Source organism: Mirounga angustirostris, unplaced genomic scaffold (genome assembly GCF_029215605.1).
Source record: "Mirounga angustirostris isolate CCGP_5_RB_7025 unplaced genomic scaffold, mMirAng1.0.hap1 SCAF_2, whole genome shotgun sequence".
NCBI lineage: Eukaryota > Metazoa > Chordata > Mammalia > Carnivora > Phocidae > Mirounga > Mirounga angustirostris.
The window spans coordinates 99,449,345-99,737,702 of NW_026991710.1; the positions used below are offsets into that span (position 1 = coordinate 99,449,345).

Below are 288,358 nucleotides of genomic sequence, written 5' to 3' on the forward strand. Positions count from 1 at the left end.
AATGATTTTTTGGATACCTAAAACACAAGAAACAAAATAAAAATAAACAAGTGGGACTACAGCAAACTAAAAACTTCTGCATAGCAAAACAAAAATAAAAACAAACAAAAAACATCAGCAAAGTGAAAAGACAACCCGTGGAATGGGAAAAAATATTTGCAAACATTATATCTAATAAGATATCCAAAATATATAAAGAATTCATACAACTCAATAGCAAAAAAAAAAAAAAAAGGAAAGAAAGAAAAGAAAAAGGAAAGGAAAGGAAAAAAACCCAATGAACCCAATTAAAAAGTAGACATTTCCAAAATATATAAAATATCCAAAATATATAAAGAATTCATACAACTCAATAGCAAAAAAAAAAAAAAAAAAAGGAAAGAAAAACACCGAATTAACCCAATTAAAAAGTAGATATTTACAGGAAAGGCCAACAGGTTCATAAAAAAGATGCTCAGCATCACTAGTCATTTGGGAAATGCAAATTAAAGCCACAATAGATATCACCTTACACCTGTTAGTATGACCATCATGAAAAAGACAAGAGATAACAAATGCTGGCATGGATATGGAGAAAAAGAAACCCTTGGACACCTGTGGGACTATACATTGGTACAGCCATTATGGAAAACAGTAAGGATAATCTTCAAAAAGTTAAAAACAGAACTACTATATGATCCAGCAATTCCACTGCTAAGAATATATCCAAAGGAAATGAAGACACTAACTCAAAAAGATATCTGCCCCCCCCATGTTCATAACAGCATTAATCATAATAGTTAAAACATGGAAAAAACCTAAGTGCACATCAGTGGATGAATGAACAAAGAAGATGTGGTATGTATACATAAAACAGAATATTATTCAGCCATAGAAAAATGAGGAAATCTTATCATTTGTGACATGGATGGATCTTGAAGGCATTATGCTAAATGAAATAAATCACACAGAAAAAGACAAATATTGTATGTTTTCACATATATGTGGAATCTGAAAGAAAACAAATTTAATTTAATAGAAAAAGATATCAGACTTACGGTTACCTGGGGTGGAGCATGTGGGGAGGGGAAATTAGAGGAAGGTGACCAAAGGTACAAACTTCCAGTTATAAGATTAATAAGTACTAGGGATCTAATGTACAACATGATGACTATAATTAACACTGCTGTATCATATACAGGAAAGTGAAGAGAATAAATTCTATGAATCACCATTACAAGCAGAAAAATATTTTCCTTTTTTTCTTTATTTTCTTATCTAATGAGAAAATGGATGTTAGCTGGCCCTGTTTTAGTAATCATTTCACAATATATGTAAATCAAACCATCTTTGCTGTATGCCTTAAACTTCCATGGTGATATATGTCAATTATTTCTAAATAAAACTGGGGAAAAAAAGAAAAAAAGATTATGTTTTACAACCTTGTCTCAATGTTTACTGTTGCCAAAGTATACATCCAGAGCTCCCCTGCACTTCTCCACACCTGGGGTGTGGATTACTTCATGTTGTTGGGAGCTTCCAGGTTTCACTAGGGGCTTGTGATATTTTCAGAATTGCTGATGCCCTCCTAAGATGCAACAAATGCACTGCTCAATGATAAAATTTATTTTTCTGGATTTTTGTGCATTTTGTTTTTTACCAAATTTGGTAGTTGTGCAAAAATGGCAAAGAATAGTGAAATTAGTCCTCAAACATTTTTCAGGATGGGGACTAGATCATCAAAATAACTATAGTTAATATGAAAGTTGATATGTTGATATTCAAGGGGAAATTTTATATGAAACACTCTGAGGTTTTGTTAATGAATCTGATTAACTTCCTGCAGGAGTTCAGCTGAACAAATTGCAACTGACCATGGGCTTGTAGCAGGAAAAGGCTGAGGACACTTTGGACAACATGTAAGTTGATTACAATGAAAACGAATATATCAAATTTAATAAAGTTCTACATCTTACTCTTAAGCAGGTTTCGTATTATTTTGAAATATACTTTCTTTAAGTGGAAGGGAGGAATGGTGTCTCCCTGCAGGTTAACAGGGCAGATTTTTCTGCAGGGAGATTAACTCAGAGCTATGGCTCAGGATTGGCAGTCCCTGCGCCTACAGCTTATATATTGTAGGAAAGGTAAGTCTGGAGAGTTGGATTTCCCAGAGTAAAATATATTCCTAAATAAATGATTAAGATCTGGAACATCTCGCCATTATTTTTCACAGCTTTGGAGAAATTTAAAATTAAAGTGGAAGGGGTCTCGCAAGAAGTTGAAGTCAGAAAGCAGCCTTTCTTTAAATTGTTCAATAACCTTTATGGAATGTACATTATGCACCAGCCACTATTCTAATTATCTGAGCCTGATTTCATCTTATATATAAACATAAATCATTTTGCATAGTTTTAACATATACTAACTTTTCTAGGAACATAACTACCATTTGAGAGACAACTGCCTTGTTTTGTTTTGCTCTTCACATGTTTGGAAGTTTTCCAAGAGTCGCTCACCATTTCTTAAAATCATACTGAAAATGGCAATGCTGCCCATGGCCTTTCCGTCCCCAGTCAAGCCACATGGATCAGTCTGCATTTGAGTTGTTTCACTCACATGATTCTATACGGATATGCAATTGTTCCAGCACCACATGGTGAAAAGACAACACTATCTCCACTGAATTTCCTTTGCACCTTTATTGAAAATCAATTGTTAATATACGTGTGGGTCTATTTCTGGCCTTTCTCTTTTGTTCTGTTGATTTATTTGTCTAATACTTATGTCAATACTGTATTTTCTTGACTACTTTGACTTGAAATTAAGTAAAGTCCTCCATTTTAATCTTCTTTTTCAAAACTGTTTTGGCTATTCTTGATCATCTGCATTTCTATTTATTTATTTATTTTTAAAGTTTTGTTTTGTTTTTTAGAGAGAGAGAGAGTTTGAGCAGGGAAGGGGGAGGGGCAGAGGAAGAGGGAGAAAGAGAGAGCATCTCAAGCAGGCTCCATGCTCAGTGCAGAGTCTGACACGGGGCTCAATTTCAGGACCCTGAGATCATGACCTAAGCCAAAATCAAGAGTTGGGCACTTAACCAACTGAGCTGCCCAAGTGCCCCTGATCACCTGCACTTCTATATGAATTTTAGAATCACTTTATTAATTTTAAAAAATGGCCTACTGAAGTTTTTGTCTGGATTATCTTGAATCTATAGATCAATTTGGGAGGAATTGTCATTTTGGCAATACTGAGTCTTCCAATCCATGAACAAAGCATATCTCTCCACTTACTTAGGTCTTTTAAAATTTCTTTCAGTAATATTTTGTAGTTTTCTGATCTTGCACACCTTTTATTAGATTTATCCCAAAGTATATTGTATTTTAATGCTGTTTTCAATTTCATTTTTTAATTTCAATTTCTGATTATTCCTAGTATATGGAGATAGAATTTATTTTTGTATAATGATCTTGTATTCTACAAACTTGCTAAACACACTTATTAGCGTATTGCTTTTTGTAGATTCCATTAGGTTTCCCATATAGATGATCCTACTGTCTATGAGTGACACTGAGTAGGACTTTCAACACAGTAGTGAAAAAGAAGTGGTTAAAAAAAAAAAAGTGGTTAAGTTCAGACATCCTATCTTACTGCTGATCTCAGGAGAAAAGCATTCAGTCTCTCACCATGAAGTATGATGCTAGCTATTGATTTTGGCTTGTGGTCGATACCAGGTTGAGAAAAGCCCATTCTATTCCTAGTTTGCCAAGAATTTTGTCAGATATTGATGTTGAATTTTGTCAAATGCTTTTTCTGGGTCTGTTGAGATGATAGTTTCATTTTTTATTTTTTACTTTGCTAACATGGTGAATTACATTGATTTTCAAATGTTAAACCAACCTTGCTTTCCTTGGCACCAATCCTATCTACTGACTCTAAGGTTTGTGAGACGTGAGAGAAAAAGCATCCACCAACTCAAGTGGACACATATCAGCCAAGTTGGAAGATGAAGCACAAAATCAGAAAAAACTGAAAGGAGAGCTTGCTGACAAAAGACAGACAGTTTCAGAAGATATAGAAGGGTGAGGATACACTGCAGGTCCTCAGGGTGGTTGATGGTGAAAGGTGTGGTTTGCATTAGGAACAAGATGATTCAGAACATTATGAGGATGAAAATATGATAGAGCATTTAGACTGTTGGAAAACTTACACCTTGAACATTGACTGAAAGTGCATGACTTAGATGGATGCTCTGAGAATCCAGGAACAGAATCATCCTTTATATGAAATCAGTCGCAGCAACTGCAAATATTTGCAATATCTGACTCCTGCATGTTCCGAACAACAGTTCAGACACCATGGTCTCCTACATTCAGGTTCTTAGGATGACACAGGTCTCAGAGACTTTGACATCTGGCATGACGTAGGCGAGAGATGGCCACAGAGACTCAAGCCTTATATGGTATCTGTTGAATCTGAAGTACTAAATGGTTTCTGTCTCATTTTAGCAGGACACTGTCTACATAAGCTCTGGCCAATCTTTGATGCCTTAGCTGCTGACATCCCATCACAGAACCTTAACTCAGCGTCTGGGAGTCTGCTCCTTGCAGATCAGCACAATTCCATGAAACCAGTTGTCTTCCAATCCGTTCCCAGACTCTTGTCACTGGGTCTGCCCATCTGCATAGTATTAATGTCACTTATGCTGCTTCCAACCTGTACCACAACATGAATGGCCTGAGCATTTATTGCCAGACACCCAGAATGGTATAGTATACCTGTTGGAAACTTCTCTGTATCATCATCCTCTCTGCCACTCTCATTACTGACCTCCCTACTTTAGTGGGTTGTTCTAACCTTTTCCATTTCCACTGAGGTCAATTTTGCTATATCCAATTGTATCCAAAGATTAAAGTCACATTACAAATGTAAAGGTCTTTTGAATTATTGTATTCTGGAAACTTCTGCCACTGCTCTCACTGGGTAGCTATATGATCAATAATATTATACTTATGCTCATTTGCACTTATATCTGAAAGATATTCAAGTCATACTCGAGGAGTTAATATGCTAGACTGGAAAAAATGGCCTAGTTTAACTTCTGTTTTGGTTACAGCCATGATTTTGGCATATAGTGGTCAGCAGAACAAGAGAAGTATGATAAGAACTAATGAGTATAATCCATTTCACAATTAAATGCCACCTGCAGATGGGAAGCAATTGGAGCAGTACACATCATAGCTCCACCACAATAGACAAGAACTCCAGGGCTAACAGACTATTTTGGATTCCTTGACTTCTTCAAAGTGCAGGTTATCCTGCAGGCTATCCCCAAATTGTCAGCCATATTTGCAAATATCTTTTAGATTAGTTGACACTAATTAAATAGCTGTTGTTTAAAAACTATAAAAATTATCAAATGAAGTATCACAGAAGTTCGCAGTATGTATATATTCAAGTTGATGGTTCAGTAGGAAATCTTGGACCAGTATGTGCTAAAGGTTGCCTTCTGGAAATGGGGCTACCAACAGCTGCAGTTGTTCAACACACTGGCAAGATTACTTCTAGTAAGGGGGGGATGGGTTAGCCTGGTGATGGGTATTAAAGAGGGCACGTTCTGCATGGAGCACTGGTGTTATACGCAAACAATGAATCATGGAACACTACATCAAAAACTAATGATGTAATGTATGGGGATTAACATAACATAATAAAATAAAAAAATGTAAAATTTAAAAAAAAGATTACTTCTAGTAATGCTAGTTGCTCTAGAACTTAGTATGTTTTGTTTTCTATAGAACCTCAGTATTAGAAGCCAATGACTCCTTGATCAGCTTTCTTTCAACTAATTAAATGCTACATTAAGTAAAAAAATGACTTTATAAGTTGTAGTTTTCAGGGTGCCTGGGTCATTCAGTCGGTTAAGTGTCTGCCTTTGGCTCAGGTCATGATTTCAGGGTCTCTCTGCTTGGTGGGGAGCCTGCTTCTCTCTCTCCCTCTGCCCCTCTCCCTGCTCATACTCTCTCTCTCAAATAAATAAAATCTTTAAAAAATAATAATAATTTGAGCCGACGTCTATAGGCTGGATCTTGTCAGCTCTTTTAAAAGATACTTTTAAATCCTTGGTTCTCTGAAATATAGTAAATAAAATTCATTTTGAGATCATTATAATTTTTCCAGGGATTAAAATCTAAGAAAATGATTAGAACTGCCTAAAACTCTCTTAGGACATTTCTGTATAAAGCTTACCATGTGTATGCATGTGCACACACACATACACACACACTCAATGCACAATTAGAAGACATACCTCCAGAATGTAGTCCAGTGGTACCTTTGCAAATTTTACATCCTTAAAATACATACTCTTTTGGTCTGTTTTTCTGAAGAACCCTGACTACTATGGGGGATGACACACAGGAGGAGATACTGAGAGGCATGATACATCAGGTAAAAATCATGCTATATCAAGTAACAATCTACTGCAATTTGTCCTTGGATTCTGTGTTATTTCCTGTCTTCCAATAAGCATTTTCCAAGATGGGATTAGATAGGCATTAGCTTTATTAGAGAAAATGCAAAAGATAGAGGAGGAGAGAGCCAGAGAAGGCATGGAGCACCTTCAGATTGTGATCCAGGTCACTCCTTCCTCTGTGAAAGAAGTAAGAAAGAGGATGGGGTATTAGGAGCCTCAGACTCTTAGGTGAGTCTAAGAAAGATTCATCCAGGCCAACGGGGAGACTTTGAGCCACAATTGTACATCAGAGGTGTCCTGAGGCTCACTGGAATGGGCCTCCATTATTACTCCTGAAGTCAGCATCAGAAGCATGGCCTCAGCATGAAAGCAGTGGAGGATCCAAAGGGGCAATCCCTAGTCATCATTTAGCTATGCTCCCCACAGCAGAAGCTCTGAGTAGTACATATTCATGGCTACCACAGCCCCCAGAGATCCATGTACCTTCCATATTCAAAATACATTTAATTTCTATCAAGACTCCAAAGTCTCATCCAATCACGGCATTGGTCTTTGAGTCTATAATTTCATGATCTGGTGCAGGTGTGATTGAGGATCCCCACATGCAACTCTTATTTATCCAGAGATCTGAACAAAAAGACAAGTTATCTATTAACCCAATATGTAGTAGTGAGGTAGGGATGGATGACTACAAGAGACAGTCCCCTTCAAAGAGAGGAATGGGGTTCTTTTTCTGGGATAAAATTGAATGCGAGTTCCTCTTTCACTGACTATAACTATCAAACCTGGACAGACTGCATAGAACAGTTATTTGAGAAATCTGAAATGTAAATGATAGCATGTGGATTAGGATAGAAGATCAGAATTACAGTCTGAATAAATATATGGTGGGTATAGTACCTTTTCCCTCATGGTATCCCTGAAAAAATGAAGTGGGCATTAGAGGGCAAATAGAAGCCCTCTAGTTCTGGTGCACAAAGCAGGAAAAGAAACATATAAGACTCAGAGAGAGTATGGAAATCCCCTTATTTCCTTTTGTTTTTCTTCTGTTCTCTCACACTCCATCCCCTAAGTCATCCCATGGTGATGAGACACAGCCCGAAAAAGGGAACTACAGGAGCCAAAACCCTGAGGGAATAAAAATGTGCTCCCTCTTCAGTGGTTGCTTCCATAACAAGAGTAGTGTCCAATTCTCCTCTCACTGTTTTTTCTTTTGTCCTGGGAATTGACTGTGGATGCAGATGAAGTTGCTGAAGTATACAGAAGAGCAGGGTAATACGGAGTTGGAGGACCAAAATGAGGAGCTCTAGGGAACTGGAAAGACCAGAAAGATTGTGGAAAGAGAAGAACTCAGAAAAGCAACCTCATAAAGTTGATTATGACCTCTTGGGTCCACTTCTAAGCTGTGAATCTGATCTGATCCTATTTCACATGCCAAAAATTTTAGGAGCTGAAATAATGATATGCTACTACACAGGTCCAAGACTGACTACAGGGTGGCACACATATGAGGTAGATCCAAATAGCACTGCAAAAAGCACTGCGAAGAATTTGAAAACTGATTTGGAACTGACATTGGAACTATAGCCTACGGAAGGAAGATTGGGACTTGTGACCTGAACTCAACCAATTCAACTGCCTGCTTAAACAAAAATATCAACATTCTCCATAGGATTTAAACAAGACCCAAAGTCTCATAATATTCAAAATGTCCAGGATACAATGCAAAATTACAAAACAAATAACCAGGAAAATCTCAACTCTTATGGGAAAAGAAAATGAACTGATGCAATGCCAACATGACACAGATATTGGAATAATCTTACAGCAAGCAGTTGTGAGCACTCCTGAAAACAAAGGGAAAATAGAAATGCTCAGCAAAGAAAGAGAATATTGTACTAATTGGGGTTCTCCAGAGAAACAGAATCAAGAGGAAACTTCATTCTCCTATTCTCTCTCTCTCTCTTCCATCTCTCACTATTTAGTAAGAGATGTATTATAAGATATTGGCTCATCAGTTATAGAGGCTGAAAAGTCTGACAATCTGTTGCCTGTAAATCGGAGACTAAAAAAATCTGATGGTGTAGTTCTAAGGGATAAAGAGGAATATTACATAAGAATAAAAAGGTCAATTCAACACACAAAAAAACCCCATAACATTCCTAAATGAGTATGCACCCAACAAAATAGAATGGCAAAATACATAAAGCAAGAACTGACAGAACTGAAAGAATAGACAAATCCACAATAATAATTGGAGACATCAACACTCCTCTCTCATAATAGAAAGTAATAAATAGAACTAGCACAGAAAAGGGGCACCTGGGTGGCTCAGTCGTTAAGCGTCTGCCTTCGGCTCGGGTCATGATCCCAGGGTCCTGGGATCGAGTCCCACATGGGCTCCCTGCTCGGCAGGAGGCCTGCTTCTCCCTCTCCCACTCCCCCTGCTTGTGTTCCTGCTCTCGCTATCTCTCTCTGTCAAATAAATAAATAAAATCTAAAAAAAAAAAAAAAAAACTAGCACAGAAAAAAAAATCAGCAAGGCTACAAAAGATTTAACACCTTTAACCAAATAATCTAACTATAGACTCTACAGAACTCACTCCACCAACAATAGAATACATCTTTTAAAGTGTACATGGGACATACTTTAAGACATATCGTAACTTAGATCATAAAACAAACATTACAAATTTTTAAAAGTTAAAATCATACAAAGTATTTTTCTGGCCATAATGGAATTAAACAAGAAATCAACAATAGAAAGGTAATAGGAAGTCTTCAAGTACTTGGAAATTAATTGATATACTTCTAAATAACCCATGGGCCAAAAGTCTCAAGGAAAATTAGCAAATATTTTGAACTGAATAAAAATGTAACATATCAAAATTTGTGGAATGTAGAGGGAAATTTACAGCATTAAATGCTTTTTTAGGGAAAAAAAAAGTCTCTAATCAGTAATTTAAGCTTCTACCAGAAGCAACTAGAAAAAGAAGAGCAGTTCTTCCAGAGCAAGCCAAAGGAAGAAAACAATAAGGGTAAGAGCAGAAGTCAATAAAATAGAATACAGACATCAAAAAAAAAAAAAAAAAAAAAAAAGCTGGTTCTTTGAAAAAAAATCAGTATAATTGATAACCCCTTAAGCAAGACTGATCAAGAAAAAGAAGAAAAAATAAACTAATTATCAATATTAGGAATGAAGGAGAAGATATCATTACCACCTCAAGATAGAAAAACAATTATAAAAGAATGCTCTCAACAGTCTATGCACATAAATTTGACAACTTAGACAAAATTGTCCAATTGACCAATTATTCAAAACCCACAAACAACTAAAACTCACCCAAGATGAAATAGATAACTTGAATAGTCTTATAAGAAAATAAACCTGTCTATTTACAGATGACAAATTTGGAATGAGAGGCACACAGCAAGTCCTTGAAAATTCTGAAATCCCACTGGACATATGCTGTCAGAGCTTCCATTCAGGGCCCATGGACTTTTCTTGAGTAGAGCCTGGGTCTCTTCTATAGGTGTGGTTCTCATCAATCGTTCTCCTCCTTGGTTCTATCCTCAGGGAAGTCTTTCCTTTTCCATAGGAAATGGCCTGTGTTTGAAATTTTTTGAATAACTGAATAGTTTTTCCAGTCTGCTTCCTTCCCATAGAATGTTGGTGTCCAGATGCTTTTTCATTTTGAACTGACTCAGTCCCTTTTAATCCACACTGATGCTCTTTGGGTATTCTATGAATCTAACTGAAACTTACTCTGCGTCCCCAATGACACATCAATAATTCTTTTTCAGAAATATGTTTCTCTACTTTGCATGGAATGACAAAGTGCCATGGAACAACACCCTTAACATTCCTAGAAATATATTTTGTCTAGTTGAACTGGGGGCCTACTAGGTACCACCTTCAATCTTTCTGAGCTCTTAATGAAGGCTTTTATAGACAACACCTCTGATTTGATTTTCTCGCTAAGGCTGTTTCTTACTTTGAGAATTTGTTGGCTAAAGAAAAAAGCCCTGGCTGGAGAGATCAGAAAGGTAAAACCTTTCTATGTTCCTCAACTCAGCAAGACTTGGATACATATTTCTTCTAAATTTTGTTTGCCAACCTAACTATCCTTTCTTAATTTTTCTCTTTTCATATCTTATCACACACAAAGAAGTCAACTCCATCATTCTGTTGGAAATCTCCTTAAGCTAGATCCACAAGTTCATTCGGTACAAATTTTCTAACTTCCATTTTACTACAGGGACAGTCATGAAATTGTTTTATGATGAAAAGACACAGATCACTATTTTTCAAACTTCCAATAGCAGTTTCCCCAACATTTTTTCAGGATCCATTAAAATTTGTCTGCCATTCCTCCAGCTTTGGCAAGCAGCTTACTTGCCACTTTTTACCAGCCTATATATCCACTGCCTAGTCTCAAAGCCTAAGTCATATATTTTAGGTTTTTCTTAAAGTAAAAACCCTCTTCATACTAATATATACTAATTTCTGAATGTGTTATCTGTAACTTTAAAACGACCCACCTTAAAACGCTAGAATTTCAAACAATAATTATTTCTCATGATTCAGTAGGTTGGGTGAGGGGTTCTTCTACTGGTCTTGCCTATGCTCCCTCATGTGACTGTATTCAGCTGGGCTGACTAAGATCTGGCTTAGATAGAATGGCTAGGTCTCTTTCTTCATGTGTTCTCTCATCCTTAAAGATGCTGACCTTTCTTTACATGATAGAGGTTGGCAACATTGCCAATAAGTGAGACATAGCTTTTTGATTATGTTTGTATATTTCCCATCAGCCAAAGTATGTGATAGGCCAAGCCGGAGTCAATGTGGGAAGAGACCTCACAAGGTCATGAATGCCAAGAATCATGATTCACCAGGACTCACTCATGTAACAACCTACCACAGGGATTTGTGTGGAGAAAGAACAGTTAGCACTTGATGTTTCAGTCCAGAAAATTCCTTCTGAAAACACATTGCAACAATTAGCAACAAAAAACTTTAGGTCCTGTGAGCCTCAACATTTAGCACATCCTTTTATATCAGAAGTTCCAAAGCATTCAATATTTCCCTTTATAGAAGACAAGGTATTTTAATTGATAAAACATTTTCTGTAATAACACCCTTGTCAACAACAGAGAGGGATATACTCTGACCAGTTCCATATACATATCCAATTTACAAAGTATGAGACCCAAATGAATGATGAGGAAAGCAAATCCATTGCTCCTGGAACCTCTAATGACAGCAATGCCAAAGAGAACATGAAAAACCAGTTGTTGTTGTTTTTTCCAGAGACCCTAATATACTGTAGGATTCAGAGCTTGAAAAGGTTATCAAAATGCAAATCTGAAAGTTATGGAAATCATGTCTTTAAGATTTTCATGTTTCTTATCATTTCTAGTTGTCTGGGCTCCCTTTATCAGCCACGGTGAGGCATTTTTCCTTGATGTTTCACTGTTGTGGTTTGTCTAATTTGCAACAATACTCATGTCTAACACACTGTGCAATTAAATAATTGAAATATTAATTATATTGGTGGTATAAATTTCAGAAAACAAGTGGAGAAAATTATTTTGTCTTTTACCAATATATTTCAGAATCTTTATTTGCAATAATTTCTCTATAAACTCTATTGATTCTGTATAATAAGATATCCTTAATTCTAGGATATTTCACTACTGTTCATTTGCTTAAGAAAATCAGTATTCAAAAATTATCTCAGGATCATTGTATGAATAACAAGATTTGAATTATACCATTTTTTAAAAATCTGACCTTATTTTTCACCTCATGTTATATACTTTTACCTTATTTTTTCCAAAGTAATAGCTGAACTTAGCCATAAATGAATTACTCGTTACTGTTTTTTTAATCTTCTCATAAAATTCCTTCCTTCTCTTTCAATGTGTTTAAAGGGGAAAGATGTATTAATGTTCATTTGCACATACTTGATTTAATTCATGGTTTTTGATGCAATTAAATTACTTTTAACACCCAGTTTTTGTTTTTGTTAGCAGAGCTTCATTTGAGTTATGCCATTTAAAATATGAATAATAGAATAAGGTTGTTCCCTATTTGAACATTTGGGTATTACTACTTTGTTAGTGAAGAGGTAGCTCAAATATAAAATCAGAATTATTGATTAGATTATGTTTTAAGATAAGAGCAAGATGTAATTTTAGCACGATAAAAAAACACCTGATAATCTAGGCATTAACAAAAATATTTATATGCTTGAGTTAAAAGAATAGGTAATTTAGTTAAAGCATAATGTGCTAAGTTGATACAGTATGTAAGAATTTTCAAAAACATTCTCAAATGAAATGCTTCTATCACTGTAATTATACCAATGATATACATTTAAGTTTTATCTAATTTGGCTTGTGACAAGTTTGCTTCCAGGCATGAGCTGGAATGTTGCAGAGTAGTGGAAGTTTCTTTTTTTTTTTAAGATTTTATTTATTTATTTGACAGAGAGAGACACAGCGAGAGAGGGAACACAAGCAGGGGGAGCGGGAAAGGGAGAAGCAGGCTTCCCGGTGAGCAGGGAGCCCAATGCAGGGCTCAATGCGGGGCTCAATGCGGGACTCAATGTGGGGCTCGATGCGGGGCTCGATCCCAGGACCCTGGGATCATGACCTGAGCCAAAGGCAGACACTTAACTGAGCTACCCAGGTGCCCCGTAGTGGAAGTGTCTGATAGCATATACAAGATGACAAGGGAATTACTTGGAGGAACACTAGGGCATTACTATTTCTTGAACCCCAGTTATGTGCCAGGTATCCTTTGCAGAATGCATTTTCTGATTTATTTCTTACAACAAAGCCACTGGTAGATGCTATTAAATCCATTTCACTGTTAAGGAAATTAACATATATCAAATTCAGACTCAGATTTGGTGTTGTATAAGTGTGATGTGATTGATCTCCAGTAAGAGAAGAGAGAAAAAGAAGTCAGGAGATGGGGGTTTAATCTCAATGCTGTATAACATACATGCTTTAGGAAAGACATCCGAATTCCTATACTGTAATACTCTTACCTGAAATTTTAATTCCAACATATCCGGTTTTAGAAGAGTATTGTATTCCTGTCTATAGGACATACATTTTGAATTCTTCTTTTAATCCTCATGACTTTGTGCCACCCTCTCGCTCAGGATCTGTAGTAAGCCATAAGCTCCATGCCCTTTACTGAATCCCCATGATTAGGGGTATGAAATAGTTTTTATCAGTATAAAGCCAATTGGCTCAACTCACAAATTAGTCTAATAATACCCTAATCAACTAAATTCATCTGCCCCAATTTCATACTTTATAGTGAGAGCAGAAAGGATACAACTTAATATCCTAAATATCATAATTTGAGTCCGGGAACAATACCAACTTGTCACCCTCAAAGCCCAGCTGAAGGTGAAACTGGAGAGTACACTGAAGTTATGCAGCAGCTGAATAGCACAAGAAATGAAAAGAGCAGGAAAAGCTGAAGGCGACACTTCGTGCGTTATACTTGACACTGCTCTATTTTATTTCAAGCTTTGGAGAATGCTGTGTGCTCTATTTGCCAGGCAGAAGATGAGCTGAGAATGGTTAGTTCTTTCACTAGTGTGATAAACCTGATTACCAAAAATGTGAGGTCAGGAGAGGATTTCTTAGATTTCAATAATAAAACCAGACTTAAGGCTGTCAAAAGTAGTGACTGGTTAATTTCCATAAAATTTAACTTTTCAGAAGTCTTATTTACTATATGTAGTATTCCACAGAAGACTCATCAGTTTGCCAATTTCAATAAAAGTTTTAGAATCAAATAAATGTGGTATCTCCCCGTCTCCATACTTTTATATTCCTACTTAGCATAGGAACTATATATTTTGCTTTGATTTCATAGAAGTTAATTTCAGGCCCTCTTTTCATCAAAGGCAATTTCAGCTTTCCAGATGCTGGCTAATACTTACTTTAGAAAGGAAAAAAATATATATAGAGAGAGAGAGACTTGGAAGCCAATGCACTTCCCTTTTTTATGGGTTGCTTTATCAAATACTAAAGAACAAACAGAGGATACATTGTTTCAACAACTAAATCCCAATAATGGTAGGGTATCAGTTCAGATTTCGGCAGTTATACTTGCATCTATGCTATCAAAGCCCCTGGAATACTTTTTAAGGAATCTCTTTTGCTTTAAGCTGTGCATCAGTAGCTACCTTGGGTCAACGAGAACCATACAAAGGAGGGTCTAGGATTACGTCTACAGTGTCAGGCTTTTATCAGATTTACACGTTGGTGATGATGAATTTCGTATATTGGGTGTAAGGAGCACATTTCTCTCTGAGTACAGACTCCAATACAAGCCCAGTTAGACATCTGAATGGAGGCTGCATGAGACTGTGGGAAAGGCAGGGAAAATTCATCATCACAGCCTGAAAAGCCCACAGCATTATCAGACAGGATAAAAATGTGAAATCTTACCATAGGCTGTTTATTAGAAACACATCTAAAATTTACATATACTCACAGAACAGTTTTCAGTAGAAGAAAAGGGGGGGGAAGGTATACCCGTCAAACATTATGCAAAGATGTCAGACAAAATTAACTTTAAAGAAAAGAGCATTACTTGATATTCTCCAAGAAGACAAAATTTTAAAAATGAAGTAATGGAATGTTTCAAGTGTCCCCTGTGAGCTGGGATTCTTTTCATTTTTATCCTATTTTGTAAAGGCAAATGGACTTTTTTGTGTGTGCTTTCTAAGTGGAATTAATTCCTAGTAGTAAGTTTATAGTGCATCTTGTCAGAAACATTGATACTTCATATGAATTCCTTTACATTAATTTAGATCATCAAGTCTCAGTGGTCCCACATTCTTTCTCAATTTTCAGCACATAAATTATCAACATCACTCAAAATCTTAGTTTCCTTCTGCTATGTAATATGCCAGAGTGGCATGGGCCCAAGGAATAAAATCTTATTCTAATTGCCTAAATGTTTACAGGATTAGTCAGTTCAATATGCCATCAAATATTTAGGGAGACTGTTTTGTAACAAATACAAACATTTGTTTTATAGTATTGTGTTAAGCATTTTTTTAAAGAAAGAAAATAAACTTGGACATTGAATCAGCAACACCATTAGTATAAGATAGCTAGTTGTTGCACTCTGTACTATTTCATGAGCCTAGGGAATTTAGAATATTCTGATATGGCTCATGCTGAGGACTCCAGAGTTAGTTTTCTATTTTGTCATATAACAAATAAACAACCTGCGGTGATAACACGGTTTTGAGCCCAAGGTAGTCAAAGCTATGAGAGTCAGCTCCAAAGAACTACTGTCTCGCAGATTCTGGGAAATTCAAATTTAAATGAATGCATCATCTCCAAATCCACTCCTTGGAGACATATGATGATGATGATGATGATGATGATGATGATGATGATGATGATGATTTTTTTTTTGTTATCAGGTAAGACTCACAAGATTGGGGCAACATCAAGATAATGAAACACTGCTTTTGAAAAAAGGAATACCTAAAACATTAGCCGTAACTCTTATCACCCTTACATTATATTTGTGAAATTCAAACTATTTTTGCTCAGAGATGGTTCTATAAATCAAGTTTCTTTTGTTTTTAGTGATGTTCCTTTTTATATGTTGTTTATGTATGACCAACAATGAGATGAGATGTAAGGAAGTTGTTTTCTCTTATTGCCCTGAGACCAACTCGGCTTAAATGTAGAGATATTTTCCAGATTTAGAAATGCTTAGAAGTGAACTATAAAAGCAGGAGGCCTGGGAGTAAGAGCAATTATATTTTCTTCTTTCATCAAAACCAAATTTAAAATGTTCATTTGGATTTTACTATAGAACTGTGCTAGTCAGATTTATAGTAAAATACAATGCTAAGACCAACTGTGGCAGTGATTTATACAGATTTATTATAGATTATAAAAAAATAAAAATGCTATTGAAGTTTTGCTATATTTACAATGCTACGTTTATATACACGCAAATACACCTCAATATTAATGATAAAATCTTATGGTTTTAAAGAGGCACAATTTCCTCCTACCCACCCATTTCCGTATATTCACAACCGTAAGTTTTCATAAGCAATGTTTAGATTTGTGAAGGAAAAAAATGAATATTCCCAACACCTAACCTCTTTCCTTTCTTCCTTTCCAGCTTTGGGAGACACAAAAGCACATAAACTTTCATGCACAAATTAAGGTTTGTAAGACCTATGATTCATATTCACACATATCCAATGGGTTGGCTGCAATAGGTCAGAAGAATTTTGAGCAAAGCAATGTACTTGCATTTTAAAACACTGAATAAGTGATCCTCTGCAGACGCACATACACCCATGATATGAGAAACATGTTTCTTAAAAGTAGCATTTTAACTATCCTGTAAAACCCTAAGAATGAATCACTGATGAATACTTTTACACTGCAACTGTTGGTCATGATTAATCAATAAAGTCTCCCGTCTAGCCAAAAACCAAAAAAAAAAAAAAAGAACAAGATGGAAATAATATAAGCTAGTGATTGTGAAACAAGAAGGAATTCAAGATATGTAAATATCTTGAATGTTAACACATGAAGATAATGATTATAAGAAGATACCTGAACCCACCCATATTATTGAATAGCTCTTAAAATTATGTAGCCCTGACTTCATGGGTACCTGAGAATTTGGCCTGTTCCCAAGAAAGTACTTGAGCCATAATCTTTTATAGCAGAAAAGCAGAGAAAAACACTTCCAAGTGGGTATCTGTACTCCAATTTGCCAATAAGACTTTTCCTCTGTGACTATTTATCTTCTTAATTTCTCGATCAAACCTAAAAATAAAATCAATTCTCATCTTTTTGATATTGCTAAATGATTTAAAATTTGCAGGACGCGAATACTAATAGATCTGAAATGCTTATAAATAATCATCTTTTGGATAGAGGTAACAGCACACAGTCTTCTAAGGACTTGTTTTGGTTTCAGGGCTTTGAAAAGAAAAGACTGTGGACCAGTAGGTGTTTCCACACCATTTTCTCAAGTTTCCTTGACTATGAACCTTCAGCCTGATAAGGCCCGGCACCTCTTCCTCATCAGTTTTATTCTGCAACGTGGCGACAACATGGTTTCAAGGGTAATTTCCAATTACACCAGATCTGTAAATTGTGAGTCATTGAGATTATACAAAATGGGATTTGGCTTCTCTTCAAGTTTCACATTCATCCCATAATCGGGATATGAAGCATCCCATACAGAGGAAGTAGCATCCAAAGGAAGGAACGTGCTTAAATAATACGCACTACCCAATTTTACAGCTGTCCTTTTATATTCAAATGATATTAAGCACACTGTCATGTTAGGTTGGAAACATTTTAGATCTAAAAATATACTGTTGAAACAAATGACATAGTGAGAAACAAGACCAAAATCTATTTTTATAAAATACAGTCTATAATTTCAGATACAAAAATGCTACATACAACCATACTTAGATATCTTCTAAATTATAATCTGAGATTTATATTTTTTAAAGTTATCTCTGGTGAATTTCAAATTTAGTATTTTTACAGAGTTTAAATCTCTATATTGAATCTTTATGTTTCTTTTTAAAACTGGAACTGAGCAAAAATATAATTCTAAAACAAGATTCCTGACTTCAGAGAACTGTGTTTTCAGATAACTTTTCTCCTTAAATCATTAGAACCAATTTCCTTAATATTATACTTCCTCTTTTTGACTGAGCACTGAGTAGAAAAATTCATGATTTGGACTTCATTTTGATTTTCTTCTGGTTTTTGGACTCCTTTATGCTATTTTGACATCACTATTATATTTTATCATACCTTCTCTCAAAACAAGTTGCTCATTGTATGTTGCTTTCAAGTATGTTATTGAAATATAACTTAAAGGAAGAAATTAAGCTTCTTGCTTCAATTTTCCTTAAGCATCAGTGATCATTTCAATCATAACAATTGCCAGATTTGTATTTTCTTTTTTCTTTTTTTTTAAGATTTTATTTATTTATTTGACAGAGAGAGACACAGTGAGAGCAGGATCACAAGCAGGGGGAGTAGGAGAGGGAGAAGCAGGCTTCCCCGCGGAGCAGGGAGCCCGATGCGGGGCTCGATCCCAGGACCCTGGGATCATGACCTGAGCCGAAGGCAGAGGCTTAACGACTGAGCCACCCAGGTGCCCCTTTCTTTTTTTTTTTTTTAAGATTTTATTTATTTATTTGACAGAGAGATAGACAGAAGAGCACAAGCAGAGGGAGTGGCAGAGGGAGAGGGAGAAGCAGGCTCTGCACTGAGCAGGGAACCCGATGCGGGACTCGATCCCAGGACCCTGAGATCATGACCTGAGCCGAAGGCAGACACTTAATCATCTGAGCCACCCAGGCGCCCGCCAGATTTGTATTTTCTATTCTGGATTCCTAATTATATAGGACGATTGAGGGTAATTCAAAGTGTTTCAGAATCACCTACTGCCAAGATTCTGGAAAATGTCTTTTGCAAAACAGAATGTTAATGCTCCGAGGACTCTATTATATCTGCACCAACATGTTCTGTGCACTTTTATGGAATGAGAAGGTAAAGGGCTAGGTTCATCATAACTACTATTGTAATGTCACTATGTGCTGACACTCTGTCAGTCAGCAAATACTGAGAACCTATTTTGTTTCAATTTTTAGTTATATGTATTTGAATATTGTTAATTTCTAAAGATAACTAGAATAAACTCAGGAGGATCAGTTAGATATATATTTAAGTGTATGGTCTTATACAGATCTTACAAAAGTATTGCAGACCATGAATGTCTTCATCTAAATGATTAAAGGAAATAATGTTTCTTAAGAATTGTCTAAAATGAGAATAATTCAATAGATGCTTTAGTTCTTAAATACCTCTTTATTTTAAACTGAACTGTTGTAGGGAGCTGTAAGTAAAATCAACTTTTGGTCTGTTTCACAAAATAGCAAGTTTTATCCTGTTATCATGCTTGATACTTTAAAAACTCTTAACCTTATCCTCATCTGCAATGAAATATTTTGGTATATTAATTTCTTTCTGGTAGTAGTAGTCAGTTGTAATAACCAGCATGTGCATGCATGCACACACACATAGACACACACACAAAGATGACAATAAAATAAAAAGGCCTAATAAAGAGTATGTTAATAAACTTCATTACAGAGAGGTGGCCAAGAAGGAAAGCCATGACTCCTTTTTCCATTTTATGAAACAGGGCACAAGCAGTATTTTGCAAGGCTACAAAGTTTTCTTTTCCATTTGTACCATTTTTTGGTAGAAGTAGGACTTTCTTTCTTTCTTTTTGTCTTTCTTTCTTTCTCCTTTCTTTTCTTTTCTTTCTTTTTTTTTTGCATAAGCATCTACAAACTCTAAAGGTAGGCAAATAAGTACTATGAGACCAGTGAATTACTTTTAGCTACTTCTGCTATGCTAATCAGGTGAGAGAAATCTGGGTTTCATATTAGGAGCCCTTCTAAATGGTTTAATTCCTTTACAGCTACCATTAGCTGTCAGCTTCAGCGTGGATATTGTCCATGTGCACTTTGAGGTAGTCATTCCTTGTAAACTTCTTATGGCAAAACTGGCATTCTGCCAGTGGACGATTGGGATTGTGAGTCATCTTGTGTCGGATCAGCATTTTCTTTAGGCTAAAAGCCAAGTCACAAACCTAGAAAAGACGCAAAGATACCAATCATATTATACTGAAAAACCTGAAGATATGCCAATTTATCATTTATACAATATACATTATGCATAGTCCTATTATCAAGTATGTACGGATGGGCATAAGAACAAAAATTGCTTGAAATAAATGGAATTTAACATCCCAACTAAAGGGTAAAGAAAATTAATTATAGTTCCCAAAAGCTGCATTTAATGTGTGTGTCCTTTACATCCTAGCCACCCTCCTTCCCCCTCCACTACTGTATTTAAACATGTCTAGAGAAACAACTCCTGGGGAACAGTATCTTTCTTCCCATGATGGAGTGTATTGACAATTTTATATTAAACCTCTTAAACAAAATGCCTAATGGCCCAGAGGGCATCTCTCCATATGACATAAATAGCACAAGACATGTCTCACCAGTGATCCCTTCAATTTAGTCCCATTTATGAAGTAAAAGGTTAATACTGCTTTAAGCATCCTAAGTGGAAGTTTTTTACCCACAATTCCAATTCTTTATTTCTTATTATATACACTCATTTAACTAAGGCATCCAGTGTTTACTTCATATAAGCTCTGCCACATCGCCATCTGGCCCAACAGACGTTAACAGTCCAATAATTAAAAATATTATATTACCACAGAAGATTTAAGGTTTTCCTGCCTCGGTACTTTCCCACTTCTCTTGATGTATCTTCCTCTTACTAACTCCTTGGGGAAGTTATGATCTGTCTGTATATGATCTGTCTGCCAGAAGTCCTCTGTTAATTGCTTTCATAGTAGCTTTTACTTTTCCTTTATAACACTTACCCCGAATGTAATTAATTATTAGGTGATTTTTTTATGTCTGTCTCCTTACTGGTCTAAGAAACATTAGGGCAAGAGTAGTCATTCCATAAATATTTGTTGACTTAAAGAAAGGTAGATAAGATATTTGATAGCTAGGTAAGTCTTTTGAGCAATTAAGTACACCAAAGGCTATGGAATAATTCCAGAGAAATCAAAGAAGGTAACTATAGAGATTATTTTCAAATAAAAGAAACTCTAAGTTTCCAAATTGTCTTTATAAGTGTAATCAAAATTTGTTATCATAACATAGAATTATAATGTATCCCCTATTTTCTATTTTCCTGGCTCCTTCTCTAAACCCCACGTAATGAATAGATACCAAATTCCTCATTGGCTTCCCACTGAAAGTAGATTCGAAATAAATTCCTTACCATGGTTAAAAGGCCCATCAATTTGCTCTCCAACTTCACTTGCATCCCTTCTTTCTCATGATGCTCCAGCTCCACCTGCCTTCTTACCTCCCCTAATACCCAGACTCATTCCCACCTACAGGCCTTGATTTATACTGTTCCCTGAGCCTGGAATGTTCTCTTCCCCATGGCTGACTCTTTCTCATCTTTTAGGTTACTTAGAGTTACCTTCTCAGAGACTTCTTCCTTAAGTATTCTTTTATGCCTCCCCCTCCTTTTTTAAAATTGCTCTCAGTCTTTATCATAGAATGCAATTCAAGTTTATTTGTTCAATGTCTATACCCCACAGGAATGTGAGTTCTGTGAGCACAGGGGACATAATGTCTTGTTCACTGTCTCATTTCAGTGCTTGGCACAGGAACTAGGTTGAAGGGCTAACAGCTTTCATTATGTGCCAGGAACCACTCTTTGCAATTCATAAACATTAACTTGTGCAATCCTCACCTCACCCTTTTAGGTAGATACTAGTACTATGAGCTCCATTTTACAGAAGGAAACTGACACATTCACTTCAGTGTCTCAAGCAGGTTGTCCAAGGTCACAGAACTAGGAAGTGGTTTCCAGGATTTAAACCTATGCAGTCTGGGTTTAGGGTCTTTACAACCGCAAGGACAGACTATTATTAAAGGCTCAAACTTCAAACAAAGATATGTGAGCTGACTGTACTTCTTCCATTTGTCTGGCTGACACCATTTTTAAGGAATAAAAACCTCTTTGAAAAAAATAAAGGAGGTTCTCAGACAGTTCAGCTCACCAGTGTGTTGTGAGGGATACAAGTCAAGTTCATTTACATGGTCACCATGGGAAAATTACAGCAGCAGCAAGCTGGAGAAATGAAAAGGAAGTTGAGAAAGATGCTGAAGTCATTGATAATGGCTCTGAGTTAAGGAATCCTAGAAGCTCCACATAGGAGCTGGGAGGAGAACATCCCAATGGATTTTTGAATGAGGGCCGGGTAGAGAATTAAATGTCAGTAGAGGATAGCTGATGTCACAGTTGTAAAAGTGACTACCTACATGTTAAAAGCTATATTTTCATGAACTTAAGTGTAGTCATTAAGAGACTTCAAACTGATGTTCTGTATAAATCAGTAAAATGCAAGGACATTCATGGTCATTTTAAAATTAAGGGAGAGCAAGAAAGAATTCAAATAGTGCAACAGGGATGCTTCCTTTTCTTTATTTCCACCTAAATTTCTTAGCCAACCCTTCCACCTACTCCAAATTAGTATTAGTTCACCTGCCAAAGAATAGGAAAATATTTATTCTTTCTCTAGGCTAGCAGTAAACTGATTTTGTTTTAAAATGAAGTGAAAAAACACATTTACTGAAGTACCTTGAGGGATAATATTAAAATTCTATACAAACATCTTCAGTTAATATTTATCAATCACATACAATGTGCCTTGTGCCACTTCAGTTAGAAACAGAATGACAAAGAGCACTCTGTCCTGCCCTGTGGAGCCCCCAGTCCTAAAGAGAAATATTTTCAATGCCATGAACATAACGCTAGGAGAAGCAACAGAGGAGAGCACAATCAAGTCTTCCTGGATGTATGGGGGCTATCATGTCGTAAGGTGGGGAATGATATCCCAGGGAGAGGGAAGAGAACGTGCAAATGTACAGGGATGTGATGAGCAAGGTTCATGTGGGGAGGTGAAAACAGTTCACCAAGGCTGAAGAAATAGATTATTAGAGCAATAAATTGATATAAATAAATAAGAGAAATAACTTCACAAAGAAGTTAGAGTTGAAGGCTGGAGCCAGACCCTGGAGATCCTGGTAATTATAATAAGACACTGGAAGTATCTTCTGCAAGTGGTGGGGATTCATTAAAGGATTCTAAATAGAGACTAAAACTAAAATATCATTTAGTCACCAAGGTCAAGAGTATGAAACTGGAGTCAGCATGGTCAATACTATTATTCCACTCTAAGCCAGAAATGATTTGGATATGAACTAAGACAGCACTTACTAATTCATCGATTCATGCTTTTAAAAATATTCACTAAATATTTCTTATTTTGGATGTTCTAGGCCTGGGGACACAGCAATGAACAATAAAGAAAAAAAACTCTGTTGTCATGGAACTTAGAATCGATGATAAATAAACAAACAAACATGTAATATTTCAGGTGGATGCATAAAGGAGAAGAATACGGGCTGAGGGTTAAGAAAGTAATGGAAATAAGAAAGAGAAGAATTCAAGCAGAGAATTGAAATAAGTACAGGAGAAGACCATAAAGATACTTGAGAATGGTGTCCCAGGCCAGGGAAGCAGGCACCGTACCCCACCCCCCAACAAAAAAACCTATTTATTGGAATATACTTAGTGTGTCTGAAAAACAGCAAAGAAATGATGTGGCCAGAGTGAGGTGGATGGTGGTGGTGAAGTTAGAGAGAGCAGTTGGGGTAGGAGGATGGGGGTGCAGATCCCTATGGACTTTCAGACCATGGTAAAACCTTGGTTTTCACTCTAAATGGGATGGACAGTCATTGGAGGGTTTCAGCAAATGAGTGAAATATAATACATATACAATCTATATCTAAAATATATAAAATCTGACTCAGGTTCTAGAAAGATCACTCTGGGTGGCAAGCTTAGGACTGGGAGGAGCAAAGATCAAAGACAGATAAATTAAGAAACGACTGCATTACTGCAGGGGACTAAGATGGTAGCTGGGGAGATGTTAAAAGTGTTCATATTCTCAACTTATTTTAAATGTAGAGCCAATTGGATTTGCTACTGGGATGGAGGTCAGGGGTGAGAAAAAGAGAGGAGTAAAGGTGGCAATGGAAATTTAGAGAAGAAAATAAGTTTGAGAAATATATAGAAGGAAAGACTGTCAGGAATTACTGGGACTGAATGAGAGCTACTTGGGTTGGAACCCTAGGATCCTGACTTGGCCAGTTTTAAGTGGTAGAGAAGAGGCAAGTCACTCAATTTCCGTGAGCCTCAGTTGCTTCACAGAGGTGGAAATAATACCTGGGTATTTCTGGGGTGTAGTGAAGATCAGAGAGAATATATATAAACTGAGTCACTGTGTCTTTCCCACAATAGAAGCTCAACTAGATGATGGTCATGGAAAAATGTCTGGCACGAGGCTCAGAGCTTTGGTTTGGGTTATTTGGAGATGGTGGAACCCTCAGAGAGATGTACAGGTAAAGGGAACATGCTGAGTGACTGAGAAGGCTGGAGAGATACTGATTTCAGTCTGGAATATAGGAGAGAAGTCTTACAGGCAGCTTCAAAATATCTGCCTAGAGTTCAAAAGAGAAATCTAGGCAGGAGAAAGAGAGATTTGGAAGTCATCACCATAGGGATAGTAGCAAAGATACTAGAAGCTCAATAGCTATGGCATGCCAGGGGAACTGCAAGGCATGGAATGACTGCGCCGAAGGGGTAAGTGTTGATGAGTGAAGTGGCATTTGAGAAAAATTATAAAGAACTGAGATCAACATATATCAGTTTTTTCTTGACAATTTTGCTCAAACGCGACTCAAATGTCATCTGTGTGTGTGTGTGTGTGTGTGTGTGTGTGTGTGTGTGAGAATGCCAGGCAGTGTGAACAAGAGATAGAGAGGACTTTCCAGGCAGAGGATTAGTGCATGAAGCCACACGGAACAAGAGACAGAGATGCAGAACAGCATCACTGCTTTAGGAGACTCAGTGTTGGTACAAATAAAATGCAGACTACTGACAGATAAGAGATTATTAAGATTTTAATAATAAGAACTGACAAAAACCAGAATAACTTTTCAGTCAAGTAAGAAGGTGGATTTTACCCTATGGGTTGTGAGACATTATCACAGAGAAGCACGTGATTAGGTTTACTTTGAGACAATCACACTGGGATGTAAATACTGACCCCCAAGAATTTAAAAGGATTTTAAGAGAATACTATGCACTGTATGCCAACGAATTAGATTACATAGATGAAACGAACAAGTTCCTAGAAGCACACAAATAACCAAAACTGATTCAAGAAGAAATAGAAAAACTCCAGAGACCAGGAACAAGAGATTGTATCAAAAAAAAAAAAAAAAAACCCAAAAAAACCCCAAAAAACCAAAAAACAAACACTCACACACACACACACACACACAACTTCCCAACAAAGAAAAGTCTGAAACCAGACAGTTTCACTGATAAATTCCACCAAACATTTAAAGATGAATTAACATTAATCCCCTCAAATTCTCCCAAAAAACAAAGACGAGGGAATACTTCCTAACTTATTCTGTGAGGCCAGCATTACCTTAATACCAGAGCCAGACAAAAATATTACAAGAAAACTCTAGGCCAATATCCCCTTTGAATATAGATGCAAAAATCTTCAAACAAAAAACAGAAACTCTAATAAGCCAAATTCAAAGGCATATTAAAAGGATTACAAGTTATGACCAAATGAGATTTATCCAGACTGCAATGGTAGTTCAACATATGAAAATCAAACAATGTAATACACCACATTAACAGAACAAAAGATAAAAAAAATTATCATCTCAGTTGATGAAGGAAAGCTTTTGACAAAATCCAACACTCTGTCTTGATAAAAATACCGAAAACTAGGATAGAAGGGGGCTTCCTCAACATAATAAAGGGCATTTATAAAAAACTCACAGCTAACATCACATTGAATGGTGAAAAACTGAAAAATAATGCAAAAAAATGGACCCCTAGTTCACACTATATTCAAAAAATTAAAACAGATCAAAGACCTAAATGTAAGAGCTAAAACTATCAAACTCTTAGAAAAAAACAGGAGAGTAAATCTTCATGACCTTGAAATTGACAATTCTTAGATCTGACACCAAAAGCATGTTAAGAAAAGGGAAAGAAAAAAAACCCCAGATAAATTAGATTTCAACATTGAAATGGTTTTTTTTTAAGATTTTATTTTTTTAAGTAATCTCTGCATCCAAAGTAGGGCTCAAACTTATAACAGCCAGATCAAGACATGCATGCTCTACCGACTGAGCCAGCCAGGCACCCCCAACATTGAAAAGTTTTGTGCATCAAAGGATATTATTAAAAAAGTGAAAAGATAACTTATGGAATGTAAGAAGATGTCTAGTATCTGGAATATCCAAAGAACTCTTACATTCAACAACAAAAAGACAAATAATAAAATTTTAAAATGGGAAGAAGACTTGAATAGATATTTCTCCAGAGAAGATACAAATGCCAACAAACGAGTATACAGAAAGATGCTCAATATTATTATTAATTATTATTAATTATTATTAATCCTTTGGGAACTTTAAATCAAAGCCACAATGAGATATCACTTCACATGCCCTAAGGTGACTATAATTTTAAGAACAATAATTACAAATGTTGACAAAGATGTGGAAAAATTGGTATTCTCTGGCATTGCCAGTGGGAATATAAAATGGTGCGGGTACTATGAAAAACAGTACAGCAGTTCCTTGAAAAATCAAACAGAATCACCATATGACACAGCAATTCTACTCATAAGTATATGCCCCAAAGAATTTAAAACAGGTAATTAAATACCTATATGCACATTCATTCGTCTGAGAGCAATTCACAAGAGCCAAAAGGGAGAAACAACCCAAATGTGCATCAATTATGAATAGATAAACAAACTGTGGTATATACATACAATGGAATATCATTCAGCATAAAAGAGAATGATGTACTGATACATGCTACAATGTAGATAAACCCTGAAAACATTATGCTAAGTAAAAGAAGCCAGTCACAAAGGTCACATCCTATATGATTCATTTACGTAAAATATCCAGAATAGGTAAATCTATTGAAATGAAAGAAGATTGGTAGTTGTCAGGGTCTGTGGAGAGTAGGGAATAACTCCTTAATGGGTATGGAATTTTATTTTGGGACATTAATGTCTGCACACGAGATAGAGGTGAGAGTTGCACAACATTGTTAATGTACTCAATGCCAATGAATTGTTCACTTTAAAATGACTGATTTTATGTTATGTGAATTTCATCTCAATTAAAAAAAAATACTATTACCTTGGTGGGGTGGAGAACACATACACTGGAGATTGAATGTAATAAAACACAGGGAGGGTGCAGGCTATGCACTGCTAGGGGAACTAGAAACTGAGAGGAAGTAATAGATTTGAGTGTTATTTAGGAAGGAGAAAGACTGGGAATGCGTGAGAAAGGATGAATTCTATCCAGAATGAGTAGGTTAAGAGGATAAGATTTTGGAACCAAGACAACCAGTTCTCTCTACTGAGCAGGCTGCATTTCAGAGAGGTTTGGGAGGCATTGGATCTCTACTCAATGGACCAGTTTGAGCCACAGATAAGGATCAGAGAGTTTTGAAAATAGGATAGAAATAGATGAGATAGAAGTAAATAGAAAAAAACCATGCTTGTAACATTACAGTTTATTTTTTATTTTTTATTTTTTTTTAAGATTTTATTTATTTGCGAGAGAGAGAATGAGAGACAGAGAGCATGAGAGGGGGGAGGGTCAGAGGGAGAAGCAGACTCCCCGCTGAGCAGGGAGCCCGATGTGGGACTCGATCCCAGGACTCCAGGACCATGACCCGAGCCGAAGGCAGTCGCTTAACCAACTGAGCCACCCAGGCGCCCCATTACAGTTTTTTTTTAAATAACATCATGGTCCAGTTTAGCTTAGGAAGTAGTCAACAAAGTATTTAGCATAAATGAAAGTTGAGTTGAATGTGACAGTAGGAAGGTGTCTGTACACAGTTAATATTTAATTTCTATGTCCCATCAATTGTTTGTGTAGCTGTACAATTAAGTAATCTAAACAGGTTTTGCCTATATGAAAATGTTTCCAATAAAAGCACCAATGAATTAAACCAATTGAAATTATGAAGCTAGGGCTGTACCTCTGGTTCAGGTTAGAGCTCTACATGTGTACATTTCTTTCTCTACAAGTACTTCTTGCCTTAAAGAAGTTCACTGTTCATATAGGTATTTTTATGAGTAGGCCCACTGGGAGTACATTGTTGCCTTAACCTTACCACCAACGTTTCATGGAAGGACAAGGAAAACATCTTGTGTTTGTGAGTTTCCTTTCATGTGGACTGCTTACCCCATACTTTATCCATTGGGATATGCCAATGGGACGAAGTCCTCGAGTTTCCCTCCACATTTAAAGAGAATTCTCTACTGGGCAATTTCACACACTACAACTTTAATGCTTCTTCTTCTACTGAGCTACATTAATACTCTTCTTGCTATTTTTATGTTAGAAATAAGCATCCAAGTGTTTTCCCTAAAGCCTGTGTCAACCTTCCGTCGACTGTCAATCTTGCACAGAATCATGACACTGTGCATCAAGAAACCAATCTTTTTCCTTAATTAATTAATGCTAGGATTAATTTTACTGACAGTGGTAGTATTTTTCCTTTCATAAATAGTGTAAACAACTATGTTGATAATTTCATTTCAATTCAAATGTCATAAGCAGAGAATCTAAACAATTAGCAATATTATTTAAACAAAGGAGTTTGTTCATGTTTTAGAAATTCATGGTTAGGCTGTAACAAAATAAATAATATCTACGACCAGTTAAATCTCTGGTTTAAGTGTCATTAACCTGTCAAAGATCTGGGTAGACACATGAAAGCTGCCTTGAATCATCACGCACCTATACCTTGAAAGAACAACTCAACTGCATTAAAAAAGGGTGCAAGAGTGCCTTGAAGAAAATCAGAGTTTATTTGCTGCCAGCAAACTAGGGTGAACCAAATTACTACAAAGTGGTTACATGGATTATGCAATCACAAGATACAAGCAGCACAAGACATTACTAGAAAGACCAGCACTGCAAAGCAAACACACACTCATACATATACACATAGATGCACAGATGAAGACACACACACACACACTTCCAGCATGTCTGTTACTGGAGGACACTGGGGAAAGAAAAGAGAAACCAAACTCACATCACACTGAAAAGGCTTTTCTCCAGTGTGCGTCCTCTTGTGCTCATCCAGGCCTCGCTTCTGGCTGAAGGCTTTGCTGCACTCTGAGCACTTGTATGGCTTCTCCTGCAGTCAGTGGAAAGAGAGCGCCATGAATATGAGTGAACTTAGAGCCCTCCTTACTAAGGTGTATGGGGGTGGTGGTATTTTATCTAGTTCTGTAGGGTGCCGCAGCAAATCCAAAGGGGTGCCATGAGTTATTTTAAATATTCAGGAGAAACAGCACTACTCAACATCTGCTGGACAAACTGAACTACTTGGCTCATGGCAGTTCAGTTCCAACATTAGGTTGTACAACAGTTCTTTTAATTATGTCTTACCTTTGCAAGGCTGGGTTCTGAATGATAGACATGATCTAACTACTAAAAGAACTGAACTCGTAGGTTTTCTTTTGGTCTTGGCGGGCTGCAAAAATTTACTGAGATACTGAGGGCATCATGGACCAAGAGAGTTTGGGACCCCTGATCTAGATGGTGCAAATTGTTTACTATCTCAGAGGAATTCCTGGGAGTGAAAACTTCAGAACAAAATTGTCATCAGATTTTGGGGGTGAGTTTAAAAAACTACAGCTCACCTGTGATTTAAGTATTTTCATTTCTATTGCCCAATCTTTCTTTCCTAGGTAGAATATTCTTTTATAAAATCTAAGTTACTTTTTTAAGTGAGGCATTTTTAAATTCTTCGTCACAGACTTGTAAGGAAAAATAATATCTCCACAGGAAAAGAAAAAATGTCCACATTCCTTAGCCACCTTTGATACCAGGTACTTATATCACCATCCTTTTCACTTGGAAAGAACTGCAAAATAAATTAACATTGTTCCATTAAAACAGCTCGTGAAAAAAAACAACCCCAAAACAGCTGGTCATTACTAAACAGTGCATAAATAAAAATATTTGAGGAAAAAAAAAAAGATCTGTTTAAAGTAAACCTGCAAGGAGATTTCTTTCCCAAATACATCTTCAAAAATGTTATAGTTTTTTAAATTGAGGTAGTGTGTGTGTGTATGTGTGTATGTATTTAATTTCCTGTTATGTGGACAAGTCCCATGCATATTTTCTCCTCCGTATTTAAAAGAGTATTATAACATTTTCAGACCTACAAAACCAAACCAACATGTGTGTGTCTCCAGCTAGCTCTTAAGGAATCAAACAAACATTACCAGTACGTGCCTCTCAACGCACCCGCACCCCCACTCCTTGACTGCAGCACCAGTCCATGTCCTCAGAGGTGACCACTGTGCTGGACATGGAACTTATCATTCCCTTGCTTTTCTCTACATTTTTTACTGCACATGTATAGAAGGATCTCTAAGTAAGACATAGTATTATTTTGCCTTTTAAACTTATTTAAATAGTACCATACTGTATGTAAACTCTGTGAGTTCTTTTGAAATTGACTTATTTTTGCTCAACATTATCTTTATGAGCTTCTAGTCCCCAATTTCATTTTGTGAACACATGTTGTTCCTACTCATTCATTTTTAATACCATATTACATTCAGTGGCTATACCCCATTTTGCTTACATACATTGTCCAGTGATGAGTAGTTCATGTTTTTCCAATTTTTCACTCTTACAAATAACATTGCTCTGGATTTTTTTGTACATGTATACTTGAATGCAGAAATGTAATCCCCTATGGTATTTTAGCTAGAAGTGGGATTGCACCTTCAACTTTTCTAGGAATGGCCAAACTCTACAGAGTGGATAAACCATTTTACACTCCAACATTCAGTATATTCTTATAATTCTATCACTGTATTTTGCAAATTTTGAGACTCATGAGATACATGATGAGTATATATAAGTTTAAAACTCTTATGTTCCTAGAAAATAGGACCTTTTATCATTTTGAAGTAATCTTCTTTATCTGTAATAATTCTTTTTACTTTAAAATTAATTTGGTCTTAATATACTTATAAAAGCTTTTTAAAATTAGTATTTGATGGGCGGTAGGGAAATTGGGGAGATGTTGGTCAAAGGGTACAAATTTGCAGTTAGAAGATAAGTTCTGGAGACCTAATGCACAGAATTGTGATTTATAATGAACAATACCATAGGATGTATTTTAAAGTTGCCAAGAGACTAGATCTTAAATGTTCTCACCATCTCTGTACACACACACACACACACACACACACAAAGGTAATTACATGACATGATGGAGGTTTAGCTAACACTATGGTGGTAATCGTATTGCAATATATAAATGTATCAAATCAATACCTTGCATCCTCTGAATGTGTATAATGTTATACATCAATTATACCTTAGTTTAAAAGAAAGAGGCAAAAAAATAAATAAAGTAAAATTAGTGTTTGCCTGGTATACTCATCTTTTAACTTTCAAACAATCTATATCTTTAGGTATGAGGAGTGTCTCCATAAACAGTATCCAACTGGATTTTTTTAACCTACCCTTATTTCACTTTTTTTTAAGATAGCAAGTCTTGCCTCTTAATATTCATTATTATTATCATTTATAATTACTGTTATAAAATATATTAGTATATTTATCTATTAATATTTGTTGTTATTAAAAATATACTTGAATATATTTCTAACATTTTATTTTGTGCATTGCTTTTATCTTGCTTATCTTCTCAGGTTTTCTTCCCTTATATTTTCTTGTATGTTTTGGATTGATGATTTTGGCCCCATATTATCATGGAAGTTATGAACAGTATTTCTCTTAGTGGTTATCCTTAACAATTCTACCATGTACATTTAACACAATCTAAAGTGTATCTGTATGTTTTCCCTCCTACTGAATAACAAGTCCTGAAGAATGCTCCTGTCTTACGTGTTATAACAGTATTTTACTGATTTTTAATGCCCAATATGGAATCATTATTACTTTATACAACAGTGTGGTTCAGTTTTATACATGCTTAACAATCTCTTTATTTTTCATGCGTTCTTATCTGACCTTCAGAGGATCTGATGATGGTAAATTCTGTTTTCATTTGATTGAAAATGACTTTCTCATTTGTTATTAAGTGAAAGTCTACAAATCCAATTAGATGTATAACAAAGTCTATTTTTCATGTCTCTTAACCATTTCCATCTCTTTGTATTACACCATATGTAATTTCTTTAGATTCAGTGGATCAAATTATCTTCCGGTATGAATAACTTGTTAATAGGATCATTTGAGTTTTTAATTTCCATTATATTTTAAATTTTTGTAAGTTATTTGGTTCTTTTCAATTATGCTTAATTTTTGATAAAATCTTTTTTACTCATGTTGCTTATGTCTATTTAAAAAATATTCTAGACATTTGTGTAATTTACCTCATCTGATAAATCATTATCTTAAGTTTTTTGGAAATCTAATTCTGCTATTTGTGGTTTCTCCTGTCTCCTGCTCATGGCTCTTGTTTCCTTGGGTGTTTCTGGAATTTGGAATCATAGGCTCATGTTTGGTGGTCTTTATCTGTTAAAATTCTGTGACCCCCTAGGTTGAGGGTAAGTCCCTCCAAACAGCATTTGTGTTTGCTTCTGTCAGGCATTCTGGGATGCTATCAATCAAAGACCATTTTAAGTTTATTTCTTGCCTTAGGGTTTTCTGCTCAGGGAAGCATTTTAAGTCTGAACTCTAAACACACTTGAGGGAAAGACTGTGGTTACAAACTCTAAGGAGAACTCTTTTTCTCTAGCCAGCAATTACTCTGAGACAGTTAAATGTCCCAAGCACCTCCATTTGCCAAAGTTAAATTATTTCCAGTTCCTGATTTCATTTTGAGTATCGCTTTTCTAGGGTCCCAGCATTGTGGTGGGATGTGGTTCCATCTCGCCCTATAACCTAAGCCCAGAGTTTGCCTCCCTTTCCATCACCATTAAAAACCAAACCTTGAATTTACAGATACTGGCAAACACCCTGAAGGTTGTTCTCATTCTCAACTCTGGCATTTGGCTGCAGTTTGCTTTGCTGGATCCCGGGGATTACTGTTGCTTTTTTTTTCACAAGTTCAGATATTTGCTATTTGCTTTATTATATCCAGCGTGGATAGGTGTTTTGTATAGGGCCTCTTTATTTTAAATGACGGTTCAAAGTTAACAGAAAAACACTGCATTTTCTTGGCAGTCCAAAAAATATGTTTACTGTTTTCATTTAGTCTAAATCAACACAATCTCTTTTCACATATTGCATGGTCTTTGGTGCCTATTATTTCTTCAAATATTGCCCAGTTCTTTAAAAAAAACAAACAAACAAACAAACAAAACTTGAAAATGTAGTTGTAAGTATTTAAATCAGAAATTTCTTGGAGTTGCTGGAATTTTTATGATATCCAAACATTTTACCTAAACTTATATTTTAAAAACATATAAAGATATATCAATATGATGTATATGAAAAGAAAAAAAAAAAAAAAACGAAAGCTCTTCTCCCTACAATTTATCTACGAAACAAGATCTTGTGAACAAGTAAGACGCACATCACTGTGGCAGCTGCAATGATAGGTAAGTGTCTGGCAGGGAACAGCCTAAGACAGGACCAGTTATCTGGATGACATCCTAAGAGAGTGACGGGAAGTTTCCAGGAGGAATAGGCAGTGAAAAACAAGGTCTGAGAATCACTGAATAAGAATACCCTTCTCGGGCGCCTGGGTGGCTCAGTTGGTTAAGCGACTGCCTTCGGCTCAGGTCATGATCCTGGAGTCCCGGGATCGAGTCCCACATCGGGCTCCCTGCTCGGCAGGGAGTCTGCTTCTCCCTCTGACCCTCTCCCGTCTCATGTACTCGCTCTCTCTCATTCTCTCTCTAATAAATAAATAAAATCTTTAAAAAAAAAGAAAAGAAAAGAACACCCTTCTCATTCATTCTTAAATTTCCTCTTAGCAGGTCCTGTCTAGGGAAGCATCCTACAGTGCCCCATGGATACTGAGAAAGGTTCTGAGCCAGTGTATGAAGATTCCGGCAAAGCACAGGGGTTTTGCAGTTATCACAAGAGTTTTCAAAAACCCAAATATGTATTATGCACTGGCTTGGATTGAATAAATAATGTTTTACACACACACACACACACATATTCACCCACTCATATATTGGTATTTTTCAAATGTTTATAAATACTATTGGTGATTATTTCAATACACTTTATTTACTAATGTCACTGAAATTATACTACCTTCACTTATTTATTTTCTCCCATAAAAGACATTAAAGAGGGCACATACTGCATGGAGCATTGGGTGTTATACGCAAACAATGAATCATGGAACACTACATCAAAAACTAATGATGTAATGTATGGTGATTAACATAACATAATAAAAAAGATAAATTAAAAAAAGGCAATAAAAAAAGAATTAAGAATAGCTGAAAAAAATAGGGGAGACTGGATGTGAGGTACACAGAAACTCTCTGAACTTTTATAATAATTCTGCATTTCCAAAACAGCTATAAAATAAAAATGTTTATTTTTATTTAAAAAAAAAAGACAGTAAATGTACAACAACCATCGTGTGTTTCTATGTGTGTGTTGGCAGGGAAGTTGGGGTTGAAATTTATGTTAGAAAGGTTCCTCCAATTTAAAAAATTTGAGAAAAACAGTTGGAAAAGGGACCCATTTGATGCAGTAGTTCTGTATCTGCCTGGACTCCCTCTTTTCTACCAAGAACCATTTAAAGCTGAGGGTTCCCTGGGGTTTTGTCCTAAGATTATTAGCTCACAAAGGACTCTACAATCACACTTTTATGTCAGTCTAGAAAGAAAGGTTCTCTAAATCCTTAGGCCATAGCAAAGTATAGTAAGAACAAGCCATGTTTGCCTTTCATAAGTCTGTCCATCTCTTTTATCCCTAAGTCTTAAACAATCTACAATTTTCCTGAAGATATTGGAAGGAAGGATATAATTCCTGACAGATTTGGTTAGAATGCCATATAGTGCTCCTTGGAAAGAACTTTAATGCCCACCCTTGAAAAGAGCCCATCTTTTTTTTTTTTTAAAGATTTTATTTACTTAGAGAGAGAGAGAATGCATGCATGCAAGTGCATGCGAACAAGTGGGGGGAGGGGAAGAAGGAGAGGGAGAAAAAGAATCCCAAGCAGACTCTGTTCTGAGTGTGGATCCTGATGCAGGGCTCAGTCCCACGACCCTGACATCAGGACCCGAGCCAAAATCAGGAGTCAGACACTTAACCGACTGAGCCACCCAGGAGCCCCTGAAAATATTCCAATATATAGTGAATGGTGCCAAAGCAAGTGTGAGAGAATTCCTGCTCCAATAAACAGCTTTTATACCAGAGACAGAGCCAGAAGATCACAGGTCACTCATCTCAAATTTTAGAAAACCAAACGAACTGAAATAGGAAGAAAAAAAGTGATTTTATTTTTCAGAAAAAAGAAACAAAACAAAACCGTCATCCCACTTACTTACTAATTTCTTCTCAATTATTCCTAGTCCGCCATATAAAAGAAATACCACCTCTCATGTGGTAAACGTAGTTGGGCACAAAGAGTAAGCTGAGTGGTCCAAAGACACCTATACGTGCTTCCTCTCCTTTTCCTCTGGAAATTGTGAAAAAAATTTGTCACCTCTAGAGCATTCCTAAGTATTCCTAGCCCTAACTTCCGAGTCCAGAAGAATCCACGCTTGTGTGCAAGGAAGGAAGAGAACTTCAAATTCTAATCTTCGCTGCCTGCTCTCACCATAAGGTTCACTGAAGATGACAGTGGTTAGGCCAACTACGCAGTGGTTGATACAGCAAGAGATCATGTGACACAGAATGCTTAGGAAATCTTTGAGTTCTTATTGTCAGGTTAGGCAGCAGAGGTGAGGCTGAGCTATCTGCTACCTTCCCAAGTACACACTGGAGAACACCTGCAGGCTGGTGTGGCTGAAGTGTTTAAGCAAGTTCGGATACTGCTGGACTTCCAAAGGCCTCATCGCTCCTCCCCCACGAAGAACTCATACACTAGCATCACTTTAACATTAATCATCTCATAACTCTACTACTTCTCTTCCACCAACTCTTCCTCCATTACAAAAATCTTTAACATGGGCACAAAATCCGATTCAATAAAATACCATGGAAATTGTAACACTGTTTCCGAGGGGAATATGTGGTATAGATTACACATTTTAACTCATTAGCTGAATTTAACCAGAGACAAAATGATTAGGTCCTTGATTAGTTCTGTTTCTGAATGATTACACAGTTTAACTGACAAATAGCTTGTCCTTTGTCATCATAACTGGGGAATCATTACTAAATGGAGGCAATCTATTTGTCAGTTAAACTGTGTAATCTGTCAAAAGCAGAATTAATCAGTAGTCTAATCAGTTCTCTTTAATCAAACAGCATTTGGCAGAATTCATTCAGAAGGTAGGAGTTAGAGAGCTCTACACCCTGTACGTTGTTATGTAGCTAATAATAAGTCTTATTTTTGTATTGCTAATGACCATCTATATAAAAAAATAACTCCAACAAATGTTATATTTTTTCCCAACAAGAACTGAATCAATAAATCTCAAAATCATTTTAGAAACAAAGTCACATTTTTAATAAATCTTGGAGGGATCTGAATGTTGAAGTTCTTTAAAATAGAAATTTATTGGAGGTTTCCTCTTAGTTTAGCTAAGGATTACTTGCCAGGAGGTAAAGAAGCATGCCCTCCACTACACAGACTACCAAAGACAAGGATGGATCATGGGTAGATTATCTGCATGCCATAGGCAGGTATGCTGAATATTACCTTGGTTTTTGTTATGTTAGGACCAATCAAATAGAAACAGAAAATATAACAAGTGAGCTTTTTCCCTTGTAGTCAGAGGTCAAGGTAAATGGTGTAATGTAAATGGTGTAAGGAAGTCATAGAATGATGGTTAATAAATGTTCTTTTGTGACAGTGGTAGCTTGACTCTAATAAAATTGAGAAATAAAAATTAGTAAGCAATTAAAACAGGCATACTAGTGAGGATGGTGAGGACTGGCAGAGCCTGTGGTAGTCTGAACACATATAAACACAGTTGGCTTATGACAGGGTTCAACCTATGAGCAAAACGCTGGCTTCTTGGTTGTTATGTAGTATGTGATATACTTGATGGATAAACCTTTCCCCTATTTGTCTTGCTCAAAGCTATACCAAGGCCAAAGTGTCCATGCTGTTAATGAAATAACTTCCATGTCAGCAACTTGGACATCAAATAGAATTTGAGAGAAGAAACTCACTGAAGAGGAATCAGATGTGGAAATAAGTCTCTGTCTCTCTCTCGCTCTCTCTCTCTCTCTCTCTCTCTCTCTCACACACACACACACACACACACACAAGTATGCTAGGATATAAGTTATCTTTTGTTCCAAATTAATTTCATTTGATCTTTTCTAGACTAAATATTTCTAGCTATTAATATTTCCCCTATTAGAGTTCAGAAAAATGATGACTTTTGTCAGATGATTTCCTATTTCTAAATTTAAAAGAAAATATTAAAAACCTCATTAAGCAGGGAGTTGGTGTAACTTTCTTAAATATGAAATTTCTAAATAAACACAAATTTTATAAATTTCTCGTTCCCTATTTTCTCAGCTGTTGCAGCAATGGCTGACGTTCTCTTGTTGGGCACATTATAAACTCTGGCAGAGACGAAACAGGCAACCTGTGACTAAATATAAAAGCATCATATTTTTATATCATTTGGGGCAAAGCCATTTAACCATCAAACTCTTCCATCTGCAAGAGGTCTCGCTAATTTCCAAAGTAGAATGTGGAGACTCTCGTGTAAGGGCAGGTCACATACAAACAGCCTTAGACTCTTGTCAGCCTGCACCCTGGTAAGACCCATTTGCCAAACCTTCCCTAGGCAAGGCACAGACAGCCTAAGCCCTCCACTGTGGTCTAGAGCAAGGTTTCTTAACCTCAGTACCACTGATACGTAGGGCCAGATAATGCTTTGTTTTAGGGAGCCGTCCTGTGTACCCACTAGATGTCAGTAGCACATACCTCTCCCTTCCAAGTTTATTCCCCAATTGTGCCGACTCAAAATAGCTCCAGACATTGCCAAAGGTCCTCTAGGGGGCAAAATCACAGAAGTGCCACACAGAAGAGTACTTCCTGAATTATCTGCAGTGAAAGATTGTGTTTTTCTCAGTGTGTTGCTGACTGATACTTTGCAAAGTAGGATGAAAATGAATTACTAAAACAATGATCATGCACTTAGATGTGCAGCAATGCCAAAATGTTACAAAAGTCCCAAATAGTTCCTCACAATTTCTGTACCTATCTCATCACGGACCAGAAACAAAGAGTTTGTGGGCTGGTACTGGTCTTCAAGCCACACTTTGGCTAGCACGGGTCTAGAACAAAAATGCCTGATCACAGATGCCCATGATTCAGTTGTATCATCATCTAAGTGAACAAATTATACCATACACCTTACATAAAAGGTAACTACCAACAGAATTACATCTAAACCTTGAATTAAATATCATTTTAATATTACATATAAAAATTCTGAATTTTATGGTTGGGGGTAATGGGGAGGTTATAAATGGAAAAAAAATTAATATTTGTTGAATCTGAGTGAAGTTCCATGGAGATTCATTCTCCTATTCCCTCTGTTTCTGTGGGTTTAAAATTTTCCTTATAAAAAGTTAAAGGAAATTTTATAAAAAATGGATTTCATTTTATTCTAAAACTTAAAACATCACCATTCTCCCTCTGCTTCAAAGATCTTGTCTTTTTTTTTTTTTTTTTTTTTTTTTAGGGAAACTGTTTCTGGTATCACGAAGATGGATCCTGTAAACATTTAATCATCTCAGAAGTCAGAAACGCTGCCTCAGAAATGCCTGCTCAGAGAAGACCCAGTGCTCCAGTGACTGGTCCCATTGCCAGCCACAAAAAGGCATTCTGGTGAGTAGATTCCCAACACCCAGCCCCTCTCCCCCTGAGCCCAGCACGCCCAGGCCGTCACCCAGATATGTGTCCAGAGCAGGGGGTCTCTTGTGCTCTTGTATAATGCGATCATCTGTTTAATTGGGTCAACATCATACTTCACGTGGTATTTCACATGAGAGATCCTCCAAGAATAATAAATGAGAGCTCCAGGCAGAATCCTCTAGTGGCCCTGACACGGACCAGAGGTCAGCCTTGACACATGCTCTTCAGGGTGGCAGAAACTGTGAAGCCCATGCTGATATTCTCAGATTTTTCCACTTTACTAGGAGCCAGCTAATTCTCTTGGTAAGACCAGTTTAGTGACCAAAAGAGGACGACCCAATTCCATAAAATATCCAACTCACGGCAGAGTCGCCGGTGGAATTTAGAGGGGGTCTGCGAGTGCGGCCCCACGGGCTGCTATTACACACAGCTGAGCAGACAGATCTACGGCCCACAGTGCGGCTGCCATATATCTAACAGCTCCTCTTAATGGCCCCGTTTCTGAAAGGTCATGTGCCACCAGCTGCACACAATCAAAATGCACCGAGTTTCCCTCTAACGAGCAGCCTTGGCTAGAAAACTTCTTTTACAGATGTTTATAGCTCTTGTGGCTTTTTATTCACCATCTTATTTTTATAGCTGGTGTGATCTTTCAACATATGACAAAACATGCCCATGGCCTAGTAAACAATGCACCTAAAAATTATAACTCTTCGGGAAGCCTACAGAAAGCTAGGAGAATATTTAAAGCAGGTTTCTACATAACACATCCATAATTGGTTTTGCATTGTAGCTAATGGAAAACACACTTTCTATAAACTAGGAAAATGATTGCACAACTCACATATAGAAAACTAAAAATAAGCACAATAGAATATAATTAGAATATAAATAGAATATAATTCTTATATTAAACTGTTGTATACAAACTTTAAATAGAAACAAGAAGGCACTCAGTCCCTTTTTAATCCACTCCCGAGGCCTACGGAATAATGTCTGTAAGTTAAATGGCCAGAAAAAGTCCTATCACTTGAATAGAGGTGGCAGAAGAGTTTGTCTGGCATTAAGCAAGCAAAGAATCATCCAGACTAGCCCGAGAACCTTGTTTCCCTGGGGCTACACACACTGGTGTCTCGGACTGGTCATCTGGAATAATGAGGCCAACTGACCTAACTACCTTTCTCCCTCAGACTCTCCCAGTCTCTAGCCTGTGGATTGCGGCTGCCTGCACACCTGAATCACCCAGGGAATCTTTTTGAGAACACTGACGCCTGGGCTCCATTCCCAGAGAGCCTGACTTCGCTGGCCTGGGTGTGGCCAGGCGAGGGCCTTTATTAAAGCTCCCCAGGTGCTTCTAACGGGCGACCAGAAGTGAGAACTTCTAATCTGATCCACCATCCTCTCAAATAAGAACGGTACTACTACGAATAAATACAACCACCTAGCAACAATAACTTCTATTTCTCCTCCTCTTCCTATGATTCCCTCCTACCAAGGCACTATTGTGTATGTTAACAGATCGTCTATTTCATGTGGGCTGGTAAAGTGCTAGGAACCTCTAAGGATTTTTTTTTTTTTTTTCCCATTTAATTGTTAAGCAGTGCTGCAGATTCGGCACGGGTATTCTCACTCGCAGATGAAGCACTGTCAGCTTTAAAATACGACCAAGGTTACATCATCGGGTAGAGAGGACAAAACTCAAAATGCGGCATGCCTGCTTCAGGGCCAGTGTCTGTAGTGACCTCCTTGTGTTGGGGCCTCCTCCCCGTCAAACCCCTTCCCCGGGTCAAGCACAGCGGGAGAGGAGGCTACCGAGCCCCGCCACGAGAGAGAATCTAGATGAGGCTACGCTGCCTGCCCGCGGAATCGCCTGGGAGCTTCCAACAGTCTTGATGCCTGGGACCCACCGCGCAGAGAGTGTGATTTCATTGCTCGGCGGTGTGCCCCGAGCTCTGGCGTTTTTAAAGGCTCGAGGCGACTCGAACATGGACACACATTTGGGAAGCGCTGGGCTAACCAAAGATGGCAATTCCGCTTCCCTGCCAGGGACGGGTTCAGGTTGGAGCCTGTCGCACGACAGTGCTCCCCGAGCAGGACGTCGATGGGGGGATTCTGGGAAAGGCTCCTCCGGCCCGCGGCAGCCGACCACGCATGCCCGTGACGCGCGGGCTGCTGCGGCCGCGCGACGGCGCGTGAGGAGCTGGCTGAGGCCGGAGGACGCGGGAGGAACCGGGGCCGCGCAAGGCCTCGTGGAGCCCCGGCTTTCCCAACCTCGAGCCGGCCCTGCCTCCCAGGTCTTGTCATGGGACTTACTGAAACCATTATCGCCTACGACCCTGTCAGTGGGGCTCTGGTTACTTAGTACCGTCTCCATCTTCCTCACCACCACGCCATATTCCAACGGCTCTATGCTAGTGACGGAGAAACGTCCGGCTCAGACGGAAGTACAGCGCTGCACCAACCAATCAAAAACTCACAGTCAGCGGCTGGCTCTTAAAAAGGAGGCACAGCTGACGCCTGGGCTCCGTTCCCGGAGAGCCCGACTTCGCGGGCCTGGGTCCGCGAGCCTCAGCTCTAAAAAGGGCGCCGAGCGTCCTTTTGGACAGCAGCGCTTTTCTGATACCCGTGGCGAAAGTTAGAAAGCAGCTGAAAATGTATTTGCTGGTAGGAATTCTGAGCACAGTGTGAGATTTGTGCATTGCAAAGGGTGTTCTTTGTACTCCTTGAGAGAAAGGAACGCTGGTTAAGTGAAAGTGTTATTATTTAAGTCATCTAAAGGGAAAGGGTCCCTGTCCCTGCAAAATGACTAATTGTTTAGATTTTTTTCCCTCAAAAATCTAACAAAAGAAGACTGATCTTGTGAACACGAAAACTTTATAATAAGGAAAAAGTTATTCTCACCATCTTACAAAATTATAAATCAAACTCTGAAATATAAAGGCAAAATATGACAAAAATATGAGGATATATAAGGTAAAGAAGTAGAGGGGAGTAGAAGGGAAATAAATATAAAAATATAAAGGATATATGGAAAAGATAAACATGTATGTGTATCTATGTTTATATGTTTCGATAAACATATAGACATAGTGTCCAAAAATGTTGAGTTTCATATAACAATCAGAAATGAAGCCATGCAGGGGCGCCTGGGTGGCTCAGGCGGTTAGGCATCTGTCTTTGGCTCAGGTCATGATCCAGGAGTCCCCGGATCGGGATCGAGCCCCGCATCAGGCTCCCTCCTCAGTGGGGGGTCTGCTTCTCCCTCTGCCCCTCACCCTGCTCATGCTCCCTCTCTCTCATTCTCTCTCAAATAAATAAAAAAAATCTGAAAAGAAAAAGAAAAAGAAATGAAGTCCATCATGAAGACAAGCTGTTAGAGCTGTGAGCGCATAGGACGCTAATGCACCTGCCTTATTCTTTTGTTACATATTGTCTTCAACATTTTTGTTTGTTGTATTCTAAAAATTTGCTAATGAAAATCAAAGTAAGCCTTAGAAGTTTAAAACAGCCTCAATTTTTTTTTTAATGTTCTAGGTTGCTTCATTTACCTATGGGATATTTCTGAAAAATTTGGTCTCAAGACACAATAATGCACCACCAAAGGCAAACTTAAGAAGAAAAACATTAACTACCTCCTTTAAAAACGTCCTTTTCTATATTTAGACTAGTACTTTAAGCTTACCTACCAGTTAATTTAAATGTTTCTAGCTCTATTTATAAGTGATCTGACAGCAATCAAGATAACCCCCATGATTTGATTATAATTGAGGGTAAATTCATCAGCAAAAGTCTCCATTGCGTACTGAGTCAGACACTGTGTTAGGAATTGTGGGGGACACAAGCTTTGAGACATGATCCTTATCCTCAAGAAGAGTTTAACAGGTTTGCAAAAAGGGCAGATGGAATAGATGGAGTTGGTTTACTTGTCCATCAACCTTCAATTTTTGTGGCTACACAATTTGAAATATAGTATGTGGCAAATACCAAATATCCCGGTCAATTTAGGGGCCATAATATAGGGGTACAAAGAACAATGTGAAATGTGAAATGAGAACACAATATAGTCACAGACTCTCACATTTAAGAAGCAGGTCCAATTAGTCCACAGAGAATTGATTTAATTCAACTTGCCTACTTCCAAAAGTAACAAGCATGCCTTCTGACATATGTGATGGTGGCAAGTGTAATCCATCTTTGAATAAAACTATAAAGTTTATTCAGAGGTCTGTAGGAGAAAGGAATTATGTAAATGCAAAGCCCTAGAAAAGGGATATCTAATTCTAAAGGAATAACATACTTATCCCATTACACAAATTTGAAATTAATAAGAACACAGCAGAAAGGTGCTATCACACATGCAACTAATTCACCCATGGCCAACTTTCATGAACTTTCAGCCAAGTTCATGTCAACAGGTGAAACACAACCATCAAGGCACAGGCAGAAGTCAGAGGAAATCATATCATCAATATAAATTACATCTCTGAATCAACACACTCCACAGATGGCAGCAAGCTAGGAGCATAAACCTGCCCCCTTCAAACCTCAAAAATGCTGAAAAAAACAGTCTATTTGCACAGGTGAGGATTCCATGGCTGTCCTGGCAAAGATCTTGCTAGATTTGAATGTGCTCAAGTCATACAACGTTTTGACAAAAAGTCAGTCAGCTTATAAGGTTAGGGAGGGAGAGAGAGAGAAAGAGAGAAGGAGAGGAAGGAGAAGAAGGAGGGAAGGAGGGAGAGAAGGAAGGAAGGAAGAAAAAGGAAGAACAGGATTATTGTAATAAATGGGGACATTTTTGTTTTCCAAATTTAAATATCATAAACATTTTTAGCCCAAAGGCAACCACAGAACATTATTTTTATTCATAAAATTACTTCACTTTTTTCCCCTTTTCATCTGAATGGTTTTGTTCTGCAGGCAAATTTGAGCTCAATCTTCTTTCACAAATGGGTGAGTATCTTGTGAAAACTTTTTGTAATCTCTGGTGGTACTACACAGACTCCGAAGGCTGATATATACTTCCTCCCTTCTGCAAAATACCATTCTTACCCCCAAAACAAAATGACTTACTGTCAACAGTAACCAGTAACAAATCAGATTTTGCCTTTTTTTTTTTTTAACATAATGGTAACTTCACTCACTAGCTTCTGATTTTTTTGGGTTCAGTATGTTCCTTGAGAAGATATTTCTCAATTTATTTTAAGAACTCTGACTAGTGTGACCAACTGTCCCCATTTACCCAGGACGAGCCCGGTTTCAGCCCTAAAAGCCCCACATCTCAGGAATCTCCTCAGTGTGGACAAAAGCAAGATGATGCCAAGTCAGTTTCTATATGAAATAGCACCACCTGAATTTAGGAATAACGGCCAGTTATAACTCCTCATTTATATATCATCGAGGGACTATAGGCATCATCCCTATAAATGTGCTCAGCTGGCACTTGATAGGACAATATACTAAACAGGAGAGATTCTGTAACACAAGGCCTGCCTACACTCCTCCTCGATCTCCTGTTCTCTCACCCCAAGTACAAATAGTCAGAGTCTGCCACCTCATTGGCAGCATGAACTCAGCTACTCAGGACAAGTACTGACTGTCCCCACTAAGAAGAGTGGCTTCTCATCCCAGCCGGCATAAGTCAAGATGCTGGAGGATGAAGGATGAAGGATGGCTGAGAGGAAAGAAGACCAGTATTTCAGGGTGAAGTGCCAAATTTTTGCTTGGGCCAACCAAAATGCTTTTTCCCCCTCAAGAAGGTGGTTTTTGCTTTGTTGTTTTGTTTAAAGGAAGAACATTTTGACAGAGAGAGCTGCTTATGAGCTGTCAGAATTACTCAGAAATCATCCAACTCATTCTCTCAGAACATATTAGGTAAAAGAAAAGACTTTGAAATGAGACAATTTCCTTGTTTTTACTAAATTCCAAGACACAGAAAGCCTGATAGAATTGCAGATCTCAATTCTGGCCCATTCCTTTGCATACTGAGATGATCTTGTTTAATGTTTACATTCTTTACATTTGTTCCTTGGTTTACATATACTGGTCCACTCAGAGGATGCTAACATGTAAGAAAAGAACTGCCAGTACGATCTCTTAGAAATTTGTTCTCTCTTTTTATACTTGCAGTGGCATTAGTTTTTCTACTAGTAGCCAGATATCCTCAAAATCAAATCAATGTAAATAATACATTTGGTGGAAGATTCAATTAACACAATTTTTATTATGCACACAAGGGAACTAAGCCACAAAGAGGTCCAGAGAAAGGTCAGTGAGTGCATGTCTTACCTCTCAAATTAAGTACAGAACCAATCTCCAAAGACCTCTCTCCAAACAGGGGTGAAAGAACATACACTGGTCATCTCAAGACACAAAAATGAGGGTGGGGATGGGCAGTAGGGCAGGCCTCTTGGGCTTTAGGCTCAGGATTTAATGAAAAGGAACAGACACTGAGCACGCGGCAGCCACGGCTCTGGCAACAGCTCTTAACGGGACAGATGTTGGAGAACTAACTCATGTCCTGCCAAGGGGAAATATAAACAGAATTTAATATTTTGAAAATTCAAAATTTAGCCATTGAGTCATATATTACTTGGTGATAAACTGTCCCGCATGTTAAAGACTATATTGTCGACGGAATGTCATTTCTTTGGCAATGACTCGGTATGCTACTTATATGTCTAAAAACACATGTTAATTTTTGTTCCTTCACTTCTGTTGCTTCTCCAAAGCCAAATATATATAATAGATCTAAAGCACTCATGCACATCACATTCCAGCAAAATGTTGCTTTTAATTTGTACTGGAAGAGTAAACCAAATATGTTCATTCACTGAATAGGAGGAGCTGAAATAGCCAGCCACATACATAAGAAAGTGTATGTATATATGTATATATATAATATGTATAGTTATGTAGAGATAGATATAGATACGATATATGTGATAATGACAAAGGTTTCAGTTAAATAGAATTAATTCAAATGAATTCAATGTAATGTATCTTGAGACTAGTCCTAGGAAAACCACTAGAATTGTCCCCACTGATGTGCTGAGTTTGGCGCTGGGATCCAGCCTGCATCTGGCATGAAGGCTCTGGGATGTCTGAGACCTGGAATAAGTCCAGGCTTTATGCTGTAGGGCTGGGCAGCTGGGCAGTCAGGGAGTCATCAAGCTCAAGGAGGTTTTCGAGTGTCTGTCACTGTTTGGGAAGGTGGAAGGCACTTTCCACTCTGAAGTACCACTGAAGAACCTCAGACCATCCGTTTTCTGCCATGATAAGAATCAGTCCTTGGACGAGTGGCTTCTATCACTCATACCTTTACCCTAGCGCAACCACTAACCCTGGAGTGAAGGGCTGCAGGTCTGATGACCAGCCTCCAGAGTCTCCTGCCCATTTCCTTCTGCCTCACGATTTCCAGAACACCAAATCTCAAATTAGTAATCTGCCCCATGCATCTTGTATAATCTGGCATCAAGACCACAAACACTCAGCACCATCACAATCACTATAAAGCAGAGTTTTATGAAGCAAAAGAAAAACTTTAGAAAAAACAATACCTCTGTTTGATAGGTCTTTAAAGTACAGATAAATTTGAAAAATAATAATAAAAGAGTACAAATAAATAACAGTTCATGACAAAAATTCATTGAAAAATTGTTCTCAATTTTGGTTCCTATTATTTCTATCTATAATCTCGAACATATAATCATATAGGGAACTAAGTTGAAAAAATATCATATATATTTATATTTTATTTATATATTTGTAAAATTATAAAAGCATATTTATTTTCATATATTTATAAAATTATAAACATTATATATATATTTATTTTACATATATTTGTTATATGTAAAAGAATCAGAATATATATTCTGACTCCATGCAATGATGATTTCAGAGAACATTTAGTTACACTAGTAGTATCCAAATATTCACAAAAAGAAAAAGACCAATTGGTTTATTCTTTAAGTGAATTGTTTTTGTTTTGTAAGCACGTGACATCATAGAATTTGCTATACTCATTGCTTTTGTAGAAACTCTTATCTTTCACTTTCCCAGCAAACAACACCCAGCCCTCCTGCATATTCTGCCTTGTGTGGCATTAGAATCCTGGATTTAACTTTATTTTTGTTTGTTTGTTAACTAGTTGGCTGATTTATTTTTTTAATTTTATTTTTTATTTAAATCCAATTAACATAGAATGCATTACTAGTTTCAGAGGCAGAGGTCAATGATTCATCAGTCTTATATAATACCCAGTGCTCATTACATCATGTGCCCTCTTTAATGTCCATCACCCAGTTACCTCATCCCTTCACCCCCCCCTACCCTCCAGCAACCCTCGGTCTGTTTCCTATGATTAAGAGTTTCTTATGGTTTGTCTCCCTCTCTGATTTTGTTTTATTTTTTCCTCTCTTCCCCTACGATCATCTGTTTTGTTTCTTAAATCCCACATATGACTGAAATCATATGATAGTTGTCTTTCTCTGATTGACTTATTTTGCTTAGCATAATACCCTCTAGTTCCATCCGTGTTGTTGCAAACAGCAAGGTTTCATCTTTTTCATGGCTGAGTAGTATCCCATTGTATATATACACCACATCTTCTTTATCGATTCATCTGTTGATGGACATCTGGGCTCTTTCCATAGTTGGCTATTGTGGACATTGCTGCTATAAACCCGTTAACTTTTTTTTTTTTTTTTTTTTAGAGAGAGTGGATGCACGCAGGGGCAGAGGGGCAGAGGGAGAGGGAGAGAGAGAATCTTAAGGAGGCCCCAAGCACAGTGTGGAGCCCAGCGTGGAGTCTGACAGTGGGGCTCCATCTCATGACCTTGAGGTAAGATCATGACCTGAGCCCAAACCAAGAGTTTAACCGACTGAATCACCCAGGCTCCCCCATAGTATTAACTTTTTAATATTCATACTTAAATACTCTCTGGAAAGAAAAGATGTCACAAGAAAGGATAATATCTGCATTACGGATTTCCTAAAATGAATAGACTAACTACACAGAAAATATACACAACAAATATCATCTCACTGGAAAATACCCAAGTCTGTGACCCCCAAAAAGATAATTTAAAACTGAGAACTGAAGTTGAGATGAGAACTGAAGGAAAATGGGATTTTCCAAGCAGCACACTTAAATATTCCTCAGGGGTAGTGTGGCTAAAGCCTGCCTAGCAGCTATGACTCTCACACCCAGAAGGAGGCGATTTTCTCTCTACTGAATCACAACTGATACAGAGAATAAGGATTTAGTCTGAAGCATAAATAGAAAGAGAGAGCCAGAGCTAGAATGTTTATCAGAGAAAGCAGATTTTCACTTCAATATAAGTATGGTTTGGGCCAGACTGTAATGATACACATGTTCTTGGAACCATAACCGCCTCAGAGATTATAGTGAAAAATAAAGAAATCAAAGAGTAATGCCTCTTTTATGGAGAAAAGGGGTATATCCATCACTATAATTTAAACTGAAACCAAAATAAATGACCTCTATCTTAAAGGCCCCTTGCTTCCTTCATGAACTTAAAAATAAATTTCACCCTAATATCTAGAATTACTGAAATCGAAGTGTTTAAAAAATATTCACAACCTCCTCAGGATGAAGGCAGTATGGATGAGAGGCCCAATAGGTCCCTCAAAACCGTAATTCACTCAACCTGACCACTGGTCTTGATATCAACTTACCATGTGTCCTACTGGGAGTCATTCCTGGCCTAGATGTATCTTCCTGGAGGAATATATCTAAAATAGCCTAAAATATTATGCTGAAAATCGATCTTCAAAGATCTGAAAGGTTCTTACATTGAAAATGCTGTTTTAATTTCCAACGATGCAGAGAAACTGCAAATGAGGAATTTAGGTAAAACGCGAGGAGTAAATCTCCCTACACTGAAATTGTACTTATTAAAATGGATTACAAGGGGCATGAAACATCCCTCCTGATGGCTTTCAAAATATTAACAATATTTTACTGAAAATAGCTTAAAAAGTGCAAGTGAAGGGAAAATGCCTGCAGAGGTCATACTGGTACCGTGGAATAATTTTTGATGAGGAGTGTCCTTGTGACAGTCCTCTTGGCGCATTCTCACGGCACAAACCGTGGGGACCCTGCAACGGGGAAGGAGAGGAGAGCAGTGGACTTAAAAGGTGCTTAGCAGCAACAAGTTGTTTTTGAACTGAATAAGAATTCAGCACCAGTTTTCTTGGAGTATTTGTAAAAGATGGGTTCATACAATACGGAAGGTAATCCTTTAAAACATTTTGATAACTCTTTATATGTAGTAAAAAGGAATAAAGATTTTAGTGATAAAGGCATCTAATTTCCAATCTTTGTGCTGCCCACTAGTCGTATGACTGGACAAGTTACTTAGCCTCTCTAAACCTTACTTCCTTCATTTGTAACATGAGATTTTATATCTGTGTCATTGGATTTTGCTTATCGCAATGCTTGGCTCATAATGAGAATTCAAGAAGGGTATTTTTATATTATATTAACCTGCTTTCTTCTATGTATTATCAAAATATACACATAAATAATGTAATTCAAAGTTGAGAAAGGCACACAAATTATGAAGATACAGCTGGGGTGATTTTTATGAAGAAAGGAAATTATGTATGAATCTCAATATAGCATTGTTCTTGAAATCTGTTAATGGAAACTCATATAAATAGATAGTCCTTCATTTCAAGATTCTTATGATACTTTAGTAATTATAGTCCCTGAATAGAGTGCAAGATGAATATAAAATTCTGTTTCAGAGAGAAAAGAGTATAGAAAATGTATTACTTTTCTAAGAATAATGGTCCCATTTCTTTTAAAAATTAATTATATATTGCCTATCTCAAAAACAAAGAAAAATTCTCTTTATACACTTCACACAGCATGTACTTTCCTTTAAATCTTGAAGTATATTATTAAAGTCTAAGGATAATATAATAATAGCAAGGCAGCCATCATCATTTAGCTGAAATCTTAAATATTTATAGAGTTTTATTTTAGCTAAATCTGCAAACTGCTGTGCATATACTCTTTGTTGATACAGCACATTCACAAAGGAATTGAGTAGACATCTCCGAAATAATGACATTATTACTGTAAAAGGGGAGATGAAGTTTTTCTCTGACACCACTCTGCCCCAGCCGTTAATAGGAACAAGTTCAACTGGAGAGAGCAACCCCAAGACAATATGTGGGCTTTCCACTGAGGATGCCATGGGGAATGAAGAGACAGTTGTGTCCTATATTTTGTTCTCGAGTAGGAACAGTAATAACTACAGCCTTAGCAATTGAGTTAGAATTTTATTAGTCTTAATATGAAAGACAGTTTTTGTATAAAAAATTTGATATAAAAGATGAAAAAATGTTAGTTTAGGGGCTAGAGTTGCTTGGAGGGAACACTTTTTATCTCACAGTTTTGTATTTGTAAGCAGAACACACCTAGGATTCTTGCTTCTCTTCTTCCTTCATGCCCTCACTGGGAAACAAAAGCCTGTGTTGACTCATTACTGCCTATGGAATCAATCAAATTTTCCTGTCCCAGCACAGAAATCTCCTCGTGGTCTTGTGGAACTAGCTAGTCCCCCACCTTATGCTCAGTTCTCTCCAACATACACCATGGGCTCCACCACTGATCTTCTCACCAACTCACAAAGCACAACTTCATGACTTTGCACACAGCACTCCATTGATTAGGCATGCCCTACCCCCAATTCTGCTCCTTTCCCTAGAAAGCTCATTCTCCTGTTTTCTGACCCAATTCTGACTTCTTCAGTGAACTCTATCTGGTCTCCCTTGGGCAAAGTGGGCTGCTATATTTTTCATGTCCCAACACTCCTGATACACATGGATCCTGTCTCTGAAAGAAGATCCATTTTAATAATGTGAGAGTCTGTCTCCCCTCCGGGTATGCAGAAAACTCCTGGTGGCTGAAAACAAGTCTTAGAAAGTGTGTCTCTTCACCACCAATGAAGACCTATTTAGAAAGTCCATTTTCATAGAAAAGATATATAAATACTAATAAGGTTAACTATAAAATTACAAGATGTAAAATTATATTGTTGAATGATTAAATAAATTAAATAAGTTCTAAGGAAAAAAGAAAGAAAAGGAAAACTAGGCTCTAAAACTGAAAAGAAAAAGAATGAATGTAGTATAATTAATGTATCTGTAAAGTATGTCCATGGCAGAGGTGGCAGAGAAAGCTGGATAGAAAGTGGTGCCTGACCAGGAGCTTTAGGAAGCTTAGATCTCCACAGGGAGAAGTGGGATGGGGGAGAGGGTGAAAAAGAAATAGACCAGAAAACAAGGATTATTTCCTTTGTACCGTCAAGAAACACTGAAGCAGAAAAACATGGTGAACTTTGGGATAAAGACACCTCGTCCAGACTGGCCAAAGGCCAGAGTGTGTGTGTGCTCAGGGGGAGAAGGACTGCATTGGGGAGCGGCAGGTGTTATGACCAGTTGGGCACAGAGCACCCTGGGCTCCCCTGTCTGGGGGCCAGTCTACAGGCAATGAGAGATCCTCTGGGGTTGCTTCTGTTATGTTTTCTTTGGTAACTGAGACACACCATCGAATCAGACCTTTGTAAGTATTACTGTGGCAGCCATACATGGGAGGGATTAGACCAGCATTTCTCAAATTTATTTTGTCGAACACTAGCCCCAGTGAGATGCAGTAGAACACACATACGTCCTCCCCCCCACACACATTCACTCACTCACTCTGCTCAAACCATCTTGGCAAATGCTAGGTTAAACAAACCACAAGAGATGTCTTTACTGCTGGGCTTCCCAGAACCTGTAATATGCTTGTGGAGATGACAGAATTACAAGAGGAAGACCATACGTATGGCTACAACTTCCTCTCCCTTGGCTTTAATGCCATCTCTTTTCTCCTGGTTCTCCTTCAGCTTCTTTGGCTGCCCTTCCTCGGTTTCCTTTTGAAAGATGTTCTGCTGCTCAGCCATGTTCCTTTCATTCCATGGAGACTTCATGAATGATCTTTCTATTCCCACAGACTAAACTCCCATGTGTTTCCTGACACCTTTCTTGGCCTGCACTCTTCTCCAAGAGTGAGGCAGGTGCCTCTCCTCTGTACCCTGGGGATACTTCTATCACTGGCCCTGCCTTGCTCTAGCTGATCATCTCCTTCAGATGCTCTGTCCAGAGTCCTTCAGGGCTAGGACTTTTTCTTAACCCTTCCTTGAATACACAGCACATAACACAGAAGTTGGGTCATTAAAATTTAGTTGGCCAACTGAGACTAAACATATGCTCTCCTAAAGCTTAAAGAGTTGCAATTAGAAACGTTCCACACTGGTCAAAGGAAGTTTCTCTAATCAGGAGTCCTCTATATATGCAACAAATATTTGAAATCACTGTTAAGCAAAGTTAAAATGAAACCATCACAGAAACCTCTATGATAAATTCTTTTTGTTTTCAATTTTTAAGACTTTATGTGAGATAATCAAGAAAGGCCATATGTCATCACAAGTATTTGCAACTTTACAACACAGGGATCTGATTTTATTCCCATCATTCAGGATAACGGTAATATCAATCAGTTAACCAAATATTTCATAAATAACCCCTTCAAATGAAAATCTGTCCAAATTTTACATTACCTGTAAACTCAAAGCTTCATCAATACCTCAGTTAAAATATCATACCAGCTGTGGGAATAGTCCCTAACTGAAATTTATGTGACAGATGAAAAAAAAAAAAAAAAGCACTTACATCTGTCTTTGTGTACTCTACTGGGGCAGGAAAGAGTTGCTCACTTAAAATGCTGAGAACAGCTCTCCTGTCAGGTCTGGAAGGAGGATGGGAAATAAGGCTTTTTGATTTTAGGCACAGTTATTTTATTCCTTGCTCTAAAGCAGTGGGAAAAAGAAGAGAGACCAAATGGATCCTAATAAAAAGCCACTAGAAAAGGATTTGCTGTTTCTCCAGTGATGGTTAGCCTGGGAGTATTTTCCTGAAACACTTCTTCATCCCTACCCCAAACTCCCTGGGCAGAATAATCAAAACTTATGGGCAAGCCGAGGTGAGTCCAAGGGATCACTGAATCAGAGAACAAAGAGATCTCTAAGATTTAAGGACAAAGTAATTTGATAATCAGAATGGGGCTGGTACTGGCCAGTAATCAGCTAGAAACAAAGTATTTAGCAGAATCTAACAAAGCCAAAATTCTGAGGCCACAGACCTTCTAGGGCTTCTCAGTGGCTCTCTTTATCTGTCCCCTTTACTCATCCTGGAAGCCTCTATTATTATTATTATTATTATTATTATTATTATTATTATTATTATTATATATGCCATGATCCATCACATAAAATTACCTGAAACTCCCAGGCACCTTGTACTATAGATTCAACCATGTATGCCTAGTACATAGCACAACTCTGGTACACAGCATACATAATAAACACTGGCAGAAGAAATAAGTTCTCCTACATCCTGGGATCTAAAAGAGACTTTTTTTTTAATTAATTTTATTTTATTATGTTAGTACCATACATTAAATCATTAGTTTTTGATGTAGTGTTCCATGATTCACTGTTGGCGTATAACACCCAGTGCTCCATTCAATACGTGCCCTCATCAATACCCGTCACTGGGCCAGCCCATCCTCCCATCCCCCTCCCCTTCAAAACCCCCAGTTTGCCTCTCAGAGTCCACAGTCTCTCATGGTTTTTTTTCCCTTGCTTCCCTTGCCTTTGGTGATGTGTCTAGGAAGAAGCTGCTGTGGCTGAGGTCGAAGAGGTTGCTGCCTGTGTTCTCCTGTAGGATTTTGATGGATTCCTGTCTCACATTTAGGTCTTTCATCCATTTTGAGTCTATTTTTGTGTGTGGTATAAGGAAATGGTCCAGTTTCATTCTTCTGCATGTGGCTGTCCAATTTTCCCAGCACTATTTATTGAAGAGACTCTCTTTTTTCCATTGCATATTTTTTCCTGCTTTGTCAAAGATTAGTTGACCAGAGTTAAGGGTCCATTTCTGGGCTCTCTATTCTGTTCCACTGATCTATGTGTCTGTTTTTGTGCCAGTACCATGCTGTCTTGATGATGACAGCTTTGTAATAGAGCTGGAAGTCCGGAAATGTGATGCCACCAGCTTTGCTTTTCTTTGTCAACATTCCTCTGGCTATTCGGGGTCTTTTCTGGTTCCATACAAATTTTAGGATTATTTGTTCCATTTCTTTGAAAAAAGTGGATGGTATTTTGATAGGGATTGCATTAAATGTGTAGATTGTGCTAGGTAGCATTGACACTTTCACAATATTTATTCTTCCAATCCCATGAGCATGGAACGTTTTTCCATTTCTTTGTGTCTTCCTCAATTTCTTTCATGAGTATTCTATAGTTTTCTGAGTACAGATTCTTTGCCTCTTTGGTTAGATTTATTCCTAGGTATCTTATGGTTTTGGGTGCAATTGTAAATGGGATCGACTCCTTAATTTCTCTTTCTTCTCTCTTGTTGTCAGTGTATAGAAACTGACTTTTGTGCATTGATTTTATATCCTGCCACTTTACTGAATTCCTGTATGAGTTCTAGCAGTTTTGGGGTGGAGTCTTTTGGGTTTTCCACATAAAGTATCATATCATCTGCAAAGAGTGAGAGTTTGACTTCTTCTTTGCCGAATCGGATGCCTTTGATTTCTTTTTGTTGTCTGATTGCTGTGGCTAGGACTTCCAATACTATGTTGAATAGCAGTGGTGACAGTGGACACCCCTGCTGTATTCCTGACCTTAGGGGAAAAGCTCTCATTTTTCCCCCATTGAGAATGATATTCGCTGTGGGTTTTTCATAGATGGCCTTTAGGATATTGAGGTATGTACCCTCTATCCCTACACTCTGAAGAGTTTTAATCAAGAAAGGATGCTGTACTTCGTCAAATGCTTTTTCTGCATCTATTGAGAGGATCATATGATTCTTGTTCTTTCTTTTATTAATGAATTGTATCACATTGATTGATTTGTGGATGTTGAACCAACCTTGCAGCCCAGGGATAAATCCCACTTGGTCATGGTGAATAATCCTTTTAATGTACTGTTGGATCCTATTGGCTAGTATTTTGGTGAGAATTTTTGCATCCATGTTCATCAGGAATATTGGTCTGTAGTTCTCCTTTTTGATGGGGTCTTTGTCTGGTTTTGGGATCAAGGTAATGCTGGCTTCATAAAATGAGTTTGGAAGTTTCCCTTCCATTTCTATTTTTTGGAACATTTTCGGAAGAATAGGTATTAATTCTTCTTTAAATGTTTGGTAGAATTCCCCTGGGAAGCCATCTGGCCCTGGGCTCTTGTTTGTTGGAAGATTTTTGATGACTGCTTCAATTTCCTTAGTGGTTATAGGTCTGTTCAGGTTTTCTATTTCTTCCTGGTTCAGTTTGGTAGTTTATACATCTCTAGGAATGCATCCATTTCTTCCAGATTATCTAATTTGCTGGCATAGAGTTGCTCATAATATGTTCTTATAATTGTTTGTATTTCTTTGGTGTTGGTTATGATCTCTCCTCTTTCATTCATGATTTTATTTATTTGGGTCCTTTCTCTTTTCTTTCTTATAAGTCTGGCCAGGGGTTTATCAATCTTATTAATTCTTTTGAAGAACCAGCTCCTAGTTTTGTTGATCTGTTCTACTGTTCCTTTGGTTTCTATTTCATTGATTTCTGCTCTGATCTTTATTATTTCTCTTCTCCTGCTGGGTTTAGGCTTTATTTGCTGTTCTTTCTCCAGCTCCTTTAGTTGTAGGGTTAGGTTGTGTATTTGAGACCTTTCTTGTTTCTTGAGAAAGGCTTGTATTGCTATATACTTTCCTCTTAGAACTGCCTTTGCTGCATCCCAACAATTTTGGACAGTTGTGTTTTCATTTTCATTTGTTTCCATGAATTTTTTTAATTCTTTTTTAATTTCCTGGTTGACCATTCATTCTTTAGTAGGATGCTCTTTAGCCTCCATGTATTTGAGTTCTTCCCGACTTTCCTTAAAAGAGACAACTTTTAGATCAATGGTTACAACCTCAATTCCTTGGCACAGTGATATATTTTATTTGTAAAATGATTTCTCATTACTAACAAAGTACTAAACTTTGCAAATTTAGTTTCTTTTGTGCAAATGAGTTGGGTTTTAATGTTATTCCCTAATAAGACTGTTGTCATTCATCTCCATCCAAATGCTGTCTTAAATGAACAATGAGCAGTGGGAGATGAGGCTGAAGCTTGAAGGACTGTACCTGGTCTATGCTGTAGCTCGAGGTGCACGGCCCACCTGAACTTCATTGGCCAGGTATGTCAGGGTAGGTAAACAGAGGAGTATGGCTCCATCAGAGGACCACAGACTTCTAGCTTCCCTCTTCAGCAAACAGACCTCTAAGAATGAAGTCTTTAGAGCCAGATAACAAGAATGGCCCCAGAGGGCAACCAGGGAAATGCTGGCCCAGTGTACATCAACACGGTACATGAAGCACAGAGCAACAGGTCTATAGTCATCCATTGCTACCTAGACAGAAAGAATTGCCTCCCACTCACTGTAACCTAGGGAAAGGCAGAGATGCTGATGTAATGGCAGACACCAACACAACAAAGAAGGTCCAGCGAGACACAGGAGAGAGCCATGACAAAGGCACCAGGACCTCAGGACTAGGCTTGGTGCCGGTTATACACTTGGGACCTGCTATTTTTCCACTCCATCACTTTGCACACCTGTTATTGTTTATGACTTAAAATAATGCCCTTATTGTTCATCTTTCTTTTTTTTAATCTTATTTTATTATGTTATGCTAATCATCACACATTACATCATTAGGTTTTTTTTTTTTTAAGATTTTATTTATTTATTTGAGACAGAGAGAATGAGAGAGAGAGAGAGAGCACATGAGAGGGGGGAGGGTCAGAGGGAGAAGCAGGCTCCCTGCCGAGCAGGGAGCCCGATGCGGGACTCAATCCAGGGACTCCAGGATCATGACCTGAGCTGACGGCAGTCGCTTAACCAACTGAGCCACCCAGGCGCCCTACATCATTAGTTTTTGATGTAGTGTTCTATGATTTATTGTTTGTGTATAACACCCAGTGCTCCATGCAGAACGTGCCCTCTTTAATACCCATCACCTGGCTAACCCATCCCCCCACTCCCCTCCCCTCTAGAACCCTCAGTTTGTTTCTCAGAGTCCATAGTCTCTCATGGTTCGTCTCCCCCTCTGATTCCCCCCCTTCATTTTTCCCTTCCTACTATCTCCTTCTTCTTTTTTTTAACATATAATGTATTATTTGTTTCAGAGGTACAGATCTGTGATTCAACAGTCTTGCACAATTCACAGCACTCACCATAGCACATACCCTCCCCAATGTCTATCACCCAGCCACCCCATCCCTCCCACCCCCCACCACTCCAACAACCCTCAGTTTGTTTCCTGAGATTAAGAATTCCTCATGTCAGTGAGATCATATGTTCATCTTTTTTGATGGACATATCAGTGAGATCATATGTTCATCTTTCTTGTGACATGACAGTTTCTGGCACATAGTGGGCACTATCACAAATATCTGCTAAATGCAAATGCTCTTGTCTTCTCATACCTTTTGAGTATGAGAAGGAATGGCTGATTAAGCAAGAATTACACTTCTTATCATAAACAGGCTCCAAACTCACTGAGGGTAGGGATAATGGTCGAATTGTTTATTGCTGTATACTCAGTTTGTAGCACCCTGTAGTCCTTCAACAAATGTTTGCTGAATAAATGAATGAATGAATTCATATATCTTATTTAGCTATAGGTTTGTTGGTAAATTAATATAGTTCACTTCTGATATCATTTTACTTCATTCATTCAAAAGTCTGATAACTACTAGAAGACAGGCCCACAGGTACTAAGGAAAAAGAGCTGGAAGATTTCTGTCCACATGGAAGTCAAGGTCTAAACAAGAGAAACATATGAACAAATTATAACAGTAAGTTTGTTAAATTCAAAAACTGAGGTTTGTGCACTTTAAACAGCTTCAGTCAGAAAGTGTCCTAATCAGGAAGAAAGTCCTAAACAGGGGATGTCCCAGCTGTCTATTCATGATCATTACATGTGAGCGGAGACTACCCATAATTGTGTTTGCCAGAGGACCAGCTCTAAAGGCAAGAATTACACACCAGAGGCCCCCAAACAGATAGCATTCCTGATCATAACTCTGCCAGGTAACCTGTTTCAGACTCTTTGGTTGTCATTTAACTTTCTCAAACATATCCCAGAGAAAATGTTAGGATGGTGATGAGCCTATTCACTTTAGCCGTCCCAATATCCCACCAATTACAAGGCCAACTATTTAAAGGAAAGCTCTTAATTTAGCTCATTTATATAAATTTCAGTATTACATAAGCAGATTTGCCATCAGACTTTGAATCCAAAGTACTTAAGTAGTATATAAGTATCATGAGAGTCTTAAAGTTCACACATTTCTTGGTTTCTAAAATCCTTTTCAGAGCAGCATATCCCTTTATAAACAATTGTTAGTACTATTTTTTAAACCATATTTTAAAAATTATATTTTCCAATTACAAAACATAGTTCCCATTGCTAAATGATGCTATCATGATCCAACAGCTAACTTATGCTTAAGAACATAATTGTATGTGCTTACTTTAGCACTTTGTCCAGAAATGTCAACCACTTGAAAATGCAGAAGCATATAATACAATTAAAATTGTACTTATTCAGCATTGTGCAATATTTAGCACTTGTTCCAGTTACTGACCCATGCGTAATAAACCATCCCCAAACCTAGTGACATAAAGTAAATAGTTATTTCTCATGGTTTTGTGGACTGGGTTTGTGGACTGAATGTGGACTGACATGGTTTTGAGAGCTGACTGTTACAGAGACATCAGTTCTCAGTCTCTCTTATAATTGCAGTCGGTTGGCTATAGCTAAAGTCATTTGAAGGTTCAAATAGGCCAGGTGTCCAAAATGGCTTACTCACATGGCTGGCAGTTCATGTTGGCTGCTGTGTGGAGTGCCTATCTGTGACGTCTCCACAGGACTTGTGGTCTTCACAGCATGGTTCCAAGAGACACAGGCAAAAGTTACAAGCTTTCTTAGGATGGAGCCTCTGAGCTCCTAGAATATTAACTCTGCTGCATTCTATTATTGGTCAAGCAAGTCACTGTGGCCAGCCCACATTCAAAGGAAGGGAAGTTAGATTCTACCTGTGGATGTAAAAAGCAGCATGTGCATGCAAGAAGGGAAAAAAGGGATGGCAACCATCTTGAAGACACCATTACCACACCAACACACATTATGTTTCAGGCGAATGGTTCTAGGTTTGTTCGTTTGTTTCCAAAATATCAAGTTAAGTAAAGAAATACTGAATGATAATGTAAGTACCATTAAAAAAACTCTGCATAAAAATCACATATGATGGGGACGCCTGGGTGGCTCAGATGGTTAAGCGTCTGTCTTCGGCTTGGGTCATGATCCCAGGGTTGTGGGATCGAGCCCCATATCGGGCTCCTGGCTCAGCGGGGAACCTGCTTCTCCCTCTCCCTCTGCCTCTCCCCCCGCTCATGCTCTCTCTTTATCTCTGTGTCTCAAATGAATAAATAAAATCTTAAAAAAAAATCACATATGATGCCTGGGACCAGTTCAATCCCTCACATCAATATAACTCTACCCTTGTAACCCTAAATACAGTAAAGAGAACTTAACTCCACAAAAGACTTTTGTCCATTTTCCTATAGGATAATTTATCTACCCAATACATTTGTCAAAAGTATGAAATCCAATTTATTTTAAGTTTTCATCTCTTACTATCAAAGCCTACAGAAATTCAGGGAAGCAATTATCACATTCTAGAATGCCTGGACCAGAAGTCCTATTTTAAACTGGGAACATCATTTGATGTGCCAGAAAAGTATCCCTAAACCAGGGAACCAAAGGTTTCTTTGCTGGTGATTTTAAGAGAGCTGACTAGCTCATGAGCATAGTTGCACAGAGAATTAAAAAAGGAGGCACTCTGCCAAGTGGGTCGATGACCATCAAAAAGAATTTTCACAGAAAAGAAAAACGGAAAAAGAAAGAGAGAAAATGATGCTGTCAGTCCCTGAAAGGGGAGTTATTTTTCAAATGGTCTGATTTTCCCTTTTACAAAGGAAAGGCAGCTTACTGTGTTAGAATAAGAATGTTCAATTTCATGCAGGTGTATTTTCTGAGCCAAATAAAATACAACAGTATCTCAAAGCCATTTATCTTAAATGATTCATGTGTAAGGCATCTAAAATCCCCCAAGAACTATGTGTGGAAACAAAGATGTATTAATTCCAAAACCAAATTAAAGACGTTTTCAAATAGTGGCAATGAGCCATACCCTTTTGTCCCCACAAGCACAAAAGCTGGTGAAATTTAGAAAAATCCAAAATAAAAACACATTTCAATGTTTTCTCTCAAGTCATAATAAACTTTTAAAAGTTTATTAAATTTGTTTTTAATCTCTTCCTCTTTTCTAGATATAAAAACACTCTAAATCTAAATTTCTAAACCTACTAGCTATTCTTCCTGTCTCTACGTGGAACATCACCATACGCTGAAGTGCCCCTTCCAAGCATCTCAGGTTCACCAGGGACTCCTCCCTAGTCTTCACCACCTACACGCAGTACATGTCTACACCTTTTCAATACTGTATCAAAGGTGTCTCTCATATACGTTCCTACTTTCAAGTCCACTGGCCACCTGGTGTGGGCTCCCTGTCTAGTGCAGCTGGCTGCCTCAGGCCTCCTGACTGGGTCTCCCTGCCTCCAGGACGGCCTCCTTTCATTCACACTTGAGGATATCTTCAGAGAAGCCTTTCTAAAAGAGAGCTAATCATGTCATCCCTCTACTCAAAATAAAACACATCACACAAAACAACACACTTCCAGGATTTATACCAACTCCTCTGTCCTGGTCTGTCACAACTGCAGCCGGACTCCAACATGCATCCTCAGACTTAGTCACAGCGGAGAGGCCACCCTACGGGATCTGGAGCTACTACCTCTCTTTGCCCCAGCGGTTACATCTGCCCAGCATGCCCTCCTCCCTATTCATCAAAGCTCAACTCAAATACCACCCTCTCTCTAGCGTTTCCTGGAATGAATTCACCCATCCCCTTCCTGATTCAACAGGCTTGCTTCTGCATCTGTCTGTAGGTTTTTTAGGAATGCCTCATAATGTGTTCATGAAGACTGCAAGCCAATTCTTACCCTTAAAAGGCCGCTTTCTGTTCTCAACCAAGGCTACAAAAATCCTCTACAATGTTCCTGTAGCTGCGAAAATTCTTCTTGCCTCTTCTTCCTCTTAGCATCCACTTCTCACTTCTCCTCCAGCATCTTCACCCACAACGAATTAACTATTCTCTTTCCTTCAACATCATGCTTACATTGCATCCACATGGTGCACCATATGGGTGCTCTGGTCAGATATTTTTGTATAGTTTTCAAATTGCTACAATGGCATACCACCCCCATAGCCTCCAGATAAATTCAGCAGGGCCTGATGCCCCAGGACTCTGAGACATACTACTCTGGGCTAGCCTCAGAGACCCAGGGTCTCACTGCATGGTGTCAGAGAAAAAGTGCAAAGTGCACATGTTTGTTTAACCCACCAAAAACCTGAACTACCTGGGGATCAGGGACAGGAAGTTTCATGAAAGAAAATTAACACAATATAAAACAACATAAAAGACTTGCTGTTACTTTGAACCACGGGCAATTACTTGCATCTTCATATTTGTAAGAACTAATCTGGCTCTTCCCACAAACAAGGCTGGAGAGACAGCTGTGATCTTGAAACTTATGTAAGCTAATTGGGTTTCTAAGTGGTGTTCAAAAGGCAGACTCTCTGAAATAACTTTCTAATTGGTCCAGGTGCTTTCCATGTTGAAATTCAAAAGTGATTAAGTAAGATGTGAAGCCTTCTGTAGTAAATAATTACAAAAACAATTCCTTTTGAACCTAATGTTTACAAAATGGATATTTATGAGCATGTGCCCCATTTCAGTGAGAGTGTTTTGGCTCAATGTGTCTAAGACAATAAAAACCTAAGGTTCATAATTTCCAGATGATTTTTGTTCCTAAGTGTAAGGTACTAACTTGGGACTTGAGACATTACACATAAAAATATCTATCTCAGATATAATTTAGGGTGCTCAAGAAGACCTTTTGGACAAAAGGACTACAGAGATAAGAAGGGGAGGGTCTGCCAGGGTGCCTGGCGCATCTCCAGGCTTAAAACCCCCGGGAAAATAAATACTGCCTTTTGAGGTTGTTTCATTTAAAAGGCGTGGTTTGAAGCCAAGTGTCCAAACTAAGGAATCCCTCCTACCCACGTGCAAAAGAAGTCTTCATCCCCACGAAAAGCTGTCTCCTCCAACACCCAAGCAAAGAAACGAGCCCATGAATGGGAAGGAGAGAAGGTAAACAGGAGAGAACCTAGGCAGAGATGAGAAATGGTTCATAATGCATTGCCCTGTGGGAGGCCTGCCGAGCCCTGCCCTGAGGCAGACTGACCTCTCCACATCCTGGGAAACAGAACCCCTTTGTCCAAACCTAACACAGTGGCCTAAACCACATGGGCCTGTAAATAGGGATGCTTCCCTAACTAAATGGAGGTGTTGATTGGTCATGAAGTGTAAGACTTTCTGCTTCTATCTGCTTTCCAAGCAGAAAATTAATCTAGAGACATTAATTAAGTACAAGAAGTTATCCCAACAAACCTAAATAGCTAAGATAAATTACTGCTTTTAAAATGTGAATAAAAACCAAAGAACATCCCTTCACACTAAACAGAAAAACAAACAAACAAACAAAAAAACCCACTGGATAAGCTACATCATTGTTTTGAACCTAAGGTCATGGGATGTTTTGTGAGTCCCCAGACAAGCAGGTGAACTGAATGCCACAGAGATGGAACACAAGAACTGTTTCCTCTTGGTCACAGCACAGAGGATGAGGCAGCTGTCAGCTCAGTGGGTGGGAAGAAAACAAGTAAAACTTTAAAGGATTCTTCAAGGTCCATTGTGGGCTATCAGGATGGTTCAGAGTAGAATCGGGGGGACCCAAGCACACTGGAAGTCCACACCATTCACAGCTTCTTTTCCCTTGGCTCCCCAGGTGCTGGTGAGAAAGATGAGGGGCAGGCGGGGAGGACTGGAGAGCCCCATCATGACGCAGGCTATGGGGGCCTGACAAGGTTTCAGGGTGGAACAGGCACACCAGAAGGCACTCGTCTGTGTTCTCGTCCCTGCGTGACCATGAGGTGGTGACTGACCACCACCAGTGAACAAGCACAAGGCCACAGACCCTCCTGACACAGGAAACAAATGCCTTCAGTCTCAGCCGTGTCTTGTATCTCATCTCTGTCAGGAGGCAAAAGCCATCACCTGCTGGGGGTGAAGCAGGAACCCCATGCACACCCTGGTCCCAGGTGAAGGGCTCTGCCTCTGGGGAAGAAGAGAAGCTTGCCCACACCCCGCACCCTGCAGAGACTCAAAGGGGAGGCGCTCTCGGACCTGCTTTTGCCCAAGACTCACACTGACGTGTAGAAGAGGTCTGCTGCTGCCAGAAGAGGAGTGACAACCTCACTTATACCCCAAACTCTCCACTGACACAAGGCCAAGTTCAGCCAACTGCCCTTCTAGACCTGTGCTGTGGAATTTTCTGGGATGACAGAGATGTTTTATAACTGTGCTGTCCAATACAAGAGCCACAAGCTGCATGTTCTATGAATCAGCCTTAATTGTAATTAAACTCCAATTACTTGTAATTATAATTAATAATAGCCACATGTATCTTGTGCCTAGGACACTGCCGCTCTAGACCTGAACTAAGGCAGAGGCAGAAGTTGCCCACCACAGGCTCAGAGTAGGAATGCTGAGAAAGTTCCACTTTAGAGACTCAGGTACATAGCACTTGCCTCCCCCTATTGCTCGAACAGGAGAACCAAGAGAACCCTCTGCCCCACTCGCATCTCATGCTGAGTAACCGGGTCTGTTTGGTAGAGGATAATTACTGCAGAAAACCCCTGACCACCCAGACTTCCCAGTAAGAACATGGAAATAGCAGCCCACCACGGGAGAAGCTTAAAGCCTATGGTACCTATAGCAACAACAAAACCCAAAGCTAGTTCAACTATTGACTAGATTGGCTCAACCCCTCACATTAATGGCCTGGCAGAAAAAGGTGTACCTATTTCCGGGTATAAGTAACATTTACCTTGGTATCTACTATTCTTTCACACACGTAATAGGCATTGAATAAAAATTCTGTGTGACACACAAAAAGCAACTCCCCCAAACCCATTATCAACAGACAGAATAGACAACACAAAAAGATCAAAGGATGGCCCAGATGGTGAAACTATCAGACAATTTAAAGTAACTATAATTAATATCTTAATATCTTAAATCCAGTGAAAAGGTGGACAACATGCACGAACAAATGGGTAATCTTAACAGAGACATGGAAGTGATTTTTTAAAAGCCAAATGGAAATATGAGAAGGGAAAAACATGGTATCAAAGATGAACTCCTTCAATAGGCAGACTGGGAACAAAAGAGGAACGATTCAGTGAAACTGAAAATATATGAATGGAAATTAGAAACACAAACAACAAGAAGAAAAACACTGTGGTTAAAAATCAAAAAGCAACCAAAGCAAAACGAAACCAGAAAAGAACTACCAAGAGCTATGGAACAACATCAAACAATCTAACACATGTACTCGACATCCCTTAAGAAAAAGAAGGAAAGGAAGGAAACAAAGAAATAATTTCTAAAACACAGCTGAGAATTTTCCAAAATATAGCTATTAATAACAAACTGTCAATACAAGCAGGATGGATACAAAGAAAAACACGTCTAGCACAACAGTGTTGAAAACCAAAAATAAGGAGAATATATAAATCATTGAAGGAAATGGATAAAAGGAAATTAAGCCTTGGACTTAAGCCGTGGCCTCTCCATAAAAGACCAATGACTGTTTAGCCTTTTAGCAAAATGTAGGCTCTAGCAAAATTGTCTCCCACATTTACAGCCCTTACTGGACCACATAAACGATAACCGGAATGAAAGGATTTTGTGTTCCCTCACCAAGGCATCCATGCAGTAACCATAGAATGCGAATCTGAGGGTACAGGCATGGCGTGGCATTTTGTGTAGACTAACCAAAACTTCTCAAAGATGTAACTTGCTGAATAGTATAGTTTTTGTTGTTGTTGTAACAGAATTAAAATGATCTTTGGAGATAGGGCAAAATCGCCCGGAATTAGAATGATCTAAATACTAAACGTAATGTGAATACAAAACTGAAACTGAAATGTGTTATGGTCCAAATGTAATGATATCGTTTTTGTATTTGGTCCTATAAAATCCAAGTAATATTGGGGAAAATATGAGTTTGCAGAGATAATTCCTCTAGAACTTTTTTTAAAAGTCTCTTTTGGTTCTTGACATTAATTAGATTGCATTAGCTGATAATTAGCTTTTGGAAAGTTGCACTAATATGCAAAGAATATCTGTATCCATTCAATGCTTAGGAAATATAATTTCAAAACTAAAGCTGTCTATGATAAAATACAAATAATGCATGAAAAAGGATTAAAGTTTGAGGCAAAACCTGAGAGGCTTAGATTTACTTACCCTGTTCCTCTTGAGTACTCCACTAATTGTATGGGATTCTGTCTAAAATCCTGGGTGCTTCTAGTCGAGACCCTGTCGGATGCTCCCTTAATCAAAGGCTGGGATTTGTTTTCTTTTCCTGCAGTTAGTGCTCGAGAGCTGCTAAAAGGTACCACCTGCACCTGGATACCTCAAGCCAGTTCCAGGATCCTCAAGTCAAGGCTCAAGTATTCAAATGAACATGAGACTTTTAAATTTGGGGTCGTTACTGCAGTTTGTTTAGTTTAAAAATATACAAGAAAGTACATCAGCTGGTAGAGTCAAAATATTCAAGTAAATAAAAGGCAGATGTATGTACTAGGTAAGGGGGTCGGCTCTGCAGCCGATCTGCTTTGGTTCCCATCTCATTTCTGCTCCTTACTGGCTTGGGCCTCAGTTTCTCATTTTTTAAAAAAGGGATCATAATAATATCTACCTTATAGGGGCCTAAAAGAATTTTTAAATTCATTAACAAGTTGTTATGAGATCTAAATTCTGTAAGGCTTCTTAAATGAATAAATGTGAAGGCCCAGACCTGGCATGGGATTAGTGGTCTTTATAACTATTTGTATCGGTCTCATTAATAAACTTTATATTAAAACAAAGTAAAAAACTAATCGAATTGGAAATATCACTTTCTTAAGGGGACCCAAAAGGTATTTTTTTTCCTGCAGTGATTTTCTTCTGTGGTATAATCATGTCTATCATCCGTAATCAAGTGCAATAATATAGTTATGTACCCATCATGCCCAGATTTTGGTTAACATCAGTAGTTTCACTGAGAGGAACCAGGGTTCCTTGTATGCTGGCAGCTTTAAAACACATTATTAACATCACTATGAAGACTGCACACATACGATAACTTCTTAGGCTGAACTAAAACTAACTTAAATCTCTTTAATAATGCTCATGGTGAAATAAATATTTAAGTCATATCATTATAGGCAGTCATATTTGTCTAATCCTTTATTGTTTATGAAGTAATTTTATACTCAGTAAGTACACCAATTATTAATATTCATATAATATAAATATGATGTTATAAACCAGAAGGGGAAACCTGCTATGGATTTGCTTTAATGAGTAGAGAACCTGCCTCTGTCCTCCACCAGAAAGACAAGAAGAGTGATTTTCTTAACAGGACCTCTGAGGGTATCTTTTATGGCCTACAGAACTGAAGTGGAAAGCTAGAATATTATTATACTGGAAAGGATATTATTATTATGTGTTTTCTCTAAAGTTTGTATTTTATAGCTAAGGTAAAAAAGTGAAATCCAGGAAAGGCCGAAATTAGAATTGCTCTTAGGGGATTAAGCAGGTCTCTTCAAAGCTGGAAAAACACGTCATTTATGTACAGACCATAAGCACCTTTAAAAGGCCAGACTGAAAAGGATCTGTGTGAGAGATAATACAGTGGAAAGACAGGTAAAGCAAATTCAAGAACTATTTAAAACATCAAATTTCCAAGTGGAAAGTTCATATAAAGTATCTAATTGTGCCCTAAACAGAATAGTGGGTTAAGAAACGTAGCTGGATGGAGGGTGAGCTGCTCACAGTTTTTTATGTAGCAGGTGAGGCAGATGTTTGAGTTTGGGAAAGCCGTATGTAACAGAATGACAAGAGTGCAGTGACAGGTGTTGACAAGCTAAAAAACACAGGGCACCCTTGGAAAAGAATGGAAGGCAGTACCAGGCAGCACCCTGTGGAGCAGTGAGTTGTCCTTTCCTGTTTTCTGTCCCTTCCAATAACTTACATTATTTTCAACATCTTTCTTGCAAATGTATTTGCTCATGTGTATTAATTAGTGTTCACATGCTTACAGACACGCCTCTCTTCAAGAATGTTCCTATTACTGGCAAATGCTCTGCAAGGCACCATCTTTTATACTTTTTTTTTTAAAGATTTACTTATTTTATTTGAGAGAGTGAGAATGAGAGAGAGAGAGTACATGAGAGGGGGGAGGGTCAGAGGGAGAAGCAGGCGCCTCACCAAGCAGGGAACCCGATGCGGTACTCAATCCAGGGACTCCATCCAGGGACTCCAGGATCATGACCTGAGCCGAAGGCAGTCGCTTAACCAACTGAGCCACCCAGGCGCCCCCATCTTTTATACTTTTTAGTCCTAAAATGTTGTGATCTATTTATTTGGCAGTTTGCCATTGATAATTCTTATTACTCCTGAGCACTTATTCCTAATTCAAAGAATGGGGATCCTCTTGGAATTTGGACTTTTATTTCTTTCATTGTTTTGTCTTTCTTTTAATTAGTCCCCAAATGTCCATCCTAAATATGAACATATAATTTTAGATACATCACTTTTACTTTCTCATGCCAAGTTAAATATCTTTTCAAAAAAAACTAAGTATAGTTTTATAATAAATATTAATGAGACAAAATATAATCTTACCCTGGTGTGAGTACGAATATGCATCTTCAGTCCATCATTTTTACTGAATCCTTTTTCACAGTAAGGGCATTGATAGGGACGCTCACCTGCAAAGGAAGTCTCCAGGTCAGAAAAAAGTAAACTAGCAAAGCAAGCACTGCCATCACTCCCCCAACTCATATCCTAATCACCAGGTATGCTCTTTGCACGGCCAAAAAGAGGCTCCCTGCACAGCTGGGATGACACACCATGGGCGCTGCAGGGCAATGGGCTGTGCCTTCCCCTCCTGCGGAGAGGGACTGAGCCGCGGAGAGGGACTGAGCCCAGAGCACTTCCAGCATTTCAACATTGGCCAGCAGCAGGCTTCTTGCATATTCCTTTTATTTATTTTTATTTTTTTAAAAGATTTTATTTATTTGAGAGTGAGCGAGTAAGAGAGGGCACACGAGCAGGTGCAGAGGGAGAAGCAGACTCCCCTGCTGAGCAGGGAGCCTGACATGAGGCTTGATCCCAGGACCCTGGGATCATGACCTGCCGAAGGCAGACCCTTAACCGACTGAGCTACCCAGGTGCCCCAGTATATTCCTTTTACTACTTGAGCCCAAATTAAATCTTCTGATTTTAAGAATCCCTTAAAAGGACTTTATATTAATCCATTCATTCTGTCACTGTACTACTCATTATAGGGGTCTTTAATTGATTTATTGATTGTTTTAACAAAGAAAGATTTCATATTCTGTCTCAGTTGGGGTGATGAGTTTCAAAAGAATTTCACACATTGGTACAGATTAAACAGAACCACTGGTAGTTTAATAATTGATCCATACTTGCTGCTATAACTGCGTATCTTGCATCTAGAGGTTATTATTTAGAAAAGAGCAAGCCATTTAAAAAAAAAAAAAACTTACAAGTAAACGTACACATCACATTAAAAAAAAAATTCTACTGTGAAATGACAAAAATGTGACAAAATTTAGTCTCCAGGAGGAATCTGAAGCCGCCCTCTAGTCAAAGCCTAATTATGTAGAAAGAACAGTAACTCAAAATCACTATTTCTTCTTTATTGTCTCATTTAACAATGCACTTACATGGGAGGATGCTAGACCCTACAATCAAAGATGGAAACAGTATAATGTTTGCCTTCTACAAATGTAAAACGTCCTATCTGTCTTTCCTTTCCCTCAGGGACAGGGCTTTTCACAAGCAGCACAAGTTAGTCCTTTACTCCCTCGTGTCCCATTTGATTCTCATTCTCCTTCAATCCGGGTATCACTCGCATTATTCCAGCAAACTCCCCTATCAGGTCAACAATGAAGTCCTTGTTGCTCCAATGGTCACTTGGCATCACGGTCTTCCTTGACCTCTCCCTAGTCATGAGATGACAGCGACATTCTTGAGGGGCCTTGCTCTATGAACTGTTTTCAGCAGTAACATCACAGGGGAGCGAATATAGCAGAGCCCCCAGCACAGCCGCATTTTCCCAGCCTCTCCCTGAGAAGGAGCACCCAGGACTCTCCCCTTGAAGTGGGCACTGTAAAATGATGACAATCCAGAATGGAAATAAATAAATAATAAAGTAACAATGGCAGTACAAACAGAAACAGGACTCTTTAAAGAACTATCTAGACTTGCCAACTTCTTCTGTGAGATAAAAATCAACCTTTGTACTAGATAAGTGGACCTGGAATTTTGGGCCTTATTATAATTATGACCCTATGGGTGTCTTTATTGTCAGAAGACTAAAGGTGTAGAGTCCAATTTATCTAAAAAACTATGAAAGTATAATCTTATTTTAACACTAAGTTGATAATATATATTTATCTTAATTCCAGATCTCTCTGTTGAGACCTGGTCTTGAGATAGCCATATGTCAACCAGGTATCTTCATTTGGATAGCCCATGAACAAGTCAAATACAGCATTCTGAATTCATGTCTTCAACTTCTGATCCTGGGTATCCTGTTTATTCTGTCCTGATTAGTTATACCACACTCACCCAGTTACCAAATAGAAACTTAGCCCTCCAACGTACTTCCTTTTACTCACTCCCCCCTGCATCTAGGCTCTAAGTCATACTGATTATTTCTAGAATTCTCTTGATGATGATGACAAAAATGAAAATAATATTAATAGCAATAGCAGTAGCAACAGCATCGGCAGTAGAAGAAGTAGTAGCAACAACTATCATTTACTGAGTTCTTGACCATCTAACCTTTCCCATGCATACCCCCCTTGCAAAAAAAGAACTGAAGAATACAGCAAAACGCTAATCTGATGGTGGTAACACCTGCATCATAGAATTCCAGATAATTTTTTCATTTCCTTCTTCATAAAGTATGAAAAGCAAAGTAAACTTTTAGATTTTCAATATTTATCTTACTTTAGTGATAGATAATGAAGAATGCTAAAATGTTTATTAACAAGCCAATCAAAAATCAAATCTGGATTACAAATAAAGCATGATAAAAATAGTAAAGTGGTTTACACTTACAAAAAGTCATTTCAACAATTTTCTAGCAAGCCTAAAATAATTTAATATTCATGGCTATTCTCTTTGTATAGCTTTAAGTGTTTTCTTGCTCTCCAAATACCAATAGACTAGCCAGGAAACAAAAATCAAAGACTCGCAGTCATCAGGTAAATTATATGTTAATTAAGCCTAATATAATATACCAGGTTATTATTTTCTTTCATAATAGCTAAATTGATTAAGCAAGGAAAGAGATATAGTTAAGGAATTTTAGAGAATGCAGCATAACAAATTCATTCCCTACCTTACCTAGTCTCATATTATAGAAATTTTCTCTATAGACATGAAAATGTTAACTTTTCTCTTGTCAGAAGCATAGATTTTTCTCCTTTTTTTAGAATCTGATTGTCCTGAATTTGAATAATACTTGTCCTCTTTCTAGTTATAACTCTGGGGAAGTTATTCAACCTCACTGAACCTCTGAAAAATGGGATAAATTGTATCTATCTCATAGGGACAGTGACCATATATTCAGGTTTGCCTAAGGCAGTCTCAGTTTATGCTGGTTATCCCAGAACAATGATTAACAGTACTCCCTTCACTTTCACCAGTTTCCTAACTAGGACAATAAAAATACCCAGTTAACTATTAGGTTTGAACTGTGCCCCCCACCTCTAATTCATATGATGAAGTCCTAACCTCCCCATTCCAGTACCTCAAAATATGTCCTTGGAAATGTTCTTTGAGTGTGTGGATCCCTAATCTAATCTGACTGGTATCCTTATAGGAAGATGGTCATACGAAGACAGAGACACACAGGGAGAACCCCATGCAAAGAGCACAGAGATGCTGCCACAAGGCAAAGAACTACCAGAAGCCAGGACCTAAAACAGATTCTTCCCTAGTGCCTTCAGAGGGGATGTGACCCTGCTGACACCTTGATCTCAGACTTCTAGCCTTCAGAACTGTGAGACAACAAATCACTGTTTAAGCTACTCAGTTTGTGGTACTTTGTTACAGCAGTCCTAGGAAACTAATACAGTCACCTGACTCACAGTGTTGGCAATTATTATTTTCAATGATGTCTATCTCTCTGCTGCCCATGAGGCTGATGTAAACTGCCCAGAAGAGAAACTGGTATCTCTAGAGGACTGAATTGCTGCCCCATCCCTACTCCAACACTGAAATCCAGTGATACTGAGCTGGTATGTTTGGGAAACTTGAGTAAGTCTAACTCTACTTATTCATTCTACTCTCCCAGACTATAACTCCAGTTTTAAAGAATGTCACTGGGTAAATGGCTTTGATAAACAAAATTCATTTGAAATCTAGAGTATGTGGTTTGCAAATCAGCCCAGACTGTACATTAAATTGCTACCTTCTCTACCTGTTTGGTTGGAGCATCTTTGCAGGAATCCTGCCCTTAAGACTCTGAGGACAAAGCCATTTGCAGCCCCACATAATCTGAAGCTGAAGGTTCCCTGTGTAAGTCAACATGCTAATAACTATTAAAGTCATTTGTCTAATTTTCATACTAAAGGAAGCTATTATTCTTAGTTTTTTCATATTATGCATATGGCATTTTCCTTCATTATTTCAAATTATTGTGATAAATATGTCTCTGGGAAATACATTTGTCTACACAAAATTATTCTGGAGCAAACAGGAACCAATCTTCAATTTGAGTTAACCCTGAGAATATAAATCTTTCTTTCTTACTTGAACAATGCCAGTACATAGGTTCTGATGTACAATATGAAGCAAATCCAAGGACCTACCATTTTTTTAGATTTCATTTATGTATTTATTTGAGAGAGTGTGTGAGCTGGGGGAAGGGCAGAGGGAGAGGGAAAAGCAGGCTCTCTGCTGAGCAAGGAGCCCTACATGGGGGCTCAATCTCAGGACCCTAAGATATGACCTGAGCTGAAACCAAGAGTCAGACGTTTAACTGACTGAGCCACCCAGGTGCCCCAAGAACTACTATTTTTTTTAATCTCTGATAGATTTAAACATTGTCTTCATTTTGCTCAGGCTAATTAAAATGTTCAAATTTTAACTAACCTGAATATTAATTAATCTAGTAATTAGCTAAAAAATAGCTAAAAACCAATCTAAATGGAAATAATAATAGCTGAAACATATAGAACCTCTGTTCTGTTCAGAATGCCTAACGTATATTAACAATTTCAATTCTTGCAACCTTATGATCTAGGTATTCTATCCCTAGTTACAAATGAGGAAAGTAAGCCACTGAAAGGATAAGTACTTTGCTCAGGATGACACCACTATTAAGTGGTGGAATCAGAATTTTAACCCTTAACTCTTATGCCATCACATAAATTAATAATACGGCTAGTATTTTGTGTAAATTAGGTTAACCTTTCTAAAGTTTTTGACAAAAACTCGGCTTCTTGCAATAGCAGTTAACATTAACCAGATCTTTCTGGCTGGTAAATTCAAGCATTATTTTACTTATCAAAGCTCTTCAGGAAAAAGTAGGGGGCAGGTTAGGAATGTGTGTTATGCCTCAAAGCAGGTCCCAAGTGAATGCAAATACTAACATAATATAAAGCTGTGCATTGAGAACTATATATAGGTAACCACCTTCAAAATTTAGAAGGTAAATACAGTACTGGGAAATATCTATGAGATTTAATTACCAATAGTCAAATTTAACGACCACAGTAACTCAAATAATATTGACATGTACATAATGGCAAAATATTTTTCACTTAACTAAGGAAAATAGATGAGTTCTTTGAAATGCTTCTTTCTTTAAATTATGTTCTGACACTAAGCATTAAAATCCACTTCTGTTTTCTTCAAACATGTCAAGGAACAAACAGAAACATTGATGGCAATTGTAGAGGTTGATTTTAAGTTGATTTCCAAAGGTACCACAAAGTGGATACTCCATGAAGCTACTTTAGTCATGCATTAAATATTTTTTGAGCACATACCCTCTTCTCATTACTGTCCTGGGCTTTGGAATGCAGTTGCAAAAAGATTCACAAAGTCACTGCCTTTCAATTTTGCTAGTGTAATGAGAAAGACAAGAAAAAGTAGAGAAAGACCCCAAGATAGTTTCAGATACTGATAAACTACATGAAGAAAATAAAACAAGGAGATAGGTTTAAGGAAGATCTCTGTGGGAGTGAGCCAAAGGACTGAGCTTAAGTTGTTATGAAAGGCAGAAGAAGCGAATGAATGCCAATGCCAATCCTTGATGCCAATTTCACATGATTGAGGCACACTTTTTAATTCTTCCTATTTGAATTAGAATTATTTAAGCTTACTGGGCTTGAAATAAGTGCCTCTAAATTCTCACTGCTGGCATACCTGAGATGGAAGTAGCTTAAAAGTATTTGAAATGTGTGGGGAGGAGTGTGGAGGATGCTCAGAAAAGAGCTCCAGAAAATTGGAGATGGCCTTCTAGATGCAGCTAGTGGTAACAAGAGGGGACATCTGGATGCCACAGGGAACACCTTACAGAGCCTAGCCTGGCCCTCAAAAAAGTTGCCTTGAGTCTTTGCAGAAGAAAATGCACTACAACAATAACCATCCACTGGCAAATATGGCTAAAAACAATCGGAAGAAATCAGATTCTAGTTTAATATATGCCATTAGAATGACAACTTATTGATGTCACCATTGTTTTAAGCAATATAATTTTAATTCAAGACATCAGAAAGAACTCTAATCCTCATCAAAGGATTAACATATTAATATTAAAACAGAATCTTAAAATGGGTGAAGGGAGTGCATGTTGGCATGCATCTCCATGATAAAAGGATCCTAAAGCCACAGTTATCACTGACTATCCATCTATTGCTCCAAACTAACTCAACATCTAACAACTTGACACAAATCTTTTCTTAAGATCTATGTTTATGTAATAAGAAATTAACAAAACAAAATCTTGTAAACCTTGATATTCTTAAACTAGCCCCTGGATTTAAGAAATAAACTTGGCCACTCTATAAAAGGAATCAGAGATAAAATTTTATTTCAAGCTACTAAACACATTGACTGCAACAAATTTAGCAATAATGACCATGATCAACCTTGAAAATTAAAAAGTGTTAAAATGACAAATGGTTAAAATGATAAATTTTATGTTCTGTATATTTTACCACAATTTAAAAAGAGATGTGAGGGTTGCTGGAGTGGTGGAGAGTGGGAGGGATGGGGTGGCTGGGTGATGAACATTGGGGAGGGTATGTGCTATGGTGAGCGCTGTGAATTGTGTAAGACTGATGAATCACAGAGCTGTACCTCTGAAACAAATAATACATTATATGTTTAAAAAAAAAGAAGATAGTAGGATGGGAAAAATGAAGGGGGGGAAATCGGAGGGCGAGACGAACCATGAGAGACTATGGACTCTGAGAAACAAACTGAGGGTTCTAGAGGGGAGGGGAGTTGGGGGATGGGTTAGCCTGGTGATGGGTATTAAAGAGGGCACACATTGAATGGAGCATTGGGGGTTATACGCAAACAATGAATCATGGAACACCACATCAAAAACTAATGATGTAATGTATTGTGATTAACATAACATAATAAAATTAAATTAAAAAAACAACAAGAGATGTGTAATGCCAATGAGCCCTATGCTTTGAAAGATTTTAATGAAGCAGAAAAGCTTAATATATAATGTATACATTTTAAGAGATTTTGACTAAAATAAAAATAGATTATTTTCAGAAAACAGTTTAATAATTTTAACTTTTATTTTGTCAGCATATTTTTAAAACCTATGAGATTTCAGGGTGCCTGGGTGGCTCAGTCGGTTAAGCGTCTGCCTTCAGCTCAGGTCAAGATCCCAGGGTCCTGGGATCAAGCCCCGCATCCGGCTCCCTGCTCAGCGGGGAGTCTGCTTCTCCCTCTCCCACTCCCCCTGCTTGTGTTCCCTCTCTCGCTGTGTCTCTCTGTCAAATAAATAAATAAAATCTTTAAAAAAAAAAAACAAAAACGTATGAGATTCAGAGAGCTCTCATAATTTTCTAAAAAGATGAAAAGATGTATACACACAGAAAATGTAATTTAAGATGGAATAAAATTAAACTCCCACTTTCAGTGACTCCAAATTAAATAATGTTTAAATAATTAAATTAAATAAGGTTTAAAGATTTTGGAGCCACAGTTTTATTTTTCACTTTGAGTTTTCCGACGAAAATCAGTTTTGGAGAGGGCAACTTTCAAATGAACGAGCCAACTTTGAAAGTGTGTGTTTCATGAAAAATAAGGTGGTTCCATGTGGTTGGACTTCAAGATAAAAGCTCTATATGGGAATTCTTTAGAACTTTAAATTTGTTTTCCACAAATATCATGGGACTGGCTTGTTTTGCTTTTGTGGACTAAGGAAATTGTTGTAAGACATCAAAGTGACTCATTCTAAATAAAAATTAAACAAAAAATGTAATGGGGCAAGCACCGCCCAATCACTTGTCCAATTCCACCATTCTAATCCCCTCAATTTATGGAGCATCTAATAAACTAAAAGTACACCACAGAGAGAAGTGAAATGCTACCCTGACAGATGGGAGTAGCTCAAGTTCATTCTTGGCATTTCCTATGATTTGAAATACTTATTTTTTCTCCAGGAGCAAAAAGAGCCATGAAACCCCACTGACCTCACTGAACCCCACATGTTACTCTTAGAATGCTCCTATTAATTAAATTCTGCAAAAATATCACTTGATCTGAAGAAGTTAAGCCCAAGGACACCCTCTTTGAAAGAAAGACAACAAAAGTCTGAACTTGACATTTTCTCCTTGAGTATTTACAGAGATGCTCTACTTTTAAAAGTGTAAAGAGTTTGCTATTAGAAGGAAATGGGCAGTAAAATACAAAAATCAAAATTTACTAAAGGCGGAGATCTTTACTTCTCAAAATACTTTTACCACCTGAATCAAAACAAATCTTTTTTTTAAATGCCAGGTTCTATGAATGGAGCTACAAAAAAAAAAAAAAAAAAGTAAAAGATGCATTCTTCTCCTTAAGAATGTTACAATTAGGGCGCCTGGGTGGCTCAGCTGGTTGAGCGGCTGCCTTCGGCTCAGGTCATGATCCTGGAGTCCCAGGATCGAGTCCTGCATCGGGCTCCTGCTCAGCGGGGAGTCTGCTTCTCCCTCTGACCCTACCCCCTCCCAGGCTCTCTCTATCTCATTCTCTCTCTCAAATAAATAAATGAAATCTTAAAAAAAAAAAATAAAAAAAAGAATCTTACAGTTAACAGTATCCATCCCTCATTTCTGAAGAGATGCTAAGTCAAATGAGGTGAGGTTCATAGGGAAGCAGAAAAATAGGAGAGTCACGTGCTCACTAATATTCTAATCTCAAATAAAGAGCCACAACTATTTTTGGGTTGAAGGCAAAATAAAAAATGAGTTTTACAGATGCAAACAAAATAGAATACATGATGCAGAATAAAAAAAAGTACAAGAGCTAATGAATAGTTAAAAATATATAATTAGCTAGGAAGAGAAAGTCAAAGACTCCTTACTCGAGGCTTCAGTCGACCAGGTGTATAAATGACACCCAGCACATGCGATTTGTCTGAGGGAGTACGACTCCTTCATGTGCGCACCGACAAAAGCAAAGGGGATTGCTTCACAAACAGGAGAAACATCTGAATGATCCAGACACTGGCAAAGTTTTCAAGGTTCTGACCAAGAAAGAAAAACTACATGAATTCTCCCTGCTACTGTGTTAAGGGACACTTTAAGATAGATAAGTAGAGAAAGGTAAGGTAATTACTGATTGGTTTTGTTGGTAGGGAGTCAGACTTCAGTGGGAAAACTAATCCTTTCACCCAGCAGGTTCCCGTGTTTAGGAATTTTTACCAAAAGTTTTATTTAGCCTCATCTTTATGAGCATAGTTTGTGAACAGTGGTCCCGGGGTGATGAAGTAGTTAAACCTCAGGAGCTGCACACGGAGGGGCTTCCTGCTAACAGTACCAGCAAGGGAGAATCAAGACTATATAACTTTGAGCAGCATGAGACCCTGAAAATGATTCTCCTTACCCCCCAAACTAGAAAAGGGGTAAAACCTTCCCTGGCCCTGAAGCACACTTGAGTCATGGGAAAACAACACCCAGAGAAGTTGTCCTCAGGGGAGAAAGTGGTAGTAAAGGCAGGAGGAAGCAAGTATCAGAGGAAACCCAATCTCTTGTAGTTTTCTTAAAGGACAATGTTGGTGTTCCAAATTTAACAGAGGTAGCTATTCATAATATTATGTAGAAAGGGACTAATAGATAAAGCTGTTGAGATACAGGTGATGAAAATTGTTGCCTGCGACACTTCCATTTTTGAGGATCTCAGTGTACCAAAAAAAAAAAAAAAAATGAAGAAGTGATAAAAAGAGAGTTAATAAACAATGATATATTTTAAATGATCCCTCTTGTTAGACTCTGTGACTATATTACTACTTCATTTGGTTCATGATGCTACATTCCAAGACCACTGTCACTCCCTCGCCCTTCCCTCTGTGCCTCTATCCATCCTCTGACAAACCCTGACATAAGCATCATAGCTTTTGCATTAGGAACTAGGGCCTTTGGTATTTTTTGAAAAAATATTTAAAAATAGATAATAATACTATCAATGAAAATCAAAATGGATGTTTCTCCATATCTCTCTTTTAAGTTGTTATATGCACTTGTCACTAACTCAAAATCAGACGGGAGGAGCGAAGTACAGCAAGAAAAAAAAAAAAAGGAAAGAAACACTATATTCCACTAATGTGGTCAGTGTTCAAAAATGATCTTAAGTGTCAAAATAACACGGAGAACAAAAATCATGTAGTTCGAGACTTTACGAATGACTTCTTAGGGAAAATCTAAGGCTCTGAAAGTGTGATGCTGAGAATATCATTTACTTCTGTGCAGATTCTACACTCCAATGTTCTGTGAACTCTTAGTTTATCTGAAGGTAAGAGAACATTCAATATGACCTAATGTTAGTAATTAACCACTTAGAAAATAAATATAGCAAAATAAGCTTCCTCTCAACACAGGCAAGTTATCTAATTCTTATAAAAATGTGAAAAACATGCCTTAAATTTTCATTTGCATTCATAGTGACTTTGCTAATTGTCTATTTTTATTTATTAATAATTGCCATATTGTCTTATTGTTGTTTATAATTATTTATAGCTACCATTTTTGTAATTTTGAACAAATATTCTAAAAAGAATGAATAAATTCTTTTAGAGAAAGAATCAGAAAAACAATGGCTAAAATCCAAGGATAACTGAATTATAATATACTGATCCTTTATTTCTAAGCTGATCACAGGTATTTACTAAAAAAAATTAACTGTTTCCTAAGACAATGATTTATTACTACATTCATACAACAGTGTGCAAGCAAGCCTAGAACAGAAGGGCCAACACAGCCGGTATCTATTAACAGGAAAAGTTGGTTGGAACTGTAGGCAAGTAATTAACCTTCTGGCCCAGAGCTTTAAAACCCCAAAAGCAGTTCCTAGAATTTCTTTCATAATTTATGAACAACTGATGGAATTCTTGTCACAGTCCATGGATTCCCTTGCGGAATTAGCCCCAGCTCTCACCGACCCTCAGAAGCTATAAACCAACAGGAGAATATGCTCTACTATTTCGGCTGACCCACAGAGTGCCATCCCTGTCACTGTAGCATAGGAAACCAGATGATAAATTACAGAGCTGCCTGCCAGGCACAGACCTAAACATTTCACCTTCACAGACACCGATGCTGACACACAGTACACTCACCCTCACTCACCCCAGACCAGCCCTGTCTGACAGCAAACCCTCCTCGATGTTCTACAGATGATCTATATTCTGCTGCTAAAGGTTATAAAAAGATGATGACGATGACACCGGGAACAGAAAGTCAGACCGTATATCAAGGGAGGTTGCATAACTGTGGTTAAATACAGGCAGGAATTAGGAAGACAGAGCAAAGAGCCACTGTGGCGGCGGCAGCAGCTCGCACCGCATGCGCACACTGTGCTAGGTGCCCTGCAAGGTTCCTGACACAGACTTTTCATTTGCTCCTCAAAACAATGCCATGACGTTAGGACTGTTCTTTTTTTTAAAGATTTTTATTGCTGCCTGTGTTCTCCTTTAGGATTTTGATGGACTCCTGTCTCACATTGAGGTCTTTCAACCATTTTGAGTCTGTTTTTGTGTGTGGTGTAAGGAAATGGTCCAGTTTCATTCTTCTGCATGTGGCTGTCCAATTATCCCAACACCACTTGTTGGAGAGACTGTCTTTTTGCCACTGGACATTCTTTCCTGCTTTGTCGAAGATTAGTTGACCATAGAGTTGAGGGTCCATTTCTGGGCTCTCTATTCTGTTCCATTGATCTATGTGTCTGTTTTTATGTCAGTACCATACTGTCTTGATGATGACAGCTTTGTAATAGAGCTTGAGGTCCAGAATTGTGATGCCACCAGCTTTGCTTTTCTTTTTCAACATTCCTCTGCCTATTCGGGGTCTTTTCCGGTTCCATACAAATTTTAGGATTATTTGTTCCATTTCTTTGAAAAAAGTGGATGGTATTTTGATAGGGATTGCATTAAATGTGTAGATTGCTCTAGGTAGCATTGACATTTTCACAATATTTGTTCTTCCAATCCATGAGCATGGAACGTTTTTCCATTTCTTTGTGTCTTCCTCAATTTCTTTTATTTATTTATTTATTTGACAGTGAGAGATGCATCCCCGTTGGAATTGTCCTTACCCCAGTCCTTTAAATGAGGAAACTAAGCAACTTACTATAAAGCTCACGCAGGGAGGAAATGAATAAAATGGAGTTTGAAAGCCTGTCATATGACTCCACAATCCATACTTTGGATATGAACTAGGTATTAAATAACAAGAAGTGGAGATAGCTGACTTTGTGGTGGGAAAATTTCTCCATAAGTGGAATTAAGTAACAAATTACAGACCCTCAAGCTTCCAAGTTGAGATTATTAACCTCAATTGGTTGATACATCAACAAGATACTATCATCAATCATCATGGAAGGAATGTATGTAATTCTACAGTAAGTTTAAGAGTAACAGTAAACTTAGAATAAGAACTAAAAATACCAGCAAAGTGTACACTGAACAAAGTTAAAGCCTTAGTTTAGCTCTAGAGGAACAATATACAAGTAGTGAACCTTATCAATTCACTGTATTTTGTGGGGCATGGGTTCAATTAAGAGACTTGAACTACAAAATTTATGAAATTCCATCTATTCTAAAAGTGAAGAGTACTGTATTTTAGTAATCTTTAAAAGCAAATGCCTTGTGCACACTTGCTGTGCATGTTCTTATTCTAATCACCTAATTATGAAGAATGAATGGACTTCAGGAGGTGGATACAGGGTTTGTAAAAAATAACATTTTCAAAGTTAATGGAAAAAAAACCACAAAGTTTTGTCAGACTTCACCTTAGCTGTACAAAATGGCGGTAATGGGAAGGGGAGGGAGAAGGAGGGGAAAAGGTGAAGCAAGGATACAACTGGTTGGTTACTTAAGGTAGTAAAGGATAAAACCAATCAAAATGTGAATTGGAGAAGTTTTTAAAATGTTTTTTTAAAGCACTATTAACAAAAAATTACAATAGAGACATAAATACTAAGACTACTCCCAGAACTAACAGGTAGTAATCCAATAGCTAAGTTATCATTGTCTTATAGAATGACCATTAGTCATGAGCCAATAAAATAAGACCTGTTCTAAGAAAATTAATATGAAGGAAACTGCCTTTAATACTCCACAAAGCAATACCATCATTATACTAAATAGGAAATGATGAAAGATAACCAGTTGGCAAACTGGAAGGAAGAAACATAGACAGGAGTCCTGTTTTCTCTTCATAAAACTTAATGTTATTTGATGTTATAAAAAAGAGAAGTAGCTTCCCAAAATATTGATGGACAGTTTGAATGCTATAAAAACGAAATGAAATTGACTCCTTCAACATAATGGGAAAACCATGGAAAGACTATTACCTCTATAAAAATCTTAACACATTGCAGTGTATTCAAATGTACATCCATCCCACTTAAAAAGCCCAACTATCAATAATCACTTCCTAGAAATAAAAAAAGTAATCTGTCCAACTACATGACATTCTGAAAAATGTCAAACTACATAAATGTCAAATGTTCTTCTGGAAAACAAAGCTATGGAGACAGTAAAAAGATCAGTGGCTGCCAGGCATTGAGAGTTAGGGGATAAATAGGCAAAGCACAGAGAATTTTTAGGGCAGTGGAAGTACTCTGCATGATATCATATTGATGAACACACATTACACATTTGTGCAAACCCATAGAATGTAGAACGCCAAGAGTGAACCATAATGTAAGCTATAGACTCTGGGTGACTATAATGTGTCAATGTGAGTTCATCAATTGCAACACATACCACTTAGATTGGGGATGTTGATAACAGAGGAGGGTATACATGTGGAGGGAGGGGGTAGGAGGGAAAATCTCTGGATCTTCCCTTCATTTCACTGTGAACCTAAAACTACTCTAAAAAATAAAGGCAGGGATGCCTGAGTGGCTCAGTCAGTTAAGGGTCTGCCTTCGGCCCAGGTCATAATCCCAGGGTTCTGGGATCAATCCCGCATTGGGCTCTCTGCTCAGCGGGGAGTCTGCTTCTCCCTCTCCCTCTGCCTCTCCCCCTGCTTGTACTCTCTCTGACAAATAAATAAATAAAATCTTAAAATAAAAATCTGGAGAATTAAATTTAGTCATCATTTTCTCTGTATGTCATTGCCCACTATAAAGGTGACTCAGGAAGAAAATGAATAGTAATGCTAAATACACACACACACACACACACACACCCCTTTCATTTCACTCTAAAGGATAAAATTTTCCTAAAATAACATGTGACTTTTAGAATTCCATTCTTCATCTTTTATATTGGAGAACTTACAGGATGTGTGTAAATCTTGTAATTATAACAACTGTGTAGCAGCTGTGTAGCAAAAAAGAAGAGATAACACAAAAATAAGATAGAACTTGAAGTCAAAAGATTTGGATCTTACTACCTTGACTGGATAGGTCATTTGTTTCTCTAAATCTCAGCTTCCTCATCTAGAAAATGAGAATGGTTTTAGAAACCTATCACACTAACTGTGGAAGGATACACTAACTCAGATAATATTGGAAAGAGCTTCTCTCCTTCAATAAACTTGATTAAAAACCTGAGCCTGATCTGCCCTGCCCTTCAGCTCAGAAACTAGTCAAGGAGCCAGATATGCAAAGTAAGTATAATACCAAAATTGAAAAGAGATGTTTATATATAGTAAGCAATGGGATCCCCAAATCTCTACTAGATGAGAGGCTATGAAGAGCAAGAGACTATAATATACTACACAATTGTTTGTAATTGTTCCAGTTCCTGTAAAGTGGACTTTGTCAAACAAAATGTATAGGGCATTTGTCAGGACCAATTTCCTCTACCTTTTTTCTAATAAGAATTTTAAAAACTGGCCAATTCCAAGTTAAAAAGAATCATGGTAAGTTTTTAGTGCTGGTTGGCCAAATATTGTTCTTTATTCCTTCATTTAAGCACTGTAATTTTATATATATTGGTGAGCTAAATCTTAAACCATGCTGTTAACTATTATCTTATACAATTGTTTCCAACCAACAGCATGATAAAGCAGTGAGGTAAAGAATGGAAAGAAGAGCAAAGGGCCCAACTTTATATTGAGGTGGGACTGGCTAATAGATTAGGGAGTTTAGTAATTTTATTCTTTTTTTTTTTATTCTTATGTTAATCCCCATACATTACAACATTAGTTTTAGATGAAGTGTTCCATGATTCATTGTTTGTGCATAACACCCAGTGCTCCATGCAGAATGTGCCCTCCTCAATACCCACCACCAGGCTAACCCATCCTCCCACCCCCTCCCCTCTAGAACCCTGTTTGTTTTTCAGAGTCCATCGTCTCTCATGGTTCGTCTACCCCTCTGATTTCCCCCGCTTCATTCTTCCCCTCCCGCTACCTTCTTCTTCTTCTTTTTTTTTTCTTAACATATATTGCATTATTTGTTTCAGAGGTACAGATCTGAGATTCAACAGTCTTGCACAATTCACAGCGCTTACCAGAGCACATACCCTCCCCAGTGTCTATCACCCAGTCACCCCATCCCTCCCACCCCACCCCCCACTCCAACAACACTCAGTTTGTTTCCTGCGATTAAGAATTCCTCATATCAGTGAGATCATATGATACATGTCTTTCTCTGTTTAACTTATTTCACTCAACATAATACCCTCCAGTTCCATCCACGTCATCGCAAATGGCAAGATCTCATTCCTTTTGATGGCTGCATAATATTCCATTGTATATATATACCACTTCTTTTTTATCCATTCATCTGTCGATGAACATCTTGGCTCTTTCCACAGTTTGGCTATTGTGGACATTGCTGTTATAAACATCGGGGTGCATGTACCCCTTCGGATCCCTACTTTTGTATCTTTGGGGTAAATACCCAGTAGTGCAATTGCTGGATCATATGGTAGCTCTATTTTCAACTTTTTGAGGAACCTCCATACAGTTTTCCAGAGTGGCTGCACCAGCTTGCATTCCCACCAACAGTGTAGGAGGGTTCCCCTTTCTCCGCATCCCCGCCAACATCTGTCGTTTCCTGACTTGTTAATTTTAGCCATTCTGACTGGTGTGAGGTGGTATCTCATTGAAGTTTTGATTTGGATTTCCCTGATGCTGAGTGATATTGAGCACTTTTTCATGTGTCTGTTGGCCATTTGGATGTCTTCTTTGGAAAAAATGTCTGTTCATGTCTTCTGCCCATTTCTTGATTGGATTCTTTGTTCTTTAGGTGTTGAGTTTGATGAGTTCTTTATAGATTTTGGATACTAGCCCTTTATCTGATATGTCATTTGCAAATATCTTCTCCCATTCTGTCGGTTGTCTTTTAGTTTTGTTGACTGTTTCCTTTGCTTTGCAAAAGCTTTTTATCTTGATGAAGTCCCAATAGTTCATTTTTGCCCTTGCTTCCCTTGCCTTTGGCGATGTTTCTAGGAAGAAGTTGCTTCGGCTGAGGTCAAAGAGGTTGCTGCCTGTGTTCTCCTTTAGGATTTTGATGGACTCCTGTCTCACATTGAGGTCTTTCAACCATTTGGAGTCTATTTTTGTGTGTGGTGTAAGGAAATGGTCCAGTTTCATTCTTCTGCATGTGGCTATCCAATTTTCCCAACACCATTTGTTGAAGAGACTGTCTTTGTTCCATTGGACATTCTTTCCTGCTTTGTCAAAGATGAGTTGACCATAGAGTTGAGGGTCCATTTCTGGGCTCTCTATTCTGTTCCATTGATCTATGTGCCTGTTTTTGTGCCAGTACCATGCTGTCTTGATGATGACAGCTTTGTAATAGAGCTGGAAGTCCGGAATTGTGATGCCGCCAGCTTTGCTTTTCTTTGTCAACATTCCTTTGGCTATGCGGGGTCTTTTCTGGTTCCATACAAATTTTAGGATTATTTGTTCCATTTCTTTGAAAAAAGTGGATGGTATTTTGATGGGGATTGCATTGAATGTATAGATTGCTCTAGGTAGCATTGACATCTTCACAATATTTGTTCTTCCAATCCATGAGCATGGAACGTTTTTCCATTTCTTTGTGTCTTCCTCCATTTCTTTCATGAGTATTTTATACTTTTCTGAGTACAGATACTTTGCCTCTTTGGTTAGATTTATTCCTAGGTAACCTACGGTTTTGGGTGCAATTGTAAATGGGATTGACTCCTTAATTTCTCTTTCTTCTGTCTTGTTATTGGTGTATAGGAATGCCACTTATTTCTGTGCATTGATTTTATATCCTGCCATTTTGCTGAATTCCTGTATGAGTTCTAGCAGTTTTGGGGTGGAGTCTTTGGGGTTTTCCACATAAAGTATCATATCATCTGCAAACAGTGAGAGTTTGACTTCTTCTTTGCCGATTTGGATGCCTTTTATTTCTTTTTGTTGTCTGATTGCTGTGGCAAGGACTTCCAATACTATGTTGAATAGCAGTGGTGATAGTGGACATCCCTGCCGCGTTCCTGACCTTAGGGGGAAAGCTCTCAGTTTTTCCCCATTGAGAATGATATTCGCTGTAGGTTTTTCATAGATGGCTTTTATGATATTGAGGTATGTACCCTCGATCCCTATACTCTGAAGAGTTTTGATCAAGAAAGGATGCTGTACTTTGTCAAAAGCTTTTTCTGCATCTATTGAGAGGATCATATGATTCTTGTTCTTTCTTTTGTTAATGTATTGTATCACATTGATTGATTTGCGGATGTTGAACCAACCTTGCAGCCCAGGGATAAATCCCACTTGGTCATGGTGAATAATCCTTTTAATGTACTGTTGGATCCTATTGGCTAGTATTTTGGTGAGAATTTTTGCATCCATGTTCATCAGGGATATTGGTCTGTAATTCTCCTTTTTGATGGGGTCTTTGTCTGGTTTTGGGATCAAGGTAATGCTGGCCTCATAAAATGAGTTTGGAAGTTTTCCTTCCATTTATATTTTTTGCAACAGTTTCAGAAGAATAGGTATTAATTCTTCTTGAAATATTTGGTAGAATTCCCCTGGGAAGCCATCTGGCCCTGGGCTTTTGTTTTTTGGGAGATTTTTGATGACTGCTTCAATTTCCTTAGTGGTTATAGGTCTGTTCAGGTTTTCTATTTCATCCTGGTTCAGTTTTGGTAGTTGATACATCTCTACGAATGCCTCCATTTCTTCCAGGTTATCTAATTTGCTGGCATAGAGTTGCTCATAATATGTTCTTATAATTGTTTGTATTTCTTTGGTGTTGGTTGTGATCTCTCCTCTTTCATTCATGATTTTGTTGATTTGGGTCATTTCTCTTCTCTTTTTGATAAGTCTGGCCAGGGGTTTATCAATCTTGTTGATTCTTTCAAAGAACCAGCTCCTAGTTTCGTTGATCTGTTCTACTGTTCTTTTAGTTTCTATTTCATTGATTTCTGCTCTGATCTTTATTATTTCCCTTCTCCTGCTGGGTTTAGGCTTTATTTGCTGTTCTTTCTCCAGCTCCTTTAGGTGTAGGGTTAGGTTGTGTACTTGAGACCTTTCTTGTTTCTTGAGAAAGGCTTGTATTGCTATATACTTTCCTCTTAGGACTGCCTTTGCTGCATCCCAAAGATTTTGAACAGTTCTGTTTTCATTTTCATTGGTTTCCATGTATTTTTTTAATTCTTCTTTAATTTCCTGGTTGACCCATTCATTCTTCAGTAGGATGCTCTTTAGCCTCCATGTATTTGAGTTCTTTCCGACTTTCCTCTTGTGACTGAGTTCTAGTTTCAAAGCATTGTGGTCTGAAAATAGGCAGGGAATGATCCCAATCTTTTGGTACCGGTTGAGACCTGATTTATGACCTAGGATGTGATCTATTCTGGAGAATGTTCCATGGGCACGAGAGAAGAATGTGTATTCCGTTGCTTTGGGGTGGAATGTTCTGAATATGTCTGTGAAGTCCATTTGGTCCAGTGTGTCATTTAAAGTCTTTATTTCCTTGTTGATCTTTTGCTTAGATGATCTGTCCATTTCAGTGAGGGGGATGTTAAAGTCCCCCACTATTATTGTATTGTTGTCGATGTGTTTCTTTGCTTTTGTTATTAATTGCCTTATATAATTGGCTGCTCCCATGTTAGGGGCATAGATATTTACAATTGTTAGATCTTCTTGTTGGATAGATCCTTTAAGTATGATATAGTGTCCTTCCTCATCTCTTATTACAGTCTTTGGTTTAAAATCTAATTTGTCTGATATAAGGATTGCCACCCCAGCTTTCTTTTGGTGTCCATTAGCATGGTAGATGGTTTTCCACCCCCTCACTTTCAATCTGGGGGTGTCTTTGGTTCTAAAATGAGTCTCTTGCAGACAGCATATCGATCGGTCTTGTTTTTTAATCCAGTCTGATAGCCTGTGTCTTTTGATTGGGGCATTTAGCCCATTTGCATTCAGGGTAACTATTGAAAGATAGGAATTTAGTGCCATTGTATTGCTTGTAAGGTGACTGTTACCGTATATTGTCTGTGTTCCTTTCTGGTCTATGTTGCTTTGAGGCTCTCTCTTTGCTTAGAGGACCCCTTTCAAGATTTCCTGTAGGGCTGGTTTTGTGTTTGCAAATTCCTTTAGTTTTTGTTTGTCCTGGAAGCTTTTTATCTCTCCTTCAATTTTCAATGACAGCCTAGCTGGATAGAGTATTCTTGGCTGCATATTTTTCTCATTTAGTGCTCTGGATATATCCTGCCAGTCCTTTCTGGCCTGCCAGGTCTCTGTGGATAGGTCTGTTGCCAATCTAATGTTTCTACCCTTGTAGGTTACATATCTCTTCTCCCGAGCTGCTTTCAGGATTTTCTCTTTGTCTATGAGACTCGTAAGTTTTACTATTAGATGTCGGGGAGTTGACCTATTTTTATTGATTTTGGGAGGGGTTCTCTGTGCTTCCTGGATTTTCATGCCTGTTTCTTTCCCCAAATTAGGGAAGTTCTCTGTTATAATTTGCTCCATTATCCCTTCTGCCCCCCTCTCTCTTTCTTCTTCTTCTGGGATCCCAATTATTCTAATGTTGTTTCGTCTTATGGTATCGCTTATCTCTCGAATTCTGCCCTCGTGATCCAGTAGTTGTTTATCTCTCTTTTTCTCAGCTTCTTTATTTTCCATCATTTCATCTTCTATATTACTGATTCTCTCTTCTGCCTCATTTATTCTAGCACTTAGCGCCCCCATTTTTGATTGCACCTCATTAATAGCCTTTTTGATTTTTACTTGGTTGGATTTTAGCTCTTTTACTTCTCCAGAAAGCATTTCTCTAATAACTTCCATATTTTTTTCAAGCCCAGCTAGTATCTTTAAAGTGATGATTCTGAACTCTAGATCTGACATCGTACTAATATCCATATTGAGTAGGTCCCTGGCAGTTGGTACTACCTCTTGTTCTTTTTGTTGAGGTGATTTTTTCCATCTTGTCATTTTGTGCAGAGGAGAATAGATTAATGAGAGAAGAAAATGCTAGCAGAGTAACCACGTCCCCAGAAAATATACTCTAAACAAATCAGAAAAGACCTGAAGTAGTGGGATAAGAAAGGGAAAGAGAAAAAAGAAAAAGAAAAAGATAAAGATAAAAACAAAAACAAAACAAAACAACAACAACAACAAAAAAACCAGAATGTGATCAAATATGATCTATATGGTATATAGATCAGTGCCACACACTAGATTTGGGGTGTATTTTGGTCTTTTAGGAGAAAGTGCCTCCCAAAATTTTAAAGAAAGAAAAACTTATATATGTACAAAAATAAGGGTTGATATGATGAAGGGATGGAATATGACTGTAAAAATGGAAATTATAAAAAATTTTATAAAAGGAATTGATAAGAAGTTGTTTGAAAAAAAAAAGAAGAGGATTTAAAAAAAGAAAAAAGAAAAAAAAAGGGAGAGGATGTGATCAGGCAGGGGAATAGAAAACACCATATACTAGAGATTTAGGGTATATTTTAATCTGTTAGAAGAAACTATCTCAAAATTTTAAAGAGAGAACAACTTATATATATAAGCCAAAAATATGGGTAACTACTATGAAGGGATAGAATATGACTCTAAAAATGAAAAATAATTTTTTTTTTAAAAAAGGGATTGATAAGATGTTGGTTGAAAAAGGGAAAAAGAAAAATTCAAAAAGAAATAAAAAGACAAAAAGACAGTTAAAAAAAAATTAACTTTAAAAGACTAAAGAATCATGGTAAAAAAAAGCCGTGAATTCTATGTGCAGTATTCCCCTAGCGCTGGAGTTCTGCCGTTCTCATTGATCGGTAAACTTGGTCTTGGCCGGCTGTTCTCGCTGATCTTCTGGGGGAGGGGCCTGTTGCCCTGGTTTCCAAATGTCTCTGCCGGAGGCGGAAGTGCCCCGCCCTTGCCCCCTCCCGGCTAAGTCATCTGCTCGGGTTTGCTCTCCGGGGCTTTTGTTCCCTGCGAGCTTTCCGTACAGCTTTGGAGGCGGAGAGTGAAAATGGCAGCCTCCCAATCTCCGCCCCGGAGGAGCCGAGAACTCGGGGCCCCGCTCCTCAGTGAGCCCCAGAGAAAAGCCGTCAGTCACTCCCGTCTCCCCGGTCTCCGGCTGCACTCCGTGCTCACCCGGCCTGTGACTGCGCATTTCTATCTCTGGCACCTGACCCCGGGTGGAGTCTCCAAACCCAGCAGATCCCTGCGGTGCGCTCCCGCGCGGCTCCTCCCGGGGGAGGAAGGTGAGTCTCCCCGGATCTGCCGCTTGTTGGGTCCCTGCTGGAGGAGCAGGGGCCCGACTGGGCCGCGGATCCTGGTTTATGGCCACCCCGAGCTGAGAGCCCGCGCCTGGGCCCCGCCTCTGCAGCCAGCTTCCCTGCTCCGTTGCCTGGGAGCTCTGCCGCCCTCAGGCACCCCCGGTCTTTCTGTGACCCCGGGGGTCCTGACACCACACTGTCCCGGAGGGTTCCACCCCCCGCTTAGCCACCAGAGTGACGTCCCTCGGCGGAGCAGACTTTTAAAAGTTCCGATTTTGTGCTCCGTGGTTCTATCACTTGCCAGAAGCGGCCGCCGGAGGCCCCTCCCCCGCCGTCTATCCTCCCGAATATCGCCTCGGATTCACTTCTCCGCACGTCCTACCTTCCAGAAAGTGGTCGCTTTTCTGATGAGAGAGTTGTTGCTCTTCTTTTCTTCGATCTCCTGGTGAGTTTGTAGGTGTTCAGAATGGTTTGATCCCTATCCAGCTGAATTCCTGAGAGGAGACGAAATCCAGGTCTCCTACTCCTCCGCCATCTTGCTCCGCCCGTAATTTTATTCTTTGATTCTAACATTTCTCAAAGTGAATTCCATGATTGTATAGTTAATTTATGAAAAAATGATTTTATGGTCAATTAAATTTAGATTCAAATCCAAGACTTCTTGCTATGAAGCCAGCATTCTTTCCAAAATCCCACAGGTATGGTAATGTATTTGTAGATTCTTTTATTTATTCAAGAAGCATTCTCTAGGTTCTTTCTCCATGCCAGTCAGTTCTCTGAATAGTAAACAAGTAAGTTATCGGATATGGGCACAGCTCTAAAGGAACAGAGAACTTACGAATGACTGAAGAAGTATGAGCACCTGGAAGCGTGAAGTGTTGAGAGAAGCACAAGATAGAGCATATCCACCTAATGTGGGAATAAGGGATGGTCACGTGACATATCGTGGAGAAAGTTACATTTACTTGGAGACTGGGGGAAAGCGAAAGAAGCCTAATAAGTGAGCTTGGAATGTCAACTGTGAGAGGAATTGGTAGTTGATAAGTCTCGTGATAGGTAAGGGACAGTCATTTTGCAGAAAGCAAGGGGAAACCACTGCAAGATTTATAGCAGGATAACAGCATGACTGGGTAAGCCTTACCAACTCTTTAAACCTTCTTTTGTAAAAAATTGATATACTTTACAATATATTTAAAAAAAAATTCTAAAGACTATGCCAATAGCAAATTTCATGGAATTCCTTTTTCAAGAAGATGACTAAGCATGCAGTAAGAAGTTCTGCTTCTTCAGAAGAATCTGAGTTTTCTCTCTGAGTGGTCTGACTGTAAGCAAAAAAACAAAACAATAAAAAGTCTGTTTATATTTAAAGAATAGAAATCTTCCTGTTGAAAGAACTAGGCTTTGAGAGAGATGCAAACAAGATGTAAGCTGTGAAGCTGGATGTTCAGGAAACAGCTCTTAGCGGCACTTAGTTGGCATCTGCATCCATTCAGTTGTTCTCACTGGAATAGAACACTCCCACTTTTAATTATGAAAATTTTCACACAGGCAGAAAAATTGGAAAAATAGAACAATAAGCCATATATATCCTCACTTGGGTTTAATGTCACCGTATTTGCTTTCTCATTCTCATTTCTCCCTTTTTAAAATATATTTTTTGCACTTCTTTTTGCTGCTCCACTTGAGAATCAGATGCAGAAACATGTCACACCTAAATAATTTAGCATAAACCTAATAATAGCAGTTACCTGCATAATCATAATGTTAATATATTTTAAATATTTTATTAGACAAGAAACTTACATGAAAACACAGAAAATCATCAAGAAAATTCAAATTGTCCATATTTATAATACAAAGAAATAACCACAGGTAATAATTTAGTATTTAACCTCTAAGGCCTTTATATATAAATATATTATCCTTATAAAAATATATCATTTTGTTTTTGTAACTTATATTTCTTTTCATGTTAACTAATATACCATAATTTATTTAACCAATCTTCTAAACTGTTGGATATGCAGGCTCTATTTCCATTTTTTTTTTTCCTATTATCAACAGCTCTTCAAGGAACAGGAGATTGTTCTTTTTCTTAAACAAATTTTACTGCCTATGATCTCTTTTTGGACTTAGAAATCGAGCATACTTTGGGTTTATGTCTAATAAGGAAGATAGTAATAATTTAAAAAGCCAAGGACAACTTTTGATGTGACAAGGTAAATTAAATTTTTGACAGATTATCTTGGAGATCATTACAGTTTAATTTTAAGAAAGAAGTTAGTTAAAAACACATAACTCAGAATTTAAAACACCACTAAAAATAATTTTTCCAACCAAGTTCTCCTTTCAACACTAGTTTACTAAACAAAAAGGTCAGGTTAATCAGGAACACAGCCACCTAAATGCATTTTTTCCATCAAAAATGCATTTTTCCAAGGGTAATACATTAAAAAAAATACCATGATTATTAATGCCAGACAACATGATAGTAAATTAGCTCCTTATCAATAGTCTATCAAGATTATGTCTATAAATTATTAGGAAGTTTCAGCATATTCAACGACTTAGGATCTTGATAAACTTGAAAGAAAGGAAAGGGAAAGATATTGAACATAAAATTCTCAGGAGGATATCTGTAAGAAGGAAAAACCTAAGAAAAGGAGAAAACAATAATATAAGAAATTATATCAATGACTTGTTTCTTCTGTACAATCAGGACACGGTGATAAAGACTCTGGAACAATTTTAAGTCCACCCACGCTCAACATGGCTCTCTATTGCTCTTTTCCTTTTGCTTCCTTCTTTTTGTTGTTCTCTGCTTCTGTTTTGGTTCTCAAAACTTCACTTTCCCTGGATACTTCTAAGCAAGAAGACCTCCTTTCTCTCTTTAGGGCACCCATTATTCTACATTCATCATGTATAATGTTTGATATGTTCTTGGTTACAGGTTTCATTTAAAAGTATTTAAGAGACCACTCTAAGATTACAAATACTATTTTGACATTATGTCTTTTAGCTTTAGCCAAAAAAATTCCAGAATAAGAAATTATGTTCCACAGCTGTCCTTTCCTCCACCTCTGTGTAATAGTTGTACTATTGATTCTTTGGCCTATGTAAGCTAACATTTCCTCATCCACAAAACAGTTACTATGCTAGACGTCTACTTCATGAGGTACTGGGGCTACAATGATAAAGTCAAATACTCTGGCTCTTGAATAGGAAGCCTCAGCAATGTAATCTAGTTACATTTTACCACATATAGTCCAGCTACTGAAAACCATTAAGATTCAAGTAAAATGATCTGGCTATCAATATTCAGAGTATTTTTTCAAGTCTTCTCAAGTATTTCTCTACATGATAGATAAAATCCAGACAAGGTTCTGTCAAGAATATTTAATTGTTTAAAGATATTTGCAAAAGATATATCCAGTAAGGGATTAATATCCAAAATATGTAAAGAGCTCATACAACTCAAGACCAAAACAACAAATAATCCATGAAAAAAGTGCAGAAGACCTAAAGAGGCATTTTCCAAAAAAGACATAGAGATGGCCAACAGACACATGAAAAGATGTGCGACATCACTCATTATCAGGAAAATGCAAATCAAAACCACAATGAGATAACATCTCACACCAATCAGAATGGCTAGTATCAAAAAGACTAGAAATAACAAGTGGTGGTGAGACTGTGGAGAAAGGGTAACCCTTGTATACTGCTGGTGGGAATTTAAATTGATGCAGACGCTCTGGAAAACAGTTTGGAGGGTCCTCAAAAAAAACTAAAAATGGAAGTACCATACCATCCAGTAATTGCACTTCTGGGTATTTACCAAAAGAAAATGAAAACACTAATTCAAAAAGATGTATGCACCTCTATGTTTACTGCAGCATTTTTTTTTTTTAATATATTTTTTTTAATTTGACAGAGAGAGACACAGCGAGAGAGGGAACACAAGCAGGGGGAGTGGGAGAGGGAGAAGCAGGCTCTCCACTGAGCAGGGAGCCCGATGCGGGGCTCGATCCCAGGACCCTGGGATCATGACCTGAACCGAAGGCAGACGCTTAACGACTGAGCCACCCAGGCGCCCCTGCAGCATTATTTACAAGAGCCAAGATATGGAGGCAATGCAATGTAAGTATCTACTGACAGATAAATGGATAAGGAAAACGTGGTATATATACATGATGGAATATGACTTCACCATAAAAAAGAACGGTATCTTGCCATTCACAAGAGTGTGGATGGACCTAGAGGATATTATGCTAAGTAAGTCAGAGGAAGACAAATGCCATATGATTTCACTTATATGTGGAATCTAAAAAACAAATGAAAAAATACACAAATACCACCACCAACAACAAAAAGAGAAATAGACTCATAAATAATAGAGAACTAACTAGTGATTGCCAGAGGGGAAGGCAGTGGGGGGATGGGTGAAATAGGTGAAGAAGATAAGGGGAACAAACTTCAGTCACAAAATAAGTCATGGGGATGAAAATTGCAGCATAGGGAATATAGTCAATAATATTGTAATAACTGTGTATGGTGACAGGTGGTATTTAGACTTATCCTAGATTTATCATGGTGAGCTTTTTATAACATATATAATTATCAGATCACCATGTTGTATACCTGAAACAAATATTCTATGTCAACTATACTCCAGTTAAAATTTTAAAAAAGAATATTTAGTTGTTTATTCAGCCTTCACTAGGGCATAGCCCTCCTTCATGGGAGAAATTGCACAAAAAGTCATAAGAAATCAAGGGACGACCCCTTTAGGAAGCTATCCATGGCATACGGGACATTACGGTTCCATCACCCTCGTATCCAATAAAATCCTACAGCATCCAGGCAGTATTCCAAGAACTTTCTAACTTTAAAAAAGCCACATTTGATATCAGTTATAGGAAGGAATTTTAAGAGGAGGCCCTTAGCCTTCTATAAAAAGTGAAACTGCTATTCCCTATTCCTCCATTAGAACAGAATATACAGTAAATCACAATTATATCACAACAAAACATGAGCCAAATTATTTCCATTTCAGACATTTAACTTAGTTTGGGAAAGTAAACTTATTTAAGATTTTTCTAAAGTAAGGAACTGGATTCTATAAAATTTTAAGGAAGAGAAAATAGCCAAGATTAATTCTTAATCTGGGAGATATTTTGTAAGATTATGATATCCCTTGTCTTAAAGGAATTTGATTTCTTTAAGTTGTTTTTATCACCAATTACAATTTACTTACCTGTGTGGCTACGGATATGAACTCTCAGTGTACCACTGCTGGCAAATTTCTGGCCACAATATGGGCAGATTTTCTCCTTTTCTCCTGTATGTGTCTAAATGGAAAGGAATAAAAAGGGTTGAGGATAAATATAAAGAATTAGGTAAAAATGATTAAGTGCCTCTGACAATGGTAAATCCTTTTTTTCCAGGATTATGTTTCATTAAGATGATTTAATATCACAATGAGATTTTAAACAATTTATCATGAGTATTCCCACTGGTTCAAAAAAAAATAAAATAAAAAACCAAACCTTAGAATCATGCATTAGTGCTAATTTGAAAATAATTCTGCACTTTACTTTTTAAGCCTTTATGGAGCCCCCAAGTAAAAACGATTAAGTGATACAAAACCAGTATATGCTGGCAAAACCACATAATCAAAATGGGGTTAAAGCTGCCCTTTACTGCTGCCAAGAAACACTTCCTTAGAAGCATTTTTCACATTCTTGGTGTGTATTTAACTCTTGAGGGCAGAATTAATCTCAATAAAGTAATCTGTTACTTGCATTATGCTTGCCTGACTGGATTGATTTTACGGAAAAGCAAAAAGAAATATAAATCTGATTTGATCTTTAAAATCAGCAGTGTTAATTGAGCAGTCAATTTGAAAGAACATCCTTGCCCTCCACATACCTTTAATCTCAGCATAAAACAACCACACAAAGAAAGGTGAATATGTATCATCAAAAGTGAATTTTGCTGGAATGTTAGAGAGTTCAAAGAAAAGAGTAAGCTCTCCCAAAAAGAGGAGGCAGATGGAGCTTTTTTTTTTTTAATTCTTATGTTAATCCCCATACATTACATCATTAGTTTTAGATGTAGTGTTCCAGTGCTCCATGCAGAATGTGCCCTCCTCAATACCCACCACCAGGCTAACCCATCCTCTCACCCCCCTCCCCTCTAGAACCCTCAGTTTGTTTTTCAGAGTCAGATGGAGCTTTTTAAACTTGGCTCACAATCTCATCAGGAGACCAGTTATTCTACCAACATCAAAATAGGTCATTCCAATAAATAAGGGGGTCAGAGCTACTTTTCAAGTCCCATTGTTTTTCAAACTTAGGAGAAGGGGAAAAGAAGGGAGGGAGAAGGAAATTATTTTAGATATCTGCACATTCTCAGTGACACTTTTTAAATTTTTTTTCATTTCAACGATGACCTACACATCAATGAAAGCACACAGTGGATCATCTGGGTTACCACCACAACGCAGAGTTTCCAGGGCCTGTGTTTGCATTAGGTTAGTGCAAATTACTGGCATAGCCATGGGCTAATGTAAAAAGAATAGGAAAGTTTTTTTGTTTTGTTTTGTTTTTTCTTTAAATGATGTGTTCCCAGGAGGGACGCACTGGCCGGCACTGGGTGAAAGGGGTAGGGCAGTTACCTCATCTCAAAAAACCACCAATGTAGCAAAACAGTCTCCATATTAATTGCTAACTTTAATATAATTAGTTTCATAGCCTTATTGGTATTTAATTGGAAAATTTTCACATTCGAATTATAATGTGCATTTGGAGAGACACTATTGTATTTGTAGTTTGTAAAAGAGTTATAAACTAAATACCTTAGTCAACATCAGTGTCCTTTTAAATATTTTTTCCATTGAAAATGATTTACATTATATTCAAGTTTGAGAAATATAGTCTAACCAACTGCCACGCTAGCCAATGACACTGGCTACAACAGACATCTCCTTGATTTTGCATTTGGCAGGAACTTAACTTTCCATTTTCACTCTAAGTTCTTATACAAAACAGTTATACATTCTTTACAGTAAGAGCCGTTACTCCCATGGTCCCCATTATGGCTCATTTTAAAGGAAATGGTATAACATTTTAACATATAGCAGACCTATTTTCTTCTCATTCCCTGACAGAAGGGGCAAAATACAATAATTCTTTCTTGATTGTACGGTTGTTTAGAAACTGTATATATCTATTATTGCAGCATTGGATTATTCCAAAGAGGCAGCTATCAATTTACTTATAGTATCTATATAAAATCCACAGCATTTCTTTTGCTGCTACATAAGTATTTCATTGCTCACCTACATGACCTAAGTAAATTTTCAGTGGCATAGTTTCCAACTAAACAACATTAAGTCAACATTAATGAAAAGAATTAAAATGCTTCTTTGGTTTAATTAAAAAATGTATCGATATGGAATTTGGTTAATTGGTTTTAAAAGACATTTAAGGTATAATACTAAAATATCTTAAATATAGATAAGAAAGCATGGAAACAGATCACTCTGACAATACTGGATAAATGTATCAGATAAAAATGAACAATGCTCTGCAAAATGTACTATATAACAATCTGTGATTGTGGACAAACAACTATTATCTCTCTTGAAAACTCACTATTTTTTCCCACATTGATTAAAACATGACACAAATTTATTAAATCCATGCAAAAAAAGTAATTCAAGCAAAGACAGTTGAAAGACTATCTTCTCCAGAAATTTGAAAAAAGAAGACAATATCATTATTACCGAACATTAAAGAAACAGCAAAAGAATGTTCCTCAGTTCAGTCCTTCGACACAGCCATACTAAGGACAGGTACCAAAGTGAAAGTCACACTGAAGCAGGAATCACTTCCTCACATTCACTCAGCAGTACACACCAAGTAGCGGAATCTATTACTTCACAGTCATTTCTAGAGTCAACATTAAAACTTATAACGGTGTTTGTTACACTATGAATTTTGCTATTTTTGAAAATACACTTAAAATGTACTTATAAAACAAATAAAAATAACCTCTTGATTTGCCTACAGTAATTAGCATAACACAAAAAAGATAATCTCCAAATCACCGTAAGTAAGAACCTCATTTTATTTGAGTTAAGCAAATACTTAATCAAGTCCCTCTTCTGTGCCAGGAACTTCCCTAGGCCCTAGAGATGCACGATGAAGAAGGACCATTCCAATCCTAGAAAAGAGCTCAATCTAATAACTTGTCAATAAACACCTGAATTAGCTCTGAAAAATAAAATTAAGGCACTAATCATTTTTTAGATAAAAACCCACATTAATTAAAAAATGTACAAAAATTGACAAGCTCCCACTCATCAAATACTTTGACCCATCTATCATCATAGCTCAGCGCTGTGCAGAATCCATACCTAAATCTAGGTTCACCTTCATCTGAATTATATATCTCTTCTGAAAAAGTAAAGAGAACAGACATTTTTTGAAGAGCTCATATAAACCATGCATCCCTTGTCATTTTGAGGAAATATGTTGACTAATTAATATAAAGTTGATTATCACATGATAATTAGCATACATGCCTATATGCTGAAGTATGTAATCCATTTAAACTCACAGAAGGCTTCTACTTACTTTCTTATGACTTCTAAGCACAGAAGGTGTAACAAATGCCTTATTACATAGCTCACATCTGTATTTCTTATGTCTTTCATGGACCACCTGGACATGAACATTTAAGGTATCCTTCCTTTTAAAGGTAGCATCACAGTGATGGCACTTGAAAGTCCTCTCACCTTAGAAATGAAAAAGTCAGATAAGAGAAAGATCAGATGCAACAGCAGGGTGATGTTAACTCTCCCTCATGGGTTCCAGACGTAGTGTTCTTTTCTCCAAAAAGTTAGCTTTATTACTAACAATTTATCATAACCAGAAAAGGTAATTTTTCACATCTTTCAATTCCGTATTTGCTCATTCATTATGTGACCAGTGGGAAGTGCTTTAACCTTCTTATGTTCTCAGCCTCTTTAATTGGAAAAGGTGGAGACTCAATTAGCTAATTTTCTAAAGGAACCATGAACTTTCTCTAAAAGGAGGTCTTTCTAGGACAGGGAATCAGGTTTGAAGTAAGTAGAGTCTTGTGGTGACAAAAGGCTTCTGTCAAGCAGAGTAAGTGGCTTTTGGGGTCCCTCCTAAACTCCCCTCACTCCACAACCTTTATGTGGCCTTTAAGGGACAGGGCACAGGCAGAATAGGGTCATGGGTAGCACAGTGGGGAGGGAAGCCCCTGAGGGCACACAGAAATAAGTCAGAGCCAGCCCCCTTCTAGGACAGGAAAGGGCTACAACACCCCTTTACTTCCTCAGCACTATCTCAGGAACTTGGACTAGAGGCACCCTAACATGGTCCTTCGTCTGCTAATTAATTAATTAGCTGGGGAAAGGGGCTCAGCTCCCAGGCTGTCCTCAGACAGGTTAGAGGGCTGCCTCTCAGAGAGGCAGTTGGATTGGGACAATTATCCTTTTCTACCCAAGAGCCCCTGGGTACCTGTGAGGGTTTTCACCTTGTTATCATTCTATTGCCTAGGCCCACAGGGAAAGCAACTCCACAAACTATGTTTAGGGGTACAGTATGGTACTTTTTAAACTTTCATATAATGCTATCCTTGTAGGTCTTCTTAACAAACACATCTACCTTTTAGTGGTCTATTGAAATACATTTAAGCGATGCATGTGCACAATTAGAAAGCAGTTTTATCTCTCAGGAAGTTATAACACGATTATATAAATTAGACAGACTAGTATTTGTTTTCTGTTTTGTTTTGTTTTAAAGATTTTATTTATTTATTTGACAGAGAGAGAGAACACAAGTAGGCAGAGTGGCAGCGGAGAAGCAGGCTCCCCGCTGAGCAGGGAGCCTGATGCGGGGCTCGATCCCAGGACCCTGGGATCATGACCTGAGTGGAAGGCAGACGCTTAACCAACTGAGCCACCCAGGCACCCCAGACAGACTAGTATTTGAACATATATTCCCTTTTTAAAGAACAATTTATAAGTACAGATTCACATATTATATTCATTATGAGACAAAATATACAGATAACTTTCTACATTGAAATAAGAGATTACCTCAATTTCAACCAAACTCATCTCACATCTCCATTAGAACTAGCATAGATTTAGAAATGTGAAGATCCTATTATTTCTTCATACCAAATTTAAAGGAGGAAGGACAAAAAGAAGGAAAAAAGAAAAAAAGAAAAAGACAAATGACCCTTTTCAAACAGAATTATGGCTCTTTAACTTAAAATCTCTGAGAGCCCTGTTGAAATCTGATGCTTGGAACAAAGTCACACCCAAACCATGCAAGAATTGTGTAGATTCTGAGAGCTATGTTTGTATGTTGCCTTTGTGCATTTTTGTTGCTGGGTGCTATTACTAGTTTGTCTTTATATACCTTTTTAGATTTATTTAAATACTTTATTTGTATAAAATGTATAACCAGTGAGAGTAAAAGAAAGTATCAATGACATAAGACTATAAATAATACCAAAGCAACTCAGGAACAAAGAGAAATTAAAAAACAAAAACAAGGGGTGCCTGGGTGGCTCAGTCAAAGGGTCAAACTCTTGGTTTCAGCTCAGGTCATGATCTCAGAGTCACGGGTCCAGCCCTGTGTCTTAGGGCTCTGTGCTCAGCAGGGTGTCTGCTTAGGATTCCCTCCCTCTCCTTGTCCCTCTGCCCCTCCCCAATCCCCCTCTCAAAATAAATGAGTAAATCTTTACAATTCAGTAAATAAAAAACAAAAACAAAACAAAAAAGTAAACCTCCAAGATTTCTCCTATTAAAGCATTTCTATTAAACTATCACATGAATCAAAATATTGATTCCTATACAAAGACCTCGTCAAGCTATACCAAGGGAGGCCTTACCTTTCTTCTTTCATATTTTAATTCCAGATTTCTTTGTTTTAAGCTTATCAGAATTTTTTAACTCTTATGAGATTTAATCTGATGTTATCAGATTTCTTTGCCTTAAAGAAATAAACATAGGATTAAAGAGAGGATTTTTCCTATCTTAAAACCAAGAAGCTAGCTAGTAACCTGCCTTTTGGTTTTCAGTGTGTTAGAAAATAGCAGTATTTCCCAAAGTAATTATGACAAGCTATTCTTCATATTTTGAGCCAGAATGCTGATAGAAATTTCTAAAACAGCCTGCATGTTTTGAAGTTAAACAGGTCTTAATTTTCATATTGTGTAAGATAACATCTAGTATTTTGTCTTATTCAGTCTACTTCTGGTTTTTCCCATCCTTTTAGTTGACCTGCCTTATCTGATGTTTAACTTTACCTTCAATAACCCACTTACTCAGTCAACTACAAAGCTGATTTTCCAGCCAAATGTCTTGATGCAGCTTCATAAAGCCTGTGATTAATGTACTGATCAACATTATATTAAATACAGAATATGCAAGCAGAGTCTACACCACTGCTTCAGTCCTCTCTCTCAAGTATATGAGAACCAATCAGCAGAAATCAAAAGTAGCAGATTCCTTATAATAAATATTCCTCGTCACTATTGAAATTAAATTTTCATCTGTCTAAAGAAAAAGTTCCTGAGCATCAGGCCAAATTTGGCCACAGAAGTCTTAATAGTATGAATGAGGTTCACTTGTCCCAATCCCTACTCTAAAATCCATTCATCTCATAATGATTGTCTTTCTTAAATGAGAGCAAAATGGGATGGAAATTCCTGCTGTTACATGACAAATTTTAATTCTTAAATGCATGGCTGTCCTTAATAAAGAAACAGAAAGTGGTGTTGACCAATTCTCCAGAGCTGTAAGGTCAAATACAGAATGTCATGAGACCTTAACACTACCTCTTATGTAGGAAAAGAGGCATTTCATCATGATCATTACTACTTGGTATTTTTAAAAACTTTAATATCTTTGGTATTTTGAATTTTAGACACTTCTACTTGATCAGAGAAAATTTCTTCCAAGACACTATCTTATCTGTACAGTTGTCATAACTGATTAATTGTTTCGCTTTCCTCAGAAATATTAAAAATTTAATCAGCAGTAGGAACTTTGTTTCAGAAGATTCCACTGATTAAACAACTCAAAAGCAATCAATACAAATATTACCTACGTTATGCCATTTTTCTTTACTTTTAGATAGAGTAATGTAGCAAATGTCTGGTTACTTTGATATTTGAACCCACTTTAAAACTCAGCTTAGCAATAGCATTTTCTCTGAAATACAGTGATGTAAAGTGTCCTTTCAGCGATGTGGGTATAAGGTGCTGTATTCTAAATACAGCTCTGAGTGTAACTGCTTACAAATTTGCATGGTGTATATGTGTATAACTTCTCTCAAAAGAAAAAGAAGTGCTCCTGCCAAAAGAAGTAAGAAGTTATTAGATCTGTAGATATTAGAAGTTATTAGATATGTACTCTGATCTTTTCCAACTTTAAAAGTCTGTGAGCTAATAAAATCATGCCAGACATCTGCATGTTTTAAAGGGTCAGACATGTTTCCTTAATCATTATATTTAAAAGGGAACAAAAAATGTCTATTTCAGAACAAATTTCAAAGATACCTTACTGAATATGAGAGAAGATTTTATATACAAACCTTAAATAGTGCAAAGAAATGATATAAAAGAAAATGTCTCATAAAATGACTGATCTTAATGTGGGAAAATGAAGCAAGGATAACGGAAGAAAAGGTGAAAAGCAGAATTACCAGCCCTGTTTATGTTCAAAAGCAAATCACATAACCACATATAGGTCCACTTCTGTGACGCCTACATTCTCAAAAGTTGTAAGAACAAAGTTTGAGATAATTCAATTTGTCCTCAACTGCTTGTATTGTGACTTACTGTTATGTATGAGCAGGTGTCTCTGCAAAGAAAATGGGGTTCGGAACAAAGCTTTACATTCCTCACACTGGAATGGTCTCTCTTCAGAATGGGTCTGCGGATGAAAGAAACTGTGAGTCAGGAGGATCTAGAATCATCTAATCATGACAATAATTGGGAGCTTGTATTCATGATATGGGAGAGGAATAGGAAGGTAGACAATATCTTGTTTCTTCTGATGATGTTCTTTCACTATAAAACTGTAAACACAAATATGCAAAACAACTATTTTTAAGTTCTCACATTAATTATAAATTTGGTAAGTAATAAAGGAAATTGTTCCTATAATCTCAAAATGCTAATCCGAATATACACAGACTTCTCAGGATTTACTCTGCAGAGTAAAATGATTTGTAATTTCTCTGAAGACTAAACCTTCTTTTTTACTGGACAGGCTTTCCCTATGCTACTACAACATTTTCAACATAATCAAAGGAAACTGGTAAAAGGAGACAGTTTCCACCTTCTATCCTCAACTTCACTGAATAAGTTCCAAAAATTTTTAGTCCTAGATGCCCTTTTCCTCCTAAATTAAACTAGAACATTTACTCATACTTAAACCAGGTAATACTCATTAAATATTTATTTTGTGTCACTGCTGCACTCAACACTTCACATGAATTTTTTCACTTAATTCTAACAGTAATTGGATGGACAACATACTATTACTGTCCCCATTTTACAGATGAAAAAACTAAGGCTCAAAGAATTTCAGTAACTTGCCAGAGATCAAACAATGTAGATGCAGCAAGCACCTTTAAACACACAACAAACAAAAATACACTGAGAAACAATAAACAACAGAAAATCAGAAATAAAAACAATACAAACAACAAAACAGTATGCTTATTCACTTCACCTTTTTTATTGCATATCAGTATTAACCTGTTTTGCATAAGTCAGTGTATAAAATCCTATTCTACCATGGATGACAAGATAACAATGCTCATAAATGCTAAAATACCAAAAATTGAACTATTTTCTCTTATGATAATAAAACAAATCATATAATTCATTAGTTTTTATGAAACATGTGGTATAAAAATAAAGGGAATAAATAAAGCACTTTATTCACAACATAAAGATTTAAACATTTTCTTAATGTACATTATAAAATTCAAGATATAAGTATTACCTATTAACATAATGTTGGTGAAAAAGGGATTATCCTGCCTGTTTTTAGTTGTAAAAAATATAGAGAAAGGATGAGGGGAACAAATATTTAAAACTTGGGATAAACTACACGTATTCAAATGTGTTATTTAGCCACATAAATGAACATGCTAGCTGGGAATAAAACAGAACAAAGAGTAAGTTTCTTTCATTACATAAAATATATGGACACTTAGTATAGGAAAATATGGTCCTTCAAATTGGTAGGACAACAGTGGACTGTTTAGTGAACGGTTTTGAGGCAACTGTATAGACATCTAGGAAAAAATTAAGCTGGATCTATTATTCATTCACTCCTTTCAATAAATCCCATTTCAATTCAGCCTTTTTTGCAAATGTGAAGAATAAATTGTAAATATACTAGAAGAGAATATGAGTGAATTGTTAAATACTTTTTGAGCAGGAAAAGGCTTTCTAAGCATGGCAGAAACTCAGATATGCAGATGAGAGAAGGCATTAAATTTAAAACTGCAAGGCAAAAATGTTTGGTGACAAAGAAAATATTTGCAACATGAAATAAAAATTTTAAGCTGCTAATATAAGGAGTTATGGCACATTAACAGGAAAAAAATGAAAACTCCAAAGAAAAGGGGCAAAAAGACTCCTCCAAGTAGCACTCTTGCAATATCCTTCATTACTTATTTTGTGCCCAGTCCATGCTATGCACTTCATGCCCTTATGTGTCAGTCCTGTTGTACACACTGGGGATGTAGCAGTAAAAACAGAAGACTAAGTCCCTGTTGTCATGGAGGTCTCACACTGGCAAAGAGAGAAAGACAAGGAACAAATGATAAAATATGAAATACATGCTATAGAGAAAAAAAAAAAAAAGGGAAAGGGGATAGCAAAAGTTTCAAAGAATGGGGTATCAATTTTAAACAGAAATTCCAGCTGAGAAGGTGACTTGAAAGAAGAACTGATGGAAGTGAGGAAGCAAGGGCATGTCTCCCTGAGGGGCACCTGGGCAGGAAACACTATGGAGGCCAGTGTGGCTGGAGTACACGTGGAAGAAGCACAGAAGTGGGGAGATGAGGCCAGAAAAAAAATGGGCAAAGAATGGGAAGGAGAAGCGAATCATATAGGGCTTGGTTGGCCACTGTAGGAATTTTGTCTTTTACTGAAAAAGATAAAAAATCTCAAATGAGTTTTGAGCAGATGAGTGGCATGATTCACTTGACATTTAATAGGATACTAAGGTGGCTGTGCTGAGAAAAGGATAGAGGGGGACAAGGCAAAGCAGAGAAACCAGAGAAGAACAGCAATAAACCAAACAAGAGATAATTAAGGCCTATATCAGAGTGGTAGCTACCATTGTAAAGAGAAGTGGTAGATTTCTGGATATATGAGGAAAGTCAACAGGTTTTGTGGAGAGGCTTGAATTTGAAGCATGAGACACAGAAAAGAAGATCTAATATTGTGACCAGAGTGACGGTAGGCTGGATCAGCCATTAACTAACACATGAAAGAGCAAGCAAGAAACAAGTCTGGTGAAAGATAAAAGGGGTTCAGTTTTGGGTGGGTTCAAATGATTAATCAAAGATGTCTAGTAGACAGTGGAATATTTCAAGTCTGCATTATAGTGTAGAATATTTGGGGATGTCAGATTATATATTGTTAGCATTTAAAGCCAGGAATACAATGAGAGAATGAAAGTTAAAAAAAAAAAAATACTCTCTGTGGTATATCAGATTGGCAAAGGTGAGGAGAACGGATATTACTCATTGTTGACAAAAAGGTACGATCGAGCAATCTTCTATCTTATAACTGGGAATGTACATTTTCTGAGTGGCAGTGTGGCTCTGTTGACCAAACTGACAAATGCACATACTCTTTGACTAACTAACTCCCTTGACAGATACAGATCTGGCAATTATTTACATAAACAAAAACTTTTTTAAAAAACCTCCTAAATGCCCACTGGCAGATATAAACCTGGGTAACTAAATTTGAGTGGCTACTGTATATTTATTTTGATATGGAAAACCCACGATAACATATTTTGAGTGTCAAAAGCACGATGCAAACCATTATAGATAGAATACCATTTGCTGCATACATACACACATGAAGAATGGGGTGTAGGAAGATGTCCTACGAAATGCTGAGGAGGGTTTTCATAGTAAAGTGGAGAGTGGTATCTTACAGAGCTTTTGCTTTCTTCTTTATACCTTTCTTTGATGTTTTAGTTTTCTACAAAAAGTAGATTATATTATTACAAAAAGAAAGGAACTCTTCTGTCTTTAGAGCATCCATATTGGAACAAAGGGTTGCTTTAGTCTTCCAAAAATATGATATTCCACCCTAACCAATTCTTCCTCTTTTTCCAAATCTAGGACAATACAACATGTGGCTATGATTTAGTAGCTTGATGATGAAATAACTTGGGACAGCATGAAGCCTCACGCCTATGTTAACCAAACTAAAGCCACAACATCTAGATACAGCCTGAAGTCAAGAGTTATTTTAAGTAGTAAGCTGTTAGTGCATAGGCCGGTGAATAAATATTTTTGTCAAAGATTCCAATACCACCAACGGAGTTGTGATGGCATGACTTGTCAAAGTCTCGGCATAATATACTTTACAAGTACCAGATAAAATTTAGCTTTTTAAAGGGTGCTTATGCTTCAGTTTTTCATTTCTACAGGGTGCCAAACTTTTCAGACTTATTAATTACATTATCCTTCAGCTATAGAACATTCCCCCACTTAAATGCCAAGTCACCGATGACACAAATATCTGCTGGTAATAACAAATGAACTCGTCCATGAACTATACATATATATTTTTATGTATCATATCATATATCTTTTTATGCGCCAAGTCTGATTGTTGTTCCAGATGTAGAAAACACATAAGAAAATGTGTTCCACTATTTATAACACCTAATAAAATGTCTCAAGAATGCTTCAGGTTTTCAACATAATTTTTATACAATAATCACCAAATTAGCACATTTCTAGCTATACAAACCAAATATTAATTTTGTGAGAACAGAATAAAATTTTCATCAGGCCCAATCACAGTTAAAAATTATAACCATGACTATCACCAGTATATATTGCTCTGTAGTAACAGTATTACTAGAAATGATATTTTTTCTTGTGTCATGTGCAAAGCAAGAAAACTATCTTAAAATTCAGAGAAATAACAAGAGATAAAATAAATTTGAAGAAAATATTCCTGAGATATATGTGTCAGAACTATTCTTTTTTCTTAAAAAAAAAAAAAAAAAAGACTTTTGTTATTGAAGTCTCAAGCCTGCATATCATAAGCATATTACTATCCCACTGGGTCACATAATAAACTGAAAGCTGCATAAAATGTGTGTCATCTGGCTGTTTACAAGGTCTGTGGATTAAATTTTTACTGTCAGCTTTATAACTGGCTTACTTAAAGGGCCTCGTCCTCACAAAAATGAATGGAAACTAGAGAGATATCAAAGAAATCAACTCAGCACAGGAAAAAGGTGGCTCATTTCACACAGATACGTTAAGATTATAAAATTGAGGCTATGCTCTTACAGAAGTACAGCCTTTCATGGCCAAGCCCAACCTTTCCACTGCTTGAAAAGCCACAATTCCATTAGTACAAAGACGTAACTCCATGGAGCCAACTACTAAAGCCTCAAGTTTATACCCTGATCAGGGCAAGGGGAATGTGCTAGAAGAAGGAATAACCATAGACTTGCAGAAGTCTTCCTTGAAGGGCAGCAATTTAGACTACCACTCAGGGAATTTTTCCCTCTACAACACTACTAAAACATGGCATCCCATATTTCTAATCAAGGATGCTTTTAACAAATACTGCTTCAAACAATATGACCCTGATTTGACCATTAATTTAAAACTTCTGCCTCTACAATGGCCACCATTTATTACAGCGAGCCTAGAGTCATACGGAACAAGTTTACTCTCTCTTCCACGAGGAAGCTCTTTGAATATATGGAAACAGCAACCATGTCCCTTCACAAACTGTTGTGATAACCAGACACCTTTAGCTTCACTCATGAAAATATGGCTTTCAGATACATCACAGGAATTGTAAAGCAGAATTTTCTGAATAAAATAAAAATAAAAATTAGGCATCCTAATTTTTATAACTCATGTGGAACAACTCATAGCAGCAATTAAACCAGCTCCTCTAGTGGATGACTCGTTTGCTATGCAAGATGGCTAAATAAATTGGTAATTCTGCATTGAACTTTATGTGCCATCCCAAAATAAACAAGTGCAGATACCTAAAGTACAAACAGACAAATAAAACAAGGGATTATTGGATTTTATAGGATTCTAATCCTATATAAAATTACGCTCTCTAAAAATTAATACCAGTTGTTGAATAAGAAAGATTTCTTAAAATATAAATCCCTAGAAATTAACATATAATAGGATAATAACAGCAATAATAGGATAAAAACTAACAGATGATAATAAGATTCAAATACTTGGCCAGAAAAGATAGATAGATAGACAGATAGATAGATAGATAGACAGACAGACAGACAGATAGTAAAATGTATTTGTGTTTTGTGTATGTGTGTTTAAGCCGCCATCCTATTATCTAAGTGTCAACATCACCAGAGGACATATTCTCAATGAAACCCTCATAAAAACTAATCTATTTTTCAGCCTAATACAGATGTAAACTAAATTCAAAAGATCACAGTTTAGAGTCAGTTTCTAATTTTAAATATAAAACATCCTAGATGGGGTATTAGGTTCAAAGCCTATTTTCTACTAAAAATACTGCATTTCAGCATATTTTAATTATAACATACAGTTCTCATTTGTGCCTTTTTAGTTTTCATTGATTCAGATTTATGGCATTTTCTGGTATAACACAAATTCTTTGCTCATTTGTTTTGTTTTTCACATTCCACATATAAGTGAAGTCATATGGTATTTGTCTTTCTCTGACTTATTTCACTCAGCATAATTATACCCTCTAGGTCTAGCCATGTTGTTGCAGATGGCAAGATCTTGTTCTTTTTTATGGCTGAGTAATATTCCATTGTGTATATACCACATCTTCTTTATCCATTCATCTATCGACAGACACTGGATTGCCTTATATCTTGGCTATTATGGTACAAATTGTTATATGAGAAAAGCATCTATTTTTCAAAAATATACAATTTTCCATTTAATTTAACTTAGCTTACAAATTTATATTACCTGCCCACCAAAATTGTTGATATCATTCAAAAATTCATTACCCTGTGTGTGTATTGAGGGTTCATATAGGTATACTTGCCTTCATGATAAATTTCCACTGTATGCTATGCTTCATGAGTCACAGAGTTTACTTTCCAAAGTTTTTGTCTTCTCTTGCTATAACAAGCCATTACCACATCTTCTGGCTATTGCTAACCTAAGTTTTGTTTTTTGTTTTTGCTTTTTAATTCATCCTTCACTTAATCTTCTTCTAATAGGTCCTGTGGGCTAAGAAATGAGTCACCTGAACTTGGTAGAATCTCAGATAAAGTAAAAGTTAAAGTGATAAAGAAAGGATCTCCATGTTATGACTAAATAACATGTTTTAATACATGAAAAACATGAAACTTAGCAGTAGAGGAGAACTAATTTATAATTATACAGGAAAATAAGCTATGTTGTTGTTTCTGGTTCTTTTTACCAAAAAGGGGAAAGAATAAAACATTTCTGATCCAAATCATTCACAAGGGCAAGTATATATATGAAGACTTTCTGTGAAGAGGAGCTATTTTTTAACATAAGACATTGATCTACAAGAAGATAAAAAGGAAGCAGTGGAAAGAAATCTGCTTATTAACATCCATCTTCCCAAAGCACCATGTAAAAGAATTTTGTAAAAGAAAAACTAAAAGAAGCCCTTGCCCAACAGATGTTAAAACATACTATAAAGTACAATTATTAAAATATTATGATATTATAGAGAACAGAGATTAAATGGAAATGAACAACATCCAAACATAGTTTTACATGAGAAGCATTCAACAATATAATAGCAGTGGTTATAAATCAGGATCTCAGAGGTGCCTGGGTGGCTCATATGGTTGGGCGGCTGACTCTTGATTTCGACTCAGGTCATGATCTCAGGGGTGTGGAATCAAGCCCCGCAACAGACTCTGCACTGAGTGGGAGTCTGTTTTATTCTCTCTCTTCCTCTCTCTCTCTGCCTCTCCCCTAGCTTGCTTACTCTCTCTCAAATAAATATATAAATCTTTTAAAAGTTAATAAATAAGATAAATCAGGAGCTCATTCCATACCTAAAAATAAATTCTTCATGGATTAAAATGGTAACAAAAAAGAAACTAATATAACTTTTAAAGGCATTGATAAATGCTTGCATAGTGTTGAAATAAGAAAGTTTTCTAAATATATACAACTATATACAACTCAGAAGCTGTATATACTCAGAAGCCATAAAACTCATAATCCATGTCATACTTCAAAACATAAAAATGGGGGCACCTGGGTGGCTTAGTCGTTAAGCGTCTGCCTTCAGCTCAGGTCATGATCCCAGGGTCCTGGGATCGAGCCCCGCATCGGGCTCCCTGCTCGGCGGGAAGCCTGCTTCTCCCTCTCCCACTCCCCCTGCTTGTGTTCCCTCTCTCGCTGTGTCTCTCTCTGTCAAATAAATAAATAAAATCTTAAAAAAAAAAAAATGTAAAACTTCTTCATTCAAAAGATACAAGTTGATAGATGGGGACAAATATTAGAAACAAAAATAACAAAGGATTAGCATTCATAGTATCCATAGAGTTCCTAGAAACCAATGAGAAAACAGCCAAATAGTTCAATAGAAAAGTGGATAAAGAGTACATACAAGCATTTCTGAAAAGTAATGTAAATGGAACATAAACTTATAAAAAGAACATAATTTCACTAACCATTGCTTAAATGCAATGAAATACCACTTTTCAATTCTCAGACTGAAAATAAAGACTGACAAAATCAAATGTTGATTGTACAGATAAAGGGGCACTTTAATCACTGATAAATGAAAGAGCTTTTTCAGAAGGCAGTTGGGCAGGAGCAAAACTTCCTATTCTATTAAAGAAAAATAGTTTTCTAGTAAAGAAAACTATTATTATTCCATAAATTTCATAACTAAGGTCTATTTGCACTAATGCTCTTGACATAGTTATAAAGTTTTATGTAAAATAGTAATAGTTACAAAAAATGAGTAGCTTTATATGATCCTACCTGAAAAACTCTCCAAGTCATAATGTTAAGGCAAAAAAGTAAGTTCCAGAATGACACCTATGTCCTAATACCATTTACATGTAAATATACTTATCTCCCAGGTGGGCAGCTAAAACCTTGTGCTTTTCTCCAAGTTCCACCCACAAGAACGTTCTCTTATACAAAAACATCAGTGTGCCATGTGGAGGTTACTGAAGATCTGACTAGCGAGATGAAGGAGATGGCTGGTATGCACAGCACTTGGAAAATTCACATCTAATCTAATACTGTGGAATCTCTTTCCAATAGCCGCTTTTCACAGTTCCTAGCCTAGCTTTCCAATTCTGCTACCCAAACACAAACAACTCTCACCTTCTCATTTCTAATTTCCCATACTTTAACCGATTTTAAACAGTGAGAAAGTATGTCAAAGGCATTATACTGAGGATAACAATTATATTTTACTCAGTGTATAAAATACCCTCCAACTATTAGGATCACCAGCCTGAATATAGTAGTAGATGGGGTCATAATTAACAAATAGTTTGTACACATAATGTGTACAGTTTTTAATATATTTAAGAAAGCCCCAAAAAGTACCCACTGGGGAGGGGACTGGAATTGTGGGGGACCAGGGAAGGTAGGTGCTGTCAGGGATTACAACCTAAATTACATAACTGAGTACCCATGCACTATGTGTGTTTTTGAGATTTTACTTTCTTAAGATATCTACTACCAAAAGAAAAAAATTTTAATCAAATTAAAAAAAACAAAAACAAAAACAAGACACCTTCCTCTCTTTCAGTATTTTCAGCTTTGTGGTTTTAAGAGGGTTAGGGATGTGCACTTGATCACGCAGGTCAAGTGAAAGGAGTTCAAAACCCTGGGCTAGGTTGGGCTAGGCTGGAAAAAAGCAGAGCAGAGAGTAAAGCTGATATCCCACTTAAGGTGAGCTCGGGAGGTAAGCATTAGTCGAAACTTAAAGGCTGAGACAAGACTTGGAGGCCAGAAGTTTGGGAGGCAAGTCGCCTTGTGCCCAGAGGAGCAGGGATGAAGGAAGCTCTGAAGGGCAATGAGCAATGATGTGGTTCTGGCAAACACTAGCAGGTATGGTCTGCAGTCGATGACTCCTAAGTTAATATTTAGGGGTGGGGAGAGTGGAGAGAGTAGAATAAAGCTGGAGGGAGGTTTCTCTATTGAAGTCAGAATAAAGGGGAATCACTGATTTGGAAGTGAACTCCAAGTCAAGTATTTATCTCAAAATTACAATAGTTAAAATTAAAGGTTTAAAGAGTAATACTTAGGTATCTCGGACTATGTAAACTCAATTAGTGTAGAATGAATACAACAAAGATTTCCCAGTATATCACTAGACCACTAATACCCTCATAAAATCAAGAGAGACGGGGCGCCTGGGTGGCTCAGATTGTTAAGCATCTGTCTTTGGCTCAGGTCATGATCCCAGGGTCCTGGGATCGAGCCCCATGTCTGGCTCCTGGCTCCTGACTCCTGGTTTGGCAGGGAGCCTGCTTCTCCCTCGCCCTCTGTCTCTCCCCTGCTCATGCTCTCTCTCTCTGTATCTCTCTGTCTCAAATGAATAAATAAAATCTTTAAAAAACATAAAAATAAAATCAAATCAAGAGAGAGGAAGAATGTGCAGAAAAATAGCACTGCAAATGTGGCAAAATGTACTGCAGATATATATATGTTTTAATTCACTTCTCATACTTCAACAACTACTTAACTAAGAACATTAAATCTTATTATTTGGGGATAATCTTTTCATGGATTTTATTTATTCAGAAAACATGTGCCATTTTCAAAGTACAATGTGGTCAATAAGTGCTATGAATTAAAGTATAGCATCTATCTTCAAAACTTATAGTTTAATATGGAAAATAAAGTACTTATGTTAGAGATTATACAGTGCGGGCACCTGGGTGGCTCAGTTGGTTAAGCGACTGCCTTCAGCTCAGGTCATGATCCCAGGGTCCGGGGATCGAGCCCCGCATCGGGCTCCCTGCTCTGCGGGAAACCTGCTTCTCCCTCTCCCACTCCCCCTGCTTGTGTTCCCTCTCTCGCTGTGTCTCTCTCTGTCAAATAAATAAATAAAATCTTAAAAAAAAAAAAAAGAAATTATACAGTGCTATCTCATCATGCACTTCAGAAAAAAACTGTTGTAATAGGATAAGTGATTTGCCATTAGGTAAATAAGTTTCAGACAAATATCTCTCTCTTGTTTTCTCTCTGTCAGGTTCAATAGCTGCATGCTTCTCTCCGTGTGGCATCTCATCATTGCAAATGTGCTTCTAGAACACAAAAATCGATAATTTTGTACAACACAGCACCTTAAATGAACCACCCACTGCTTCACCTACAGCACACCTAAGGAAGACAAATCTGTACAAAGTCAAAGGAAAAAGGGACTGTGACCAAATTATCGAGTGATTCTTTCAGTCTACAACATGGCACCTTCTTCAGAGATTTTCAAATATTTTTTTATTATATAAAATTTATGCCATATATTATATAGTTTTAGAACCTAATCCATGATTCATTTAGGAAGAGACATATCCTTTCCTTTAAAGAAGGCTTAATAAGGGGCGCCTGGGTGGCTCAGTCGTTAAGCGTCTGTCTTCGGCTCAGGTCATGGTCCCAGGGTCCTGGGATGGAGCCCCACACTGGGCTCCCTGCTCCGCGAGGGCCTGCTTCTCCCTCCCACACTCCCCCTGCTTGTGTTCCCTCTCTCGTTATGTCTCTCTCTGTGGAATAAATAAATAAAATCTTTAAAAAAAAAAGGTTTAATAAAATTTTACATGGGCAAAGTCCAATCTGCAGTGTCTGCCAAACAGACCATGACCAAAAAAAATACTGTTTATATTGAAATTCAACACACATACACATACACACACAAACAAAGGTATTATTTCATTAAATTGCCCGTATTCTTATATTTTCAGTTCTGTTTTTTAATGGCGATTCATGACCCAGTAAATTGATTTCAAGACACAAAGTGGCCATGGCCCAGAGCTTGGAAATCACTGGATGAGATATTAATATGGAAGGCCCAATGGAATTATTCCAGGAAAGGGTGTGACCAGAGTTCCTTATAGGCCTCTAAGTTCATCTCTGGAGGGATATGTAAAGGGTCAGGAAAAAGTCTTTTATTTGAATAGACATATCTTTGTCCCCAGAAGCTTGTCTATGACTTCATCAGGACAAAACCTCTCTGTATTCATTTCCATCATCAAGCATGTAGTACCAGCTTCATGATCTAGGATGACTGAGTCCATCTAGATGTCCTGCCTAGAGCAGGAGGAGGGAAGCACTATACACCTTATTTCAATTTTGCTTTTCAATAAATTTGATAAGGAAAAAAAATGGAGGTGAAGACTAGTTTCTGCCACCTGTAGTTCTGAAGTGTCTGTCCAGTTGTGATTTATAGATCTAGTTAGACCCAGATAAACAATCATTATTTTAACTAGATCCAAAAAATTCAACTAGTAATCAGGTCAAATAATTGTCAGAAAGGATTAGAGAGAGGAAAAACTAATTTTGACCTATTGAGCCTACTTACTGGCAAAATGATGAAACAAGTAACTAAGTTTTAGGAACAAAAATCACCCCTTCAAAGTTTGATATTGCCATAATCACACTGAAAGACAGTATTTCCTTTTCAAGAAAATCCAAATGTTAAGAGAACTGACCCCAAAATGAATAAACTAAGTATAATAAAAATGCAAAAGTTACATCACCAAGGAAACCAGAATAATTAATTTATTTAAAATAACAACCTTTGGTCATGCTATAAGATGGAGATCAGTTTGACTCAAATTTTTTTTTCTAATTTCCTTGCATATCCTTATTTTTCAGTTTCCTAACTGGCCATTAATGAATAATGATAGAAGAAAAAGTTTATTTGCTTTTTTCACATAACTCATGGAGAATATTTCAGACTTTTTCACTTAACCATACCACAAATACATGCTAGGATCATAACAGTGAGAAGCACATTTGTCTATAGCAGAAGGACTGAATGTGCTTTCCACTTTAGAAATTATAAGCATCATTGTTTCTATCCTTCCCAAGACCTCATTATTACTTTCATATGATTTATGGCTGAATGTATGAGAGATGGTGCAAAGATCCTGTGCCAAATTCCCATATGGCATATAACATAAGCCCAACTGAAAAACTCGTAAATGTGGGTAGATCAGTTTCATCAAAGAATGGAGCAAGAGAGTTCCAGAGACTGAGCAGGAAACTAGCCAGATAATTTTTTACAGTCATGCAATTCCAAAGCAGAAGTAATGAACGTGGTCCTGCCCCTGATCATTTAATGCTTGAATTAAACCTAAGAACAGTCAGCAAGAAATTAGAAAGAGACGATTTGGGACACTATCAATCAACTCTTTTTACTCTCTGGTAAATCTAACTTTTTTTTTTTTTTCTTTTTAGGCTAAAGCTAAAATGATGTCATAACTTTTTAAATGATTTTAAAAGAGAAAGAATGATGCTTTGAAGTCTCAATAAATATTGAAATAACTATAACTCCAATGGAATAGTCTAAGAGAAAAATAATTAACAAGTTATTTTAAAAGATATTATATACATATTACTTAACAGCATGCTAAAATGTATTAACCAAAATCAATAAGCAAGCAGTACCACAGCCAACTGGGCAAGCACTCCAAGCCCCCAAGCTTCAACTGCAATTCCACCACAGCCAGTGAGCACACAAAGCCCACAAAGGGTACAACTCTTGAATGTCTGGAGTAGGGGATAATCTCATGACCACGGGGATTACACTTCTGGGCCCATGAGTTATAGCAGTATAGGCTTACCTCAAGAAGCAAGAAAAATCCCAAATAAGCAAATAATCTTCCACCTAAAGGAGCTAGAAAAAGAAGAATAAACAAAGCTCAAAGCCAGTAGAAGGAAGAAAATAATAAAGACTGAAGGAGAAATTAATGAAATAAAGAGTAAAATAAACAAACAATAGAAGAGATCAATGAAACCAGGAGCTGGTTCTTTGAAAAAATTAACAAAATTGATGAACTTTTGGTCAGACTTGTTAAAAAAAAAAAAAAAAGGAGGGAGGGAGAGAGAGAAAACAAATAAAATCAGAAGTGAAAATATGAAAACAAAGTAATGATTATGAAGCTGGATGAAAACTCCAAAAACGAGATAGAAAATATAAGAAAGAACCAAACAAAAGTCATAGAACTGAAGAATATAATAACTGAACTGAAAAATACACTAGAAGGGCTCAACAGAAGACTGAATGAAGCAGAAGAACAGATCAGCAAACTCAAAGACAAAAACAACAGAACTTACCCTGACAGAGCAGCAAAAACAAAAAGGAATTTCAAAAAGTAAAGACAGCTTAAGTGGCAAATGGAACATCATGAAGCAGAATATCATCCACATTATAGAGATCTTAGAAGGAGAAGAAAAAGAAAGTGACAGGAAACTTTTTGAAGAAATAATGACTGATAATTTTGCTAATCTGAGAAAGGAAACAAACATGTAGGTCCAGAAAGCCCAGGGAGATAGCCACACCAACTCACATTATAATTAAAATGCCAAAAGTTAAAGAGAGAATCTTAAAAACAGCAACAGAAAAATAATGTGTTATGTACAAAGGAAATCCTATAAAGCTATCCCCAGAGTTTTCAGCAGAAACTCTGCAGGCCAGAAGACAGTGGCATAAAGTATTCAAAGTTCGAAAGGAAAAAACTTCCAACCAAGAATACTCTACCTGGCAAGGTTATCATTCAGAATAGAAGGAGAGATAAAGCATTTTCCAGATAAGCAAAAGCAAAGGAGTTCATCACCACTAAACCAGACCTAAAAGGAATGTTAAAGGGACTTCTTTAAGCTGAAAAGAAAGGGCACTAATTAATAACAAGAAAACATATGAAAGTAAAAATCTCACTAAAAAAGGTAAATATTTAGTAAAAACAGTGGATTAACCATTTATAAAGTTAATATGAAGGTTAAAAGACAAAAGTAATAAAATTAAATAATTAGGAATACATAAAGGATGTGAAATTTGACATCAAGAACATAAAAAAAACATAACAGTACTGTTTTTTAACACCATATTTATACCAACGGATAAATCATCCAGACAGAAAGTAGAAATCATGTAGACAGAAAGTCTATAAGGGAACATAGGTTTATACAACACATTACACCAGATGTACTTAATAGATAAATACAGAACCTTTCATCGAAAAGCAGATAAATACACATTCTTCTCAGGTGCACATAGAATATTCCCCAGGATAGATCCCATGTTAGGCCACAAAGCAAGTCTCAAAAAATTCAGAAAGATTTCAATCATATCAAGCATCTTTCCCAACCACTAGAAAAAGAAAAAAAAAAACAAAAACGGAAGAAAAAATGACACCTAAAGCTAGTAGAAGAAAGGAAATAATAAAGATCAGAATGGAAGTCAGTGAAATAGAGGCTGAGAAGGTTCTTATAAATAAAATCAGAAAGAGGAGAAGTTAAAACTGATACCACAGAAATGCAAACCATCATACAACTACAAAAAGAATTACATGTCAAAAAATTGGATAATCTAGAAGACATAGATAAATTCCCATAAATAAACTTTTAAAAAAGACCAAATCATGAATAAAAAATCTAAATAGACCAATTACAGTAAGAAGACTGAATCGGTAATCAAAACTTCTCAACAAACAAAAATCCAGGACAAGATGGGATCACTGGTGAATTCTACCAAACATTCAAAGATTTAAGACCTAGCATTCTCAAACTCTTCCAAAAGAAATTGAAGAGGAGGGAATGCTTCCAAACCCATTTATAAAGACAATATTACCCTGATACCCAAACTAGACAAAGACACCACAAAAAAAAGAAGAGGAGGCAGTGTAGGAAGAGGAGAGAAAAAAAAATTATGAGCCAATATAACAGAAAAAAATAGATGCAGAAATCCTCAACAAAATATTAGCAAACCGAATTCAAGAACACATTAAGATCATATACCATGATCAAGTGGATTTATTCCAGAGATGCAAGGATGGTTTCAATATTCACAAATCAATCAACATGATAAACCACATTAACAAAATGAAAGATAAAAATTATATGCTCATCTCAAAGAGATGAAGAAAAAGCATTTGACAAAATTCAACATTCACTTATGATAAAAATTCTAAACAAAGTAGGTATAGAGGGAATGTAGCTCAACATAATAAAGCCCATATATAACTAGTCCACAGCTAATATCAAACTCAGTGATGAAAAGCTGAAAGTTTTCCCTTAAAATCAGGAACAAGACAAGGATGTCTACTCTCTCTGCTTTTATCCAACATAATATTGGAAGTCCTAGCCAAAGCAATTTAGTAAGAAAGAGAACTAAAAGGCATCCAGATTGAAAGGAAGAAGTAAATCTGTCCTTATTTGCAGATGAAAGATACTATATATAGAAAATCCCAAAGACTTCACCAGGAAAGCTGTTAGAACTAATAAATGAATTCAATAAAGTTTCAAGATACAACATTAACACACAAAATTCCACTGCATTTTCACACACTAATAAGATTAACTATAAGAAAGAGAAATCAAGAAAACAATCCCATTTACAATTGCATCGAGAAGAATGTAATTCCTAGGAGTAAATTTAACCAAAGAGGTAAAGGCCTGTACTCGGAAACTATAACAAATTGATGAAAAAAGCTGAAGACACAAAAAAATGGAAAGATATGCCATGCTCATGGATTGGAAGAATTAATACTGTTAAAATGTCCATACTACCCAAAGCAATCTACAGGTTCAATAAAATCCCTACCAAAATTCCAATGGCATTTTTCACAGAAGGAGAAACAATAACTCTAAAATTTTATGGAACTACAGACTACAAATAGCCAAAGCAATCTGGATAAAGAAGAACAAAGTTAGAGGTATCACATTCCCAAATTTCAAATTATACTACAAAGCTATATCATAACAATATGATATTAACAAAACAATAGACACATAGATCAATGGAACAGAATAGACAGCCCAGAAATAAAGCCATGCATATATGGTCAATTAATTTATGATAGGGGAGGCAAGCATATACAATGGGGAAAGAACATTCTGTTCAATCAATAGTAGTGGGAAAACTGGACAGCCACATACAAAAGGATGAAATTAAACTGCTATCTTACCCAATATTCAAAAATTAATTTAAAATGGATTGAAGACTTGATGTAAGACCTGAAACCATAAAACTCCTAAAAGAAAACATAAGCAGTAAGCTCCTTGACATCGGTCTTAGCAATGTTTTTTGGATCTGGCTCCAAAGACAAGGGCAACAAAAGCAAAAATAAACAAATAGGACTACATCAAACTAAAGAACATCTGCACAGCAAAGAAAACCATCAACAAAATGAACAACCTACTGAATGGGGGAAGATATATGCAAGTCATATATCTGATAAAAGGTTAATATTCAAAATATATAATAAACACATACAACTCAATAACAACAACAACAACAATAAAAAAAACCCATTAAAAAATAGGCAAAGGATGTAAATAGACATTTTTCCAAAGAAGACATATAGATGGCCAACAGGAAAAGATGCTCAACATCACTAATCATCAGGGAAATGCAAATCAAAGTCACAGTGAGATATTACCTCACACCTATCAGAATAGCTATCATCAGAATGACAAGAAATAACGAGTGTTGGCAAGGATGTAGGGAAAAAAAAAAAAACCCATACACTGTTGGTGTGAATGTAAACTGGTGCAACCAGTATGGAAAACAGTACTAAATTTCTTCAAAAAATTAAAAACTACCATATTATCCAGCAATTCCACGGATGGGTATCTATCCAAAGTAAACAAAACACTAATTAAAAAAAAATATACGCACCCCTACATTCATTGCATGATTATTTACAATAGTCAAGATATGGAAACAATCTAAGTGTCCATCGATAGATAAATATATAAAGAACATGAAGTACATGTGTATACAATGGAATATTATTCAGCCACAGAAAAGAATGAAATCTTGTCATTTGTGACAACATGGATGGACCTTGAGGGTATTAGGCTAATGAGATAAGTGAAACAGAGAAAGATGAATACTTCATAATTTCACTTATTAAGTGGAAGCCAAAAAAAAAAAAAAAAATAGACAACTTACTACCAAATAGAACAAAACAAAATCCAGATTCACAGACAGAGAACTGAGTGGTGGTTGCCAAAAGGTGAGGGGGTTAAGGGGGTGATATGGGTAAAGGGAATCAAGAGACACAAATTTCCAGTTATAAAATGAATAGGTGATGGGGATATAATGTACAGTATAAAGAATACAGTCAATAATATAGTATTAACTTTGTACAATGACAGATGGTAGACTTACTGTGGTAATCAGATTACAATGTATACAAACGTTAAATCACTATTTGTATACACTAAACTAATAATACTGTATGCCATTTATACTTCAATAAAACCTTTCTAAAATATCAATAATCAATTATTTATCACATCATAAATACATCTTAATATGCATTATTTAGATGTTGAATGTCTTTGGACAAATATTCTGAATTCAACTCAAACATTATTTATTATCAACACAGAGTAGATAAATAAAACTAATACATTCTGAAACAAGAACCAGAGTAAAGGTAAAGCATAGGAAATGCAAACAGAAATTAAGAAAACTAAGAGACCATAACTTGGAGTCCTATCAGAAAAGAGGAAGGGGTAGAGCACCTGGCTGACTCAGTCAGTAGAGCATGGTGACTCTTAATCTCAGGTTATGAGTTCAATACCCACATTGGGTGTAGAGTTTAGTTAAAAATAAAATTAAAAATTTAAAGAAAAGAAGAAGGGAAAGTTAGGTCACGCTGACTGAAAGCAAATGCCAAGTTGTCTTAGGTATGACTAATGCAGAGAAAAGGATAAAAATCTAGAAAAGCTGAGGTCATGGGTAGAGAACTCTGAATGACAGGGTAACATGCATATGCTATAACTTTCATAGGCATTGGAAATCTACTCATAATATTAGAGTACAAGAGTGATAGAGTTGCACTGTGGAACAATTTATCTAGGAGGATGGGTAAGTGGAAAGTGAAAAGTAATAAGAATTTGATTAGATGGGTATTAAAGTAATGAAGATGAGCAATAATCAGGATATAGGATGGTAAAGGAATGAGGGTGATGAGCCAATGTAGAGGGTAGCATCTTTAAGAATTGGCTTCTAGGGGTACCTGGGTAGCTCAGTCAGTTGGGCTTCCAACTCTTGATTTCAGCTCCGGTCATAATCTCAGGGTTGTGAGATCAAGCCCCAAGTCAGGCTCCGCACTGGGGATGGAGCCTGCTTAAGATTCTCTCTCTCCCTCTTCCTTTGTCCCTTCCCCTGCTCACTCTCTTTCTCTCTCTCAAAATAAATAAATAAATACATAAATACATAAAAATTAAAATAATTTAAAAAAAGAACTGGCTTCTAATTTTAAAAAGGGTCTAAGACTAAAGAAACAGACAGGAATAAATATATGCTCTCATTAACAAAAAGAAGAAACTCCAAAAGAGAGGTTATCTGGGGCATAAAGAATAAAAAGGTCATTCTGGGACATGCTAAATTCATTAGGTCAAAAAGATATACAATTATGTATCAAATAAAGAAAAATAAATGTGAGTCTGAAGCCTGGGTTAAAGAAAGAAATCATTTGGGATTTGCTGGTATAGAGTTGATGGCAGAAGTCATGGATGTAGCTGATGCAGAGAACCTAGAAGAGGTCCATAGCCAACGCATCCAGGATAACTTCCTGAGGGAGGAGAGATGAAAGTGTCCAGAGAAATTGGTGGAACACCTAGCCAATTATACATCAAAGATGAAGAGAATTTCAAAAAAGCTACCATGAACAAGAGTGTCAAATTTTAGAGAAAAAAGGAAAAGAAGAAAAGAGTTTGTAATTAGTACAACACTGGGAAACACTAGATGACACTTTGCTTATAAGAACAGTTTCAACAGAGGATGGAAAACAGGAAATAAGGCCAGGTGGGGTTATGGCCTGAGTGAGGGGGTAGAACGTATAAGCAAAATCGTCCTCTAGTTAGTCCACATGTACAGCATGTCCAGATATACAAAAACCTCTAAAAAAAAAAACAACAATTAGAAATCAAAAACAAATCAGCAAAGACAGTAATAATAATATGAATAAGGTTTTACCTTCTTGTGATTCTTGTAAACATTTCTGTGGGCAAATCCCTTTCCACAAAGCTTGCATTTGTAAGGCTTATCTTCGCTGTGTATTACTTTGTGGGCGCCCACTTGATCAAGCCTCTTGAAAGATTTATTACAAATCTCACAATTATAGGGTCGTTTTTCTGTGAAAAATGAGTGCAGACAATCTCACATCTATATAAAAGTAAAGGACAAAAACGGAAATAGCCTTACCTTATATTACTTCTTATGGATAAGTCAACTAAAACATGATTGAAACAACTGAGAAAAAAATCTACTTTCCAATCCATTTCTGTTAGATACATGAGCCTATTCACAAAAGAAATGTAAGCTAGTTCTTTTATAGACCTATACTGTAAACTACGTGTATAAAGCAGCTTAGATGTAAGGATGAAATTTAAATTCAAGGAAAAAGTCCTACTTCCAGATGAAAAATCTGCTTATAGGTGTGAGTTTAAACCAGGGTCACAACCCCGAATGCCAAGAGTGGCCTGACAGTGATAAAAGTAAATGACAGACCTGCCTCCTACTCGAACAAGTGGACCCCATATGGGCACAGCTTCAATTCTCAGCAGAAACAACACACCTAGGTTATTGTATAAAATCCATATTTATGCAATGTTCATGTAATGTTGACCACTAGATTTAAAAAATACTGCTTGTTTCAAACAAAGCATATCTGAACAGTCCACCAGTGTTTGATCTCCTATTTCCATTTGTCAAAATATCTATATCTGTCGCCAAGCAAAGTGGATATTCAAAAACATTCTGACTTCAGTGGCCTCCAATGATAGATGTTCTAAACTCTAGAAGGAGACTTCATAAAGCAAAATTTATTCTCAGACCTTATTTTTGAAAAATCTGTTTAACAGCCCTATTACTCAAACTTGCCTAAAATGAAACTACAGCTTTAAAAACTTGTATTCTCAAAATGTATTTATAAATTTCTCACTAATATTTATTAGTACCTTAGTTAGAATGTGAAAGTATCTAGAAAGGTAGAAATTCTAATTGCTGAATCCCTCCTAAAAGTCAGACATTATTATGCTAGCACAATACATAATGATCTCATTTAAACTTCACAGTAATTTTGAAAGGTAAGATACCTTTTCACAGATAAAGAACAGAATCTAAGGCTCAAAGAGGAGTAGATTACAAGTTAAATGGTGACTCTGAAGATCTTTGATATCATTTAGTCCAATCACCTTGGCTTTATAAATAAACAGGTCTAGAGAGGCTAAGTAACTTGTTCAAAATCACATGACTAATTAATGGCCAAACTAGAACTAAGAGCCAGGCTTCCTGATTACTACTCTCAGAGCTCCTAAAAATGACAATGTGCATCTTTCATAGTGATTTCAATATAAATGGAAAAATATATACTTTACCTGAGTGAGTGATCATGTGACGTTTTAGCTGGTTAGCTGAAATAAATTTCTTCATACATTCTTGACAATCAAATATCTCATGAATCTGCAAAGGTTAAGTGGACAGTTAAGTCAACTGTCAAAGCCAAATAAATTAGAGCAAAAGTAAAAGTATAAACATGTAGACAGCTGCTACTGCAATATCTATGTATTCAGTCCTAATTTGTTCACACTGTCTTATATAAATTGAAAATGCAGTGAACATGTTACCTAGTAAAATCTTATCATTAAAAGAAAACACAAGATTGGAAGGATGCCTGGGTGGCTCAGTCGGTTAAGCGGCTGCCTTTGGCTCAGGTCATGATCCCAGGGTCCTGGGATGGAGCCTCACGTCAGGCTCCCTGCTCAGCGGGGAGTCTGCTTCCTCCTCTCACTCTCCCTCCCCACTCTAGCTCTCTCTCTCAAACAAATAAATAAAATTTAAAAAGGAAAGAAAATACAAGATTGCAGCACAGTATTTAAATATGTGATACAGCTGACTATTTAGGGAATATTAAATTTCTACACTCTGTAAAAAGTTATACCTAATTTACATTAATTCTTTGTTACGCACAAATTTAGATTTGAAAATATGTAATCTATAGGTAATAAGATCTCCTTTACAGTAGTCAAACTATTTTAAATTTAAATGTATATACTACAGAACAAAGCATTAATTACCATGAAAGGCAAGAAGATGTATGATTCTGAAAAACATTTAGCTCACAGTGAAATTCTTACATGATAGGAAGATCACAACAAAAAGAAAAGCTCAAAAACCGTAAGAAGAAGAGGAGGAGCATAACCTTAGCAAACAACTGGCTAAATAATTATTACAACTAGATATTAAGTTTAGCTCTTTCCCTTCCAGACACTAACTCAAAGAAATTGAATAGGTGGTATGAAAAGTAGAAGTCCAGTTTATGATCAGAAACAATGCACAAAGTTCTAAGAGGAATGTACTACAAGAAGGCTTATATTAGAAATGTTGATCAACCCAATAAACAAGAGCATCACGTTGTTTTGCCAAAGATTCAAAAATGGTGAAGTTAGGTTTTGGTTTCAACCTCGTGAAAGGTAGAGCTCACAATACTAAACACCAGACAAGCAAAGGCCCTCCCTTGGAAAGCCAGATACTATGCTTATCCTTGCAGAATAACTAGGGCCACTGCAGAGAGAAGTCAAGGCAGAGGACCATGAACTGGTACAGCAGTGAGTAAAGAGGGGCTTGGGTTGTATTCTGGTGAACGGCTCCCTTGATCTAAGTGGCCATAGAAGAACTCAAGACCGAGAGAGTGAAAAGCGGGAAAGGCAGGGAAACAAAAGCTAGGAAAGTTAACAGATCCCAGGTCTGCAGTCTGTGCCTTAATTCTATGCCCAACCCCATGGCAGGTCTGAGGCTGCCTAGCCACCTTCTGCTTCTGTCAGACCTGATTCTGTCAGACCCTGATGAGTAAACTCCTCTGAGAAAAGCAGAGAAAAGGTAGATAAACAAGGGAGAAGCAGAATGGTGTCATTCCACTAGAGTCTGACTTACATCTCTGCTTCCATACAGTGCCACCTCATCTCAATCAGTGAATACATGGAGTCCAAAGAGTTCTATGACTCCTCAGAAAACAAGGGGGGAGTCTGCACAAGTACTCAGAAAGCAAGTAGTACGCAGTACAGAAGAAAAACTTTCAGCCTGAGCCATTTTAAAGACAGCCTCTTCAATCATCCAAGACCCTCACCGTGGCTTTGGTCGAACAACTATGTTTAAGGAGCAATGATATTATGCGTAATATTTATTTAAAGATAGTATGAAGACATTTATATTCTTAAACTCTGTGTTTCTGTAATATATGCCTTTTATAATAACAATATGTTTTATACTAACAATATACCCTTAAAAAGATGATATGCCTTCTGAACCATACATAAATGAAAACATATTTAGTTTATTTTAATTTTAATATGAAATTTATATTAACATATTAAATTTCTAAAATTATTCAACCAAATATAAAACGTTAACTGTTAAAAAAACTACTGCAGCATAGTACCTATACTTGTTCACTTAACTCTAGTGGCTCCTGAAACATGAATTATTTTTGAAGGTTCAATTGAATTGATTTTCCATAATTACAAAATAGAATTTTCACTGTACATGAAAGCATTTTTGAGTTGAATACCTTACTTACAGTGGAAAATTCAGGCCCAAGCTATTTTTAAAAATCCGAAAAAAGCATGATAAAACAATCAGATTTCAGATGAAAATGACAGGTAAAACCATTTATCTATGCCTAATGCTAAGTAAAGCACAATTTTCAAAATGTCCAGCTTACTAATTGATATGGAGGGTAATAACTTACAACTTGAAGTCCCTAATTAGATCATTTTCAAGAAGGACCATAATATGTCTTATTGTAACATAGGATAGTATATAGTAATGTAAGATACCACTCTAGACTGTAATGTAATTTGGCATATTCATAAAGCACCCTCTACTGGCAAGGGTAAATACTGCAACCAAACTCTACTAGACATTCAACATATCCAACTAACCGTAAGAATAGAGTCAAAATTGGGAGTCAGTAAAAGCTGCCTATGGATTCAGAAAGGCTAAGTTAGAGGAGCTATGCTATAATGAAGGAAGTGCTGCATTGAGCTAATAGGTTATGAGCATTTTGCAGAGATAACTTCGGTGCTGTGTTCTACCATCACCAGGTAGTATTTAGATCTGCCAAGATATTCCTTCGGGAAAAGGTTCTTATATTATGAAAAATAAATAAATAAATAAATGGAAAATAGAACGTTTTTCAGAAATATGCCCCACAACCAGCTTTCCTGAAACATTTTATTTGGTAAAATGTTTAACTTGGTAAAATACCTTAAACTTCAACTTCTTACGATTTAGAGACCAGAAATACATACAAGTACAAAGATATTTAAAAAACATCTATTCAATTGGATTTAATCTTTCTTTTAATAATTTTTTTTTATGTTGAGTTAGCCAACATAAAATACATCATTAGTTTTTGACGTAGTGTTCAACGATTCATTTGTTCTGTATAACACCCAGCGCTCATCACAACGTGTGCCCTCCTTAATACCCATCACCCGGTTACAATCTTTTTGTCTCAGACTAGGTTCTTCTTCAGAAGCAATGCCAGTGAAGTGAGCAGTACAAGTACTAAAATTGGAATGATACAGTGAAGATTAGCATGGTCCGTGCACAAGAATTACATACAAATTCTTCAAGTGTTCTATATTTTTTAAACAATCTTATAAGAAAACCATTTGGAAACTAGAAAAAAAAAGTTTCATGGCACTTAGAGGAAAAAATTAAAAGGCATGAATCAGTTCCAAGTCACATGTAATAAAACAGAGAACAGAGACCCAATGTTACATGGAGTGTTAGGGACAGAAGATGACACCCACTGTCCTCACTCTCCGTCCACTGCTTGTTCCACTATTTCTCCCTGAGGATCACAATCACCCAACATATAAAATATAACCTCAGACATCTTTGCCATCTAACTATCTCATGTGTTTGTAGATTAATCCATGGCACGTGGTTAGAGCCACCAGACTGAATATCATATGAATTTTAAAGTCTGTCAGGTTATTTTGGAATATATCAATATACAAATAAAAAGATAAATTAATTTTGTAAACCACAAGAAAAGTAAAATTTTACGTTCACTAGTACCATCTCTTCTCTTGTTCGATATTAAATTACTAAAAGAAAATATTATATGCTCCTAGATATTCTGACAAAAAAGATGTGAAATTTAAAAATAATCATTCATCTTTGTTATTACAATATAAGGTGATATTATATAATATGAATTTTTCTAGATTTTGCTATAATAAGAACAAAAATTGAAATTCTACTTTAGTTCTATTCTATTGTAAATTCTATTAACTAGTGCTGCTACTGTTGTTAGGGTTAATAACTACTGAGTATTTTTCAGGTTAAATTTCCACATTAAAATAGTAACAACTTAGTAAGCTTTATGCTTATTACAAAATGTATTAAAATTATTTTCTGTAAATATAATCATTTGTTCCTGCCAACAACACTTTGACATACTTGTACCTTATTTTTAGTTCTTCAAAATAATGGAGCTCTTGTCTTTGTTTTGCCAGACTTAACCATAATATGCATCCATTTTTAATAGCTAAGTGCCACTGCACAGCACATTATAAATACACAAAACTGTTAAGTTTTCATCAAATATATGGTATTTGAGGGTGAGGTGTTGCAGTGAAAGGCTCAGTTAGATGTAACACTTTGCAATGGAGAAATATTTCTACTAATTCTGAGTGATAAACAATTCAAATATGTTTTTGCAAGACCTTACTTTTCTGCATATCAGTCTTGTATTTTAGAATATGTTAGCATATAAATTATCCACAAAGCTCTGTCTGTATACATATAAAAATCAACTAAAAATTTTTGTGGCAGACACTATAAATGACTAAAAGATCTTATACTCTGATGAGCATTAATCTTTATCTTACTGACCTTTCTATGTTCCTGCAGGCTTGATGCTGAAGAACACTTTTTATTGCACACTGAACATATGAGCTTTTTCTTAGGATCTCCTAAAATGAAAATAAAATGCCAACATGATTTAAATGAGAGTATTAGGAGGAGCATCAGATACAATGTTTCTAAGTGATATATTTCTAAACACGTATTTCTTAACTTAGAATTCCAAAACTTTCAGTGTTATAGTTATATCCATTAAACTGCATTTTAAACCCTTTCTTTTTAAATTTGAAAAATATTCAGCATGATATACCATTTCTAAATAAATAAAATAGGTCTTTCACCTTTCCATAAGCTAGTGTAAAATTTTTAAAAAGCACACTTACATGAAAAATTTTACTTGAAATTAATCAAATGTGTTTATAAAAAATTAGATTTATTAACTCAAGCTGATTTTGCTACTTGCTTTAAATTTTAACAGAATATTTCATTTAATATTATATATTATTAATATATCATTTTTATATATAAATATATAAGTATTACATAAATATTTAATAACTCATTCTGGGTTTTTTAAGATGGAATTCATAGATTACTCTTTCCATCATGAGATTCCTGCAAAATCTATGAACATATACTTCCTCATATTACTATTAAAAAACAAAAAATCAGGTACAATAAAACATTATATTGACATTCATATTAATATACAAAACAAGCCCAATTTTGTCTTCCTACATAGTTATCATAATAGCTCATTTCGTATTTCAAATTTCAGAGTGGTTATAGAAATGAAGACTCAATAAAACATTTTTCAAATATGATGTAATAATAGCATCATCTGCACTACCATAAATAACTGGAGTGTTTTTTTTCAATTTTTAATTAATTAATTTCAAATATACAAAAAGTAAACAAATAATATGAGGAACCACCATGTATCCATCACCTGGCCCCAACAATGACAAATCCATAGCTATTCCTGCCTTAACCTCAACCCCATCTCCTCCATTTATTTATTATTTTGAGAACAATCCAAAACAAGTTAAAAAAAAAGTTTTCCAAAATTATTTTATCATAGGACTGTGTTTATGAAAGAAAAACACTTTTAGAAAAAGAAAAATATGAATTTTTGTCTTATCCTTCAAGTTACTTATTTCATATAATGCACTGCTTTTAGCATGCTGAATATTAGAGCCAAGAAAATTTTTTCTTAGTGATTGACAAGTAATTTGGCTACTGAAGGAGAAAATTCTCCCAAACAAAATAAGTATCTCTGTACATATAGACTGAATACAGGAGGGGCCACTGAGAAAGAATATTCCTTCTTTTCAGCTCCCACTAGCAGGCATTTCCCTCCTTCAATCCATAAACTTTTATTGCTCGATCTTATCCCTCATACCAGCTGCTCCTTGAGACTAGCCCCTAACGTTTCTGAACAGGTAGGTCAGAGCCTGAGGGAAAGAACAGAAAGAAGGGAGACATTCCCAACCACACCTCTTACTTTAGCTTCCTCTTCCTGCCACTGTCCCTCCAGCTGGAATCATAGGCAGTATACCATACCCCCATCCCTACTCTTCAACCTCTCCTCTCCTCCTCATGTCTTCTATTCATCATCCTAGGACTGAAACCCTAGCTCTTCTGAGAAAAAAAAATATATTTTAAAAGGTTATGACAATTTGCCTGAGAGTACAGACAAATGTTATCTCCCATAAATACAAAACCTCTTGGTTTTAGTACCCACAGAATCTAAACAAAAGAAAAAAATGGAAGTGGGTTAAGAAAGTCCAGCCCCTTCACTTTCTCTGTTTCCTCTTGGGTAACTGTGAAGGTCCTTACCACTCTACCAGCTTCCCTAGGCTGAAGGACAACAGCACATACAAAGCCATAACTAGACTTTATACTATTTTAGTTTTGCTATATTCAGTTAAGTTTGATTTTTTACTTTCAGATTCAACTTTCAAAAAATTCTGGAACACATTATTTATGATGGTAGGAGATATATGAGAAATTAATACAGCTGTACTGAATACACAGTCACCTAAGTACTGTGAGTTTCAGGACAATGTGGCTTAAGTATGCTTCCAAGCATTCTACAATCAAGCGTGTGAACACTGCTTTGCTATGCTATTCTGAATGTGGAATACTCTTTCTCCAAATGTGTGTATCTCATAGAAGAAAGGGGAGAAGCAAAAGAGGGGCTATGAATGAGAGACCGATTGTGTACCGATCCCAACAAAAGGTACATATAGTAACCTCTGACTAATATAGTATGCTCCATATTTCGTATGTTTCCACAACATAGAAATATAAAAAAATTCCTCTTATAAATTATTTCCTACAAAGTCAACATGATTTCCAGAATCAGTAATATTACAATATCCAAGGCCAATTACAAGAAGCCTCAAAGAAATTATGCTTATCGCACAGCCTGAAGACCACATGCCCAATAACAAGAATGCAAGTTTCCAGAGTTTCAGTATGCATCTGCTTTTTTACTTAGTTCAGCAAAGTTAACTTTAAAAATGACATGAAAGATTTGTTGTAATACATTGCAGACAAAGATGGAGAAAATTAAGAACAGCATTTTAAACATAACAGCTTAAAAAAAAAAAAAACTACGAAGACAGGTCTATCAAAAAGTTATGCTTGCCTTTTGTAAGCATAGGGAAGGCCCAGTATAATGAATTCAGAAAAATGCCATCTTCCCTAAATCAGCCATATATTCTTCAAAAGGAAAAAAAGAAGTTAGAATACTGTAAAGTCCTGTTGATATCATCCTGAAGCTATATTTTCCAAGGCCATACTTTCTACCACCTAGAGCTTTCATTTAGAGCTCAAACTTAATCTGAGGCCCAGAGATGCCAAGTGGGAGCCAGTAGTCACACTCATATCGCTTCCATATAACTTTAACATTAAAGGAGATACTTTTTGGACAATGAACAAAGAGAGGATATGGCAGCTGAGTAGTGATTATCCTGTTCTCATGCATGTGAGAATAAACAAGACAGGAGAAGAGAAATCCACTTTCCCAATACCCAGAAAGACATCTTTCCACACATTTCCCAGAAGCCAAGGGCAAATGTAAACACATGAGAAAAGTATAGATACAGGCGGCTGTGAGGAGTTCCACGAACATCGGCCTCCTTTAAGGAAAAGACACTGAGGAAGTGAAAAGTTAACTCTGACAATACAGCCATCTGTTCAACTCAGTGCAAGAGATTCAATCCCTAAGCCAAAATACATTTACCATGTGCTAAACAGATACGATCTAAGTGACAGTCAAATGTTGTATTTGTTTTACTGTTTAGCTGGCCATTAGAAGGTATTCAAATAGTATCTGCTCTATTAATCCAAATACATTCAATTCCCATGTCAAAATGCAGTAAGTAATTTTCTCCAATACAGAAGAAATATAAATTTAAAAAATGGAATTTTACTGTAAAAATATTAAGGCACAAGAGCATCATGTAACAGTTTTAAAATATATCTCCGTAAAGAGAAATTTTGTATTTCACCTTTAAATTGTTATTTAAAAATACTAATTCTTAATACACCTGCCTACCAAGCTCCAGGAGGTTCTAGCTTAGGTTTCCAGCTAAGATTACTTTAGACATAGGAAAAACAACAAACACTGCTGAATCAACTTGCAAAAGAAATAGTGTTCGGTGAAAGAAAAAAGTCCACTGTCAGAGCTCCACATCTGTATGAGTCCAATGGAAAAGCAAGCTCTCTCCTCGAGAGCAAGAATTAAAAACAGATCACTGCAGCCCAGGGAGAGGAGGCCCCTTTAGAAACGACCCTGCAGGGACTTCTCACCAGCATGGACGTTTTCCTGGTGTCTTCTGAGGGCATCCCTGCTCTTCAGCCTCTTCCCACAGCTGTCGGCCTTGCACACAAACCTGGCATCTCCCCGGCAGGTCTCCTGGTGCTGCTCAAAACTGCAAGACAACCAGGCAAGGGGAAAAGGGAGAAGAGATGGTGAAGCCATACCTAAATAATTCTTACATCGTGGCAAGCTTTTGCAATGCAAGCTCTCTAGCCGAGTTTCTGGGTCGTTTCATGCATTACCTGGGCAGGAAAAAGGAAAGTACTTAAATTCCCACAGCAGCCTTGTGATACTAAGTCACTACAAAGCGTGGAAAGCAGCATGCTAAAAATGACCCACAATTAGATAACAGCCATCTGAGAACTCAGAAACACAACCTCGATGCTGAACTGAAGGAAGAACTGCAAACAGAGCACTGAAAACTTCGTGAAGAAACCTTCAGACTGCTTTTGGCCGTGCACTGAAGAACACTGAGGGGAAATAGAAAAAAAAGAAACAAAAAGAAATAAAAACTGGAAGCATAAGACAAAAACTTAAGAAAATCTCTCTACTTTAAATAAAATCATGTTTGTGATCTCTGTTTTCATTCTGTCTTTTGCCCTTTAAAATTTTTAGTAGTACCTAATTTAACTGTAAGACCCAGCTCAGCAAAAGTATCTTTGGTGTAGATTCAATAAAAGCTGACTAGACTGCAGTTTTAAAGTCTATTCACTAAAAAGTATACAGCCCTTGCTTTTTTTTCAAAAGCCTATAACAGAATTTCTAAATGTTTACTCTCTTGCTATTATAAAAGTTTTTTTTAAGTTTAAGTTTTGAGCAGAAATTTTTCATCTCAAATTTTGTAAGTGAAGTGGATTCATATATATGAAAATTGTCTTAATATAAAATATAGCACGTTTCAGAATTTTACTTTAATGAGTAAAAAATGAAATATTAAGTTTCTTAAAGATTTCTTGCTCATATACAAGGTGACATTCTTAAAATAAAAATATATGTATCTATCTTCTCACTTTTAATAATGAGTGTAAAATATTTAAGTAAAAAGATAACTTTATATGCTTGTTAATATAAAGTCAAATAATAAAGGGTGCAGAGCAATGTGTGGGATCATTTAATTCATCTTAATGTCATATCCTATACCTATTCATCATTAAATTGTTCCTTCTAAATTGTTATGAAATAAACAGTGCTTCTTTTCTAAAATGTCCCTGTTTTCTTTATACTCTCAACTCTCTCCATTTCTTAAACTTTTCTTTTACTGATTTCAGAGGGAATATCAAATGTAGACAACTGAAACTTGATTTGCGACCTCAGAGCACTAACTAAATTATGCATAACTGAATTTCAGCTTAGTAAACCAATGAGCTTGATATTTAATGGCAAGTAATTAAATGGACAGACTTATTAGCATAAACAATGCTCATTTGTTGAAGGTAAATAATCAGAATGTTTCAAAATCAACATATTATACTAAGAAAAGATAAGTTAATGACAATGACAACATAGAATGTTTACTATCTTCCTCCCATCCTATCTCTGTCACACACACACACATGCACACATGCACAAGTTAAAAACTGTAAAACAAATCAAATAGAATAGTTAAAAAAGTGTTAGCTTATAATTTTAGATATTCTTTGCTGTACGCACTGTCTTTGCAAAGCCTGTTTAACTGGGAATTTCTTCCCACAGTTCTTGCACTTAAATTCTTTCTCCTCCGTAGGTTTCTGGTGCAATGTCTGAAGATGCTCAGCAAGAATTTCCTCACTGGTAAAACTCGAGTCACACTGGGGACAAGCATAGTCCTCTTTACGGCCAAGGCAATCTGCACATTTACAAGGAAACAGATTTAGAAGACAAAAATTAAGAGCCAAGAACTGCTCAGTTTTATCTTCATTTTAAAATCAAAATTAATTCTGTTTAATAGTATCAGAAGAGTAAACGCTTATTATCTCTATGAGTATTAATAATGTTGTCCACGAAAAATAATAGGAAGTGTTACTAGAGAGAAATACATTGTCTTTTAATTCCTTTCTCTTGTTTCAGCAAATTAATACAAAATCAAAACCAATTTTTAATTTATCCTATAATGTTCACTTTTCACATCAAAGAGTTATTACAAACGTTGAATGAGAAAGCAAAAGTTTTCCCTGAAATGGGTCATCCTGAGTTCACTGAGTGCACAAAGAGAAAAAAATCCAACCAAGGCAAACTATGTGGAATCACCAAGGGGAATCTCACATATATGTGAAAAAGACCAAGGTCAAAAAAACAGCACTCATTACGGCAGGTGCATTGAGGCTCCATTGCGTCTCTGGCTTAACAGTCCCTATGGATGGTCACAGCTCCACCCAAATTTCTCAAAGTACGCTACCTACATTACAGATTTTTTCTGATTATTAAATAAGATGAAATTTAGAAAATTTAGAAAATATGAAGAAAATAAAAATGACCAATAATCCCATAAGGAAGAGACAACCACTTAATAATATATTCTCAAGTCTGATTTGTCTTTTGTCCATTCACATTTTATGCACAGTCTAAGAATAACTACATTTATGATCATACTTTTTATGCAATTTCATCTGTTGCTCTTTTTTTTTCCATTTAACATTTTCTCTATTAAAAAAAATAAGGGTCCATATTTATTTAACTAAACTCCCCATTGTTTGACATTTGAGTGGATTATTTGTTTCTTTTGTGTTGTGGGTTTGTTATTCAGTGTTTTGGGTTTTTATTGGGGGGGTTGGTTTTATTAAATAAAAACGGATTTCTAAAGTAAAAATAGCAATAATGTTAATAATGTAAGTACCTGGTACATATGTTTTAAAAATCTATTTAAGTTTCTGTTGATTATTTTTACAAAAGTAAATCTGATCGAAGTGAATTTGATATTTGTTAACTAAAGAAAAATCAGGGTGATAATAGATAAGCAGGAGACTCATTTTTAAGCTAAAATAGTGGACACAATAATAACATGCCTGGGGGGAGTGGGGTGGTGACATTAAAAAAATAAAAAAATAAATACAAAAAGTACATCATAGGGAATGCAGTCAGTAATACTGTAATTCACATAAATAAATAAATACCCCTCAAAAAGAAAACACAGAATAATACAGAAATAATCCCCATCACCCAAAGTCTGAAATGCAAAACAGCAAAATGCATATTTGAAAGATAGAACAGAAAACCTGTCCTCATTTTCCCCTTAAATAATCCAACTAAAATAAAGAAACAGAAGCATAAGCTGGCAATGCTCGGAATGCTTATACTTTCTCAGCCAGTAACGTACAGTTAGAATAGGAAATCCCTATGAGAGACTTTACTACTATGGTGACTAAAGAAGCTAGTGTCACTTCTGAAATGGCTTTGCTAATAAACAAAATGAAAAACTACCCTATAGTAAATTTCAGCCTATTACAAAATGGGAATACTTATAACATCATTCATATTTCTTTCAAACCCCATCAGGAGTAAAACACAACATAACAGAAACAAGTTCCACTAATAATCGATTATTCCCCAGCAGATGGCAAACAAGCGACATCTCCGGATTGCAGGACTGCTCTAAGCAGGTCAGACCTACAGCCAACACACTGTTTTGGGCTACCCAACTGAAACAACCTAACAGTCCTGCAGGCCTCTACAATCAGAACAGAAAGAGATTTCCAGAAGCTCCAGATTCTCTAAGGATCTCTAACAAGAGGGAGGCCCAGCATCCAGCAGCGCCCTCTGGACACCTCTGCACTCGCCCTTCCCCTTGTGCAGATGAGAACGTAACGTTTCCAAGAGTTAGTGACTTGCTCGGTTCCAAGACTGACTAGGTGGCAGATCCAGGGCTGGAGTATAAAATTCCTCATCGCTCGCCACCCCACCGTACCAGGGATAGCAGCGCGAGCCAGGAGCCAGGAGCTGGCGCTGACCTTGGCAGTCCTACAGGGTACATCTACCACCCACACCCAGCATTCTCCTCCTGCTGGAAGAAAGGTGGGCTTACAGCTGGATAGCCTCTGACAGTCGTTTTGACCACAACTATTTTGACAACCCCCTATGATAATGCAACTATAATTCACCCGCAGTTCAAACTGTATTTCTCCTACAACTTCCCTTCTCTCAGATCACCAGTTAGAGGCAATACCTTTTCTGCCAGCTGTTGATTGTCCTTTAGAATTTTTAACTCCCCCTTCTTGGACCATTGTCATAATTTGCTGTTCTTCCTCATCGGCCTCCATGTCACTGTCCAGGTAGCCAATCAGCAGCTCTGTATCTGTTTCTATATCTTCAATTGCCAAATAGAAAATGTTTTCTCCTTCCTGAGACAAAATTAAAAAATATGCTGTTGTATGACAAATATATCTCAATGATTTAAAAAATGTTGAACCATTCATTTGTTTCTAATAGTAATGAAGAAATCATTTTAAGATACATTGAGTCCCATGTGCCCATTAAAAGTTACTATTCATTTGTTTGTTTTTTTATAGCTCCCACTGATCTAGATACTGAAAAAGAAAACTGACAATATTCAGTCACCTGGCAAATAAAATACAAATATATATATTACAGATAGTGACCTTTATATATATCAAATGAAAGGCTAGTTATTTATATTTCTAAAAGTGAATTTCACATTGTTAATTTGCCTAATGCAGTAAGACCTTGTGGAGGCCCGTAAATGCAATAAAAAGAAATTTGTTAAGTAATGGTGTCATTTCTGGACCCAGAGAACAGTGTGCTATCAGTGACCTAATTACAATTAATATCAAATCCAAAACTGGAAGAAAAAAAAGCTTTCAAGTTATAACAAAAGTCAAAGGAATAGCAAACGGACCCTAAAAGAATTTCCAAAAACCTGGACCAAAAATAGAAAAAAGACCAGGCACCTGAGAGGTTCAAAGAATTGACTGAATCATCATGTGTACCTAAATTCCACTAAAATGACAGAAGAACAAAGAAGAAAGGAAGTTCCGCTATCAACACATTAAAATTTTTTTTGGAAAATTCTGGAAGATTAGAAATCAGCATTGAAATGATAGATAACTACTGCAGAAGAAATTTCAACCCATTACAGACACAAGAAAAATGTTACAAAGAAGAACCTACTTCCCAAGGAAACCCCAGAGAAACTTCACACTTGGAATGAACTGGTACAAAAAGCCCCTCTGGGCCTTCGGCCAATCACCAGGGAGGCCAGAACTGGGGCTGCTTAGCTCGCTGTCCCCAGGAGAAACACCCAGAATTGCTGTCTTTTACATAGTTGAGGATTTGTTCCGGGAGGGCTCCTAGTTTGGCTGCTGAGGATAAAAAGAAGCAAAGCATAGCCTGAATTTATTGAACCTTGGTGGTAGGCAAGGGGAGGGAAGGACAAGGACAATAAGCTCCACCAAGGAGTGAAATTCAATAAGGGAGAGAACACAGAACAAAGCCTTCTCTCCATTGGCATTATCACCACACTCTTGCTAAGGAGGAAGAGACAGAGGAGGAGGGGGAATAGGTAAGGTGAGTGGGAGAAGGGAGAGGGGAGGAAGAGGGACATGTAACGTATCTATGTGTGCGTGTAGATATGTATACACAAGCAGAACCCTTGTGAAAAGTTGGCAAAATATGCATCAAACTGTTATACAGTTATCGTTTGGGGGCTGGGAGGAAAAGTAGTCTATATTCAATACTGTTTTAGGGTTTTTTGGTTTGTTTTTTACAATGAACAGAATCTTTGTAATTTTTAAAACAATATACATTAGAAAATTCCATGCAAGAGACAGAAATGATGATCATATTTGTCATTTCTGGTCAAGAAAGGCTTTATGCAAAAGTTCAAAGCATTGAACAAATCTAACCATCAGTTACAGTTAATTAAAGGATGTTTCTATAATATTTAGAGCATCCTTGAAAGTTTTTTGAATTTCAAACCTCCAGAAAATATACCAAGTTATTTCTAATTAAGAACACAGTCAACTTCTACACAATTGTTACTCTTTGTGCAACAAAAATAAACAAAACACAACTTAGACACTCAGCAAAGGAGCGGTCTCTTTTTAAATTAACTCAGAAGTGGTATTTTCCAGGGTTTGGAAACCACTTGCCAAGAGTTACCCAAAACAACAAAGGACTCACCTAATGAAGATTTCAGAATACAATCATAAATCTTAGCGCTTATCTGATCAATATCCAAGAAATTTAATTGAAACGTCTTTCCAGAATATTAATCATCAATTTTGTGATGGCCTTCATAGCACCAAGAAAAGATACTAATTTTTAATTTTAAAGCATGATAACATTAACTTAAACTGCAATCATAAGACATAGCATGCCTATTTAGGGACTCCATAATAAAAAATTAATATACCAGTTAAAACCTCAATTTAATAAAAGTAATAGCATTATAGCCACCAAGGGCCAACTACATGTTTTGTCTGTATGCCAATATATGGTACGAAGAGGAATGTCATTACAGGTATTACTCCAATCTATTTATTTAATAGAAATATATAGATACCTTTCGACATGTAATTCCTACCACTACCCAGACCAAGAGTCTCTTCCTTTCATTTGCTACCACAGTAGTTTTAAGAAGTATCCTCTTAAATTGCTTCCTTCCCTACACTTAACTAATTTAATCAATAACAACTCTTCATTATATTGTTCTCCTTCAAAACTTCCCATTGCCAGAACCTGCCAGATTCCTAATCTCTGGAGCTCTCTTGAGCTCTTGGGGCAATATTCCTCACCTGTAGGCTCACCCCCAGGCCCAATTCTGTGACCTTTGGCAAGAAGGATTTAAAGGGTGTTGACCCAAAGTCCTGGGACTCAGCATCAACTCCCTGTTGTCGTTAGCCTGGCTCTGACTTTCTGTTCCAGCTTTGATGATTGTTCTAATATTTTGATTCTGAAATTTACTTCTTATTATAGCCATCATTTCTGGTCATTGGCTTTGTGGCTTATTCCCCTGAACACAGTTCCCTCCATAAGAAAATCACTCTTTATATTTACATGTTAGGATTTAGCACCTTCCTGGACTCTGCCTGGGGTCTGGGGTCCTGCTTTTGGTTCCTGTTATGGGCTCCTGGCGATTTTCCTGAAAATGCTTGAGCTGGGGGCACCGGGTGGCTCAGACAGTTGAGCATCAGACTCTTGGGTTTCCACTCAGGTCACAATCTGGGGGTCTGGGATTGAGCCCCCAGGTCAGGCTTTGCGCTCAGCATAGTCTGCTTGTCCCTTTCCCTCCTCCTCTGCTCCTCTCCCTGCTCATGCTCGCTCTCTCAAATAAATAAATAAAATCTTTAAAAAAAATGCTTTGGCTGAAAGAAGGCTGTTCAACATGATGATCTGTTCAAAAGCAAATATTCCTTTTTTTTTTTTTTAAGATTTATTTATTTATTTTAGAGGGAGGGAGAGAGAGAGCGCGCAGTAGCACAAGTTGGGGGAGGAGCAGAGGGTGGGGGAGGGGGGATCTTCAAGCAGACTCCTCGCTGAGCTCACAGCCCCACAGGAGCAGGAGCTGCTCTCACAACCTGAGATCATGACATGAGCCGAAACCAAGAGTCCCACACTTTACGAATTGAGCCACCCAGGCGCCCCAAAAGCAAATATTCCTCAGCCAGTGGTTTTCATTGTGTTGGTAATCAGGATACAACATAGAGTGAATGGTTTTACAACTGTTACCCATCTCTGACATTACTGTCCATCATTCTGAATTTGTTGTCTTGTTTCATTTTGCTTTATTTGTATATCATTTTCAGCTAATTATTTCTACTGCAAGGTGTTTGTAGCATCAAAAAGCTGCAGTAGCATAAATACCCAGCAAAAGAAGTTGAAATAAATTAAATGCCTAGCAATTGGTTTTAAAATTTACCAGATGTAATTTTATAAGAAAAAAATATGTCATATATATGTATATATATATATGCATACCAATGTGCCCCACAAAAAAAAGATACCAACAAGCATGTTAACAGAGCTTATTTCTAAGTAGAGGTAATTTTAAGTATTTTGCAGTCTTCTTCTGCTAGTTCATACCTTACAATTTTTCTAGAATTAACGGGGGTTATTTTGCAGTAAAATAAAACATAAAAAATAAACAGACCTGGTTCTTGATATCCGGAAGTTGTACCGCATAGTGACTAAACAGCACAGGCTTTGGACTGGCCAGGGTTCAAAGTCTCTTTCTGCGGGTGATTGCCTGTGTAACTGTGCAAACAGCTTAATCTCTCAAACCACCAGTTTCTTCATTTGCAAGATGAAGAAAATAACAGTGCTTATCTCACAGGCTGGTGGTAAGGATTAAAAGTGAGAATATCTTGGGGCGCCTGGGTGGCTCAGTCGTTAAGCGTCTGCCTTCAGCTCAGGTCATGGTCCCGGGGTCCTGGGATTGAGCCCCGCATCGGGCTCCCTGCTCGGCGGGAAGCCTGCTTCTCCCTCTCCCCCTGCTTGTGTTCCCTCTCGCTGTGTCTCTCTCTGTCAAATGAATAAATAAAATCTTAAAAAAAAAAAGAATATATATTTGTGGGGCGCCTGGGTGTCTCGGTTAAGCGTCTGCCTTTGGCTCAAGTCATGATCCCGGGGTCCTGGGATCCAGCCCCACATCGGGCTCCCTACTCTGCGGGAAGACTGCTTCTCCCTCTTCCATTCCCCCCTGCTTGTGTTCCCTCTCTCGCTGTCTCTCTCTCTGTGTCAAAATAAATAAATAAAATCTTTAAAAAAAAAAAAAAAGTGAGAATATCTGTAAAATCTGGTAAAGTGACTGGCATATGGTAAGCATTCACGAATGGTAACTACTGCTATTATTATTATTGTTGTTGTTGTTATTATCATGATATAAAACTTGAAAACCAGTGAATAAAATATTCCTTTTTTTCAAAATTTATTTCAACCCAAATGCCACATAAAGTTGCTAAGACAATGATAAAATATTCCTTTTTTTCAAAATTTATTTCAACCCAAATGCCACATAAAGTTGCTAAGACAATGATAAAATATTCCTTTTTTTCAAAATTTATTTCAACCCAAATGCCACATAAAGTTGCTAAGACAATGCTGCTTTCGACTGAATTTCATTTGGTCAAATTGCTCTCGGACAAAATATAATCCAATTTCACTGACTGCCTACCAGAGCTCTGAATTGCTTTGGATTTCTGGTTGTCACGCTCTGTTCTCTTGTTAACATACTAATGCGTCACTCTGGTTTGGACCTCCGATCTCAGTCACTTGTCTGAACTATTCCTAACGTGACCAGCCATCTGCTTTGCTTTCAACTGAGGGGTTTCCCAGGACACAGGGCTTTCACAGCTAAAACTGAAAGAGTCCTGGGCAAACCAGGACAGTTGGTCACCGTACCTACACCCATCATGTTCTCCAAAACCACATTCTAAACTCTACTTAAGATTTCCTACCAATAATACTGACGGGTCCATCCCCCAATCTCCAGCCCCCGCTCAGGGTTTTCAACATATAGAACCAGTCATATCCCCAAATATGCCTCCAAAGGCTTATCAAATAGACTCCCATAATCTGAACCCACTTTTCTCTCATCTTCAACTATCCTTCAAACGAACCTGCCTCCTATTCTTCAGTCCAACTGGTATACTTCCTCTCAGAAAACATTGGCCTCATTCCTGCCTTAGTATAATTGCAAAGATGCCACCTGGCCTCCCTGTTACAACTCCTCAGCATCATCTGAGCCACAGCTCATTTTCATCCTTCTCCATGAAACCTTCTCTAATCTACTAAACGCATGTAGGTTCCAGGGGGTTTCTCTTAATAAAATGCCTTAACTTTATTGGGCAGTTATAATTTATTTCTGTGGTTTTTGTCATTTAATTCATATGATCAGTGAAGTTCTAATATGTGTTGATCTTGTCTTCCCAAAGATAATTTCCTCAAGGCAGCAAATGAGAATTACCATGTGTCGCCCACAACATAAACTGCACTCATAACAGTTGCTCAACACTTTACAAATAATGGATAGTAAAAAAGAATACTAAATTGCTTGTGTCTGTAGAAGGAAAGCACTTATTAGTAAAAAGTTTATAGATACTTTCCTTTATTTGCCTTTGGTGGTAGGCTATTACAATAAACCACAGATAGTGGTGACTTGGGAGGGTTATGGCAGGGAAATAATGGAGATGTTGAGAAGTATTAAGTATGATCTGAAGAGAAAGCAGATGTTATTTCCTGACAACGCACATGCAGTGTGAGAGTAGAAGGGTCGAGGATGAGTCTGGGATGTTGCAGTTTTCCCTCAAGCATTCACAGATGTTTCTCTATTTAATAACAATTCTTCTTAAGGTTCAAAATAAAACATCAACTTCAGATTTTTGCTTTGAATCTGTATCTTCTTTGTATATGTAAATATATTTTCATGTAGTCCTTCACTCAGGTGCCCAAGAATATTACCCAACTCAGCCATGTTTTAAAGATTTTCTTTATTTTTTGAGATACAGAGAAAGAGTGAGAGAGAACAAGCACGAACTGCGGGGGGGTGGGGAGCAGAGGGAGAGGGAGAAGCAGGCTCCCCGCTGAGCAGAGAGTCCGACATGGGGCTTGATCCCAGGACCCTGGAATCATGACCTGAGCCAAAGGCATATGCTTAACTGACTGAGCCACCCAGGCACCCCCAATGCAGCCATTTTTTAAAGTTAATTACTATTCTTCAACAAATCCGCAAAGTAAGAGTCGTTCATAATCCCCGATCGAAAAAAAGAATTATTTTAGGTCATAAACTCTTTGCAAAGCTCTTCCTTTAGACAGACAACCCATTCAGATATGTAAAGTACAGGAGAATGCTGATCTGTCTCTCTGAATAACACTGAAAAAAATAATGGTGGCTTAGATTTTATTAGATTCATCATTTTGGTAACATCACATATGGAATTCAAATTTGGAGGCAAATTTACACACAAGAGCTTCTCTGAATATCTTAATTGTCAGGGTTTTTGAAACAAACTTAGGTAATGAAGATAAACAAATCCAGAAAAAAGTAGTAACCTGGAGGGGATGATTCAACAGGGAAGTGCCATGTGGTAGAGTTGCTACAGAGCGTCCTCTTATGGCAGGTGCTCCACCAAAATTCTAATGCACCAAAATCCATTTCTGAATTCATAAAGTATAGCAGGGTAGCCATATAAATACTGTTATATCAACTGTCATGAAGTTTGAATGACTATCTGCATGTATATGGTCTTAAAAACAAATACTATAATCAATGTCATTATCTCTTCCCATACTGGTAACCACTCTTAGCTCACTAGGGTGTCTTAGCACACTGGTTGGGAAGTTCCATCACGGGAATGAGTCCAGGGATGATGGAATCAGCCCCTATGCCAGAGTAAAACTCAGGTCTAGAGAGGAACACGAGGAGGCAGTCTTTAGACTTTAGGGCTTTAGAACCAGCATCAGGGTCCATCTCCCAGAAGAACTCCTCCAACCAGTGCATATTTTACAAAGGGGAAAGTTGAGGTTCAGAGATCATAAATAAATTATAAAGCTCACACTTAGTAAATCTCAGAGCCAGTCTAGAACTAGAACCGTGAGAAGAACTGGCATAATGAAGTCAGAAGTGAAGTAGACTTAGTTAATCTATACAGCTACAATTTCAATTTTACTGGATAAAATATTTCCTAAAAGAGTCTCAAATAACCCAATGCATTTATGGCCTAAAGGGGATTTGTCCTCATATAATTTTTTTTTCTGCTTATTTTTTTTAAGATTTTATTATTTATTTATTTGCCAGAGAGAGCGCGTACAAGCAGAGGGAGAAGCAGGGTACCCACTGAGCAAGAAGCCTAATGTGGGACTCGATCCCAGGACACTGGGATCATGACCTGAGCCAAAGGCAGCCACTTAACCGACTGAGCCACCCAGGCGTCCCTCTGCTTACTTTTCAATGACTCACAAAATAATTCCCTTTCTTTGGTCAGACACCTATTATTTACTATGTTGCCTTAACCTCATGCACAGGAAAAACTTATATTCTGTTATGTAGATCGACTCTTAAAATAACCACTTATATGATATATACAAAGTAAGAACACTTAATTAGGATTCAAGATTGTTCTTCTGGCTTTGGCTTTCCCACTCAGGCCCTCTCACCTTGGGCAAGTCTCTTATCATCTTTGGAACTCTTTTACTTCATCTGTAAAAGGATGGAGATAGACTTTATTATCTCATCCCTTCCAGAGCTAGATTCAATCACAAGTGAAATAACATCTTTCCGAAGGGCTATTTTAACGAAGCTAAAGAGAAAAGCATGCCTACAGGATGATGTGATCATTGCTCCCCCCTCAGACTTTACCCTATGAAAAGGAAGGTTGGTATGGAATTAAGAGACACTTAAGGAGGATGTCAGTGAAAAAAAGCTTGGTACACAACCCTGTAAGACTTGGAAAGGGGGCTTCTCTGAAATTACACAGAATAACGTAGGTCACCACTTTATAAGATTTTATCAATGTGACTGCTTCTGTATTGTGGAAATAGCTAGAACCAAAGAAACTCACAATGCCTTCCAGTTTAATTCTTTCCGATTCTATCACTATCATAAAACATTCACTCCTGGATATCTAGATGTATCTACTTTTCAAACTCCCTGTCTCCTTCGGACATCCAGCATCACTCAAAAACCTCAGCTTTCTTTGACAATTTGCCCACTGTCCCTTCTCAAGTACCATGCCCCACTAGGATAGATTTCACGAACTCATGCATTTGAGGTTCAGTTCTGCTATTTCGAAACAGGAAAAGTAACTGTCTCTTGTTTTGTTAGGAAATATAATCCCCACTGTGTGCAAATAAATATAACTCTAGAAAAGGCCATGGGTGACTTGGTATTTCAGCTGTGCCTGTCAGTGACTTAACTTGGTTTCTGTTTACTTGTTGGCAGACTGTTGTCCACATGTGCATGATGTAAGAAAAAACCATGATTGTGAAATTGGCAAAGACACAATTCATTGTATTGAAAAGGTAGTAAGTAGTGAGAATTCAGATTCCCCAGCCAAAACGACTAAGGACTAATCAACACAATAGGAAATCATCTACAAAATTCCTGAGGTTACAAATTGAAACTATACCAGTGTGGATGAAAAAAAAAGTTTGGACTCCTACTTGATTATCAATAGAAGTAGGGGACAAGTGACAAAGGTGGAGAAGAGAAAATGTAATGAAATAGGAAGAATTCCATATTTCATATTCTTTCACTTAATTCTTCTTTACAAAAACCCTAATTCTGCCTCAACCCGTACATCAACATCATTTCTGCAGAGCTCAACATACAAAGTTGAAAAACTTCAGGAAAAAATCATTTCCACAGTGAAATTCACAAAATATATCTATTAATACTCACCTAACAATAAAACAAAAAATCTTTTAAAAAGACCTAACTGTGGGGCGCCTGGGTGGCTCAGTTGGTTAAGCGACTGCCTTCGGCTCAGGTCATGATCCCAGGGTCCTGGGATCGAGTCCCACATTGGGCTCCCTGCTCGGCGGGAAGCCTGCTTCTCCCTCTCCCACTCCCCCTGCTTGTGTTCCTGCTCTCGCTGTCTCTGTCTGTGTCAAATAAATAAATAAAATCTTTAAAAAAAAATAAAAATAAAATAAAAAGACCTAACTGTAACAGAACATCACATTCCTTTTTATTCACTCCCATCCCAGGAAGAGGACTATACCAAGTTGCGATGGAGCTTAGAGTCTCAGAGTGGTGGCTATGGGAGGTGTGTACTGGATCAGGCTTGACCAGGTGACTTGTATCGACCCAAGAAACGTGACTGGCAGCAAGGTGAACCATGTCTAAGAGAAAGCTTTAAAACAGTCATCACGTTTGGGTGACTGCTCTTTCCCTTTGCCAGAAAAAGGTGAGTCTCTGCTAAGGGTTGCTCCTATAGACACCAGGTGGAACTGAACGCTGGAAAGAGTCAAGCCTCCAGGAGCCTGGACTTGTGTGGACAAAAATTAAATCTTTGTTGCTACAAACCACTAAGACTTTAAGGTTACTTGTTAGAGCAGTCTTCTTGGCAAAAGTTGACTGATACAATGACTTAAGCAAAAATAATACTTTTTAAATTATTTTCTTGGTGAGTAAAACGAAAACGTCTTGAGATCAAGGAAAATCACATGAAGCAGGAAAAGGACAGGGGTATTTTAAAGAGTGAACTGTGCAAAGTAAGTTAATTTCATGTTTATGGTGCGTTAATCAGGTCCTATAAGAAAAATGAAGTTTCAAACAAATGTAAATAAAATGTTCTCCTTTTTTTTTTTTTAAGATTTATTTATTTATTTGAGAGAGAGAGAGAGAGATAGCAAGCACATGGAGGGGCAGAGGGAGAGGGAGAAGGAGAGAAGCAGACTCCCCGCTGAGTGCAGAGCCCTACATAGGGCTCCATCCCACCACCCATGAGATCATAATCAGAGCTTAACCAACTGAGCCACCCAGGTGCCCCTAAAATGGTCTCTTTTCTAACCACAGCTCATAATCAGCCACAAAGCAAAGAAACAGTTTAATATAATTCCCAGGAATGAGATACTGTATTAGACAAAAAAAAAAAAAGTCCATAAATAAAAAACAACAATCACAAATCACTAACATATATGCCATCTTTCTCTGAGGGGCTCAAGCAAAGATAGTAATCTTTGAAGCACCTTACAAAACAAATCTGACATCACAGAGAAAGAAGTCAACAGAAAAGACCAGAAGAATAAAAAGAAAAATTTGCTACATAGAAAACACATGATTTGATCCTGGGAAATGGAGGCTCTTCATAGAAAAAAACCTATACCTCGGCTATTTTACTTAGATACAAGTTATCAATACTGACAGGCCAAAACACTTTAAAATAATGCTACAGGGAACAGAGTGGCTATTTTATATACAAGCAATTAGAGAGCATATTGTGTTCCCACAGCATATTTGCTCTATTTTACATCAGAAGCTCTTAAATGACCTCCACTTAACTCATTCCCAGATTTCCCTGACACCCTGCATCAAATCTACCAAATGATGCCCAAAACAAAGTCTTCTCAGTAAGCAGCCTGCTCTCTGCTTTGCCCACACACCTCTGTCCTTGCCACTTGACTTGCGTACTTGTGTCCTGAGTCCGTTGTGTTTGTTCCCAGACATGTTTGTGTCACTTGTACAAGTTATTTTAATTAGTAACTTAACTAAACATTACATAAACCAAAGATATGAGTAAGAAAAAATGCCACTGTTTCTAAGAAAATCAGTTGTATGTTTTGAAAAGACTCAAAGGTAAGTCTGTAAAAAAAAACTGTCAAGATACAGAAGGCAAAGCAATTCTAAAAAATGGGGGAAAATTATAAATCTGGAAGGATTTTCTGCACTCAGGTTGCTTTACAAGAAAGAGGCTTTACTCATATGACTTTTAAAAAAGCAAAACTGAATACTATAAGGAGTAGTTATGAAAAAAATACAGTAGCAAACTCTAGTGAGAAAACCTATACTCAGAATCAAGAAGGCTTTGGTCATAAATCAAACAAATTAAAGAATCAAAGTATACTTATAAAACTTAAGTTAAAATAAAATGGTTGAAATAGCAATTCTATGATCTCTACTAGCACAAACTTTTTCTATTACCTGACCAAGTACTGATCCATATCTTATCAGAAAAGAGAATTTCAACCAAATTATCATATAACCAAGTCTGAGCAATTGGGTCCCCATATATGCCTCCCTAAAGGTCTATGCTATCCCTATCAAAGTATTTACCACCCTGATCTGTATTTATTTAGCTATTAACTCCATGGGGGGAAGGGATTATAACCTCAAATTATATATAAATTATCATTCCGAAAATATTTATTATTCTAAATGGCATGAGAATTAGCTAAACACAGGCCTCTCCTTCCCCTTGCCTCCCCCCTTCCCCAAAGATTGCTTACTCCCTGTGGGCAGGCCCTATATCATATTCATCTATGTAGAAATCTCAGTACCTGACTCAACACCTTGCTCTTTGAAGGCTATCCACAAAGGATCCACTGAACTGAACTAAGTAAGGGAAAAATAATTGTCATTTCCTTTTGAATTAATAAAACCATAAAGGCAAGAGTGTCATTCAGGAAAGTGGAACTTGCTACAAAAAAGGTTGGGGAAGCAACTTCCCATTCCCAATGAATTCTTAAGAATTCAAAAGTTAGCCAACAATTGAGAGTGTTTTAACCAACTGCAATTAAGAGAACAGATTAGACAAGCAGATACGCTTCCTGGAATGAGAACCAGCATCAGGCCAAGCACACCCCACTCAACATACCAAAAGTCAACTCAAAAACCTAGGAGAGAAACTGAATGTTCATTCAACGCATTTATTGTTGCCCATAATGCACACAGTACCGCAAAATACCCACACTCACAAGAATGCCCAAGCCAGTTCCTGCTCTATAGGATTTTACATGCTCTTGGTGGAAACAGAATAGAAACTGGTTAAATTACCAGAAAGAGCAAAAAGGCAAGACAGCTGCACAGAGAGCAGCTCTGGGACTTTTAGGGGCAGTTTCACAACAGCGTTTGAAATTCACTCTGAACCTTGTAAGCTGGTTAAATTTTGGACAAGATAAGATCAAGAGCGAGTGGGCCTATTAAAATAGGGAAAACAACGTTGGCAAAGTCACAGCACTTGCAAAGGGTAGTTTAGTTATGGCAAGCAACAAACCTAGCTGTTAACACTGGGGATTGCAGAAAAGTTGCAGAGAAGTTGACTGAGAAAGTGGCTTTGATGTGTGCAGTACTGAGAAGTGAGGCACAGATTAAACGTGCTCTGTGAATTGCAGCATTTGAAGAAAACTGTAAGGCAACCATTTCACACTAATGAGACAGAAAAAAAAAAGGGACTGAAAAGTAAAAACCTATAAGAAATTTTGTTCATTTGATCAATATAATGGTATATTTTATGTATCAACTTGACTGGACCACAGGGTGTCCAGATATTTGGTCAAACATTATTCTGGGTGTATCTGTGAGAGTGTTTTCAGATGAGATTAACAGGTGAATTCACAGACTGAGTATAGGAGCTTGCCGTCCACAACATGGAAGAGCTTCTAGCTGAAGGCCTGAACAGAACAAAAGACTGACCCTTCCCTAAGTAAAAGAGAATTCCTCCTGCCTGACTGCCTCCAAACTAGGACATTAGCTTTCTCCTGCCTTTGGACCTGAGCTGAAACACTGGATGTGTCTCAAGCCTGAGGGTCTTTAATTAAGTATAATAAAAAGTGTGTATAGTTTTGACATAAGTCAGCCATGATGATGATATATTTAATTACTTCCCAGACTCTTGTTAAACTCCAAAAAAGGGAAGGCCAGAACTCAAATCTTAGAACTCCTCTTTCATTCAACTCTGTACCTTCTTGATGCAATAAAGCACCACAAACAGTGGGCTACAATTCAGAGAGCTACATCCAGAGAGAATGAGAGACAGAGAGCACGAGAGGGAGGAGGGTCAGAGGGAGAAGCAGACTCCCCGCCGAGCAGGGAGCCCGATGCGGGACTCGATCCCAGGACTCCAGGATCATGACCTGAGCCGAAGGCAGTCGCTTAACCAACTGAGCCACCCAGGTGCCCTCAACGAAGTTCTCTTAATCTAAGGCTCTATCTGTGGTAATAACTGTAAAAAGATCTATGACTTAACAACAAGGTGCTGTTGGCCACACAGTTATCTGGCTAAGAGATAGAGTGCTCACACAGTAGACTGAAATTTGTACACAAATACCAGTACATACTCTGTGCTCACAGAGTAAAAATGTTAACGCTTTGCCAGACTGAATACTCTCATGCAAGGAAACTACAGACCACAGTTCAGGTGGAAGCATTTGCCTTCTGTTATTTCAAAGGAAAGAGACATACGCTTTCTCCCAAATTGACAAGGCACCTTCAGCTCGGTGTCCCACATCAGGAGAGAAGTGACAGAGAGCAGAGGAGGCCAAGTCACCCAGCACTCACTGAGCCCCGACTGGATGCACCCCTGCCAGGGTGGGCAGTGGGAAAACAAAGACAGCTGATACGGACTGTTCTTGGGGAACTCAGCCCAGTGACAGAAACAGTCATAGAAGTAAATCATTTCTTTAAGTGAGCCCACGAATATATCACTTAGTTTGGACTTCTATTCTGGAGGGGTTGGGAACATTTTAAATAATTTTGTTTCAAGTTTTAAAAATTATAAAGTAGGGGCGCCTGGGTGGCTCAGTTGGTTAAGCGACTGCCTTTGGCTCAGGTCATGGTCCTGGAGTCCCGGGATCGAGTCCCGGATCGGGCTCCCTGCTCGGCAAGGAGCCTGCTTCTCCCTCTGACCCTCCCCCTCTCATGTGCTCTCTGTCTCTCTCATTCTCTCTGTCTCAGATAAATAAATAAAATCTTTAAAAAAAAAAAAAAAGAAGACAAGCCACACAGCCGCGGCCTGTACAATGGCACAGTAAACAGTATTCAAGTGGCCTAAGTGGACGCACGCCTCCCCGTGCCCCCAACAACCGAGGAGCTCAGCAGTAGGGCGCCCGGCTGCATCTGGCATCGCTGGGGGCAGGCTCGTTAGGATTTAGTCATTCCACGTAGCAGGCTGATCTCCGAGGGGTGATTATTCACTAACACGTCTTTGACATGCTTGCATTTATACCAGCTACCTTGAGAAGATTTTAGAAGAAATAAAACAGATTTTGCCCTGTTTTATATAGAAACAAAACTACAGAGACAAAAACGATAAACGTGGCAGAGCCGTGATAAAAATACTTGCTAACTTATATTGGCACACATAGGGGCCAGGTGTTTTGCATATGTTATCTCGTTTCATTTAATCTTCACAAAATCCAGTGAGGTAGGTATTATGATCATTTATTCACAAAAAGGAAGAGTTCCAAGATTATTTTTACTGCCACAGAGACAGTGACTGGGTATCTTTTGAACTATGATAGCTCCAGTGTGCAGCTCGGGCCCTGGCACACAGCAGATGCTCGAGAGCTATTAGTTGAATGAATGCATCAAGTGAACTGCTCAGCCAGCAAGGCTCAGAGCCGGGAATCTCCTGTTTAAATTGCCTTTCTTCGTAGTATCCAGACTAGGCTCAGTTCTGCCTTCCTTCTGATTCTATATCAAGTGCTTGTTTTGTCCACTGACTCTAACCTTTCCTCATCCTTCTATAAAGCAAATTTCCCTCACTGACCATTGCCAGGGCCAGCCTTACAGATGGCCCCCAAAGATGCCCTACCTCCTGGAACTGACACCCTTGTGTAGTCCCCTCCTCCACTGTACCGGGGTCTGTGTCTATGTGACTAATAGCATCCCACGGCAGTAATGGTACAGTATGTCATTTCCAAAATTAGTTTATAAAAGATGGCCTCTCTCTCTCTCACATCACTCTCAGAGAAGCAACCTGCCATGTCATGAGGAGCCCTAGGTAAGTAGGTTCACATGGTAGAGGAGCCATGTGAGTAATCTTGGAAGCAGAATCCCTACCCCAATCAAGTCTTTGGAGGCTTCAAACAGCCCCAGCTGATACCTGATTGCAACAGTCCTTGAGCAAGAATTCCAGAACCACCCAGGAAAGTTGCTCCCAAATTCCTGATCCTCAGAAAATGTGTGAAATAATGAACATTTGTTGTTTCAAACTGTTAAAATTTGGGGGAAATTTGTCATGCAGCAATAGATAACTAATACAATCACAAAAAGACACAGATAAGACAGGCTAGATGAGGGCGCCTGGGTGGCTCAGTTGGTTAAGACAGGCTAGATGAAAATCATTCTGAAAAATAACTCAAAAGTCATACTCTAATAAAAGTGATTCACAGAATCCTCATAGTCAAAAGGCAATAGCACAGTCGGTTTTGCTGCTGGGTGGGACATGGACACTCAGAAGCAGAACTGGTGGAAGAAGAAGTGGAGGTAGCCCCAGAAACTACCTGTATGGTTTCTGGATTGAGAAGCTCAGGAAGTCCCACCTACTCGAGACTTTCCCCTACACCCAAACTGACATGCTCTGATCCTGAAATTTTACTATTATTAATTTCAAGAGACCTCAATGCTAACTTTAACGTATTTTTAACACATTTGCTAGCAGCTGAGGAGAAAGGAACCAAAGGGAAAAAGAGGCAAGGACAGATATTGCCTAAGCATGACAGATACTGCCTAAGAAAGGTGCAATGATTTGAATGAACTCAGGACTAGTTTGAGAACTTAAAAAGACCAAGGAATACCTGATGTAAATAACTCTAAAATATGCATATTTTTAAATTAAACTGTTCTGCAAATGTTCAGTAGTTTCAAAAATATCCAAATAGTAAGTTCAGAAACATAGACGGTTTTTAAAATCTGCATTTACTCCTTTATAAATTATCTCAACTCTAAGGTATTCCAGCACAGGGGTTTAGAGGGTGGGCAGGGAAGACAGATCACCTGGATTCAATTCCTACCCAGCTACCTACTGGCTGTGTGGCCTCAGGCAAGTTACTTACACTCTGCGTGTCGGCGTCCTCATTTGACAAAGGGAGGCAACAATTATAGCACCTTCCTTATAGGATCATGGTAAGTATTAAGGTTGTAATACACATAACCACTTATTGGCACATAGTTAAGTATTCGGTAAGTGTTAGCTACCATCGCCATCATCATTATTAAGGATTAACTGATATATTTCAAGGTTATCACTATACATAACTTAAGGGTATTTCTATAAATACTCATTTGACCTGCCGATAAACTACAATCTGAATTAAAATAATAAGTTGCTAAGTAATACAATAATTCCTCTACTCCCCACAAGAATATGTGGCCACAGTAGGGCTAGTATTTAAAACTTCATAGGACCAACTGCTTGTAATTGTACTTCAGTTTAAACTTTTACCTACTGAAAGACAAGTATGTACTTTGCTATAAGGCAATCCATTAAAAAGTCTGCAAGTTATTTAACTGATACTTCTGTGGTGTTACTGAAGAACTCATTAGACAGTTGCAATTAATATTCTGTAATAGATTCTAGAAAAATCTAAAAATGTCATTTATATAAATCTGATAGGAAGAAACAGAAATAGAGAAGAAACTGAATTAGAGAAAACTATAATTTTAGGTATAAATGAAAAATCCTTTTGATATTTCTTTTTTTTTCTTTTTTCTTTTTTTGGTTGCTTGGTTGCTAGGTTGATAAGACTGCAATTTGAATGCTGCATCAACACCATTTAAGACACCTGTGGGGCGCCTGGGTGGCTCAGTTGGTTAAGCGACTGCCTTCAGCTCAGGTCATGATCCTGGAGTCCCTGGATCGAGTCCCACATCGGGCTCCCTGCTCGGCGGGGAGTCTGCCTCTCCCTCTGACCCTCCCCTCTCTCATGTGCTCTCTCTCATTTGCTCTCTCTCAAATAAATAAATAAAATCTTTAAAAAAAAAAAAAAAGACACCTGTGGATCTCAGTGTCTTGATGACAACAGAGAAAGTCTTGTCTGTGCTTTAAAAACATTCAAGTTGCTTCTCTCCTAGGGAATCCACATCTGATCTTCCAGCTCTGCCATTTTGAAATATCATATGTCACCAGAAGACTCCAGGATAGACTGCCTAAGACTGTCCATCCTCGCACAAGGCAGAGGAAGGAGAGATAATAATGTGTAATAAAATAGCTCTCCTGGTAACAGGAAAACTAAACTGACATCAGAATTGGGACAAAGCCGTGCTGACATCACAAGTTTGGCTCAATACCTAGTGCTCTCTCAACTTATTTAGGCCATCCCCACAACCTGACATCCCTCGTGAGGTGTACCAAAACCCAAATGTTTTTCCACATGCTCCTTTTTCTTATAACACCAAGCCACCTTTTCATTTATATTGATAATATACTGCAAAAAAAGTCCCAGGGAAGGGATGCCTGGAGATATGTCCTTAAATATATCTCTGAAATTTCCCAAGAATTCAGTGTCAACTTTGAATGACAAAATTCTGTACCTAAATAAATAATTTTCTATGAAAAGAGCAGAAATTTTTAAAATCCTGTAAAACCCTGAGTAGGTCAAATATTTTTTCAAATATTACATTTTTTTCCTTTGCTGTAATAAAATTAATATTTAATAAGAATCACCCATTTTTTATGGGGTCTAAGAATTCTTTTGGTTCATTTTAAGCCACATCTTTCACGGTTAGAATTTTCTGGTTCAGTTGGAAATATTTTTCAGAAGTCTAAACATACAGTTCAACTAATTATTCTGAAATGTGTGCATGTGGGAAGAATTGTTTTGCTTACGAGATCCTTCAATAATTCATATATTTAAATCATCATTTCCAAAGCAAATTTTCCAAAATCAAATAAATTGCAAAACTACAAGTAAACTAAGTCTCTAAAAAATAGAGTTCCAATCCTCTGCCAAACAGACCTCAAATTCTTAATCCCTTGTCCAAAAAAATTGGACCAAGTATTGACGTTTTCCACCAAGCAAGCCACATAGCCACAAATGTTTCTCATTTACTCCACTCCTGGGACATACAGCTCAAATAAAAAATTTCCTGAATACCCCAAATTTCAGATACAATTTGGAATGTAAGTGATTCATAATGTTATGCAGGAAACATTATGATCTTCTCCTACCAACTCAATGTTTCTGGAATGCAACCCTCAGGAGATTATCCCAACAAATCAGAAGGCTGACATCACCGTCAGCCTTGTGACCCAACTATTATGTCCTCTGCCCCTAGCTCAGATGTGATTTTGAACCCTGAACGTTCTGCTACTCCAGCTACCGTTCAAGTAAAACAGACGCTCCACCAAGGGAGCTACCAAAGATCCATACTGTGCTCCATGGCAAGTAACATGGTTAGAGTGCACTCACCCCCCTCTAAAGAAAGGCCAAAACTATGTTAAAAGAAATTAAAGGCACTGTCATCACTTGTGCACCAAAAGACTCTCCCAGTGGCCTCCAAACAGATTCTAATTAAATTTGAGGGTGAAATTTCACAGAGCCTCTAATTAGTTTATGAATCCTCTTCTAATCCCATCCTGCTTCACCTCCTCTTAAATCAAATAATAATTTCTGGGAGTATCAAAGTTGCAACAGTCATCCCTCATAGATTCCTTCTTTCTTTCAAGGAAAGAAGCACAGCTGACCTAGCGGAAGAACAGTACTGTACTGAAGACCCAAATGAACATGAGAACTGTCTAAGTCTTAGCAACTGCGGTGACTAAAAAAGAGAGACATGCAGGTGGTCCTATATAATGAAATAAAGTAATAGGGCATGGAGGTGCGAATGTGGGTTAAGAGAAGATGGAGATAAACACCTACTGACATAGTAGTCCATTACCTAAAGGGATCATTACAAGCAAAATGTACAGTGAAAGGGAACTCTTCGACAAGGCTTATCTGAGAGAGCCTGACACAAAACTCAAAGCTGAGCGGGAGACACCTTGGAAGCTGGGCGAATGGAGAGAGTTACTGGTGCTACAGAAATAACAGCCAATAGGAAGAAATGTCTCGAACACAAGGCATCTGAGCAAAGGTGAAAGTTATCATTTAAGCATAAGGAGAAAAGAATCTAGTTTAAATAGAATAACATTCTCTAAAACGCAATAATAAAGAAACAACACAACACAATGGGTTTGCCTAAAGTAAATTTCATGGGTCTGTAGGCTTTTTGATAGCGGTAACATTCACAAGGAAACACTAAAACTGAGTCTGTAGATTAAAATTATGAGGTAACTGGGGATGCTGTGAAATGACTGCATCAGGAAACCACGAAAAAAAATACAAAATACTTGAAAAAAAGTTAATGTCTACACATTTAAAAAGATCAGTTGACATCTGTGGTTGGATCAATGTATGTCATGGATAATCTGAAAAATGACTTGAATATCTCTAACTGCCGAAAGATCCTCTTTTCCAGCCCAACGTAGCCTGATCGTAAGAGGCATCTCTCATTTATCCAGACAAAAAAAGACAGTAATCACACTGGTCATCCGATACTTATTTGTACTGAAAAAAACATTGGTTAGCAAATAACATCAGGAAATGTTATATTCTAGATGACGATCTTTTCTGGTTACTCTAAAACCTAATTCTGTGCATTTTCCCTCTTGTGACTGTTGGTTTACACTCATAATTGAGTGAAATCAGCACAAGCCTCAGCAAATTATTAAACTTAAGAGTTTTTCTGATTTGCGTAAATGACATGACGTTTATGAAGCTTCTAGAACGGGACACATGGTAAAAACTTAAGGAAACATTAGTTCCCTTATTCTTTTCCTTCTCTCTTATTTCTGCCAACCATAGCTTTGCTTCTTCTTTTGCAGTTTAGGAACCAGGAGCTGTGTTTTCACATGCGATCAGCCAATTTCCCAAAAGAATGCAATGTTTCTTTGTTCTGTTAATCATCTGATCAAAGAGTTTTAATTAGAGGACCCCTCTAAAAACTTATTGCCTTAACTTTTTCTCTTCTCGGCCTAATTTCTACTAAGGAATCACCTAAGTTCAATCATAGTTTCTATCAGAGCCCAATGTTATGTGCAGCACTATACTAGGATAGAGGGATACAGAATTCAATAAAATACGGTTTCTACTTAGGACGGTTAATTTCATGTGTTAACTTGACTGGGCAATGGGATTCCCAGATAGTTGTTCAAACATCATTCCGGGTGTTTCTGTGACGGTGTTTTGGCATGAAAATAACACTTAAATAGATGGACTTGAGTGAAAGAAATTGCCCTCCACAGTGTGGGTGAGCCTCATCCAGGCAGTTGAAGGCCTGAACAGAACAACAGGGTGACCCTCCCCCAAATAAGAGAATTCTCCTGCTTGATGAGCTTCAAACTGGAATATCTGTTCTTCCAGCCTAATGGCATGTGAAGTGGGAAATTGGTTCTTCCTTGTTCTACAGCAGCCCGTGGCCTCTAGACTCAAAGCGTGACATTAGCTCTGCAGACTTTGGATTTGGCTAGACTCTTCCATAACCACATAAGCCAATTCCTTAGAATAAATCTCTCTCTGACAGATTTAGATTTAGATACAGATATAGATATATAGATATAGATATATAGATCCTATTGGTTCTACTTCTCTGGAAAACCCTGACTAATACACTATCCTCAAGAAGCTCAAAATCCAGGCATGGGGATATACCCAAGTAAACCTTCTCCATGAAGCCTTTCCCAAACAATGACACAGAATACTGTACTATGAGCCAAATAAACGATCAAATAAAGAAACCATCAATAAATGTTCACTGAATAAATTATAAGTACTTGAAAACAAGACCTGTCAAGGACAATATCAGACCATGTAACTCATTCCCCCAAGAATTCTCATAAAGAGAGTGATCTGGTGTCAATTTACAACCAGACTTGCCCCTTTCCTGTATATGCTGAATGAAGAGATTTCTCTGCTTTACGAGTTAGTTACTGTTATTTGAAGCAGATCACTGGGAATAAATTTAAAACAGGGAGTGCAGTTATAAATTAGTTCATTCCCCTCACAGTGCATAGTACAAATAAGAAACAAATAAGCTCACTTGAATGGCAGCCAAGTTCTTCTGCTCCTGAGATGGTGCCTCATGAACAAAGCGAAGCCAGTTGGAGTGTCGTGGGTTGGTGGCATCCAATATGTATAGAACTTCTCCATTACTCCCACGAACCTGAAACATAAAAAGCTCCTGAGTTTGTACCTGAAGTCAGTATTAGTTATACTAAACATATTAAGGGTAGGATATGGTATTTTTTTTCATAAGTATATACCTTTCTTATTGACAGGTGCTGAAATGATGCTGGATTAACATCCACTCTTCCCCTTAAACATACGTACAAACAGAGCCTCCTATTTTATTTGGCAGATGTCTAGATGACTCACAATTGCAAGCAACTCTCAGAAACATCCTGTGTTGATAGCTCTTTTCTGGTTAAAATTATTTGTTTGTGGGTATATTTTAATATATGTGTTGCAACTGCAATCACTCAGGGGATAACCGTAATTGCAACCTGTCCCCTTTTTTTCCACAGAGGAGGGTGATACTGCTTTGTTCCCAGTTGAGGGGGGTGGAGCTCGAGCAATCCTTTCAATTTCTCTCTCCACCTGTTTACTGAATCATTTCCATATGAGGAGAACTTGCTAATGAAACCAATGGAAGCTGACATCCACTGAGCCACATTTTCACAATTTTAACTAGTTGATGAATAAAACAGGTTCCATTTTGTCTTTTCATGGCCTGTTCATGGCTTGCTGAGGATGGTGGGCCCTCTGCCTTGTGTTTCATGCCATAAAGCCTCCTGGTCAGACCCACTCAAGATTCGGTTGGAGGGAGGGAGGTGACTGCCAACACAGTGGGTAGTCCATTGGACATTCGTGAATCCAAGTTGCTTCAAATGGAGCTTCTCCAAAGCCCCCACACTGTAGGTTATCAGGCACTGCTCAGTTTAATAATGCATATATCAATCTCCATTCAACTCGCTCTGTGTTTATATTCAATTGAAATCCAGGGGAGGAGGAAAGAAGGAAATGAGTGATTAGCACTTCAGATCTCTAACACCAAGTAACACAAATATAAGAACATAAATTCACCCTTGCAGACTTGGGTGGGGATAAACAAATTCTCCATTTCCAAAATCTTATTTAATAAAATACAGCACAACCAGCCTACTAAGGTATGTATTTTCATGATACATTTGGACAATCATGCATTCCCTGGACATAATCTCTTGAGTTCCTGCCATGGGCCAGGTACAGCTTCAGTCTCTGGGACTCTTTCAGTGAACAAGACAGATGAAGCTTAACGTCGCAGCACTTAAGAACAAACAAGCATAGAATATAACTTCAGGTAAAGAGAAGAGCTGTGAAGACAACTAATGCAGAGCTAGAAGAAGCAGACTGAGCAGAGCAGAGCAATCTCAGAGAAGAGGGTCGGGCATAGTCTGTCTGATGAGGTGACCTGAGAAGAGCTCTAAAGAAAGCAGGCGCCGGCCAGTGGCCAGTGGAGGGCTGGAGAGAGTGCTCCCAGGAGGACGGAACAGCACAGAAAAGGCAAAGAGAAAGGCTCTGGGAGTGGAACAGAAGGAGCCAACCAAAAAAACGAGGGGCATCCAGATCAGACTACACAGGCCCAGTCACACACTGATGTACAGACTAGGAAAGCCATCTACAGAGGTCACGTTACCCCCAAAAACTTACATTGAAAAATCTGCTACACGCACTACAAAAACTTTTATGTCAGGATTTTAGCATCTATTGTCCAGAAGAAATAGTTTGCCTGTTCCTACTACCTTATAGATTCACTGCCATGTTTCTCAAACAATTCCTGTTTTCTTCAATGCCAAAGCATCCTCAATAATCATTTAAAAATCTCACTAATGAGATGCCAGACCTCACTGAGGAGGAATTTATTATTTAATATTATAATTTGATATTTTATATTATAATTGCTTAATTATAAATCTGAAATTTGATATTATAATTGCTAAAAGAAGAATTTAGGACTATAAACACCTACTATTTATCTCTCACATGTTGAAGTGTGAAGCTATGGAAATTTGTAACTTCTCACTGAAAAAACCTCATGGTGAGAAGATCTCCTTTGGGAGACACTTGAAAATTGTACTACATTCCTGCTTACCCCTCAAGGCGGAACCCTCACTGCCCACTGCCTCACTGCCCACTGATAGGCAGAAGCTAGACTCGAGCAGTAGAAGGAATATCCCTAAGGCAGAGTCCCAAATCCTTGGAGGGGAATGACAGAGACAGGAGGGGGAGGCAAGGACAGTGATAAATAAGCTACACATTAAAAGCCCCAGGGGCATGACATCCTGACCTTGTGGCTTCCAAGACCTTGGGGCAGACAGATCAAGAGCCACAGGTGCAGAACATGCCCTCTCTTCCTCCACCTCTGCCACAGGGTAACCCCTAGGTTCATTATAATGCATTTGCATTATGGATACAGCCTCCCTTCCCCCCCAAGGAGAAGGCTGCCAAGAAGGTTCTGGCATAAACCTCATAGGGTCAAACTCCCCCTCCCAACCTGTAGGAGGAGTTACCCAAATGACTGGAAGCAGCCTCCATTAGAGACCACCCCACAGTAAGTCATAGCTCCTCCCCACCCTGAGAGACCCAGTAATACCCAATCCCAAAACAACCTAGGGGCAGGTTCCACCTCTCAGAATCTGCCCCCTCTCCCACCTTGAGAGTATTCATTCCCTTTAATGAACTGCTTTGTGCTTGCTACTTTCCTTCTGGCTGTCTTTATTGGAGTGCAGATCCCCACATAAATCTTCTGGGGAATCCAAGGACTGAGACCTCCATTCACACAACAGACTCTCTCTCACCCGTAACACCACTACTGTTGAAATCCACACAATCCAGCTAATTTTATGTGGGGAAACACCAATGGCTCTGTCAGTGACATATCTCAGTTTGAGAGGATTGCACTACTTACAGAAACTAGTCAATGGCCCTTCTAAGTCAGACATTTGTCGCCTGGTATTAAGTACAGTATATATCAGATGTGTTTGACATTTGGAATTCTTTCTTCAAAGATGTGAAATATAACGAAGATTTCTCCATGATTTACAGTGAGTACATTTTACCAGGGGCATTGTTTGTTCTTCGTATATTTCAGCTTTCTCCCAGGCCCTTTGGCTCCAACTATGTCCAATTATTCACTATTAGTGACTCATTTCCAGTCCATTAGATGTAAGCACTCTCTGGTTGTCTATAACCTTCTCACACCATATTACACCTTAAGAGACAAGCACAGTTTAATTTCACATTAAAACTCCGATGATACCTGTCACTTTCAATACATCCAAATTTATTTTTTTAAGATTTTATTTTTATTTATTTATTTATTTGTCAGAGAGAGAGACTACAGGGGGGAGAGTGGCAGGCAGAGGGTGAAACAGGGTCCCCGCTGAGCAGGGAGCCTGACGTGGGGCTGGGTCCCAGGACCCTGGGATCATGACCTGAGCCGAAGGCAGCCATTTAACCGACTGAGCCATCCAGGTGTCCCTCAATACATCCAAATTTATATATTGGTTCACTTTTACTTATAGTCTCATAACAACACTATATCATAAGCAGTAATGTACTATAGTTGCTTACATATTCATAGTTGAGATAATTTTTTGTGGTCATTAACAGACCCCCTGCCTGTTTATTTTATTCTAAACACCTTTACCCAAATGACTTTTCAGTTCCTTCGCAATCTTTGCAGGCTATCTGTCTTCTCCAACTTTCAAATGCTTCATTCCCCTATCCCAGTCTTCAACACTTCACTGAAACTCTTAGATTATCTGCACACATAACTTGTATCTTCCCACCCTAACCACAGCATTCTCCTCATGAAATATCTAAAAGAGACATTCAAAGATAATCTAAGCCATCCTTCCTCTCCAGAGAAACCAAGTAAAAACTCTCCATACAGATGGCTATTATTTTTTTTTTAAAGATTTTATTTATTTATTTGAGACAGAGAGAATGAGAGAGAGAGAGAGAGCACATGAGAGGGGGGGAGGATCAGAGGGAGAAGCAGGCTCCCTGCCGAGCAGGGAGCCCGATGCGGGACTCGATCCAGGGACTCCGGGATCATGACCTGAGCCGAAGGCAGTCGCTTAACCAACTGAGCCACCCAGGCGCCCCAGATGGCTACTATTAAAGTCTCCATTTATCTATTTTTAATTTGATACTGAACCCTGAGGTAATAAATTGAACATTTTTAAAGTCTAACAAATAAAGAAGATATTCCTCTTAGTATCATGTTCTAGCATCTAAGCTCTGCAGCCAAAGTGTATTTTTTTCCCTGTCAAAAGTGGACTTCCAAATACCATCATCTTTTATTTGAATTTTCACGAAAATGAAGTGTATTGGTTACTGTCCTACTGAGGATCGTCTTCTGCATGCCTGGGGGCCTGTAATGAAGTGAATGTTCTCCTCTTGCAGTAAAAACCATCTCAATCCCAAACCCTGTTTGATCTGCACAGACTTCCTAAGCCAGTTACACAAAAAAAAATTAGCTAAGGTGGGAAAGGGAAAGAATCCCTCATATAAAAATGAAAATATTCACATTTCCATATAGCTGTTTATATGTCTATGAACTTGCCACTTAATATTAAATGTAAATTAGAACTGTGTAGGAATTTGGCAGGTTCTAGTCTCTGTTAAATGCTACTGACATCACTTTTGAAGTGTTCAAGAGAATGTGCTACTATGGATCTGTCCCTTTTTTCAGACCAAAGATTAGTAGTACTAAATATAAGTCACACTTGATTTTGTCTTCCCACCCAGTAAAGAAGAGACGAAATCACACACACAAAAAAATTCAGCTCAATAAGAAAAAAATCCTAACTTGTTTTTTTTTAAAGATTTTATTTATTTATTTGACAGAGAGGGTGAGGGAGAGAGCACAAGCAGGGGGACTGGGAGAGGGCAGAGGGAGAAGCAGGCTCCCCACTAAGCAGGGAGCCTGAAGTGGAGCTCTATCCCAGGATCCTGGGATCATGATCTGAGCCGAAGACAGATGCTTAACCAACTGAGCCACCCAGGCGCCCCTTAATTTATAAATAAAAGGAAAAAACTGGCAATAGGTTACCAGTACAAATTTTCTTTCCTTAAAGTTAAATATTTTCTGTGTTAAACTGGGTCAACTATAGACAGAAGAGCTTTTTATTATTTGGATAGTTAATTTTTACAAGAAAAAAAATCTACAGCGTTATTTACTCTATTATTCTGAATGCCTGGGGAATTTTTTACTCACTATATAATAGGACACCAGGGCAAAGCTAATCAGTCATATTTGTCCCCAGACATGGCAAAATGTAACCAGTAGAATTTTATTTAAGATATGGTAAAATTTAACGGCAGTGAAGTACAGTCAGTTCCAAAATATATAGTAACAATGTCCTTAATGAGAAGTCGCAGTATGTGATATGATTTATTTATTAAATAAAATATATTTCCCTTCCTATCTTTCAACAAGGCTTTTCAAAGAAGCTAGTTTTTTTTTTAGTATATGTGCTGCCAAAGCGAGCACTCAAAGAACTAATTTTAAGCACTAAGATTTAAGGTATGGACATCTTTAGAGTATACAATGTCATCATATTTTTATATTTAAATTACAGGCATTTTTTCCCGTGATTGTTTTGAACTGAAGTTAGGTCAGATGCCCTGCCTTCAGTGTCTAATTAAACAGATTTCAGGATATATATGGAAGCACAAAAAAACAAGTGTGCTCACATAATCAGTTCTGACAGCACAATACTGTCAGATTTATTTTTTTTAAGATTTTTATGTATTTATTTGAGACAGTGAGAGCAAGAGAGATCACAGAGGAAGAGGGAGAAGCAGACTCGCTGCTAAGCAGGGAGCCCGATGTGGGGCTCGATCCCAGGACCCTGAGATCATAACCTGAGCTGAAGGCAGACGCTTAACTGACTGAGCCACCCAGGCACCCCACTTTGTCAGATTTAAGCCAAAGAGACACACTTTCAGAAATCAGCAAGGATTGTCACTAGGAAACTAGTGATTTATGGTTTCTAAACAAAGGGCATGGGGTTTTTTTCTGTTGATTTTCCAAAGGGATTCCTTTTAAAATTCTTGCTTGCGGGTGCCTGGGTGGCTCAGATGGTTAAGCATCTGCCTTCGGCTCAGGTCATGATCCCAGGGTCCTGGGATCGAGTCCCACATCAGGCTCCCTGCTCAGCGGGGAGCCTGCCTCTCTCTCTCTCTGTCTCTTATGAATAAATAAATAAAATCTTTAAAAAAATAAATAAATAAATAAATAAATAAATAAATAAATAAATAAAAATAAAATTCTTGCTTGCTTTGGGCTATACACACATTCGCACATACACACACACACACATACACACACATATCACTGTGGCATATCTGCTTATAACTCCCCCCTCCCAAACTATCTAATCACCCCAACCATGGAATCCCCCATCTTCAGATGGAAAAGCAGACAGAGAGAAAAGAGGTTTTTACAGATCCCAGTCTCTTTAACTGAACAGCATTCAGAATATAATGCACAGGAAGTTAAATAACTTAAGAGGATGGATGTGAAAAATTAAGTCTGTTTTACATTACAAATAATTAGTGCCCTAAATATGTCAAGCTGAAAGGAACGTCAGAAAAGTATTCTGGAGCGGGGAAAATGCCGGACTAGGAATCAAAAAGTGAGGTGTTACGCAAGCTCTGACTGTATCACTGTGGGTGAGTCATTCCCTCTCACGGGGTTGAGCCACGGTGACCTGACCTCCAAAACAGGGATGATAGTCCCTGCTCCACGACCTCTCAGAGACTGTGCGAGCATCGAATGAAGTTCTAAGATGCAGGACAGCACTGTATACCAATGGATATGTGCAATCACAAAGTATTAGGGAACAGAGGCTCACGGTGGCTCAGACACCTTCAACACAAGCCCTGCTGTCCAATGGCACAGCTGGGAACATATGTACCATTTTTCTGCAATGCTAACTTCTTCCAAGGAACAAACATGAATGACACCCTAACAACCGCGATTCAAATGCAAACACATATTCAAATAGCCTCTGCCTGAACACCCGAAGTAAGAGCAGGTGCCTTTAGAACGAACGTAGTAGCAAATCCAGGTAACCGTTTCAGCTGAATCGACACTCTGACCCTCAGTCAAAGTGGTACATGTTGCTCTGTGACCAACTGCCATCAACTCCAGCTCTGTCCTCTTCAGTGGTTTTAATTTCTCTTACACATATGGACCTTCAGGTTTCTGAAGGCAAGAGTCCTCCCTTCTCTTTGTTTTCTCTTCTACAAGACAAGTAACACATTCCCTGTCTGATGTGATTTAGGTTCCTTCGCTCTCCTCGTTGTGCTCTATGGACGCACACGGATCTGTCAAAGCTCTCTGAACATAGGACATGATACGGCATACAAAGGGCCGTATGACCCACGATCTGGGCGTCACGTCTACTGATGCAACTTCAAATCACAAAGGCTTTTTTGGCTCCATATCCTACATTTAACTGAGGTTGCCTTTATAATCAACTGACCTGCATCAAGCATGTTCTCGAGATACAGTCAGACACAAAGACAAGTTTAACTGAGCAACTCGGTCGAGTTTACGTAGGTAGGTAAATCCTACCTATACTTAGGCAATTGAGCATTCCGGGCTGGAAACTTTTTATTTGGGGATGATCTCAATAAATATTTTATTCACTTTTAAAAAAAAAAACAAAAAACTGCTGTTGCCTTTATTTCCTTTGAAAGTTCAAAAATAGTTCAGGAGAGTAATGAGAGATTTAATGTAAAACTTTTAAAAGCACTCCTTTTTTGAGTCTTGCCTTGCCTTTCACATTATTTTGAAAATTGAGCTATTTTTTTAAAAGAAGGAATAACTGAAATAAACTGAAAGAGTGTATCATCTTTTCCACTGTAAATTTATGAGACAGTGTAGCCATTGTCCCTTCACAGTGTAGCCATTGTCCCTTTCTATAGTTTTACAAACATGTTCAGGTATTCAGATTTCAGTGACATTTTGGATAGACAAGTTTTTTATGCATAAAGAGTAAGTAGGGGCACCTGGGTGGCTCAGTGGGTTGAGCGTCTGACTCTTGATTTCGGCTCAGGTCAGGATGTCAGGGTTCTAAGATCCAGCCCTGCATTGGGCTCTATCCTGGGCATGGAACCTGCTTGGGATTCTCTCTCTCCCTCTCCCTCTGCTCCTCCCCACTCCCTGCCTCTCCCCCCACTCACTCTGTAAATAAATAAGTAAGTAAATAAATAAATAAGTAAATAAATAAATAAAATCTTTTTAAAAAGAATAAAGTAAATTCATCCGACATTAGCTTATTATACCCATTGCTTTAGGGGTTTTCTGTAAAGAATATGGAAGGGTTAGTGTGTGAATACTGTGGCATCTATTTTGACAACTTAGTGGCTTATTTGTTTACTGTTTGATTTTTTCAGGATCATAAGGCAGATGACTTCTCTATAAGTAAAGCGTTATTTCACAAAGTAGAAAACCACATTAATAAAGTCAGTATGTCTCCTGACAGTTTGGTAACACCCATCAGATCCATCAGAAACAATTCACAAAACTTCAAATCTAATTAATTTTATGAGACTATAGTGTTGCCCCATTGTTTAATATAGATTTGAAACTTACACAGACTTAAAGCCTTGAAGTCAGCTTCTGGAGAACATTCCCTATGGCATATTAAAAGGGTATAAAAAATGTGCCAAATAATAATAAGCAAATTGGAGTAGCAAAATTCTAATCAGACATGAAATCATTGGAAATAGTCGGTTGTATAAAAAACAGTGACATTCTCCAAGATCCAGAGATCAAAGTTTTGATGCTATTTTTAGAATAAGATGCTTTGTATCTGAAACTTCTAGGCAAAGGTTATGGAAACACTGAATAACAAAGAGCAGAGTGCAGTCCACAGGGAGAAAAAATGAAAAAAAAAAATCTACTTTTCCTTTGATCCCAATCATCTAACCCAAGTTCCACTGCTATAGTCAAACTGTTTTCAGGTTTTTTTCTTAAAGTACATGGTTTTTCTACAGGCAATTAAAATTAAATCCACTCAATCCATTTAAATTAATTATATTGTCTTCATTCACATCTTTAAAATGTACATAACTTAATACAGACCAAATGAGTTGTCTTCATGTAAGAATGAACTTAAGACAATAAATGTTTCCCAATTACTGCCGACTGTCTCGCTGATACTAACAGGAATTGAAAAACCAATGTCTACAGGAAAGAAACAGTAAACAGGAAGAGATACGCCTAGCATTCAACTTGGGAACTTTCATATATAAAAAGGAGACCTAAAGAGAAAGGTCCTTTGGAATTAAAAACCAGAGTTAAGGAGAGAATGAAAGATGAGTGGTAAGTGTTGATTTAGAAGCCCTGAATGTTGGTATCTAATATCAGAAAAATAGGGTATAGAAGGAGAAAATCTGACAGACTATCCCTCTAGAAGCTTTGATTCCAAAGTAGACAAAACCATACAGACAGGCATATTTCAGGTAATTACAGGAAGGAATACAGACACAGAATTTAAATAATATACATGCTATATGTAACAAAGAGGAAAGTAGACAATTCTCAAATCTTCCTTCCACACATCTAGCCCATCAGGTTGGTTGGCCAACAACTCACGACTCTCCATCTTTGAGTCGTATCATGACACAGTGGAGAGATGGCAAAATATGACCCTCACATATAATTCACAGAAGGCCCTTGCATGTCACAGAACAGTATCAGTAAAGGTGATTTGCAGCATACCACCTGAGTTAAGGAGTGTTCAGAAAAAGAAGTCTTCTCCAAGAAGGTGATCTCTACTTGCTCCTGAAACATTTAGGTTCCTCACTCAAAATTTCTAGCTAAAGCTCTTACTTCCTATCATCCAAACATAAACAGAAGAACTGGCTCAAAAGGGGCCACATATCTATGTTGTACATGCTTCTCTCTTACTGTAGCTCATTTTCAAGAATTCTGCCAAAAGTCTCATGTTGCCAGGAGGCAGGGTCAGTGGACTTGGAATATCTCCCCATTACAGACCAAGCTGCATCTGGCACCAGTAACTGCTCTGGCAACCAAAGGCCTGGCAAGGAATGCTGTCCAAACCTTGGACACAAATATTGCAATAGAGGCTGCTTTCTGATTAAAAAAAAAAAAAAAAAAAAAGCTGGGGCTTTTCCCTTGATCGGATGTTCTTGCAGCTGGTATTACATATCCAGGGGCCCAGGGAGTTGATGGAACCAAGAACTCACCCTGAAGGGGAGCCCTTCAGAAAAGGACTCTTGGGCACTCCAAGGGATCTTTCAGAAATTGTGGTCCCTTCCAGAGATGCGGGCCTAACTGGGCCACCTGGGTGGGCCCTCCGACTCCACCACTGGGGACCCTCAGTCCTCACTCTCCAATCTCCTCACCTCTGAGTCCAGTTCATGGACTGTTTAAGAACATGGACAGACACTGAAATTATCCAGTCTGCTGTTGCCGATTCAACCCTGACATCGACACTACTCTGACTCTGTATCGCAAAATCCTAAAATTGCATTTTTGATTTGTTCCTCCTATGGGACAACCTCTCATTCCCAATCTAGTCCCTAAATGACTGCCCTCCTACCCAGCTTGTTTTATACCCAGTGTAGTCCTTCTAGTCACTGGATTCTTTTTCCTCAATTCCAACCTTTTTTTTTTTTTTTTGACAGAGTTGCAGCCCTGCACTGTTGGATTTGCCCCAGGCCAGATGAAGGCCAGTCCTGCCCTGGTAGCTGGAACTCCTTGGTCCTCTACATTCCATCAGTCCCACTTCTCTGGGATGTGTAACCAGAATGGTGGATTATACTCCCCAGGCATCATTTTAGACCCTCCTCATTGAACAATCTCCTGGATTCTCATCTACCCTTGTCTCATCTCAGCTCAAGCCACTCTACCCTCTTCCCACCGCACTGAGGTCTCAGTGTGAGCACCTGACAATTAGTTTTTCTGACTGTAATGTAAATGCCTGACACTAAGATTTGATTGCCTCCACATCTACTTCAAAGATCTCCATCTTGAATGAAGACATTGACAGCCACAGAGCTAAAGAGCCTGGCTGTCTCACCCATAAAGTTCTCTTTAGAGAGCTTTGGTTGACATAGATAACTGACCTTCTGACCACTTGTTTTTCCCTTCCCATGCTTTAATCCTCACCCACTCTTATGTTTTGAATTCATAAAGAGTGAGCCCACAAAACCCTAGACACCCCACCCTCAACTCCAATAAAGGCAGAACCCCATGTTCACGCTCTTTCACACACTCTCTCTCAATCCCCAGGACCTCACTGGTATGCCACGTACCCTTCCAGAACCCACAAGTAATAAACATTTTTTCGAAGCTCCCTGATGGTTGTTGCTGAGGTTCATCTTGCAATCATAATAAGAACCATAAGGACCAGTCCAGCCACAACATTGTCCCCAGGTTGGGGAAATGTCTCTGGAGGCTAGCCAAAAGGTAGCATGGACCCAGGTGAGTTCCCCCAGGCATTCCTCCGGGATGCCCAGCACTACTATCCATAGGCTGAGACTGACCCAAACACAGGCACACCCCCATACACACATGGCCCAGGCTGTCCAAAGCACATATCCCCTGTCTGGAGCAGGCAATGGCGCTCACGCTTCCATCTGAGAGATGCTCACGTCAGTCAGATTCCATAATGATGAAAGTCTCCCATCTGGATCAGTATCATGTTACTTCTACTGAACATATGCTTTGTATTTAGTCAAAGTCATTCTCTGAAAACTGAAACATAAAAGGATCCTGCTTTAAAGAACAAATAAGGATAGTAATAACAGCTAACAGTTATTGAGTGTTTATTATGTGTCACACACTTGGCTAATAAGCACCTTTACACATAATATACAATATATTCCTCAAAACAACCCCATGAGGTGGGTGCTATGTATTAACCACATTTAACAGATAAGGAAACTGAAACACAATCAGAATAAATTATCTAAGTTTTCCCAGCTAGTTAAGTATTGATGCTAGTGTTCAAACCAAGGCAGTTTGGTTCCAGAGCCCACCACATTATACTAACTCAATATCCTGACAACCTTGGTCCCTAGTTGCCAACTGGTAAGCAGAATTCTAAGAATCACTCCTCATGACCCTTGAGAATACCTTCCAGTTTGAGTGTAGGCAGAGCCTGTGAGGACAGTGAGTTATCACTCCTCTGATCATGCTATATCACAAAAGGGAGAATACCCTTGGGGAGCCTCACTAATCACTCAAGCTGTTTAAAACCCTCGAATTTTCTCTGGCTGGTGAGCAGAGAAGTCAGAGAGCCAGGAAGCATGAGAAGGCTTTGACATGAGAAGGATTTTCCATTACTGAGATGGCAGGGATACAAGGCAGCCCGATGGGGAACCCTGAAAGCTGCCTCTGACCAGCAGTCAGCAACAGAACATACACCTCAGTCCCATAACCTCAAGGAACTGAATTCAGCCAGCAACCAGAATGAGCTTGAAACAAACTGATCATCGAAACCTCCGGATGAGAATGCAGCCTTGCAACACCTTGCCATGGCCTTGAAGGACCTTAAGCAGAGAACTCGCTCAGACTTCTCACCTACAGAACAGTAAGATTTAAAAAAGAATGCTGTCTTAAGCCACTAAGTGTGTGGTGATTTGTTACAGGCAAAAGTAGAAAATACCCAACTCCTGGTACCAAAACCTGTATTCGTTTTCTACTGCTGCACCACAATTACCACCAACAGAATAGCTTAAAACAATGCTCATTTCTTACTTCCTAGTTCTGTAGATCAGAAGTCTCGATGGGTGGGCCTGGATTCGCTGCTTAAGGTTTATGGGGAAGACCCTGTAGGGATCTGCTTCCAAGCTGCTTCATTCAGGCTGTTGGCCAAATTCCAGCTCCTTGAAGCGGTCTGACCAAGGGACACCCTCACTGTCTTGCTTCTTTCACTTCAGATGAGATGATAAATGGTGATTTACAATCTGCATATTAGTTATATAAAAATAATGCAAATGGCTTTAAGCATAATATAAATGTTTAATGTAAGAGATTTAGTCTTATATTAAATGAAGGAAGGGAGGAAAAGAATAGAGAAGGGACCTACTACGTATTATTTATAAATTTTAACGCTAATTCTTGCATTACAGACATAATCAGTTCCCCTCCTAAAATTAAAAAAAAAAAAAACATGTTTCTGCATTCCCCATTTCATCAGTTTTTCCCAGATCTTAAACCTTCAATTATGTTTTTTTTTTTTACATTTATTACACAGCTGCCAGTGTCCTTTCACCAGTATAACAGAGACATCAAACTCGCATCAAGAATTTAACACACAAGGAAACCACCGACCATAAATATTTTTCTATTACTTTTTCACCTCGTAAAGACATAATAAACCATTAAAAATACAGATGTAGAACATAATAAAGAGAAGAAGTTGGGGAAACATGCTCAAAAGGTACTATATAATATTGGTTGAAGGTTTTTAAAAGTGTGCTTACAAAGTTAGGGCTTTCCTTGAAGGAGCGTTTTTAAGTTTGCAACAAACTACTTTTAAAGATAACTCACCTAAAGTTACAAAGTGATAACAACACCTTCTTTTTTTTTTTTTTTTTAAGATTTTTTTTTATTTATTTATTTGAGACAGAGAGACTGAGAGAGAGAGAGCATGAGAGGGAGGAGGGTCAGAGGGAGAAGCAGACTCCCTGCCGAGCAGGGAGCCCGATGCGGGACTCGATCCCGGGACTCATATCATGACCTGAGCCGAAGGCAGTCGCTTAACTGACTGAGCCACCCAGGCGCCCGTTAACAACACCTTCTTTGTCCAGAGATATCTCACTTCACTGGCAACTGTTAACACAAGTGAGAAAAACTTGTTCTGTGCATACACAAAAACTCTAATATTAAACTCTCATGATCAGCTCACTAGACCCATGATGACATCACCTTCCAAATGTGTTCACTGGGGGAGACAGACAACATCAGGATGTCGGAAGCAATGAACTCCTGCAAACAGAACTACTTATACATGTGGGTAGTATCATGTTCTGTCTCACGAATATACATAACATTTTTTTTTTCAATAACAAAGAGTTCCTTACTGACTCTAAAACCTACTTACTGCTTTACTCATATATTGTTAGCCTATTATACTTACCTTTAATGGTTTTCTCCTATAGAAATACCTATAGTTCTTGAGCTTTTACCTAAACAGAAATTGGAAATGTTCCTATCCAACATCACAATTCTTTAACCAGATGTTTCTGAAAGCTGATTTTTTTAAATTTATTTTAGAAAGATAATATAGTGCATATACTGTTTACATAACATTTTCTACAGAGTTTGGAACACCATCCCATAATCAGACACATTCATATTTCTGCACTAAATCCATGAATAGTCATGCTAAATAGGATAAAAGCAAAAGGCTACAAACAGCCTTACACAAGTTCAAGTCAGGTTTTGCTGCTAAATAAGATAATATATCTTACTTATATTTGGTTTTCAGAGCTTTGGTTTTAAGGAATTTGGTTTTCAGAGCTTCTTGGAGTTCAGATTTCCAAATAAAGGTCTATGAACCTAGAAGTAAAAAAGAGTGCTTAGAAAACCCGTTAGAGTCCTTTCTCTCTATAGAGATGTGATAAATTTATTAGGATGACAGGTGCTCTGGCAATGGTACCAAAGGAAAATGCAATGCCACAGAATTAAAGAAATGTGGGAACAGAGATCCTGAACGTGCTAAATCTGTAAAGGGTTGCATGGATAGCAGGTACTCTTACATAAAAGGGCTGCTGAGCACTACAACTCTTAAGAAAACAGATTTTCTGGGACTCCTGGGTGGCTCAGTCGGGAAAGTGTCTGCCTTCATGATCCCAGGGTCCTGGGATTGAGTCCCACATCGGGCTCCTTGCTCATCGGCGAACCTGCTTCTCCCTCTGCCTGCCACTTCCCCTGCTTGTGCTCTCTCTCTCTCTCTCTGACAAATAAATAAATAAAATCTTAAAAAAAAACAAAACAGATTTTTTTTGTGGAGAACTACTCCCACACTCCCTTTGACCTGAAAGTGACGTCCATAGATAAAAAATAGGAAATAATACTAAGATCTACAGTCTCTTCTATACACAAGAATATATTCCTCTCCAGGTCACCTGCAATCTACTTATTAATATGCAAATTGGAGACAACTTGCAAATCCTGGCATTATGTCAACATAGCCCTCTTTTGGGTTTGAAATTTCTATGAGATTCGTAAAACACAAAGCCATCTTAAATGTGGACAAAAGAATATGTGTTTTGACTGATCTCTAGGACCTAACAGAAGGGAAGATTTTGGGAAAACATGATTCGTTAATCAAAAGTTAAAAAGTAACAAATATGCACATCAAAGGTTTAATTATCTAAGCTGTCCTAAAAATTCTTCAAAGAACAAAGCACTTTCAGAATAGTCATTTATCATACAGTAAAGGAATTATAGGCCAAATCATTAGATGGAATTCACTCAAGTCCATGAACATTAATCTTCTTTATATAAAAAGAAAACATGGAATTCCTCAAGTATAATTTTATGCAAACTTTCAACAATGTTTGGAGAGCCTCCACTGCATACAAAGAAGTTACATGAATGCTAGTGTTTTTGACTTGTAGAAAATACCACACCTAACTTAAGGGAAAATTCATTAAATCTCCTTTTTTATATTAAACATAAATTAGAGCTACAATTTGTTACTAAAACAGACCAAAAACTGAGTAACCACACAACAGCTTATATACTTAGATACAAATCCATCAAGCTGCTCATAAAGAGACTTCTATCCTGCCCGTTGTTCTCACGTTTAATTTACCACATAATAACAGCAAAACGTTTTGGCAAACATAAAAATGCAAACTACCCTGAATACAAACAGAGCCTGTGTTGCTATAATACTAAAGAATCAACAGATGGCTGGCATCAGGAGTCTGGCACAAATACAAAAAAACTAGAAAGACAAGTAAATAAGAAGACAAATGTGTAGAAATTGAACAAGGTATGTTTGAACCTCATTTTCCATATTGAAAAAAAAATCCTCATGTCAACACAAAAGTGATCTGGAATCTCTGTTAGGATCTACACATCTGAGGTCTTGGAAATACTCAGGCTTGGTTAAGGGATGAGTGAATTACAGAATAGAAAAAGCCTGCCAAACTCTGCATGAGAACACTGTGTAAGGAGACTGCACATTTTTTAAAAAGAGGAGGGAGGAAGGAAAGACAAAAGAGGAAGGAAGAAATGGAAAGGATGAACAAGGAGGAGGAGGAGGAGCAAAGGGGAAGAAAGTGAAGGAAGAGGAAGAGGAGAAGCAGGAGGGAGGGGAGAGGTTCAGCTAACCTCTGACTCCGAGATTCAGCCTACACATTTCAACCAGATTAAGGTTGAAGGTTTCTAGAACAATATAATGTTATGGCCTAAACTGAAAAAAATACACATACTCAACTCTTCTATTATTCCACAGTCCAGCATGTGGGGACAGATACCCTAAAGTGCAGTAAAGTCAGAACAGTAGCCTGCCTTAAGTATTCGGAGAGCAGTGAGGAGAAGCCCCTACATCAGCCTGGCAGGAATAAGAGGCAGGAATGGAGTGAAAGAAGGGCATGGTCCAAGTAAAGAGACTAGCAGAGGCAAAGGCACATATGGGGAGGGGAAAGTACTATAAAATTATAATGAAAGAGTTAAGTGTGAAGCAGGAACTCTGAGGACAAGTGTAGAGAGGTTAGCAGTGGGTCAGGTCTTGGGATCTGTATGGCACTTGGAGGCACGCTGGAAAAAGACTGTAGGTCACCATCAACCCAGAGTGGACTCTTGGCACTCCAGACTCTTCCTAATGGAAAAATTTATTAGCTCAGAGTTCTAGGTAGGGTTCAGACTGGGCAGGCAAAAATGGACACTACTAGATTTCAGGCTTTTTGTGAATGCAACTGGTTTTTTTCTAGCTTCTCAGTCTCTTTTGCTCAAAGAAGGAACTAACAGTTTTTACATAGCTCCATCTTGCTGGGTTTCCATCTAGCAAAGGACTATCCTGCACAGCACCCCTTCTATCTCCTCCTAGGCTAAGCTCAAACACTTCCCTCAAAGGGGAACTCTACCCCTCTGACAGAAAAGGTTATCTCATGTTCATTAGAAACATGCTTCTCTCCAGTCCCACATGTGTTGTGTTGTTTTGTTTTGCTTTTTAGCTCTGTCCTCAAACAGGAAAACTAAACCGCCACCATCTTCCTCATGACAACATGTTAAATCATATGAAGACAAGTATGATTCTAGTCTTCTTCAGGTTAAGAACCCCAGTTCTCTCAACTGACTGAGAGGTCACAGTTTCTAAACCCCTTCTGTGTATGGCTGCTCTCTGTTGAATGTCAGCTGTTCACCAATTTCTGGATCCATAACTAACACCCAGAACGTGACATGACCCTCCTCATACAATCTGACCAGTGCACAGTACAACAGCACTATTCTCTGCCATGATCTCCACACTCTACTTCTTCTATTGCAGGCTGGGTTTTTGATCTAGCTGCCACGTAATACTGCTAAACAAAATGTCCATATAAATCAAGTAAACCCTTAAGACACTTGCATTTGAATCAATATCAAGTCTGGTATCCCCCATCTTAAACTTCAAAAATTGGCTTTACATTTAGCCATACTTCATCACATAAGCATTTGGTCCATCACTCTATTTTACTAACAGCTTTTGAATATCAACTATATATCTTCAAACATTATCTATCCTTCATACCCATTAGGATGGCTGCTATTTAAAAAATACTAACAAGTTTTGGCAAGGATGTGGAAAAATTGGAACCTTTGTGCAACACTGGTGGGATTGTAAAATGGTGCAACCACTGTACAAAATACTATGGAGGTTCCTAAAAAGATTAAAAAAAAAAAAAATCCAGTAAACTCACTTCTAGGTACACACTCAAAAGAATAGAAAGCAGGATCTCAAAAAAAAAGGTCCACACGCCCATGTTCATAACAGAACAATTCGTAATAACCAAGAAGTGGAACCAACCCAAATGTCCATCAACAGATGAATGGATAAACAAAATATGGTGTATACATACAATGAAATAAAATTCAGCTTTAAAAAGTTAGGAAATCCCATCACATGCTAGAACATGGATGAATCTTGAAAACATTATGCAAACTGAAAGAAGTCAGCTGTATGATTCTACTTATTATGAGGTATCTAAAGTAACCAAACTTGGGGCGCCTGGGTGGCTCAGTCGTTAAGCGTCTGCCATTGGCTCAGGTCATGATCCCAGGGTCCTGGGATCAAGCCCCTCATCGGGCTCCCTGCTCAGTGGGAAGCCTGCTTCTCCCTCTCGCACTCCCCCTGCTTGTGTTCCCTCTCTCACTGTGTCTCTCTCTGTCAAATAAATAAATAAAATCTTTAAAAAAATAAAAATAAATAAATAAAGTAACCAAACTCATAGAAACAGAAAGTGGAAAGATAGTTACCAGGGGCTGGGGAGAGGAAGACACGGGGAGCTGTTTAATGGGTATCGAGTTTCAGATTTGCAAGCCTCTTCTGGGCTTACATAACCATTAAACATTAAACATTTGACCTAACTAAAGCTCTATTATACCCTACCAGTTTCTAGTGTTTGCCACTTTCCTAACTTAACTACTCTCAAGCAATGTGTCTGGTATTTCATTCCAAAATTCTGTAGTTGAAGAACTTGATCATTTCCAAAATCTACCTTTCCCCACTGGGGACTTTCTTGCCCTACTCTCCATGACTTCTCAAAAACTAATAAACAGTTTCTGCAAGAACAGCTTTTATTTCAGCACCAAGTGTATTATTTTTTCTGGGACTGCAGATAGAAACTAATTTAAATAGGTGCTTTCTTATTAGCTCCTCGTGCATCTTGGGCTATTATCTACACTTTATAAAATGTTTATCCAAATTTGGGGTTACTTTCATTGATGAAGGTTTTCCCAATCGACCAAGTGATCAAAATCAGGAACTCAAAAATCCAACAGTAAAAAATTCTATTATTGAATCAGAAGATTAATATATGAAGTCCACACTAATGACTTTCATCACAGATCAACAAAACTTGGAAAGTGGGAGTAGGAAGCGAAGGTAGTAAAATGTTATCTTTTCTTTGTCTTTACTTGTTAGATGAAGAGATAAATATGTAGAATTTAAAATGGGATATCTGCTTCAAAATCTCAAGAGAAGATTTTAAAAATGAAACATCTGACTTAACTCCATTTGACTGGTTTCACTTGTCACTGCATTCCTAACAATTTCAGTATGAAAATAATAGCCAATTTAAATCACAGCCAATATACTTAATGGTGAAACACATAAACGCTGACATTAAAATCAGGAATAAGACAAGATTTCTTATCACACCACTATTATTTAACCCTGTTCTGAAAATGTCTTTCATTCTCTTGTCCAGTACTGAGGCATTTGTAGGTACCTGAGAAAGCTAGTCCCTGGCTATAGGTTTCTCTGTCTTTCCTACTGCCCAGGGCCTGGGACTAGAACCACTGCTCATGAGGCAATGGCAGTGCCTTGTAAGGAAGAGGAAGGAGAAGGTTCCTGCTCTAAGTGTGGCCTGTGGAGCGGGCAGCATAATCATCTGTCTCTCAGGCAGCAGGTCACAACATTGGGCTGTGGATGGGCTCTCTTCTCTAGCAAGCAGTGGATGGACAGTGTTCTTGGCCTTTGGTGATGTCAAGAGGCCCCCCTGATGAACTGACTGGGATATCCGAAGTGGACTGTGTGCCAAATCTGGTGACCGAAAGCATGTGGCCAAACCTTCTGCATCTCCCTGTTAACCTGCCCAGGGCCCTGGCTCAGGCCACCCTGGAAGTCAAGGCCTGTGCCACACAAACCCGAAAACATATTAAAACAGAGATAGGGAAAAGCTTTCAGCTTGCACGCCAATTCTGATCCACGGTGGCTGCCTAGAGCACTGCGCTGAGAATGATCTGGAGATAAAGCAGCCACGTTGTCTTCACCAGTTGTAGAATTAGAAATACAGGGCAGGAGTTTCTTCCTCAGCCAGTGTCGGACAGTCAAGACACTTCAGGTACCTCACAGGGGCAATCCTGAAGCCGCACGTCCACTTGTGCCCAGCAGGCAAAGCAACTAAGAAGGTTGAGCATGGTTTCTGGGGGCCAAGCCAAGTTAGAATGGGACTCACCCAAGTGTCCATGAGAAAAGTGGCCAGAGAGAAAGACTGAGCCAAAGTTAAAAGTCAGATGAAATGCTGGGAAATGATTAATCTAAGGGCAAGGGGAAAGTGTGACGTAGACAGAGCAATGAAGGTAGTGACAGATTCAGTAAAAAGTAGTAGACAAGGAGCAAAGTACAAAGGGGCGAGCATTTTGGTAGCTACTCCTTAAATAAGAAAATGCTTCCAGATATTTATTTTTGCAGGGAATAGCTGTTTAAAGGGTAGGTACCATGTTGGGTTGGATAAGTAATTTAAGTAAAGTTATTTCTAAAACATTTTTATGAAAATGTTTTATAAAACTATCAGTATTTCAAGTGTATATAGTTCGTTCTGCTATGATGTTTGTTCTGAAAGTGTCAGTTGGGTTCCAATGTGAGTAGGGGAAAATTTCAGCGTAACACAAATTTTGCAACTACTTGTGCAAATTTTGTCTCCCAGAAACACTAAGTGGATGAAGAAAACTGCACTTAGTTGAACTGAGCCACACAGAAATACACAAAACACATCCACCTCAAATACCTACCACCTACTTCAGTTTACCATATGTGTTATGAGACATACCCATCCATTTTGGGTTTTACAACCTTCCAACCAATTTCAGATAACCCTCCTTCCACTACCTCTTTGGAACTCACAAGTTGCAACCCTCCTGACATATACCTCCACTAACACTCTTCAGGTCTTTTTCAAAGCAAATTGACATATTTATTACAGTATTTATGTATTGCTTAACCATTTAATATGTGTAAAACTACTACCATTTTTATTAGATTCTTATATTTTATTTTATGTGTCACTGGAGTTTTTTTTTCACATCATGTCCCTAACCCCATTTTTCCCATAAGCCTCATAGATTTTATTGAGCAATTTTGCATAGCACATTGAATTCTGGAAACATACATATCACATTATAGGAAGACTGACTATACAGCCAAATAGCTAAAGAGAAACAAGATCTAAAAACATAAAAACCCTACAAAGTAAAAAAGTTGAAAAAAACACTTAAGACCATGAAATAAATTCTAGGTCTGATGTATATTTCAGGATAAAATTAAAATTTTATAAGCTTTATTTAGTGGAGATATATCTGATGAAGAATCCAAGTATTCTACTTACAACAAGTCTTTGGAATCCCCAAGACACAAAGGAATGCATGTAAAATTTTAGAAAAATAAAAACCACCTTCATTCTCTATTACTATAGGAACTAGGATGTATTCTGCTTTATGTAACTTCAGTAAAATACTGGAGAAAAATTTATAATGTCATATAGAATCAGTTAAATCCAGAGGAATCCTTACAAACAAAATAAACTCTTATAGGGGATTCATTTTAAGACTCAAAATAGTTGTGTCATCAAGACCTATCCAGAAAAATTTCATCTGAGAAATATCACATATAATTTATTATAAACGAAATATACTTTATGAGAAGCATGAAGACTTACTTGCTGAAAATGACTCCAATCCTAACTCTGAGACAAGGTAGGTTCAACAAGTCAAGAGTTCAGGATCGTAAGCTTAATAAGTAAGAGAGCACCTATATTTTTATAGCACCAAATAAATAGAAGACTCTGTTCCTGAAACACACGTGACCTTTACAAGTAGCAAATAGTATTCTCCCCAAACACCCATAATTTCTGATCATGGCTTCTTTCATGTACCACATCATTCAAGTTGGAATTGCCAGTGAACTAATCAAGTTAACATTTGTGTAGCTTTGCAGTCATTTATGTGGCCAGCTGCTGGGATAACCATATTCTGTTCCTGGGATAACTTTTCAATTTAGCAATTCAGTTGTTTTTCCACTCCTGGTACCAAAGTTTAACTCTGGGCTGTCTAAATGATTTCAATTAAAACGGCCTTATCTTTATGCTAACTTCATTTTTAATGCCCAAGAAATCATAAAATGTAATATGTAGGAAACTCTGGTCACATGACAAAATAAGTATAAAATAAGGAAATAGTTTTTAATTATTTAAAAAAAAACTGTCAGTGAAGTCACCCAGGTAAATTTGAAATCTCAAATATTACTTATTTATAATAATTATATTTATATTATTGTGTTATATTAAATCATATTATATATATTATTATTATTTATAATTCCAATAATGGTAACTAAACATTCCATAGAGTAGTACAATTTTTTTTTTCAACAAAAGCAACACAATTTTTGACCAGCTAACTTCTATAGAACTTTATCTCTGTACTTTACTGTACCTATGACTCCATAAGAAACAAATTCATTAAAGTCACTTCTTGATTAAACAACAATCTGCAGGGCACCGGGGTGGCTCAGTTGGTTAAGCATCTGCCTTCGGCTCAGGTTATGATCTCAGGTGATGCTGGGTTTGGTGATGGCTTTCTTAGATACAATACTGAAAGCATCAATCCATGAAAGGACAAGCTGAGTATTTAAACTTCATTAAAATTAAAAAACTTCTGTTCTAAAAAGATACTATGAAGAAAATTAAAAGATAAACTACAGACTGGGAGAAATTCTTTGCTGGCATATAAGAGATACAAAGAATTCTTAAAACTTTAACAATAAGAAAACAAAATGAGCAAAAGATTCAATAGATGTCCTACTTAAGATGATGTACAATTTGCAGATAAGCATATGAAAAAATGTTCAACATCATATGTCATTAGGGAATTGCAAATTAAGACAACAATGAGATACCACTACGTATCTATTAGAATTGGCCAAAATCCAAAACAGACAATATCAAATGCTGGGAAGATGTGGAGCAACAGGAACTCTCATTCATTGCTGATAGCAATGCAAAATGGTAACAGCTACTTTAGAAAACAGTTTGGAAGCTTTTAAAAAAACTAAACATTTTCATTATACAATCAGGAGTCATGCTACCAGGTGTTTACTCAAATGAGTCAAAAATTTGTGTCCACACAAAAATCTGCACACAAATATTTATAGCAACTTTATTCATAATTGCCAAAATTACCTTCAGGAGGTAAATGGATAAACTGTGGTACATCTATACAATGGAATACTACTCAGTGATAAAAATAAAAGAGCTATCAAACCACAAAAAGACATGAAGGAAGCTTAAAATTCACATTATTAAATGAAGGAAGCCAGTCTGAATAGGCTACAGACCATATGATTCCAACTGTAAGACATTCTGGAAAAAGCAAAACTCTGGAGGCAGTAAAACTATTATGACTGAGGGAAGGAACAGATGGATGAATAAGCAGAACACAGAAGATTTTTAAGGCAGTGCCGCTATTCTATATGACACTGTAATGGTGGACACATGTCATTATACATTTGTCAAAACACAAAGAATGTAAAATACAAAGATATAAATCTTTGTCAGAACGCTTATAGAATGTACAACACAAAGAAGTCAAATGTAAACTACAGAGCTCAGTAATAATGTATCAATATTGGCTCATCAATTGTAACAGATGAAGCACACTAATGCAAAATGTAAATAATAAAGGAAACTGTGTGTGTGGCAGGGCAGGGGAGACTACATGGGAACTCTCTGTACCTTCCTGACAATTTTGCTGTAATCTAAAACTTCCCTAAAAAGTAAGGTCTATTAATTTAAAAAATATACACAAAATAGAAAAAGAAATAAGCCAAAGCTAAGATCAAGTGCCAAATGTATATCCTAAAGTAAAGGATACACAAACTAAAATATTAAAGCTAACTGTCTCCATAAATATGACCTATGCTGCTATCCAATTCTGCCATGAGCTAAGCCCCAAGGAGGAGCTCAGGTTAATCCTGACATGGTCTACACCAGTACTATCCAATAGACATATACTATAAGCCACATAAGCAATTTTAATAGTAGTCACATTGAACAACAATAAAAGATTAATTGTAATAATATAAATATTATTTAAACTAACATTTCACAATATTATCATTTTAACATGTAATCAACATAAAAGTTATTAATAAGACATTTCACATCCTTTTTCATTCAAACTCTTTGAAATCTGGATGTATTTTACACTTACAGCACACCACATATCAATTTGTATGCTATCTTTTAAATCAGAAATACTTAATCTCAGTTTAGATTTCATAAAATTTATAATTTAAAAAAGGTTCACAAAGTTGTTCCAAAGATACTTATAATTTTCCCAATAATGAAATTATATGTGCACATCTATATTGACAAAACTGGTTCCACATTTTTATAAGAACTGATTTGACTTTGAAGAAAATGCACATCAGTTTCAAAACTATATCTATCCAAGTTATGTAAATTAATTAGCTTTTATATCAAAAGAGTATTCATAAAACTGAATTCAGAGAGACTGTATAAATGGAAAAGCCTAAATTTATTGTTATTAACATTCATCAAATCGTTCTTGTAGTTTTTTGCAGCAGCTTTACTTGACACTGCATATTATAATTAAAATCATCTGTATATTTATTCATTTTTAAGACATATAAAGACATTGTTATTGATTTGTATTACTGAAATTTTCAATTTCAACAACCAGCTAGGTTATAAAATGCTTTTCTTTTCCTTGAAGCTTCAAATTTAGCTCACTTACATGCAGTGTGATATTGGTGAGAAAACGTAAATCACAATGAAATTGTTCTTTGTCTTTGATTTTTGAGTATTTGTCAAGTCTTCTTTTTTCAAGAGTTAGTAGTACAGTCATTTTTGTAAACTCGTCCATAACTCAACCATTGAATACTGGCAAAGAGCACAAAATCATTAAATTCATTGTCTTCTACTGTTTTTAATAATTCCAAACTGGCAATGATTAAAATCATTTGCACATAAATGAATGAATTTAATAACTGAATCCATAATACTTTTCAGAGAGTCTACTTCAGAAAACTGAATGCAAATATTTTCAATATGTATCATATAGTAGGATTAGGTCATATGGGAAACATTCATCTTTCTTTTAAAAAAACTCCATAAATCTTGATATTTTGATCTACCATACCTGAAGTACCATCCTCCATGAAAAGCCACTTTGTTAAGTCTACACCCCAAGTTCATTTATTTAGGCCATGTACTGATAGTTCTTTGTAAATTTGGAAATCCTCTGAAACAAACTATGTGGAAAGCATTAACTGGGTAGAATCTCATGTCACATGACTCATCTGAAGCCAAAGAACAATATGTGCAATTTTTCAAACTTTGGCTCACTTTGATCTTTATTGTCAGAATGGCCATGTATTCTACAGGCAATTATTTGACCTTTCACTTTTAGGCTTTTCCTTGTAATTTTCCAAAAAAATTTGACATCTGAAATAATTTCTCCTATAAACTCTCCAACTGAAAATGTTCTCTTTTTTCCTTACAGTGAGAACCAAGGTGGCCAAAATTACACTCTCAGATACTGTTGAAATCAAACATATTTTTTATTATACATTTAATTCTGATTTCTGGCAAACAATTTCATAAATTCTTTTTTTAATATTGAGAAGACACTTGTCATCAAATTCATTCTGTATTTGCTGAAAATATTTCTCCATATAGTCATCTTTACTAATTTGCTTCTTTTCTTTACAAGAAAATAGCTTATTTTTACTCAATCACAGAAAATAAAATTGTCTTTATTGTGAAATTTGTGGCATATCTTCTTCCATTCTCATTCCATCTTTTCTTGTTCTAGTTTCTGCATCTGCACTCAAGTCTGCATAAGTTATATACTTCATATGCTTAAATATTTTTCCGTACTTTGTTTTTACACTAGAAAGCTAATGTAATGATATAGTATTAAAACAAACATTGTAATGTCTATAAATACATATAAAATACATACACCATATAATGTATAACAAATATTTCTATGAAGTTACCAATTTCAAAAGTAACTCATGCTGTTTACATAAAATATTCAAATAAACACATTACAATGTTGCATGGGTGTGTAGAAAAAAATAATTTGATTTATCTTCAGAAAACCATTTGAATTATTCTGCTGACACCAAAAAAACTGGTGATATATTTCTATAAAATATTAAAAAATAATGCACATGCCTGACACACACCCACAGTATAATGATTATCTCACATCATGCAGCAGAAAAGTAAAATATAGTCTTACCAAAAAATAAAGCAGCATTTAAGTGAAAAATATTTTACACTGCTTTAGTTTTTTAAGTTAAATTTTAATTATTGAAAAGTAAATAAAATTAAAAATTCAGTTTATCGTCATACTAGCCAGATATCAAGTGCTCACAGCCCCAGCCATGTAGCCAGTTGCTATCATACTGGACAGTGGAGGTCTACACACTTAAGGTTAAATACGGTGCTTTTAAAGTGTCATCTTAGAAGATCTTTTAAAAGCTTTTAAGAGATTTTAATGTAAGTACATTACTCAGGTTGTCCCCCTTGGCCCTCATTTTTTTGGCTCTCAGTATAAAGAAAATAGAATTATTAGCTATTACAGGGTTAGGAGGTAACAAATATCAGTTCCCCTAATGCCACAACACTGTACTTTCTTAAAGGTGATTTTCTCTTATTTTGCTAACTGTCTTCTTGTTCTATTATGCAGCTAGAAATCTAAAAATACAGGAAATATGATTACCACTAATTTCATGAAATTTCTTTATTTTTATTTATGCAATAAATACCAAAACATACACCAATTCCCAATAAAACTCCCAGGACTGCTAACGGTTCTACTTCCAAAAATGCATATATTCATTGCTCAGAGATCTTTCTAAGGATCTGAAATATTTTCCCTGAAACTAGTCCTAAGAAGTTAATGGAACATTCACTATAAGGACTTAAAGTGTTCAGAAAATTATTTAGAGAAATATGACTCTTTAAAATGTAATTTTACACAAGACACTGATGGGTACATAAAATATTAAAAATGATTGCTAATAGGTACAGGGTTTCTTTTTGGGGTAATGAAAATATTCTAAAATCAAATAGTGCTGATGACTCCACATTCTATAAACATACTTTAAACTACTGGATTGTATATTTTAAATGGTGAATTTTATGGTATGTGAATTATATCTCAATAAAGCTGCTATAAAAACATTCACGAATGCCTCCTACATTTATGTGTAAACTGTTAGTGAAGGAGACAAGGCTTTCTCAGTAATCACATCTCAGATGTGCAATATTGTTATTGCATATGTTGAAATAAGACAGACATAAAAAATTCATGTAATCCCTACTGGTATTACATATGTATGGAAATGCACACAAAATGATTTACAAGAGAAGATACACAGAAAAAAGAAAATGTGGGACTTTAACTTCATGTATATTGCTCTAATTTTTTACATCATGTAGTCACATGTGACTTGTGTAATGAAAAATAAATGTTTTGAAAATATAATAATCTGGTTGATACATGCATCTCTCTTCATTTACACTTTCCCTCCCTTCCTTTATACTTTCTACTTGAAATACTTGCCTCAAACTCCAGAATTATTCTTTTAACCTGATTACCAAAGACTTTAAAGTCCTGATAACCAAAGACTTTAATCAAGGGTGCTTTCTAATCAAAACATTTGGAGAATATAGAAATAATGGAAAATATGCATACTGCACTCCTTCCCAGATATTAAGCTTTACCTTCTCTGCCAGGTATTTTTTGTATCTCTTGGTAAACCCACTGCCTAATATACCATCTGGAACAGAGTAAGCATTGAGACAGAGTTGCTGTATGAACCAATAATGTCACTCTCATGGGGAGTATACATTCTGTCCACCCTCTTCCCCTAAAGAACACTAAATAAACTTGTTCCAATGCCCACCCTCACCTATGAAGCTGACCTATACCAGCTCCAGGTTATGTCTGACTGGGTAAGAGCAATCCCATTTTTGCCATTTCAAGAATGGATATGTGACATATTAAGAAGAGGATTCCTGAAAATGTGTTCTTGCTCCTTATGGACACTACTTGTCTGAAATGTGCTTGGTACCTGCCATCAGCTTGAGAATTAAGCCACTACCAAGGTCAGCAAAGCAGAGAGCCAAGAAAGAGGTGGAGAGAACTTGGGTAACATCAGTAAGCTAATTAATCAACCAGCCCTGAAGCCTGTTTAATTATTGAATTTCCTCTCATTTGAGGAAATGTCCTCATTATTCAAATAAGTTGGAGTTGCTGTTGTTTGTAGCCAAATGTATCTATTTGATAAAATTTCTGTGGTGCTCTAAGTTGATCAGAATCACAAATATGGTGAAAATACTCCAACAATACAGATTGTTTTTGTTTTTTGTTTTGTTTTGTTTGTTTAACCAAACTACTCTGCCTAGATTCCCAACATTATTCTAATTACACCTCAGGTTTGGCTGAATGGCCATAAGTTGGTTGCCAACCTCAAGTGGGAGCCATCTTGTGAAGGGCAGACAAAGGACAACCACAAAACAAACTTCCAGAAGTAGAATTTCCAGAAGATATGTAACATTCAATTGCTTTGCTTTATCCCTTATTAGAGGACTAGTGTCAGGAGGGATGCACTATGGCATTTGTTTTAGGATTCCCAGCATTCTACAAGGCTTCCTAGTGGTATCCTCCCACTAATGTCTACACTAAGTGGTTCCATTTGGAACCTAAAACAAAATGTTATCGTCTGCAAAAGAAAAACATTTGGTAAAGAGATTTCTTTGTTCCAAACACCTAAAAGGACTTCCATAAACATTAAAGAAAAATAAAAGATTTTAAGATTGAAAACATTTTTCCCAAAAACTGAAACACATTGGAAAGCTGGGGCTGAATCAAGTTCCCAAACATCAGAACAGCTGTATTCACAAAATAACTGCAAAGAACGAAAAAAACATCTAAACAGAATGTCCAGTTTCATGTCCAACCAATCAGCTCCCTTAAAAACCATATTTTAGTCAAATCACCATTTCGCAACAGCGATAAATAAAAGATGTCTACAAAGTAGGCAAACCCAACACAGTAAAATACCAGGGGAATCAAGAAGTTTCTTTTTTAACCTTTAAATTACATATTTTCTAAGAATGCCAATGGTAAAAATAGTGTATACATTTATTCAATATATTTACTGAATATCGATGTTAACTAGACTTACTGTGGTAAACATTTTGCAGTCTATACAAATATCAAATCATTATGTTATACACCTCAATCTAGTATAAAGTTATATATCAATTATACCTCAATAAAAAATACTTACGGAATATGAATGATTTATTCAATACTATTAAATGACTTTAACTTTTATTCAATTATATTTATGACCTAGATCTGTGCTAAGACCTAAGGGGTACAAATCAATAGGACAATGCTGGGTCTTCCAAAGTTTACAGTGCAGTAATCCACCCATCCCCCACCCCCTCCACTCTCACTCGCCCCATGCCTTATCTCACACCCATCGCCACCTTCCACCCACATGGTTCAGGATACAACTTAAAAGTCATTCTGAATTCCTCCCTTTCAACACACAATCAATCAGCGAGCCTTATCGTTGTTAGTTACCTCCAAACATACACCTGGAAGCCCACCACCTCTCACCAACTCCACTGCTAAGGCCCAAGTCCATGCCTCCAGCAAATCACTCCTGGACTATAGTAGCAGACCCAGTGTACCTGCTCCACTCTCACCTCCCTCCAGGAGCCTGTTCTCCACCCAGAAGACACAGTGTTCTTCTCAGGGCATGAAGAGGGTATCATTCTCTTGATCCAACCCTTTAGCTGCTGGAATAAACCTTGTGATCTGACCTATAACTACCTCTCTAACCTCTAACCCAGTGCCCCTCATGCACTAACCACTAGCCACACTGGCTTTGTTTCTGGTCTTGGAACAGCCCAAATTTATTGACATCTCTGCTCCTCCCTGGGCTCTTGATCCAGGTATTCATATGGCTGGGCTCTCAATGTTTAGGTCTCAGCACAACCTAACAACTCTGGTCAAGAGAGAAAGTAGAAGTTCATGAGCTGGGCATTTTAGTTCACTGTTCTATTCTATTTTTTAAAGTAAACTTTTTGTTGAAATGTAACATAATTACCAAAAAAAATGCAGAAACATTAAGTGTATAGATCTATGAATCTCCCAAAGTAAACACACCAATATAACTAGCAGACAGATCAAGAAACAGCACCCAGAAGACTTTCCAGGTCCCCGCTCCCAAGTCACTATCCTCACAATGAGATAACAGCAATCTTGATTTATAATTTCATAAATTAGCCTTACCTGTTTTTGAAATTTATATAAACAAAATCCTGCAGACTCTTTGTCCCCAGCTTCTTTCACTCATGTTATGTTTTTGAGATTCACCCATGTTGTAAAGCACAGTTATAACACAAAGCTTGATAATATACTACACTGCATTTGGCCATTTACTTATAGGTGGACATTTGGGTTATTTCCAGTTTGGGACAACTTCTCATCATGCTGCTAGGAAAATACTTGTACACGGCTTCTAGTAAATATATGAACATATTTCTACTGGGAATACGCCTAATGGAATGGCCACATTGTATCATATTCAGCTCTAGTACATACCACTAAATAGTTTTCCAAAGTGACTGTATTGATTTAAAAAACCCAGCATCAGTGTAAACGAGTTTCAGATAATCCTTGCAAATATTTGACATTATCTATCTTTTTAATTTTAGGCATTCTGGTGAATATATCATGGCATCTCATCATGCTTTTGGATTGCATTTCCCAGATCACTAACGAAGCTGACCATCACTTCATGTTTATTGGCCATATGGATATCTTATTGTGTGAAGTGTCTGTTCAAGTGTTTGCCTGTTTTTCTTTTAATTTTTTTTTATCAAATTGTAGTTCTTAATATAGTCAGGATACAAATCTTTTTTCAGACATATGCATTACAAATGTCTCCCCCTTTGTGATGTGTTTTCTCATTCTCTTTATTGTATGTTCTGATGAACAGTTCTTAATTTTACTGTTATCCAATGTATCATTTTTCCCTTTACAGTGTTTATTGTTAATTTAAGAAACCTCCACCTACCCTAAGATCATAAGGGCATTCTCCTACATTTTCTTCCAAAGGTTGATTGTTTTCCCGTGACATGTTTACATTTATAATCATATTAAATTGATTTTGCATACACAATGTGAATTAGGGGCCTAAATACTCTTTTTCCATAAGGATATCATTTTGACCCCTCACTGTTATTGAAAATTCCATCCTTTCCCCACCGTATTGATGACATCTTTGTCAAAAACAATGTCTATTTGTCTTATCCTTGTGCCAATATTACAGTATTAAATTAGAATGCCTTTATATTAAGTCTTGATATCTGATAGTGTAAGTTCTCCAGTTTTGATCTTTCACTTCAAGGCTGCTTTAGTTAATTCATATCCCTTTGGATTTTCACATCAATTTTACAATCAGTTTCCACCAAAACAACCAACCAAACAAAACTTGCTAGGATTTTTAATGGGATTGCATCTTTTGAAATCTATTGACTTATGCTTTATGTGTATGGTTAATTGTGGTAAACGTTCCATATGCATTTGATCAACCATCACTGGGTAGTACTCTACATATCTCAGTTAGGGCATGTCTAATAATTACATTGATCAGATTATTTCTCTTTCCTTTCCAGTTTTATCTTCCGGCTTATTCTCTGAGCAGTTGAGTAGGATGTGTTTAAGTCTTCCATTAGGATTGTGTTTGTCTATGTCTATTGCTAGTTCTTTCAGTTTTTGCTTTCACATTTGAAATATATATATATCTTCTAGTGTACTGACCCTCTTCATTTCTAGTAATGTTCACTTCCTTAAAGTCTACTTGTCAAACACTGGTGAAGTTACATCTGATATATCTTTATTCATGCGTTTATTTCCAGGCATTCTCTGTCTTCATATTTTAAAATTGTCTGTTAAGGAACATCAGGTTGGTTTTTGCATTCAATCCATTAATAATAGTCTTTTAATTGAAATATTTAGCCCGTTTAAATTTAATATAATTATTGATCTAGTTGGATTGATAGCTACCATATTAGTATTTACTTTCTATATGACCCAGTTGTTTCTTTTTTCTCACTTCTTGCCTGATTTTGCATTAAGAAAATTCTTTTATTATCCAATTTTTTCCTTTAATTAACTTGTTAGTTAAACAATCTTTTACTATTATTTTAGAAAATTTAGTTAAATCTCCTTGATGATGCTAAAACTTTGGAACTCTTAAATTCCCTTTGTTTCCCTCTGCCTTTCCAATTATTCTTATCATTATATAAATTATTCATATTTTTAAACCCATAAAACATTACTATAATTGTTTAGTACTACCAACATTTATATTTATCCATCCATATATTTTCCTTCTGTTGCTATTCACTCTATTCTGCATTTCCATGTTTCCATCAGAACTCATTTTCTTTCTCCCAGAAGAGCTACCTTTACTCTAGCATTTCTTTGGTATAGGTCTGTTGGGTTTTGCTTATCTGAATACATTTTTATTTGCCTTTAATTTTTTTGACAAAACTACTTATTAAGCAAATCAAATTTGGAAAGCAAAAGTACTTATTAAGCAAATCAAATTTGGAAGGTCTTAAACTTATCTGTTCTAAGGAAAAAGCATCAAATCCTTTATATAAACATTCAGTTTCACTGTAACAAAGAAACTTATACATACTTTTAAGATTTAGAGCTATTTTCTTTCTTTCTCCAGGAAAGAAAAACACAATTTAAAAATAAACAGGAACAAAATTACAACAGAAAGTGTCAATTCTAAAAAAATCTTACACAATTTGGATGACTCCTCATCAAGTGGCAGAACTCAAGTCACCATTAGAAGAAAATTTTATTTTAAAGGTATCATGTTAAACTTTAATTAGGCATGCCCAAGGACAAGTCATGTCTAAATACCCACTCGATGCCATTATTTTTTCAAATTTGCATCTGCCCATTCTCTCTCCTCTCTTTTTAACACTAAAATACCCAAACATCTCAAACTCATCCTTTCCCTGTTTAATATAATCCCATTTCATTAGATTTTTTATTTAGCAAAGTGCTTGTATAAGATGATAATGCTAAATGTCCATATTTATATAGAGACATAGTGTACTCTCCTAGCCCTTTGGAGAAAGAAGTAGAAGTCAAGGATTTTAAGCATGAGGATGAACACTCTCTAGATTCCAGCAGAGCAAAGGGAGAAAATTTTCTTCTTTCTCACAGTGCTTGGTGATACGTTATTTCCACACCAGTACATTCAGATTTTTGAGACAAAACTGGATAACAAGTAACTTGGATCAGAAATGGATAGACATTTTTTCCCATTATATTTTGCTCAAAATAGTCTCCCATAAAATAAGTAGAGAGTCATATCATAAAGAGAAGAAAAACATAAAGAAATCTCATTAAAACAAAGCAACTGAACACAAAAGGAAAAAATAGGAGATGGTAACTTGCTCCCAGAAAACATAAAATTTTAAGAAATAAAAGGAAGGTTGGAATCTATTACTATTCTGTTAACCCATATATATCTTCCTGTCTTCCTCTTTAGCCTTTCTCCTTCTTCTACATCATCACCATTTTCATCTCCCCCCTTTATCCTCAACCTCTTCATCATCAACATGTTCCAAGATTTAAGAAGCAGAGTATAAAGTCCCCACTCTGACTGTGGGCCCCAGTCATATTCTCCAATCCAGCTCTTCTGGAGCCATGAACTTAGAGGTTACTGTATGCTTATTAATGAGGTAGGTATTTTAATCTTCAACTGGCTCCTACCCATTCTTCCTTGGTTAGAACCAAAGAGAGATAGAAGGGTTATTAATTAGGAAACATCACCAATGTGTAAGTCCTGGGGGCTAGGAAAGAAGTTCCCCAAAACAAACCATATTTAAAGACCAACACAGAAGGGGCCCCAGTTCACCTGCTATGCACATTTATTTTGAAATAATAATTTACTATAACTGTAGGAGATTAACAATTCTTACAAACACCTACAAATCTCATAATCATATTTCTCTAGCTGTATTTTTGAAAGCATGTTATTTACAAAGAGGTACAGAATCTTTTCTGCTGACAAAAATAAATAAAACTATGATTATTTGATATTTTGCATTTTTTAATATACAGGTACCCAGCGGAATGTAATGACTAACAGCCCTGGTAATTCCACTAGCCTCAGATGTAAAAAAAAATCTAGTTTTTGCTCATCAATCCTCAAGGCAATAGATTTTAAAAAGTAAACAAATGTAAGATTTTTTAAATGCCATTAAGTTACAATCATAGAGGTAAAGTTGATTTCTCTCATCATACTTTATGCACCCTACAACGTGTTAGTTCTGGAATCCTTGCAAGACCACAAGCTCCTTAAGAGTAACAGCATGGGTTTTTTAAAAAGCAAAGTTTAAGTCTTGTGTTGTTTTCTTCTTAATGTACAGAAATTACTTTTCTACCCAGTTATAGATACTTTTTTTCTAAGGTTTAATAGCAAGAAATCAACGTGTATCTAAGTAAGAGAGATTTTATTTTTCCTGTAAAAACATCACTCAGAATTTAGATATTTCACTTGACTCTCCAGGCTTTACCTGGTTCTTTGGGATTCTGCATGTGAGTTCTTAACTAGCTGACAGCAAGAACATTTTGTCCACAGAGGCCCATCCAGTATTACTAAATTGTAGCATGGTATTCTGCTCAATCTGCATCAGATCACACCACCAAATACCCAACTACACCTGCTGAACTATTCAAAGATGGAAAGGAACATGGACCCAGCATGAGCGGGAGAGAGAGACGGATGGGATTGAGACCTTTGTGATCTCACAATAGATGCAAAGTTTAGGAATGAATGACTCCACTGGAAATGTCAGGATGATACCAAGTTTTGACAACTTACCAGACCAGTTTCTAGACAAAAACTTCTTACAGGTGATGCAAAAGGATGTCTTGGAAAAGGAAGGGAAGACCCACTGCAAACAGAGTAGAGCTGTTTGCAGGATTCAAGCAGACACCAGCAGCCACTTTGGAATACCTGCATAATAGGCTGGGCGAGGAAAAAGTACAATCTGTGTTGTATTCTATAGGTGCCAAAACTTAAAGGTATGTATGTGCAGGAAGCATAAAGACCCAGAGCCTAGACAGGAGGAATTTGAACTGGGCCTTGAAATACTGAAGAAAGTATTATAGAAAAAGAAGCTCAGGGAGATTTAAAAACAAAGGACGATTGAGAGTTTTAGCCACAGTACATGAATGGATTTGGGTTTTAGAGCAAGTTTGAGCAGGTAAAGACTGGAAGGAAATATACCTCAAGCTCCAAACGACCTGGAAAAAAGTAGACAAAAAGACTGTTCTACAGAAGAGAATACAATACAGACAACTGGGCTCATGCCACTAAATTATCCATGGGAAGTATTTACAATCAGGCACTGGTTCCAACCTCAAGCTTTATGATTGGCCTCAGGCCCAAGAAATAAAGGACTCTTCTACCAATGAGCTTAATTCCAAAAGAAAAGCAAAAATCTGAGGATACCAACAAGCCTGAAGGACAGATGAGACTAGTCTCTTCAGACCTGAATCTCAAATTCTGGTGGCCCACACAGAAAAAGGCTGAGTTGCTGGTGAATTCTATGAAGCAGTGGGCATCAATAAATTTCCAACCTGTACTTCTGGAGGGAGAGGAGAAGGTCACAGCAGACAGTATCAATTGATCCCATTAGATCCCTTTATATCCTGTCCCAAACTCACAGGGCCTCACACACACCAGTAGGCTCATTCCTAACTGGTGCCTCCAAGTTCTTTGGCATGAAATGGCCACCTAGGGGTTCCTGGCCCTGTCCACCAGAACTGATGGCCATAAGCAAAGTGCAAATAGAGACTGAGGAAGAGCTATGCCACATGTTCTCTCACATGACACCATTTTCCAGACCGTCCTAAGGATCTGGTTCATGTTCCATAATCACACAAAGACTAAGTTAACTATTGGCTTGAAAAGGACAACCTATCTGAGAACTGCAGGGGGTTAAATTTGTAGCTATGGGTCAAATTAGAAATGACTTAAATAACCAGTCCCAAAGTACCCACCGGAGAGGGGCAGCTCACTATCTCCCTCGGAGAGGACTCAAAGGGCTCCATGAGGGGAAGACTGCAGAAGGAGTCTTTCTCCTTTCTCTCTGCTCCTTCTGAGTCTGGAACCTCCAAAGCAAAATAACAAAAGCGACTTCACTAGTATAACTCAAGGCTGGGAAGCAGCTCATTGAGTTAACTTAATAAGTAACAGTATTAAAGCTAGCAGGCAGCAAACTTTTGGAATTCAAAAGGTGTTGATTGTTTTTTAAACGTTCCCCCCGCAAAGGCAAACCACTGAGAGAGGTGTTCCCCTGTCCTGCACTGCTCTCCCAGACAGCACAGCAGAGAAAAGACTGGCTGACAATCTGAACTGAAAACCAGACTACTATGAGGAAGAAGAACTAGAGGAAGGGGTAGAAGGACATGTGAACTAAGGGGTTAAAAGGATCAAAGGTCTTAAGTGAAAAGAGCAGGCTCATCAAGGGGAGACTCTTTGGGCGCCTGGGTGGCTCAGTTGGTTAAGCGACTGCCTTCGGCTCAGGTCATGATCCTGGAGTCCCTGGATCGAGTCCCGCATCGGGCTCCCTGCTCGGCAGGGAGTCTGCTTCTCCCTTTGACCCTCCCCTCTCTCATGTGCTCTCTCTCATTTGCTCTCTCTCAAATAAATAAAATCTTAAAAAAAAAAAAAAAAAAAAAAAGGGGAGACCCTTCATCAATACTCTTCTGAGTTGCATAAAAAGTATTTTTTTAAGTAATAAGACTATTACTTATTCAAAACCCGGATAGTAAATAAGAAGTAAAATAAAATAGAGAATAGCAATCGCTAAGTGGATGTAACATTACCTGAACGTACAACACATAAAATCAATAGTTCTTTGGGCCGTGGAGTGAGAGGACAGGGGGTAGGGGTGTGTGAAAACAAGTACTAATGTAAAGACATTAAAGGCCCATGGGAATAGGTCATATAAAACTAGATGATCCGCTGCTGCACTGTCAGCTACAGAACAATTCAGAAACAGCCTGCTTACGTTTCCTACAGGCAAATCTTTCTTTAATAAGAATTACAATCATTATCTGTTTCACAATGCCTCATAACCAGCTGTGCAAAACATTAACCCACCACACTAAAATTTTCAGAACAAATATCAAAAGCCATTAACAACCTCTTAAATAATTGGTATTTGTGTATTTGTGACTTATTTAGGTTATCTTTTTATTTGTCACATAGATGTTTGATTTCTGAAAACCTTCATGGTAAAAAATAAATAAATAAATAACTGCTGAGAAAATTAAGACCTTATAGAAAAATAGTGAAAGCCACTGAAAATATGTTTACATTCATAAAATAAACAACTAAAACAGCACGTTAAATTAGGCAAATCAATAACATTTTCAACTTCCAGTGAGGACTATATTATGAATTTCCATTTTCCATCACCCACACTGTAGAAACCTTTCAAGAATCCTTCCTCAAACACTGTTCCCTACCAGCAGCAGTTTCAGCAATATGGATGATGATTAAAAATCTATTTTGTTTGCAGATAATACACTATGATGGCTGTCTATGTCAAGCTGGCTAAGCTATAGTAACCAGGTATTTATCAAATATTACCCTAAGTGTCACTGTGAAGGTATTCTGCAGATATGGTTAACACCTACAGTCAGCTGACTGTACGTAAAGGAGATTAAGGCCAATACTGCATATGGCCGGCCCTCATCCTCAGTCAAAAGCCTTAACTGCCAACTGAGGCCTGCCAGAGATGTTCTGCCTCAAGACTGCAATGTCAACTCCTATCTGAGTTTCCAGCCTGTAAGCCTGCCCTACAGATTCCAACTTGCCACCCCAACAATCATGTAGCCAATTCTTTGGAAAAAATATATATATCTCCATCCTATTGGTTCTGTTGCTCTGCAGACTCGAACTGATAAATACACATTCAGAGACTTTTTATGTGTAACTCTCTACCCCTTTATTCTACCACTTCCTGATTTACTGATCCTACCTCTCTCAGCCCCACCTACACAGAGCTCAGCTCCCACCCTACTCATGGAACCCACCAAATACAATTCTTGGAACTGAGTTTTTTCCAAGTCTTTGCTTCAACAATCTCTATACCTTTACTTCTCTATTTCTCTCCCTCAGCAACAAATATACTTGGCATAAACTAGGATGGAAATTCTCATACAGATGTACATTTGCATATACAGATCACTGCATTAGGGAAATTTCAGATTGCAAAAGACTGTCTACAAAGTCACAGTTCTTGAAACATAGGTGAGGTACATTTTAAAGTGGTATTTTTCATTCCAACAAGGAGCTCAGAACTGTTTCTAAGAAATCAGAACTACAACTGGGAAATAAAAGTTAAAGGAAAAGTATAATTTCATTTACAGAAATTGAATTCTTAATCCAGTACAAGAACACGCTTGTTTTAAAATCCAAACATCCTTATGCATGGAAAACTCCTTCTTCAATGATGAACTATAAACTTCTGAGTTCTAGAAGAATTGTCTAGTAAGATACTTCAACAGTATATTTTTTAATGCTAAACTTTCAAGCTACTCAGGTCCCTTAAAACTGAAACATTCCAGTGTTTAAATAGTCAACTGGAATCAATACATACTAACTTAGCCTTGTAAATGCACGAAATAGTATAAAGAAAAACATTAAATATTTAAAATAACAATGACATCCTCACCTCCCACATCAACCTGTAATCCATATTTTCATCCAAGTCTTCAGGCATTCTCTTCTCTCCAGCGAAGGGTCCAAACTTTTCACCCTGAGTAGTGATGATTACATTGAAAAGGCGTTAGTTCAATAATCAAGTTACTAAAATAAACTTATTTCTTTCCCGGAAATTTTTTTTCTCCAAACCTTCATGCCCTACGAGTGAGACACATTTAAAGTATTAACTAATTTACACAACACAAAATATTTACATATTTAAAATCCAACTTAATCTGTTTTTAGCTTAAGAGACTGAATCCACCATACAGGAGCCAACATAAAAGGGTTAAATTGCGTAACATTCAAATTCTGACAAGGCCTCTGGCAAGTGGTCTTAAAATGACAAGCACTGAGTTTTGCCTGACTTGAGAGACAAGCCCACCAGGCAGAAAATCACCTGGTTTCCATAAAAATCATAAATTCATCCCAATTATGAACAAGAAAGAAGTAGGCTTGCCGTTCTCAGAGGAAGACTGTTCATAAAAGTTTAAATTCCCCTGCCAATCTTTCCAACAGCCAAGGTAGCATACTGTAAACCAGAGGTTCTGTACTCTGGTTTACATACTGTAAACCAAGGTGCAGGCTTTAGAGCCAACCTGGCATGAGAATCAACAAGGACACTTGTTTCAAATTCAGAATCCTGGGCTTATTAAAATCAGAATCGCTGGGAGTGGGGAGTGGGGAGCTGTGTTTTGACAAGTTCCCAGGTGAGAAGCACCTGTGGCTGCCCCCTGCAGTTACTTGTGAGGCGGTTCCAGGGTAGGGGACATTGTTTTCTCAACTAAGGCAACCAAAGCAGAGACTGGAGAGCCAGGGAGCTAGGTTGGGTTTGTCCAGCCAGAGCATCTGTAAAAGGTATGCAGAGAGGACACAGAGCCATGCGTGCCTTTGTGAGAGTCCTCCAAACCCGCCTGTGCCTAGTCTTCAGCGGAACCCTTCCCTTCCTAAGAGGAAGAAAACTCCAACAAAACCTCCAGGGGAACTCTGATAAACACTGTTGGAGGGAAAAACAGCCACCAACAAAAGCAATGTTTTGAGGGATATAAATTACTTAATGAACAACAGAAAACCCAACTCCTGGAAATAGTAACATGTTAGAGCTTAAAGGAATTGCAGCTAACTAACCCAGCCCTTCATTTTACAAATAAAGAGAAGAGGTCCTGAAAAGCTGCAAAAAATGGCAGCACCCAGAAGACCTATTCTTTAAAGATAATTTAGGGACAAAAAAATACCTACAGAGAGTCCTCAAATCAAGATTATAATCCTAAATAACCCAGGCACAAGCACACCAAAGAAACAGGAAGACTGCTATTTATAGTAACATAGAGTTATTGATTCAGTTTAGCAAGCAAATTTCATAGGCTGGAAGCCAGCTCTGCTTCTTCCATCCTTCCCTGCCTCACTAGCCACTTCATGCCAAAACTAGGCACTGGGCATCACTTCTCAGGCAGCTACAATGGCCCCTAAAATGCTTTCCTTTAAAAAGTAATCATTTTTCACCTCAACATGGGACCTTACCAGTATTTAATGGCAGTTAAGAAAAGCTGTATAAGAAATTCAAGAAGTGGGGCGCCCGGGTGGCTCAGTCGGTTAAGCATCCGATTCTCCATGTAGGCTCACGTCATGATCTCAGGGTCCTGAGACAGAGCCCTGTGTCAGGCTCTGCACTCAGGTGGAGTCAGCTTGAGATTTTTTCCCCCTCCCTTTGACCCTCTCCCTCCCCTCTCTGCTCCTCCCCACCACCCCTCTTCCATCAGCCCCCCCATGCACACACACCTGCTGGTGCAGGCACGCACACACACGCGCACACGCTCTCGCTCTCTCTCCAAATAAACAAACAAATAAACAAATAAAATCTTAAAAAAAAAGAAATGAAAGAAGAGGGGAGGGGAATTAATATGTGTCACACTCCAAATAACCCTATGTGAGAATTTCCCCATTTAACACTGAAGGACACAGAGAATCAAACAGTTTAAATAACTTGCTTGCTTAAGGTCAACCACCTAGCAAAGATCCGAGAAGAGCTTAGGAACTTGTGGTTTATTCTGCTCAGGCACTGTCTGCTTCACTATGCCACCACTCAAAACCCTCACAACAACTGTATGACCCAGTGCCCAGGCAGCTCACCCCTTTCTTCTCACTTTCCATTGACTATAACCTTTAGCAACTATGTGGGCCATGCCTTGCTCACAGTAGTCACTCAATACATGAACTGTTGAACTGAATGAAAAAACTGACGGACTGTTGCTAAAGCCCAATCTGGAAGACAGACCAAAAAATAAGGTGTGTTTTGGTAATAAATTTGAGGATTTGATATTAATGCATGTAGTTCACCTTTTCACTCCACTTAGCCACATATTTAGTGTTTATCAATCATTGCAGAAGGTAATAATCTAAGTACACACTTTCCAAGGCTACTGATCTACCCATGCCAGTCAGTTCCTCTCTGCAGTACAAATTGGGAGGGGGGGAGAAATGAATCAATCAATTCGGCAGTGTTCAAAGGACGGAAGAAGAGGGATGGAAACCCAAATAAATGCACTGGAATCAGTTAAAAGACTATTTGGTTGCATGTCTAGCAAGATTATTAAAGAATTACAGATTTGAAAATTCAAAATAAGAATCAGGACTCTGATTTTAAAGCCTCACTATTAATAGTGAACAAGCACTCTATCATAAACTCAAAATACCAAACTAGAATAATATGGCTTTCAACTTTTTTCTTCAACCCACAGTAAAAAATACATTTTGCATCTCACCTTGGCATATTCACATGTACACATAGAAACACACATTTAAAACTAAAATATAAATTTCTTGAAACAATACTACTCTTACTCTGTACAACACACTCATATATTTTATACACTTTCACTTCACTTTTTTAAAAATACTAACTCTGACCCAGTAAGTCAATTTCACAACTCATTAATGGCTTGCCGTCCAGTTTGAAAAACATTGACATAAAAACATACAAAGAGAAGGCAAATTTATAAGTATGCCAGTGAGCATACTAGCATGATCTGATCAACTAAACTTGAGTTTCTGTAGCTGCAAGGTTATAAAAATGTAAATAGCCAACTCTTAATTATCCTTAGCGCTTATGGTATGAAACAGTGCGATAATTAAAACAATTTATATGTGACTTTAGATGAAGATTTTGTACTCACTGGACCCACTCTCACTCTGAAGCTCTCCCCTAAGGATCCTACCACCCGCTATCCACCCTTTCTCTAATTCCTTGTTCGTCCTTGTTTCTACTACACAAATAGCACTTTCTTCTAATTGTAATTTTATTGCAAATTCTGCTTTATTCACTAACCATTTCCCATGGGAATTCTAACTTAAGAGTAAGCCTCTTCTACCTCAGTGAGCTTCAAACCTGCTTGGGTACCATACTTGCGAAAGGAAGATTTGGGGTACACAGCCCAGTATATGTAATTACTGTTTTTTAGTTGAACCATGTGAAATTACCAATATTTGACCATTTTCAACCTACAAAATGAAAATTTTTCATATGATTCATTATAATAAAAATTATATATAGATATGCATTAGCATAATTAACACTAAGGTGAAGTTTACAACTAATGACAGGAAGAAAACCACTATTTCAAACAATCTTCTTGAAAATTTCAAAATTTTTTGCCTGACATATTGGTTTTACTCTTTGTGATTAAGCTGCTGAAGATCTCCTATTAGCAGCAGGAAAACTGTCAGTTGTACTATTTTCTTGCAGTTCGTGTGTGCCTACATTATTGATGTTACCTTCATTGCAAGAATTTTCCTAGAATTCTTCACATCAAGGGGTCACTATCTCAAATGCTTACAAGGTCAGGCAGGAAAGCAGCACATTTGTCATCCAACAACGAACATGTAAAGGACACATTAGGAAGGGACTGGGAGGCAGGCCCACTTAAGCTCTTCTACTGCAACTGAATGTTGCTATATCACAATGGGAACCTAACGTTGCTAGATATCGGCAAGTATTTTAGAGAAGCTGACAACTCAAATGTGTACACGAAATCACTACTTTTCTATGTTGGCAATGAATTCCTAATTTTCAAAACTCTGCAGGTCAAAGTGTGACTGCAAGACAAATTCAACCTGTAGACAGCAAACTGTTCAAGGCAAACTCCCCTCTCAGACTGGCCCAATACCCAGCCTACAGTGGTGCTTCTTTGCTGTTTCTAAACAAAGCAAATAATGAATCTATTAAATATGACACCCACCGGACTAGACAATAAATTTTAATAAACAAAAAATGTATGATTACAAACATGGGCCATTTTCTCTCATTTTGCTTAATATTAGTAAGAAGTTGAAAGCAAGATTTACAGCAGATATCTCTCTTAGAACAGTGGGAAAAGCACTAGCTGAGGCTTCGAGAGATCTGGATCCTAATCCCTGCTCCACCATTGATTAGCTGTGACACATTAGGATGTCACCAACTTCTGTGCTTTAGTTTCCTCACCTATAAAACTTAGGGATTTGGAGTACTTGATTTCTAAGATTCCTTCTGGCTCTTAAATTCTATTAGAAAGAGCTTCCACGGGCCAAATTAAAGCAATTTGAGAATCAACGAGAACAAAACAGTAACTGATTGAAACACATTAACACATAAACAAATTCTTAATGATCGAGAAAGAGAAAAAAAATTAAACCTCATTTGCCATCATTGGAGGGTAACAATTTGTTAAAATTAATAGAGGGAAAGGGGTACATGGGTGGCTCTGTGGGTTGAGCATCTGCCTTTGGCTCTGGGCATAATCCCAGGGCCCTGGGATGGAGTCCCGTGTTGGGTTCCCAGCTCAGTGGGGAGCCTGCTTCTCCTTCTCCCTCAGCCCCTTCACACTCCCATGTTCTCTCTCTCAAGTAAATAAATAAAATCTTTAAAAAAAAATTAGAGGGAAGGAACTAATATTTTACCCTACCTTTTCAATAATACCCTAGTTCATGAGAACCAGACAAAAGCAAATAGAGGGAAGGCTCTTCTTTACAGAGGAATGCTAATTTATAAATAAAGAAGCACTATTTATTTGAATGAAATCACCATTTTGAAATCCCTAAAAATGTAACTGATTCAGGCAAGGGTCATCAGTGGATGCTAAGACCATTAGGTAAAAGGTTGATAGTGAAATAGATATTCATACAGTATCAGCTCACAGATTACTGGTTTAAGCATAAGGTCCCTTTAAATAGAAAAATTATGTTACCCCAGTGTTGGCATTACTAACAGTGGGAAAACCAGACATTATATACCCCCTGCTATAATGCAGTCTGAGGTAAACCATTCTAGCCCTTCATTCCCCAGTGTCGGTCATAGGCACGTGAGAGGGGTGTTTGCTGAACTCTCCAGGCACCTCCAGAGGTGAAAGGGCAAGCGAACATGTGCGGACCTCTTCCCCCTTGTCCTGTCTCTCACCCAGCACCTGGGGAGATCCATGCTACCTAGGAAGAGAGCACACCGATAAAACACATAGGAGAGGGAGGTGGATGCTTCCTGTGATGCCTACTGCTAAAACTGCACTATTTATTGCAATGTAAAAAGTATCCTGAGGGTAGGGAGAAGTGTTTAATATACAATGTCATTGCATTAAGAAAAATAGTAAAATAATCTATACCTAACTTCCAGATTTGAAGAAATACAGAAGATAGAAAAACACATTAAATAAAGCCCTGGGAAAACAATCAGATAAAGCCAGATTGTGAGATACTCTACAATTAGCCTGATCTCAGAAAGTCACTGTTATTAAAAAGAGGAACAGAAAAAGGAAGACAGTTAAGAGATTTGACAGACATAACCAAATGTAATAGGTGGTCCCTGATTTGACCCTGGTTCAAAAGCCAAACAGCTATAAAAACATTTTGGAGGCAATTGGAGTAATTTGAATATGGGCTGGAATTAGAAGACGTTAGGAAATTACTGTTACTTTTGTTGGATGTGAAAATGATATTATGGCTATTTAGGAGAATGTCCTCATACAGAAATATTGAGGGAAAAAATTGTCATAATATCTGTAATTTACTTTGAGCTGGCTGAGCAAATAAAAAAATATATACATATAAATGAAATAAATTATATTAAAGTGAATCAGTCTGCAGTTGAATTATTGATATGTGAAATAATGATAATTTTTCACAGAAGGAGTCTAGGGTCCCACTTAGAACATAATTAAATTTCAATGTTAAACTACTATGCATGTGCTGCTCTCCAGTACAATTAGGCCTTCAACAAAGTGCGTTTCTAAGAAGTTCAGTATGAAAAATATCCAATCTTTCTTCCCTACTATGACTGTAGGGGCAGAGACAAATCGGCTCGCTATATCCATACTCCTTAGTACTAGAATGCTGAACTTGTTGAGGGCACTAATGTATGTAGGTAGAAGAACTACATTTACCAGCTTCCCACTTAAATAGGGAAGAGAGCTAACAACATGCAAGCAGAAATCATTATATGAACCTACCACAAAGTCTCTTAACAGGAGGCCTAAGTCAGCTGGCAAGTATACCCTAAGGCCTTGGTTACTACCTCTTTCTTCCCACCCGGAATAAAAGCATGATAGCTGGAGCTAAAGCAGCCATCTGGAGGCCAAGAGAATGCAAAGACAACCACCCCAAAATCTTAAGCCACTGAACTGATAGCAGTAGATGCCTACATGCCAACTTCTTGTTATAGGGAGAACCTAATCCCCAAGGTTTAGATTACTGTAGTTGTCTCTATCACACTCAGCTGATAGAGCAAATGTCAAGGAAAAGAAATGCACTAGTGCCCAAGACATAACAGAATCATTCTTTATGAAATGAGTCCCTTATAAAATAAACCTGAAATGGGAAATGCAGAATTGTAAGGAAGAAGAGATTCTGGGTACATGGTGACCTGCACAGAGCACTATCCTGGTAACTCCAACCCTAAGCTACTTGCTTCTCGTGAGCAAAACAGCTGCTACTAGCGTGTACGGCCAACCAAACATAAGTGCAGCCTTAGGTTGTGGCAAAGAACTGGCTTGAGGCATTTTCTCCAGTGGACTCAGTAATAAACTGGAAACTAGCAGAAGAGCCATCACTGAGGACTGGAAACTAAGGAATGCAGAGAAAATTCTGAAAGTCAGAGATGGGGGAGGGGGCCACAGCCCACAGTCTTTTCCATGCTTGCAGTCCAGGAAAGTACAAGGAGATGAGACAGCTGAGGAACAGGGAATTGACTGCCTCTCTGCCAGTGCAGGCTCATGGCGATACGGACCACTCTGCCTATAAGGAAGGACTGACACCACAGAGGGTTTTCTAACACCTGGTCTTGGGCTTCGCTAAAACAACCAAGGCAGACGGCCTATACAAAGGGGCCCTGCTGCCTGAGAGAGAAAGATCAGGAAGAAAAATGAGAACCACACTCTGTAAAATGGAACTTCTGCAGGAGACAGAATACTCTAATTAAAAGGAATACCTCAACTGCATAAGAATTTAAAGAGATTCAAGTAGAGTACTCAAATACACACACACACACACACTTTTTTTTTGGGGGGGGGACACCATGATTTCCCAACTAAATATTTTTAGAGAATGAGCTGAAAGAGAAATAGACTAACCTGAAAATCACTTACCCAGCCAGGAAGTCCTTTACAGTCAGGTGGAAGGAGAGCTACTTGATGATATACCCAGATTCAGAGAGAATATTATCCACATGATGGTGAGAAAAAGAATCACAAAAAGTCTCTAACTAAACAAATGAACCAGAACAAAGGAAAGAAGATGGCAAAAGAAAATGAATAGCTGGCGTACATACACACAAAATTAATGACAATTAACAGGGTGTGTAGACTATATAGGGCAACTAACAACTCTTGAAACAACAAAGATATACTTTTAAAAGAAATTCTATTAAGTAACACACCATTTCATGGGAACTTAAGGATTGCTGGGGAAGGACAGCAGGAAGGCAAAAGCACCCCAAAGTTGCACAGCATGGGGTGGCAGCAGGGAAGGGAAGGAGAAGAGGGAAGAGGGAAATGAAACATCTTATAGAAGAAACTGTGTGTTTTTGTGGGAAAAATAGGTGAGCTCTAGCTATCAGATAAAAAAATCATATCCATCTGACTGTGAAAGAGGGAAAGAGTAAGCAACTCACTAAAGAAAAAGAGTAGAACTAACAAAGTAATCAGAGGGGAGAAAAGAATGAACAGTGACTTGAACAGACAGCAAAATAAGAAAAATTTAAAAATAAGTTATGATATAAGATAAGTAATAAGCATAAAGAAAGATGACGAGAATGAAATTAGCTATTGCAGCCATTACGCTAAATACGAAGGAGTTAAATTCTCTTATTAAATAAGAGATTGTAATACTGCATTATGAAATATAATCTAGCTATATGATTATAAAATATAAAAGAAAATGATAAAAAGTGAATTTAAATGAGTAGACACAGAGATACAAAGAAAGGCAATAGCGTCAATATCAGACAAGAATTAAGTTAATTGCTGAATGCACTAAACAGAATAAGGCAGAACATTATATAGTAATAAAAAACATATTTATGAAGAAGATGTAAGAGTGAGAAAACAGAAGTATAACCATACTAAATATGTCCAAACTTTCAGTTATAAAATAAGTCATGAAGATAAAAAAGACAGCATGGGGAATACAGTCAATAATATTGTAATAATGTTATATGGTGACTGATAGTGACTACACTTATTGTGGTGAGTACTGAGTAATGTACAGAGTTGTTGAATCAATCTGTTGTATACCTAAAACTAAGATAACATTGTATGTTAGTTATATTCCAACAGAAAATGGTTAAAATGGCCAGTTTTAGGCTATGTATATTTTATCAAAATAATTAAAAAATTAGCCAACTTTTCACCAAAAAATATATATATGTGTTATATATATAATACATATGTGTATTATATATGCATGAAGAACTAAAAGTGAGAGATTTTAAAACCTCTCTTTCAAAACTGGACAGATTTATTAAGTAATAAAAATAATAAGCAGAGTCTTTTGGGTTTTCTACATTCAAAGGGGCACACGCATCCCAATATTTACAGCACCCTTATTAACAATAGCCAAACTATGGAAAGAGCCCAAATTTCCATCTACTAATGAATAGATAAAGATGTGGTGTATATATATGTATATATACACATATATATGTATAAATATATACACACAACAGAATATTACTCATCATCAAAAAGAATGAAATCTTGCTATTTGCAATGACGTGGATGGAAGTATAAGGTATTATGCTAAGAGAAATAAGTCAGTCAGAGAAAGACAAACACCATATGATGTCACTTATATGTGGAATTTAAGAAATAAAACAGATGAACATAGGGGAAGGGGGAAAAAAAGAGAGAGGGAGAGGGAAGCAAACCATAAGAGACTCTTAACTATGGAGAACAAACTGAGGGTTGATGGAGGGAAGTGGGCAGGGAGAGAGGCTAAATGGGTGACGGGCGTTAAGGAGGGCATTTGTTGTGTTGAGCACTGGGTGTTACATGTAAATGATGAATTACTAAATTCTACACCCGAAACCAATTTTACCATACATTAGCTAACTAGAATTTAAATAAAAACTTGAAATAAAACAAAATAAAAATAAAAGTAAGAATATTTTTTCAAATGCCATTAATTTTAGGGGCACCTGGGTGGCGCAGTTGGTTAAACCTCCAACTCTTGGTTTCGACTCAGGTCATGATCTCAGGATGGTGGGATCGAGCCGCATGTCAATCTCCATGTTCAGTGCGGAGTCTGTTTAAGATTCTCTCTCCCTCTCCCTCTGCCCCTCCAGCTCATGCTCTCTCTCTCTCTCTCTCAAATAAATAAATCTTTAAAAAAAATAAATGCCATTAATTTTAAAACTTTTTAAGTTAAATATCCACCAAGAATTTAAAAAAAGCATCACTCCTACCCTAATCATACAAAAAGCCAATAAACTACAAGATGATAAAAGACATCAAACCACATATTAAAGAAGGGAGTTTTTTAAATCATAGACACATCATATTTAAACTTCTAAAATCCAAAGAAAAGTAGCAAAATCTTTTAAGTAGAGGGGAAAAAAGACATTATGTACGGAAAGTAAGACTTATAGCAGCCTTCTTGTCAGAAACTATGTAAGCCAAAAAAAAAAAAAAAAAAAAAACCAAAAAACAAATAAGCAACATCTATAGTGCAATGCAAAAAAAAAAATAAACTGTCAACCTCGAGAACATAGGAAAGTACTTTTTCAGACAAACAAAAGCTGAGAAAATTCATTGCCAGCAACCTTTGATATTAGAAATGTTCAAAGAATATGGTTCCGGTATAAAGAGTGTGATGCCAGACAGAAACTTAGTTCAAAACAAAGTAGTTAAGAGCTCCAGAAATGTCAAGAAAGAAAGAAAGAAAGAAAGAAAGAAAGAAAGAAAGAAAGAAAGAAAGAAAGAAAGAAGACAATTCATCTTATTTTTAATTGCTCTAAAAGTCAACTGATGATCTAAAGGGAATAGAGTAAAAAGGTTTATAGCATATAGGTTTATAGGTTTATAACATAAAATAAAATAGATGCAAATAATGGCATAAAGGATGGGAAGGAGGATTTGCAAGTTTAACAATTGTATCTCACCTCCTCTTTGACATCTCTCCCTGTTGTCAAACAGAAACCTCAAAATCAATTTGTCTTCATCTGATTCCTGATCCTCCCCCTTCAAGCCTGGTCCACCTATAATCTAGCCCAATCTCAGGTGTTGACGAACAATCCAACCCCTCCAACTTCTTCAGGTTAAAATCCTTGGACTCATCTTCGATCCTTCCCTTTCTCTCCCCCTTACTCATCAGCATATTCTGTCACTGCTATCTTCAAACTACACCCCCAGCACTGCCACCACCTTGGTCTAAGCACCACCATCTCTCAGCCCGATCACTGCAACAGAATCCTAACAAGTCATCCAGGTTACACACTTGCCCTGTGGCTGACTATTCTCAACACAGTGGTCAGAGGGACCCTTGATAAACTCAAGTCAGATCATGTCACTCCTCTGCCCGAAACCCAGCAGCAGCTCCCTGTTTTCACTCAAAGAAAAGTTGACATCTTTACATTGGCTTGAAAGAAAGAAATGTGGCTCTTAGTACACTTCCCTTCACTAATTCTCTGACCTCCTCCCCTCGTACTCGGCCTCTGCTTACTCCCTTCCAGCCTCATTGGCCTTCTTGGCCTGGGACACAAGAAGCAAACTCCCATCTTAGGGCCTTCGCTCTAGCTGCTGCCTAGAATGCTCTTTCCCTAGAAGTCTACTTTCCTCCCATCTTGTAAGTCCCTGCCCAAACCTCCCTTGCTTAGTGAGGCCTCACTGGACCACCTATTTATAATAACAACCCCACACCCACATCCATGCACTCTGCCGAGTCATCCATACCTGGCTCTACTTTTTCTTTTTTCTGTACCACTTATCACATTGTAACGTAGTATAAAATTTATCTAATATGTTCATTGTTTAGTTTCTGTCTCTTCTCACTGGAATGCAAACTCCACAAGAGCCAAAATTTCTATTTCGTTCACTACTGTATTCATAATGCCCAGTACAGATTTTGGTCATGAAGATAAATCTTGAATAACCGTGTAAAACACGATCTGAATAAATGGAAATTGTGGCACACTGACAGCATAAAATATATTTAGTCATTAAAAATAACAAATTACAGCCAAAATAGATGACTTGAAGCAATTCCCATAAGATACTGTTGAATGAGAAATGCTCGATGATGAAAGGAGTTTACTCTTTTCTCATTTTTGTAAAATAACTCTTTAAGTGTGTGAGTGGATGTGTGTCCGTATTGTGTTATATGAGCATGGACACACTTTATAAGTATAGAGAAAAAAAAATTTTTTCAGTGAGAAGGATATATGGAATGATCTGAGATCAAATTCTGATTAATCCACTTATTACTGATATAACCTTCCTCAAAATCAGTTCCCTCATTTATAAAACAAGGATAATAATGGCCACCTTGTAGGCTTGTTGTAGGACTTGCATATGAACTGTGGGATGCATTCAGTGACTGTGGTCTCAGTCATTCACCCTTCTGTCACTAGCAACTGGCCCAGTGCCTAACAACTTCAGATGCTCAATAAATATTTGTTGAAAAAATTAACTGTCGCTGTTATTATCACACACAACAAAACAAAATATGAAGTTTCTGAGAAAACGTCAGTTTAAGTGGATTAGTTATACATTTTAAAATCTGTAATAACACCAGGAAATACAAAGCTGCACTGAGTCACTATCCTAGAGTGTAAATGTGTAAACATAAAAAAGAGATAGCACATATGGCAGGTATCAGTGGTGATGATTTTTCCTCTGATTATCTTCCAAATTAGTTATCATCAGCCACCAGGAAATCTAAGCAAACATTCACTGGCAGAATTTTAGCCCTAGCATAAAGATCCATTGTTTCTTCACTAGATTCACCTTCCAAGCTGATCAACAAAACACTTGATTCCACAAAATTCAGTCTCCTTATATTAACATTTATGCATGGTGATTTTTCCTCTATGCTTTTACTTACTTTTCTTTTCAGGGTACCTCTTTCCCATATGTTTTTCTAGCCCTATACAACTTGCTTTTTTTTTTTTTTTCCCCGTTTATTTTCTTTTCATAAACTCAGATGTGAACCTTTATTTCCGGTATTCTTCACTTGGGATTTGACCACACTATATCTTTACTCAAGTCGCTCAAAGAAAACCAAGGTGTTTGCCTTGATTTGGAAGAGAGGGAGCTGGTATTATGGAAGGCACAGTTGTTAGCTGCAAGCCTCCGGCAAAGCTTCTCTGGGCTCCAGTGTCATTATTTGTAAAATAAGAATGGGTACATTCAATTACTTCTGAAGTTCTTTTTCTACTTCTAAGAACATACTTTTTCCTCCTCATTATAAGGGAACCACTCATCCTGGTTTTCTGGCATGAATGACAACTCTGAAGATCTCCAGAATCAATACTGAAAATGAGGCAGAATATTCATCAACGTGGTAGATTTGCAATGGGTACTTTTTATCAGGACCAGTATGTGGGGAAGGACCCACCCGTTAGTCATCGTACAATGTTCCACATAATCTAGGCAAGGAACAATTATACTTTGGAGCCCAGGTAGGATAATAATGGCCCACCAAAAATGTTTACATCCTCACCCCCAGAATCTGTACGTTACCTTACCTGATAAAAAGAGACTGTGCAGATGTAATTACGTTAGGGATCTTGGGATGGGGAGATTACCCTGCATTATCCGGGTTGGGCCAATCTAACCACTAGGGTCCTTATAAGAGAAGCCAGAAGCGTCAGAGTCAGAGAAGGAAATGTGACCACAAAAGCAGAGGTCAGAATGATATGGGGTAAAGGAATGAGCACAGGAATGTGGGCAGCCTCTAGAAAACTGCAAAAGACAAGGAGGTAGACTCTAGAGCCTCCAGAAGGAATCAGCTCTGCCCACTAATTTTGGATTTATATTCTCCAGAACCATAAGGTAATAAACTTTTATTGCTTTAAGCCACAAAATGTGATAATTTGTCACAGTAGTAACTGGAAACTCATATCCCAGCATTGTTAATAAATTTTGCCCTGAAAAGTAGCTGTGTATAAAATCCCAGGATATCTGACAGTTTGAACTAGGAACCTATGTTTGTCCATGAGAAAGGCAAAGTAGAGTGGGACACTGCCCTAGGGTTCATGGGCACAGGATGCTATTTAGGAGCCACTTGCGCAAAAAAGCACAAGGTTGAGAGGGAAAGGAGCCAGGAACAGAGCTACCCCAGTGGGGTCAATTCACTGCAGGTGGTGTAGAAATAGGCCTCAGCGATGCTCTTCACTGCTTCTTCTGGAACTGGGGGACCAGAAATCTGGGAGAGACATAATTTTATTTCATTTATATTTAGTTACTTCCTTTTCAGCTTTTTTTCAGCTTTCCTGTTAATCTTTGGTTCTTTTTAAAAATTACAAACCCAGCTCAGCTTATGCAAGTTAAAGGGCTTCTAGATATAAAGGAAAATAACTACATATCTGATCAGGTAAGGCTTTAGCCTGCTAGTGAAGAATGAACTGGAAAGGAAAAAAACTTTTAAAAGGTCAGCATAAGGACAACCACAAAAATTTTGACAAAAAGTAATGATCCATCAAGTATGTAATCTGTAAAATGGGGATAATAATAAACCTTCGAAGACCGTCGTACAATAAAATGAGAGAAGGCACACAAGTACATAGTAAACAGAAAATCCAGACTTCAAATTGTTGTGTGACCCTTTCAGGCTGCCACAGTCTCCAAGGTGGTGCTTCAGTGGAAATGTTTAAACGACTCCCTTCGTCTGCAATATGGTCTGTCACAAGGGCTACTAGCCCTTAAAGGACTGCTTCCATTTTATTCCCAACAATTCTACCTACAAACTGTTCAACTCCATGCGAATGGATTAAGAGCACAAAATCTGATCAGACTCACAGAAATTGGTATCACAGGTCCACCACTTAGTCTGTGTCACCCAGGCAATACCTGAGGTGTCACACCAACAGATGTGTGAAGTTAAAATGCTCAATGATAAAGATATTTTAACAATAATAATTTGACTGACCCTCAAGAAATTCAACTCCTCCATAAAGCCCTGTTTGATTCCCCTGGATTTTCTGATCACTTACTGTAATGATGGGGCGGGGAGTGTCTCTCCTTCTTCTGAAATCTTGCAGCATCTCTTACCCCATAGTTTCACCACCTCATTTGGGTGAATATCATAGCAGCAGTCAGATCGGATGGAAACTATTTCCTTTGCTGTCTCCCTGACCAGACTAAAAATTACTCTAATTCAGCAATTCCATCGCCTAATATAGTGCCCAGCAAAATCAATCCAGATAAACAGGCTCAAATTATCATGATACTCTACATGATAATTTGTACTTTTTTACTTGTTTACTGCCTATCTCCCCGCACAAGAAAACTAGCTCCTTGTGGACGAAGACCAGGTCTGTCTTGCTCACCTGTGTACCCCCAGACCCTAGCATAGCGCCTGCCACATATGAATGGCTAAAGGCCTGAAAGCCAGAGGGGAAGAAAAACCCACTGCCTGCAACAGACCTAAAGGGAAGGAAGACTGGTAGTACTGTATTTCCTGCCTTAACCCTTTCCATAAAATCACAAAATCTGAGAGCTTGAAAGAACCTTGCGGTTCACCTTTCCACATTTTGGGTTCCAAGCATAATGTCAACCACCACCATCCACTGATTAATCTCATTAGCTGTGAAGGGGAATAATGGTCATGATATAAAAAATGTAATGTAGTAAGAGATTTGTTTGCTTAACTTTTTTTTGTATGTATATTTAATGTATTACCTTTGAGTAATAATATTAATTTTAATCTGCATAGTACTTTATAATCTAAAATTCCACATCTTTATTGAAGCATTAAAACTGTGCTCATGAGGTAACACATAGGAGACACTTAGAATAGGGTCTGGCACCTGGCAAGCAAAAGTGTCCACCTTATCCTCATCATTACCAAATCGCAATGTGTATAACCATGAAGAAACTCAGGCGTCCTTTTTCTACTCAAGGACCTTCCAACAGTCTTAATCCATTCTTTCTCCAAGGACAATTCATGGCTTACACAGAAATAGCTACCAAAGGACTTTCTCCTCATCTAACCTCTAATTTCCATAATGGCAAGAAAAGGAAAGAAGGTCCTTTCCTTTTCACTTTATTATCATTTTGCAGACTTTCTACAAAAAAAAAAAAGAGAGAGAGAAAGAAAGAGGCAGCAGGCCTGCAAAAAAAAAAAAAAAAAAAGATAACCGCCAAGGAAAAACCTAGTAGGGCTAAGGTGGAGCCAGGGCATTAGGTGATTCTCAAATGGACATGATCAATATAGTGGGAGTGGAGTATCTAGAAAGATCCCCCAACTTCAGTACCAGTCTGGATTAGATTCTCTTAATTTGAAATCAATAGATGGCTTGCATGGCAATTATGTTTTTAAAACATACATGTTATATGAGAATATGTGTTATAAAAGTGTGACAAAAATTCGTAACTTCCAACATATATATATATATATATATATAACGTGATATAATAAAAAATTTATTTAGAATAGAGAACATGAAAGCTTTAAATTAAGGTCTTTAGTTGCTGAAATACTGTCTTCTCAGACCCCTTGATCCTTGATTTAAGGTCAGTAGGCCTATTAAAGGTAACTTGGAAAATATTTAAGAATTGAGAAACTACATGCAAACAGTAAGGGATTCATGGACATTTAGCTTCATCCTTACCACTCAGTTAAAATCTGCTATTCAGCTTCAGTGTGGTCCTCGGCCTTTGGAAGGCAAAGGAGCTGAAGCCTAACTCCGGATCATTTCTGGCATCAATGAACCTGTCCATGATCAATGACCTTATAACTGAGTATCTTGTGATCATAACTAAATTATGTCACTAATAGTGTGTCATTTGAATTCAATGCAAATATCTGCATATTCACCTGAAATACAGATTAGCATTCTAGATGTGATCTGGATGAAAATCTCTATGTGTTTTACATGTTGAAATTACAAAAGCCAGGAAAAGATAAGTGTCTATTTAGTACTGCAATAATAGAAAAATATATGGTGATTTTGGAAGCAGTTCATTCTATATCCAAAAATAATAAAAAACTTCCAAATAATCAAGTACGTGGAAAAATAAGTTGGAACTTATAAAAGTATCAAAAGAATGTACATTGGCCAGCTGTTTCTAAAAACCTAAATAGTAATATAAGACAAAAACTAGGGATTATGAAATAATTCTAATATTTATATAACTATTAATAACAAAATAAGAACTGTGTTTAAGAACTGTGTTTAATTTTTAAGTGATTACACTTAAACCTGAGACTTTCAAGAAAAACCATTTGGGAATTTTCACATCCTGTGAGAAAAGATTAAAAGTAGAATTTCAACTTCTGCTTTGAAAGAATGTTGACTTTGACATTTACCTATTTGGCAAAAACATCTATTCAATTCATCTCGAATTCAGATAAAGGGTTTACTCCTGGTTTTCTCCTTTGAGCATTCTTCCAAACTCCCATTTGAAAGAGTAAATATGGGGTTTGCTTCTTCCAGTCTTATCCTAGGAAATACTTATAGGTCATGCTGTCAAGGAAGCCCTGAAGCACCTGTCCACCGTTCTCCTCCTGCTCTTCGGGTGAGGGGGTGGAGGGAGATTCATACCCATGTGAAAGGCATCCTAGTGTCTCTGGGTGCATTCCGTGAACCTGTTGCTAGCATACCTTTCCGAAACAAGCCTGCTCTTACCCAAACCTCTATTTTTCAAAATCTCTGTTGAGGGGAAAGCACAGGGGAAGGAGGACCGGAGGGGGGTACCTGGCAGGGACAGATCTGAAAAGAACATGAGCTTTGGACCCAGAAGCCATGGATTTGAAGCCTAACTTATTAAGTCAGCAGGAAATTTAACCTTGCAGTACTTGTTTTTTCACCTCTTACATGAGGATTACTGTTCTCAAGGGAGTTGTGCTGGTGACATTACTAATGTAGGTCAAGTTCCAAGTACTGGCCTTGGCCCAAAGTATCTGCTCAATAAACGGTAGCTCTCATTACCCTGAGCACTTCACCACTGCCTTCGTGGTTCCAGATTTTACACATCCTGTGACAGGGCCATAACACAGGTCTCATCAACTCCAAAGGTCTGGAATTTTCCAGTTATCTCTCCTCCTAGGCCTTTGCTTTCAACATCCAACATTTCCAAGCCGTTCCCGTATGTACAGTGCAATGTGCCTGCCTTGCTCACTTGCCTCTAAATTTCTGGAAGGAGAGCTCTAGTCAGAGAAAATCCTAAAGCAGCGAAAAAAGATCAGAGATTCTAAGATTATCCAGTTGGCACCTCCCAGGATCCACAAAACACATGTTGGAGGGAGGGAAGGAAGTTCTGCATGTCTGAATGAGATTCTAAGGCCTGTGTTGAAGTGCGCTCTGCGCGCCGCCTCCCAATCCCTATAGGGAGAGCGAGGCGCTTCTGGCCACATTTCCTCATCCTAAAGGAAGAAAAGCGGCGGCGGGGCTGCGTGCGCGCCTATGAAGACACCCGCCCACGCGCGCTCCGCCAACGCAGGGACGCAGCTCACTCCCTGAACCGAGGAAGAGGGAGGCTCCAGCCGGACTCACTTCCTGCGGAGGAAAGGAAAGACCTCTCGCCGCAGGGTGGCCGGCGGCAGTCCCGCCCCTGGGCCGGCCGGCAGCGGAGGGCGCCCCGCGGGCACCTACGTGGCGCAGCCGGCTCGGGAGGCGCGGGCAGGCGAAGGCCGCCCCGCCAGCCCCGCCTGCCCGCCGGACTCCGGCCGACCCCGGCCAAGGGCGACGGCAGCGACGCCCGCGGAGCCCCCGGCCCCGGTGGAGGGGCGACCCCGGGAGGCGCACGGAGCGCGGCAGGAGCAGGGGCGCGCAGGCTGCCCTCGGGTCACCCACCTTTCTCACTCTGCGGGCCGTGTAGAGCCCCATCCCGTCCTGAACCCGGGAGGACTTCAGGGAGAACCTGTCCGGCACGTACATGCCCAGCATTTTCCCGGCCGCGGCCGCCGCCGCCTCGCTCAGCACCAGCGCTCTGCGCCCGGGCGGCGACACATCGAAATTTGGGGTGCTGGGGTGGCGGGGAGAGGCCGGCGGGGAAGGAGGAAATGGAGTTTTCCTCCCAGAATCCCCACCTCCCCCGCCGATTCCAGGATCCCCCGCGGCTCAGCCCCTCCTAGTCCCGGGTCTGGCTCAGCCCGGAGCCGCCGCGGCCGCTGCTGCCATTGCTGCCGCGGGGGCGCGGGGGGCGCGGGGGGCGCGGGCCGGGGCGCTGCGGTCTCAGAGACGCCGCGCGCTGATTGGCCCGAAGTTGGCGGCTCGGACCCGCGCCGGGCGCGGTGCCGGGAGCAGAGCTGACCTCGGGGCCTCAAGCCCGGAGCCCGGCGAGAGGAGAGGACCCGTCTGCTACCCGCCGCGCAGGGCGCTGCAGCGTACGGACCTGCCCTTGTCCAGCTCTGGGTTTTGCCCCGCTGAGCTAGTAGTACTCCTAATCGGGGAATTTTACTGTTTTCAGATGCAAAACGAAATGGGCCATGACACAGCTGGAGGTATCCTCCCAAATAATTTTATGGAATTCCAGACTCTGAAAGTATGCTTATTGCCCGGCTACTGAAAGCCAACCCTAAGGACTAGGAACTTTGGGTGCTTCTCACATCTAAGTTATGCGTCTTTTTTTTTTTTTTTTTTTTTTTAATGCTTGTTTCAGGGATTTGAATTCATAGGGGATCCGTAAGTATGGTGATTAACGTACAGGGAAAGGGGGTGTACACAGTCTGCAACTAATCGATTTCAAGTTAATTCAAAATTTGTCGCCAACAACTTAATACTTAAATCCAGCGGAAACTAGTTCTTGTATGGTGCTGTAACCCAGGGGAAGTTCTTACACTTCCCAAGATACACCATTCCTGAGTCCTCTCTTGCTTGGAAATCACCAGACCTGTCAGATCTTCAGACATAAGCAGGAGAGGTGGGGGAGATGGGAGGGAACGCCCAAACAGTTGAATCCTGTATCACAGCAATGAAACAACAGAAGCCTTGTTCTAGTGGTTTTAATAAAGTTTGGTACTTCTCAGAAGAAATTTTGAAAGGCTATTTTCTCCTTTAAGACAAGCTAGGAGCTTTCTGTTCATTTCTCTTGATATTCTTGATAATTTTCTACTCTGAGGTCTTTTGGAATTCATTTGATGTTCCTATAAACATTTGATGTTGCTTATAAACCATTAAAAATAACATTAAAGAGCACACTGTTAAATAATAAAATTCAACTAAATAAATTTTAAAGATTTTATTGGCTGCATTCAACAATCCATGAATGGGGCAGCATGCAATCTAGCAAACAGAAAAGAGCTTTGAGGAGCTGTACCAAATGAAAGACTTTTACAGGCAGAAGAAAGCAGGAACAAGGAAATTATACAAACAAAAAAGCAGATTGGCTGTTGCAAGGTTACTTTCTTTTAGATGATGGCAGGTATCCATCTGGCAGATTACCTATCTAGTACTTATCAGGCAACTCCCCATTGACTGGTTTAAAATGACATTTTCACAAAAGCCAAAAGGAATTAGTTTGAATCTCAGTTTGATAACATGGAGCTTAACATAAGTGACTCCATTTTGAGCCTGTTGTCTTGTTTTTAGCAACACACACACATCATGGAAGCGATTTCTATTTCTTGATTAAGAAAAGCCTTGGAATGAAAATAGTTCCTCATTTCTTAAGTAGAAGAATTTTATTAAAATCATATAATAACAATATTTGCAGATTAAAGAATAGAATAAATGATCCTCTTTTTTGAAAAATATGAGAGTAGCTTTGTCAGGGGTGAGAAGAACAATGTCTTAATTATTCTCTGAGTTTCCATCCCTTCAACCCACCATTGAAGATACTATCTAATCTTCTGTAGAGGGGAAATGAATCAATAAATAAATATAGTTTGGGGCACCTGGGTGGCTCCATCAGTTAAGCTTCGGACTCTTGGTTTCAGCTCAGGTCAGGATCTCAGGCTCTTAAGATCAAGCCTGGCGTTGGGCTCCGCACTCAGCACACTCAGTGGGGAGTCTGCTTGTCCCTCTGCTCCTCCTCTCCATGCACGCATGCAAGCGGGCTTTCTGTCTCTGTCTCTAAAATAAATAAACACAATCTTTCAAATAAATAAATCAATAGTTTATTTGAATGGAATTTGAAATTAAATGGCCTTGAAACACATAACAGGTGTTCAGTAAATATTTCTTGATTAAAAGTCAATTCTGGGAGCGCCTGGGTGGCTCAGATGGTTAGGCGTCTGCCTTCGGCTCAGGTCATGATCCCAGGGCCCTGGGATCGAGCCCGCATCAGGCTCCCTGCTCAGGGGGGAGCCTGCTTCTCCCTCTCTCACTCCCCCTGCTTGTGTTCCTGCTCTTGCTATCTCTCTCTCCGTCAAATGAATAAATAAAATCTTTAAAAGTCAATTCTGAGGCTAATCTGAGATTTTCAAACTAGTGAATGAATGATATGCCTAAATTTCACTTGTGCCCCAAAGAAATCTGGACTAAGTCGGTTTTCCTAGGGTCCTGTAAACCAGTGCTACACCCAGGGCACACCAGGTCCCCTGAGCCCAGCTGGAACCAGATCACAATCCAGAGGGTGGCCATGGCATTTTCCCCAGAGCACTCAGTCCTTTTTCAGACACAAGCCTTTCAGTTCTGGCCCTTAAGCCACACTGGCTTTTCAGTCAAATGCTCTCCCATGTCTCTTTGGGCACAGAAGTTTCCACAGCTTTTGGTCATTAGAGAGAAAAAGAAATGTTTTCTGGTCTTGGTCTGACACAACCCTCATTCATTGATGACCCTTGTTTGGCATATCTCCCTTTTTGTTGCGTGTTATGTTTCGGGGAGCGAAGTTGTCAGCTTGAGAATGCTCATCTTTCTGAATGTATGTATCTTTATCAATTAATAAATAGTAAAAAATAAATGTGTGTAAAGATAAGTCTGGAAGTAATAAAATGAGAAACTTTCCAGATCTTTTATGAATCTCTGTCAGAGATTTTGTTATAATTGGCACAAACAGTAGATTTCATCAAAGACTACAATGTTCTTTTTACCTATATGATGGAGTGTTCAGAAGATCTGCCTAAAAGATGGAAATCAGTAATAAAAAGCTCTTAATAATAATCTCTATTACAACACATGAAAAAGGATACATGTTTGCCAAATCAAAATGCATAATACTGACCGGAAATTTGATTTTGAAGCCTGTAAAGACAGTAGTTGTACAATGAGTCACTTCTTAGAACTTTAAAAGCTAGAAAGTGACCTTTCAATATTATCTTTAGAAAAACGGGAAATTAAATGTCTGCTTTATATCATGAGTTTAAATCCAGTCTTTAAAAAATAAGTAAGAAAACCAAAATATTGACATCAAAGTACTACCACACACCTGATTTACTTATTCTAGAAAATTTTGATGCAAGAGAAATGACTCTAAAAACATGTCTCCTTATTTTCAAATTTGCTCCTGGAGGAAATTTTTTTCACTGATATGCCTAAAGCAAACTCTACTTACTGAATTCAAACTTGTGTGCTGGTGCAGGCCTTGTTTTTCATTACAAGGAAAGACTTGAATGATGATTCTATATTAATTAATTATTTTACCAGAATCCTTTTGATTGTGTCTTGGTTATTAATGATTGTTTCCAACTGCCATGATAGAATAAAAGCCTAATAGAAAAAAAAAACAGAACAAAACACTGAGCGTTATTTGTCTTTAGTTTCCTGAGAGTCAGAAGGATTTTGTAGTGAATGAATATGAAACCAAGTTTCCCGAGAAGAAAAGAATAAAGATCTATTTAGTGTGACTCAAAAAAAAAAAAAAAAAAAATTCTGAAAATAAAATCCATAGTTGGGTTGTTGGATTCTTGCTCTAAAATCATTTCTCCTTAGCACTGATTCTACAATAGCAACAGCACCATGAAAAGATGACCCTGAAACCTGAAAAATTCTGCATATTTATTTTTCCTTAATCTCTTGGTTTTAAGTGATGATACCAAAGACTTATATGTGGTACCAGAACATAGTCATTAAATCCTTTAATTAGAAAAAAACCTAGAGGCACCTGGCTGTCTCAGTCCATAGAGCACGCAACTCTTAATCTCAGGGTCATGAGTTTGAGCCCCACATAGATGTAGAGATTACAAAAAACAAACAAATAACAAACAACAACAACAAAAACATGAAAAAACCTAGAAGTTATTTGGATTAGAGTGAGTAATGTTGTAAAAAGAAAAGCTAAAGGGAAGGGAAAAATGAAGGGGGGGAAATCGGAGGGGGAGATGAACCATGAGAAACTATGGACTCTGAGAAACAAACTGAGGGTTCTAGAGGGGAGGGGGGTGGGGCCTGGTGATGGGTTATTAAAGAGGGCACGTACTGAATGGAGCACTTGGTATTATATGCAAACAATGAATCATGGAACACTACATCAGAAACTAATGATGTAATGTATGGTGATTAACATAACATAATAAAAAAAAACATTGATGCCTTGGGCCCTGGAAAAAAAAAAGAAAAGCCAAAGGATAAATCAGTGGTCATGGCCCCAAAAGTCAATGCTGTTCATGGAGCAGCGTGTGGAAGGGTAGCAGGAAGCTGAAGGAAACTAAGAGGAGGAAACCAAGGAGGAACCCAAGGATAATAGTTTCCATGCATTGAGCCTAGTATATACCAGAAACCAGACTAGGTTCTTGGTATCCATTATCTTAAAACCCTAACAGCCCTACCATAACAGTCTGGCAAAGTACATTTTATTTGCCCCCTTTTACACACCAGGAAACTGAATCCCAGAGAAGTGATCAGTCATAAGTCAATTTCACACATCTATGAAGTGGTGGAGGTAATTCAAACCCAGGACTGACAACTCCTATGTCCTTGATTCTGTCTCCTGCTCATTCAGTCTGGTTCACTTTCCAGTTACACTTCCCATGAGGCTTTAGGAGAGGAAGAACTCTCCACTTAACCTCTCTCTCTCTCTCCCTCTCTCAACTCCCCTCCCAATGCCCCATCCAACTCCTCCTCTAGAACTGGGCAGCAAATTTGATTGGCCAAAGTCCATAAAATATTTACTCTGTTGTCAGATGCTCCAGTTGGGTTCAATCAACTGTATCGAAGAGAAGATCAAGTCCTGTGATTCTCCAAGGACATTTCCTCTGCAGAGAGTGACTGTAAGATAAGACACTGCTTTTACAGAAAGTTTCCCTGAACCTGATACATATTTTGAAGCTTGGCCTATTTAAAACCACAGCCTAGCTCATCCACACATTTCTAATCCACAGAAGTGATAATATTAAGAAGAATCAGTAATTAACCAAAAAGCAATACCAATGCTCCCATGTTTGTCAGAACCTCACAATTTGTTCTACTGGTTTTCCTTTTCCCTTATTGAAATAAAATGGTGACTTCAAAGCTGAACTATTATAAAAGGGACTGGGGAGGGGGTCACCTTTATAGCATACCATTCCAAATGAGTCAGGAGAAATCTTAATCATTTTCTATAAACTCTCTAAAACTATGTAGAGAGTAAAATAATAATCATAATAATGTCTAATTATTTAGCACAGAGAGGCACGAACCACCCTTTTCTTAGAAAATGTTATTTGAAATAAACATCACAGTTGAGTGCTGATGTCTTGGTGACCTCTCCATCAGAAGGGGCACATACACAACCAATGATATAATTCCCACTGAATCGGGGTCTCCATAAGGCCTCCTCTCCACCGTTTCTTTCTTATGTTCGACAGCTTGAAGTTTCACAGAGTATTTCATCACCAGAAAGATAAGCTTCTAACTCCATCCTCTCAGGCTGAGTGTGTGATCATAGCAAGTTAACACTGGCAATCATTAATATTAAAATTTCTCTCAGTTGTTTCCAGGTGTAACCAAGGACTATATTAACATATTTTACATATGAACGAAGAATATTGTTTTTAATTTAGTCCTGCAGGTGATTCCAAGACAGTAATGTTCATTAACATTATTTTACTGTGTTTTAAAAAGTCTTCGTAATTAGGCCACAGTATATTAATGTCACTTATTTCTAACACACCAACAAAATTTTCTGTTGCTAAAGTGGGTCTATAGATCTTAAGCTTTTATATCCAAACCTAATTTGGGAAGTATTTAAGTTGTATACATGACAGAAATAAGAAACAATATATTATCCTGAAAGGTACCAATACTGCTTGCCCTGAAGGTAACTTAAACCCATTATTATAAGAAACTTGTCAACAAATGGAAAACCAAATTGGAAGACTTCTGGCTATGTGACAGGTATGTTCTCTGGAGAAAAGATGCCAAAAAATTTTAAATAATCAAATATGGCAAAAATAACAGCACCTCTTATAGCATTGGGTCAAATGTTTCCTCCATGAAGTATAATCCAGCCAGCCTTGCACTGCTGCTCTCTGTGTCTAAGGAATTCAGTTATTATAAGTCTCTATTGCAGGCCACTCTGCAGCTGTGGGGGAAAAAAAAAAAAAAAATTGGCATCATGCTGATTCTTCAAGTCATCCGTTCTGAACGTTTCTGCAAAATTTCACCATAAGGAATCTTAGGCCAGAAGGAAGCAAAAAGAGTTTAAAACAAACAAAAAAAAAAATCACACAGACCATAGTAGAGTCTGTGGTAAATTATATAGGCTACCCACAAAAATAGCTTCTGGAAACCTCTTCCCCAGACACAACTGCCAAAATAGTCTCCCTCCTTTGTTTCCACCATGGGGAACTCCTTTCTGTTAGGAGTGCTTCCCAGTCTCTGCAGGAGTAGTGGGGAGCCATGGAAACAGTAAGGATTTGGGAATCAGAGTATGAGTATGAGTCACAGGGCTGAGAAGTATTAACATGAGGCCACAGGAAAGGTTAGTAGCCACTCTACAACTACAGTGAGGATCACACTGCCAACTTTGCAGAACCCTGGCCACAAAATAGGTTCAAAATCAACAGAAATTGTTGTTACTGTTATTATTACCATGGATTAGAACTACGTTTCATTGCTATGCTTTAGTGTTCTTCACCAAGCCATCTAGGTTTTGCTCTAATTACCCAGAAGTGAGTCTATGAATCTGCACTGTGGCACATGGCGGCCCCCAATCATCCTTCCAGGACAAGAAGAGTGTCTCTAATATCTGCATAATGCTGGCTAGAGGACAAGGATGCTTCCACAGAGATCAGGATACTAAAATTTTCCAATGAGAACTTGTAGGAAACAGTTCTTCTCTGGGCTCATAGACCACCTGTGTCTCCCAATGGGGGAGGAAATACACCTTCCACAAGTTAAAGTGTATTAATTTTATCAGTTTGAAGTCCTTGATTATACTCCCCATTTACTTAAAACTTTGTAGGTGGTCTTCAATTTTTAACTCAAATTACATGTTATGTATTTAAAAGATAAATCTTTGAGATCAGTGTAGACTCCTGAAAGAAGCGTTTATAGAACTCATAATGTGTCAAGCACAAAAAATAAGCAATACAAGCGATGAGACTGCACAAATTCAACAGCACGTGAAAATAATAGAGTAGCCAATACTTCTACTTCAGGATGGGAAGAAGAGAAATAGAGTCTATTTAATGTATGTCAAAGGTTGTCCCATGCAAACTGTGGTTTTGCCCAGTTGGAGGCAGAGTGAATTTGTGGGGAAATAAAGCGTTTCTTACAAGGAGGCTTTAATAGTATTTCTGTCACGCTAGCATTTATATTACTGATAGGAAGGGAACACAAATATGGAGCAGTCACCTTAGAGACAAGAGTGCTATGGTCTTGCACAAACACACAAATGATCTTGCCGAGCTCACAGGAGAAAAGTAAAGCCTCTTTTAGACATCAATTGATGACAATTGATAATCTAGGGACAAAATGTTTGAGGAGGTGCATAAGCAAATATGAAACTTGGCAGGAAGTTTCCTGAAGGTACAACCTGATATGACATTTTTAACCTGGAAGAACAGTTGTGGGGACATATTAAACATGGTAGACACAGAAGAGGATTCACAAGGGCCAGAAGTGTTTCTTTACACACAAGGTTAGGAAATGGGCGGACATGGCACAAATACTGACACCCAACACATGTAGATAGTTCATGTAGTACACTGTGGCACATAGCAAATTATAAATTGGTGTGAGGAACAAACTGTAGGTCATTCTCATCAAGGGGATGGGCACAATCATCTTAAACAAATCTTTCATTAAGAACTAAAAAAGTTCCTCCAAAAGTAATTAAATACCAGCAGTAGAACTGAATGACTTCTCCCTGTGCTTTGCCATCAAAAGTCTGGTGCCCAGAGTGGGCAAGGGCACAAGAAGCAGATTCCTTGCAGAATTCTGTCTACACAGGACTGAGTTTCATCTGGGAACACTGCATTCCTCTAATATTTAGCCAAGATACTTAAGGTCAACACCAAAAAAAACAAAACAAAACAAAACAAAATAAACCCAGAACCATATGAAATCTTTGTAATGATTGCACAATGTGAACATAGAGATGAAATAATATGAGTTAATCTTAAAACTATTTGGTTCACTTATTCTGGGTTCCTGGGTCCAATACTCCACATACACGCTCCTCTTCTACACTTCGATTTCCTTTCCCCTTTTCTGACAATCTCCTGCAGCTCCAGTGTTATTGTACGCTATAAAAAATATTTTACTCATGCAATTGCAATGCTTTTCAACTTTCCAGCTCAGTAGGGAAAAATATGGAGGTGTTTAATTCTCCGGTTTTATATTTTTTTCCAGGGGAAATGAAAGTCAAAATCTGAAAAGTAGCAACTTGCAGTAAAACATTATTTTTCTCCTTTTCCCAGTATGTCTAAATGGCATCAAGTTCAAATACTTTATTACAGATAATCCTAGCCTATTTAAATGTCCAATTTCTCAATAAAACATGCAGGAAAAGTCAATATCTTTGCAAATGTGATTCCAAATTTTGCCCTCAGATAGTCTAGCTAAATTTCCACTCACTTTAGTGTGAGTTATCAAAAGTACATCTGAGGGAAGAATTTGGCCCAGGAAACTTAAAATGATTGTAGGGTAAGTAAAATATTTCTTATGCTTATGATTATATAGTAGCTGTGGAACTTCCAAAAGGAAGACATTAAAAATCCATAATACAGCAAGTTTAACTTACAATATAGCAAATTTATATTAACTACATAGCATAATATAATTAAAGCAATTTAATTAGAAACATAGCATAATATAGCAAATTTAATTAATAAGTTGTTGGGTGACTCAGCTTAAGCATCTGACTCTTGATCTCAGCTCAGGTCTCAATCTCAGGGTCGTGAGTTCAAGTCCTGCACTGGGCTCCACGCTAGGTGTGGAGCCTACTTAAAAAAAATTGTTAATTTAACTAGCTTTGAAGAGTTTTAACTTATTTTAGAGAACACACTGAATAAAGAGTGCTTTATTCATTCATTTAAAAATATTTATTCATACCAACATCACTTCTTTCAAAGGACAACTATTTCCTATCCCAATAATATTCCATATGACAATTAGCTCTAATGTAGAATCTGAAAAATTTCTAAGTATTGACTATATTAAGAAAGAACCTCTTTGACCCATGTAATATATTTAGTTGCAATCATAGGAGTCAAACACTCTTCTGGGAAGAATAGACAGTGACAAATAGTAAATAACTAAATAACCAAAACAAACTGGGCTTGATTTACTTTGTTTGTTTTAGACCTTTGGTGACACGACCTCAGTATGTTTAATCACTCTGATCTTCCCACTCTGGAAACAGTTCTGCCAGCATCTGTGCTTGAAATACTGACTCCCTGCTGAACGGATAGATGCCTTAGACCTAGATTCATTTCATTCTTGTCTTGCCTCTTCCCATAGGACTGGCACTATTCATGGCCTAGACCCTCAAAGCCCTACGTTCGATTTTGCTACTCTAGCTTTTCTTTGCTTGAATGAATTGTAGACATCACTGCTAGACCGATTCCTTAAATATTACCTTGACATTCTTTTTCTTGAATAACTGGAATAGTTCCACACACCAACTGGATAGTCCAAAAATCCTATCCTGCAGTCAAAAAGCTGTTCACAACCTTGTTCCATCTCCCCCTTCCAACCTGAACTCCCCCTACTCCTTTAGACTCCTCATTCAATCAAATGCACTTACTGTCTCTTTCCTCAAACTTTATCACACCTGGCTCAATGCTGTGCTTACCTTTTTTCCACCGCCTGAGATGTCCTTTTCATTACTAAGTTCTTGTTTAACTTCTACCATCCTTCCCCGTCCAATTTATGTTTCATCTTTTCCATGAAACCATCTCTGAGCACCCAAATTGGAAGTGATCTCTCCTGCTTTTATGGAGCCAGAGTTTTTGTTGTCTGTTCATTAATTTGGCACTTAAAAATAACTATCTTATATTGTTAGGTGTGTGTGTTGGTGGGGGGGTTTCTTTCTCATACCTACCTACTCAGATTTTAAGGTCTTCGAAGGAGGGTGCTGTGTCTTACATTTTATATCCTTATCTATCCCGCATCCCACTTTAGAAGTAGTGCTGGAGGACAGCGTGACTCACGTCATACATGCCATGCCCCTGAGGGCTTCCGTCAGAGCGCCATCGGTGACAGCGTCTCCCTCCGAGGCTGAGCAGTGCACAACTTGCGTGGCTATATGTAAACAGCAACTGGCTGGTATACAGAATAAACTTAATATGTACACGTTTTCTACCTTTCTTGTGTCATTTCTCTAATTCTTTATAACAAAAGTTTCTCCAGCATTGATGGACTCCTTTGACTTCTTACTATTGAGGAGTAGCAGAATATGCCACCTCAAAATATGCGTTTGGGGCATAAAAGATTATTTTGAGCTGATTATTTTCTAGAAATAGCAGACCCAGGAGAAGCTCTGAAAATAGAGGAGAAGTTATCCTCTGCAGGGGAAATTTAATTTATAGAGGAAATCTTCATTTGTAAGATGTCTCCCTTTAGGTGCCAGGAGGACAAGGGTGATTTTAAATCACAAGAAGCTTATTTATGGAGAAGCAGTGACTAAAATCCACATAACGAACCTTACTCTTTAACATGCTTTTCCTGCTAACTTCCCATAACTGGCTTCTTCCGTCTTCCCTCAACATCTTCTGTCTTTGGCTGAAGATGGTATTTAAGATGGTGGCTTGGAAAAAAAACTAAAAATAAATAAAAATTAAAATTAATTTTAAAAAGATGAGATACGTATATGTTAATAAACTTCTGTTTGTTTTTCTTGTATTAATCTGTCTTTTATTACCGGGAGTCTCAGGCAAGAGCCCAGAAAGACATTATTTTTCCTCCCCTACAACTCTGGTGACAAGTAAGGGACACATTGGAACACCCCACTTACTCCAAAGCCTGCAGATAGTATTAAAAAATAAACTGAAACTGGGGCGCCTGGGTGGCTCAGTCGTTAAGCGTCTGCCTTCGGCTCAGGTCATGATCCCAGGGTCCTGGGATCGAGCCCCGCATCGGGCTCCCTGCTCTGTGGGGGGCCTGCTTCTCCCTCTCCCTCTCCTGCTGCTTGTGTTCTCTCTCTCTCTGTGTCTCTCTCTGTCAAATAAATTTAAAAAAATCTTTAAAAAAAATAAAAAAATAAAAAAAATAAATAAACTGAAACATACGAAAATTATTAAGACTTCATTTGGGCAAAAAATCGATCCAAATCGGGCAGTCTTGAATGGGAAGTGGTGAGCAGCTCTTCAATGATAGGAGGTGGAGAGAAACTTCTTATAGAGAAAAGGTGGACACAAAGTAAGGAAATCATTGATTCGCAATAGCTTGAAACCCATTTGGCTGCTAACGTTTGCTTGTCCTAGGTGTTTCGATTTCATAAGCTTGAGGCATTTACAGACCTAGATTTGGGTTTGCTTATGTAGGCCACCATAGCTTTGGAACCACCTCAGTGTAATGGTCTCCTTGTTTAACTAGTTCAACAGTGGGATCCTGGGAAACCAGCAGAAGCCTGTGAAGGGTAAGAATGCTTACCAAAGTCAGCTCTTGGAGATCACTGTCTCTAGGGTGCAGTCCACAGAGAAGGGTTACATTTCATTTTGACCTTTCTTTTTCGAATTCAAATTAGCAGGAGAAAAACATTTGTAAGAATTAGTTCTGTGAATTGTGACTCTTCTGAATTTGGTTTTGGGGTACCCAGTGGTTATCGCTCCTTTCCCTCCCAGGGATGGCTATTGTTTTCCTGTTTGTCTAGATCTGTGTCCTACCAACTGCTACCAGCTCAGAAATTGTCTTGCTTTCTTCTGGCTGTCCTTGAGAGTGGCCCTGGGTCGAGGGAGGACTGCATCTTTTGTACCTTCTTTGGGAATGTCTCTTGCATCCATGGTTAAGTCATAAAAAGATGACTGGTTTTGATTTTGAGTCACCTGTAGGTATACTTTAGTTCTAAAAGATAAAGGGAAAAAGAACTTTTAAAAGGGGGTCAGTGCTAATCAGGAATACTTATTGTTTGTCCTGACTGAAACTTGATAATAAGATATTTGAAAGGCTTTTTTATAAGAAGCTCTACAATTAGAAGTTGGCCTAAGTAGAAGTTGATATTCAGAGCCTGATAAGAAATTTTTGGGGAGTAGGAAGCGGGCTTCTCTTGTAAGCTGAAATGGAACTATATACCCAGAAGGAAAAAAAACAGTCCGAAGTTTTTGTGGAATGATTTCTTAAACTATTTCAAAGACACACAATTCTAAATCTAAAACATAAGACTCTTGATTTTCATCTTAGTTGGAAATCTTCAGCCTTATAAAAGAAGGAAATTGAAGAAAATGTAGTTGAGTGGATGAGTCAGCCCTTTGATATTATTCAGACTGCAGATATTGTAAAAGAATAGGACACTGGAAACAGAACTGTCTGGCATGTAAGAAAAAGAAGGAAAATTTACATAGTAATTACCCAGACCTCAGATAAGAGGCTAATATGCCCAAAACTCCTTCTTGGAGGAAACGACATCCTTTCTCTGTGCCTTTGAGATAAATTTTCTACTGTCTTCTCTAGGACCTGAGAACCATCTCTAGGAAATGCAACCTCTAGGGAGATGGTTCACATCAGAAGGAAAAAAAGAGGGAAGTGCTATTTGGAAACTAGATAAATGGAAAATCAAAGTCTCCACAAATATTAGTAAAAAGCTTTAGCCATCTGAGCAGGTAATTTCAACTTAATTCATTTGCCAGGAACACAATTTGGATCCAATTGTTCTTTATTTATAAGCTAGTGGGGTTTTTTGTATTACTGTACCTGTCTGATGACTAAAATTTTTAAATCGAAGCTGTAAGATCTCCTCCCTCATATGACCATTATAAAAAGCAATAAGGTTGAGTCAAGAAAGTTGATTTTGTCAGGAGCTAACAGGATGATCTTGTAAATGCCATAAAATCTCACATCTAAAGGGCCCACTGAGAACCTGCGACCATCATAGTTAAATTCAGAAGGAAATGAATGAAGACATAATACTAAAAAAGGAACAGAACACAAAGCTCAGGAAGGAATGAGAATCAGATTCTCATTAGCAATATCACACACAGCAAAGCAACGATCAAACTCTTAAAACACATAACTGATGAAGGGAAAGAGAACCGAACCTAGAATTTTATATCCAACCAAGTTACCATTCAAACCTAAAAGCAAATAATGACATTTTCAGATATAGATGGATTCATAACATTGATTGCCCCCAAAACTGAAAGACTCTGAAAGATGTGATCCAGCAAGAAAAGAAATAAAAGTAAGTTGAGGCAATGATATAATTAACAGTGATGAATATAAATAAGTAAATTTACTTCACTATGGAGTGCAAAACTTCAAAAATCAGTTAAAATATCAACCTAGACCTATAATTCTAGACATTGTTAACACGGCAAACAAGATATATATATATATGCAGAGGATGCAGAAGAAAGCAGAAGTGAGTAAAAGCATGTTAAGGTTTGGACCTAATTTTGGTTGATTGGCTCTAGATATTGTCAGAGAAAAAGTTAGGAATATGTGTTAAAATTTTCAGGATATTTTGAAGAAGTAGAAAAAGTAAAAAAAAAAAAAGGAGAGAATACTAAAGAGAAAACACAAAATAAGAGGAAAAAATCAAAACACAGACATAAGTACCATCAAATATAAATGGGTTTAAAATAATCTGTAAGATGTGGAAGCAATGCAGATGTCCAAAAGATGATGTTTAAACAAACTGTGGTATAAACATACAATGGAATACCATTTGGCCTTAAAAAAGAAGGAAATTCTGACAACTGCTACATGGATGAACCTTGAGGACATTATGCTAAATGAAATAAGCCAGTCACAGGAAGACAGATACTATATGATTCTACACATATGACCTATCTAGAATAGTTGAATTCTAGAAACGGAAGGCGGTTGCCAGGGACTATGGGGAGGGAGAAATGGGGAGTTGTTTTTTAGTGGGTATAGGGTTTCATTTTGCAGAATTAAAAAATTCAACAGATTTGTTGTAAAACAGTGTAAATATTCTTAACATTACTGAACTGTACACTTACGTAAACTTTATGTGTTTTTATCACAATTAATTTTTTTAATTATTAAAAAGAAGGAAAAAAACTACAAGATAGAGTCACTGATTGGACTCAAAAAATAAAAGCCAAAGCATAACCCTCTACAGCACAGCTTCCCAGAATCCCTCTTGCAAGGACACACAAGCTAAATTGACTAGAATGTATACTAATTAAAAAAAAAAGAAAAAAACCTGAAATTATGTCACAAAGGCTGAATATACTGAGCAGAACAATACAATTAAAAATGAGTAATAATCAAATATTTAGAACTTGCCAACAAGAAAGAAAGCCCTACAAAACAAAAACCCACAGGGTATAAACAAAGTAGTACTTAATTGAAAAGATATACAGCCTTGATAATTTAAAAAAAATAAGAAGTATTAAAAATAAATGAACTATATATCTTTCTTTTTTTTTTTTAAAGGTTTTATTTATTTATTTGACAGAGAGAGATAGAGAGAGGGAACACTAGCAGGGGGAGTGGGAGAGGGAGAAGCAGGCTTCCCGCGGAGCAGGGAGCCCGATGCGGGGCTCGATCCCAGGACCCTGGGATCATGACCTGAGCTGAAGGCAGATGCTTAACGACTGAGCCACCCAGGCGCCCCTGAACTATATCTTTCAATCAAAAAACAATGGGGTGGAAAAAGCAAAACAAACCCAAAGAAAGTGGGAAGACAGATACAACAATGGTAAGAGAATAAATTAATAAAACAGAAAACAACAAAATAATAAATAAATTGATTAAAACAAAAAGTGGTATTAGAAAAAAACTAATAAAAAAGACAAATTAAGGGCAATTATAATCAAGAAAGATGCGAGGATGCAACTAATAACAATTGGGCCATAAAAGGGACCATTAATGATTCAAAGAGTTTTATAAAATTACCAGATTTCAGTCACTACCATCAGTAATCTTCCACCAGTGAATTTGGACATCCTCTACATGAATCGGATCATTTTTCTGGAATTATATAAATCACCCAAACTGGAAGTAATGGAAAACCCAATAAAACAACAATAACAGAAGCTCAATAGATAGTTTACAAAAGGCACCTGGCTCAAGACAAATTTAAGATCAGGGAGCCCATAATCCTCCTCTTATATGAACAGATCCATAATTGGGAAAAATATTAAATCTAGTCATCTAATCTCACAGCCTATAATATTCTGAATTAAAAAGTGGACAAATAATACAACAAAAGAATAGTTCTATTTCACTTTTGAACATGAATTAAAAATGTCTTAATGATATGTTAATATATTAGCAAATAAAATTCCACAGTTTATTAAGAAAATACCTAACAACATGCCAGATTTAAAGTAGGCTGCAAGATGATTCAATATTAGAAAATCTATTATTTTGATTCCCTATATTAACATGTTAACAGAAAAATAATTTAACAATTGCCCTGAAGTTTTCAAATAAAAGGTAACATCTATTAATCTTTTTTTTTAAGATTTTATTTATTTGTCAGAGAGAGAGAGAGAGCACAAGCAGGGGGAGCAGCAGAGGGAGAGGGAGAAGCACACTCCCCGCTGAGCAGAGCCCGATGCAGGACTCGATCCCAGGACCCCAGGATCATGACCTGAACCGAGGGCAGCCACTTAACTGACTGAGCCACCCAGGTATCCCATCTATTAATCTTTAAAAAGAAAATTATTAGCAAATTGGAACTCAAAAGAAATGTCCAGAATCTGAAAATGGATATAAACCAGAAATTAGGAGCAAATATCATACCTGAGAAGAAACATTAAGAAGTCATTAAGAGGTCAATGTTGAAGTCCGCCTGCCTGAATTTAAACCCAACAGCCCCACTTCCTAGCTGTTGGACTTATATCTCAGGCATCAGGGAGGGGAAAAAATGGATGTGATCATCTTCCTTACTCTCCCCTTTTCTTTCTCTAGTTGAATAGCTCTCTTCTCTCCCCACCCCCACTCTGAATTCTCATAATAGCCTCTTTCCATATAGCAAATGAGGAGAAGAGGGAGCAGAAATTCGGTCCATGTGTCTGTGCTCTGATTTGTCTGCTTTGAGGTTGATTTTCTTAAGGACATTCTTCTTTACCTGAGTTGCCACTGTCGCAGATGACCCCCTCCCTCCTGAGGGGCAACTTTACTCCCTGCAGCACTTACATAGGGTTCCCCTGCAAATAGAGATCTCCAGGTTGGGTGTACAACAGCTCAGCTGAGGGACCAGCTGGCCAGTCTCATGGCCTCAGTTTCCCTTTGTTACTCTCCATGCTTTTCCAGGTGAAGCCACAGGGAACCCTTGGAGTCCTCTTCCAGACACTCAAAGGCTCACAAGGAAATAGGGTGTTAGTGTGGTTTTTCCAGAATGTAACTTTGGACTCTCACAGACTATAGTCTGTTCCCTTCGTGACCAGCAAGGATGAGTTACTACTATAGCTATCCCCTTTTCAGAAATCTTCAGACAAGAATCTGGCTCTAGTCTTTATGTTTAAGCATACCCTTAAATTTCTGTGGACATACATGTCTTTCACCACCCCCAACCTTTAGGAATGAGAACGAAATAGTGTACTTGTAAATTGTGTACATCTTTCCAGCAAGTACCTTTTGTTTCCAAATTCCCTGTTTCTCTCATTGGTAAAAACTGTCAAAGCAGGTTAATTTTACTGGCATCTGGGGTCAGACTGGGAATCTTCTGCCAAGGACCTCTTTGAACTGGACCTCAGAGAAATTAGCAACTTTGTTCTCCATAGAGATATGTCTCTGCTGTTAGCCTTACACTATTTGGAAACCTTGAGACAGGACAGATTTCAATCATCTAACATAACTATGCATAAAAATGGAAACTTTAAAATTACAAGAGGAAAAAATAGAAGAATATCTCCATGACTTTGGAGTGGAGAAAACTTCTGAAAGAATATTTTTTAATGTAAAACATTGAAACAACGGAGCACATCAAAATGGAAAACTTCTGACCCAGTCAAGAAACCATTATAATATGCAAAGACAAACTGTGGGCTAAGAAAAATATTTGCAACATACGTAACACAACATACTGGCAGAAAAAGACAAATACCTAAAAGAAAAGTGGGCAAAAGTGAAAAAGTAAATAAAAGTAAAAATGTAAATGACCATTGAAAAGATGGTGAACTTCTACCGTCCTCAGGGAAAGACAAATTGAAGCCAAAGTGAGATCACAGTTGAAGTCCCATCAGTGAGGCAAAAACTCTGAAGGCTGAACAAGGACCCCAAAGCTGGCGAGGTGTGGGGAAATGGGTGCTCTCACACTGTGCAAAGACAAAGTGTGAGATCCACTTTGGGGAGAAACTGAGTACTATGTGTTAAACCTAAATATGCACATACTCCTTTACTCAGCAGTTCTACTTACAGGGAAGTTCCCACTCTTACAGAAACACTAGCCCACGTGCTCAGGGAGAATTGTAAAAGAATGTTGTCACAATATTCATTGTAATTGCAAACATAAATTCAACTATGATTTAGTCACAGATAGAGCTGTTACAATGAATCAGCTAGATCTGTGTGTCTCAAGATGGGTGGGTCTCAAATACATAATGTTGAGCAGTAAAAGCAACCTGTATAATGTTTTGCACAGTATTATTTACATAAAAATAATAGAACATACTGAACTATGCTATACCTTTTTACAGATACTTATATGTAAGTAAAAGATACTGAAGTTCTGAACAACACACATTATAAATGCATAAAATGGCTTGTCTCAGCGGAGGGAAAGGGGAGACTGGGATCAGAGGTGGTTTTTAAAGGTATTTTAGCTTTAAATACAGTGTTCTAGTTTTTTACAAAGAGAATGGATCTTTGCAGTACTCATTTAATTTTAAAAAATAAAAATGAAGTTAAAAGGAGAATGGACTTTGGAGCCTGAAAGATTATGCTTTAGTTTCCAGGTCCACGTGGAAAAATTATCTAAAAATCAGTTTCCTTTTTTACTAAAAGGGGATACTACTATATATAGATACATATATAAAGTATATAGAGATATATGTATATATATGGAGAGAGTATTAGATGATTTAATGTTTATAACACACAGAGCACTATGTTTATAGTGGGTACTCAAAAAATGCCAATTTTCTTTCCATTAAATGACAACAGAGCATGCACAATGGTGCTTAAAGTCTCTTGTAAGGGTACACCTAATTTGTGGGCTCACAGTCCATATTTAATCTATCTGAAAAACACTTGACCAAGGGGATGGGAGAGAACTCAAGCCCTAAATTCAGACATGATTCATTAACCTGTATATAGCCTTGACTTCTCTTTAAAACTCATTTGACAGCTTTGAAACACTTTATTTTCCCCAAAGGAACTAAAACATTATTACACTAATTACCTTAGAAAATGAGGGAAAAGAACTAAAGGTCTTTGAAAAAACATTTTTTTTTTTGCCTCTTTGACAAATATTTCTAGGCACAGTAAAATTGAATATCCCATTGTAAAAAGATAAAGTGCCCCCAAATGGGATATTACTTTCTGAATAATCCTGTGGATATTCCCAGTTTGAGCACCAAACCGTAACTCACTCTTAGAGGTTTGTTAGAATCGTAAACTGCCAGAGTACAGTTTTATGAAGGACAGAAGGACCTCAGATTGAACTTGCCCGATTAAACAGATTAAATTTTAGCTGTGAATTCAGGCCAGGGCCATGCATTATTGTTTTACTACAGAATAAACATAAATTTACCAACGCAGTGAAGCTTGCAGCTGATGAAATTCTTTTTCCCAATTTTCCCAGTGGAAATGTTTATTTATTTAACTTCGTTTATAAAGTTAAGAAGGAATCTAATGCACCTAACATAGAAAAATGAAGAAAGTAAACATCTGTAACTCAGAAATAAACATTTGGGACTAAATGGATTCTTAGTTATTTGTGACCTATTTTAATTTGAAATAGATGCAAGCACAGAGGTGCATAATTCCGCAGAGCAATAAAATCTACCTTTAAAATACAATGTACCAGTGCCTAAGTAGCAATGGAGATAACATGTCTAAAAAATATTTGGCCTTAAGAACTGCATGTCCAAATGCAATTACTGATGCAAGATTAAAAAAAAAAAAGGTTTAAGTCAACCCATATATTTTCTTTTAAAAAAGAATAATAGTCTGAAAAGAATGAGAATAAATTGATTGTAAAATTGTAAAATAAATTGTAAAATCTTTGACCATTTGGGGTCAGAGGGAGGAGGGGGGAGAGAGGTGTTACTTATCAAGATTAAGTATTACTGTATCACCTTGAGTTTGCTTTGTCCTTGATTCAAAAATTAGTCATTTGCCTAACGCAACAACCTAAGGTATCATAAAGTCATTAACACTTCACCTTGTGACAACCTATATAAATATGAAAAAATAAGGTACCATGTTTCTGCAGTAACTGCCACATGACCTAAATGACTTGTAAGGAATGTTTGCAAGAATAGTACACTAAATATAAAATTTGTCCATCGACATTGCAAGAATTCTTAATGCATGTGTAATAACAATGGCTATTACTGAGTATTTGCACAACATAAAATTTCTTTTAATACTTTTCCCCTCAGAGATGTACAGGGATAAATAGATGTAATCCCCCTCCAGAAACACTTCCACCTCTTGGGAATAGTGCAAGTTACAAACATTCTATCTCAAAAAACATATGGCCTTGAGAGCTATGGTTCACTTTCTTGTGGGAGATTTTCATGGCATTCTAATGCCCAGAGAAGCATGAGATCAGCTAGAGGAGGCTGACACTTTTTGAACAAACGTGTAATAATTTGGGGCTTCACCTGGGGGTCCCTCTCTTGTGCATATACATATAAAGCACACGTGCATTTACTCAAATGACCAGGTTTGAGGAATCAAAAGCAGGAAGAAAATTATAGTAGTTTCCAGATGCTGTTATAATCAGATCTGAATTACCCATCGGTTGTACCTCCTGCCCGGGAGAAGAGTAATGAATCCTGACAGATGGGACACCTGGGCCCCAAATCAAAGCAAACTCCCTCACCCAGCGAGGCCTAATGTCGCTATCCATACAGAATGGCCTTCCTTCCCCATGCTGACTCTTGGCAACGTGGCCTCTGCGACCTTTCCAGTTTTATTTGTACTAAACCTCCACAGGAACCTTTGTTTTAATTTTTTTTTTTTTAATTCCAGCGATCAAACTGATCCCTCACCTTGTCCAAACACACCCACTGCATTCGTACTACACCTGGGTGCACCGACTCGCTTTAACTGAAATTTCTCCTTTCACCACCCTGCCTTCCAATTTGCTTATCCTTCAAGCCTAAAAATTAAAACAAAACACAGACAGAACCACAGACACATACACACACATATACCCCTTACCTCCTCTTTGATACCCTCCTTGATCGTCTCAGAAAAATGATGTTTGAGTAATCTGAACATCAGATGCATTCATCCATATGGTCCCTTTTACTTGCAGCCTTCTTGAACTTTGGTTATAGATCCTTTCTCTCTAAGCGTAGCAAGCAATTGCGAGACCAGGAGGACTAGGAATGGGGGTCTTATGGAAGGGGTCTGTCTTATTCCCATTCTAGGAGCTACAAAGTTCTCTCTATAACTCAGTTTCTTCAGTTGCAGAATGAGGTAATTGGGCCCATTGATCTCCAAGATACCTCTGAATTCTAAAAACTGATACTTGAATCTGTAAGTTTCTATTTCTTGATTTCATATTCTTCATTCATTGTTTTAGTTCACCAGGGCTGTCGTAACAATGTACCACAATTTTCTGCTGCCCTTGCCTTCCAACACTTAAGTATAATTGGCAGTTGGTCGTAATCTCTTGACTCAAAAGAATGTCATGAAAACAATATAATAAGAAAGATTCTAAAGCACATCGGGGGCTATTTATCAAGCCCTACCAATAAACAGGAGCTAAACTATTCACATCTCAAAAACATATTGGCCCTTTCAGACCATAATGTGGATGTAACATGGACTCGTTATATGGATCCTGATATTAAGCCTAACCCTAATGATACTTAATAACAAAATCCCTTTGAAAATCTGATCCTCTATGAAAAACAAGTGTCAAGTTATTGCATTTTTTTTTCCAAGTTGATTGCCCCCTTTTAATCTCTTGGAATTTGTAAAATGCAATATCTTTTGGAGCTAATCTGGTGATGAAGATTGGAAAGTGGATTTAAACCAAATATGAAGTACATTTCTCATGTAATAAACGTAACATTGATGGATTTTTAATAAACTTATTGTCAGAATACTATGGTTTCTGTCTTTCATCTCCTTCCTAAATCACTCAAGCCCATCTCAGATTGTGGATTTAATAAATCCACATTAAATTCTAAACCTAGAGAAACCTAGCCAAGACGCCTACCGGTGTCTGCCGGTGTTCCTACAGCCCTCAACCTTGTAACAATACAGGCAAATTCTAATGTCAAATTCAGGAAGTGGTGTGAAACTTTTACTGAAGCCTACACAGATTGCCAGTGTTTCCTAGGGGGAAAAAAAATCTGCATTCTGAATCAAATAGTCCAATTCTGAAAACGAATTTCCCTAGGAATTCTGAGGTGCCAGAGAGACTAGATGAGACCAGTAAGAGAGGTGGCTGGGCTCCACAAATATGGAGACCCCAAACGTCTAACCTATGTCTCAGGGCAGCTCTTCCCTTGAATCCTGCCCCTCATCACACATCCCACCCCATCTCCCACCCTACTCCTCACTTTCCTGGAGAAAACTAAGAGGTGCCTTCTTGCCATACTCCACACAAGGAAAGTTCCATCCTCTCAGCTGGTTGGCCAAAGTTCCAGTATTCTTTCAGGCTATCTTCGTTAAATCATTCACCCTGGATTCAAAGACGTTCATAAAAAATAAAAGACGTACTCTCACGTGCACAAATATATAACTCGGCATTTCAATTTTACTAACCAAATAAATATGTTTTGATCTTTTGAAATGCCATAAAAGTCACTTATTACTTGAAGTACTAAAAATGTAAGAAAGCATAGGCTTTTGGGGCGCCTGGGTGGCTCAGTCGGTTAAGTGTCTGCTTTCAGCTCAGGTCATGTTCCAAGGGTCCTGGGATCCAAGGGTCCCCACGGCAAGCCCATATGGCCCATGTCAGGCTCCTTGCTCGGCCGGGAGTCTGCTTCTCCCTCTCCCTCTGCAGCTCCCCCTGCTTGTGCTCTCTCTTTCTCTCTCTGTCAAATAAATAAATAAAATCTTAAAAAAAAAAAAAAAGCACAAGCTTTTATTCAAATTGCTGAATTTCCAATAAATGTATTTTAATATTAAATTATAAAAATCATAGGATCCATGAAACATATCAACTAGACTTTTAAAGATCATTGTCCAAATCTATTTTCAAGTTGTTAATTAATGATATAATTAACTTGCTGAAGACAATTTTAAGGCTGATTTTCTTTACTAATTAAAACCTTGCAAAATATATAATGTGTAACAATTTTAAAATTCACTTCCATTCTGCATTGGTAAAGAGAGGACTTAAACGTGATCACCAATTCTATTAATTACATGTAAAGCTATCCATAATTTTTCTTGCTTTCTCTTCTACTCATCTTCAGACTTTTTTTTCTTTTTACTGAAAGCAGTAAAACACAAAACTGTAACCTCCCCTTCTGGAAGAACACAAGAGTCAACTATTTCTTACTATTCAACTACAGAAATTGCTCATCCTTAAATGAAGTGGTACACTGTAGAGAGTAATTGTTTATAGATATGCGTTGTTCTGTATTTACTTCAACAAAATAAATATTGCTTGGTAATGCACAAAAGCAGTGATTAAATTTTTTGTTATGTTTGATTCTACAGTGAGCAAATATAAAAGGTCTTTTTTTAGAAGTAAATTATTCATTAGGTTAGGTCATTTAAACTAGATTTACACAAGATTTTATCACTTTAAAACTAAATTCTTCCTCATTTTCCTTCCAGGCAAAAGGAAGCAATTTTAGTAAATACAGGGCTTAATGGGTGTCCATCTAAACCTCCACCCCAAGGGTTCTCCTTATGGCTCACATTACAGTGTACCCATTCTAGGTTATTTCCCCTAGGAAGCACGGGTCTTCTGGAACTGTACATTGCTTTCATACTCAGTGATACTCAACAGACTGCCCAGAACCTGAGGAAAACACAGCTTCCACATGTTCAAGTATAAGAATTTTGTGGAAAATTAATTGCAAAGGTGAACTCATCTGTTATATCAACATTTTTATTCAATAGATGGTAAGTACTCATTCATTCCATCCTTCTTCAATTAAACTATTACAAACAGTAACTATAAATATTAAATATTAATAACTTCAAAGGATTCATACATTAATATGATAGGAGGCATAGCCCTTCTGTAATTGGTTCTAAACAACCCACTTGCCATTTCTTCCCTTGTTTTCCCTAAATCCATCTTCTCATGGTCATGTAAGTCTTTCTTCTTTTCTTCTTGTCCTTGTTCATTTAAATCCATCCATCTGGAACAGTCTGTCCATTTCTTTTTGCCAGTCCAAACCTTGAGGTTTCCTTGATTCATCAGACCACATCCCCTTCTTGACACACAAGTTGTTTTAATTTCAGAACAGTTGCTGAGATGTGGACATTGTATCACTACTGTAGTTCTACTATAGATTTCCATGAACAAATAATATTTTGATTACAAGTATTTTATATTGATATGGATGTTGCACAATTTTTCATAAATAAAGGAAATTATAGAGGTCTCTGAGAAACAACGTACTCTAACCGAAAATTTGCTTCTTTAATTAGTTTTTGACCCTGCTGTCTACTAAGCTACCGGCTGGCTTATTAGTGCAATATATTTATGTATGATATCTATTAACATTCAAGAAAATTAACAAAGCCCCCCCACTTATCTCATTTAAATACTGTACTTCAATTCAGCTTAAAACTCAAATATTTTTCATACACCTTCTAAAAGGAAGTTCATACCATGTAACTTCCTTACATAAGTTACTGTAGCATGTAAACAATTTCTCAAATGTCTCCATATATTTGAAACCCCAAATCACTTTGGCTGTAATTTTATTTATTTTTATTTTTATTTTTATTTTTTAAAGATTTTATTTATTTATTTGAGACAGAGAGAATGAGAGAGAGAGAGCACATGAGAGGGGGGAGGGTCAGAGGCAGAAGCAGGCTCCCTGCCGAGCAGGGACTCCAGGATCATGACCTGAGCCGAAGGCAGTTGCCCAACCAACTGAGCCACCCAGGCGCCCCGGCTGTAATTTTAAACAATGAGAAATTTTATTTTAAAAAAGATTCTTCCCTCCCTCTTCTTTAATTGGTGGCTATTTTCGTGGCTGAATTTTATACTTTCTCTTTAAACTATTCAATTTCAAATTGAATTTTAGTGTCTTAGTATAATGATACATACAGTTTTATCACCTCCAAAAAGTTTAAACAAAAGAAAAATGCTCCTGCAAGAAAAAAAATGGATGAGTAATTCATTTATCCAAAATCTTCCTTTCATCAGTTTTCCATGTGGGGACAGTCCTGTGTAAGTGTCACCCAGTGGGTATGCCCCCTCACCACCAATCACCACTTAATGCCCATCGTGAAGTAGGTCTGGTTCTGCCCCCTCCTTCCTCTCCTAGCCCCCTGTCACTTCTTGCATCTAATGCACCTCTTTCTGCGCCTCAGGCCACAAATCCATAAATCAAGGTGTTTAGGCTCAGAGACTTTGTCACATCTGTAAGATGCCTTTTCTGAACTTCACTCCTTTAGGAACAGAAGGCTGGGCGTCAAGAGGCATTGCTCAATGGTCCAAAAGAAGGCAGCCCACAGATTCCCCGGGAGTTCTACTCAACCCCTAACAATTCTTGGATGGACAAATACCTGAACTATGCTACTATCCCACCCATGATAGATGACAAGTGTGAAAAGTTGTCACTGTCTCTGTTTTGGGCAGTAAATTGTTGATACTAACATTCTGGATACTTCCCCCTTACTATAGCTTTTACTTGTGTGTCTATGCAAGATTTTTCTGTATTTAAGAAAGGTAAGTGCAAAATTTTAGCACTTCAGTGTTAAGTGTCTCTGAGTTGCCTTTTCAGAGGAATAGCTGTCTTATAGGAGGCACTCTATAAATATAGCCAAATGAATTTTTTAAAAAAAAGTAAAAATTTTAAAAGGACTGTCAAATTGGCTAAAATTACAGACATCTCAGTAACTGTCACAATGTCCAGGAGAGGGATATAATAGTGAGAAATAACAATAAGCATTATTCAGAAGTTGCCATTATTATAAAACTCATTTCCAGCCTAGTCCTATCTTACAAAATCTTTTCTCATTATTCATGGCCAGATAGGAATTTTTGTTTATTTTGCTTGCTGTTGTATTCCTGCTGCTTAGAACAATATTTGGTACATAGAAGTCACTCAATAAATACTATTGAATAAATTTATGAATGAATAACAAAACAATAGCAACAAGACAGGCTAATATTTATGGAGCACTTATTAGTAAAACACTGGTTGAATTCCCACAGGGACTTTCTCATTAATCTTAACAAACACAAGAAACTTTTAGATCACTTAGAAAAACTATTCAGATACAAAAAATTGAACCAGAGCACTACCTGAATGATCCAAACACTTCTAAAGGTGTGCACATACATCTACATGGAAAATAACTTATTTTACCTAGATTTACATAATTCAATAAAGTATAAATTAGGTGCTTTGCCTAAATTATCTTGTTATTGCTTGGATTTTCCATATTATTGTTTTACTTCGTAGTAAACTCTGATTATCAAGTAGAATGTCAAAATATTTAACCTAAATTTTCTTTATTGAGGTTGTGGTAGAAAGCATTTGAGATGATGAATGTGAAACATAGAGCGAGAACTTAGTATATACTAAGTGTACTAAGTGTTCAATAAATGCTAGTTATTCTTATTATTTCCTAAAATATTGTTACCCGAGGAACACATAACTATAAGGCAAATCAGTGGTCAAGATTTGTATTTCAGTTAAGAGTATATGACTGTGATAGTGTTGTATTCTTTTCAAAAGTGATTCATATTATTTACTTGAGAAAACTCTCAAGGACTTTAATCATGAGTGGCCCACCGTTTTACTCACAGTGTCCACTGCAAGTTACCCAGGGAAAGTTAGAGAAGTGTGACTGAGTGGAACTCAATGGATATGGGCAATCGTTAATAACCCACATGGGTAGATAAGAAACTAAAATGAAAAATGTAAAACAATTTGTAATTTTCCCTAGGAAAGTTCAGCTTTACTTAGGTGTAGATCAAAGTGTGATGGTCATATGCTGATCCTTCTTTGGCAGAAGACCATTAGAAGAAGCATATGGCCTCCAAACTTGCGGTCAACACTTTGGACAAGTGTGCTCAGGATAGATAAGGCACAATACTTAATGTTTGGCTTCAAAAGATGTTTCTTGAAGCTCAATTAAATAAAAACCCCTAGAATCTCAACTTTCTTGCCCTTTTTAGGATCTATGGCCAATGGACTACATTTAAATGAATACGTGGTAATGACACTAAGGGAATTAATAAGGTGGAGGGAAGAGTCTAAAGATTGCCGGTGAAAGTGAGATGGGGAAGCTGAAGGGACTCCATTTTAGAAAGGCTCCATCTCTGCTGTTTTTCGGCTGGGCCCCATTTACTCACATTCCATAGTTTATCCCTGAATAAGCCAAAGGAGCTATGTTCCCACCTCAAGGGGGGGCGCGAGAAAGTTAATCATTCTCTGAGTTCTATTTTAGGCTCCAAACACCTGCTATCACCTAAGAAGAGCCAGATTCCGAACATGTTCCGGGACATTAGCTTCAAACAAAACTCAGCTTCAAACAAAACTGACGCTGGCATCAATATCCCTGCCTTGGGTAAATTATAGAATACTACTTACTGTTCACTGGACACTCACCTGTGATTGGACCCTACCCTGGACTCCTGAAGGAACACGTACCCTAGACCCCATTCCAATATACACCCTTAGCCCCAAATGATGGTGAGACGCATCCTCCTTTCCCTTCCAAGTCTCCCAGGCACTCTGTCTGCTATTCTGTCTGTCACTCAGGCTATTAAATAAGCTCTGTTTTCACTTTCTCCAGCTCATATTTGATTTCTATCCTGCATGAAGCCAACGACCCTCGTGGCTGGTCCTATGGGACCCTCCCCTGGGTTGTCAGACCCAGCCTGCCTGCTTCAAAAGCAAGTTTTCTCCTCTTAAACTGAGAGAGTTGGTGTTAAAACCAAGGGCTCTTTTTTTTAATTTATTTTTTTAAATTTTTATTATTATTTTTTTATTTGACAGAGAGAGAGACAGCGAGGGAGAGAACACAAGCAGGGGGAGCGGGAGAGGGAGAACAGGCTTCCCGTGGACCAGGGAGCCCGATGCGAGGCTCGATGCGGGGCTCGATCTCAGGACCCTGGGACCATGACCTGAGCCAAAGGCAGACGTTTAACGACTGAGCCACCCAGGTGCCCCAAAACCAAGGGCTCTTAATGCCCTCTCTAGCTGAATTCTATTCAGGCAACTGAGTCATTCTAACTCCTTGATTTCCCAACCCAGTTCTTAGGGAGTCTATTAGTAAGTGCAAATTAGTGATTAAAGAAAACTGTGAAGAATTTCCAGAGTTCACTTCAATTTTAAATTGCTATTCAAATTTATTTGTTTATGCAAAACACATAAAAATTACTCTGAAAAAGATAATACCAAAATCTCAGAAGGTGAAGTTCTTTAGTATAAATGCCAAACTGTGAAAGATGTTAGGTTATTAAAATACACATCATACTGTACTCTAATATTACCTTATGACATTTAACCTTTTACTAGTATTAATATTCCTTATATAATAATGACTCTCTTTGTTAGTTAACTGACCAAAAATGTATCCCAGAAACAAAGCATTTAGTCACAAGAACCATAAGAAATTTTGGAATCTTTCCTTCCATACTTATGTTTTCCTTTTATTTTAGTGATTGAGACATTACAGACAGAAAATCAGACAGGGAGTATCTTGAAACAGAGGCAGAGGCCCTTGGATATGTTTCTTTCACAACACAACAAAAAGTCCATGACTTTGGAAACAGTGTGTTCTTTCCTGACATCTAAAAGAACAATGTAAATAACGTCTTCAGCAAATCCATGAATAATACTTCCTAGCACTGAGCTATGTTTTTACTCGCTGCTCATCAGAACGGCAAAGCAAGTAAAATCAAGAAAATTGTAAACCTGCAAGGAACCCCTTGTTCAAAAGAACAAAATTAGAGCCAGAACTTGCAAAATCAACCCCCGCTAAGCTTTTATAATGGGCGACAAGTTTCCTTGGGTGCTGCTGAGAGTATGTGAAACTGCTGGGCCAGTTTTTGGCTGAGTCTTAGGGTTTGGGTCTGGAAGGGGACACCTTACTTTATAAAAATTGCCTTTGACAGCTTTTCTACTTGCACAGCAAAGCTCCGCACGGGCGTTGGGGGGAGGGGAGTCCCCTGCGACACTGGTGGGAGGGATGAGGATTAAGGCGAGGATGCGGTCTCACTGCAGGGCATTGGGCAAGGTCATATAATGTCTCCTGTACTACATTCTGCTTCTGAAAGATCGAGCTTCACGACTCACCTTTTTTCCTTCACAGTCTGATGTTGATAAGACCAGGACAGTTAGAGATATAAGACCTGGAACAAATCGCATTGACATGAACCCAACGCAAACCACATGTTCACTACTGATTTCGAACTTGTGTTCCTCAAAAGAAATCAAAGACATAATCTACTTTCTTAAACAATTAAACAGGCCTTTTGTCAGTATTTAAGCAGGCCCGGCCACCCTCAGGGAAAATGCTACCCTTCCCCCTCCCCAATTCCATAATATTGTTTTCTTCGCTTACACTTTTGATGATGTAAAAAACATGTTTTTTTCTCCTCTAATATTTTTTGACTTACTATGAGCAAATGATTTATAAAGATAAAAATTGGTAACATTTGCCTCTAGAAGATATTTCAAAACCATTTGACTTTAATCAGTATTTCCATTTAGTCCATTAATTTCTTAAACCTCAGAAATTACAGGAGAATCATCACCCTCCCTCCCTCCTCATTAAGTTAAGTTTAGGTTGAATTAGGATTGGAGAATTTTATTTTTGATCAGCAGAAAATAGCTTAGGAAAGTGACATTATGCTCTCAGTTTGCTACCTCACACGGAAGAGGTTTCATTAAAATCATTTCTCAATTTTATAGAGTTTTTTTCCTCCATTCTATTCATATATTAAAATAACATTGCCAAGAATGTTGTCTTTCAACCCAGATTCCCTGACTACCCCTCAGACTCAAAGGTACCTAATAAATAAAATTTTATAAAGAACCAACTCTGTGGGTCCTGGAGAAAAGACACACACTGATGCTTTCCCCTGACTTTCATTGTCAAGCCCGCCTGCTTTCATTCCCCAAGCCATTTTGCCTCCATCCCAAGCTTTTACGCTATACATTATTTTAAAGTTCTGTTTTCTTTTACCATGGGAACATAGACACTTAAGATAATTAATTACCATCATCATTATTTCTTTGACTGATACCAAAAATTACAAAGCAATTTAATACAGAGACTCGTCTTTAAAACCCTTTACAAACCTAAGCTAATTTGCCATTGTAATTCACCAAGAATGGCTATTATCCTCTCTTTATAAAGGGGTAAACTAAAAGGTTAAGTGAAGAGCTTAAGGCTACTGAATAAGTTAATACCATTTCTGGGAGTAGATCACAGGAATGCCAGGTTCCTGCCTTTAAGCTCCAATTAGAATACCAGGTTCCTAAGAATGGCCTATTGAAAAGTTTGAATAAAGGCACATTTTACTCAAGACACTTTCTCCCCTTTAAAAATAACTAAGTAAAATCTACTTCGTTCACTTCATTTTAAGTATGTTTTTCTGAATAAATGTTTACTATAGAACAGTCAGCATTTACAGAAATATATAAAAAATAAAATAATAACCATGTACAATTCAGAGACAACCAGCAGTATAATTGTGTGTAGATGTATGTTTTCTGTACATAAATTTACTTTCATTTCACAGAGTTACGAGTATGCTTGAGTTGAGACTTAGAAATTTTTTTCACTAAAATATACAGTATATACACAACATTTTCACGTCAACTTTATTTTTCCCTCAATTAAAGCAAAGGCAAAGTGTCAGTAATGAACAGAAAATAATCACAATAGAACCAAGGATACAACTTGAGGACAATAGCAAATGTTTGCATAAGATGTAATCTAGAACCAAGAAAATGAAGGCTTTGAATAGTGGGCAAAGGAATTTGAGTTTGATAAGTAAAACTGTCACTTACAAACCTGAATGCCCTGATCTCTTAGAGCGTGATTTCTCCCAAAGCTCAGAAATATAAAACACGAGGGACAGCAATCATAGTGAACACTGACTGAGAGCTTCGGGGTGTCAGGCACTCCTCCAAGAAATGCCAGGAGTGGATCCAGGTTTTGTGGGATGTCATGCTCAGGCAGTTGTTTGTGTGTGTGTGTGTTTGGGGGTGTGGGAGGTTGGTACATGAAAGAAAAAGAATAAAAAATTAAGACACAAGATTGAGTATGAAAATGAGAATTTACTTAGAATGAAAAAAAATACCTAACAGATTATAAATTTTTAATAGCTGAGAAACATATAAGCACATTATGCAGTATATAAACTACACCCCAAAATAATTTTGAAAAGCTAATGAAACCACAAACATTCCAAAATCCAGGGGAGAAATATAAATGTTGGACACACTTCTGTAATAGCTTTGTTGCCTCATTTTTGGTGTATTCCTTTTGATTGCATTTCTTTTTTTTTTTTTTTAAGATTTTATTTATTCATTTGAGACACAGAGATACAGAGAGAGAGAGCATGAGCAGGGAGAGAGGCAGAGGCAGAAGGAGAAGCAGGCTCCCCGCTGAGCCAGGAGCCCAATGTGGGGCTTGATCCCAGGACCCTGGGATCATGACCTGAGCCGAAGGCAGATGCTTAACCATCTGAGCCACCCAGGCGCCCCTTGATTGCATTTCTGATGATAAAGATTTAGTGATAGCTTTTCCACAGAGAGAAGAGGAAGCTAATTTAAATTTTCCCCTACTTAAAATTTATTTTTATTACTAACAGTTTACAAAAGCATTATGTAGCTTCACAGATCATTATTGGTAAAGTTACAGAAATATTCCAGATTTTTGTCAAGGTCAGTAAAGGCTCCTACTTTTTTTTTTTTTTTTTAATAAACTGTAAGACTTTAGGGCATTGCAAGTTCTGTGTGTGTGGCAGGGGTGGGTGTGTGTGCAGGGAGTGTTCACACTCATTAAATTGAAAATTAGCCAGTTATTTTTTTAAGATTTTATTTTTATTTATTTGACAGAGAGAGACACAGCGAGAGAGGGAACACAAGCAGGGGGAGTGGGAGAGGGAGAAGCAGGCTTCCCGCTGAGCAGGGAGCCCAATGAGGGGCTTGACCCCAGGACCCTGGGATCATGACCGGAGCCGAAGGCAGACAGCCAACAACTGAGCCATCCAGGCGCCCTGACAATTAGCCAATTTTTAATTGCTATCTTTGGTTGTCATGGTGGTTATGAGTGTTTTATATATCTCTGTCACTGCCATTATTTAACATGCAATCATGAAGAAATGCAAATCACTTGCATCATGGTCCCCGGGTCCCGGGATCGAGCCCCGCATCAGGCTCTCTGCTCAGTAAGGAGTCTGCTTCTCCCTCTGTCCCTCCCCCTTGCTTGTGCTCTCTCTCTCTCTGAAATAAATAAATAAAATCTTTAAAAAAAAATACGTAAATCTTTTTCTAGTGTGTATATGATTCACTTCTCTTCATGAATTGATTATCAAACAATCCAAGAGCCTATTTATTGTTGTATTCAAACCTTGTCTCTTCCTTTTAATTAATTACAGCCTTTGAAATAACCTATTTTTTATTATAATTTTCTTCTAACAGAATAATTTACATTGATTCCATCACTTACCTTAACACTTCCACTTCGAATTTCATTAATTTTTACCTGAATTTTCACTTAGTTCCTTAATAATTAGTAGATTTAAAGACGACAAAAGATAGGACCAAATCAAAAGTCTACAATTTTTTAACTTATTTTATTGAAATATTCCAAAGTGTCTTTCCAACTTACAGCTAAAATGATGTATTATAACTTTATCGAATATGCCGCAGGCATCAAAAATAAAATACAGGTATTGGTTCCTGGTTCTGTGCATTTCACACCTAGTTTCTCCACCATTATCCACATACGTCAGCACTGGACACTGTAGAGCATGCTCATACCATGACCTCTGGCCCTGCGGTGTTTAGTCATGCCACAGGCTGGGTGGCAGTATTTTTGGAAATCCCATCTACACGAGGGACAGCTAGAAGTAACTTAACTATACAAAAAGTTCTGTGAATCATAAACCTAGACTAAATGAACCCCCAACACAGTCTTACCTTGGCGACATCCCCCAAATGCCACAGTCCACCACAACCTCACCCACCCAGAGGGGAACTGTGATGGAGGTGAAGTTGGAGTAGAAAGCACCACCAGTCATAACCAACTGTGGATGCCACATCTTATTTTTGTAAATTTTATAAAAACATATAACCATATAAGTGGATTTCTAGCCATGCCCCACACCCCACCCGGCTAAGTACTGGGGTCATGGGAGGAACCTGGGAAAATAAGAGGCTCTGAAGCTTGAGCTTTATTCATTTCATGGTAAATCCACCTCAGATTATTTATCTATAGGGCAGTCCTACAAAGTAAGTACTACCATTACCTCCACATGAGGGAATTCAGAAAGGTTAAGAGACTTGCAGAGAGTCACAGAACTAGCAAGGAGTGGAAAAAGAATTTAGTCCTAATTGTTGAGTGTGGAGCTCAAACACAAAACTGAGTGTTTATCATGGGCCGGAAGCCATGCCGAGCACTTTACATTCACTACTTAATCCTCAGAACAAAATTATATTATAGGTATTGTTATTATCTCCGTTTGGCAGATGGGGATAATCAAGAAGCAAAGAGATTGTCATCTGTCCAAGGTCACCCAGCTGGTAAGAAGTGGAGTGGGATTCAAATGCAGATCTGTCTACAGAGTCCACACACTTAACCACTTCAGCAGCAACCCCCACACACCCAATATCCTTACATCATACATGGCTACTACATGGAAATATTATGAAGTAAACCACAAATCCACTTTAAAATATTTTAAAAGAATTTTTGCACTTGCAGGGGCGCCTGGGTGGCTCAGTTGGTTAAGCGACTGCCTCCGGCTCAGGTCAAGATCCTGGAGTCCCGGGATCGAGTCCCGCATCGGGCTCCCTGCTCGGCAGGGAGTCAGATTTACCACGCTTTTAACATTTTTATTTCCTTCAAGTGCAAGACACACAGAGAGAGGTATGTAGGGAATATTTTTTAATCGGTATGCTCAATATGAGGCTATCAGTGAGAAGAATGCAACCTTGGATTCTTTGAGGGCAGGGATTATTTATTTTATCTTTTTATTTTCTGTGCCCAGCATAGAATGTGGCACCTGCAGGGTGCCCAGTGAATGGCAAATAAATGAAATGTGCCTGGTCAGTAATGGAATAGTTTGTAGTCACAGCTTCGATTTCTTGTTTTGCTGTCTCCTGCCTTTATTTAGTATCCTAGGACAACTACCAAAGTTGAAACTGGCATTTAAATGTTCTATATACAGAGTCACCAGAAAATAATATGAGGTTTGAGGGTGAAAATAGTTTGTTAAACCATGTAATGAAACACATTAAGACTCTCTACCCAACTTCACTATGTAGTAGCTATTCACTTTGGGTGGGCTTACCTCCAAGCTCCAGCAGTGAATCTTAATTCCTAAATCAGTCAGGCTAATTCCATCTCTTTTGCCTCAGAGCTGGTAACTTGTGTACAGCCCAGCTGAATGCAAGACATCTGCCTGGCCATGGAGATTGTTTCAAGGATGGTCTCATCGGCATAAAAGTCAGGAAAATTTCTGGGGATTCTGGCATCTCTCCTTGTTTGGGGATTGTGATTGATATCATAAGGCAAAAAGCACAAGATGTCCACTCAATGCTTCCTTTTGTGGCTCTGTTTTCCTAAAGCTTAAGCCAGCAAACAGTGTCCTGGAGAGTAGAGCAAGTGATCCTTCTAGACTGGGGGGAAAATGGAGGTCTGTGGGGTACAGGGGAACAGCATTTGCTCCCTGAGAGAGCCCTTGAAAGCAATGGATGCATAGGACACTGAAAGAGGTCAGTTTTGAGCCACTAGAATATCCATGGCCAAGGACAGAATAGCAGGATCAGAATAACCCAACAATCCTGTTGGGTCTATTTAGGCTATACCCCCCAGTGTCTTCTCAGTGATCAGTGTGAAAAAATGACCAGCTGTAACCACAGGACCTCTCTGATGTATCAGAGCATATATAAAACTCCAGGACCTTTGCACAACTTTGCACAGGGAACCTAGTGATGACTGCAGCTGAATTATCTTCCAGCTTGACAGGTTGAGGGCTTTAAATAAAATAAAGAAATACAATTTTGTATTTTGCTTACTTGAGTTTGTGAACTGAGAATCACACTCTCTTTGGTTATCTTCTACATTATGGTAAAACCCATAACACCCAACGTCCTGGTTTAAACATAAGAGGTGCCTAACAAATGTATGATGGATGGATAGATGGATAAATGGATGGATAGTATTTTAAAACAAGATTTGAAAGCTAGTGCTCTAACAGAGGATATAATAGTTCCTCTATAAGGGCACCTGGGTGGCTCAATCAGTTAAGCATCTGCTTTCAACTCAGGTCATGATCCTGGGGTCCTGAGATTGAGCCCCACTTTGGGCTCCCTGCTCATCAGGGGGCCTGCTTCTCCCTCTGCTTGTGTTCACTCTCCCTCTCTCCCCCTCTGTCAAATAAATAAACAAAATATTTTTAAACAATAATAGTTTCTGTACAATGACTTCAAGGATGATGAGCAATGATCAGAGGTTATTCAAATTCTTAATACGTCTGTAAGAGTCAAACCTAGCTGGGTTCTTCTTTCAGTTGTACTGAGTTTTTATAAAATACGTTAAATCTGGTGTTACCTTACATCTGGGTCACTGAGGCCAAACAAAATTGAGTAGAAAAGAAAACAAGAGAACTCCAAAGCGCACAGAGCTCTTGATGATTTGAATCAGAGCTATCCGTTCTGTCATCCAAGCACAACAGAAGTGCAGGTGCAGGCAAAGGGATAAAAGTCACAAAAAGAGCACATGCGATCTTGAAAGTCACAGAATTTATTCACTGTGTAGAAGAGTTAACCAAGTGATTAAGTGGCTCCAGTGTGTTTTAGAAGCCTTGGTTTATTTCCCCCTACGCAGGGATTGTCCTTTTGCAAAACTCCACAAATTAGGTTCTGATGTAGGGACTACTTTGGTCTATCAATTAACTCTCTACTTTTAGCAGTACAACTGTACAATAAATTAATTATGAACTCTTGAAAGAGCTTTAACAGTCCTAAGTGTTTTTGAACAGGACATGGAAGTTTAAATTCCATGCTGGTAATTTCCCGCAGAAGTGGGTTGATTTTACAACTGAAGCTTTCCTAATGGGTAATTGCCAATTGACCTATGTTCCATGTGAAGTGTTAAGTGTTTCGATCAACACATTTATTAAATTATATATGAAAGTTGATAAATAACTATGGAGGATAGTTAGAACTCTTAAGAGACTATATTCAGTAACTGCCAGAGAGGTAATATTCTTACTGGCAGAAGAATGGACACATTCTGAGTGTTTTCATAACTAATAGTATATTGGGAAAAATATTTCAAGGATGTAGTCTATGTAAAAAAAAGCTACCTCAAAACTTTGCATTCTCGTCTACACATGATGAAGAGTATCATGCAAAATGGACCCCAAGACGGATTTCTCTCGATGATAGATGAAGTGTAGAGTCACTGCATCCTGACAAAATGAAATTCTTTAAAAATGTTGCATATAACTCCATAACAACCTTGGAGTGGTTGTTAATTCTAAAAAGAATTGAAATTGAAAAGCAAGCTTATCAGTTGCACAGTGTTAAGGACAGCTTTTCATTGCTCTGGATGCACGGGGAATATGTCTTCAGCTGGGATGGTGTGCCTTAAAATCCTCTACTACACAAGTTTGTTCTTTAATTTTCCTCTAAACCATCTCATGCAGGGCTTACTCATTATTTATAAAGTTCAAAAGATAGAGGTAACAATAAACATACAGTGACAGGAACAATTGCATTATACCAGCAAAACTAGTCCTAATGAATCCTTTGACTGAAACGTCCAGTCAATGTGCTTGAAGCGTGGACTTCAAAATTGTCAGTCAGTGGGAGGAGGAGTGAGGAGAAAGGAGAGACTGAGGAAATAGATATATTTTGCTCTAGCTTTGCTTACAAACTTGAGCAAAGACCAAGCGCAACTTAAAGTCATGTTGCCTCTATTTTCCTTGGTGTCATTCTTCTCCCTCTTTCCATGGCAATGGGGAAATTTTTTAGCCCACCAAGAATGCTATGTATGTCTCAAAATAGTGGAAAATCATCTTGGTGGAATGGTAATGGTTCTCATCTCACCTAGGTTCCTTCCGTTTTGACCTGAGAGGTCATTGACCCTGACTGAACCTGTAGGGGCCTTTTATAAGACACCCCACTCCGTCTTTCCTTTTACTCTTCTTTACTAGAGTCATCTTTTCAAAGCACTTCAGGGCTGTCATCTCACTAATTATTATCTGATTTATCTCTGAAGGCAGTAAGTTCACATATGACAGCAAGTCGACATAGCCTAAGATCCTCCTATAGTCACCCACAGCGTACTCGCCACAAGAGGATGAAAGGCTTTAAGGCCACCTCTAACAGCCTCATTTTGTTCAGTGGCTGAGTTTGTCCCAAGTCCTAGGAGGAAATAGGTCAACAATGTAAGTGCTCTTATTCCACTGAATTCTCCTGAAGTGTCTCCATTTTTTTTTTCCTACATCCTCTTACCTTCCAACTGACCCATGCTTGGCAGCTGTTTTTAACAATTTTCTGAACGAAATTTGGTCTAAGACTTCTTAATTGGCATGTAAGAATCTTCAAGACATTGCAGTGAAACGCTGGGATACAAGAAGTCAATGGAACATGCCAGATCCTTTTGGAGTGTCACTTTCTTTGAAAGGTTTGAAGAAAAACTGTTCTGATGTTGGAGACTCCCAAGAAATTTTAGTACAGGCACATCTATATTTTTCCTTTCCTGGGCACTGTGGAGTGGGCATGAAGACTTACTTTTGTGAGTATGTAAATGAAGACAATAAACCTTAAAATAGGATGTGCACAGCCTTTGTCTTATAGTCTCACTTTTCTTCCACTCCTCTAAATTGAGGGCAATAAAAGGTGAATGTCAGAATGACCAAAACTGTGTCATGTCCAGGATGACTTTATTTCCAGGGCCTGAGAGAGCAACTAACCAAACAGACTCATGCAGTGGATGACCCGAAGAACTGTCAGTGGGAGAAGACAGACAACTGTGGCCTCAAATCCTTTGCTGCTTTGTTAGCCTTGGGCTACTCTCTGTGATTAAGCTGTGGAAGATACTGACCAAAAGTTTTTGAGGGCAGGGGGTAAGTTTCAAGGGTAGAAGAAAAGACAGAGGCAAAAATCTTGGATAAGGTGAATTAATTCATTGTTGTCTTAATAATAATGGATAGCTTATTTTTCTTTAAGATTTTATTTATTTATTTGAGAGAGAAAGAGAGAGCACAGAGGGAGAGGGAGAGGGAGAAGGAGACTCCCGCTGAGCAGAGAGCCCGATGCGGGGCTCGATCCCAGGACCGTGAGATCATGACCTGAGCTGAAGGCAGTCGCCCAGCTGACTGAGTCACCCAGGTGCCCCAATAATGGTTAGCTTATTAAGTTGACTTAACATCATTAAAAAAATCTACGATGGTATTTTACTTCATGAAACAAGACTGCTTCAATGAAAGTGAGGTTCAAATATTAAGTAAGCAATATTGATTATAGGTAATATATATAAATTTTCTATTTATATAAACACTTATTTATATAAATTTTCTATTGTTAACTTTTAAAACATATTACTTTAATAGTAAAATAAAGGCATATATATTACAAAGTAGAATGTAAAATTAACCTATATGATTATGATGAAACAGGAAATAAAAAGAATTTTTGTAATATAGTGAGCCACTTTGGAGTATGTCTGTAAATCCCCCGAAAGTGGGTTTTTTGATAACTTGTGTTTACCTTTATGTAGGCAGACCTCACAGAAAGATAACAGCTAAGAGTAAATGAGGTAATGCCAAGTACTTAGTACTGTGCCTGGTTAAGTTTAGTCACTGTTACTACTATTACTTTTATCAACACCACCATCATCATCATCTTCATCCTTGCTATCACTATCATTATCAAAGTAGAAAAAAGTAATACCAAAGCAGATTTTAGCATGGTCATTCCTCAGTCTCCACTGAGGGAAGTTTCCATTCTCTTTGAGATTACCCATTCACTTCTTGTAATACCTCACAATTGTCTAAGAAGAAGAAAATGGGAATAAATAGGATTTTACTATATCACAATAGGTGATGTAGCTTCATGTTAAAATTGGAAGGATCCAAGTATGTATTCTCTTAAGCCTTCAGAACAGAAGGAGAATTTTCCCTAGTAAATATATCCAGGAAAATGAAGTCAAGTTAACATGTATGACTGTTGCCCGGAAGTATGCATACCTTAATGGTGAAATACTTACATATATGTGTTAGATTCTTTCTGGTTACAGATATTGTTGAAGAAAGTGAAGTTGCTTTTGGAGCTTTCCTCACTAGATATGAAATTAAATTCCAAAAGTATCTCTACTCTTTGAAAAAAAATCCATGACATTTTAAAACAAATTATTTTGAAGACTTCTTATTTATTTAATCAATACTTTCTATGTTTGAAGAAAATTTAAATTTGTTTTAGATAATGGAAAATGTTTATTTTTTTATTTTTTAAAGATTTTATTTATTTATTTGAGACAGAGAGAATGAGAGAGAGAGCACATGAGAGGGGGGAGGGTCAGAGGCAGAAGCAGACCCCCCGCTGAGCAGGGAGCCCGATGCAGGACTCGATCCCGGGACTCCAGGATCATGACCTGAGCCGAAGGCAGTCGCTTAACCAACTGAGCCATCCAGGCGCCCTGGAAAATGTTTTTTATTGAAAACTCTACTTTTTACCTTTGTGATAGGTATAAAGCAACATGAATGCTTCCTCACCACTAAGGGATTGCTCCAAATTTCCTGTTCTCCCAAGCACATGTGAGAAAACACCATTTGTTTTCCTGAATGGCCAGTGGAAAATGAAGAGACATAGGACTATAACCCAATGAATGAACTTGTGAAGGCAACTGATATGCATGCCCCAAGCCAAAGACGTAATTTGACCATTTGGATTATTTCTAGAACTGTCTGAATTCAGTAAGACATAGTTAATTTTCTTCTGCCTCTTGCATTAGTTTTACCAAGAACAGAAAGAGAACTGGGCCTTTGAGCTTACTTAGTACTAAATGACAGACAAATCGTGGCCCTGGGAGCAATTCCATTTTCATTTCCCAAGTCTGATACTACAAGTGATATGGCCTCTTTCCCACCTTATTGCATGAAAGCACCTTTGGGAGTTACCTTATCCAAGTTCACAATAGAACACCTCATTAGTCATGAACAACACCTATTAAAAAGCCAAAGATTCTTAGAATTCCTCTATAAAATTATTCATCTCAGAATTTTTATTTTTGACATTCAAAATACATTTCCAGCCCAATACTAAATCCTCATGATTGGATGCCTTCAACTTCTCAGGAAAATATATTCTTAAGTTTCTCCAAATTGTTTAGTGGGACATTACAGGCATGATGTTTCCTTCTCATGGCTCAGACTTCCCACTGTCAAGTGAGATGAATAATTGAATAATGATAAAAGTTACTGCCCACAAAGATTTGCTTTGAGAAAACATATAGGTTTAAAATAAATATGGAGGGCGTCTGGATGGCTCAGTTGGTTAATCGGCTGCCTTCGGCTCAGGTCATGATCCCAGGGTCCTGGGATCGAGCCCTGCATTGGGCTCCTTCCTCCACGGGGAGCCTGCTTCTCCCTCTCACTCTGCTTGCTGCTCCGCCTACTTGTGTTCTCTCTCTATCTCTGTCAAATAAATAAATAAATAAATAAATAAAATCTTTAAAAAATAAAATAAAATAAATATGGAGTATTAAAACATTTAGTTATATATGCTTCATAATTAGTCCTATGACAGAAAATCATTTTAAGTGTGACTATTAGTTAAGAACAGGAAGCTTACATACAAGTACAATTGCTAGAAACTGCAATCCTGATAACCCTCTTCAAAAAACTGGTCAGCTTCTCGGTTCACAGCCGGCCATGTTCAAATTATGAAGCAGCCAACTAGGCAAGCCAAAGTCATATGAAACAAGTAAGGAAAATATCCTTAAATCTTATTTTTGGCTGCAATAAGTTATCATTAATTTTGCTCTCAGTTTTAAGAAGAGTTTTTAATTTTTTTTCCCCTTACTACAAATTCAAGTTTATGTATTTAAAGTTAGACTCTTGGACTTAAGATTTTAGTGAATATCCCAGAAATGCAAAACTTGCACTTAAAGTCCGAAAGAAGTCTTCTAACCATCATTCTACATAAAACTCACTTTTCACCTGCTATTGTTCTTATGGCCAAGATGTCTTTTGATTATCTCTTACTTGGATCTGAATATGACAGAAATCAGAGCAGAAGTAGAATTGTTATAAATCTAAATTATGTTGAAATGAGCTATGCCATTTATTTCACTATAGACAACATAATGTACCTACCAGAAAAGTTATATGAAACTTGAAAAGAGATTACTGAGTGTTCTTTTGCTGTAGTACTGGGCTTGATATGTTTGATTGTCTGGGGTATATTACAACTCTGTAGAAGCAAAGGTGAATTGACAGATTTTTGTCCATTAGAGATATAAATAAATAGTTTCTGTCGGGTGGAACAGATAACCACAGACGTTAATGTCCCTGTAAGGTAATCACCAGTTTAGTATCTAATGCAGCAATTTTATTCTAACATTTCTTTGTGAAATTTCAGATAGATATTTCTTTTCAACTCTTTATTGGTCCTTCATTTATTAATGAGTTAAATAATATATTTGATACATGTTCCTTTTATGTCTGACTAATAGTATAATTTTAAACTGTTTGACAATTATATTTAACATACCCTAAACTGTAAGTTTAAAATAATAAAAATAACCGGAAATAACAAAGTTATCAGTGTGTAAACTTAACATTACAAAAGTAAGACATTTGGAACTGAAACCTCAAGGATCTCCCATTCCATTTTTCCTAATTTCAGTTGATATTCTTGAGGCAAGATAACTGCAAAGAAAAAAAAAATTGTATCTCCTACCCCTATCGTCACATCAAATAAATCCCTAAATTCTGGGTATTCTACCCCCTTAATACTTCTCTCCCTCCTTCCACCTTTTATTTTTTAAAGTTTATTTATTTATTTATTTAAGTAATCTTTACACCCAACATGAGGATTGAACTTGTAACCCTGAGATCAAAAGTTGCATGCTCCTCCAACTAAGCCAGCCAGGTGCCCGTTCTTCCTTCTTAAATTTTGAAGTATAGTCAACATATGATGTTACATTATTTTCAGGTGTACAACATAGTGAATTGACATTTCTATATGTTATGTAATGCTCACCATGGTAAGAGTAGTTATAATTTGCTATGATGCAATATTTTATAATATTATTGACTGTATTCCCTATGCTGTGCTTTGCCTCTCCATGACATTTATGTTATAACTGGAAGTTCGTACCTCTTAATCCCCTTCACCTATTCTGCCCATCGTCCCATCCTCCTCCTCTCTGGCACCCACCAGTTTGTTTTCTGTATGTATGAGTCCCCTTAGTTCTTCTTCTTTTTTTAAAGATTTTATTAATTTTGAGAGAGAGCACAAATGGAGGGGGAGGGGCAGACAGAGAGAGAGAGAAGCAGACTCCCCACTGAGCAGGGAACCTGATGTGAGGCTAGATCCCAGGATGCTGGGATCATGACCTGAGCTGAAGGCTGATGCTTAACCGACTGAGCCCCTCAGGTGCCCCCCCATTTAGTTCTTCTTAGGCGACATTCACTGACACCACTCCGGCCCAGAGTACTCTCATCTCTGCATTACCACAATAACCGTCTAGCCAGTCTCCTCATTCCCATTTCTGTCTCTGTCCTCATCTCCCATACATAAAAGCCAGTGTGCTCTTTGGGAAATATTTACCTGGTTATGGCACTCTGTTTAAAACACATCAGTGGCTTCCCATGGCCCATAACATAAAATTAAAATAGTTTAACTCGAGCCTTCAAGGCCCTGCGTGATTCAGGTTCTAGTTCACCAGCCATGTCCTGGCTACGGCCTCTCCATTCTCTATGTCAAGAGTCAGCACATTGGGGCACCTGGGTGGCTCAGTCAGTTAAGGGGCTGCCTTCGGCTCAGGTCATGATCCCAGGGTCCTGGCATTGAGCCCCACACTGGGGTCCCTGCTCAGCGGGAGCCTGCTTCTCCCTCTCCTCCCCGCTTGTGCTCTCTCTTGCTATCTCTGTCACTATCTGTCTCTCTCTCTCTCTCAAATAAATAAATAAAATCTTAAAAGAAAAGAGTCAGCATGCTTTCTCTCTAATGGGCCAGGTAATAATTATTTTAGGCTTTCCAAGCCAGACAGTCTCTTTTGCAATTGCTTACTCTTCAGTTATAGCACAGTCAATCCCTAGCCAGTCCCTGCTCTAGCTCATACTGGCCTTCTTTCCTCACCTTCACTATACTGAACATTTTCCTACCCCAGGATCTTTGCTCACACTGTTGTGACCCTGCCTGGAGCACTTTCTTGTCTTCCTCCATGTTCTGAAGTACATACAGCTTACCATTCTTCTCTCACACTTGGCCTGCTTCACACATGTATGTAATTAATTAAATAACCCTGCAGGCATCTGAATGGCCCTTTGTGAAAAGTTACTTCTGGATGGTTCTAGATAAAGTTACACCCCCTTCGCCACCCAGAAAGAACATTACCTTCCCAAAGACCTAGGGCAGATCTAGTATGGAAGAACCCAATGGTGCCAGGCTGAGGGGGACCAATCCTTGCAATTTCTGTAAATTTTCAGGCTTTTCAGAGGTCAGATGGCTTTGGGCTTTGGGCTAGGAAATTGGAGCTAATTTGCAGTTTCTTTTATAGCCAGACCTATCAAACCAATGCAGCCAAACTAATTTTTTAAGCCATCTCTAAAGGTAGAAGAAGAAGAGGAAGAAGAAGAAGGAAGAGAAGGAGAAGAAGAAGAAGAAGAAGAAGAAGAAGAAGAAGAAGAAGAAGAAGAAGAAGAAGAAGAAGGAGAAGAAGAAGAAGAAGAAGAAGATCTTCTTTCCTGTGCCATGTGGTTAGTAGAAGATTCTCCTTTGTGGAAATCCATTTGAGGAAATCAGAGTTAAAACAAACGTTAAACGAGTACACAATCCCCTTTCCGGATCAGGATTGAATGCTCTCTTAAATCATTTCATCATATTAATGTTATTAATCCCTGGGTTCTCCACTGTCCTTTCACATAAGGTTGTGTCCAAGAAGCTACCATGTCTCAGTAAAAGCCAATTACTTGATGCTAAAATCTGGTCCTTCTTTGGAAACAATGTCTCTGTCATACATACCTACAGCAAAATGCCTCATTTTCACACATGCATTGTTGGCATCCAAATTTCTGAGATACACAAGATGCTGTTTTGACTTACACAGAACATAAAACCATTTTGAAAATGCTGCAGCAGATACGTTAGCCCATTCCTTAGAGAACACTGGGTATGCCCCAGAAGGTCAAGTTTCTTCTTAGGGTGGTCTATGAGAGGTTGAAAATCTACGTAGATGGCTCTGTGCTTAAGGTTTGATAGATGAGGCTAATAGCCCAGGGTCATGTACTCTTTGCTAGACAACGGAAGTGAGGCTGCTATAGAAACCACCCGGGCAGTAGGTGGGAAGAAAGTAAGGGAGAGAGCAGTTGGTGTTAACAAAAGACCTTAGGGACTGATGCCCATGGTAATGGCATGTAAAACGGAAAGTGCCCCATTTACAAAGCTTTGTCCATGTCCCCCACCCTTCTTAGATGGGGGCTGCCCTTCTGAGTCATCCCCTTTGGAGGTCTCTTTCTCTTTTAAGTTTGATATTATTAATCATTCTTTTTAATCAAATTTAACTTACAAATACTTCAGGGATAAAAGAGTGAAGTAGATCAAGTGTGAATTTCTCTGTGTGAAGCCTGACTCCCAACTCAGGGTTATCTGTGACCCACAGACCTCTAGTTTCCCTTCATAGTTAATCATGAAACTAACTTATGGTTGTCTCTAACTTGCTTTGGCCCAATTTGCCTACTGTTTTTATTCCTGTTCAGTATGCATAATACTTCCATCCCCTTGCTGCCTTTCTGTGGGAGGGGAGTTTTGGTATGTGTGTTTTGCTATATTGAATTTTCTTTCCTCACCAGAGCACACCTCTAGTTCTGTTACAGTTCACAGCAGATTACCACACACAGCAGGTCCTCAGGGCATCATTATAAATTCAGTTTGAGGGGCGCCTGGGTGGCTCAGTCGGTCAAGTGTCCGACTCTTGATTTTGGCTCAGGTCGTGATCTCAGGGTCGTGAGATCGAGCCCCTCGTCAGGAGTACAAGCGTGGAGTCTGCTTGAGATTCTCTCTCACCCTCTCCCTCTGCCCCTCACCCACGCACGTTCTCTCCCTAAATAAATAACAAAATATTAAAAAAGTAAATTCAATTTGATTTTCTTGAAATATTAGTTTTCTTTGCATATACATTAAACAATCCTCCTGATACCTGAACTATGAGTATTTGGAGAGAGTGACCGTGACTTCTTTTTTCACTTCTTTCAGTGAATTGGAATCTAGAGTACATTTGGAAGATTTGTATAAGTTGATATTTTGTAGATGACACCAGTGAGTATTTTCCTTTTCTTTTAACAATTTTCATTTATTTTATGAACAGGCATTATATTCACAAGTTTCAAAATCAGAATGCTATAGAAAGATTTATGTAGAGAAGTCTGTCTCCCATCCTCTCAGTTCACATAATTCCCTATGCTGATCACTCTTTGTTACTTATTTGTTATTTTTTGTTCTTATATATCCTTCTAGTAGTTATGCATATATATTCTTATTTTTCCTCTTCCCTATATAAAAGGTGGTACACTGGTACTCATTTCCCTACCTTACTATTTTCACTTAACAATATATCTTAGAAATTTTTCCATATCAGTAAAAAGAAAGTGACCTACTCCTTTCTTTTCTCTGTCTCTCCTCTCCTTTCTTCTCCTCACTTCTCCTCTCTTTCACTATATAGGATACTCTGAAGTTTCATATTTTACATTTAAAATCCATATGAAATTTATCCCATAGAATCCTATGAAGAAAAGCTTCAACTTTGTCTTTTTTTTTTTTTTTTGCCAGATGGCTATCCAGTTGTTCCAAAACCATGTATGTCCTTTTGTTTGTTTATTTGTTTGTTTAAAGATTTTATTTATTTATTTGACAGAGAGATAGAAGAGCACAAGCAGAGGGAATGGCAGAGGGAGAGGGAGAAGCAGGCTCTGCACTGAGCAGGGAGCCCGATGCGGGATTCGATCCCAGGACCCTGGGATCATGACCTGAGCCGAAGGCAGACGCTTAACCATCTGAGCCACCCAGGCACCCCAAAACCATGTCTATCTTTACGCCATTAATTGAAGATACCTCCTTTGACACATCCTAAACACCTGTACAGATTTGAGTCTATTTTGGGTTTTTCTACTTTGCACTATTGTTCTGTCCATCTGTTCCTGCCCTAGCATCATGTTACCTTATTTATTAAGACATGCATTGAACTTACTTATTTTTCAGTTTTCTTTTTTTTTTTTTTGAAAGATTTTATTTATTTATTTCACAGAGAGAGAGATAGTGAGAGCAGGAATACAAGCAGGGGGAGTGGAAGAGGGAGAAGCAGGCTTCCTGATGAGCTGGGAGCCCGATGTGGGGCTCGATCCCAGGACGCTGGGATCATGACCTGAGCCAAAGGCAGACATCTAACGACTGAGCTACCCAGGCACCCCTATTTTTCAGTTTTCTGAGATATTTTTACTTTATTCTCACAGAATAACTTCAGGATTAATTTGTTTGGTTGCAAACATTTGTAACTTAATTGGGGTTTCATTGACTTTATAAATTAACCAGGGAAAAATCACATATTTATAACATTAAAATTTCTTACTAAAAAACACATGTCTTTCCACTTAATCAGATCTACCTTGTGTCCTTCAAGAGTCTTGGAAAGCTTTCTTGATATAACAGAATAAAATTAACTCTTAATTTATTTGGATTTTTATTTGCCTTTTTAACCTTTGCTGATTTTTTTTTTATGTTTAGCTTTTCTGAATCAGTTTTGTGCATCAGTTGTTAAATACTAAGAAAAAAATAAGTGAGAATAATCATTTATACTTATTTATATGTCTGGTCTTAGTCTTGTATTATTTTCTCTGTCAATAAATGTTTTTCATTATGTGATCTCTTTGCTCTTTTATTTATTTGAGAAGGGGAGAGAGAGAGCGGTAGGGGGAGGGGCAGAGGAAGAGGGAGAGAGAGAATGTTAAGTAGGTTCCAAGCCCAGCGCAAAGCCCAACACGGGGCTCAATCTCATAACCCTGAGAGCATGACCTGGGCTGAAATCAAGAGTCAGATACTTAATCGACTGAACCAGCCAGGTGCCCCTCTTCGCTTTTGTAAAAAATATAGTTCTAAATCTTAGAAACTTTCTATCTTTGTTCTAGTGGTTTCTTGAACTCCTGCATTTTCTAAATCACCTATAGTCTCCAGGTCCACTTCAAATTCTCAAATCATAGTTGCCCAATACCTTCATCTGTCTGTCTCCTCCCTTAGTTATGGTATTTATGTTCTGCGTAGTCTTCTATCAGTTTTCAAAATTTCTGTAGGACAGTTGGATTATAATGTTCACCTCTTTCAATGGCAATATTTTTAGGAGAATTTTCATTATATATGGAAAAAATTGAGCCTCTTTGTTTCAGTTTCCTTAATAGTATAATTCATAGGATCTGTGCTGTTTCTTTTTAAAAAAAAAAAAGTATTTTAATTTATTTGATTTTCCTGGACCATTAACAGGAGGTTCCAATGGAGGAAGAGGTAACCCAAGGTAGCATTCTAAAACTCACAGATCAAGGGCTCCCTTCTCTGTTACTAGAGCAGAGTTTCTCAACCTTGGAACTATTGACATTTGTGGCTTGATCATTCTTTCTTGTAGGGCTGTTCTATGCATTGCAGGAGGTTCTCTACTGTGAGAACCAAAATGGCTCTTGACATTGCCCAAATCGCCCGGGGTTGAAAATCACTGCGCTTGAGTCAAAGACTTTGCCTTTAATCTGTGTAATCATACCTCCTCTGATAGCCAGTGTCATATCTGATTCAGGAGGGCTTTTGTCACCCATCCATGGACTTCTCAATCTCCCTTCTCCCCATCCAGAAGCCTCCTCTTAACCATCATCAAGAGATATCACTGCCTTCTGAGAATGCATGCACTCTCAGATCCATATTTTGCTAGATCTTTTAAAGATCGGCCACCTATAGGCTCCTTTGGCTATAGTCTTCACCTTTTTTTTCTCTGCCTCTCTCCCCATTCTTGGGCTGGATATGAGCATTATTTGAGCCCTGTTTAATCTCCACACTGCTCTTCACAACTCCTTCTCATGACAATGTTGTCTGCTGGGAATAGATATTTTCTAGAGATCTCTGAAATCTGTCCCTAATAGCTTCCTAGCACTCTGTTCTTTGGCCTTGCAGTTGACCTGCCTCTGCCTGTGGTAACACCTCTTACACATAATCTGTGATTTAGGGGGTTTCTACATTTTGTAGTTTTATAGAAATTGTAGGATTTTTTTGCGCCCTCCTCCCCATTTTTCTTCCTTATTTCTCTGTATTGGTTTCAGGGAAAGTGGGAAATTTCAGAACTAAATTCCCCATGTTCTTAGTAGAAGCAGAAGTCCTAAAAATGTATTTTAAGTATTTTTTTCTTTGTAGAACAACATTTTTCTGTGGTGGATAGTGGATTAGCACTTAGCATCCATTGAACCTCCTTCTGGTGAGTCTTCCTTCTTATATACTCCATGCAAGAGTGTCCGAAAGCTGGCTAGAGGTGCTGGCTATTGGAAATAGTCATGCAGGGTTTGAAGACCATGGGGACAGAGATCATCTGCCGGCTATTCAGCTTTTCTGCTAAGAAGCACGATCCTTGAGACCTTGGGATTTTTCTTCATCAGAAGTAAGTATCCAGTCACATCCTTGGTTAGTGGCCAGATGCGGTGATGGCAGTAACAGCACCAAAATCTCATCCCTGGGTCTCAGCTAAGGCAATCTGCTTTTTAAAAATTTTTATTTGTAATTGTTATAAAATATACAGGGCACAAAATTCATCATCTTAACCATTTCTAGGTATACACTTCAGTAGTGATAAACATATTTACATTGTTGTGTAACCAATCTCCAGAACTTTTTCATCTTGCAAATCTGAAACCTTATACTCACTAAACAGCAATGCTCTATTTCTCCTGCCCCATAGCCCCTACCGACCACCATTCCATTTTCTGTTTCTATGAATTGAATTATTCTAGATAGCTCATACCGAGGCATTCAGTATTTGTCTTTTTGTGATTAGTTTATTTCCCTTAGCATAATGTCCTCAGGATTCAGCCATGTGGCATGTGTCAGAATTTCCTCCCTTTTTAATACTGAATAATATTCCATTATATGTATACACCACATTTTCTTTAGCCATTCATCTGTTGATGGACATTTGTGCTGCTTCTATCTCTTGGCCACTGTGAATGATGCTGCTGAGATGGCTAAGAGTTTGGCAGGCCGGTTCAGCAGTGTTGCTCTGAAGTGTGCTTATCTGGTCCCTCCGGAGTTTTGTGTTGTTTTGTTTTGGATTTTTAAACAACTAGATCCCTTTCTCTTTATGAACACTAGAACAGTTTTAAATTTCCTGCAGTTGAACCTTGACTCATTCAGTTGTTAATTTCAAGAGTTGCAGGCCACTCAATGGGAAGTATGGGAAACTAGCTTGGTTATCTAACTTATTTGGGTCTGATTGGAGACAATTCGGTTATCAATGGAAAATGGGAAATGGCAAGAGCAAAATAGTTATTTAAATTATCTCCTGGAATAAAGGCCTTTGAAGACAAGGCTTGGGTGGGCTGGGGGTTCCTCTGATGGGCCATTATGTGGGCCTTGTACAAGTATAAGGACTTGAGGGCATATAATAAGTATATATTAATAATATATATAATAAGTAATCTCAATACCAAGTGTCAGTGAGTATGTATAAGGATACCAACTGGATCTCTTATACATTGCTGGTATATGTATAAAAGGATAGCACCATTTTGGAAAAGTTCTTGGTAGTTCCTTATAAATAATACACTTACCCCATGATCTTGCAATTTTCTTTGTAGGTCTTTATCTGAGAGGAGTAAAAACATATGTCCACAAAACATCTTAAATATAAATATTCATAGCAGCTTTAGTCATAATAGCAATGAACTGGAAGCAACCCAAACGTCTATCAGCAGGTGAACAGATTTGTGGTATATTCAACAATGGATTACTACTCAGTACCAATTTATATAATTATATAATAACATGGATGGATCTCAAAAAAGGGCAGGATCTTGAGCAAATGAACCCTGACACAAAAGAGGATATCTTGTATGGTTTCATTTATATGAGATCCTAGAAATAATTTTGCTGTGGTGGTCTCTTACTAATGTATAAGGTGAAAGCTGGTGAATCCCAAAAGTAGTTATTTCATTGTCATTAAAGCTAATGAGCGGCGCCTGGACTGGCTCAGTCAGTAGAACAGGAGACTCTTGATCTCAGGGTTGTGAGTTCAAGCCCCACATTGGCCGAGGAGCCTACTTAAAATAAACAAACAAACAAATAAATAAAATAAAGCTAATGGAATACCTTAGGCCAAGGGAAGTTGAGTATCTCTGAAAGCATTGCTAATCTTAGTTTTAGAATTTTATTTATTTATTCTAGTTTTCCTGAAGATTGAGGATGATTTTTTTGTTAATAAAAGCCAAGGCTTTGCAAAGTTCATTTAATAAGAGTCCTAGTAAAAGGTGTGCCCTGTCCCTGGAAAGATAGGTTAGATTTCCCCATATCAGAAACAAAAAAATCAAACAGATTTTTCACCACCACTTCCTTTCCAGTGCCAACAAGCCTCAGCGTATCCTGAGAAGAAGCGAATAATGACCAAAAGATACTTTTTGCCCATTTGTGGGGGTGAAGAGGGCTGGAGGAATATAATGGAACTTTGAAGCAGTGATTTCTGTCCATGTCCCATCTTTACAGTCTTCCTGGGATTATGTTATTGGCAAGTAAGACCATAATGGAAACATTGTTGGCCATACTCTTTAGAAAATGAAGCATTTTTTGGGCGCCTGGGTGGCTCAGTCTTTAAGCATCTGCCTTCGGCTCAGGTCATGATCCCGGGGTCCTGGGACCGAGCCCCGCATCGGGCTCCCTGCTAGGCGGGAAGCCTGCTTCTCCCTCTCCCATTTCCCCTGCTTATGTTCCCTCTCTCACTGTCTCTCTCTGTCAAATAAATAAATAAAATCTTAAAAAAAAAAAATGAAGCATTTTTTTCTAAACCCAAGAAGAGCATTTTGGGTGATCAGACAACAGTTTTGTGAATCACAATTATCTCTAAGCAGTGTGTATTATGATTTTTGCCAATGTTTTTCTTTCTTTAGTTTTTTTTTTTTTTTTTTTCCCAAACCAGGGGCTTACCTTTGGCAATGCATGACCTCTTTGAAATTCTCCAAGGCTTTTCTTTTTGAGGGGTGTGGGTGCCATAATTTTAGTTATTTCTGCAGAGTTCAGGAAGCCTCTTTGATTCTGAAACATTACCGACATCACAGCCCATCCTATACCCTTACCTACGATTGGTATAAATATTTGCACTTTAACTTGTGTAATTTGCCTGTCTCAGAGGAGAGTGATCAATTCAGCCATTTGGCAGATTGAACTTTTGGTAGAAACGCATACTCTAATGGTGAAGTTTGATCTGTGATAATATAACCTATGTAATGTTTTCCATTTTTTATTTTTGGATACCATCAAAATTAAATCAGGATTATCTAAGGGAGTTTCCAAAAATAATTTTTCCTACAAAAGTCAAAAGATTATGGGATTTTCCTTCCTTAGGTAGAGAAAGGAGTGTTGCTAGGTTTCAGGGATTACAGCAATGGATACAGATATTTAAAAGGGAAACTAACAAGATTTCCTTGAATATTAGTAAGGTATCTAGCTGGGAATTACTGACATCTGCACATTATGGGGAGTCATCATATTCGAGGAGACAATAGAATTAAGTCAGTTGAAATATTCACAAACTCTGCTAGTAGAGCTTTCATGTGGTGGTGGATACACATGGGCCAACAGACCGAAATAAGCAATGGTTTCCTGATTGTTTTCTTGCAGTTGAATCAATATCCCAATGCCTGCCCAGGACATTTATGGTAAAAAGAATGAAGAGTTTGTAATAATTATGTAATATATGTAATATACATATATAAGATTGGGGGTTGTTGGAAAGTTTTCCTTAGTTTAAAAAAGGTGCGATCGTGTTTGTTTTCCCAAAGAAAATGTTGAGTGTGATCTCAGCAGAATTTAGCGTTCTGTGCCTACAATGTCCACCTAGCCTTAAAAGTCTCACATGCCTTTTGGTAACTGGTCTAGAAAATTCTTAAATTATACAGTTGACTCATTTTTTTTTCTTTTTGGGGTAATGGCCAAATTTGGCCTGTTTCTGGTCTTTTGCTATTAAGATAATGAAGCCATAAATACCCTTGAATATTTCACACATGTACCAGTCTATTTAGAAATGGTAATGTCTTCAGAAATAGCTGCATCTGGGGAAGATGAATGCTGGCCGAGCCAACTTCTCTGTCCATCCTGGGCTTCCTTCTTGGGTTTACTCTCAGCTTTTCCCACATCGCCTAGAGTCGCTCTGCAGATACACTCCCCAAGTTTAAATCCCGGCTCTCCCATTTACCAGTTGTGTGATTGTGCAAGTTACTATATTTCTCTGTTGCAGTTTCCTCATTTTAAAAATGGAAGTAAAAATAATCACTATTTTATATGATTGGTGGATTAAGTGAGATTATACATGCAAATTATTAATACATGTTTTATTAGGGTTCCTGGATCATAGGAAACACTGGATAAATATTAGCTATTATTATTGCTGTTTTTCTAAATGCTTATTGAACCAACCAAAAACTAAACGCTCTGACGGAGAAAAATCAACCCAGCTAAACTATATGGATTAAGAATAGCGAAATTTCTCAAAAGAGGTGCTAGAAAGAATAAAACGGTTATATAAATGCACATATACTCACATACATATGCCTAATACATCCTATCATAGTCATAAAGTACAACATAAAGCTAAAATCTAGGCACGTGGGTGACGGAGTTGGATAAGTGTCCGACTCCTGGTTTTGGCTCAGGTCATGATCTCAGGGTCCTGAGATCGAGCAATGTCAGGATCTGTGCTCAGTGCAGATTCTGCTTGTGATGATCTCCTCTCTGTCTCTCTCCAAAATAAATAAATATTTTTTAAAAACCCCTAAAATCTGAATAAATGTGCATAGAGAATAAAAAAAAATTGTCAGAGGGCGCCTGGGTGGTTCAGACAGTTGAGCGTCTGCCTTCGGCTCAGGTCATGATCCCAGGGTCCTGGGATCGAGTCCCGCATTGGGCTCCCTGCTCCTTGGGAGCCTTCTTCTCCCTCTGCTTCTCTCTCTGTCTCTCATGAATAAATAAACTCTTTAAAAAAAAAAAATTGTCAGAAATGTAATAGTGCTTATGTTTGAATGGTTGGATATTGGTATTTTTTTAAAACTCCTATTATGTTTTCAAAATGTCCATGACAAATATGTACTGATTTTATAATAACATAACCAATAATCCATTCAACAAAATCTGATGGGAGTTCCTATTGCCTAGGCTCTCATCTGGGTATAGGGAGGTGGGCAAGAGACGAAATTCCTTGCCCAGTAGAGCTCACATCTAAAGACAATAGCAATGTTACAAATTAAAAGAGAAGCAGACCTGGATTTGAGGACAGAATTGCTGGCACAGTCTTAGCTCTGCTACTTGCAGCTGTAGGACCCTCAGGAAGTCACTTAACATCTCTGAGCCCCACTATCCTCAACTAAAACGTAGGGATAAAAGACCTACCTAACAAGGTTGCACTGTACCAATATATAAGGTGTGACTAGTGTGGGGTCTTCTACACTTGTACCAGTTAATACTGTCAAATTATTCTCATGACAAAATGTGTCTTTACGAAGTTCTAAATGGTGCAATATTTAAATCCTTTTTATCGGACTTGCTTAGTAGTGTGAACAGCTATCTGAATGTAAAGTTGCATCTTTAGTTATACTGGATGAAGAAACTGGATTTTAAAATACCCAAGGTCTCTTTTATTACTTAAGACTGGAAACATGAAAGAATCTTTGGATAAAGCTCATAGTCAAAGCTATTATTATCTAGGAAAACTGTCAGCTTTTTTAGCACTCCTGAAACGCATTTCCTAATTCTGCCTAATTTGCTAAAGGTTTTATGAACTCTTCTTCATTTAGATATTGCTGCATATATAAAATGTCGCTTTTTTGCTCTGCCATTTCCTTTTCATCACATACTATTTTTAGTGATTTCATGCAAGTAAAGCGTGCATAGAATCATTTATATTATGAATCAGAACTTTATTATTAAGCCACCCGCAGCCAGTGAGCCCCGCCCCCCACCCCCTACGTGGGGCCCAGGGGATTTGACTCCTTGCCTTGACTCCTTGCCTCCCAGCGCCGCATGGCAGGCGGGTTAGGGCTGGTTCCGTGGGCGGCCAGACAGCCAGACCTGCCAACAGCCTGTACCCTTCTGTGGGTGTAGACTCCCCGGGCTCGAGCACCCAGTGCTGTGGGAAATGAAACCGGCAGAGTCACATTGTTGGATGACGTCCGTGCTGTTTTCCCATAGAAATCATTACGATTTCTGTGGTTGAATTTTTTTTTCAAAGTTTGCTTAATTGAATTTGTCTTTTCTCTTTCTTTTGGTCCCCGTTGCATTGTGCCCCACATGCTTCCCTTCCAACAATCAGGCTCTGGAATTCCAGAGCAGAGCAATAAAACATTTCCCTCTCAGCTTCTCCTTTCGGGTTAGATTTATACCTTCATTTAGAAAGAAACAAGAGAATATCTCCTGTAGTGCGAACTTTTTATACTTACTTTTAAAGCAGCCCATGCCATGAGTTACTGCTAAGATTCTAATTTCACCCACTAGCCTTACTTGAAATCCCCCCAATCTAGATCTTAGAGACCGGAAAAACAAAGCCAACAACAAAAGCTTCCAGAGGTGCTCCCCACTGGTGCCGGGAACCAGCCCGGGCTCCTGCCAGGGCTACGGTAGCTGGAGAGACGCCGAAGGCCCACCGCAGAGAGCTCTGCTCTTCCTGCTCTGCAAGGGCTGGCCTCTCCGGAGGGCCTCTGTGTTACTCCACACGTGACAAAACCCAGCAGCGGCATCGTCTCCTCTCCCCGCTGAGGCCACCCTTCTTTTGTGCTGCTTGTGGCTCGTTCTTACCTGAAAGGACGGAGGGCTGTAGAGTCTCTGTCCTGCACCAGCTCTGGCATTTGTTAGTCCACGTTGCCTTTGGCTCCGACGAGCCACGTGTTTAGTTCCACCCAGAGGCCAGCAAACAACTGGTACCTCGTAAGTTTCACACAGTTCTTACTTCTGATTACCGCTCCTCTGCACCCGGGTGAGTAGGAACTGGTCAGGACTCGTTTACCGAAAGAAAACAGACTTTGATTAGGCATGGAATGCCCCGAAGTGCGGCTCAGAGGAGAACTGATTATGGCACATTGGTAAATACTATTTCTATAGTAAAGCTCCAATGTGAGTATTTTGAATGTGCGATGTTACTGCAAGTTGGAAACGTGGAGAGGAGTGGAAGTATATATATATATATATATCCCTGACCATCACTTTTCCCACTGAACTCTGAAGTTTATGCTTGCATGGAGTTTTGATGGTTAAACATACTTCTGAAAAATAATGATGACTATCAGGTTAAAGTTTGCTAACTCGTTTTGAAATTGTGCTTGTGAGTGGAGGAGCCAAACAAAGGAAATATTGTAGAAAAAAAAAAAAAAGCCTTTGAAGAGGAATCAAGGAACAGCCTCTGTAACTTGCTGTGTGACCCTGGGCAACCTGCTTAACCCTCGGAGACTATTTCTTTGACTTTAAACTGAGGATGTTCCACTAGATTAGCTGAGAGAGCTCCTCCAAGATTAATTATCTATAGGAGTCTCTATCTCTCTTGTTTTATGACTTGATAGAAATTACTTGGTGTGGAGGGGCAGGATTGTTTCCATTCCGTTTCTGAATTGTTGACAAGGTATATTATTCATTTCTCATCATTTGAGCCCGTCCGTTTCATAACACTGTAGATTTATAGCCCTTGTTTCAAGGCACCCATGTTATCTATATTGCGAATGTAGAGTGTGACAGAATGCTTTTAGTAAGTTAGGACTGAAACAGCAGGACCATTACATGAGCTTCTCAGAACAGGCATGGGTTAAAGAAACTAATCACTGAAGCTCAAAGTCATAACATTAAGCAGACCCCAAAGAGGGGCGTTTACCCCCTTTTGCAAACAGTCATTTTTAGGTGGCCCTCGGTAAAGTGTAATGGTTGGACGGTACATTTAAATGATAGGGTTGGCCAGGTCCCCATGAATAGGTTATTGTTAACACATACTTTTCTCTTCTTCTATCGAAGTGATAAATTTTCCACAGTTGTTTTGTGATGGAGGCCATGGGAAGTCACTGGATTTTTACAGTTTCAAAATGCAAGTGTTTTCCGAGACTCTGCTAGCTGTGTTTTCTGGGGACTCCATTCTGGTTTATAAGTAGGCAAAGGAAGTGTGAGAGGAAACTTTACTAGAACTAACGTCAACACAAAGAAAAAATCTGAAGGCTAACGTTTAGTTTCAATGCTATTTTCTCTTTTGATCCTGATGTCTGCAATGGTGTCAGCAACCTTGAGCTTATTTATGGCTCTTTGGTATAATCTAGCTATGTGTGAAAGCCTGGTACCAGCCTTCCCTAAATGCCTTGGTGATAAAGGTCAGTCCAGAGCAGAGGTATGAGGGGAAGCAACTATCTTTACTCTGTTCTGTTTGACCTAGCAATAACACATCTGGCCAAAGTTAGAAGTGGGTTTCTACAATAGATGAACATTTAGAGGTGGATATATAGATGTGCATCTTATAGATTAATACATATCTACTTAAATAGGCATTCAAATATGCCCTGGTAAGTTGAATTTGGAAAGAGAAGGCTGAGATCCAAAGTAATAAAAATTCAAAGAAATGCAATGCCCCAAAACATTGTATTAATACAATTTTTAATTGTATCTTTGGGGCTGCAATCAAGGCTAATGCTCAAAACTAAGAGAAGAAAGTCAACAGCACAGAGGGAGTTTCCACATTCTTGAGTTTCTGGAACTTAGATTTTATACATTCCAGAAAACTGACTCCCTTAAAATTTTGACTTAACATTTGTAAAATTCTCTTAAACAATACAGCCTCTACCTAAACCTGAAGCTCGAGTATGAAATACAGCTGAAATAACACCCCCAAAGGTTGTTTTGTTTAGTAGCATCTTTCTTTTATCAATTGGAAATGATGAAGAGATATTTGTTTGGGTTTCTAAATTCCATTTGCTCTGTTAAAACAACATTGCAGCCAAAAGACCCTAATGAAAGTTTCCCTGTGACAAGCCTAAACAATGATCCAAGAGGAATGAAAAACCAAACTAATGAGAAAATGATGTAAAAGGCCAGCTTTCTGCTCTCCCCACAAGGATTTTAATTACAGAGAAATCAACAGCTGTGCCAGGGGTAACACGGGAGTGCTGGCCATGCAAAATAACACCTTGGAGTGGAATGAATTTGAAGTAAATGGGCTGGAAATATTGGCTCTCCAAGCAATCAACAACAACACATGAGGGGAAACATGGAGTCTCTAATTTGGTGAAGTGTGCTGATCGCAGACTTCTCTGTAGCAGCTGATTCTGGTGAGTGCGCACATACTCGCGATCCTGATTAATGGGAAAATAATCTTTCACTTAAACTGTCCATCACAGACCTGGGAGAGTACAGTGATGTTCAGGATCTTACAAGCCCTTGTATACTTTCTCCACTTATAAAAGTGAGCGTTCCCTTGACTTTATGACTCACTGTAGAAATATATTATTCTTTATCGTCATTGACTTTTTGGGCAGCTCAGCTTAGGCAGAATATTTTAAATAAAAGTTTTCTCTCAGTTTCAGAGGGCTTATATCTTTTCCCCTTGTTGTTTCTTTCTCTAGGGAGGTTATAGTGAACTTGGGTAAATTACCTAAAACATGTTCTTATTAATCAGCCCACTAATGAGAAGTCCAGATATGCCGGTGAGTATCTGAAATACTGTCACATCAACCAAAATGTCGTGGGCTTTCTCAAATGGGTTGAACATAGTAAAATAATGCAAAATCCAAAGGAAAAGAGAAGTTGTTTTCAGCTTTTGTGACTAGAGAGTAACCCTGACCTTTTATTATTACTTTAATTTTTTACATGAGTACTGGAATACCCTTCATTTACTTGAAGGTTCTATTACACGTTGCAAAATGCAAGAGAATCACTCTGGTGAGGGAATTGATTCAGCACTTTAGTTCACCAATACGGGGTGTGGCAAGATGTGGCCACACTCACTCTGGACCTTCTTCTCTTGGGGACAGGCATCTGACCCTTTGTGGGACACTGCCCAGTCCCTCAGGGTTCTCTGCTCAGGAAGGAAGCTCTGGGAAGTGGAAAGGGCCAGTGCGTTCAAGTCAGAATGACTCTGAAGCTCCGCCTTATGATCTGGGCAGTTTGCTTCTCCTTTCAGAGCAGGGTTTGCTTAACAAAGCCACTTGTCCAAGGTGACCTTGTTAGTAGATGAAGGAGCTGGTATTTGAATTTAAAGCTGTCTGACATTAGGCTTGTGCTAATTTAAGCTTTATTTTCTTGGTGAAGAGGCATATCTCACATGTAGTCAATATAGACGGGTTTAAGCATATATGGGTTTCATTAGAAGGCTCTACTTTCTTCCTGAATGCTTTGCAAAATTCTGGCTGCTACTCAGATCATAGCAAACTGGCTCCAAGCTGCCACACCTCTGGGCTCTGACTGAACGTTCTGTGGCTGTGCCCTCGTCTGCCCCCTGTGACCCAGGCTCTGCTGCGTGCTGTGACCAGGAGAACAAGGCCAAGGCGGAGAACTTCCACGTTTTCACACATACGCACATGTCAGAGTCCAGGCCAAGGTCTCTCAGCCCCTGAAAAATAGGGCTACATTCTGTCAGTTCCTTTTACCTCCTTTTCTTGTTTTATTTCAACTATATCTTAATGATTGAAATGGCTTCTAAAGAACTGGATGCTTTCTTCTCCCTTTCCTCTCCATGCTAAAATATTTAGGACTCAGAAAATATTTGGGCTGGACTTTGGCTCTCTTGGCTGAACATTGCTACTGCTGGAGCCAGGAGTAAGCTCAGTGGGTATCTGCCTCAACTCGGTTGTCAAAAAGAATGGTTGAGTGTTGGCTAGACTACACTTTCTGGGAAGGCAGTGATGGTATCTGGTTTTCTCCTATTATATACCAAATACCTAGCATGGTGTCTAGTCCATAGATGGCACTCAGTAAATATTTGCCAAATGAATGAATGAGTAAAAAAAAAAAAAAAAAAAAAAAACAGTGACTTTAGTTTTACAGTGGTTTATATATTCATTTACTCATTCAGCAAGTATTCAGTAACCCGAATACAGTGGATACATCCATTTAGGAACTTAGGGATATATGTATATCTAGAACATTCTGGTGGATTCACTAGAAAACTATATTTTTCAATACTTGACCATGTTGGAATCATTTTTAAGGTTTTTCTAAAGTTAAGAGGCAACATTTACTTCTTTTAATATATTCCACTTTTTCTTTTTTTCTTTTTTTTAAAAGATTTTATTTATTTATTTGACAGAGAGAGAAGAGAGAGAAGGAACACAAGCAGGGGGAGTGGGAGAGGGAGAAGCAGGCTCCCCACTGAGCAGGGAGCCTGATGCGGGGCTCGATCCCAGGACCCTGGGATCAGGACTTGAGCCAAAGGCAGATGCTTAACGACTGAGCCACCCAGGCACCCCAATATATTCCACTTTTTAAAAAAATTTATTTATTTTTTGACAGAGAGAGACACAGTGAGAGAGGGAACACAAGCAGGGGGAGTGGGAGAGGGAGAAGCAGGCTCCCCACTGAGCAAGGAGCCCGACGTGGGGCTCCATCCCAGGACTCTGGGATCATGACCTGAGCCAAAGGCAGACGCTTAACGACTGAGCCACCCAGGCACCCCATGTATTCCACTTTTTAAAACAATTTTAGATTTACTGAAAAATTGTGAAGATAGTACAGAGGATTCCTATACACCTTCCACCCAGTTGTCTTATTATTAGCATCATATATTACTATAGCACATTTGTAACTATTAATGAACTAATACTCATGCATTATTATTAACCAAAGCCCATACTTCACTGATATTTCCTTAGTTTTTGCTTAATATCCTTAGGTTCCTCTTTGCTATGACCATTTCTCAGATTTTTCTTGTTTTTGATGAACTTGACAGTTTTGAGGAGTACTGGTAAGGCATTTTGTAGAAGGTCCCTCAGTCAGAATTTCTCTGATGATTTTCTCATGATTAGCTTGGGGCTATGGATTTTTGGGACCTGGGAACACTACGAAAGAGCATGTCAGGCTACTTGCTATCAAGATCAGTATCACTATTGATGTTGACCTTAATAACTCCAACCTGAAATTCATATATTGAAAACCTAATAGTTAAGCTGATGGTATTAGGAGGTGGGGCCTTTGGAAGTTGACTAGCTCTTGGGGGAAGAGCCCACATGAATGGAACTAGAGTCCTTATAAAAGAGACCCAGAACATTAGCTCATCCCTTCTACCGTGTAGGGACACATTGAGAAGTGGGCAGTCAGCAACCCTTCCTAGGGCCTTTACCAGAACCTGACCATAATAGCACCCAGATCTTGTGCTTGTAGCCTTCAGAACTGTGAGAATTAAATTTCTGTTGTTTATACACTACCCAGGATGGTGTTTTGTTATAGTAGTCCAAATAGACTAAGACAGAAACCAAGATCTGGGTGTTAGCTGTGCACATTATTGCTACTAGGGTATCATTGCTTCTAGGCCCTCTCAGCTGACAAAGCATGCAAATATATGTGTGTATGGTCATCTGTGTATCTATATTGATAATTTTTTCCCAGCTGTATCTATCTTAATTTAAACATGAGTTTATAATGGCATCTCCAACTCTATTCCATTACCACATGGATCACTCTAGCCTCCTTGTCTCCTTGCTTATTGGTAAACTCCATTCCAACTCCCAGTCTTTCCATCTGCCATACATTTTATCTAATTTTACAATTCCAGTATACATGCGTAGCAGTATTAGAATTAACACTTAGCCTAATAGGAAACAACTTTATCAACTGAACTATAGTGCTCACGTAGTTTCTTTTGCTCTTAGTCTTATGCACATTTTCAAAGTAACTTAAGTCAGCAACTTTCCCCCCATTCCCTACAGTGGATTGTTTCATACCTCTGTAATACAATTAGATTCTCTGGTCAAAATCTGTATTCCATTCTGGGATTCCCTGACCTCTTAAATGATTTCTTAAAATTTGCATGCATTTAAGTAAGGTATATTGGTAGAATATAACAAAGTAAAGATAAATAAAGTGATCAACTCACATGATCTAAAAAACAGTATAAAAGCAAAGGAAGAAAAAGGAAGAAAGAAATGGAGTTAACATTAGAAATTAACATAACATAAAACCCAGAGGAGGTGGTCCAAGGTGGTGGCAGAGGAAGATACTGAACTCACCTCCTCCCACAGACACACCAAATCAACAGTTACCTGTGAAATAATTCCCTGAAAAAGACTTGAAAACTAGCTGAACAGCTTCTTCACAACAAATGATAAAAGAGCCACATCAAGATGGCAAGAGAGGCAGAGAAGCTGTCTCACAAAAAACCCACTCCAATGCTGTGACCCACAATCGGGAGGAATCTCACACATCTGGAGCTTCTTCCTGAGGAGTGAGGGGTTTGTGCCTTACCTGAGACATCCGTACCCTCAGGTCCTGCAAAGGAAAGATGAGCCACCAAAATGTCTGGCTCTGAGAACCAATAGGGCTCACATCCAGTAGACCCAAAGAGAACAAGGGCTGTTGGGAACCGAAATCCTTCTCAGTTAGAGCCAGGGGGAAGGGTGATGGGGGTAGGCAAAATGCATGAAGGGGGTCAAGAGGTACAAACTTCCAGTTATAAAATAAATAAATTGTGGGGATGTAATATACCAAAAGGAATAATAATAAAGAAAGAAACAGTTTAGAAAATTTAGAAGATTAAAAAATTTAGAAACTTCTGCTTTCTTTGAGAAAAATAAAACAATAAATAAGCTCATGAGAAGCTTTTAAGAAAATAATAAAACACAAGTAATTTGCAAATAATAAAGTATATATAGAGAGAATATTTAAAGACTATAACATAATACTATGAACAACTTTGGAACAGGGCATTTGAAAATGTAATGACAAGTTCTATAGGAAAATATGAGTTAAAATTTTGATTGAAGAGGGAATAGGAAAACTGAGTAGAATACTATTAGTAAATAAATAGAATAAGTAGTCATAAGGCTCCAAAGGATAATAGAACCAGATGGTTCCCAGGTGTGTTTTATCAAATATTCAAGAAACCAATAACCCTTAATATTATACAAATTGTTTCTGAGGGTAAAGAGAAAAGGAAAGCTCCCTGATTAATTTTGTGAGGCAAAGATAACTTTTGTAAGAAAACCAGACAAAGTCAGTAGGAGAAAGAAAAATTAGAATGCATTCTCATTCTGGAACACAAGAGTATAAATCCGAGACAAATATTTTATGGTTATTATATTCTATACATGCTTTTTGTAAATAACTTCATATCCTCTGTGTATTTACATAAAATACATATAATTTTTTGTAAATACATATAAATCAGATGTACAACAAACCAGATGTTGGCATAAACTGTATATTTTATCTTACCCAAAATGCAGATGTAGCAATAATTTTTATTATATACTCTTTAAAAATACTTTTCAATTCTTAGTTTAGTCCAGTATAGGTCCCTTGAGAGTAGTTTCATTTTACTTTTTTATGGTCACTTTGTTTAATCAGAATTTGGAATGAGCATGAAATAGGAATATTAAAGCTATTTGCTGAAGCTCTTGTTAGAGAAGAGTGTGTTACCCTAAATAAGGAGGTAACTGAGGCAAGCTCGAATGACCAAAAATTGAGCTTACTTGGGAACAGCAGAGGAATTGCAATTCAGGAAATGCAAAGTGCAGTAACCTGTAAGGAGGCCATTGAAGATCTGAGGTGTGTTGTACTTACGGGCAAGGAGTGCAGAGAGAGGGAAGTCCAGCCGAGCTCCGGTCAGTAAGTTCATTGGCTTGAGAATGGGGAGAGATCCTTGTCAGATGTTCGGTGGTTAGGATATAAATTTTGGTTTTCTATGGGAAATCAGTCTCTCAGTTCTTAAGTTTCATTTTCCTGAGGGTACATCCTCGAGTTTTCCCATTTCACATCCTCTGGTTCCATTTTAGATTGAAATCTTTTCACAGGTGGCTTTATATTTAACTCCCAGGTGATGGAGATGCTGTTGGCTCTCTTTTGTGCCTGCCGGATCAGTCCCCACCCTGAATGCTCCAAGAGCAGCAGACAACAAGAAAACCTCGAGGTGACTTGACTGTGGTTATCATTTTCACCCACGGCAGAATTGTTTGGGAGTAATGGTGGAAAGATAGGAGACTTTCCTTCCTCACTATTCCTTCCCCAAGTAGGAAACTGATTATAGCTCAAGACACGTACGGAGTGAAGAGTCCTTTGAAAGGACTCCTTTCCTTGCTCTTATTGGACTAAGTGGGTGGAGGGGGAGAGGTTTGTGAGAGCGATAGTCAAAGAGAAGCCAGGGGGTAACCTGCTTTTAACCCAACCTCTATGTCACATGGATTTGGGGACAATGTAGATCGTCATTTTTACTTGCCAAATGTCAACTTGATTAGCGTGGAACAGAAACACAGATCATCCCAAATAATGTTTAATATAAATGTGAACATGAAAATCCCTTAAACTGGGCTTCAGAAACATTTCCTTTGAACTCACATTTGAGTATTTTTCTCTGTTTCTTAGAATTATGTGTGCATTAACCCCTAAGCAAAATTCCATATTGTGGGGGTGAATACTCCCGCAAAGATGCTGATGAGGCGTAAGTTGAAGACAAGTTCTGAGAGTATTTTACTTATGTTTTTTTTTTATTCTTATGTTAATCCCCATACATTACATCATTAGTTTTAGATGAAGTGTTCCATGATTCATTGTTTGTGCACAACACCCAGTGCTCCATGCAGAATGTGCCCTCCTCAATACCCACCACCAGGCTAACCCATCCTCCCACCCCCCTCCCCTCTAGAACCCTCAGTTTGTTTTTCAGAGTCTATCGTCTCTCATGGTGCGTCTACCCCTCCAATTTCCCCTGCTTCATTCTTCCCCTCCCGCTACCTTCTTCTTCTTCTTTTTTTTTTTTTAACATATATTGCATTATTTGCTTCAGAGGTACAGATCTGAGATTCAACAGTCTTGCACAATTCACAGCGCTTACCAGAGCACACACCCTCCCCAGTGTCCATCACCCAGTCACCCCATCCCCCCCACCCCACCCCCCACTCCAACAACACTCAGTTTGTTTCCTGCGATTAAGAATTCCTCATATCGGGCGCCTGGGTGGCTCAGTCGGTTGAGCGACTGCCTTCGGCTCAGGGCATGATCCTGGAGTCCCCGGATCGAGTCCCGCATCGGGCTCCCTGCTCAGCAGGGAGTCTGCTTCTCCCTCTGACCCTCCCCCCTCTCATGCTCTCTCTATCTCATTCTCTCTCTCAAATAAATAAAAAAAAAAAAAAGAATTCCTCATATCAGTGAGATCATATGATACATGTCTTTCTCTGTTTGACTTATTTGGCTCAACATAATACCCTCCAGTTCCATCCACGTCGTTGCAAATGGCAAGATCTCATTCCTTTTGATGGCTGCATAATATTCCATTGTATATATATACCATTCTTCTTTATCCATTCATCTGTCAATGGACATCTTGGCTCTTTCCACAGTCTGGCTATTGTGGACATTGCTGCTATAAACATCGGGGTGCACGTAGCCCTTCGGATCCCTACTTTTGTACCTTTGGGGTAAATACCCAGTAGTGCAATTGCTGGATCATATGGTAGCTCTATTTTCAACTTTTTGAGGAACCTCCATACAGTTTTCCAGAGTGGCTGCACCAGCTTGCATTCACACCAACAGTGTAGGAGGGTTCCCCTTTCTCCGCATCCCCGCCAACATCTGTCGTTTCCTGACTTGTTAATTTTAGCCATTCTGACTGGTGTGAGGTGGTATCTCATTGAGGTTTTGATTTGGATTTCCCTGATGCTGAGCGATATTGAGCACTTTTTCATGTGTCTGTTGGCCATTTGGATGTCTTCTTTGGAAAAAATGTCTGTTCATGTCTTCTGCCCATTTCTTGATTGGATTCTTTGTTCTTTGGGTGTTGAGTTTGATGAGTTCTTTATAGATTTTGATACTAGCCCTTTATCTGATATGTCATTTGCAAAGATCTTCTCCCATTCTGTCAGTTGTCTTTTGGTTTTGTTGACTGTTTCCTTTGCTTTGCAAAAGCTTTTTATCTTGATGAAGTCCCAATAGTTCATTTTTGCCCTTGCTTCCCTTGTCTTTGGTCATGTTTCTAGGAAGAAGTTGCTTCGGCTGAGGTCAAAGAGGTTGCTGCCTGTGTTCTCCTTTAGGATTTTGATGGACTCCTGTCTCACATTGAGGTCTTTCAACCATTTGGAGTCTATTTTTGTGTGTGGTGTAAGGAAATGGTCCAGTTTCATTCTTCTGCATGTGGCTATCTAATTTTCCCAACACCATTTGTTGAAGAGACTGTCTTTGTTCCATTGGACATTCTTTCCTGCTTTGTCGAAGATTAGTTGACCATAGAGTTGAGGGTCCATTTCTCTATTCTGTTCCATTGATCTATGTGTCTGTTTTTGTGCCAGTACCATGCTGTCTTGATGATGACAGCTTTGTAATAGAGCTTGAAGTCCGGAATTGTGATGCTGCCGGCTTTGCTTTTCTTTTTCAATATTCCTCTGGCTACGCGGGGTCTTTTCTGGTTCCATACAAATTTTAGGATTATTTGTTCCATTTCTTTGAAAAAAGTGGATGGTATTTTGATGGGGATTGCATTGAATGTGTAGATTGCTCTAGGTAGCATTGACATCTTCACAATATTTGTTCTTCCAATCCATGAGCATGGAACGTTTTTCCATTTCTTTGTGTCTTCCTCCATTTCTTTCATGAGTATTTTATAGTTTTCTGAGTACAGATCCTTTGTCTCTTTGGTTAGATTTATTCCTAGGTATCTTATGGTTTTGGGTGCAATTGTAAATGGGATCGACTCCTTAATTTCTCTTTCTTCTGTCTTGTTGTTGGTGTATAGGAATGCCACTGACTTCTGTGCATTGATTTTATATCCTGCCACTTTACTGAATTCCTGTATGAGTTCTAGCAGTTTTGGGGTGGAGTCTTTTGGGTTTTCCACATAAAGTATCATATCATCTGCAAAGAGTGAGAGTTTGACTTCTTTGCCAATTTGGATGCCTTTGATTTCTTTTTGTTGTCTGATTGCTGTGGCAAGGACTTCCAATACTATGTTGAATAGCAGTGGTGATAGTGGACATCCTTGCCGCGTTCCTGACCTTAGGGGGAAAGCTCTCAGTTTTTCCCCATTGAGAATAATATTCGCTGTAGGTTTTTCATAGATGGCTTTTATGATATTGAGGTATGTACCCTCTATCCCTATACTCTGAAGAGTTTTGATCAAAAAAGGATGCTGTACTTTGTCAAAAGCTTTTTCTGCATCTATTGCGAGGATCATATGATTCTTGTTCTTTCTTTTGTTAATGTATTGTATCACATTGATTGATTTGCGGATGTTGAACCAACCTTGCAGCCCAGGGATAATTCCCACTTGGTCATGGTGAATAATCCTTTTAATGTACTGTTGGATCCTATTGGCTAGTATTTTGGTGAGAATTTTTGCATCCATGTTCATCAGGGATATTGGTCTGTAATTCTCCTTTTTGATGGGGTCTTTGTCTGGTTTTGGGATCAAGGTAATGCTGGCCTCATAAAATGAGTTTGGAAGTTTTCCTTCCGTTTCTATTTTTTGGAACAGTTTCAGAATAATAGGTATTAATCTTCTTGAAATGTTTGGTAGAATTCCCCTGGGAAGCCATCTGGCCCTGGGCTTTTGTTTTTTGGGAGATTTTTGATGACTGCTTCAATTTCCTTAGTGGTTATAGGTCTGTTCAGGTTTTCTTTTTCTTCCTGGTTCAGTTTTGGTAGTTGATACATCTCTAGGAATGCATCCATCTCTTCCAGGTTATCTAATTTGCTGGCATAGAGTTGCTCATAATATGTTCTTATAATTGTTTGTATTTCTTTGGTGTTGGTTGTGATCTCTCCTCTTTCATTCATGATTTTGTTGATTTGGGTCATTTCTCTTCTCTTTTTGATAAGTCTGGCCAGGGGTTTATCAATCTTGTTGATTCTTTCAAAGAACCAGCTCCTAGTTTCGTTGATCTGTTCTATTGTTCTTTTAGTTTCTATTTCATTGATTTCTACTCTGATCTTTATTATTTCTCTTCTCCTGCTGGGTTTAGGCTTTATTTGCTGTTCTTTCTCCAGCTCCTTTAGGTGTAGGGTTAGGTTGTGTACTTGAGACCTTTCTTGTTTCTTGAGAAAGGCTTGTATTGCTATATACTTTCCTCTTAGGACTGCCTTTGCTGCATCCCAAAGATTTTGAACAGTTGTGTGTTCATTTTCATTGGTTTCCATGTATTTTTTTAATTCTTCTTTAATTTCCTGGTTGACCCATTCATTCTTCAGTAGGATGCTCTTTAGCCTCCATGTATTTGAGTTCTTTCCGACTTTCCTCTTGTGATTGAGTTCTAGTTTCAAAGCATTGTGGTCTGAAAATAGGCAGGGAATGATCCCAATCTTTTGGTACCGGTTGAGACCTGATTTATGACCTAGGATGTGATCTATTCTGGAGAATGTTCCATGGGCACTAGAGAAGAATGTGTATTCCGTTGCTTTGGGGTGGAATGTTCTGAATATGTCTGTGAAGTCCATTTGGTCCAGTGTGTCATTTAAAGTCTTTATTTCCTTGTTGATCTTTTGCTTAGACGATCTGTCCATTTCAGTGAGGGGGATGTTAAAGTCCCCCACTATTATTGTATTGTTGTCAATGTGTTTCTTTGCTTTTGTTATTAATTGCCTTATATAACTGGCTGCTCCCATGTTAGGGGCATAGATATTTACAATTGTTAAATCTTCTTGTTGGATAGATCCTTTAAGTATGATATAGTGTCCTTCCTCATCTCTCATTACAGTCTTTGGTTTAAAATCTAATTTGTCTGATATAAGGATTGCCACCCCAGCTTTCTTTTGGTGTCCGTTAGCATGGTAAATAGTTTTCCACCCCCTCACTTTCAATCTGGGGGTGTCTTTGGTTCTAAAATGAGTCTCTTGCAGACAGCATATCGATGGGTCTTGTTTTTTAATCCAGTCTGTTAGCCTGTGTCTTTTGATTGGGGCATTTAGCCCATTTACATTCAGGGTAACTATTGAAAGATAGGAATTTAGTGCCATTGTATTGCCTGTAAGGTGACTGTTACCGTATATTGTCTGTGTTCCTTTCTGGTCTATGTTGCTTTTAGGCTCTCTCTTTACTTAGAGGACCCCTTTCAAGATTTCCTGTAGGGCTGGTTTTGTGTTTGCAAATTCCTTTAGTTTTTGTTTGTCCTGGAAGCTTTTTATCTCTCCTTCAATTTTCAATGACAGCCTAGCTGGATAGAGTATTCTTGGCTGCATATTTTTCTCATTTAGTGCTCTGAATATATCCTGCCAGTCCTTTCTGGCCTGCCAGGTCTCTGTGGATAGGTCTGTTGCCAATCTAATGTTTCTACCCTTGTAGGTTACATATCTCTTCTCCCGAGCTGCTTTCAGGATGTTCTCTTTGTCTATGAGACTCGTAAGTTTTACTACTAGATGTCGGGGAGTTGACCTATTTTTATTGATTTTGAGAGGGGTTCTCTGTGCTTCCTGGATTTTCATGCCTGTTTCTTTCCCCAAATTAGGGAAGTTCTCTGCTATAATTTGCTCCATTATACCTTCTGGCCCTCTCTCTCTTTCTTCTTCTTCTGGGATCCCAATTATTCTAATGTTGTTTCGTCTTATGGTATCGCTTATCTCTCGAATTCTGCCCTCGTGATCCAGTAGTTGTTTATCTCGCTTTTTCTCAGCTTCTTTATTTTCCATCATTTCATCTTCTATATTACTGATTCTCTCTTCTGCCTCATTTATTCTAGCACTTAGCACCCCCATTTTTTATTGCACCTCATTAATAGCCTTTTTGATTTCTACTTGGTTGGATTTTAGCTCTTTTACTTCTCCAGAAAGGGTTTCTCTAATAACTTCCATATTTTTTTCAAGCCCAGCTAGTATCTTTAAAGTGATGATTCTGAACTCTAGATCTGACATCGTACTAATGTCCGTATTGAGTAGGTCCCTGGCAGTCGGTACTACCTCTTGTTCTTTTTGTTGAGGTGATTTTTTCTGTCTCGTCATTTTGTGCAGAGGAGAATAGATTAATGAGAGAAGAAAATGCTAGCAGAGTAACCACGTCCCCAGAAAATATACTTTAAACAAATCAGAAAAGACCTGAAGCAGTGGGATACGAAAGGGAAAGAGAGAAAAAAGAAAAAGAAAAAGATAAAAACAAAAACAAACAAAACAAAACAACAACAAAAGAAAAACCAGAATGTGATCAAATATGATCTATATGGTATATAGATCAGTGCCACACACTAGATTTGGGGTGTATTTTGGTCTTTTAGAAGAAAGTGCCTCCCAAAATTTTAAAGAAAGAAAAACTTATATATGTACAAAAATAAGGGTTGATATGATGAAGGGATGGAATATGACTGTAAAAATGGAAATTATAAAAAATTTTATAAAAGGAATTGATAAGAAGTTGTTGAAAAAAGAAAGAAGAGGATTTAAAAAAAGAAAAAAGAAAAAGAAAAAAAAAGGGAGAGGATGTGATCAGGCAGGGGAATAGAAAACACCATATACTAGAGATTTAGGGTATATTTTAATCTGTTAGAAGAAACTATCTCAAAATTTTAAAGAGAGAACAACTTATATATATAAGCCAAAAATATGGGTAACTATTATGAAGGGATAGAATATGACTCTAAAAATGAAAAATAAAAATGTTTTTTTTAAAAAAAGGGATTGATAAGATGTTGGTTGAAAAAGGGAAAAATTCAAAAAGAAATAAAAAGGCAAAAAAGACAGTTAAAAAAAAATTAACTTTAAAAGACTAAAGAATCATGGTAAAAAAGCCGTGAATTCTATGTGCAGTAGTCCCCTAGCGCTGGAGTTCTGCCGTTCTCATTGATCGGTAAACTTGGTCTTGGCCGGCTGTTCTCGCTGATCTTCTGGGGAGGGGCCTGTTGCCCTGGTTTCCAAATGTCTCTGCCGGAGGCGGAAGTGCCCCGCCCTTGCCCCCTCCCGGCTAAGTCATCTGCTCGGGTTTGCTCTCCGGGGCTTTTGTTCCCTGCGAGCTTTCCGTACAGCTTTGGAGGCGGAGAGTGAAAATGGCGGCCTCCCAATCTCCGCCCCGGAGGAGCCGAGAACTCGGGGCCCCGCTCCTCAGTGAGCCCCAGAGAAAAGCCGTCAGTCACTCCCGTCTCCCCGTCTCCGGCCGCACTCCGTGCTCACCCGGCCTGTGACCGCACGCCTCTCTCTCTGGCACCCGACCCCGGGTGGAGTCTCCAAACCCGGCAGATCCCTGCGGTGCACTCCCGCGCGGCTCCTCCCGGGGGAGGAAGGTGAGTCTCCCCGGATCTGCCGCTTGTTGGGTCCCTGCTGGAGGAGCAGGGGCCCGACTGTGCCGCGGATCACGGCTTATGGCCACCCCGAGCTGAGAGCCCGCGCCTGGGCCCCGCCTCTGCAGCCGGCTTCCCTGCTCCGTTACCTGGGAGCTCTGCCACACTCAGGCACCCCCGGTCTTTCTGTGACCCCGAGGGTCCTGAGACCACACTGTCCCGGAGGGTTCCACCCCCCGCTTAGCCACCAGAGTGACGTCCCTCGGCGGAGCAGACTTTTAAAAGTTCCGATTTTGTGCTCCGCGGCTCTATCACTTGCCAGAAGTGGCCGACGGAGGCCCCTCCCCCGCCGTCTATCCTCCCCAATATCGCCTCGGATTCACTTCTCCGCACGTCCTACCTTCCAGAAAGTGGTCGCTTTTCTGATGAGAGAGTTGTTGCTCTTCTTTTCTTCGATCTCCTGGTGAGTTTGTAGGTGTTCAGAATGGTTTGATCCCTATCCAGCTGAATTCCTGAGAGGAGACGAAATCCAGGTCTCCTACTCCTCCGCCATCTTGCTCCGCCTATTTTACTTATGTTAAAAAAAGTTATTCTGACATCTGTTAAAAGGGTAAGACAGATTTTATTCAAGACTGTTATGATAGGTCTAGAGACTACTGCAGTGGGGTTTTGCAGTAAGGGAGAGAGATCGAGCTTGAGTCCAGATACAACAAAGAGAAGTAGGGATTCACAGCCAAGTGGCAGGGTGGGGAAGGGGTCTGTGGATGGAAAAGGACGATGAGAGGATGGTTATTCTGGCTAAACTGACCGAATAGGACTCTTGCTGCAGGCAAGCCAAGACGATAAGATATTATCTGGGGGGTGGTGAAGAGTGAGGATTTTGGTGAGATATCAAGAGTATCAGATATCTGGGGTGGGGGATTCTAGTCGGATTCTTTTTTTTCTTTTTTCTTTTTTCTTTTTTTTTTTTTTTGAGAGATAGAGATAGTGAGAGAGAGCACGAGGGGGAAGGATTGGGAGAAGCAGACTCCCCGCTGAGCAGAGAGCCCTATGTGGGGCTCAGTCCAAGGACCCTGGGACCATGACCTGAGCCGAAGGCAGGCACTTAACAACTGAGCCACCCATGTGCCCCTCTAGCAGGATTCTCGCTAAAACAGGCCAATGCAGAATCTACCAGGAGGACCCTTAAGTCCAGGCCTTGACGGCTTAGATGACAAGCCTCGAGAGTTAGGTCAAAGAGGGTCATTGTCACTTGTTGGGAGAGAAAGCTCATGTGTCACAGTGGACGCAGGGGAGGTAGGTGCTGATTCAGCACTGAATTTGAGGATGGTTTCATATGTAACTGAGGTAGGTCACCACGATGTGTTTATGCTGATACACACTTCACACATCTGAGGGCCATGTCAGGGAAGAGGCGAGGTTTTAAAAAAAAAAGAATGAGTGGTGCTCTCCGGCACAGGCAGCATACAAATGGCTAACAGACACATGAAAAAATGTTCATCATCATTAGTCATCAGGGAAATTCAAATCAAAACCACATTGAGATACCACCTTACACCAGTTAGAATGTCAAAAATTGACAAGGGAAGAAGCAACAAACGTTGGAGAGGTTGTGGAGAAAGGGGAACCCTCTTACACTGTTGGTGGGAATGCAAGTTGGTACAGCCACTTTGGAAAACAGCGTGGAGGTTCCTCAAAAAGTTAAAAATAGAGCTACCCTATGACCCAGCAATTGCTCTACTGGGTATTTACCCCAAAGACACAGATGTAGTGAAAAGAAGGGCCATGTGCACCCCAATGTTCATAGCAGCAATGTCCGCAATAGCCAAACTATGGAAAGAGCCGAGATGCCCTTCAACAGATGAATGGATAAAGTCCATATATACGATGGAATATTACCCAGCCGTCAGAAAGGATGAATACCCAACTTTTACATCAACATGGATGGGACTGGAGGAGATTATGCTAAGTGAAATAAGTCAAGCAGAGAAAGTCAATTATCATATGGTTTCACTTATTTGTGGAACATAAGGAATAGCATGGAGGACATTAGGAGAAGGAAGGGAAAAATGAAGGGGCGAAATCGGAGGGGGAGACAAACCATGAGAGACTATGGACTCTGAGAAACAAACTGAGGGTTTTAGAGGGGAGGGGGGTAAGGTGTTGGGTTAGCCCGGTGGTGGGTATTAAAGAGGGCATGTACTGAATGGAGCACTGGATGTTATGCACAAACAATGAATCATGGAACACTACATCAAAAACTAATGATGTAATGTATGATGACTAACATAACATAATAATAA

At 37.9% G+C, this 288,358-nt stretch overlaps 1 protein-coding gene and 1 non-coding gene across 6 annotated transcripts; one reads left to right on the forward strand and one right to left on the reverse strand.

Annotated features, from left to right (window-relative positions):
• Positions 1-12,261: 12,261 nt before the first annotated feature.
• Positions 12,262-215,594, reverse strand: PRDM5 (PR/SET domain 5). 5 transcript variants are annotated; one of them, XM_045880501.3, is made up of 16 exons: positions 215,087-215,594; positions 196,589-196,672; positions 157,755-157,877; positions 136,446-136,620; positions 133,958-134,132; positions 132,685-132,777; positions 132,298-132,419; positions 128,509-128,588; positions 123,981-124,065; positions 122,578-122,735; positions 102,988-103,081; positions 98,739-98,899; positions 95,354-95,447; positions 68,361-68,446; positions 29,345-29,449; positions 12,263-20,162 (listed from the first exon to the last, which is right to left on the reverse strand). In XM_045880501.3, exons 1-16 carry the CDS (start codon positions 215,177-215,179, stop codon positions 19,998-20,000), a joined length of 1,893 nt encoding a protein of 630 aa, XP_045736457.1. In that variant the 5' UTR covers positions 215,180-215,594; the 3' UTR covers positions 12,263-19,997. The 5 variants fall into 5 exon arrangements, 4 of the variants coding, with proteins under 4 accessions (XP_045736458.1, XP_045736457.1, XP_064441068.1 ...); XR_010409521.1 differs by lacking the exon at positions 12,263-20,162 and adding an exon at positions 29,958-30,181 and having other exon boundaries at positions 29,358-29,449; XM_045880502.3 differs by lacking the exon at positions 132,685-132,777 and having other exon boundaries at positions 12,262-20,162.
• On the forward strand, positions 127,150-127,253 carry LOC123849120 (U6 spliceosomal RNA). The gene has a single exon (XR_006791958.1). It is a non-coding gene; the product is annotated as a U6 spliceosomal RNA (small nuclear RNA).
• Positions 215,595-288,358: the final 72,764 nt, after the last annotated feature.

Bases quoted from the DNA above. Each gene is read 5' to 3' on its own strand.
- PRDM5 (XM_045880501.3), bottom strand. From the start codon at position 215,179: ATGCTGGGCATGTACGTGCCGGACAGGTTCTCCCTGAAGTCCTCCCGG. The intron at 128,589-132,297 runs GTGAGAAGTCCC...TTTTCATTTTAG, and splicing joins CCAGGAAAACGTCCATGCTG to GAGATCCTAAGAAAAAGCTC. The intron at 68,447-95,353 runs GTAAGTAAATTG...CTTCCTTTGCAG, and splicing joins TCATATCCGTAGCCACACAG to GTGAGCGTCCCTATCAATGC.